This window comes from Cetorhinus maximus, chromosome 17 (genome assembly GCF_964194155.1).
Source record: "Cetorhinus maximus chromosome 17, sCetMax3.hap1.1, whole genome shotgun sequence".
Taxonomy (NCBI): domain Eukaryota; kingdom Metazoa; phylum Chordata; class Chondrichthyes; order Lamniformes; family Cetorhinidae; genus Cetorhinus; species Cetorhinus maximus.
In genome coordinates, this window is record NC_135895.1 from 18,514,724 (window position 1) to 18,769,028 (window position 254,305).

At 41.7% G+C, this 254,305-nt stretch overlaps 2 protein-coding genes and 1 pseudogene across 3 annotated transcripts; 1 reads left to right on the forward strand and 2 right to left on the reverse strand.

Annotated features, from left to right (window-relative positions):
- Nucleotides 1-9,202: 9,202 nt before the first annotated feature.
- evi5b (ecotropic viral integration site 5b) lies at nt 9,203-195,675 on the reverse strand. The gene is made up of 20 exons (XM_078561899.1): nt 195,463-195,675; nt 147,431-147,660; nt 120,907-121,096; nt 115,049-115,273; nt 105,977-106,051; nt 103,525-103,650; nt 100,613-100,756; nt 100,359-100,448; nt 100,142-100,239; nt 99,711-99,771; nt 95,298-95,351; nt 91,979-92,011; nt 91,185-91,325; nt 82,505-82,639; nt 77,146-77,286; nt 58,527-58,685; nt 55,993-56,139; nt 48,020-48,115; nt 12,917-13,090; nt 9,203-9,217 (listed from the first exon to the last, which is right to left on the reverse strand). Exons 2-20 carry the CDS (start codon nt 147,577-147,579, stop codon nt 9,203-9,205), a joined length of 2,253 nt encoding a protein of 750 aa, XP_078418025.1. The 5' UTR covers nt 147,580-147,660; nt 195,463-195,675.
- On the reverse strand, nt 74,669-75,014 carry LOC144692221 (dolichyl-diphosphooligosaccharide--protein glycosyltransferase subunit DAD1 pseudogene; annotated as a pseudogene).
- A 31,196-nt stretch (nt 195,676-226,871) lies between the features above and the next one.
- On the forward strand, nt 226,872-249,931 carry rpl5b (ribosomal protein L5b). 2 transcript variants are annotated; one of them, XM_078560792.1, is made up of 9 exons: nt 226,931-227,006; nt 228,289-228,784; nt 233,217-233,286; nt 233,404-233,519; nt 233,685-233,819; nt 240,646-240,848; nt 243,991-244,168; nt 246,122-246,210; nt 249,754-249,931. In XM_078560792.1, the coding sequence occupies exons 4-9, from the start codon at nt 233,481-233,483 to the stop codon at nt 249,851-249,853; spliced, it is 744 nt and encodes a 247-aa protein (XP_078416918.1). In that variant the 5' UTR covers nt 226,931-227,006; nt 228,289-228,784; nt 233,217-233,286; nt 233,404-233,480; the 3' UTR covers nt 249,854-249,931. The 2 variants fall into 2 exon arrangements, with proteins under 2 accessions (XP_078416917.1, XP_078416918.1); XM_078560791.1 differs by lacking the exon at nt 228,289-228,784 and having other exon boundaries at nt 226,872-227,006.
- Nucleotides 249,932-254,305: the final 4,374 nt, after the last annotated feature.

Here is a 254,305-nt window from a genome sequence, read left to right on the forward strand (position 1 = left end):
GAACAAGAGCAACAAGTGGCCCTCTTGTTGTGGCTAGTAGTGGAGAGGGTTAAAAAATAAAGCACTGAGAACAGGTTTCAAGTGAAGTTAAAATGACACTAATGCTGTTTTAACAGGTTCAATGCAGAAAATAATCCTGAGCTTAAACAAAGTTTGGGGGGGGGGGGGGGGGGGGGGAGAGAAGAGGAGCTAAAAAGTCTAACCTTCTTAGGCCATACGTTCCAAAGACTGGCGTGTCATGTCAAACAGCATGTCACTTCCGTTGCTCGCAACAGGCTAGCTACAGACCGTACCCAACCAATCCGTGCTTGCAAAACTCAAAACAGTGTCCAACATTAGATGTGATTCCGCAATTGGACATTTGCTAAATAATCCTCTGTGCTGAAAATTATGCTGACAACCAATTTAAGATTGTCAGTCGGGCTCACAATGTGGTGCATTTGCGTGTGCTGGAAGCTACATATATTAATACAAAGGGCCCTGTTCTTTGCAGACAGAAAGAACATGTACACACATTGCACCTAATTCAGCTAAACACAATAAGTGATAGTCATTTGCTGGTTCATTCCTCAGGCCAATGCCTTGGCCAGAGTTAAGCTGCCTGGTTTAAAATTCAAACAATGCTTGGCAGTTAACACTCAGTCACCATTAACTGCTGCATTCTTCATGGCAGTGTCCGCTTGCCAACCAGTCAGCACTCTCTTCTCATCAGTATAATGTTGTTGCTTCCCCTAACATTGGTATTCTTGTGATTATTCTGATGATTGCAAGACGAAAAGCTTTGACAAAATGTCTTTTTTCAGCAATACTCAATCTTCTCTTAGATAGTTAATAGCAATCGAAGACCAGGCAGGTGCTGTTATCACACAGAAATCAGGTCCATCTTAAACACTGGCCAAATGAAACTCCCATGAACCCATATTCTGTCATAAGGGCAAGGCAGCAATACTGCCAGTGGAGCAGCACTGCCAAAAAACCAAATGCATGCAAGGGGATTTTACAGTGTGCTCTCTGATCCAGCAAGTTTATTTTGGGCTGGTTGTGAAGAGTGGCACTGTATTTTCAAACAAACAATGAAAATGTTGGTGTCATATAGTTTCGTATTAATAAGTAATACAAAAATAATACACATTTTTAATTATAAAACGAATATATAGTAAACTAAAATTACAGAAAAAGGTGTTGCATTAGAGGGGGTCTGTGGGTTTTTTAATAACAGAGGACAACCTCAGAAGTAAAATGGTTGAGAACCCAGATGTTAGACTACTGCTCCCAAGAACCTAGGACCAGGAACTTTTCAGCACAATTGCTGTGGCATGGTTAAACCATGACTGTGACAGGCTAACAAATTGCTTATTGTTCACAGCCTTTGGGGAAGTAACATCAAAGGTTAGCTCATTAGCATTTGAACTGCCTTCTGACTCAGCACCTTTTAAAAAAACTGATGGAACACAAAGATAAAGGCAAAATACTGCAGATGCTGGAAATCTGAAACAAAAACAAAAAATGCTGGAAAAACTCAGCAGGTTCGGCATCTGTGGAGGGAAAGGATGAAAGTATGAAATACACTTTGCTTCAAAAACCCAACATTTAAAAATAATCTTCTTTTCCCCAAATCCGTGTGAAAAATAGTAAAAAAAAATTAGACCTACTAAGGCGAGTCACAGAGGTGAGCAGTTCCAGGATAATTCCAGATACCCTCTTAGCGTATACACTCAGAGCTGAAGGGACCTAGATATTAACTGTATAAATTAAGGTTAAGTGTCTACAGCTGGGGGCACTGATTGGGTATACAGAGACACTTATTGACACTGGTAGTGAGTCGTAGAGTTAGGAGCTATACATTTTGTAATCTCTCACTGTGAATAAATCTAAAGTTGAGTAATGATTGACTTCTGGTCTCCTTCACCAGCTGGCTATAAGAAGTTTAGCTTAAAGGTGAAGGTTGCCTAAAGATGAAAGTTGGAATTTAAACTTTTTTTTAAGACAGAAGATTAAAATCAGAGTAGCTTTTGTGAAGCAAAAACAAAAATAGCTGGAAAAACCCAGCAGGTCTGACAGCATCTGTGGAGAGGGACACAGTTAACGTTTCGAGTCTATACGACTCTTCATCAGAACTAAGGAAAAATAGAAATGAGGTGAAATATTCAATGGAGGAATATATTATTGACTTTTACAGCCTGCATAAAAGATTGCAGAAATTGAATTTGGAGATTCCTTGTTCAGTACTTGCATTTAAAATTACTGGATTGTGCCAAGGTGTCACATATGGAGAGGCTCCTGGTCGGAACTGGGGTTTGGCTCTTGGAAAGAGACACCCTTTTAGAGTAGATGTCTGTTGCCTTGAAAAAAATCTCGGGAAAGCAGTCATTTCCTGCAGCCTTGATGGCACAAACGGGGCATTCCACAGTCTCACAAAGGATGGAGGACTCAATGATTGCGGCATTTTGAGACAATCCAGATACTGGATGCAGGCACCTGTACAAAGGAAGAATTATAGACAGAAGGAATGAGGATGAAAGAACTTTAAGCAGATTTGGATACCACAAGACAGATGACAGAATTGGAGCAGCAATCTTCTCCTTCGGCAGTCCCTTGGGGCCAAGGGTGACTTCCAAGGGTGACTTTTTTCCACTCCGGAGTTAACTAAAAAGTCCAATGCTGGGATCCGCGCACACTGTCACAGGTGGGGCAGGTCGTGTTTGATGAGGTGGGTAGGTGGGGTGCTTGGATTTTGGTACGCCCCTTCCGTTGTTTGCCCTTGGCTTCCACCTGGGCTTGTCGGGGACGTTTAAAATGATTGCCACTTTTGTGGATGCTTCTTCTCTGGTTTGGGCAGCCTTGAGCAGGAGATTCCCACAAATCCCTGGGGATGTTGCATTTTTTCAAGGAGACTTTGAGCGCGTCCCTAAAACGTTTCCTCTGCCCTCCTGGTAACCACTTGCTCGACAGCTTGTTTTGGGAGTCATGCGGACGATGTGGCCCACCCAACGTAGCTGATTAACCATAACTAGTGCCTCGATACTGGTGCTGTTGGCCTGAGAGAGGACACTGATATTGGAGACCCTATCCTGCCATTGAATTTGCAGGATTTTGCAGAGGCATTGCTGGTGATATTTCTCCAAGGATTTAAGGTGTCTGCTGTACATTGTCCATGAGTCTGATGCATACAGGAGGGCAGGTGGTACTGCAGCCCTGTAGACCATGAGCTTGGTACGGGTTTGAGGTATTTGTCATCATTCTTTCCCTCAGATAGTCAAAGGCTCTGCTGGCACACTGGAGGTGAGGTTGAGTCGATGTCTGCCCTAGTTGAGAGGAGGCTGCAGCAACAGTAGGCAAATGAACCCCAGGAAACAGTTAACAGTTGCTTTTGGTACGACTCAAAATATCATTATGTGATGAACAGCTCAAAGCAGAACAGTAGGGTTCTTTAAGTGACCAATAACTCAGAGAATCCAGAGGCTAAAAATGATAGTGATTAGTCTGAAGGAATTGTACTAGTCACAGGAAGCTTTAGTCAGGTGATGAGTGGAGTAGTTGCAGATTCATTTCACTGTGTGGTGTTAGATATTGGTTGCACCTCAATAGGGTGTGTGGAACAGATTGGCCAAAATGTTATCTAGATTCACTCAGTAGTGAGGGTTGCCGTATGATCAAGGATTATGGAAGTTCTTCTTGTATTAGGTTCAGTGAAGACAACACATTGAGGTCACTAAAAAAATGGTGATTCCAAGCAAAATAGCTGGAGTAAGCCACTTGATTAGAACTGACGCAGTCTCTAGTAAAATATCTTTGCTGTTAAGTGAGCCTTCCATGAAATAGGCACAAATAAAGCTGGACACGGAGCACTATAAAGCAATTGTTTTGAGTAAACTTCAGATTCACTGATTTTCCAAAGCAGAACATTACTGTATCTCCTTAACAGAGCCTGATGTTTCTAATCAGAATATTAGAAAAGTATGAATGGCATCAGGTGATTAAGAATCAGAGAGAAAAATGCAAATTGTTTTAAAGCTGCACAATTTGCTCTTGTCAAAGATTTAAAATCCTGCTAAAGGATGCAGATGTGGTTAATAATGAGTATACAAGGCTCATCGAAGAGATTAATGCAGAACGTGATATGTAAAACATATCGGAAGGCACTGCCACATCCTATTGCAAGCCTTCCATTGGCACATGACTTTAATGAGGTATTTGCAAAAATTACTGAGGCATCTTCTTGTCAGGTATTGTGGGGAAAAGGCTTTGCTTGTGTTGTTCTGACCAGTTTGCAGATCCTGCCATCGTACATCTACTGGAGTCTCAGTACAGCTTCAGAACTGGCAGATTGATGGTTGACATGATTTTCTCACTTCGGCAGTTACAGGAGAAGTGCAGTGAACAACGCCAATCACTCCATCTTGCCTTCGTTCAATAGAGGTTTCACCACATCACATTTTTCACTGTCCTCCCTCTCCCCTGGTACTACCCTCATGTAAGTTTTAAAATTCACAGCTGACCTCCAGAAGTTTATATCAATGCATGTTTCGTAAGTGATTTCACTTCCTTAGCAACATTTTGTATTGTTGTCAGGAAAGAGGGACTGAGTTTAGACAGGTTAAGTTGACCCAAGAGCTCTTTGAGTTAAGGATGGGCGTCTAAATGCCACAGGCAGCATTGGTAACTATTCGTTATGATCTCTTTGAATCATGCAGGGTGGTGGATTCCTGGACTGGCCAAGGAGGTGCCAGAGTGGCGCTCCGGCAGCACTACATTCCTGACATGGAATGAATCGAATTGACTGAAGACTGGCATCTGTGATGCTGGGAATCTCAGGAGGAAGCCAAGATGGATCATCCACTAGGCACTTCTGCTTAAAGTTGGTTGTAAATGCTTCAGCCTCATCTTTCGCGCTGATGTGATGGGCTTCCCTATCATTGAGGGTGGGAAATTTTGTGGAGCCTCCTGCTCCTGTTACTTGTTGAATAAACCCACCATTCATGACTAGATTTGGCTGGGCTGTAAGAGCTTAGATCTGATCTGTTGGTTGTGGGATTATTTAGCTCTGTCTATTGCACACTGCTTCTGCTGTTTGGCATGCAAATAGTACTGTGTTGAAGCTTCACCAGGTTGACACCTCAATTTTAGGTATGCCTGGTGCTGCTCCTGGCATACCTCAATTTTAGGTATGCCTGTGCTGCTCCTGGCATGTCTTCCTGCACTCTTCATTGAACATGCAGTTTGGTTTACTTGCTAAGATTTTAAGCATCATTTCATCTATCACCACATGATTGCTTTCACAGAGTCCATTGCTGAAAGGACTTCCAAAAGCGATATTCATGACCACAATGTTCATGTTTTCACATGTCTTTAAACTTGCCATTAGCAAATTCCCCATCATTATCAGTCAGAAACTTAGCAGGTGTCCCAAGTCGGGTCCCTATCCATTTCTCTATTACTTAATCTACAATCACTCTTTTGTCCTATCCGGTTGCCATGTCTATAAAGTGCAAAATGAAAATATTTCTGTCTTTGTCCCACACCTTTAGACCCATTTTGTATTGTCAGGAAAGAGGGACTGAGTTTAGACAGGTTAAGTTGACCCAAGAGCTCTTTGAGTTAAGGATGGGCGTCTAAATGCCACAGGCAGCGTTGGTAACTATTCGTTATGATCTCTTTGAATCATGCCAAGACCCATGGTAAATATCTCATTAAAGTCACATATCAAAGGAAGGCTTACAATTGGATGAGGCGATGTCCTCTGATGTAGCTCGACAGCTATCCGTCACTGGAGACGATGGACTGTACCCGGGGTACATATCACTTCTGGATTGGACATCGTCTATTGTGGCCGTAGAGGCCAATTCAAGAGAGGCGGTCCCTTCTGTAACTGGCACAGATGAGTGGCATTGGCCCACGGTTGACTGATGTAATTTCCATTTCCTTCCAGTGGGCTCTCTCTTCGGCCATTTGGTTATTTCTTTTGTCCTCTTCTTTTTCCATGCCCTCCCTGTCTGCCTCACTCCAGGCCACACACATCAGCAGTAAGGACTTCCCACACATCAACACCGATCCTGGTCAACTTGAGATCTTGCTTACAGTCATCCTTGTATCGCAGGCTTGGGTGACCTGTTGTTCTCATGCTGATAGCAAGCTCGCCATAGAACTTGCCTTTCGGGATGCATCCGTCATCCATTCGGTGCACGTGACCCAATCATTGGAGTCGCTGCTGAGTCAAGAGATCAAACTTGCTGGGGATCCCTGCATTTTGTTGTACTTCCTTACTCAGCACTCTGTCCTGTCAGGCGATGCCTAATTTTCGTCTGAGGAAGCAGAGGTGGAACCTGTTGAGCCGCTCCTCTTGGCTTGCATAAGTTGTCTATGCTTTGCTACTGTAAAGGAGGGTGCTGAGAACACAAACCTGATAGACATGGAGCTTTGTATTTTCAGTTAGTTTGTTGTTGGTCCACACAAGACCTCAACTTTGACATGACAACTGCGACCTTGGCAATCCTGGTGCTGATTTTGGCATCAAGGGACAAGTTACTGGTAATTTTTGACCCGAGATATGTGAAGCTGTCACTGACCTCCAGGTGAGGTTGTCATTGTTAATTGATGGAAGGTGGAGTCTCTATGCCCTGACTCATAACTTGGTCTTCCAGACGCTGATTGTCAGTCCAAAAGTGAGAGTTACTGCCCTTGACATCAAGACAGCATTTGACCATGTAGCATCAAGGAGCTCTAGCAAAACTGCAGTCAGTGGGAACTGGGGGAAAACTCTCCGCTGGTTGGAGTCATACCTAGTGCAAAGGAAGATGGCTGTGTTTGTTGGAAGTTAATCATCTCAGTTCCAGGGCATCACTGCAGGGGTTTCTCAGGGTAGTGTCTTTGGCCCAACCATCTTAAGCTGCTTCATAAATGACCTTCCTTCCATCATAATGTCAGAAATGGGGATGTTCGCTGATGATCGCACAATGTTCAGCACCATTCACGACTCCTAGGATACCAAAGCAGTCCTTATCCAAATGCAGCAAGATCTGGACAATATCCAAGCTTGGGCTGACAAGTAGCAAGTAACATTTGCGCCACACAAATGCCAGGCAATAACCATCTCCAACAAAAGAGAGTCTAACCATCGCCCCTTGACATTCAATGCATTATCATTACTGAATCCCCCACTATCAACATCCTGGGGGTTACCACTGACCAGAAACTGAACTGGACTAGCCATATAAATATGTAGCCACAAGAGCAGATCAGAGTTTAGGAATCCTGCGGCAAGTAACTCACCACCTGACTCCCCAAAGCCTGTCCACTGCCTACAAGGCACAAGTCAGGAGTGTGATGAAATACTCTCGACTTGCCTGGATGAGTGTAACTCCAACACTCAAGAAGCTTGACACCATCCAGGACAAAGCGGCCCACTTGATTGGCACCCCATCCACAAACATTCATTCCCTCCACCACCAACGCTCAGTGGCAGCAGTGTGTACCATCTACAAGATGCACTCACCAAGGCTCTTTAGACAGCACCTTCCAACCCCACAACCACTAACATCTTGAAAGGACAGGGGCAGCAGATACATGGGAACAGCATCACCTGGAAGTTCCCCTCCAAGCCACTCACCATCCTGACTTGGAAATATATTGCCATTCCTTCACTGTCGCTGGGTCAAAATTCTGGAACTCCCTCCCTAACAGCACTGTGGGTGTACCTGCACCATATGGAATGCAGCGGTCCAAGAAGGCAGCTCACCACCACCTTCTGAAGGGAAGGGCAATAAATGCCAGCCTAGCCAGCAAAGCCCACATCCCTTGAACGAATAAAAATTAGTCTCTGAAGGAATCCCAAATTACCTTCTATCCTGGGCAACAGGCTACCATCCCCAAGAGGGGACTAAAATTAGTTCAATTTTTTTCTGCACATTTGAATCCTTAAAATGCAAGGAGAAAGACTTTCATAAAGCTAGGGTCTTGGAGAAAATCTGGTGCACCCTAAAGCACCATATAACACCATCCAAGATAGACTTTCATTCTGGGGGTATGGTGTATTACAAATGAGGGGGCCAGAAGAAATGGAAAGGTCCTGGTCAGGTAATAGGGTGTGATGGTAAAGCACTGGTTATCCAACATTGTAATTAAACTTTTAAGGTTCATTTCTCATGGTTAATCGGAATTACAGTGGCGCTGAGGCACCCTGTACCCTTCGTTCTCAAGTGCTTTGTGATGACAGTCCTGAGAAGCAGAATACAAAGGACCAGGGGATGGGTGTGGTAGGCTGAGTGATCATGATGCACAGGACAGGGCTGTCACATCTAATGACCAATTGTCTAAAGTATACTCAAGTGACACATGTCCCGGAAGAGTCCAACGAATGGAGGAATGTGACTATTGTGGAACTTGCAGGAAAAGCTACTAGCAAGTTTAAATATTGGTTAAAAGTTCAAGATGATGGCCAAGAAGTGAGGTCCATGAGTTGACAGAATGCAGTAAAAGAATGACAAATTATTAAGAGCAATGTGGGTTCTCACAGTGGGTCGGAGACTGACTCTTGCGTGACAGAGATCTTCCAGTCGTAGTCCCAAAGGACACTGAAATGCAAGAAGAGGCAACAGCTTGAACAGATTATGCAATGAAAAGGCGGCTACAAAACAGACTCAAGATTGGACGAGAAGCAGAAGCAAGTCCTGATGATGTGAAGTTTTGATGGCTGCCAATAAACTAGAGGGTAAACTAACAGGAGAGGCAAAACAAAAGGAATTGTATTGTAGGAAGAAGTTTATTCAGAAATACCATATATGGAAAAGGATCTTGCAGATGGGACTTAAGGGTAAAGTGAGGTTAATTGTTCAGGGCTTTGAAGAGCGACTAGTCGATACAGATGTTAGAGTGTTCCATACTAAGAAGAGTAATCCTGAAAGTCTTTTTAACTCTTTTGGCCACATTCGTGAGAACGTAGATCAATTGACATAAAAGCTGCATTACTGCAGCTTCAGAGAGAAAAGTGTATCTGAAACTGCCTAAAGAGGCAAGCGATGCTGAAACTACGGAAATTAAACAAATGCATTTATGGTCTGAATGATGTCTTGAGGGTGTGGTATTTTTTGGTGAGATCCGTTTTGATGAAAGTAGGCTGCACTCAACTAAAAGCAGATCCTGCAATGTTTACTGGTATCAAAAAGGGAAACTTTCACACATCGTCATGATACATGTTGCAGATTTCTTACGGAGTAGTACTCTGGAATTTGAAAAATGTGTTAAAATTAAAATGGAATTTAGCATTGAAGTCAGGCTTCAGGGACTTTTAAATATATTGGTTTAGGCATTAAGCAGAGTAGACCTGAGGTAACTTTAAATCAGCTTTCCTATTTACAGTGTAACCACTATACTAGTTAATCATGCGAGGTCATCACAGAAAGATGATGTCACATCTGAAGAAGAAACAGATCCGTTGTGAGGCTTCACTGGTCAGTTGAATTAGTTTGTATTCAGATAGGACCGGATGCTAGCTTTGATGTATTGGAACTAAGCACTATGATGAAGCAACCTACAGTTGAGGATGTTTTAAGGATAAATAAAACATTTAAAAAATTTAAATATGAAGAAATGCATACTAAGTTTCCGTCCCTGACTGACCCAAAGAATATGAAATTAGTTACTTTTAGTGATGCTTCTCATGCCGGCCTTTCTGATGAGTATTCAAGTGCAGCAGGTTTCATAATATTTCTGATGGGTGAGGATGGGAAATGTTGCCCTTTAGCCTGGGAAGCTAAGAAAATAGAGTTGTTAAAATAATTTAATGCGAAACATTGGCTCTTTTGGAAGTGGTGGATATGGGATTCTATTTGTTAAATATTTCCAGGGAAATTCTATATAAACGGTGTACTGAAAACTGTTTACCCATTGAACGTTGCATAGATAAGCCTTCATTGTGGGATAGCGTTCATGCAACAAAATGTGTAAATGAGAAAAAAGATTATGTATTGGTTAGTGTGAAACAAATGAGACAAAAAGGAAATCTGAGACCAAATGTGTTGATGTAAGCCATCAATTATCTGATTGTTTCACGAAAAGGAGTGCTTGTACCAAAAGATTATTGGGGATTCTAGAAGAGGGGCATCTTGTAATGTAATGCTTTATAGAAAATATGGAAAATGAGTTTTTTGTATTGAAATATTGCTTGTGAATATTATGTTAAGTTTTGTTCAAAAAAGAAAGAAGGAAATCTGTTAGCTGTATAAATTAAGGTCAAGTGTCTACAGGTTGGGGGCACTGATTGGATTATGACTTGTGCATATACAAAGAGATGCTTTTGTTTGCACTTCAGTCCCACGCTCCTGATCTACGGACACCCGGTGCGGAAGGGGGTCGGGAAGGAGGAGGACCTCCTCGTGAACCTGCTCCTGGGCCTGGCCAAGTTGGCCATCAACAGGTCCAGGCAGCGGGCGATCGACGGGGGAGTCCTGCCCGATTGTTTGTCCCTCTTCCGCGGCTACGTTCGCGGCCGGATGTCCCTGGAAAGGGAGCACGCGGTGTCTACCGGCACCATCGAGGCCTTCCGTGCCCGGTGGGCACCGCGGGGACTGGGGTGTTTTGTTGACCCCTTTAATCACATTTTGGTTTAATGTTTGTAAGTTTCCTTTAAACTTTGTCCTTGGTTTTACAGCTGACCTGAATTAGGGGCTGAGCTTAATTTCTCCCTTGTTATTGTTAATTTAGTTAATTGTTTTGACTCAAAAGAGTTACAAAGAGATGCTTATTGACAACGGTTGTAGTTAGGATCTATAGATTTATAATGTCTCACTTTGTGAATAAATCTAAAACTGAGTAAAGATCGACTTCTAGACTCCTCCTTCACTAACTGACTCTCAGAAGTTTAACACTAGATTACCATACAAAGTCACATTTAGTCTTCTTGTGGCATAATGTTTATAGGTGTACCCTTTACAGGCTATGCCAAAGAACAATGTTTCATGAACATCTAAAATCACGAGGTTCTAAGCAAAAATAAGTCTACTTACCATGTTTGAAATGTCTGAAGCCGGTAGCAATCTTCTGCACTTTCAAATTAATCTACCCATGAGGCTTCAACATCTTATATCAATTAAGAAAAGCACCATAGTAGCCTAAAAGTTATGCAGAAGGCAATATTCTGACATAAATATACAGGCGGTTTCCTTGTAATTAGCACCTCCCTTGTGGACTAGGTTAGTCACCTATACAACAAATTATCACAAGACATATGGTCACAGATAGTTAGCATGTAGATACAGCAAGCAATTAGGAAATGGCACGTTGACCTTTATTGCAAGGGGAGTGGAGTACAAGAACTTGCTACAATTGTATAGGGCTTTGCTGACATCACACCTGGAGTACAGTGTGCAGTTTTGATCTTCATATCTAAGGAAAGATACGTTTGCCATGGAGGTGGTATAGCAAAGATGAGAGGGTTGTCCTATGATGAGAAGCTGAGCAAATTAGGCCTATACTCGCTGGAGTTTAGAAGAATGAGAGATGATCTATTTGGAACATAGAAGATTCTGAAGGGGCTTGATGGAGTAGAGGAGTTGGTTCCTCTGGTTGGGGGAACATGGGGACACAGCATCAGGACAAGAGGATAATCATTTAGGACTGAGATGAGAAGTAATTTCTTCACTCAGGGGTTGTGAACCTTTGGGATTCTTTATTCCAGAGGGTTGTAGATGCTTCATTGATGAGTTTATTCAAAGCTGGGTTAGACAGACTTTTGGTTTTTTAGGAAATCAAGGGAAATGGGGAGTGGGCAGGAAAGTGGAGTTGAGGCAGATCAGCCATGATCGTAATGAAAGGCAGAGCAGGCTTGAGGGGCCATACTCCTGAGCCTTTTTCTTATTTTCTTTGGAGAACTCACCTCAGTGAACCATTCAGATCAGGAAACATGCAAGTTCTTAAGGTTTAAATTTGCAGACAGCAAATATGTATTTTATGAAAACTTTCAGCAAAGAATTCAGTTTGAAAATGCAGTATTTGTTGTAGTTTTCCATAGAGAAGTTTAAGAACACTTTCCAATAGGTATTCAAAAACAAAGTATTTTGGGAGGTTGACGGCTGCTTCTAATTTTCAACTGGTTTTGAGGGCAAAGAAGCACAGCAACTTACAGCACAGGAGGCGGTCATTCAGCCCATCGCGCCTGGGCCTGGTATTTGAAAAATGCTACCTAATCTGTTCTTTCCTCTTAACTTCGCAAATTTTGCCTTTTCAAGCACACATCCAATTCCCTTTAGAAAATTACTATTGAATCTGCTTCCATCTCCCTTTCAATAGAACACAAAAACTCATTTAAAAAAATCTCATCTCCTCCCCAGTTCCTTTACATTTTAGCCTATTTACAAAATACTTCAAATTTATTGTGGTACAGAACAGAATTTTCTGCCCTCTTGTGGACAATGAGCAGCAGGAATAAATAAATGAAGAGGTGAGGAAGTGGGTTCTGAGCACAGGAGATTTCTTTCTGCTCAATTTATCCAAGTATGAAGAGAGAAAGGAAGCAAGATTGGGACACTGCTGACTGACACCAACAACTACAGAAGCCACTTGGAGAGATTTAAAAGGGCATGATAAGGGAAGAATGTGTTGATTTAACTATAAGTCTATCAAAGCAATTGATGTCTACGTTACATACCCACCCCACTCAACTTGTGAAGTATTATTAAATACAGCAAAGTTGGCTGTTCAATTTCATGTGGTGCTCTATTATTTTGCTTCCTGCTCTATCAATAAAATGGTCAGGAAGATGAGCTTCTACTTACCACAATCTTAACATTTCTGGGATAGAATTTAAATTATTTTGCCCAAATGCATCAAGTAGAATGTATACATCAAGCCGGAACAAGTAAACACTGCAATTTATCTACCGAGTTCTAAAGCATAACAGGACACAGCAAATTGCATCCCTCACCTCCCATAGCTGACAAAGTGTACCAGTTGCACCAGAAACAACGTGACCAAAATATGCAAATTGGCCTGATCTTGCGATATCGGATTGGGTCAAGGACGGCATCAACGGGCAAGTGAGCGTTTTCATCTGCCCTCCTCTAACCCCAGACATCCTAGGGAATTTCAGGCCCAGAAACTACAAAAAAAAAAATAATTTCCATCGTTTTCTCATCTCACACACTGGAATTAAAAATAGTGAGCTTGAATAGCTATAAATTTTGCAAACAAAAGGAAAGGCGACTTTTAAAATGTCAGTGGCATGTTTGGAGTTAGATTGTATTACTGTATGCCTGCATGTAAAAGTTAATCCCATGATTTTTGGCCTAAATAACTGTAAATTTTCATATATCTCATGTAGAAGTCAAGGGATCAAAACAGAAAAATTTCAGAACCCAAGTATAATCCTGGAAATATTAATGGTTCGATTTCATTGTAAACAAAATTGTAACAAATTAAAATGAATACCGGTAAGTAAATGCATAAAATATTTCTAGATTTAAATTATGCTTTTATTTATTCAAACTATTAAAATGATCAGATTATGAATGATAATGAATATGAATTCTTTTAGTGCTGTTGGTTTTTACTTTATTCCATGGCAATGGTCTTTTTTGGATTTCACTCAGGCCCAAAGCAAGCATAGATGTAAACCCCTCAAGCACATTACACGTGTAAAAGTCACCCCCATAACCTTTGGCCTAAAAGGTCTCACTTTTACTCTAATATATATGGTCCTCGATGAAAGTATTTAATCAAGAATCACAGAGAAAACATTGCTGGGAAACAGTGCAGATGCTTCTACATCACAGCTATAGTCAACTATTCAAAATTCAACAGCCGGAGAGAGAGACCAAACACTGGCAAAAGTGTCAGTTTTAACTATAGCATACTAATATGCCAACTGATTATTTAACTGTAACATCTAACAGTAAAGTGTTTGCACTATTAATTGAAAATACTTGGCATGGATTTTGCAGTCACCAGCAAGGGAACAGTGCTCACCACTGGCCTCACTGACAGTTGCCCACAAAGATTTGACAGACTTCTGATTAGACACTTCCACTCATCCTACATCTTTTCTGGCGTGGTGCCCAATAAAGGGGAACTATGGTGTGGATAAGTAAGGTAAGAAGCAGAGAGACTCTTCAACCAGATTTAAGAATCCTCACTGAGCCATGAAGTGTCTAAACCAGAAAGTATTAAATAGGATTATCTGGAATATTTAATGCATGGTAAAATCATATAGAGAAAACAAAATAAAGATGGGAGTAATGGGAACACTACTACCTGTAAGTTCCCCTCCAAGTCACTTAGTACCTGACTTGGAACGATATCGCCGTTACTTCATCATCACTAGGTCAAAAACCTAAAAATGTCTTCCTAACAGCACTGTGGGTGTGCCTACACCACTTGGACTGCAGCAGTTCAAGAAGGTGGCTCACCATCATCTCAAGGGCAATTAAGAATGGGCAACAAAAGTTGGCCTTGCCAGCAATGCTCACATTGCCAGCAATTCAAAGAAAGTAAAAAGGAGATAGGTATAAAAAATATACAGGAAAAGTAACTTTTTCTTGAGTGAATGAGATCTAGGGCCAAAGAGGTTTCTCAGCATTTAAACATGAATGTACTAGCCCCAATATTTTCAGCCGTTTTTATTGCATAACAAATTGGATTTCTGCACTTAACTATGCATATGCAGATGTCAGAAGTTGCTGTCACATTTACCATGCAATAACAGTGACTGTTAATATGCCTTAATTATTAGAGCAAAGTCCAATGATTAGCAAGGTTAGAATGGAAGAGAAACTGCCCGTTTTATAGTGGATGATCGAGCTCTTAGCTAATCCTGAACCTTTCAAATTGGGTTTGAATGCATGCATAGATGCTAAACAAACTTTCAATAAGATCCACTTTATCTATGGGTCACAGGAGCTTCACAAGACACTATCCAACCACTTCTGCTGTATAACAGTAAGTGCATCTAATAACGGAATCACAACTGCCTTTAGAAAATCAAGTAACGAAAAGGAAGCCTGAAGGTATATGAAGCTGTTAGAACAATAATTATTTGAGTGCATGGCAGGCAACGCTTCTTTCAGTATTGATCAAAATTCTTGAAGATCACTAAGTATATGATCCTGGGTTGTTGAGATTGGGTGCACCATGGAAATCTACCCCTGAACATCAGAAAGGAACATAACAGCAGCTCTTTGGGGAAGAGGCAGGAGGAGGGGTAGTTTCTAGGAAAAGCTGCTGACCATGGCTCCAACTGCTCCTGTATCAAGAAGCTACTTTTAAAAAAAAAAATGGTTTTAGTTTCTTCACCTTTGGTGGCCAGGTCAGGCCCTGAACTCAGTCGGGAGTTTCAGATGGGCCCCATTTACACTGGTTTTATCTAGGTGTGTCCAGTGAGATCACACAGTGATGTCTGTGCCAATGCTGCACTGGTCCTGACAGAGGGTTGGGGAATGGGAACACCTCTGCCCTACATCAATGGCTTTGTGGAATTGGCACAAGCTCCACTTCCAAAAATAATCCATGAAACTGTGGCTTAAGGCTGGTACCTGGTAATGTTCCCACTAAACTATGCACTCATAAAATAATTAAAGGGAACATTGGTACCTGGAGTATCTGGAAACTTGCCAAGTTTATGACCATTCTAGCAGACTCCCAACAAACAAGGGCCTCTGTATTTAGGCTAGTTTGCTTATTTTATGTTAAAATTATGTTAAAATAAAAGGGTGATGACTTGCTTAAATTGACCAACACAATCATTGCATGCTTCCAAATCTTCTCTTCTTAGGCAGTCCCTTGGGATCGAGAATAATTTGCTTCCACTCCAGTTCGGGCTCTGAAATGGCTGATAAGTCCAATGCATGATCTGCAGACTCTGTAGTGGGGCAGGTGGTGCATGGAAATAATGTTGTGCCTGATAACCCTGATACATCCTCCACTCATGTACTGCACCAGAGTTTTCTACATGCAATAAAAAAACCTTCAATGGCTGCTTGCAAATAACTGGAGGTTAAGAGCACAAGCAGATTTAAATATAAAGTGCTTTAGTCTATTCAGTGTTTCTCATACATTTAAACTTACTGTACAGCAGTTTCTTATACATAAAATTGATCTTCCACTTAATGGCTAATGTGTTTTAAAATCTGTATGGAATACTAGATTACTCATAGCTTTAAGCATAACTAATGACTCAGTGCAATTATTATAATACAACTCCCCACAATAGTTCATTGAATTAAATTAATTGTCTAAAACATTTGATTTCTGGCATTAGAAAAATAAATATTTGGCAGATATGTTGGATATAGCATCAAAATGAAAAATTATACAACTATAGATTTCTTGGCTGCACAATTCATTCAGACACATTCCGTAGCTGACAAGTCAAGGTTCAGATTTAGTTTTTCATAATGACTGATACGGGGTAGTATGTGAAAACGTGGCTTTGTTTGCCCTCTTAATGACCTTTTTCCTTCTTCAAGATGATTATCAGTCTCTCACATCTGTCGCATATTTTACCTTCTGCTAATGACAGTAAAATGAAACTTGTAGTAGTTGAGCTAGTCTTGTACATCAGAAGTTTTCAACAGTCCTTCCTTGAAATTAACATTACATTTTCCTTAAACCAAAAGTGTTGTCACACATGGCGTTTTTTTATTACATCAACAATTAAGTTTCTCATCTGATTTCTAATGCTGCAAAATAAGTCAGGTCTTTCTCTAATCTGCTATTTCAGGATGAGGATGAAAAAAAATAGGCTCAAATTTAGTGAGGTTAAGGCTCATTGGGAAGTAGAATATTCTGATAAATGTCCTAAGGATTTAATGCTGTTAGATACGCTTCTAAAAATAAAAGCTCCTTTTGCCTAGCACTTCTTTTTGCTTGGTAACTTGGCATTAAAATGAATTTTGATTTAGCCATATATTTCATAATGAAATTAGTTGTATTAGAGCAAAAACCTTTTTTTTTAGTTTCTCTTTTCTGGTTTTCCTGCATGACAACTTTCCTACCATCAATGCCCAACCTGTATGGTCCATATAGCAATTGTCTTCAAGCCTGCTACCAATTCCAGTTGTGTAGATGGACCTATTCATATGGAGCAAAGAGTGCAGCAGAGAGCTCTGTCTAACATGTCCACAGTGAAGCTCCATCACTGGGGATAATGGGCAGTGACTGACAGTTGAATCAATGATATATCAAAACTAACATACCGCTTGTGCTGTTGCTCTCGGTAAGTCAAGGTTAAGCAGTTATGGGTATGATACTGGAGTGGTGGAACTGCAGGAGTGTTGCATACTTCTACTGAAAGGATTTACAGAAAAAAAAGCAAGATTTTTTGCTAGAAACTTTGAAATGTGTTTTTTATTGTTCCATTCAAAATAAATATTACCCTTATTAAATGTAAATAATAAATTTGCTCCTAAAAGACTACATTTGCATATATAAACAATACATTTCTGCATGTAACTCAGCAATAGCTCTTCACCTTTAATAAACATCTGTTGGAAGCACTTTTTTTTTAAACAGTGAAGAAAATATTAAACTAATTAACATTTCCTGATTTACCAATTAGCATTGCAATAGCATTTTCTCCTACCAAAAGGTTCTGCTAAAGTAATGTGTTTATATTCAGGATGCAGGATGAAAGCTACATGTTGCAAGTATCCTAGAATTTCCAGAAAACTTTCTTTCTTGATTTTTGAGTTGGCATGATTGTGATAACAGATTCTCGGTGATCTGGGTACATTTTTGATGATCTGTAGTTCTTTAACTTACAATTTGATAAGAACCTAAATTTAAATGTCAAGTTCATCTTAAGATTTTAATAATTCACAAACTTGATTAAAAAATCTGGACTCAACATTGCACATCCGTTTATACATATACACTGACACCCAGCTCCACCCTCACCACCAACTCTCTCCAGCACACCACTGTCTCTAAATTGTCAGCGTGAGACACAATTTCCTCCAACTGCCTTTTACTTTGTCCTTGATTTTGTTTACTTAGTTCATTTGGTTTGTAACAAAAGAGTTACATACTGGAGACCCCAAAGCCATTGCCTTCAGTCCCTAGCAAAATTTCCTAGCCACTAGCTACATCCCTCTCTTTCTGGCAGCTGATCAAGGTTGAAGCAGACTGTTCGTAAGTTGGCATCATATTTGACCCAGAGTACATATCTGTGCTTTCACCCAGACCGACTATTTCCAGCTCCGCACTCTCAACTCCACCTGTCTCAGCTCATCTGCTGCTGAAAGACTCATTCCCGCCTTTGTCATCTTTAGACTTGACTATTCCAATGCAGTCCTGCCAGGCCTCCCACATTCTACCCATCTATAAACTTGGCGCCAACCTAAACTCTTCTGCCCGTGTCCTAACACATACCAAGTCCTGTTCAATCATCACCACTGTGTCCGCTGACCTACACTGGCTGCTGGTCCAAGATCACAATTTTAAAATTTTTACCCTCACTTTCGAAACCCACCATGACCTCACCCCTCCCAATCTCTGATCTCTTCCAGCCCTGAAATTCAAATATACATCCTCTTCCAATTCTGGCCTCTTGTGCATCCCTGATTTTAACCTCTCCATTAATGGTGACTCCTTTAGCTGCCAAGAACATAATTCTCTCCCTAAACCTTTCATACTTTCTATCTCACTTCTGTCCTTTAACACACTCCTTAAAACCTACCTACTGCCAAACTTTTGGTCGCTTGCTTTAATTTCGCCTTCTGCGGCTTGTTGTCAAATTTTGTCTGATAACGTTACTGGGGTGATTTACTATGTTAGAGCTATATAAATATAAAATGCTGCTAATGTTTAGAAAATTTTGCAAGATTTGGAGATACATGGACTTGTCATGGATATAAAAGGAAAGAAACCATGTAAGTATCAGCGCTGATCAAATCATTTCTTTTTCATAAATTCAGGCTAATATGGACTTGTAAATGCATGTCTTTTTAATTTAATATATATAATGTCAAAAATTCAGGTCTTTCTTTTCTAAAATAATCCGGTTTCCTCTCATATTTGTATGATAGTTGATGGCTCATCTGATGACATTATTAAAATCAATTTAGGGGTTTCCCCAATGCTGTTTTCTCCACTTTCTTCACTCATCATCTTGTCTACACCTTGCTCATAATTCCACTAAATAGTTCCCTTCTGGTTTCACACCCTTATAACATGACAGTTTGAATCTCAAAATACTGACCTACTCTCCCATGTTCTTATTGCGACAATGAAATTCTTATTTTCTTTTTATCTCTCAAATACAGCCAAGAGCTATAACTTTTTTGATGATTCCTTCGTCCTTCATCTGTTCAGACTCTTAGTTTCACTGTCTCCTCTGGAACTTCTGCATATCTCCAACAGACAAGATTTAACCCTTAAGAAGTTTAGTTTCTGTATTTGTATTGAACACTCTTGTTTCCTCAACAACTCTAAAATCTCTTAATAAAAAACTCAAGTCCAGACTTGAAGACCTCTCCCATACATGATCTGTCTCCCTTAGCACTTTCTGCACTGTTGGCACAGCTACAGAAGAAAATTTACCCAAATGACTACCGTACTCTCATCTTTAGCCTTCGAGTTCTCTCCTCCTCCATTTCTTGGTCACATCCTTTATGTAGATTTTACCAATACTACAATGGTAACTGCACCTCCTCTTGCATATCTTAAACTTCAAATACATAATCTTATGCATTATTTACTCTTCTAGCATCCTTGTTATGCTGAAATCAAGACTCAAAACACCGTCCCTTTCTTGTAACCCATTCTTACCTAGGATCTCAAAATTGGCTTCTAAGGTCTCCTCCCAGTCTTCCTTTCTTTAAAAACTCAAGCTTGTAATATCTAATCGCTCCTTAATGATTGAAAGCATATAGAAATAATTCTGTCCTTCTAATAAAACATTAGGTACAGAATACTACGTCAAATACTCCCACATCTAGTCAAACATAGTGGGCCACTGAATAAAGTTACCTTTAGTTCTTACAACATTCCTTCAATGAATGACAGGACAGCACCCCACTTGCATCACTGAATTTTCCAATGAACATTTTTGGCTAGAATTTTTCCAGTTTAAATAAATAATGAAGAATACTGATGCTGTTATCTTTGGTCTCCCCACAAACTCAGTTCCCAAACCACTAATTTCATCCCTCTCCCTGGCAACTGTCTGAGGCTGAAACCTCAGCTGTTGTTTTGTCAAATCCCTCATCCATGCCTTTGTTACCTCTAGACTTGGCCATTCTGCCACACTCCTGTCCAACCTCTCATACCCTACCCTCCCTAAATTTAAGGTCATCCAAAACTCTGCTGCCTGTACCCAAAATTGCACCAAGATCCATTCACCCATCACCCCTGTGTTTACTGACCTTCATTGACTCCAAAGCAATGTTCAGTTTTAAAACTCTCATCCTTGTTATGAAAATGTTCCATAACCTTGTCCTTCCTTGTCTCTGTAATATCCTCCAGCCCTATAATACCCTGAGATATCTGTGCTCCTCTAATTCTGACCTCTTGCACGTCCACTATTTTAATCATTCCACCACTGGCTGCCATATCTTCAGCTGCCAAGGCCCAGAGCTCTGGAATTCCCTCTCTAACCCTCTCCACCTTCTTTAAGGCACTCCTCAAAATCTACTTCTTTGACTAAGCTTTTGATCATCTGTCCTAATATTGCTTTATGTGCCTTGGTGTCATTTTTTTTCTGTGAAGTGCCTTGGGATGTTTTACTATTGTTGTTGAAGCAGCGATGGATCTAGCTCTGAGGAATGAAGTGGAGCACGTTTCAGCAGGAGAACATTTGGGAAACAGTGACCACAATATCATTAGGTTTAGAGTTTGCAAAGGGCAAGTGTTATCAGGTAAAACAGTAAATGAAATGGGAGGTTTTGGAAGAGGAGATAGTTTGTTATAGACCAGGTACAATACCGCGAGAAGGAAAGCGGGGAGGGGGGATGGCGTAGTGGTACTGTCACTGGACTAGTAATCCAGAGACCCAAGGTAATGCTTAGGGGACCCGGGTTCTATTCCCACCACAGCAGATGGTGGAATTTGAATTCAGTAAATCTGGAACTAAGAGTCTAATGATGACCATAAAACCATTGTTGATTATCATAAAACCCACTAATTAGGGAAGGAAATCTGCCACCTAGTCTGGCCTACATGTGACTCCAGACTAAAAGCAATGTGGTTGACTCTTAAATGCCCTCTGAAATGGCCTCGCAAGCCACTCAGTTGTATCAAACCACTAAAAACAAGTCAATAAGGAATGAAACCCAGCATCGACCAAGGCATCGTAAATGGCAATGGCAAACTCGGCGCTTTCGACTCTGTAAAGTCCTCCTCACTAACATCTGAGGGCTTGTGCCAAAAATAGGAGAGCTGTCTCACAGACTAGTCAAGCAACAGCCTGACACAGCCATACTCATGGAATCGTACCTTCAGATAATTTCCCAGACACCACCATCACCATCCCTGGGTATGTCCTGTTGCACTAGCAGGACAGACCTAGCACAGGTGGCAGCACAGTGGTATACAATTGGGAGGAATTTGCCCTGGGAGTCCTTAACATTGACTCCAGACCACATGAAGTCTCATGGCATCACTCAGTAAGATCACGTCTCATTCTTCTCAACAGGAGAACATAGGCCTATTCTACTCAATCTCTCCTCAAAAAGTAAATTCTCTTCAACACAAGAATCAGTCGAGTAAACCTACTGCACTCCCTCGAAGGCAAATATCTCCTTCCTTAGATAAGGAAATCAAAACTGTACACATAACTCCAGGTATGGTCTCACTAATGTCTGTATAATTGCAGTAAGATTTCTTTACTCTTCTACTCCAATCCTCTGTAAAAGGCAAATGTACCATTTGCTTTCCTAATTGCTTGCTGTTACCTGCATGTTCATCTTCTGGATTCACATACAAGGCCACACAGGTCCCTTTGAATACCAACATCTCTCACCATTTAAAAAAATATTCTGCTTTGCTGTTTTCCCGACTAAAATGGCTAACTCCACATTATGTTCCATCTACCACTGACTTGCCCAATCCAACGGGGTCTAATTGTGTAATGTTATGTGACATCTTAGAGTGCTTTTTGGAAATTCAAATACACAACATCCACTGATTTCTCTTCATCTACCTGCTAGTTATAACTTCAAAAAATAATAGATTTGTCAAACGCTATTTTCCCTTTCATAATTCAGTTTGGCTCTGCCCAACTATTTTAATGATTTTCAAAATGCCCTGTTATCATGTCTCTAATAATACATTTTAGCAAGTTCCTACTCACTAGTGATGTCAGGCTAATTGGCCTACAGCTTCTGGTTTTCTCAGTCCTTCCTTTCTTGAATAGTGGGGTTTCATTTGCTACGTTCCAATCCACGTGGACCATTCTAGAATCTTGGAAATTCTGGAAGATGAAAATCATGCATCCACTATCTTTGTAGCCATCTCTTAAAAAGCTAACATGTGGGCCATTAGGTCCAGGGGATTTGTAGGCTTTTGGTCCCACTAGTTTCTTTAATACTATTTTGTTACTGGTACTATTTTCTTCAAGTTCCTCATTCTCATAGGCTCTTGGTTCCCTATATCCAGAACATTTTTAGTGCCTTCTACCAAGAAGATTGGTACAAATTATTCATTTAAAATCTGCCATTTCCTTATTTCCCTTTGCATTTTTTTCCATCTCTGCCTCTAAGGGACCCATAATTATTTCACTAATATCTTTTCCTTTTTACAAACCTACAGGAACTATTACAATCTGTTTCTATGTCTCTTGCTTGTTTATTCTCATTCTATTTTCTCAATCAATTTCTTTGCCCCCACTTTGATGAAGTCTAAAATCCTCCCACTCCTCAGGCCTATTGCCTTACTGGCAAATTATAATCCTCTTCCTTTAATCTAATACTATCTTTAACTTCTATTGCTAGCAATAGTTGGACCACTTTTCACATGGGGTTTTTATTCCCTAAAAGAATATTTATTTGTTGTAAATTATGAATTAATTCTTTAAAATTTTAGATTGCCATTGCTTATCTACCATCATATCGTTTAATCTAGTTTTCCAATCCAATTTAGCCAACTTGCACCCCCAACCCCCCTCATACATAGCTTGTTTTGTTGACATTTTAGAGCCTTTTGATTCATGTAGAGCATTGCACACAATGCCTGTAATAAAACACAGAATTTGGAGGCAATCATATGTTGGGAGTAGCCAGATAGCAAGGTTTACAACAGAGATGCGGCTACAGAAAAATCAGGACTGGGAATTAAACATCGTAGGCATAACATATTTAGAAAAGAGGGAGGGGAAAACAGGGAGGTGGAGTAGATGCACTTATTCAGGATAACATTATGCCAGTAGATAAGAAGGATGCAGCTATCAGCATGACAGAAATAGAATCTACATAGATAAAAAATAATAAAGGGTCAATCACAATAATAGGTGTAGTTACAGAACACTTCATAGTGGAAGGAGGTGGAGGAAGAAATATGCACACAGATTAGGGAAATGAATAAAAAAAAACAAAGAACAATAATCATGGGGGATTTCAACTACCCGGATATTAATTGGACAGAAGAGGTAGATAAAGGGGATAAGGGAATGGAGTTCCTACAATGTGTACAGGACTTTCTTTCTAACCCAATATGTAAATAGCCCCTCAAGTGAAGGTTGGCTATTTGATCTAGTAATGGGGAATGAACTACAGCAGATAAGAGAAGTAGGGTGATATCAAGGAAAAATATTCAATAAATAATATTCTTTAAGATGATGATAGAGAAGGACATAAGTATGACGAAAACCAGATTAACAGATTGGAGAAAAGCTAATTTTGAGGGGCTGGGAATAGAACTTGGAAAAATAACATGGGCAACCACAATCGCAAACAATGATGTAGAACAACGGGAAACATTTAAAACGCTGTTCAGAGTGCAAGAAAAAAATTATATTCTTTACAAAGGAAAAAACAAACAAAACACTAGTGGGACTCCATGGATGGATAAACAAATAAGGGAACAACTGAGAGTTAGGAAAGAGGCATGTATTAAGTACGTAGAGAGTAGAGGAGTGTCCATATGCAAATCCTGGACAATATTCAGGTTTGGACCGATAAGTGGCATGTAACATTCATGCTACACAAGTGCCAGGCAATGACCATCTCCAGTAAGAGATATCTAACCATCTCCCCTTTACATTCAATGGCATTATCATCGCTGAATGTCCCCATTATTAATATCTTGGGGGCTATCATTGACCAGAAACTGAACTGGACTAGCCATATAAATACTACGGCTACAAGAGCAGGTAAGAGGCTGGGAATTCTGTGAAGACTAACTCACCTCCTGAGCCAAAGCCTATCCACCATCTATAAGGCAGGAGTGTAATGGAATACTCTCCATTTCCCTGGGTGAGTGCAGCTCCAATAACACTCAAGAAGGTTGACACCATCTAGGACAAAGCAGCCCACTTGATTGGCACCCCATCCACCACCTTAAACGTTCACGCTCTCCACCACCGCGCATAGTAGCAGCAGTGTCTACCATCTACAAGATGCACTGCAGCAACCCAACAAGGCTCCTTCAACTGCACCTTCCAAACTCACGACCTCTACCACCTAGAAGGACAAGGGTTGCAGATGCATGGGAACACCACCACCTGCAAGTTCCCTCCAAGTCACACACCATCCTGACTTGGAACTATATCGCTGCTCCTTCACTGTCGCTGGGTCAAAATCCTGGAACTCCCTTCCTAACAGCAACATGGGTGTTACTACAACAAATGGACTGCAGCGATCCAAGAAGGTAGCACACCAACACATTCTCAAGGGCATTTAGGGATGGGCAATAAATGTTGGCCTTGCCAGCAATGTCCACATCCTATAAACGAATAAAAAAAGAAAATATGAAGAGATAGGAGATAAGTCTAAAAATAATTGGGAAGGCAAAGAGGAACTACAAAATAAAATTATGAATATAAAACAAAACTCAGATATCTTACAGGCACATCAATAAAAAGGGTGACTGTGATGGGAATAAGACGATTAAGGGATTAACAAGATTTAAGTAACGATAGAGAGATGGCAGAAATATTAAGTAATTATTTTGCTTCATATTTACCAGTGAGATAGAACAGGCAGACATGACTTTGAATGATGAGATAAGTAATGAGATTAAGTGCATTTTAAATAAAAAAGGGATGTACTGAAAAAACTAAACAACCTTAAAGAGGATAAAACGCCGATCCAGTTGGATTGCGCCCAGATATTTCAAAAGAATCTAGGGAAGCGATAGTGGAATTATTACTAATCTTATTTAATAACTCATTAGAAAAAGGTGTAGTGCCAGAGGATTGGTGGAGAGGTAATGTAATTCCTATATTTAAGGGGGGGGCTGGAAACAGAACATGTCCAGCGAATTACAATAATGGAAGGAGGTGGAGGAAGAAATATGAAGACAAATTAGAGAATTGAGTAAAAAACAATAGAATAATGATGATGGGGGATTTCAACTACTCTGGTATTAACTGGACAGAATAAGTTTGAACACCACCTTCTCAAGGGAAATTAGGGATGGGCAATAAATGCTGGCCTAGTCCCATGAGTGAATGAAAAAAATTCCTTAATTTGTCTGAATATTTCTTCCTCAACCTTAGCATCTCTGGGGAGAGAAATAATGGAGAGAATAGAAGAACATATAACAATGAGAAATACAATAATGAATGGTCAGCATGGACTTCAAAAGGGAAAATCTTGCTTAACCAACTTTATTGGATATTTTGAGGAGGTAACAGAGTGTGGCAATGGTAATGTTGAAGATGTCATTTATGTGGATTTTCAAAAAGGCCTTCAATAAGCTGTGGCTGGTCTCGCAGCGGGTGGGAGCGGAGAATCCAGCAGGAGGCAAAAAATTGGAAACTGCTGTCGTAAAAACAGGTCGCTATTCTCCTGACGGTGTTTTCATGGCGAGTCGGTTATCCTGCCGACTAGTGGGCGCGAACGCAATTTGTATTCATTAGCATGTCATGAATGCTCATTAAAACTGCCACTCGCCAGAATCTTGCCACGCTTTCCAATCTTCCGTCACGCCAGCGGGAAATTACGTCAGCGTCAAACCCATTTGAAAAGGGTTGGCGTGCACAAGGCACACCTCAGTTCACTGGTGACTTTGAGGTGAATGGAACATACCTGTCACGATGCTGCACTGGTCTTGTTGCGATGAACACCGCTCTGCTGGGATTGTGGGGTTGGACTGCTCTTCTCTTTGCCTTCATTGCCCAGAGGAACACCACTGTGCTGTGGTACTCATGCAACTCCACTTTCAGAGACCAGCGCTTCAACCGGGGGTGGGCAGTGAGGCGAGGGGTCGGGCTGACAAACAGGAGGGCGTCAACGGGGAGGGAAGGCTGTGGAATGGCAGTCGAGGGAAGGGCAAACATGAGGGGGGCCTTTCTGAGGTTGACCTCTAACCTCTTTTTGCCACCAGAGTGAGCAGGAGTCTGCTTAGAAAGAAAGCAAAAGACCTTCTTGTGATAAAAGCCACTTAAAGCCAATGGCTTCATTAGCACTGTTAAAGGGCTACTTAGAACTCAGTGGCTTTACATCACAGTTGCTGCATCTCAAGTGTAACTCATAGGAATGTAGAATTTGGGAAAGCAAGCAATAGTAAGAGAGGCACAGCTGTATCATATATGGCATTCCTTCAATGATGGCTCTGAAGAAGGGTCATAAGGACTCGAAATGTCAACTCTGTTTTTCTCTCCACAGATGCTGTCAGACCTGCTGAGTTTTTCCAGCATTTTCTGTTTACCTTTCAGATTTCCAGCATCTGCAGTATTTTGTTTTTATTAAAGTGAAGGCCTGTCACGTGTTTACCAGATGTGACACTCCTAATGGGACAAAGGGCATCCGCTCATTGACTATGAGCAACTGAATGGTCATCAATATGCTACATCAGAGATTGGAGCACAGAGCTAAGTTAAGTCAATCATTTCACTTAAACTTTAGCATCCCATGCAGGGATCCAGGGCTCAATGCTGCTTTTGTCAGGGTCCTAATGCAATGGAGGAGGCAAAAGAGGGAACGGCGACTCCATGTGCAGCTTCAGCAGCAGGGACACAGTCAAGCAGAGCCACAGCATGAAAAGGAGGGTCAGAAGGAGACACCCAGGCAATGGGGGCAACTCGCCCCACCTAGGGTTTATCATCCAAGAATCTCCTATTTACAAATGAGCGCGAGTCAATGCCATGCACATCTGTGCTTGTCCCGAAATCTGGTACATCACATATGCCACATTCTTTGTGAAGACCTGATGCCACATGGAGTTGGAGGGTATCCCCTGCCAGTGGCTTTCAAGGTGACCGCTGCACTCAATTTCTTGGCCTCTGGTTCTTTCCAGGATCAACTGACAACCTAAGTGGCATCTCTCAGTCCGCAACACATTGATGCATAATGGAGGTCACAGGAGCCTTTTACAGGAAGGCCCATCATTATGTACGGTTTGCTCTGGATGAAGATAGGCAGGCTGCGAGATTCACCAGCTACGCCAGCATCTCAGGCTTCCCTAGAGTGGAGGGTGCAATAGACTGCACCCATGTGACCATACAGGCTCCATGGCAGCAGGTCCTAATGTTTATAAACCACAAGGGGTATCATTCCATCAGCATGCAACTGGTGTGTGATCACCGGAAGCACATGCTGCACGTTTGTGCACGGTACCTGGGAGTTGCCAAGACTCCTACATCCTGAGTCACTCCAGGTGCCTGAGATTTTCAAGGGGCCATTACATCTGCGGGGATGGCTGCTTGGGGATAAGGGGTACTCATTGAGGCACAGATTGATGACACCAGTGCGTCGCTCTCAACAGTCGTTCTGAGGAGAGGTACAACGCTGCTCACAGGTCCACATGCTCCCTAATAGAGCAGACCATAGAGGTTCTGAAGAAGCATTTCAGACGCTTGAACCGCTCAGGTGGCTCACTCCAGTACACTCCCGACAGGGTTTCCTGCATCATCGCAGTGCGCTGTGTCCTTCACAATCTGGCTATGCAAAGAGGTGACCCCCCCGCCTGCCTGAGGATGACCTGGAGGGGGGATGAGATCTCATCAGAGGAAGAAGTACTGGAGGCCCTCGAATCTCAGGAGGCTGCTGAGGGTCAGTATGAGTGCGATCACGCCATGGAGGAATGAAGATGTGGGAGATGTGCCCACGATACGTTAATCGCTGACAGGTTCCAGGAAGAGTAAAGTCAAGTGAGGGAACACGGCCACATCTCTCTTAGCCCTCAATGCCATCTTCTTTCAACTCAGGGGATGTCCACTGACTTGCAGCAAGAACGACTCCCGCATTCATACTTGCCTCGTAAATCGCCAGGCCACGATCTTTACTTTTGTCCGAGGAGCCCTGTGAGTGAGCTCGCTCTGGGAACTGACAGCCCACTTAGGAACAAGATAGCTGCGAGGAAGACATGAAGCCTTTGCCGCCATCTAATAATGCCAACACTGCTGCAACTAAGATGCGGACATGCCTAGGGATCTCCTCCTCCCATGCATGTCTTTACTTCTGCTACTATCACTGAGGAGACACTCAATGGTGTTATTTGAAGAAGAAGGGTGAGAAAAATACATCACACGCTTCTAATAAAGATTTAAACACATCTCCCTGACATCACACAAGAGTGCAGATACTAGTTCAGCTGAGATTGACATCACAGGCATGCTAATCTCACAGTGGGACACTACCATTGATTGGGAGGAAGGCTAAACATTGAAATAAGTGAACTCCAAAGTACAAAATCACACCTTCAGTTGACAGGAACATTCACATAACCATCAAATGTATTAACAAAAGTGCAATTTATTTACATAAATTGAAATTACTTTTTCCACCTATTTCCATTATTTTTAAATGTATTTCCATCCATTGTTTTATCTCTACCTTTTAGCTTTTTCTGATTCCTTCACGCCACCCCCACTAGGGCTATCTGTACCTTGCTTGTCCTGCTTTCTACCCTTAATTAGCGCATTCCTTAGATAATATCACCACCTTCAACACCTCTTTGTCCTTTTGTCTGTGACATCTTTTGGTTATCTCCACCTATCACTGGCCCTCTACCAGCTCTACTTGTCCCAACCCCCCTTAAACCAGCTTATATTTCACCTCTCTTCTATTTTTACTTAGTTCTGTTGAAGGGTCATTCGGACTCTAAACGTTAACTGTGCTCCTCTCCGCAGATGCTGCCAGACCTGCTGAGTTTTTCCAGGTATTTTTGTTTTTGTTTTGGATTTCTAGCATCCGCAGTTTTTTGCTTTTATCCAATTTATTTACATGTCTAGCACACCCGTGCCTGGGTGCAGCCCTGACATCTGCAGCAGTGGTGGAGACAGCCTGCTGACTGCTACATCCTGATGTCTGTGATGACTTTGGTAGATGTCCTCTGGTGGCCCGTGGCCTGGAGCGCCCCGGCCTGATAAGGGTCATCTGCTCAGGAGCAGAAGTGCCCTCGGCAACCCGAGAAGCTGGAATGGATGGGATCACAGGCAGAGGGGGCTGTGAGCAGTTGCACACCCTTGGAGTGTCCTGAGACAAGGCCCCCAGGGTATCTGGTTGATGCTCATCCTCCCTGTGGATGCACGAAGGCCCTGCCCTGACTCCTGCAGGAGATGGTGCATCTGGAGGGGGGATCAAGGTGCCATGTTGCCTACATCCTGATGGTACCCAACGGGCACGTGGCCATGGAATGCATGGCCAAGCATAAATCTGGCAAGACCTGTTGGACCAAGGCCTCCATGTCAGTCGCCAGCCTTCCCATGGTGACCTTGGGTGCTCGCATGTCATAGCCACGACATCAGACAGAACGTGGACGGACTCCTCCATCGTTCGCTCTAGTCTGGTGAGTGACTGCCAAATCTCTGCCTGATGTTTCGCTGCCTGTCATTGCATCTCTAACGTAAATTTGGTGGCCGCTTCCAGAGGCACATCATCTGACTCGGACTGAGTGGGTGGCTGGGCTCCAGCAGCCCACCGAGTACCAGAAACCTGGTTGTCCCTGTTTCTGACTGCTGCCGGGACGTGTCAGTGAGGTGTTCCCCAGAAAGTGAGCCTGAGCCTAATCTACATCTGTGCCCTACTGACGTGTATGACTGAGCTACTGGACAGTGCATGAGTGCTGTGATGGTTCTTCTGGAGCTTTGTCCTCGGATAAGGTCTGGAATACAGAGACACTGCAGAGGATGCAGAGAAGAACTACAAGGATGATGCCTGAAATATGTGGGTATAGATGTCAGGAAAGTATTGACAGGCTGGTCCTCTTCTCCTCTTGAAAAAAGGCTAAGGGGTGACCTAACAAAGGTCTTTAAAATTATGAAAGGATACATGTTTCCTCTTGTGGGGGGAGAGCAAAATTAGAGGTCATCAATATAACATAGTCACCAAAAAATCCAATCGGGAATTCAGAAGAACTTTACCCAAAGAGTGGTGGAACTTGCTGCCACGGGTTGTGGTTGAAGTTAATAATATGATGCATTTAAGGGGAAACTGGACAAGCATATGAGGTAGAAGGGAACAGAGGTTTATGATGATTGATTTAGATGAGGAAAGCTGGGAGGAGACTCAAGTGGAGATTAAACACTGGTGTGCCATATCTCCTACATAATCCTTTGCAATCCTTTGAGTTAAAACCATTACTTTCCTAGTAACGTCTAAATGACCTCTCCCTTGGGTATGCAGATCCAAAGTTTGTTGACAATACAAAACACAGCAAGTAGTGAACAGAGAATGGGATAGGAGGACATATGACACATCTGTCCATTTCATCAGTGCAATTTAATGCCGAGAAACGTGAATTGATTCATTTTAGTAGGAAGAATGAGGAGAGGCAATAGAAACTGAATGCCTCTGTTGAGCTGCTGCTGAAACCCTCATCCCTGAATTTGTTGCCTGTAGAATTGATAATTCTAACTCGCCTCCTGTGAGTTTCCCAACTTCCACCTCCCATAAGCTTGAGTCCGTCCCAAAACTTTGCCATCTGTATCCTAACAGCGCCAAGTCCCGTCTACCCACTAACCTTGTGCTCATTCAACTACACTGAATCCCAGTTAAGCAACGCTTCAATTTTAAAATTCTCGTTCTTATTTTCAAATCACTCTGTGGTCTCACATGGTCACCAGAGGACGTCCACCAAGGTCATCACAGACATCAGGATGTAGCAGTCAGCAGGCTGTCTCCACCACTGCTGCGAATGTCGGGGCTGCACCCAGGCACGGGTGTGCTAGACATGTAACTAAATTGCACTTTTGTTAATACATTTGATGGTTATGTGACTGTTCCTGTCAACTGAAGGCGTTGTGATTTTGTACTTTGGAGTCCACTTATTTCAAGGTTCAGCTTTCTTCCCACTCAATGATAGTGTCCCACTGTGAGATTAAAATGGTGTCTCTATCCCTGTACACTCCTCCAGCCATAAAGCGCTTCGAGCTGTGTTCCCCAGTTGTCCTTTAAGGAAGGAAATCCGCCATCCCTACTTGTTCTGGCCTACATGTGACTCCAGACCCACAGCAATGTGGTTGGCTCTTAAATGCCCTCTGAACAGGGCAATTATTGAGGGGCAATAAATGCTGGCCTAGATAGCAACGCCCACTTTCCATGAACAAATTTTAAAAAAAAAATCACTGATTACTACACAGCCATCTTTCGAAAGCAAAACTGTTGTTAGTTTCAAATGAAGCATAGGTGAAGCTGATAGCATTGAACTATGAATTTAAGATTGCCCAAGCTCAAATTATGTAGGTTTTCTTCAGGCAGCAAAGAGAACATTACATCAAATTATGTTAGATTCAAACCCTACTGCTAAGGTTGAATGGCCACTTCAAAGTCGGTTACATTTAATGGGTTATTTAGTTCTAACCAACTCAATTTGCTCTTCTATCCTGCTTTACACATGACACTGCCCATTAAGACTTCAGGCTATTGTAGACTATGTATCTAATGCCCTGGAAACGTGTGGAGTAATCTGAAAAGAACAAAATAGACTTTGCTTTCATACAGTGTGTGTCGGCTAACTGATAACTTAAAACATGATTGCAGGACTTCATAAGTTTCAGGAAACTCATTCCTTGGACTCTCGTGCAACCTTTATAAAACGGGAAGCTTCAAGTGGATATGGTCAAACCTTAGATTTATCAGGGAGCACTACAAAATTCAGGAAAGAATAGGTGAGACACACTAAATCAATCCAAATCTTCCAAAATAATCAAAAAGAGTTAGGTGATCAGACATCCACAATTCTAAGCCACATTTTCACTGATGTACTGCATGGCACTGTAAGGGCTGGATTTACAAGTTTTTATTGCAGGCATTTTCAAAGTATGGTAGCAATTCTTTTGGCAGATGATATTGTACCACTAGTGGACTCAATCTACCTACTATCTATAACTAAGCTAACTAGAGAGAAAAGAAGAAATGTTTATCCCTATTATCATAGCTTTGTATAGCTCAAAGGGGAATCTCCAAAGGTATATAAGGGGATTCTGTTTCAATTGTTGACTTCTACAAGTACCCTTGTGAATGTCAATTTCAGCCTGCACAGAAGCTAAGACAGCGTAAAGTCATCTTTGTCTTTCTTGGTTCAGGATCCAATGTATGCATTAGAAGAGCTTTCTCGGCATCATGTGCAAAGATTCGTTTCACAGGAACAGGGGGGCAGAGGGTGGGATGCGGCTATGTTGGGGTCAAGAAGGAATTTTGAATCCTTGGGCTTGTACCCTGCAGCTTAGCTTTCTGGACTTAAGTGAACTGTCAAAGAGAGAAGGCTTATAGATTTCTGAGTAGCTTGGTGAAAAAATTTCTTCTAAATTTTTCTAGTAATTTTCTTAAGTATATACATCCTTTTAGAACTTCACCAATTAGTAGGAAAATATCTCCCTATTCACCCCAGCAAACACTGTCATAATTTTGAAAGCTTCTGAGTATTGCCTGAATTTTTTCCAAATTCAGTTGAAGAAGTGTCCAGGTTTTCAAGCTTTCCTTCATAAAAATATCTCATTTCAAGTATCATTCTGGTGAATGAGTGGGAGTTTATCTGTGAGGGAGCTGGTTCTCACCCAGACACTCGGCAGCACTAGAATTCGAAAGGAGTGATGTCAGGACAAGGGAGAGCGCTGATTGGTAGGTAGTGGGTAAGTTGTTTTTTTTCCACTTCAAAGCGACATTACAGAAGGTCTCAGCAATTTTTTTTTAAGAAAAGCTAAATAGTTTTCTACTTGGCTTAAATTTAAGGAAATAGTATTTTAATTAAAAACTAATAAAAAAGTATGGCAAGGGAGCTCAGTCCTATGTGTTGTACAGCCTGCAGCATCTTAGACACTTCCTGCAGTCTGGATGACCACATGTGCAGGAAGTGCCACCGGCTTGACCAGCTTGAGCAACGGGTTTCAGAGCTTGAGTGTCCGCGAGGCTGAGGGTTACATGGGTAGCACATTTTTAGATGTCGTCACTCCGTAGCTTAAGGAAGTGCAGTCAGAAAAGGAATGGGTGACCGCCAGTCAGAAGAAGGGAGGCAGACAGGTAGTCAGGAAAGCCCCAGAGTGCATCTCACTCAAGAACCATTTTTCTGTGTTGGAAAATGGTGAAGGTGAAGTTTCCTCTGGAGAGTGCAGCCAGAGCCAAGTTCACGGCAGTGTGGGTGGCTCAGCTGCACAAGGTGAGAGGAGTAAGAGTGCAAGATCAATAGTGGTAGGAGGCTCAATAGTGAGAGGTGCAGACAGGCGCTTATGGGGTCACAGACATGACTCCAGGATGGTATGTTGCCTCCCTGGTGCCAGGGTCAAGGATGTCACAGAATGGCTGCAGGGCATTCCGAAGGGGGAGGGTGAACAGTCAGAGGTCGTGGTTCCCATTGGTACCAACGACATAGGTAGAAAGAGGGATGAGGTCCTGCAACAAGAATTTAGGGAGCTAGGTAGCAGATTAAAAAGCATGACCTCAAGGATTGTAATCTCTAGATTACTCCCTGTGCCACATGCTAGTGAGTATAGGAATAGGAGGATAGAGAGGATGAATGCGTGGCTGAAGAGATGGTGAAGAGAGGGCTTCAGTTTCCTGGATCACTGGGTCTGTTTCTGGCGAAGGTGGGGCCTGTACAAGTCGTTGTGCCTAAACCTGAACAGGACCAACATCCTTGCGAGGAGGTTTGCTAGTCCTGTTGGGGGGGCTTTAAACTAATTTGGCAGGGAGATGGGATACTGAGTGGAGGTACAGTAGGGGGTGATGCACAGCCAAATTTAGAAGAGGAACTAAGTCAGTCTGGAAGACAGAGCAAATATAGACCTGTTAAGGCACAAGGGAATAATGCAAGGCTGGAATGCATCTATTTTAACGCAAGGAGTCTTACAAGTAAGGCAAATTAATTGAGGGTGTTGATTAACATGTGGGAATATGATAATATTGCTATCACAGAGACATTGTTGAGGGAAGGACAGGACTGGCAGCTAAATATTCCAGGGTATAGAATCTTCAGGCATTACGGGGGGGTGGCGGGATGTAAAAGGAGGTGGCATCACACTATTGATCAAGGAGTCAATTACTGCAGTAAGGAAGGATGGTATTTTAAAAGGTTACTCAAATGAGGCCATATCGGTAGAACTTAAAAACAAAAAGGGGGCAATCACTTTGCCGGGAGCTACTATAAACCTCCAAACAAACAGTCAGCGGGAGATAGAGGAGCAGATATGTAGGCAAATCTCAGAAGTTTAAAAATAATAGGGTAATAACAGCAGGGGATTTCAACTTCCGCAATATTAACTGGGATAGTCTTAGTGTGAAAGGCTTAAGAGGGGGCGGATTTCTTAAAGTGCATCCAGGAGAGCTTTTTGAGCCAGCATGTAGAAAGTCCTACAAGAGAAGGGGCAGTACTGGACCTAGTCTTAGGGAATGAAGCCAGGCAAGTGGTAGAAGTGTCAGTGGGGGAGCATTTCAGGGATAGTGCCCATAACTCTGTAGGATTTAAGGTAGTCATGGAAAGGGACAAAGATGGACTGGAAATAAAGGTCCTGAATTGGGGGAAGGCTGATTTCAATATGATAAGCCCAGATCTGACCAAAGTTGAGTGGGACCAGCTACTTGAAAGAAAGTTTACATCAGACAAGTGGGAAACACTCAAAAAGGAAATAGTGAGAGTTCAGGGCCAACATGTTCCCGTATAGGTGAAGGGTAGGACCAACAAGTCCAGGGAACTCTGGATGTCAAGAGGATTGGATAAGGAAAAAAAAGGAGGCTTGTGGCAGATGCAGAGGGCTGAAAACAGCAGAAGCCCTAGAGGAATATAGAAAGTATAGAGGGATACTTAAAAAAGTAATTAGGAGCGCGAAGAATGGACATGAAAAAACACCGGTGGGCAAGATAAAGGAAAATCCCAAGGCATTTTATAAATATATTAAGGGCAAGAAGATAACCAGAGAAAAAGTAGGGCCCATTAGGTACCAAAGTGACAATCTATGCATGGAGCCGGAGGACGTAGGTGAGGCTTTAAATGATTACTTTTCATCTGTGCTCTCTATGGAGAAGGATGATGTTGGTGTAGAAATCAGGGAGGGGGACTGTGAAATAGTTGAATAAATTAGCATTGAAAGGGAGGAGGTATCAGCTGTCTTAGCAGGCTTAAAAGTGGATAAATCCTCAGGCCCAGATGAGATGTATCCCAGGATGCTACGTGAGGCAAGGGAGGAGATTGCAGTGGCTCTGACACTAATTCTCAAATCCATTCTGGCCACAGGAGAGTCGCTAGAGGACAGCGAATGTGGTGCCATTATTCAAGAAGGATAGTAGGGATAAACCAGGTAATTACAGGCCAGTGAGTCTAACATCAGTGGTAGGGAAACTATTGGAAAAAATTCTGAGGGACAGGATTGATCTCCGCTTGGAGAGGCAGGGATTAATCAGGGATAGTCAGCATGGCTTTATCAGGGGGAGATCATGTCTAACAAATTTGATTGAATTTTTTGAGGAGTTGTGTAGATGAGGGTAGTGCAGTTGATGTAGTCTACATGGACTTCAATAAGGCTTTTGACAAGGTCCCGCATGGGAGAATGATCAAGAAGATAAGAGCCCATGGGATCCAGGCAATTTGGCAAATTGGAGCCAAAATTAGCTTCGTGGCAGGAGGCAGAGGGTGATGATTGAAGGTTCTTTTTGCGATTGGAAGCATGTGACGAATGGTGCACCAGGGATCAATGCTGGGATCCTTGCTGTTAATAATGTACCTTAATGATTTAGACATGAATATGATCAGTAAGTTCGCAGATGACACGAAAATTGGTGGGGTCATAAATGGTGAAAAGAAAAGCCTTAGATAACAGGACGATATAGATGGGCTGGCAAAATGGGCTGGTAAGATGGGCAGAGCAGAGGCAAATGGAATTTCATCTTGAGGAGTGTGAGCTGATGCATTTTGTTGGACTAACAGCAAGGGAATACACAATGAATGGTAGGACCCTAGGAAGTACAGGGGATCAGAGGTACTTTGGTGTACATGTCCATAGATCCCTGAAGACAGCAGCACAGCTAGATAAGGTGGTTAAGGCGGCATATGGGATACTTCCCTTTATTAGCCAAGGCATAGAATATAAGAGCAGGGGGGCTGTTGGAGCTGTATAAAATGCTAGTTAGGCCACAACTGGAATACTGTGTGCAGTTCTGGTCGCCACACTATAGGAAGGATGTGATTGCACTGGAGAGGGTGCAGAGGGGATTCACCAGGATGTTGCCTGGGCTGGAGTGTTTCAGCTATGAAGACAGACTGGATAGGCTAAGGTTATTTTCCTTAGAGCAGAGAAGGCTGAGGGGGGACCTGATGGAGGTATACAAAGTTATGAGGGGCATAGATAATGTCGATAGGAAGAAACTTCTCCCCTTAGCGGAGGTGTCAATAACCAGGGGGTATAGATTTAAACTAAGGGGCAGGAGGTTTAGAGGGGATTAGAGGAAACATTTTTGCACCCAAAGGGTGGTTGGAATCTGGAACACACTCCTTGAGGGGGTGGTAGAGGCAGGAACTCTCAAAACATTTAAGTATTGTTTAGATGAGCACTTGAAATGCTATAGCATACAGGGCTACAGGCCAAGTGCTGGAAAATGGGATTAGAATAGATAGGTACTTGATGGCCAGCAGGGACACGATGAGCCGAAGGGTCTGTTTCTGTGTTTATAACTCTATGAATCTTTACTATATCCTTTCTATGTTTCTAATTTATTTTCTAGAATGGGGTATCAAGGACTGCAAAATGTTCCAAAAATGCCTATTTAATGTTTTGTATAAATTCAACATAATTTTATTTTTCATGTTCATAAAGAATTCAGCTATAATTTCACTTGAGAGAGGCAGTGCTTTTCTGAGCACTTTTATGGCAGCTCCAGCCAGGATTAACTAAGCATAGAGGAGGAATTGGACCTGGGATTTTATGATGCCCGTACTCAGTGCCATGATATACAATGCATTCACCCAACAAATGAATTCCTTTTAGGAGAGCCAAAACAAATTAGGGGAATGTTTAGTGTGATGCTGCACTGACGTACACTTGACAATTGACAATTCCCATGATTAGTTTTGAAACTAGGAACATAAATGTAAGGGAATTTATCTTTTTTATAACGTATTGATAAATGGTCATTTTAAATCTTTGTCCAAAATGTCCAGCTAATCAAAATATATATATATATATATAAAACTCGCACAATGTAATGTTGCACCTCATGTTATGATTTCTAAAATAGCCATTTTTTAAAAGAACATTTTGAAAGAAGCAACTTTTGATTCATCTCATATCATTGTTAGGAAAGAGTGAAATTATTACAATTTTTCACTGTGAAAGGTGTTTGCATTTTCAATTTATATAGTGAACTTAGGCTACAGTTGTCACGTGATGCTTTAAATGGGAGCACCAACCTTCTGAATCTTAACAGCTTTTGACAGGAATTAAGTTCTTTTGTGGTTTCAGAATATGAGTATGAGTAAATCTTTAAAGATGACCTACCAATGACCTGAACAGTAAGAAAAGCAACACTGATTTAAATCTATCATTTCTGTAGTCTAACTCATTCAAGTACTCATGTGGGTGTACTTGCATTTACCGCATTCTGCTCATCCAAATTCTCAACATTTTTAACTTACACCTCGGAACAAATCCACACGTCACCGCATAATCAGATTAAAAATGGATAGCGTTGGGCCAATACTATTTTTAAATTTGGCCACTTACTAATAGTTTTACTTGGAAAACAATATGGGTGTGTACTAACATAATTTCCTGTGCACTTCCTCTTACCTTTTCACACTTAGGCTTCACTAATGCTGCTCTTACTTCCATCACAAAAATTGAAGATACTTCTCATTTTAATTTTAAGATGCCAGTATTAATCACCAACATTTCACTGCCTCATGTTTTTTCCATTCACTTAGAAATGGTGTATCCCACACACAAACCTGAACAATGCCATCCTACCTACATAGTTAGATATTGTATGGTCCATAAATCTGAACTTTGACTGAACTTTGAATTGTGCAGGCCATGCCTCCAACTTTCAAAGCAGGTTTTTTAGTATACGTTTAAGATCCCTTAAATTCTGCAAGACTTGCAGTTTTCCTGCATTTTTCTTTGTTTATCTTCATGGTAGAATCAGATATTTCATAGATGTTAAAATAGGCTGCATGGTATAAAAGAAACTGAGAAAGAGCGAGACTGAGAGCGGAGCCGGGACGATATAAGAGCGTGAGAAAGAGCCAGCCGGATAAGAGTGTTAGAAAGAGTGAGAGTGGAGCCAGGAGGGGGAAAGAGCACGAGAAAGAGTGAGAGCAGAGCCGGGAGGATAAAAGAGCTAGCTGCTGCTGGTGTGGATCTCAATGGACCGACCAGATTTGGAGAAAATCGAATATGATGTCAAAGGGAACTAGGTAAGCGATTGATTAGTGAGCATTTTACTTATTTTACTTGTTTTGCTTATTTATACGAACATACTAATTAGCAGGAGTAGGCCACTTGGCCCCTTGAGTCTGCTTCGCCATTCAATAAGTTCATGGCTGATCTGAATGTAACCTCAACCTCACATTCCTGCCTATCCTCGATAACCTTTTACCCCCTTGTTAATCAAGGATGTATCTCGCTCTGAGGAGAGAGAGAGAGAGAGGACGACCCTTGGACAGCCAATCAGCAGCACCTAGAGTGTGAGCGGATGGCCCGGGGACAGGCAGTCAGCAACACCTAGAGGAGAATGTGAGAGGATGACCCTGGGACAGGCAGTCAGCAGCCCCGAGAGGAGGGTGTCAGAGGAGGACCCCGAGCCAGGCAGTCAGTAGCTCCTAGAAGAGAGCAGAGGAGCTATAAAATCAGCGTAAGAAGCGGCAAGAGTTTGAGAGCAGAGGTGACTAAGGGAGTTTGGTGAGGAGGGAGAAGGTGCTCCTTTCCTTTTCTAGCTATCCTCAGAAGGAAGAGCAGCAGCCTTGCTAAGTGGGACCTGGTGAATAAATTAGAAAAATGTAATATTTTTAAACGAGTACAACATACTTGGATTTAACCGAGAAGCGCCAGGAATAAGAGAAATTTAGGGCCAATATAATAAAGTAATATAAATAATCTAAAATAGAATAAAGTTGACGTAAGGGGAGTAGAGTTAAGACATGGCAAGGCAATTCATTCGAATGGAATGCATGTCCTGTAATATGTGTGATGACCACACATGCAGGAAGTGCTGCCAGTTGCAGAAACTTGAGCTCTGGGTTTCAGAGCTGAAGTGGCAGCTGGGGTCACTGTGGTGCATCCGCACAACTGAGAGCTATGTGGATAGCCTGTTCAGAGAGGTGGTCACACCACACCTTAAGGGCCTGGAGACAGAGAGGGAATGGATAACCACCAGGCAGTCCAAGAGAAGTAGGCAGGTAATGCAGGAGTCCTCTGGGGTCCCGCTCACAAATCGGTTTTCTGTTTTGGAAGCTGGTGAGGGTGCTGGTTCTTCAGAGGAGTGCAGTCAGAGCCAGGTTTGTGGCACCACGGTCGGCTCGGCTGTATAGGAGCGGGGTGGGTGGTGGGCGCGTGGTGGAGGAAAAGAGCAAGCAATGGTGTTAGGGGATTCATTAGTTAGGGGAACAGACAGTGTTTCTGTGGCTGTAGACGTGACTCTAAGAAGGTATGTTGCCTCCCTGGTGCCAGGGTCAAGGATGTCATCAAGCGGATGCGGGACATTCTTCTGGGGGAGAGTGAACAGCCAGTGGTCATGGTCCACATTGGTGCCAATGACTTACGTAGGAAGGGGGATGTGGTCCTGCAATCAGGATTTAGGGAGCTAGGTAGAAAATTAGCAAGCAGGATCTCAAATGTAGTAATCTCCAGATTGCTCCCAGTGAGTACAGAAATAGGAGGATAATGCATATGAATGCGTGGCTGGAAAGATGGTGCAGGAGGAACGGCTTTAGATTCCTGGGACACTGGGACTGGCTTTGGGGGAAACTGGCACCTGTACAAGGCACCTGTACTGGTTGCACCTGAACAATACTGGGACTGAGTTCCTTGCAGGACGCTTTGCTCTTGCTGTTGGGAGGGCTTTAAACTAACTCAGCAGGGATGTGGGAACCAAGAGAAAATATTAGAGGGGTATACCAGGGTGCACAAAATACTGGGAGAGACAATTAGCACTAGTATAGAGAATAGTAAGTTAATAGGTAAAGTCAGGGTGAGGGAGAAAGTAACAAAACCTAAATCAAGGTTACTATGTATGTGAATACATGGAGTATAGTAAATAAGATCGCAGAGTTACAGGCACAGATTGCCAAGTGGAAATATGATGTTGTGGCGATATCAGAGACCTGACTCAAGGAAGGGCAGAACTGGGTGTTAAATATTCTCGGGTACAAGGTGTTCAGAAAAGATAGGATAAGAAGGAAAGGAGGAGGGGTGGCAGTATTGGTTATGGAGAGCATTGGAAAAAGATGTCCCAGAGGGTTCAAGGACAGAATCAATTTGGCTAGAGCTAGGTTACAAAAAAAGGGTACAATTACATTGCTCGGTATATCTATAGACCGGCAACTACTGACAAGGACATAGAAGAACAAATCTGCAGGGAAACCGCAGAGAGATGCAAGCATTATAGAGTAGTTATAATGGGGGACTTTAATTACCCGAATGTAGACTGGGACAGTGATAGTGTAAAGGGCAGAGAGGGGAAAAAGTTCATAAATTGTGTTCAGGAAAATCTTCTACAGCAGTATGTGCTTAATCCAACAAGAAAAGATGCACTGTTGGACCTGATTCTTGGAAATGAGGTGGGCCAGGTAGATCAAGTGTCAGTGGGGGAACATTTAGGAGAGAGTGATCATTGTATTGTACGTTTTAGGATGATGATAGATAATCCAGAGTAAGAAAATTTAACTGGACAAGAGCCAACTTGGAAGGGGCAAGAACGGAGCTGGGTATGATAGACTGGAATGAAAGATTGGCAGAAAAAATTGTAGCTGAGCAATGGGCTATCTTCAAAAAAGAATTGGTTCAGGCATGAATCAAGATATATTCCATCAAAAAGGAAAGGTAGTAAATCCAGAGTTTCCTGAATGAAAAGGAGATAGAAATTAAGATAAAGAAGAAAAAGTGTGCTTATGACAGGTGTCAGGTAGCAAATACAATTGAGAACTAAGAGGAATACAGAAGGCTCAGAGGAGATGTGAAAAAGCATATTAGAGAAGCGGAGAGGGATTATGAGAAAAGACTAGCAGCCAACATAAAGGGGAATCCCAAAGTCTTCTATAGGCACACAAATAGTAAAACGGTGGTAAAAGGAGGAATACGGCTGATTAGGGATCTAAAAGGGAATTTACACATGCGCGAAAGGGCCAAGGCCAAGGTATTAAATGAATACTTTGCATCCATCTTTACCAAGGAGGTAGATGCCACCCAGGCCATGGTGACAGATGAGGAAACTCTGTCACTAGACGGGTTCAAAATTGATAAGGAGGAATTGTTGAATTGACTGTTGGCACTTAAAGTTGACAAGGCAGCGGGACTGGACGAGATGCATCCAAGGATATTGGAGGAAGTGAGAGTAGAAATTGCAGGAGCACTGGCCATAATTTTTCAGTCTTTCCTAGACTCAGGAGAGGTGCCAGAGGGCTGGAGAATTGCAAACATTATGGCCTTGTTCAAAAAAGGTTGTAAAGATTAGCCCAGCAATTGCAGACCAGTCAGTTTAACTTCAATGATGGGCAAGACTCTAAATTCTAGATTCAGGATAGAATTAGTAGTCACATGAAAAAATATGAGTTGATAAGGAAGAGCCAGCATGGATTTCTAAAAGGGAAATCATGTTTAACTAACTTGCTGGAGTTTTTTGAAGAGGTAACAGAGAAGATTGATGAGGGTAATGTTGATGTGGTGTACATGCACTTTCAAAAGACATTTGATACAGTGTCACACAACAGACTGGTGAGAAAAGTTATAGCTCATGGAATAAAAGGGGCAGTAGCAACGTAGATACAAAATTGGCTGAAAAATAGGAAGCAGAGAGCAATGGTCAATGGATATTTTTCAGGCTGGAGGAAGGGTTGAGTGGAGCTCCCCAGGGATCAGTATTGGGACCCTTGCTTTTCCTGTTAAATATTAATGATGTAGATCTTGGTGTGCAGGGGACAATCTCAAAGTTTACGGATGATACGAACCTTGGGAGTGTTGTGAACTGCGAGGAGGACAGTGTAGAACTTCAAAAGGACATAGACAAGTTGGTGGAGTAGACAGATGGGTGGCAGATGAAGTTCAATGTGGAGAAGTGTAAGATGATGCATTTTGGTAGGAAGAACATGAGCCGACAAGATAAAATAAGGGGTGAAATTTTGAAGGGGGTGCAGCAGCAGAAAGACCTGGGTGTATATGTGCATAGATCATTGAAGGTGGCAAGACAAGTGGAGAGAGCAGTTAATAAAGCATATAATATCCTGGGCATTATTAATAGGGGCATCGAGTACAAGAGCAAGGAGGTTATGCTGAATTTAGACTGCAGCTGAAGTATTATGTACAGTTCTGGGTGCCACATTATAGGAAGTATGTGAACACATTGGAGAGAGTGCAGAAGAGGTTGACAAGAAGGTTCCAGGGGTGAGAAACTTCAGTTACAAAGATAGACTGGAGAGGTTGGGACTGTTCTCCCTGGAGAGAAGGTGGCTAAGGGGAGATTTGATAGAGTTGTTCAAAATCATGAGGGGGCTGGACAGAGTAGATAGGGAGAAGTGGTTCCTGCTCATAGAAGGATCAAGAACGAGAGGGCACAGATTTATAGTGATTTGCAAAAGAAGCAAATGTGACATGAGAAAATACTTTTTCACACCAGTGGTTTGGGTCTGGAATGCATTGCCTGGATGTATGGTGGAGGCAGGTTCAATCGAGGCATTGATGAGGGCATAAGATGATTATTTGAATAGAAACAATGTGCAGGTGTACAGGGAACAGGCAGGGCAATGGCACTAGGTCACAATGCTCATTTGAGGAGCCGGTGCAGACACAATGGGCCGAATGGCCTCCCTCTGCGCCATTAAAATTTTGTGATTCTGTAAAAATATTCAAAGACTCTGCTTCCACCGCCTTTTGAAGAAGAGTTCCATAAGTCTCTCAACCCTCAGAAAAAATTTCTTCTCATCTCTGTCTTAATTGAGCAACCTCTTCTTTTCAAACAGTGACCCCTAGTCCTAGATTTTCCTACAAGCAGAAGCATCCTCTCCACGTCCACCCTGTCAAGACCCCTCAGGATCTTAAAGGTTTCAATTAGGTCTCCTTTTACTCTTCTAAATTCCAGTGGATACAAGCTGAACCTGTCCAGTCTTTCCTCATAAGACAACCTGCCCATTCCTGGTATTAGTCTAGCAAACATTCTCTGAACTGCTTCTAATGCATTTACATTTTCTTTAAATAAGGTGCCATGAAGCTATTAATGTATATAATATTTTGGAAAATATTTTTCTTTTAAAATAGAGGTTTAGACTGCAGGTGTGTCTTAATTAGATTAAAGTCAGCTAGTCTGGGTGCTTTACCATCTACTAGTTTGAGATGTAAACAGAGTAGTAGAGTATATTTGCGTTTTTTGAATAGAGCATTCAAGAAGTGGGGTGACACCTTTCTAGCAGCTACCAAGCAATACATTTATATTTCTAAATAAATTGGTACAATGAATGAAGTTTCATTGTTAAAAGGTAAAGTTCAAAGAGACTGGTGAGACAATGAGAATTTGAATTCAATCAGTGGTGGTAGGTATAACTTCAGTAGTTTTCAGGTGTGCAGAGCAGAGGCAATGTAAGATCAAAAGGCAGATGCAAGCCTCCAGCTAGCTCCACAGTGAAAAGAACCTCAATTTTAATTCCTAAGGTGAAAATACTTTGCCTGGTGTTTGATTAAGTCTACGGGTTGATGTTGCCTTAATGGAGATTAGTTTGGGAATTTGTTAAAAGCTATGATAGTAGTAAGTTGTAGCCATATATATATATTTTAACCTGTGTAAATTAATAAAATGGTTCAATTAGTTTAATGTAAAGCCTCAAGAACTGATGGTCTGATTCCTGAATTAAAGGTCACATCTCAAACATAACACTTAAAATTATAGGTTATGACAGTTGTTTAAAGTTTCCCTCTGGGGTTTTTAAATAACTTCGCTTTGCCAACTGCATCGATCATAACATAAGGACACCAGTACTGTGCACAATACTCCAGGTGTGGTCTCACTAGTGCCCTGTATATCTGAAGCATAGCCTCCCTACTTTTGTAATCAATTCCCCTCATAATAAATGATAACATTCTATTAGTTTTCCTAATTATCTGCTGTACCTGAATACTAACCTTTTGTGAGTCATGCACTAGGACACCCAGATCCCTCTGAAGCTCAGAGCTCTCACCCTTTAGATAAAAAGCTGCTGTTTTATTCCTCCTGCCAAAATGAACAATTTCACATTGGCCCACATTATACTCCATTTGCCAGATTTTGTCCACTCACTTAACCTATCTATGTCACTTTGCTTCCTTATATCCTCTTCATAATTTACTTTCCTATTTATCTTTGTGTCGTCAGCAAATTTAGCCAGCATTCCTTCGGTCCCTTCATCAAATTTACATAAATTGTAAAAAGTTGAGGCCCCAGCACTGATCCCTGTGGCACACCACTCGTCACATCCCGCCAACCAGAAAAAGACCCATTTATGCCAACTCTCTGCTTTCTGTTAGCTAACCAATCTTCTATCCATGCCAATAGGGTTACCCTCCTCCACCATGAGCTTTTATTTTCTGCAATAACCTTTGATGTGGCACTTTATCAAATGCCTTCTGGAAATCTAAGCACAGTACATCCACCGGTTCCCCTTTATCCACAGCACATGTGACTTTAAAGAACTCCAATAAATTGCTTAAACATAATTTCCCTTTTACAAAACCATTTTGACTCTGCCTGATTGTCTTGAATTTTTCTAAGTACCCTACTATAACATCTTTAATAATAAGCTAACATTTTCCCTATGACAGATTTTAGGCCAATTGGCCTATAGTTTCCTGCTTTCTGTCTCCATCCCTTTTTGAATAAAGGAGTTATATTTGTTATTTTCCAATCTAATGGAACTTTCTCCAAATCTATGCATGAATGTACTAATTGCTTGATCGAATTACGGTTAAAGGTCGATTAACTTTCCCCCACGTCACTTTGCAATTTTCTCCTGCTCCGTTCTCAGCAAAACACTTTTCTCTTGCTCTGCTCTCAGCAAGGCCCTTCCCCGCTGTCCTGCTCTCAGCAATACCCTTTTTATAATTCAACTTTTTGTCACATTCTTGACTGACTTCATTATCGTGATTCTCTGTGTTTAACAAAAATGCAACGACTGAAAACATAAAACAATTATTCAATCAGGGGGTCATGTTTGTCTCCAGGGCCAGGGAGAGAAATCATGGACCCTGGTGCTTCTCCTGTTTCCGGATCCCTTATTTCCCCCCTCCTCCTTTAACCCTCCCCCTCAATCATGCATGATATTTTTTCCCCCTTTCAAGATTCACCAATCAATTCACCAATCACAGGAAGGTATAAGATAAAATGATAACACCCACTGTTGGCATCTGGTTACAAATATCACAAGATATTTATGCAGCATTGGTCATTAATATTAACAGCAGCAACAATATAATGCAGTATTAGTTTGAGAGATCTATAGGTGATCCCAGCACAACTTTTAAACCAACCAGCGTGCACAAATTTTAATTTAACAGCATCGTGCAATATTGTTAATTTGGCAGGAAAAGATCCCAATAGTTTTTTTATAACACTGTGCAGACAATAACACTGATTTTGGTAATTACCTCAGCTCTCATTAACATGTTCTACACATTGCATCATATGGACACACTTCATATTTGGGGGAAGGATTTAACACGTGCGACTCAGGTAAACTACAAAAGATCTTTTCCATTCTCTAGAAGTAGAGACTTTCTCCTGCATGGGTGCGTGATATTATTCAATATAATTATTTCATACAAGGGGTCTAATTGGATTCTATTTTATCAGTAACCTCACAGGGTAGAGAGATCAAATGACTCCTGAGCAACTTTATCACTTCCATACTTCAATACCTCAAAAATCTCATAAAAGCTCCAAGATAGAGTGGCCAACCCAAAAGTACTTAATTGGTTGTAAAGCAATTTGAGACATTGTGAAAGGTGCTGAATAAATGTAGGCTTTGTCCTACTTTCATTTCGCCTGCATGCAGTAAACAGAGTAACTGTAGCAATGGTGAAATTGAGGCCCAGTGCTAATTCTCTAAAGATAATTAATCACAGATCAATCAACTGATGTTAGGAAAGCGGCTACAAAGAAATCACCACATTTATAAAACAATTCAATACTTTCGCTTATACAACCTTATATTCTGACTTCTCTAACAGCAACCCACAATACATCATAAATGGCATCTGTTGTTTTTACGCTAATGACACTATCCAATTTCGCCACCTGGTGCCGGTTATCAATTAGACATTTACCAGCAGCTCAGGAAAAATGTAGATTGAACTGTTGATCTAATACATGGCATATAAATTCAGTACAGCCTTAACTCAAGAACCAGATTGTTTCCCCTTCTCCCAGAAACCATCATACAAATTGTGTTGTACACTGAATTTACAGCCTATCTGGTGTGAACCTAGGATGGAGTAGGTTTAAGGCTTTAAAACTTTTCTTTAAGCAATCTCCTAGTGACAAATGGGGATTTAATTCCCAGACTTTGCAAGGGTAATAAAATGGGGGATAATGAGTTAATGTGTTGTATCAATCCCGGTTTTTAGTTTCTTACATTTATTTTTTATGAGACCCAAGCTTCTCAAGCCTCTGGTACATCAACACAGCATGTCATCAGAATTGTGTCTACTTTAGGGCACAAAGAAAATTTAGACTGCTATTTATATGCTGCTTTAAATTCAGAAGAGTTTTAAGAAGTGCACAGTATTTAGTTTTGTGGCACTTAAAGCCAGTCTTTCAGGTGTACTCCTCAGTCTGGATGCTATTTACAACACCGAGCCTGGGCTCACCTAGCCTCTGGGGCCCCTCGCGTTTGGCACTGTCTGTACCCCACCTCTCCAGGTCCCCGATTGCATCCAATGGTTCAGTAGGTAAACCACCTGGTGTCACACACAGTACAAATTGCTGGTACAAATGCTTCTCTGTGCTGATTTAACCAAGGCAGCAGTAGACACTCTGTAGTTAGTCTCAGTATTCCTAAGCTGGGGAAAGAAAAACAGAACCCTTGTTCTGGATCACAATTCAGTTGAAAAGACCCCACTTGTGATTGTCAACTGAAGACAGAATTGAGCTCAGTTTTTCTGTTCGAGCATGGTCAAATAACCTGTCAACAACGGTCAGGCTCACATGTTGAGCCAACTGGGTGAAGTATCAGAAAATTCCTGAAACCCATAGAACTGCAACTCAGTGCTTCAGAATAAGTAAATGGGGAAGAAGAAACGGAGAAGAATTTCATCAATGCTAACTTTTATATTAAATACCTGTATCTCTAGATCAGCAATTTTCTGTTGTAGTTCAACCACGGCTGCTATGCTATCTGCTTCTCGAAGTCTCAGTGCCATCACATCTTCTTTATTCTAAAATGAAATTGACTTCATCACTTGCGATATTAATAACATACCTGTACTCAAAAATACAGATGATTAGAGATTTATTTGATTAAAAATGTTAAAACCATTCATTTTTAATAGAACTGCACTGAGAATAAAGAAAGATGACATCTCATTGTTTAACCATGCATTCTGAAGAGTGCATGCATGTGCGAGAGAGCATGTGTGCATGTAAGATTTTTGAAATTTATCCACTTTAAATAACTTTGAAAAGCAACCAAGAAGAACTTGTCTGCATCTGAGAAATATTCCAGCTAAGCTTTGCTAAACTCCAGGATGCCCAATTTCTACTTCAATTGATGCACTTGAAAGTGTTGTGGGACATTTCACAACTTTAAAAGCTCTATATTAATATAAATTGCTGTGGTTTGATGGAATAGGTCAAGAGAAATTAACATTCTTGAAAAGGAGTTGAACTTATATTTTACAAATATTGCAATTCTCACTAAATTCATGGCCAATGCTCTTTATAAGGTGTAAAGATCTTGTTATCCTATCCTGTACTGCTGGTCAATATTTTTAGAATGATAATTTACAAGACTATTTTTATTAATTTGTGGGATGTGAGCAGCACTGGCAAGACCAGCGTTTATTGCCCAACCCTAATTGCCTCAGGTAGGTGGTAGTGAGCTGCTTTCTTGAATCTCTGCAGTCCCTGTGTAGGGACATCCATAATGTTGTTATGGAGGGAGTTCTTGCGTTTTGACCCAGAGACAGTGAAGGAACAATGATGTAGTTCCAAGTCAGGATGGCGTGTGACTGTGGGCCAATTAATGAACATGCTCAAGGTCAATGAATAAAGTACACCCAAACTGCATAAAATGCTGACCCACACTACATTTTAATATTAATCACTAAAATATCCAATTTCTAAAACTTTGAATGAGAATAGATGCGTAACACATTTGATGCAATCAGCCTGAGAACATCAATTTTTTCCTCAAAAATAAACCACAGGAAAGAAGCAACACTGCTTGTTAGCACATACGAAATACTCTAACTTTTAGGAAACTAGCACACTGCTTGCTAAGGCTTCTGTGGTCCTCATAGGTGACTATGTGTAGCCCGCAATGAATTTAGACATCAGGAAATCAGAGAGGCTTGCAGTTGTTACATCTGAATAATTGCAATTTCTGAGATCGGTTTTATAACCACTACAAGGCTTTTTAGCCATAGCGAAATTTACATTTAGTTAACACTCTTCCATATTGACAAGTTTTCAGTTGCAAAAACAAGTTATTCACCTTGAAGAAAATATTATGTTGTGGGTGCAGATGCTGCTTTTAACTATAGTTGAATTTACTGGAACACACTGGTATTAATGTACACAGTTATTGCAAACTGAAGAAACCCAAGAGGATTGACCAAGATATATGCAACAGTACTGAAATGCAGCACTCAATTTTTGTCAAAAGGAGAAGCTTTACATGTTGCAATTTGCAATCTGCTCTGCTCTTACGATTTAGTATCGGCTTCTGATGTGGTTTTCATGAAAGGATTGTTATTTTAAAGCTACTGTAATACATTTAATAAAAATAAAATCTGAACTGCATGTGCAAGTCTTTTTAGACAAACTCCATTTGTAAACAAAATTTATCATGAATGTTATGAAGTTAGGGATGGGTGCAACAGCAAAAGAAATCTGTAATAGCTGTACATTTTCTTGCACAAGTAATTTGTGTAATACCTAGGCTTGATTACAAAACAAAACCCTCGCTTTTCACTCAAACAGGAAATGTAAAGGTTGCCAAAAAGATTATTTGAATTTTTTTGTCAAAAGTATATCATCTGACAAAAATGCATTACTTGATTACGGAAATGTTAAGACAGTGCGGAAATTTCTACACAAACTGACCGTTTATCAGCTGATACATGTCACACAGACAACAAAATCTGCTGTATTTCTCATGTACATCATCTGGTTTTGACAACATCAGTACCTAATCCTGATAGGTCAACTAATGGGGTATTGGACATCCTATTTATCCTGCAAGACTGGCTAACGTGAATAATGGCTTAAATCCCCACTAGGCCCCCAGTCCACCCAACATTCTCTCTGCTGCTCTTTTCATCCTCACACTATGCTCGCATTTAATTTTTCGCCACAAACATACATTTTCATTTCATTTATGATACATAAAATAGAATGACACACAACATTTCATAAATCATGAGAAAATATCTGAGTTAGATGCAATAATTATACATAATCTTCAGTTATATTCAATTTTTTGACTTCAAAATGAAAATCTAGAATGTTTTGAGAAACAACTGAGTAACATAATTCAGTAAGTGACAAAGAGAAAGGAAATCAAAGCATGGGACGGAAGAATGAGCAAGGCGAGTTGGACAGAAATATTGCACATTTTAATAGATAAAGCACACCTTAATACACAATTTCAATATCCTCTAAATACGAGACAAAACCTTATTCCCAGGATATCGTGACTTTCATCATTATGAGAATATATCTCATTATAAGAATATATCTGTTTGCTACTATTGACTGTTCTGGCTTGTGCTCAAAAGTAAAATCAAAATACCAGGAAATATACTAAAACTAAATTAAATTACGAGTCTTCGTAAGAACATAAGAAATGAGAGCTGGAGTGGACAAGTTGGTCCTTCAATCCTGTTCTGCCATTCTGGTCTTTCACCTGAACTTCAACTTCCTGTATTATTCTCATCCCTGAACTCCCTTAGTACACAAAAATCTATTGACCTCTGTCTTCAACATACTCAATGACTGAGTATCCATAGGTCTCTGAGTTGAGAATTCCAAAGGTTTGCCATCTTTTGAATGAAAGATTATTCACTGCCACCCACTTGACTTTACCATCCTACATGGTCTTACTGGTGCCACTGTATTAATCCCAGATAAAGCCAGCTCTGATCGCTTCCTTGCAGAACTATGCATCTATATCCCCCTTCCTCGCCCAAACTCTACCTCCTCCTGTATCCAGTGTGGGAACAAACAAGTAATCGTCCAATTCACTTACATCTGCACTTTCAAAATCCCAGCTGTCTAGCCTTTGGCACACCATTCACTACAACATTTTCACCCTCACCTTCGATGCCCTAGTTGCTAGTAAATCCATTACTCTTTCTCACCTTGGCTATTCACCTGGTGCAACTCTTACATAAGAACATAAAAATTAGGAACAGGAGCACACTATTCGGCCCCTTGAGCTTGCTCTGCCATTCAATAAGATCATGGCTGATCTCCTTGTGTTTCGATTTCCACATTGCCATCTAACCCCGATAACCTTTGATTCCCTTGCCTAACAAGAATCTATACACCTCTGCCTTAAAAATATTGAATGACCCAGCCTCCACCGCTTCCTGAGACAGAGTTCCAAAGTCGCAAAACACTCAAATTTTTTCCCTCATCTGTCCTAAAAGGGCAACCACTTATTTTAAAACAGTGCCCTCTGGTTCTGGACTAACCCACAAGGGGAAACATCCTTTCAACATCCACCTTGTCAAGGCCGTTCAGGATCTTGTACACTTCGATCAAATCACCCCTCACTCTTCTAAACTCCAGTGGAAACAAGCCCAGTCTGTCCAACTTTTCCTCATAAGACAACCCACTCAATCTAGTAAACCTCCTCTGAACCGCCTCCAATCCTTCCTTAAATAAGGAGACCAAAATTGCACACAGTATTCGAGATGCGGTCTTACCAATGCCCTGTATAACTGAAGCACAACATCCTTACTTTTATGTTCAATCCCTCTCGTAATAAATGATAGCATTCCATTAGCCTTCTTAATTATTTGCTGTACCTGCATACTAACTTTTTGTGGCTCACGTACTAGAACACCTAGATCCCTCTGCACCTCAGAATTATGCAGCCGTTCTCCATTTAATACTCTTCTTTTTTGATCTTCTTGCCAAAGTGAAAACTTCACATTTTCCCACATTAAATTCCATTTGCCAGATCTTTGCCCATTCACTCAACTTATCTATATCCATCTGCAAACTCATGTCCTCTTCACAACATAGAATAATAACTTCTGCTCCTTTAAGTCCAAGGTCACAGACTTGAAAGAATATGGTAGACTACTATTTTAGTTATTCACTACAGATCTAGCTGGATCACTATCTGCTCCATTCCGCTAAAACTGCCCATTATTCCAGGATCTTCCAGGAATCAAAAGATAAACCCCGGCTTCTTTCCACGAACTACGAACTGTCTTCTTAAACCCCTCTCCCCTCCACCCTCACCTCCAAAAATAATTGCATGGAACTGACAAACTTCTTTGTCACTAAGATCAAGACTATCGGACCAGCTGCTTCTGCTGTTTCCTTCCCTTTCATTAGCCCACCTGAGTAAAGTTCCTCTGAATCCCCGCCGAACCCTAGCCCTGAACTCGCAAATTTCTCTAGTTTCTCTCCCATTTCCCCTCATGACCTCTGAGCTCATCTTGTCCATGGGCTGACCTCCTGCTCTCTCAACCGTGTTCCCACTAACCCTGCTGACCACACAATTTTCCCTTCCTGTTTCTCATGTTAGCCTATATTGTTAACTGTTCTGTCTTCAGGTATTGTCCATCACACCTCTAAATCTGCCATCACCACCCCCTCCTCAAAAATCCAATCCTTGTCACCACTGTCCTTGCAACTACTGCCCCATTTCCAAACACCCTTTTCTCTCCAAAGTCCTTCATGTTGTCACCTCCTAACTCCATTCCCATCTTTCCTGGGCCTCCATATTTGAATCCCTCCAATCAGGTTTCTGCCCCTGTCACAGCACCAAAGCAGCTCTTAAAGTCTTAAATGCCACCCTATTTGACTGTGACAAAGGTAAACTACCCCTCCTTGTCCTGTCAGTAGTTTTTGACACAGTGGCCATACCATCACCTCCAGGCCATCTCAGCTGTCGTTCAACTGGATGGGACCGCTCTCACCTAGTTCCATTCTTATCTAATCATAGGCAAAGTATTGATTCTCTTTGTACCCCAACACCAATTACCTCTGGTGTCCTCCAAGAATCTATCTTTACCCACCTCCTATTTCTTTTCATGTTGCTCTTTGTCAACAATACCCAAAATCAAAGCATTAGTTTTCACATGTACGCTAACAACACCCAGCCCTGCTTCACCACCAACATCTCTTGATTCCTGCACCATTGCTAAATTTTCAGACTTATCCCACATCTAGTATTGGATGAGCTGAAATTCTTTCCAATTAAATATTATGAAGACTGAAGTCATTGTCTCCAGCCCCCACTCCAAATTACCTTTCCCTGGCAACTGTCTGAGACTAAATCAGTTGTTCACAACCTTGGTATCATATATGACCCCGAAGTGAGCTTCTGCCCACATTTTCGTGCCATCACTAAGACTGCTTATTTCCGCTTCCATAACATTACCCGACTTCCCCCAATTCAACTTGTGCTACTCAAACCTTATTCATGCCATTCTTAACTCTAGACTTGACTATCCTGTCCTAATTCACACCATTCCATTCACCTATTATCCTTTTACTTGCTGACCTACAGTCACTCCTGGTCAAGCATCCTTGTTTTCAAATCCCTCACTGGTCTTGCCCCACTCTAGCTTTTGCAAACTCCTCCAGCTCCACAACCATCCATTATGCCTACTCTCATCTAATTTTGGCCTTGAACATTGCTGTTTTAAATCACTTCACCATTGGTGGCTGTGCCTTCAGCTGCCTAGACCCTAAGCTCTGAAATTCTCTCGATACACCTCTCTGCCCCTCTACCTCACTTTCAGACACTTACTGTCGCTTGCCATTTCAACACTCCACCCTGCTCTCATGCCCACATGTCTGTCCTTGGCCTGCTGCATTGTTCCAGTGAAGCTCAACGCAAACTGGAGGAACAGCACCTCATCTTCCGACTAGGCAATTTACAGCCTTCCAGACTGAATATTGAGTTCAACAATTTTAGATCATGAACTCTCTCCTCCTTTCCGATCCCCCTTTTTTCTAATAATTTATATAGATTTTTCTTTTCCCACCTATTTCCATTATTTTTAATGTATTTCCATCCATTGTTTTATCTCTACCTTTTAGCCTATTTCGATCCCTTCCCCCCACCCCACCCCCACTAGTGCTATCTGTACCTTGCTCGTCCTGCTTTCTACCCTTAATGTCACCTATTAGCACATTCCTTAGATAATATCACCACCTTCAACACCTCTTTGTCTATGACATCTTTTGGCTATCTCCACCTATCACTGGCCCTCTATCCAGCTCTACCTGTCCCACCCCCACTTAAACCAGCTTATATTTCACCTCTTTTCTATTTTTCCTTAGTTCTGTTGAAGAGTCATACGGACTCAAAACGTTAACTGTGTTCCTCTCCGCAGATGCTGTCAGACCTGCTGAGTTTTTCCAGGTATTTTCATTTTTGTTTTGGATTTCCAGCATCCGCAGTTTTTTGCTTTTAACTTAAAACTTACCTGGCATTTTAGTGGGATGGTGAAAAAGGCATATGGGGCACTTGCCTTTATCAATCGAGGCATAGATTACAAAAGTAGGGAGATCATGTTGGAGTTGTATAGAACCTTGGTGAGGCCACAGCTGGAGTACTGTGTGCAGTTCTGGTCGCCACATTATAGGAAGGATGTGATTGCACTGGAGGGGGTGCAGAGGAGATTCACCAGGATGTTGCCTGGGATGAAACATTTCAGTTATGAAGAGAGGTTGGAAAGATTTGGGTTGTTTTCGTTGGAGCAGAGAAGACTGAGGGGCGACCTGATCAAGGTGTACAAGATTATGAGGGGCATGGACAGGGTGGATAGGGAGCAGCTGTTCCCCTTAGTTGAAGGGTCAGTCATGAGGGGACATAAGTTCAAGGTGAGGGGGGATGTGAGGAAAACCTTTTTTACTCAGAGGGTGGTGACGGTCTGGAATGCATTGCCTGGGAGGGTGGTGGAGGCGGGTTGCCTCACATCCTTTAAAAAGTACCTGGATGAGCACTTGACATGTCATAACATTCAAGGATATGGGCCAAGTGCTGGTAAATGGGATTAGGTAGGCAGGTCAGATGTTTCTCACGTGTCGGTGCAGACTTGATGGGCCGAAGGGCCTCTTCTGCACTGTGATTCTGTAGCAACCAACCGAAAGGGAGCCAGTTTATCCCTCCTCACCTGGGAGCATAACAATTTGGGGTAACTCGCTCGGGTTCATAACAAATTGGGGGAACCTCACCCGGGGACCTGTCGTAACAATAATTAGATAAATCATTTTGAATGAATTTCTGTACAATCATGCACACTTGTTTACATTTGAATTTTTAAAAAATTTGCTCTTACAATGAGAGTAAAACTGTCACGACAATATTTACTGCCCATCGTTGGTTGCCCTGAGGTGGAGACGATGGATCTTTAAAGTTAAGACACTTTGAGAAGCCATAAACAGTCAATCATGTAACGGAGAGTCTGGAGTCATGCACAAGCCTGGCCGGGTAGAGGCAACGGGTTCCTTTCCCTGAAGGACATCAGTGATCCAGTTTGGCTTTTATGACAATCCATCAAACCTCTTATTTTTTTTCTGGTGTTCGCTTACAAATTCCCAGATATATTGAATTCAACCACAATTTAACACAGTGGGAAGTGAACTCACATTAATGTCTGATTCATACCATTTTTTAGTATGTCCTTTCTTTTAAAGGGCTATTAGGAGCGTGACTTTCTCAAATAAAACACCAAGCTTGATTATGATATCTTATCAAACACCTTGAAATGTTCACTGTTTCAAACTCAAATTTACGTAGAACTTTGTAGATAAATTGCACTCAAAACAGTTGGTTGGCATAAATTTTTCCACCCATGATTATTTGATATATGGTATATACGACATACTTCATATAGCCTACCTTGCAGTCCAACTCAGCTATTTTCCGTTTAGATTCATTTAACTGAGTGAGTAGTCCCTTATTCTGGGCTGTGAGATATTGCACCTTCTCACATAGGCCATTGCACTCCTTCTCTGCTCGACATAGCTGGTTACTGCTGATTTGGTTCTGATATTTTGATAAGTTAACAGATAAATAAAACAAGAGTTAGAAACTGTAACTTCAAATTCACATCATCAACTTTTCTAATAGCAATGTAATAGCAATAATAATTCCCCTTCCTCATGTTTTCCAAACATGGAGAATTAAATTTTCTGGAAGATTGTTGTTGACATTTCTGAAGCCATCTACATTCCCTTTCCCCCACGTACATCATTTAGCTATGCTGCCTGTTCGCAATCCTTCATCTGAGAGAAATACATATTTGTAACTGCTGTCAATGGCACTGTTGAAGCCAATGACCTGGATTTGGCATTCAGTGGTGAAAGAACGGCACTCACTGTTTACCTCAAAAAAAAGGATCCCCACAATGTTTTAGCTGACTCTAGAGCACAGATTTCCTCTTTTTCTGTCATCAGTTTGAATTCAGTGCCCTCAACAGGGAATCTGTGGCGCCTGTGAACAGGGCAAGCAGCAGGGAGGCTGAGCAAACAATCAGATTGATGAATCTTCTCAGTCAGTAAAGCAGGAAATAAAAAAGGGAAATATAAAGTACATTTAAATAATTGTACAGAAGGCAAAATAAAGATTGGGGCATTCACACTGGATTAAGTGAAAAACTTAAATAGAAAAACAAACTTAAAATATTTTAATATGTATTTCTGCAACATTAATTTGAAGGAATGAGACCCCATATTTTTAAAATTAATTTTTCATGGTTCAAGGGAATGCTCAGCAGTAATTATGACTTACTACACCTTTAAAAACTTTTACACCTGATTCAGCAAGATTTAAGGTTTTCAGTGATCTTTAGTGCGACCAATGTGTAGTTAATTCATGTTCACACCTTAACAGTGATTTGAGTGCAGATTAAATTGGCAAAGGCTGCAAAATTCCCTGTGAAGGAGTAGAATATCCCCAACAGCAACTTTTCTGGGTTTCCTTGCTTAAGTGCACAAATGCGCATGACACATGCTGTTGCCAGTTTTACCCAGCAATAATGATGATCTCACCATTATTCGAGCAGCCAAATCTAGACCAATGTGAACTGTACTTTACATGACAGATAGTGCTCCATCAATGGTTCTTCAAGAATTCTCGTGTTTTTTTTTACAAAAAGTCATTTTCTTGCCCCATCTCAAGGCAGGTAGGTAGATGGTCCATTTGAAAGCATATGCTAGTGCAGCCATCTCCATGGGCAAAATACCCTGCTGAAACCAACTTCCGATCAACTTGCAGAACCTCTGCCATTTCGCATATAGAAGACTTCTGATCTACAAATCTTTTGTCCAATCATTCAAATTGTATATTCAATCCAATAAGAAAGCTCTGCTGGACAAATATAGTGTTCATGAATAGTTACTTTAAAATACTCAAAAAGTCTGTTTGAATTACTTCTTGCTATTACAGCTCTTTTGGTCCTCGGTCTGTTTCAATCGTGTTAAACAAGAGCGAGGTAAAATAGTGGACCCTGTATCAAACTGTATCCCATGATAACAATAGTAATTTGATTAGAAGTAATTTACTCAAACACTGGTCAACTGAACTATAAGTCTTTAGACTGCTCAGCATGCTTTGTGTAAATGCTTTTTTACGTTGTGGTACACATTAAATGTTGAATTAATGTTGCTTAACGTATCATAATGAAATGAACAAATTATACACTTATCCAAATAGGGATGTTTCCTGAACTGTCTGCATAAACAGAACCCAATCATAAACTTATTAAATGAGCATCAAGTTACTAAATTGACTGATACAGGAGTATTTTTTTAAATTCTGGCATGCTTCAGAACCTCCATTTTCAGTTTATATTACAAAAAAGTACCTTTCAGGTGCTTGTGTCAAGCTGCACTGTAAGACACTTGCAAATGCAAGGCAAAGTTCAACAGTATTTCCTGTGAGTCTAAAGTAACTCATACAGAATGTTAACAATGACTAGAGACATCTGTAAAGGCTGGCAGGAAGCAACTGCACATTATCATATTTTTGCAGCAAGAACACCTAAAGTGATCACCTAACCCAACAATTAGACTCATCTCAAATCTCTGTGAAACTTGAAGGTATTTCCTCTAATGTAACATGCAGTTCAGTGGCACAGTGAACTATAATCACGAGCTGAAGTGTTGGAATCATGAAACTCGAGTCCAAACTCAATTTCCATAATGGCAACTTCTCAATCTTGGTTCGACAGCTAGGGTAAGGATAAACAGGCAGAAGGAACAGGAAACAAGTCATGGTCTTGCACATCTCAGTCAGTGAGTCACCTCTCGTGGCATCACCCGAGGATGGAAAATAACAAAATTGGAAAAAATTACAGAAAAAATTTTTACTGAAGGTAAAACTGTATGGCAAACTCTACTTCAGGAAAAAATGCCAGTAGCAGCTGTTTATACCTGTGTTTCAAGTTCCAACATCCGTTGCTTTACTTCTTTCAGCTCAGCCTGCGTTTCAGCTCCTCTGAGGCGCACCGTCATCAGCTCATCCTGGAGCTCATTTACAGCATTCCTCCGTGGCGAGTCTTTCCACCTGCCAGTAGTTCTAGCCAGATGACGCTAGAGAATATTTGAGAATTGGAGTAAATTTCCATTATTCTTTTGTGGATACACGTATCAATTTAAGTGAAGTTTACAGCATTTTACAACTGAAGAAGAAATTCTTTTGGTACATATTAATCTATCAATTCAGAAAGGTCCTAAAGCCCTCCTGCCTCAAATTGTAGCATACAATTGCTTGATATATATATATATATATATTATATATAATTCCATTTGATGTAGTTTTCCAGATTTTTAATTTTATATGTATATAAAATTGTTTCTCAGATGCCTCCTTTTAATACTAAAAGTCCAAGTTTTCTTCAATCTTCCCTCAGACACTCCTCCCCACTGCGGACTGGTGTGACCTCACCACTGAGACTAGTGCGTGTAAATTTTAAATCTTAGATTGATAAATACCAAAGGTATTGAGGGATATGGGACAAAGGCAGGTATAAGGAGTTAGATCGCAGGTCAGCTAGAATGTAATTGAATTGCAGAACAGTTTTAAGGGGATACATGGCCTATCCTTGTTCCTAATCTCTTCACTGTTGGTTGTACTAGGATAGATCATTTGTGACTGACCAGGATTAGTCAGTACTCAGGGTGTGGTTTGATCAGAGCACTACATGGCAGTTTGGTAGGACTTTCTCGGACTTTCATTCTTTTGTTTGAACCACAAAGTTCAACATCCTATTAAATTTATTAAATACTTCTCATTGGTTGGATACCAAGTAGCTCACTTACTAAGATGCTTAGGCTTCTCTGAACTACATAAGATATTAATTTTTAGAAATATTAATTTGTAGATGACCTTTTGAATGAATAATGGCAGGATACTTTCTTTCCGTGAGAAAGGGAACAGAATTATGCAGTGCAGAATTTGAAAATTACAACTATATCTCAAACTGCCCATCAGTTCATAATCTTATCTTTGGATGAAACCATAAGCCAACCAAACAAACTTAAGTTGCTTACAAAAGCACCTTAAATTAACTGACTGCCTCAAGATCACTATATACCATCACTACCTCTCAATACAAATGTTGTTATTGACTTGATAGTTTGTTTGGCTTGGCAGCAAATCTCATGATATGACAGTTTTTCTTAAGAATTCTTTGATAAAAATCAATTTTTTCCAGAATATTTAATACCCAATGTTTCAACTTTAGACATTTATATTTTCCCATTATTTCAATATTTGTCAATCAAATTGCAGTTCTTCTGAATTGTCATCCATGTGCAATTTATCAGATATGCAACCTTAAAAGAAAGTACATCTGGGAACTCAATGTAATGTTTTAGAAAGTATAAACTAGGTCAAATAACAATACATGCTATTTCTTAATCTATCACTTCTCCTAATGGCTCAGTTGTTAAAGGCGCTACTTGGTCCCATAGTATGCAATTTAGGCCAGAATGTCCTGGGGTTAGTCAGCTAATCTCAGCTGGATAAAAACAAGGTGCTGACGTGGTCCTTAGTGCCCTTGGTCTAGGGAGGGGCAAAAAGAAGTCAGAGATCCCAGTCTTAATTTCCACCCTGTGAGCCCTGATGGAAAGTGTTCGAGAGTTGATCTTGGGTTGCAAAAGATTTGGGTTTAACTGTGATGTCTTCCATCACTAACTAATCTGTCAACATTCAGTTGTATATGCAGAACAGTCATTTAGACAAGGTACCTGGCAAGCCATATGCCAAGCAAGGGATGTGCCTTCAGAAAAGGGAGAAACTTCCAAAAAATAATTTTAGGCTATTCTTTCTTCTTCATTTCATATAGTGCATGTTTCCAACATTTTACCTGGTTATATTTCAATGGTTATGTAAAATATTTGAACTAATTTACCAGTACTTAACACATGTTTTTTTTAATTCATTCATGGGATGTGGGCATCACTATTTTAATGCAAAGAGCATATCAGAAGTTCCAGTTCTTATGATAAAAGCAAAAAACTGCGGATGCTGGAAATCCAAAACAAAAATAAAAATACCTGGAAAAACTCAGCAGGTTTGACAGCATCTGCGGAGAGGAACACAGTTAACGTTTCGAGTCTGTATGACTCTTCAACAGAACTAAGGAAAAATAGAAGAGAGGTGAAATATAAGCTGGTTTAAGGGGGAGTGGGACAAGTAAAGCTGGGTAGAGGGCCAGTGATTGATGGGAGATAGCCAAAAGATGTCATAGACAAAAGGACAAAGAGGTGTTGAAGGTATTATCTAAGGAATGTGCTAATAAGTGACATTAAGGGTAGAAAGCAGGACGAGCAAGGTACAGATAGCCCTAGTGGGGATGGGGGGAAGGGATCGAAATAGGCTAAAAGGTAGAGATAAAACAATGGATGGAAATACATTTAAAAATAATGGAAATAGTGGTGTCCGCAAGCATGACCCAGACCTCCCTTTCGCTTGCCATTTCAACACTCCACCCTGCTCTCATGCCCACATGTTCGTCCTTGGCCTGCTGCAACGTTCCAGTGAAGCTCAACACAAACTGGAGGAACAGCACCTCATCTTCCGACTAGGCACTTTACAGCCTTCCGGACTGAATATTGAGTTCAACAATTTTAGATCATGAACTCTCTCCTCCATCCCCAACCCCTTTCCAATCCCCCTTTTTTTCCCAAAAATTTATATATTTTTCTTTTCCCACCTATTTCCATTATTTTTAAATGTATTTCCATCCATTGTTTTATCTCTACCTTTTAGCCTATTTCGATCCCTTCCCCCCACCCCACCCCCACTAGGGCTAGCTGTATTGCTCGTCCTGCTTTCTACCCTTAATGTCACCTATTAGCACATTCCTTAGATAATATCACCACCTTCAACACCTCTTTGTCCTTCTGTCCATCTCCACCTATCACTGGCCCTCTATCCAGCCTTACTTGTCCCACCCTCCCTTAAACCAGCTTATATTTCACCTCTTTTCTATTTTTCCTTAGTTCTGTTGAAGAGTCATACGGACTCGAAACGTTAACTGTGTTCCTCTCTGCAGATGAGGAGAGTTTTTCCAGGTATTTTTATTTTTGTTCCAGTTCTTATGCCTGGGAGTTCCTGAAGTAGTCATATACCCCAGCATCTTCATCTGAAAAATGTAGGATATTCCACTTGCAGTGGAGAGGGGTAAAAGGAAAGTTCTCTCTGATCTGCATGTGATGTGTCAGTTTTAACTGACATCAAAACTAGAGCTGGGTCCAATTTGATTACTACAGGCAGTGTCAAAGACATTAATAATGTTACTTCAGCAACAATTGCAAACTTTCAAAAGCTGCAGCTAATGCTTTCCAAAACCTATGTATGCGCACATTGGTCACTAATGTATGATAAATGTATAATAAAATACTGATAAATTGTACATAATCATATCCTTTATGTTATTAGCTAATTAGCACGATGGCAGTCTGGTTTACTAGAATAATAAAAAATCCATCAGTTTGGTCTGTTATCTCTTAAACACCAAACACTATTTTTTCTTTTATTGTCACTAAGACCCATTATGCAGCCTATGAAGCAGATATCAAAGCTTAAGGGCCAAATTTTATGAAGCGCACAAAGATTACTTTGATTTTCAGTTTTAGCTACTTGGTAATTCAGTTTACAGTTATTACGATGTATGGCAGTATTAAATCCTCAGTTAACCAAACAGTATCCTCACTGCCACCTACTGAACCAAAAATGCAATAGCATTAAAGATGTGAGAATTGATGAACTCTTCAACTTTCATTCTTAAACATAAAGTAGCTAACTGAAACTATAACCAACACAGGCACAGATAAAATCCCCCATTACTCTTGTTGGGGACTTCAAAAATCACAAGTTCTCATCGAAACGGAGCATCATAAAATGAGTTCATTTCTTAAAAGTAATGGAGTTTGCATACTGTCAGTCATTCCATTCTATTATATTTGTTTTTGGGACATGGGCAAGGTGGTGTTTATTGCCTATCATAACTTTACCAGTGAGTATTAAGGGTCACCCAGGTTGCGTGGGACCGGAGTTACGTGCAACTCCTTTCAAACCGCACCTGGTCAGCCAAAGATTCCACCTCCTATATATGTTGAAGGAGACACTCTGGGATATGTTGAGCACTTCCCATACCTTGGTAGCCACCCCTCTCAAAAGGCTGCCACTGACTAGGAGATCCAGGTCACTAGATCAGCTGCGCCAGCTTAGCCTTCTACAAACTACAGCAATGGGTGCTTGACAACAAAGATCTCAAAAAGTCAAAAGCCCTAGTGTACAGAGCAGAGCCCTGCACAGAGAAATTCCATCAACAATCCTCCGGATTCAATGGGAGGGCCGTCAAAAAGCAGCTTGTGTCCTTCATGAAGTCAGCTCCACATCATTCAGGCAAAACTCCTACAAAATCAACTCTGATAGCCGAAACCATCGCCCCCACTAGGTCCTTGTTTCTTAACTCTCAAATGGCCAACATTCCAGGGTAGGGCGAAGAAAATGCTTCAACTACACACCGAACCTCTGCCTGAAGCACAGCAGCAAAAAGACATTAATGACTGGGACGAGCTTGCTTGCAACTAATCGTTCAGAATGGCGACAAATTGTCCATCAAACTTCAAGCCACAATGTCTTAATGATGAAACAGAGTGGCGGCAGAGAAAAGAAAAGGAAGCAAATTCTGCACTCTGGGTCCCATTACCACATGAGATGTCCTGCCCCATGTACCCAAAAATATAGAGGTCAAGGACCGGCCTGTTCAGTCACATGAACACCCATGGCTGACTCTCATGACCCTGAGTAGATGTCATCCTTGAATTGAGGGGCAGTCATCACTGTTGATGACAAAAATGCAGCAGCCATGGTCAACTTTTCTGGTGACAGTTTGAATTTGTTTAAATTTAGTTTCATAATTTTGTGGTGGGGTTTAACTCCAGCCTTCAGTTGATGCAGCACCATAACCAACCAGGCTACAAAATGATTCGTTAGATGGTTTTCTAAAAGAAATATTTTTATATACAAAAATGCAACCCTCCCATTTTTCATTGCTCCTGGAGGAACCAGCTGCCTTGCCTGTGGCTTGAGGCCGAGTATGAAAATAAATGTTGAGAGATACAGGGCTCTGGGCCGAGCACTAATCAGTTGAGCAGAAGCAAGCAGCTCGAAGCTTCCCAACTCCAACTGGGTTAAGCTCCAGTAATACACATGTGCACACTTGGGAAACCCTAGCCCTGATTGTCAATTTGCACTAAAGCTTCTTGGATATCATCAGGATGTTTTTATAATGTTACGGACAGGAGGGGGTTAATTTAAACAGCACTAATTTCTCCTCTCTGTATGGCTCTGCAAACAGGCCTCCTTTGTATTCGTATAGTGAAAGAATGATAGAGAAAAGATTTACAGTGCAGAGACCACAGAGAAAAGAAATACAGTTTCACGTGGGTTCCAGAGTCCAGAATTAAAGTCCAAAGAGGAATTCCGTCTTGGAGGTCGGTGAGCTGAAAACTGATGCTAAATAATTCAATTTTCCTGGTGGTGTTGACATGCAGAGATGAATCAGTCTTGTAGGCAATGGTACTGAACTTCCAGCAGAAGTAATGTAGATGGGGCCAGGGGTCTAATCTGGGCCAGAGCTCCTTGTCTGTGAGGCTGCTAGTCAGATGATAAAAAGGTAGGCAGACTTGGGAGTCCAGCAAGGCAATATTATTGGTTCCACAAGCCTGAGACCCATGTCACATGACTCCCACCTCTTCACGCTGTCTTTGACGAAGGACATGTATCCCTCGTCTGGGTCCCCGAGATTGTTAACTGTCTCAACCATTAAGAATTGAAATCAAGGTTGTGGGGCCCTTTGTCTTACCAGACAAGCAGACTAGCCTGGCTAGCCTGGGATATGAAAATGCAAATAGCGTTTGTATAGCTCGATTTGAATTTAGTCTGGGCAGCCCATGGAAGGTCGTTAGTGGTTCAGGGATAACTAAGAGAGTTTCTCTGATACTGCCAGGTAGCTTATTTTGTTCAGGGTCACAGACAGACAAAGATTCAGCCATTTTCGGTCTTTGGTTCAAAATCTTTAGAGATAGCAATGAGCATATCTCTAGATATTTTAAGAAAAATATACAGAGTGAGGTCTTAGTCCCTAACAATAAAGAATGTGCATATACTCCATACCAGAAAAGCAGATAGTCCATCTACATGGATTTCTTACAAGGTTGATTTGGAAACTCAAAATACAGTGATAGAGTCTGCGCAAGTCAAACATCATGATCAAAAAAGATGTCTCCTCAGCAAGTCTTAGCAGGCTGTACAATCAGGCAAACATCTTCCATGTGCCCAAACTCATCGTAACCTGACACTTACATATTCACACTTTCTAGCAGGGTTTACAATACAGTGATCAGGAATGAGAACTTGAACCAATTTGTCCCTTTACTAGCATTTCAACTGCGACTCCAGGTGAAATCAGCTAATGCAGAAGAGAAAGAGAATTCAACCTAAAGCTATATGGCTTGTATGCCTTAAATTAGGCAGTACCTTCATTCTTCAAACTACTCGAACTGTTTTCAAAATGATTTATTTGTGAATAGGTAACTTGATCGAAGGCATCAATTAAAATGCTCAAAACAAATTTCCAAACATTCCTTGTTTCCTCCATCTTGTAATTGGTTAAATCCTATCATAGTCCTAAATAGGATATGAACAACAAAGAACAAAGAAAAGTACAGCACAGGAACAGGTTCTTAGGCCCTCCAAGCCTGCGCCAATCATATTGCCTGTCAAACTAAAACATTTTGCACTTCCGGGGTCCATATCCCTCTATTCCCATCCTATTCATGTATTTGTCAAGCTACCTCTTAAACACCACTATCGTACCTGCTTCCACCACCACCTCTGGCAGCGAATTCCAGACACTCACTAGCCTCTGTGTAAAAAACTTGCCCCGCACATCTCCTCTAAAGTTTTCTCCTCTCACCTTAAATCTATGTCCCCTTGTAATTGAGTCTTCCACCCTGGGAAAAAGTTTCTGACTATCTACTCTGTCCATGCCACTCATAATTTTGTAAACTTCTATCAAGTCGCCCCTCAATCTCCGTCGCTCTAGTGAGAACAATCCGAGTTTCTCCAACCTCTCCTCGTAGCTAATAACCTCCAGACCAGGCAGCATCCTGGTAAACCTCCTCTGCACCCTCTCCAATGGCTCCATATCCTTCTGGTAATGTGGCGACCAGAATTGCATGCAATATTCCAAGTATGGCCTAACCAAGGTTCTATACAACTGCAACATGACTTCCCAGCTTTTATACTCAATACCCCTGCCGATGAAGGCAAGCATGCCATATGCCTTCCTGACTACCTTATCCACCTGCCTTGCCACTTTCAGTGACCTGTGGACCTGTACACCCAGATCCCTCTGCCTGTCGATGCACTTAAGGGTTCTGCCATTTACTGTATAATTCCTGCCTGTATTAGACCTTCCAAAATGCATTACCTCACGTAAGTTTAAGATGATTCCGTCCTTCACCAAAGTATGCTTTGTAAATATGTTACAGAGCTCTCCCATGTCTTAACACTAGTATTAACTGCCCCTATGGAACAGAAATCTGGATGGCAACTCTAGTTGTGCAAAAATCCAAATATCTTATTTTTCACTGAATTTTATACATGCCTTTTTTTTTGCCAGCTATTCACATTCAGGTCATTTTCTTCACCCTCTTCCTTGTTCTGATAAAGTATCCCTACTGAAAACATTAAGCAGTCTTCTTTTAGATGATAGACTTCCAATGTATCTCCAACATTAACAGTTGTTTTTTTTTCTTTTTGCCAATTTAGGATTAACAGGTTGAAATTTGAAGATAATTTTAAAGTCTAGAAATGCTGCACCCAAGCTGGCATAGTGGGACAGGAACTAAATTTACTCTGCATATTGTCTACTAATTCAATGGGTTCTCTTCTTTTTGCCTAAATCACACGAGTGACATTTCAAATGTACTTGGTGGTAAGCCTCTTATGGGATGACCTAAAAAGGTGCAATATCAATGTAAATTCATTCCTTTTTTTTTGTTATGAATTTCCTGATGCTTGCTCCTGCTAGCAACATTCAGCATTGCAGAGTTTTGTTCAGTTGGGGAGCTAGAATGCTTTGGTTATTCAACAGTGCCAGTCAGACAATAGCAATTTATTCCTACTCTTGGAACGGAACACTTCACTTCCATTTGTACCCCATCCAACAAGCTGCAGAAAACTGATGACTCGCCCTAGGAATATTTGAGTCATAGGGGCAGGCATCTTTCAGAATTTACCTTCAAACAACATGGTGCTTGTTCCCTTGTTTTTTTTTAGTCTATCCTAATACTGTTAAAACATCTTTCTTAGCTACTGTTACAAATTCTATTATCTGAATCTAGCAATCTTGTCCAAGTAAGGTAACTTAGTGAACCTAAAATCATCATGCAATTGACACAAATCCTGCACTTAAAATTTCTCAACTTTCAAACATAGCATTGGCTGCAAATTAAATTCTGGATCAGCGATCTGTGCTCCGCACCAAATTCACAAACTTCCTTTTGAATCTGCAATTTATTATTTCATTCTTAAAATGTACAAAATCTAAAATGCTCAAGTTTTATGTGTATAACTGTGCTACTGACAGTGTCCTGTTTCTTCAACGCAACTTAGGGATGGGTAATATAGTTTAATTTTTTTTAAATGGTGTAGTGACACAAGCAGTAAAATAGTATGACATTTGGTATGGATTCCACAAGGGGGTGCAGTTATTTTCAGTTCAGTAGAGAGCGGTATGCACTGCATAGCTACTGAACTTCACCTACTGGAGATTTTAAATTAAAACATCAGGATAAGCCTCTTGTTAAATCTGTAACCAACTATTTTATTGCAACTGTACACAACTACTTTGAAAAAATTTGGTAAATCAAAAATGGATGAAGAGCTTTATGGAGTCATTATGCATGATTAACGAACACCTAGGATAACATGCTTTAGTCTTATAAACTTCATTTATCATTCAGCAAAAAAAGCCACCTGATGTTTGAATAAATTTTTCTATAATGCAAAAAAATGACAAATTTAAAATTAACAACATGCAAAGTTATAATACACTTAATTCACTTGAAGTTTTGAGGATACACTATGTTTCATTAGCACTGTACAGTGAAAGAAAATACACTAAAGTGCTCAAGGACATCAAAGGGAAAGGTTTCTTTAAATAAAATTATTGGGATAACATTGGGAGTACTTAACCAGAGATCCTGAGTTTAGTGTCTTTCCTCAATAAACCACTCAATCATTTACAATGGTATCCAAATTACAGCTGACAGAACATATATGTGGAACATGAGCTCTGGCAATCTGATCAGGGAACATGGCAAATTGTATAAATATTGTTCAGTCCCATTTTCCCTTACATTTCTTACATGCTGATTTGCCTTAAATGAATCCTATAGAAAATTATATGCCTAATACCATTGACTTATCAGTGAATAGGTGTTTAATGATTATGCCAACATCTTACAGTTTCCACATTTAGAATGTTTGCAAATTATAGGAATATGAGGTGCTCCATATAGTTCCAGAGTATGTGATTCCTCCCAAAGAAAAAGAACATTGGATACCAGATTCATGACATTTATGCAACAACATCAGTGGGGTTTGGGGCAAAGGCTAAGAATTAGGTGTAAAATGCTATTATAGCCTTCATGTGACATTATAGTAGATCAACTCCCAAATAAGTAACAGAAAATGCTGGAAATACTCAGCTGGTCTCGCAGCACCTGTAGAGAAAGAAAAACAAAGTTAACATTTCAGGTATGTGACCTTTCATTTGTTTCTCTCTCCAGAGCTGGAGTATTTCCCACATTTTTTGTTTTTATTTCAGATTTCTAGCATCTGCAGTATTTTGCTTTTGTTCCATAAATAAATAATTTGTCCACAGAATATGCACCATATGCCAGCTGCTGGGATGCAGCTTTGTTTAATTTGGCTGCCCCTTTAAACCTGCTGTTCAAGGACAATTGGGGATGGGCAATAAATGCTGGCCTAGCCAGCGACCCCCACATCCCATAAATGAATTAAATAAATGCTCCCTGCAGGGATGTTTAAAGAGATGCAACCCTAGATTTTTTAGAGGTTGATTACGGACAGCTTTTCTAAAGATAGGCAGCTTTAGGCCAGATACCAATGCCAGAAAACCAAGGAGGAAATGAGTGTCATTCTCTCCTTTTTTGAAAAAAACTATTTGATACTTAGAAATGTAGCATCTACAGTGTGAAAGTCCAGAAAAACACAAGATTGTCATATAACTTTATTAAAAATTTCATTAATGAGAAAGCATGTTGGAACCCCACTACAGTACACCATGCAGAGTTGGGATGCAAATTCACACATCTAACCTCCAAACAGTTTTTAATTCATTCTTGCTACATTGGGAAATGCCAAGCAGTAGCCAGGTAATTTCTATGATGAAAAAATCAAAGATGCATCCATTGCATTATGCTTGTGCACCTCCTAGTGGCTGACCCTAAAGCAGCATTAGTTTATTTTTAACAAAAACAAAAACAGAATTACCTGGAAAAACTCAGCAGGTCTGGCAGCATCGGCGGAGAAGAAAAGAGTTGACGTTTCGAGTCCTCATGACCCTTCAGCAGAACTGAGTAAAGTTAGGAGAGGAGTGAAATATAAGCTGGTTTAAGGTGGGGGGGTGGGGGGGGGGGTGGAGAGAGAGAGAGAGAGAGAGAGAGAGAGAGAAGTTGGGGGGTGGGGGGGTGGTGGTTGTAGGGACAAGCAAGCAGTGATAGGAGCAGATAATCAAAAGATGTCACAGACAAAAGGAACAAAGAGGTGTTGAAGGTGGTGATATTATCTAAGAGAATGTGCTAATTAAGAATGGATGGCAGGACACTCAAGGTACAGCTCTAGTGGGGGTGGGGTGGAAAGACTGACAGAGTATTACAGTTATAGATTTAAAAATAATGGAAATAGGTGGGAAAAGAAAAATCTATATAAATTATTGGAACAAAAGGGAGGGGGAAGAAACGGAAAGGGGGTGGGGATGGGGGAGGGAGTTTAAGATCTAAAATTGTTGAATTCAATATTCAGTCCGGAAGGCTGTAAAGTGCCTAGTCGGAAGATGAGGTGTTGTTCCTCCAGTTTGCGTTGGGTTTCACTGGAACAATGCAGCAAGCCAAGGACAGACATGTGGGCAAGGAGCAGGGTGGAGTGTTAAAATGGCAAGCGACAGGGAGGTTTGGGTCTTTCTTGCGGACAGACCGCAGTTTATTTTTACTCATTTATGGAGTGTGGATGTCACTGACAAGACCAGCATTTATTGTCCATCCCTGATTGCCCTTGTGAACCATCTTCTTGAACTGTACAGTCCCATGTGTTTTTAGGGAGGGAGTTGCAGCATTTTGACCCAGCGACAGTGAAGGAACAGCGATGTGCTTTCGGTCAGTGGCTTCCTGACTTGGACTTCCAGTCAGCTGATATTTTAATACTACACTTTGTTCCCATACTGCCCCTTTCTGTCCTTGGCCTGCTCCAGTATTCAAATGATGCGTAATGCAAGCTAGAGGGCAGAACATCATCTTTTGACTGAGCAATTTAAAGCATTCTGAACTGAACAATGAGTTCAAAGATTTTAGATCATTCCTCTTCCCCACTTTCCTTTGCTGTTTATTCCCTCTCTTTATTATACTTTTACATTTGTTTCCAAATGACAGCTATTCAGGATGTGCCGGTCGCATCTCCTCCAGACACATTTTTTGTCCCATTAACACTCCCTTCGGCCTTTCACCATAAAACATAAAACCTCTCTTGTCCTCCACCCTATCACAAACCTTCTCTTTTGTTTATTCCATCCTTCCTCCTTTCCCTTGCTGAAAACCCATTACATTTCTAACTTATCCCAGTTCTGGTGAAAGATCATAGATCTGAACCATTAAATCTGCTTTTCACTCATAGATGCTGCCAGACCTGCTGAGTATTTCCAGCATTTTCTATTTCTATATCATATTTCCAGCATCTGCAGTCTTTTGCTTGGGTCCCTGAACATGCTGTCACCTTTCTCCCAACTCTACTTAAATTCCTTCAATCTGCCACAACACTGAAAAAGCATTAATCAAAGCTACAAATAATATTCTCAGTCACTGTGATCCAGACACAGGATTTCTCCTCACCCGCTCAATCTCCCTGTCGGCTTTGATACAGTCAACTACACCATCTTCAAGTGCCTCTCATCTATCCAACTCTGTGAGATAGGCCATGCTTTGCTCCACTCTTATCTATCAAATTGTAGCCAAAACATCTCCAGAAACATCTTTGTCACCTCTAGGCCTGCATATTCTAATACTCTTCTGCACAGCCTCCCTTCTTCATGTTCGGTAAATTTAACTTCCAAGAAAAACTCTGCAGTCTGCATCCTGGGCGCCACACTTTAGGGTGGATGTGAACGCAATGGAGAGAGTGCAGAAGAGGTTTACGAGAATGGTTCCAGGGATGAGAAACTTCAGTTATGCAGATGGATTGGAGAGGTTGGGACTGTTCTCCATGGAGAGGGGAAGGCTAAGAGGAGATTTGATTGAGGTGTTCAAAATCATGAGGGAGATAGGGAGAAATTGTTCCTGCTCGTAAAAGAATAGTGAATGAGAGAGCACAGATTTAAAGTGATTTGCAAAAGAAGCAAGTGCGATGTGAGAAAAACCTTTTTCACACAGTGAGTGATTTGGGCCTGGAATGCACTGGATGGAAGTGTGGTGGATGCAGGTTCAATCAAGACATTCAAGAGGACATTAGATGATTATTTGAATAGAAACAATGCGCAGGGTTATGGGGAAAAGGCAAGAGAATGGCGCTGAGTCATAATGTTCATCTGGTGAGCCAGTACACACATGGTGGGCTGAATGGCCTCCTTCTGCACCATAACAATTCTGTGATTCTGTGATCCTATTCTGCAACAAATTGCCCAAAAACTAGCCCTGAATTCACTGACTTACTTGTTCCTTACTTGTTTCTTGTTCCTCCAGTCCTCAAATTTTAAACTTTCACCCTCACGATTAATCCCTTCATTAGGGGAGATGGTGCTGTAGTGGCATTTTCACTAGACTAGTAATCCAGAGACCCAGGGAATTGCTCTGGGGAGCTGGGTTCAAATCCCACCACAGCAGATGGTGGAATTTGAATTCAATAGAAATCTGGAATTAAAAGTCTAATCATGACCATGAAACCATCGTCAATCATCATAAAAACTCATCTGGTTCACTAATGTCCTGTAGGGAAGGAAATCTGCCGTCCTTACCTGGCCTGGTCTACGTGACTCCAGATCCACACCAATATGGTTGACTCTTAAATGCCCCCATAAATGGCCTAGCAAACTAGCCACTCACTTGTATCAAACCGCTAAAAGGTCTCAACCAAGCCCAGTCTGTCCAACCTTTCCATATGAGACAATCCACTCATTCGAGGTATCAACCTAGTAAACACCCTTTGAACCGCCTCCAATGCATTTACATCCTTCCTTAAATAAGGAGGCCAAAACTGCACACAGTATTCAAGGTGTGGTCTCACCAATGCCCTGTATAAACTGAAGCATAACATCTTACTTATATGTTCAATCCCTCTCTTAGTAAAGGGTAGCATTCCACTTGCCTGCATTACTTGCTGTGCTGCATCCTAACTTTTTGTGACTCATGTACTAGTACACCTAGGTCCCTCTGCACCTCAGAATTATGCAGCTGTTCTCCATTTAAGTAATACTCTACTTTTTTGTTCTCCCTGCCAAAGTGAACAACTTTGCATTTTCCCACATTAAACTCCATTTGCCAGATCGCTGCCCACTCACTCAACCTATCTATATCCATCTGCAACCTCATGTCCTCTTCGCAATATACTTTCCTACCTATCTTTGTGTCATCTGGAAATTTAGCTACCATGTTTTCACTCCCTCATCTAAGCCATTGATGTAAATTGTAAAAAGTTGAGGCACCAGTACAGACACCTGTGGGACACCACTCGTCACATCCTGCCAATCAGAAAGAGACCCATTTATGCATACTCTTTGCTTTCTGCCAGCCAGCCAATCTTCCATCCATGCTAATATGTTACCCACTACACCATATACTTTTATTTTCTGTAATAATCTTTGATGTGGCACCTTATCAAATGCCTTCTGGAAATCCAAGTACAATACGTCTACAGGCTCCCCTTTATCCACTGCACATGTCACTCCTTCAAAAAAACTCCAAGAAATTAGTTAAGCATGATTTTCCTTTCACAAAACCATGCTGACTCTTCCTAATTGCCTTGAGTTCTTCTAAGTGCCCAACTATAACCTCCTTAATGATCGATTCTAATGACTTCCCCACAACAGACGTCAAGCTAACTGCCCTATAGTTTCCTGTTTTCTGCCTCCCTCCCTTCTTGAATAGAGGAGTTATATTTGCTACTTTCCAATCTGATGGAACCTGTCCAGAATCTAGCGAATTTTGGAAAATTAATACCAGCGCATCGACTACCTCATTAGCCACCTCTTTAAAGACCCTAGGATGCAGTCCATCAGGACCCAGAGACTTGCCCAGCCTGCAGCTCCAACAATTTGCTCAATGCCGTTTCCCTAGTGATTTCAATTTTACCAAATTCCTTTCACCATTCACCTCCTGATTTACAGCTATTACTGGAATGTTTTTTTGTATCCTCTATAGTGAACACAGAAGCAAAATATTTGTTCATTTCTTCCACCATTTCCTTATTATCTACTGTTAACTGCCCACTGTCACACTCTGGAGAACACTCACTTTATTTACTCTTTTGCTTTTTAAGTACCTGTAGAAACTCTTGCTATCCGTTCTTACATTTCTAGCTAGCTTCCTCTCATACTCTAATTTTTCTCCTGATTAACCTTTTAGTCATTCTCTGCCATTCTTTATATTCTATCCAATCATCTGTCCTGCTACTCATCTTTGCGGAGTTGTAGGCTTTTTCCTTAAGTTCGATGCTTTCCTTAACTACTTTAGTTAACCACGAATAGTGGGTTCTCCCCTTAGAATTTTTCTTTATAGTAGGAATGTACTTATTCGGAATACTCTGAAATGTCCCCTTAAATGTCTGCCACTGCTTCTCTATTGATCTGTCCTCCAGCCTAGTTTCCCTTCACTTCAGCTAGTTCAGCTTTCATCCCCACATAGTTGCCCTCGTTTAAGTTTAAGAAACTAGTCTTAGACCCACTCTTCACCCTTTCAAACTGGATGTAAAATTCAGTCATATTGTGATCGCTGCTACCTAGAGGTGCCTTTACTCTGAGGTCATTAATTAATCCTGTCACATTACACAATACGAAATCTAATATAACCTGCTCTCTGGTTGGTTCCAGAACATGCTGCTCTAAGAAGTTATCCCAAAAGCATTCCAAGAACTCGTCATCCAGGCTACTACTGCCAATCTGATCTTTCCAGTTTACGTGTAGATTAAAATCACTCATGATTATTGCCGTCCCTTTATCACAAGCACACAATATTTTCTCTCGAATACTTTATCCTACACTGTGGCTACTGTTAGGGGGCCTGTAGACCACCCGACTAATGACTTTTTCCCCTTACTATTCCTCAGCTCCACCCAAACCGATTCTGATCTCCAGAACCAAGATCATCTCTAACTATTGCTCCAATGCCCTCTTTGATTAACAGTTCTACCCCTCCACTTTTACCAAGCTTCCTATTCTTCTTGAATGTCATGTGCCCTTCAATATTAAGGATCCAATCTTTGTCATCCTGCAGCCACGTCTCCGTAATTGCTATCAGGTCATATTTATTTACTTCAACGTGGGCCATCAATTCATTTACTTTGTTATGAATGCTACGTACATTCAGATAGAGAACCTTCACTTTTGTCTTTTGGCTACCTTTGTAACATCTAGTCTTGACTTTTTAAAAAAAATATGTATATACGGAACAAAACAACGTGTAAACAAAGTTCAAACAGATCCATTGCAACAGCAATACGAGTTCCGGTCCCTCTCCTTATTTCTGCTGTATAACAATGTGTACACTCAACCTATGAAGTTGATCACCACTAGGTGAAGAATGGTGCTGGCAAAGAGGAAGCCTGCAAATGCTCGCTCAGGTGAGATGCCAATGAAATCTCCCTTGTTCTGAGGGTTGATCTGTATCCTCAAGCAAACTGCCAGCACGAAGGCCCCCACACAGACGATGAATCCTGACCGGAAGGGAGTTGAAGGGGAAAGTACCAACCAGCGCGCAGTAAAAGAACTGAGCTACTCCACTCAGCACCATGTACAGCAGGTACAAGTCCAGCAGCTTCATCCGGAGCGGAGTCGCTGCCACATATTCCTCACAGACGTGGCTGAGCACCGACAACACCGACGTGCACATCATTACAGGGAGGCCAGTTTTTTTCTCTGTCCCTTCCTGTCATTCTCTGACCCTCATTTCTCATATTACTATTTTGTTCTCCTGTCTTGACTCTACACCTTCAATTGCCTCTACCCAAGCTCAATCCCTCACCCCTCCTGTTTAATCTAAATTCTTCTCTACTTACCTGTTATGCAATTTGCGAGGACACTTGTCCCAGCACAGTTCAGATGTAAACTGTCGCAACGGTATAGCCCCTACTTCCCCCAGTACTGATGCCAGTGCCCCACAAACCAGAACCCACTTCTCCCACACCAGTCTTTGAGCCATGCATTCATCACTCTAATCTTATTTGCCCTATGCAAATTTGCACGTGGCTTAGGTAGTAATCGAGAGATTATTACCTTTGAGGTTCTGCTTCTTAGTTTGGTACCTAGCTCCTCGTACTGACTTTGCAGAACCTCTTTCCTTGTTCTACCTATGTCATTGGTACCTACATGGACCACAACAACTGGATCCTTCCCCTCCCACTGCAAGTTCCTCTTCAGCCTTGAGCAGATGTCCCAAACCCTGGCACCGGGCAGGCAACACAGCCGTCTGGACACTCGCTCTTTGCTTCAGAGAACAGTGTCAATCCCCCTCACGATACTATCTCCTACTACCACTACATTCCTTTTTGCTCCCCTCGCTTGAACGGCTTCCTGTGCCACAGTGCCACGACCAGCCAGCTCATCCACCTTACAGACTTCGCTTTCATCCATACAGGCTGTGAGCACTTCAAACCTGTTTGACAGCTCCTCCCTTACTGTCTGCTCGGTCCCATTACCTGCCTCACTGACAGTCACATCTTCCTGTTCCTCACTGCTGACCAAAACAGATAACCCTCTTCTAAGAGATGTGACTGTCTTCTGGAACAAAGTATCCAGGTATTTCTCCCCCTCCCTTATGTTGTGCACTGTCTGCATTTCGGCTTCCAGATCAATAATCCTGATCCGGAATTCCTCAAGCTGCTTACACTCCCTACAGATGTGTTTATCATGGATTGCCTTGACGTCCAAAAGTTCCACATCTCACAGCTGCAACATAACACCTGTCCCACCATTAACTGTTATTTAGTTAATTTACTTTAATTACTTTCTTATGTATGCTACATTTACTGTGTTTATTGAATGCTAGTATCACTGACAACTAAAAGTTATATGCTTCTTAACTACAAGGTACGTGTTTGAGATGTTTGTTTAAATTACTTTATTTTTATTCCTTTTTTATCTTTACTTTTAAAGTTTTCAAATTTTGGTTTATTATTTTAAAGTTTTAGTTCTTTTTATTTATAGATCTACTTTAACTCACCTGTCCCAAGCTGGTTTCTCACACACTGTCCCTTAGACTGAGGAAATACCAGCCAATAAACTTACTAGCTTCCTGCGATGTCACAGTTGCTTTTTCTTCTCTTTCCTGGACTACAGCTTCCAGCAGCTGAAACAGTGAACAGCGCGCTGCTCAGCTCCTGACTGTCTCCCGCAGGTCCGTTCCACTCCGCTCTTACCCCCAGCAAGGTACCCAAACTGAAGTCCCCACCGCTCTCCACGTCCTTTTTAAACTGAAGTCTCTCCTCGCTCTCCACATCCTTTTTAAACTGAAGTCTCTCCTCGCTCTCCACATCCTTTTTAAACAGAAGTCTCTCCTGCTCTCTGCGTTGAACAACAGCTGGTGGCTGTTCGTGGAAAGTTGTGTAACTGGAAGAAACAAAATTTGCCTTCTCCCAAGTGGAGATAAAATGCGGTGATTCAAACAGCGTGCTGCACCGAGGTACAAACACTGCGAATTGAAGGCATGCTGCTACAGTTTTGGGGAAAAAATCTTATATCTCTCCTGAGACTGTAAATGAACTTAATGCTAATGTTATGATATTTGACATTACAATGTACAATTTGTAGCATATGAATTTGTAATCTGTGGAAAGATAAAGTAATACGCAAAATAAACCAACCACAGATCTAAACAAATATTGTGAAATATTTTACATTGTGTTATGGCAGAGTCCAGATAACACTTTTATAGAATGAGTCAAAAATACTGGGGATTAAGCACCCTCAAGAAAACCTATAGACACTTTTGTGAACATTTGCAAAGTTACAATATGGGTCCATCTTACCTGCCAGTGATCGTCCAAATCTTTAACTTGCTGCCGAAGTTCTTTCAGGCCCATTAGTGCTTCTGCTTCTCTCAACTTCGCCCCTATAAGCTCCTCTTGCAACCTGGCCACATTGTTCTCATCAGGCAAGGAACTGTTTCTCTGTTATTAGAGATGGTTTAAACAATTTTTAGTGTCATGTCAGAATTTGGAATTGCACAGTCCCCAAAGCCCAGTGATGCAGAATTCACTAACAGATAGATATATATTTAGTCAGGAGGTACAAAGGTCAACCATTTCTACATGACAATATGCAAACAATAGTACCATGCAACTACAGACCCCTTCACTGATAAAACAGGCATCTAACAGGAGTGTGTTATTACACCAACATTATTCACAATCATTCTTGCAGCGGTGCTGCATCTTGCTGTTTACAGGCCCCCCCACAGGGTGAAAGTAACTTATCTCACTGATGCTGAACTCTTCAAACTCAACCAGTCAAAGGCCAAAACAAAGACAACAACCACTTCTTTAACAGAACTATAGTATGCTGATGACGCACAAGTTTATGCTCACTCTGAAGAACTACAACAGTTGATATATTCACCGAAGCCTATGAAAGACTGGAATTTACCCTCAGTATCAGGATGATTAAAGTCCTCTACCAAACCACACCAAACGTATCAAATCCAATGCCTTCAATTGAGACTCATGGTGAAGTGTTGGAGAATGTCCCTCTCTTCCAATATCTTGAAAGCTATCTATCCCAGAAAGCTGACAATGAAACAAGTCTATCACCAAATCCAATGGGTTAGCTCAGTCTATGGTAAACTACATACCAGAGTTTGAGAATCATGAAATTAAGCTCCAAAGACTCATTTTTGACTCAAAATGTTATCAGTTTCTCTTTCCACAGATCTTCCAGACCTGCTAAATTTTTCAAGAAGTTTGTTTTTATTTCAGATTTCTAGCATTAACAGTATTTTGCTTTTATTTGAGAATTGTGAGATCAGACCCTACACTAAACTCAAAGTCTACTTGGCAGTGGTTCTCCTACTCTTGTCTATGCTGCTGAAGCTTGGACAAGTTATGGACTCATACCAGCCCCCCAGAACATCATCCTGCAAATGAAGTGGGAGGACAAAGGAACAAACATGAGTGTCCTCCAAGACACGGATGTCAAGTATCGAGGCCATCATAATTTCACATCGGCTGACGTGGATGGAGCATGACATCAGAATGCCCGACTCAAACTGCTCAAATAGGTGCTTGACTGAAAGCTACACCAGAGAGCCCATTCATGCAGGAATCAAAAGAAATGTTTCAAAGACAATCTCAAAGTCTCCATGACGATCTGTCCTAATAACATGAACACATGGGAAGCAGAAGCCCAATTCAGACCAAAATGGCGATCATCAAAAATGGTGTCAAGACCCTCTAATCAACAAGAGGAGCCACTGAGAATGGCGAGAAAGGTAGAAAGGCAGAGCAGCTGTTCAAGCCAACAATCTGTCACCACCTTTATCATCCGACAACCAATGTCCTTACTGTGGGAGAGCCTGCAAGCAAAGTTGGGCTCATGAGCTATCTGCAAACCCCCCAGCCAACACTGACATCTCACTTTCACCCAGCCATCTGCAAGGAAGAATTTTCACAACATGACACAAGGGATTGCTGATGAAGATAACAGAAGAAGGGCAAATATTTGAATTTAAAAGCTAAGTGACACATGGTTAACAAAACAACAACAGGCTTCTAGCTTGATCCTGTTCCTGTGTTCTAGTGTCTACATCACAGATATAAAACTGGTACCAAATGGCACATTCTAGATGCTAGAGATTGCAGGGTGGCTATTATGGGAAATGAAAAATGTCACAATGGAGTATTGGGGTGCTCTTCTGAGGTGATTATTAAAGCACATTGATGGAGCAAAGCAGAGATACTTTATTCTGTTATCCAAGCACTACACCTACTCTGGGATACTTAATAAAGAAATTCAGACAAACAAGCAAATACATACACAACACCCAAACTAATTATCCTTCACTTTTATCGGGTGATGACTACCTTCTACTTAGCTGTTCATTGCAAATCATAGTTGAGATCTGGAAAACAGCACGCTTTCAAATCCATTTACTCCAGGGTGTTACTTTGCAGTGTACTATTCTCCCTTATAAGCCTTTGGAAGCACAGTCAAAACATACAAGAATATTGGCTCACTACAACATAAGCAAAGCTTGTTCAAACCATATATTGCTATTCAATGCATAATGCTGTCAGGATACAATAAAGCTTTATTACATGGTTGACAAGGTGGATGCTACAGATAGTTATTCAACCCCCCTTACAAAGGTTTAAAGTATTGCACAAAAATGTTAAAACAACACTTGTAAATAGAATAGTTTTGAATTATCTATGTCTAACAATTTGTTCTCATTTACAGGATATTGAGTGCAAACTTTCAAAAAGAAGCATGTTTAAATTATATGATGACTTCTGTACCCAAAAATGAGTGGTTTTGAAAATGAGAAAAAAACACCTGCTGTTGAGTACATTTTGGTTATGTTTTGCCAGTAACTATGTCCCTGACTATTCATACAAGCTGAATGATTGCAGTCCTGCCTAGCCTCTGTTAAAATGACAATAGTCATACAGGCAGGTACAAAGGAGTGATATATCTTCTGTTCACTATTTACAGCAAAGTTGCAAACAAGTTCTTTACAAGACTATTAAAGATTTGCTACAAATAAGAGGAAATACTTCAGCATAACAACTTGAAAGTAAGGTGTAGGGGAAATGAAAAGAGTAATAGCTGCACTTCAATCATTAGCTCCAGCGAAGTTTCATTTGACTTCAACTTCAAAGGAAGAAAAATAAAGCTAATTTGTGATAAGGGAAATAATCAATCTATTGAACTAACACACTATTAAAGCTATGAACTGGAGTGTTACTCAAAAAATCAAGATAACCATGCAGGCATCACAAGAAAGCAAGCTTTAAATTTTGACAAAAGAAAAAACAAAAGGACATTAAAAGCACTGACAAATTCACCCAGAGGTTATGTAAAAATTAGTTTATGTAAAAATCATAGCAAAGGTCAGCACATTGTGAAAATGTACATCTTGATACTGTAGTGCATTCAACGAATCTAAAATGCAGGATCTATTAACCAATTTTCCTCAGGCCTTTATTCCCCCCACCCTCCCTCATGCCTCTTCTAACCAGTTCCCACAACATATCCGCTTCAAGCACCCCAGTGGATTTCCAACTTTAAAATTAAATTTAATACAGATTCTAATTTTACAACTATAAAAGAAATTATTCCTTTCTGATTGCATTTGTTTTATTTAGATGATTCATCTCATGTGTTTCCTCAGTGTTCTGTTTCTGATGTCAGCTATGGCTCAGTTGGTAACATTCTTGCTTTTGAGTCAGAAGGTTGTAGGTTCATGTCCCACTCCAGGGACTTGATCACAAAAACTTAGCCCACAATCCAATACAGTATTGAGGAAGTGCTGCACTATTGGAGGTGCTGTCTTTTGAATCAGAGCTTAAATCATCTGCACTCTAAGGCAGACATAAAGGATCCCAAGGTGCTATTTTGAAAAACAGGAGAGTCACCTCTGGTCTCCTAGCCACTATTTATTCCTCAATCAACATTGCTTTTAAAAAAAATCAATTCATTATCACTTTGCAATTTTCAATCTCAAACTCCTCCATGATGACATGCAAGCTGTGATTCCTCACCAATGGAAACACCACAAACCCTCTCTGAAAACTGGGGTCAAACAAGGTTGTGTCATTGCACCAACTCTCTTCTTCATTTTCCTCGCTGCAATAATATACCTCACCTCCAACAAATTACCCATTGGCATAGAGGTAATCTACAGAAACTGTTCAACCTACAGCGCCTTCAATCGAAAACCAAAATCACTCCAATTCCAGTCATTAAGCTTCAGTATTCAGTTGCTGCTTGCGTGTGCACTCACTCAAACTGGGCTCCAGGTCATTGTCAATTCCTTTTCCGAAGCATATGAGAAAAGAGGCATTTCACTAAACATGCAGAAAGCCAAGGTCCTCTTCTAACCAGTTCCCACAACATATCTCCTCCCATCAGATAAGATCAATGGTGCGTTCCTGGAAAACATGGACCATTTTCCATATCTTGGGAGCCTCCTCTCAACGAAGGCAGACATAGACGATGAAATTCATCATCGCTCCAAAGTGCCAGCTCAGCCTTTGGCCGACTGAGGAAGAGTATTTGAGGTCGGGATCTCAAACCTGAGATTTAGGTCATGTTTACCGGGCAGCAGTGATACCTGCGTATCTATATGCTTCGGAGGCTAGGACAACATGTAGCAGGCCCCTCAAAGCAGTGAAGAAGTACCATCAGCAGTGCCTTCGCAAGATCCTCCAAATCCAATGGCAAGAATGGCAGCCCAACAGCAGTGCCCTCTCCCAAGCCAACCTGCCCAGCATTGAGCAAATCACTCAAAACCAGATCCACTGGGCAGAACACGTTCATGTGCCTGACACCAGCCTCCGAAAGCAACTGTTTTACTTGGAACACAGTCATGGCAGGAGACTCCCAGAAGGATAACGGAAACACTTTAGGAATATCCTCAAAGCAACCCTGAAGAGATAAAAACATCCCCGCTGACTCATGGGAAACCCTAGCTTGTGAATGACCAAAAACGGAGGCGGCTTATTTGGAAAGGCACCAAACACATCGAGAAAGTTCAAAGGGAGCATACAGAGGTGGAGTTGAGGCGACGGAGAGAGCACACAAACCTCCAAACAACCCATTTGCCTGACCCTTCAAGCACCACCTGCCCCATATGTGGCAGAATCCACAGATCACACACTGGACTCATCAACTATCCCTGAGCCCGTCGAACCATCCCCGAACCCATTGAATCATCCCGAAACTGTTGAAAAAGAGCGGAAGCAAATCATCCTTAGTCCCAAGGGAATGCCAAGAAGATGACGACACTTCAAAAGCACTTCATTCGTTGTAAAGTGTTTTGGGATTTCCTGAGGTCATGAAAGGCATTTACACAAATGCAAGTCTTTCTTTTGGATCAACAGATCAGTTCATCACTTTCATCAACTACAGTTTCTTTTGGATAATGTGTGCCATAACAAAACAAAACTGTTATGTTGGATTTGACTGGGAAAAGCAAGTTACTATATAATTCATGGATGTGCTTCAATAGAAATCTTAGTATCATTGCTCAGCATTGAAGTTTTAACACCATGGAATTTGAAAAATGGGAAAGTAACTTTCAGTTTCTGCAATGGATTTGTGGGACTCTGGAATACATGTCTACCGCACTATTTTTACACAAATCAAATGGAGTGAGTGTAATTCAGGTACCTTTTCTATGTCCAAGATTTTGTCTTGCATCTCTTTGAGGGCACATTGCGATTCTGCTTCTCTTAACCTTGCCTGCACTAGCTCAGTCTCCAATTGTAGAACAAAATCCTCACTGTAGCGTGGGTTGCATTTATGCTACAAAAGAACACAGCATTATAAAAATACATCAGTGCTGGTGTTTGAAATTCATTAACCCAATGCACAATTTTACATAGATTGTAAAATTACTTGGGAACAGGAGTTAAGCAGGTTAAATAACAACAATGAAAGCTTTGATCAAAGCTTTAAAATCTAGTTTTAGGAGCAGTAGTGGCAATAATTAAATTGTGTTAATAAATAATTAAAACTACAGTTTAGTAAACACGAACTATATAAAAGATAAAGAAAACTGCTATAAACAGATCTATTTACACTGGATTTTTCAAATTAAGGACGAAGATCTTATCGCACAAAATACATATTTCACTAGTGTAGGTTTTGTGTCCCAATAAAATGCTATTATCGTTTTCAAATATTTAGCAGTATATCTGCACCATTGTACTCTAAGTTTAATCTTTTATTTTCACATAAAAGTAGGTAGATCCATTACACGAAGTGTGTATAAATTACAAAATGCAAAATACCTAATGTACTGTATGCAATAGTCAAGGTTTACTACCCATGCATTCTCAATACAGCTTTACCTTGCACACCAGCTATTCAGATACAGCACACAAGAGTTGCATGCACCACATATATTGTACATATGTACATCCAACTGAGGCATCGACAAACAAAAAAAAATGTGGATGGACATTTAAAACACAATTTTTTCAGACAGTGATCAATGGCTCTCAACTAAAATGGTCAAGTCACCAAAATCTAAACTTTAGTGACTTGGCTTAACTTTTATTAGCAGTCACAATAATCAAACCACATTTTGAATGGCCAAGAAAAAGTTTCAACTCATGTTACACAATTCAGATTACGTAAATAGCTATTTTTTAATGCATGAACCAAGATTGTATTGGCAGACCATTTAACAGACATTATGCTCAAGCCCAAGCCTGTCCACTGGTTTGTCTGTACATGATCCGTCTCTACACCATTAGGTAATAGTCCAAAGCTTTCACTAACTATTCCTTCTCTACTTCAGAGGCAGGCTAGAGCAAGGAGTTTTCCATTCTCTGCAGTTATCACTAAACCGTTAAGAGAATCTGGGGCCAAGTGGCCAGAATTTTTCAGTCGGCAAGTTGGGGGCGGGGCCTGTTCGCCGATGTGAAAATGACGCGGGATGACGTCAGGGGGAACCAATTGAGGCCATTGACAGGATAATTAAGCCAATTAAAGGCCCTGCCCGTCCAACCTTAAGGCTGGCGGGCAGGCCAGGAGCCCCAGCGGGCTTCTGAAAAAACATGAAATCTCATCCACTGGGGGGGGATGAGGTTTCATGTCTGTTTTTAAAAATTTTAATAAACTTTATGTGATATTTATTAACATGTCCCATCTCGTGTGACATTGTCACATGAGGGGGACATTTTTTTATTTTTCTATTTTTTAAGTTCATAAAACTTTCAGCACTCTTCCTGAGACAGCACTTAGTCTCAGGGGGATGTGCGCTCTTTCGCGCGAGCGCACTTTGACAGTTAAGGAATCCCCCCCCACCGCACAGGAAGCGCATAGCGCTTCCCGTCGGGTGGCCCACTGGATGGGCCTTAATTGGCCCGCCCACTCAAAATGGCAGCGGGGCCCAAACTCCACCGCCGAGCCGGTGGGGCCTGCTCGCCCATCAAGGGCAAAATTCTGCCCATGGAGTTTTACAGGGTTGGTTCTCTAAATCAAAGAGCCCATAGCAACTGTGTGAGAATACACTATAACAACTTAGCAACATCAGCAACCAAATTAAATCAAGGACAAAAAGTAATTCATAAAAACAACTGATGAGGCAAGTTATTATTATTCACTGCAAGGTTTAGATCTTTCAAACAGTATATTACGTCAATTATCAAGTGTACAAATGAGATCGATTTACTAAATACTAATTACTGATAACTCTGAACAAGAACAGGCCATTTTAACCCCTTGGGTCTGTTCTGCCGTTCATGGCTGATCTGCAGCTTAACTCTATATACCTGCCTCTGTGCTATATCCCTTAATGCCTTTGGCTAAGTAAATCTATTAGGCTCAGATTTAAACTAAATACATCAGCATCAATTGTAATTTGAAGAGTTCTAAACTTCTACCACCCTTTGTATAATTTCATTCCTGAAGGGTCTAGCTCTAATTTTTAGACAATGCCCCCTAGTCCTGTACTCACCAACCAGTGGAAATAGATTCTCTCAATCTATCCCATCTGTTCCCCTTAATATCTTGAAACTTCCATTGAATCATTCTTAACATTCTAAAAATTCCAAAGAATACAACATTAGTTTGTGTAAACTCTCCTCGTAATTTAACCTTTGGAGTTCAGGTATAATTTTGATAAATCTAAACTGCACTTCAAACCCAATATATCCTTCCTAAGTTGTGATAAGAACTGATCTCAGGGCCCCAGGTGTGGTCTAGCCAGGACTTTGTATAAATGGAGCACATTTGCTACCTCCTTGTATTCTAGTCCTCTAATATAAAAACCAGCATCCCATTAGCTTTTTGATTATCTTCTGCACCTACACAAGACATTCAAATGATCTAAAAACAGAAAACGCTGGAAAATCTCAGCATGTCTGGCAGCATCTGTGGAGAAAGGAACAGAGTTAACGTGGAGTCCAATATGACTCTTCATCAGCACTTCAGAACTCGAAACGTTAACTCTGTTCCTGTCTCCACAGATGCTGCCAGGCCTGCTGAGTTTTTCCTGCATTTTCTGTTTTTATTTCAGATTTCCAGCATCCGCAGTATTCTGCTTTTATTTTAAACATCTATTACCTGAACCCCTAAGTCTCTTTGGACTTCCACTGCTTCTAGATTTTCACCATTTAAATAATACCCTGTTCTATCCTCTTTTAGATGCTAAGTGGATGACCTCATACTAGTCTACATTGAAATCCATTTCCAAAGTTTTGCCCTTTCACTTCATCTAACATTATCTCTAATTCTATGCTTCCATTTACACTGCTTATATAATGTTACCTATTTTTGTATCATTGGCAAATTTGGATATGTGGCTTTCTATTCCATCATCTAAGTCATTAACGAATATGCTAAATAGATTCTTGCAAGACACAACTAGTCACATCCTGCCAATTACAGTGCCTGGCCATTATCCCTATCATTTCCCTTCAATGCTGTGAGTTTTAACTTTAGCTTATGAGGGACTTATATCAAATGCCTTTCGGAAGGCCAGATAAGTAACATCTATAGACATTCCCCTGTACATCACCTTAGTCACCTCTTCAAAAAACTCAACGAGGTTCATCAGGCATGACTTACCCTTTACAAATCCATGCTGATGTAAATGTTAAGCTGATCAGAGAATAAGTTGAATTTACTTACTAATTACAATTACTGAGAAAATATTCTATAAAGTACTGAGCCCTCGTACCTTGAACATGATGTGGCATTTTAGCTGTAGCCCTAGATAATGTGAGGAAGTGTGAGCTTATTTACTTTGGTATTAAGAGCAGAAAAGAAGAACATTTTTAAAAAGCTATGAAACTTTCAAATGTTGAGAGAGACTTGGGTATGCTCATACAAGGAACACAAAGTTAGCATGACAACAATTAGGAAGGCAAATAGCATGTTTGCCTTTATTGCAATGGAATTGGAATTCAAGAATAAAGAAGTCTTGCTACAAATATGCAAGGCTTTGGTGAGACAACTCTTAAGTACTCTACACAGTTTTGGTTTCCATATCTAAGGAAGGATATACTTGGCTTTGGATGCAGTACAGCAAAGGTCACTAGATTGGTTCCTGCAATGAGACTGGGCATATTGTCTTTGGACTTTAGAGGCATGGAAGATGATCTCATTGAAACAATCAAGATTCTGGAGGGGCTTGACATAACAGGCACAACGGTTGTTTCCCCTGGCTAGGGTATCTGGAACATGGGGGCACAGTCTCAGGATAACAGATTAATCATTTAGGACTGAGATAAGAAGAAATTTCTTCATTCAAAGGATTGTGAATATACAGAGTGTTTTAGATGCTCCATCATTGAGTATATTTAAAGCTGGGACAGATAGATTTTTGATCTCAGGAAATCCAGGGATATAGGGAGAGGGCAGGAAAACAAAGTTGAAGCAAAAGATCAGCCATGATCATACTGAATGGCAGAGCAGGCTCGAGGGACCATATGCTCCATTCCTGCTCCTATTTCTTACGTTCTTATGCAGACTGCATTCAAATAAGACTGGATATCTCCTCAACCTTACTCATAATTTCTCTAATCAGTTCATGTGCTGGACAAAATTAATTACACAAGGACATCTGTTTTTTAACTTCCCAAAATGAAAATTTGCATTAGTGATTTATGTGAATCACTTGTTCATCTTAGGAATCAATATATATGTTTTTCTTAAGGAAGTGAATATCCTTTCGTATTTTATGCTTTGTTTAGTAATTTTTCCATGTTTTTAATTACACAAGTTGAACATAATATTTAAAATATACTGTCAAACAAAATTGCTTTATAACCCATCGCCTTTGAAACACAATTCAGATATTCTCCAAACACAGGTTTGAAAATTAATCACTGCATGATTTTTTTCATCAAATTGCAAGCCATACAATTTTTCAAATAATATATATAATACACGCCTGGATACAGACTATAATTCAATCAGCAGGTCTAACTTCAGTCAAACCACAGAGAACAAAACCAGCTAGCTCATGAAATTATACTGATGAATACAGGGACAAGCGTGATTGCTATTAATGCAAAATATTGTCACAGGGAATGACAAGAAGCAAGTTTATTCTAAAAAGAAAACAAAAAGCTTAGTGCATATAGCACATCATATGCTGGAAATTCTCAATTACAAAGTTGCCTTTATGACTACAGCCATCTCAAACTGGTATTTGTACAGTGTGATGCACAGCTGACAAATTAAAGTTACAACGCCAGATGCACCTTGCATTGGGCCATACAAAGTTCAGCGACAAAGGACCATGGCGCATAAGTGTCTAAGATCCACTTCCCGGAGGTCCAATTCTTCATGCGAGACATTTATAAAATTGCCAGGAAGTTTCACTTTTGTGCACCTGGAGTCAGATTGGCAATCTCCCCCAAAGTTATATTACAATTTGAACATGACAAAGCATTATGCTGCAGTGAGAATGAGAGTATGATTCATGTGGAGGAAAACACCAGTACGTACTTCATGGGCTGAATGACTTGTTTGTGTGCTGCAATATTCTATGACATGGTCCTCAAGCTACCTAGCCAACCATTGTCTGTGTTGTTCTGTTCAGAGTAATTCTGGTAGGACACATTTATCATAATCAGGTGAATTTAATTTGTCTTTAAAGAACTGCAGAAATATAGTAGCCCCTCAATAGAAATGTGTGCATGGATGTCAAATAAGGATCTGATCAGGCTTAGCTGTGATGTTCCTAGTTGGCTAGAAGATACACACAAAATTGCCAAATGTGTGTGTGTGTGGTGGTGGTGGTGAAGGAAGTACGTTAAAAATAATGTAAGAATGCTGTAGGGACTGAAATGTCTGTAGAGTCAGTCATAATGGAACAGTGGCCTTTAAAAGGTGTTTTGTCTATGGGCGTCAATTGTACAATTTTGGGCATCATTAGGCTTTAACTATAGAGATGGGTTTGCTGTGCAAGTAGTCATCTAGTCTTATTTGATTTAAAATCTAACTTTAGACACTCTTCAGATTAAAAATATCGTCAACTTTCATCAGAGCATTGGTCTTTCATTCGTTACAGATGCAGCCCCCAATGCAGTCTTAAACCAACACACCCCAACCACTAAATTCATTTCCCGCATATGGATTCCATCCGCCTTTCCATCCACTATGAACCAGGTGGTCTCATCTGATCCTGAACTGAGCTTCTGTTACTGTACCTTCTACCTCACAAACAGCTCATCCAACTCCAGTCTTGATTATTCCAATGTTCTCCTAATCGCCTTCCATAAACCTGAGCTCATCAAAGCTCTGGCTCCATGTATAAATTCTACTCATTCATTTCATCTCTGCTTAGGTGACTTGCACTCAAGGCTTCAAATTTAAAATTCTTATCCTAATGTTCAAATCCCTTCAAGGTTTCACCTCTCCCTATTTCTGTAACTACCTCCAGCCATAAAGCCCTCCAAGAACTGTGTTCCTACAACTCTGAACTCTGGTGCATCCATCTGCATCACTCCACCATTATCTGTTGTGCCTTCAGTCATCCAGGCCCCAAACCTCTGGAATTCCCTCCTAATTCCCTCTGCCTCTCTCTCACCTCTTAAGACTTGCCTTAAAACCTACCTTTATAACCAAGTTATTAGTCACATCTTAATGTCGCCTTTTTGATTCAGTGTCAATTTTTGTCTAATTACACTTCCATGAAACACCTTGGGAGAATTTTCTGAACTGAACTGAAGATGTTTCATAAATACAAGTTGCTGTTGGTGCAACTGTGTCACAGCTTTCAGACTGTGGATGCCATTACTTAATTCAAGGATTTCTTCCATCAAGTGTCCCACTATTTTCCAAGCATCATTTGCCCAATGCTGTTGGCATTTTCTGGATAGATCAACTAATTATCACCCGGCACTCAGCATCGAATAGATGAAAATAAAATGGTAAATTTCATGAAAAAAGTATAAATCTCGTGTGTATAAACCTGTAATGGATGTCAACCATACTCAAGTTGTCAAATATCTGCAGGTGGGTCAATTTCTCAAAACAAATAACTGTAATTCATCTTCATTGTGCAGCATAGTTTCAGGCTGCCATCCAAAATGCAACTGGAACACATATAATACTTAAAAGGCAGTCGCAAGTGGTGCACAGGGAGGAAAGAATTGGGACGGGCTGATCCTGCATCAGTGCCATATTGTGCTGCATTCAGCACTTGGCAAGTGTCTACAGGGGCAAGGGAACAAGTCAACAATGTTAAAGCACATGTTTGGACAAACAAATCATTGGGACAGTTTAAAATAACAATTCTGGATCCGCTAAATAATCCGGAAGTAAAATTCAAACACTGCTTGCTTTTATGGCTTTTAAAGTATCCAAAACTTCAACTGCAAAGCTAAATGATTTTTAAATTCAGATCATAACCAAAGCAGCCAGCAGTATCTGTATTCAATCACACAAAGTTACAACAAAAATTTATAGAGAGTCCGTGTACTAGGGGGTCTTTTGATTCAATATTATTGAAAAGGGGGACTTGTTGAAGCTTTTCATCTTGCACTTATCAGGACAAACTCAATAATGCCAACTTTCAAATGATCACAACAATTTTTACTACAGAAGAAGAAAGGATGCTGATTGGTTGGCAAGTCGACTCTGATTGGCTGAGGTATTGCCATGGAGAAAGCAATGGGAAACCATAGGCTCCCCAAGCTCCCAGATATTTTCAAAAGAGGTGCAAGGCTTGAACATATTCCTTTTGTAGAGAATGAATCCCTGTATGTCGCTTCAAGCAAACATAAATGAGCCACATTATGGGCTCAACTGATTATCCTAAATTGGTGGTTAGTGCAGCTATTAGCACACTAAGAATTGTTCAGCAAGTGCTGCCCAATTGTGGAATCACATCTCACAGCAGACATTTTGTTTTGGGTTTTGCAAGCACGGGCAGCTCGAGTACAATCTGTATTCTGCCTATTACAAACAACCGAAGGAACATGCTCATTTACAATTGCTAGAAGCAATACACATTCATACACAGGAACCAGATTCAAATTTAGTATTCTTGCATTTGTCCTGATGAGACAAAAAGTTTCAGCAACATGACTCTCTTTTCTGCAGTATTCAAGTTCTGTACTACCAAGCGGCGATTCAATTACTGTTTATAAGCTAACTGTTAAATCTTGCATAATAAGTTTATGAAAAGAATCATCAGCATTAACTTAGAGAAGGAAGCAACAGATGCCACGTACTGAAGTTCTTTCACTCCTTTGCTCAAGTTCATTAGACTTACTTTTGATAAAATCATTTATTTTGTTACTTCACTACAACTCTTTGCCTTCAAATGCATTAATGTTTGTTCTTTTGTTTAAGAAAAAATAGCCAAATTTAAGGCCAAGGTGGGATATATACATTATTAAAATAAATCATAGCCAGAAACTCAATCCCACATTCAAGCAGCTTATTCAGAAACGACTGCTACAAGCCTCAACTTTTAATATTTTCTCTATAGGCTCAGCCTATCTACTTAGGAGCTGGCTGACAATGTTTACAGTTGCTGAAAAAAAACATGACAGCTCAAGTAATTTTTTTTTTTTAAGTATAACTTACATACATCCAAGTCATTATGATGCAGGTCTAGAGAAGACTGCTAGCATAAAATTATGGATTTTGTGCTAAACAACAAAAAGTGAGGAAATCTGGAAGAACTAGACTACTACAAGTACAGAATTGGCAACAAACACCTAAGGAAGAAAAGCATAAAGTGTAATGTAAAAATTATGTTCCATTACTGAATAAACAAAAATAACTTCAGAGTTGGAAATGAGACAAAATGGCATGAACAATAAGATGCAAACTAAGCAAATGAATTATAGGAAATAGATGATGCTGCTAGCCTCCTTACCCGTTGCTCTTGGAGCTCCCTGATGGTATCCTGAGCTTTCTCCAGCTTAGCACTAGCCTCATCACTTTGCTGTTTAAAGGTGGCCAGCTCCCGTTTAATGAGGTAGTTTTCCTCTGCCTCTTGTGCCCTTGTCACTTGTCCCTTAGGACACAATTGTGCAGGGAGTAAAGATTGGTGTGGGGGAGTAGTGAAAAATTTTCTAATTTACATTGGTAGATTAGTAACGCATCCCAGAGGACAAACATTAGATTATTTGAAAATCTTTTCCCCCAGAAATATACTGTTTAGCAATGTAAAGCACTTACCAAATTTTCTACATGCAATTCTGTTAAATATACATGTAGTAAGAATTAATGGCCTCGATTGAATTAGAAAACTTAGGAGTTAGTGAGGAGCTGCACATGCATTAAAATTACAAACACTCCTTCATTTATATAAAGGTTTAAAAATGTGCATCTGGAATGGTCATCTGTAAATAAAACTGACTTACTGAATAGGGTTACTGTTTCAATGGACAATGGTTTTAATTTCAACTGGGCATTTATTTGATCAGTGACACTTCTTTACCCTTTATTAATTATTTCAAGTATTACTGAAATGTAATGAAATTGTGTAATTCAATTATTACTATATTTTTTTGAGAGAGTAACCGTTTTCCAGAAACACACAACTCATCATTTCAAATCTTGTGCAATACAGGAAGAAACTGTAAACAGAAGTAAAGACAACAGTCTTTCCCAAGGGATGCAGCATTTATCCATATTACAAGACATGGATAGGATGAGGAACTGTACCTGGATCAATCTATCTGCCAAAGAAGCACTTTCCTACAAAAGGAAAAAATCCAGACAGATATAAGAGAAAGTCTAAGAAAACAATGAATATAAAAGAAGCAGTGATAAAATAAGCTGTAAAACTAATAGAAGAGAAACTGTATAAAACTTCTGGAAGGTGTTGTGCCCCGTTTAAATCACTCCTCCTGGAAATGATCCAAATCATTTTCGTTATGACACTGAAATAATTCAAATTGTTTTCTTTTTGATACTTAAATTTATATATTACATATGCTTAAAGGAGGCGGAGAGTGAATAAAAGCTCACATGACATGTCCTCTAGGAAGACTTCGAAAAAGTAGAGGTATTTGATCAGCAGTGTCTCTAGCACATTATGTAGAGAGGCGAATTGTACTTTGTACCATTAGGTTCATATTTAATGAGAAGCCATGCTATTGTTAGAAGCTATTATCCCAACTTTAGACTTCAAAAAAATGTAGTAGAAACAGGTGCTAGGAAACTTTCAATCAACCAAAGTTTGCCATAAAAATAAGTTTTATCATCTTCTATATAGAACTTACACTGTTCTAATTAATTTGAACTACTGCACATTAGTACTCACAATTTTAGTTCTCCATTTTCCAATGCAGCTTATAAAACTAACCAAAGCAAAGAAGCATTCAGCAGATCATACCCATCATGCTGCTACTTAGAGAAATGTATATTTTCACTTATTTTATAAATAACCACCACTGAAATTCTACTGTAAGTTATAAACTATTCAGAATTTCAACAACATTGTATTTTGATGCATTCATCTTCTGCGCTTTAAATAGACTACTCATTTATCATCTACTATATTATGTAAATCAGCTACCACATCTTAAAAGCATAGCTCACAGAATACATCACTAAAGCAAGGCACAAATGAAGGCATTTAGTGCAATATTTCAGGTAATTACACAAAGTTAAGAGAAAATTAAACAGAAAACTTAGCACTAAATTAAAAGATGCATTAGTTGGCAAAGCCAGCCAAAATTTGCTGTGCAGAATATGACTTGCATCTATTTTGATGGAACTTAGTTTTACATGTGCAAGCAATCATGTTCTATCCAAACCTAAAAGCAGCAAACAATAATGAAAGGCAATTAAGGTTTACAGTAAGTTAATTAGAAATGCTGACATTTCATCCAAGAATAATTAGTAACTCAAACCTTAAATAGCTTAACAGTTGAAATAAAACAAATGTTGTGACAAATAACGAATGTACGATTAATTACCTCTTGCAGGTGAGCTGATGCTTAAAGTCTTTTTTTTTAAGTAAAGGTTCTGATTTGCTTGAGCAGCATTGTTTTCTTTTGAATGATGCTCCACAGAGTTACAAGAATTCCAACTCAGTCGGAAATTGTGACAATTGAAAAGCTTTTATTAATTTACTTACTTAAATTAGGTGGAACACACAGAAATGTACAAAATTGAGGCAAGTACAAATCAGTGTTATAACCATAAGCCCCAAATGACCGAAAATATATTTGTCACTTAAAATCTCTACTTTGATTAACCAATTCCAACAGGGGAGCTCAGCAAACCATTAGATTAAGCAAATATACACATTGTAAAAACTCATTAAATAACCTTGCCTAAGGAGTAAGCAAATGAATCCTTGTTAAAGAAATTAAAAAGTTCCTTTCATTGTGTCTTTCATATTTAGACTAATATTAATTTTAAATTCCTTATTTTAAATTAGGTTAGTTCTAGTTATAATAGAGGGCGACATTTTACGGCTCTTCCCCCCAGTGGGATTTTCCATTCCCGCCAAAGTCAAAGGCGTTTTGATTGGCTTGCCACATTTTAACGGTCTCGGCCCCGTAAAACTCTACCCAGAGTTAAAAAATGTTGTGCGTGTGTTGTTTTCCATAGCTGCTTCATACAAATTCATGGATAATTCCTTTCCTTAGAAGAATATGACTGAATGACGAGGAAAATAATTGTTGCAAGTCAAAAAGCACTGATCTATTTAAAGACTACAGCATAAAGTGACATCATCCTTCCATGCGCAATTTTAACACAAGCTGAGTGAATTTCCAATATTGGCAGGCCAGATGAGAAGAAAAGTAGTAGGGTGTGTTAAAACGAGGGGCTGGCCAAGTCCTGAACAGGATTGTCCTCTCACATTGTAAAAAATGAATGGCAAAGGGGGATTTAAAGATGTTGGAAAATGCATTAAAAGATGACATTGGAGTGGCAACCCTGTATAGTAATGTTTGAATGTTAGGAAGCAAATCTATGCCCATGATTCGCTGTGCAGAGTGTTCAGCACAGTGGTGGAAGCAGCCGCGGTTTATAGAAAAGTTGGCTTTTCACTCCAGTTTTTCTGATGCCTCTTTTAAACAGTCCATTACATAGCAGCATCAAGCAATCCACCCGGCAATTATCTCAGATGAAGTGAGGGCAAAATGGATAAGCTTCAACCCAGCCACTTATTTTGCTACCATTATACTGTGATTTTTTGTTTTTTTCCTTCCCCCACCACCCACCCAAACAACAGGCAATCAGTAAGAAAAACCAAAGGCTCCTCAGTCTCAAAAATCTTCAACTTTTAAGTTTCAATTCTCAAATATGAAATCTGCAATGGCAACCAGGCCAGTGTACTGAAATGACCAGAAAATCATCCTTTTTGCTCATCAGTATGAAAGTGCACCTAATACACTAGTGCTGTCTCCCAACCCCACCACACCCCATATACTGCTAAAGAACACAAGATTGTTCCCAAGATGTATTTATTAAATCTATGTAACACATGCCTCTTTGCTTAGTATTAATGTATAGCTGAGCCAGGCACTGTTAGTAAATAAGCCAGGCTATTTTGTTGGCTCCAAATCATCTTTGATCAGATAAGCAGGTGAAACACCTCCCGCAGCAATCCATAGAATTTTTATTACAGGGTACAGTGTCTCAAAACCAACAACTTTGGGACTGAGTCAATGCCAGATTTCGGATCTTGCCAGCTTTCAGTTTGGGCCGAACTGGGCCAAACCAGGTGTGGTGCGGTCAAAGTCGCTCGGGCCACTTGGAGCACAGGAAAAGACTGGTGTGCGAAGCCGATGACTAAACCTGCGCACAACCCCATTAATGCTGCACCTAGCTGAGCAAGTCAGTAAATTATTTTACTCATTTAATAAAAAGTCATTCATGACCACTTATAAAAACGTCTGGTTTTTGGATATCTCTGGTTTCTGGATAGCTGGATTTGAGACAATGTACCTGTAAATGAACAAACTATCTCAGTTTTTAAGCTTAAAATCTTGGATTCTCTATAACTCAATCTAATAGTACTCACCTTCTCCAAAGTTTCAATGCGCTGTTTCAGCAGTCGATTTTCTGTGCGTAACCTCTAAAAATAGGAAATACATTCTGAATAACATTACATATATCCTCTTTTTTAAAACAATGCTATTGAATGGAAAAGCTCTAGGTTTTAGCAAACATACAATCCAGATGATGCAAATCTATCTAGTTGTGCTTACAGTTTTCATTATTTTTCATTAAACAAAATACCATACCCATTGTATTCTGTAAGCAAGGCTTACAGAAAAACCAAAGGCAGCTCTGTGGGAAGTGCAGCAACATCAACATCTTGCATCAGGAAAGAGAAAATTAATGTGGCTTAAAAATGGTGGGGGCAAGGTGCCTAATATTCAAAGATACAAAGTGATCAGAAAAGGTGGAGAAGGAAAAGGGGAGGTGGGCTGGCAGTACAGATTAGGGAAGGCAGTGTACTGTTGAAAAGAGGGGATGTCCTTGTTTTGGGGGGGGGCGGGGCAAGAATAGCATCTATTTGGTTAGAGTTAAAAAGCAACAAAAAAAAAATCACATTTCTGGGGATATGCTTCAGGGCCTAAATTTTAGGCCTTCAAATAAAGATATAGAGGAGCAAGTCTGTAGGAAATTACAGATGTGGAAGAACTGTAGAGTGGTAATATTGGATGATTTTACCTAAATATCGATTGGGATAAGATTAGAGTAAAGGGGAAGGAGGAGGAGGCATTCAGAGATGCCTTCAGGAAAACATTCTTGACCAGCATCTTCTCGGTCCAACTAGGGAGGAGACATTACTGGATCTGGTGCAGGGGAATGAGGTGGGCCAAGTAGACCAAGTACCTGTGGGAAAACACTTGGGTAAGCGTGATCGTTGTTGTAAGGTTTAGATTAGTAACGGAGAAAGGCAAGGAACAAATCGGAAGTAGAGTTCTAAATTGGAAGAGTGCTGACTTAAATGGGATGAGAGAGGATCGAGCTAGGGTAAAATGGAACCAAAGTTTGTCAGGAAAACTGTAATGGAACAATAGCTGATCTTGAAGAGATGTTTCAGGCACAGACTAGATACATGCTAACAAGAGGGGAACCAAAGCCAAGGTTCCTTGGATGACGAGGGAGGTAGAGAATATGATGAATCAAAGAAGAAAGTGTATGATGCATGTTAGGTGAATTCTTTATGGGAGAGCCAGGTCAAATACAGTAAGTTGAGAGGGGAAGTGAAGAGGAAAATATGACTGACAAAGAGAGAATATGAGAGTAGAGTGGCAGTTAACATTAAAGAGAATCTAAAAATCCCCTACTGACATGTAAATAGTAAGCAGGTAGTAAGAGGCAAGGTGGGATCTATTAGGGACAAAGAAGGCGATATGTGCTTAAGGGTGCAGGGCAAGGCTAGAATACTATGAGTACTTTACATCGGTAGCAAAAACAAAAATATCTGGAAAAACTCAACAGGTCTGACAGCATCTGCGGAGAGGAATACAGTTAACGTTTCGAGTCCGTATGACTTTTACTTTATATCGGTGTTTAGTGTGAAAGAGGATGCCAACAAAATATTGGTAGAAGTGGAGATGGCAAAGGGAATGGATGGGACAAAAATTGATAGGCAAGATGTACTGGAAAAGCCGGCTATGCTTAGAGTGGACAAGTCGTCTGGTCAGGATGGCTTGCATCCTGGGTTGCTAAAGCAAGTGGGGATGGAGATAGTGGTAGGGCTTGCCATAATCTTCCAATCTTCCCTAGGTCCAGGGGAGGTGCCAGAGGATTGGAAAGTGGCAAATGTGACACCCACATTGAAGAAAGTCTATGACATTCCTAGTAATTACAAGCTTGTCAGTTTAATATCAGTGGGGATAAGGTTTTGGAAACAAAAACCAGGGAAAAAATTAACAAGGTTTTGGAGAGGTTTCAGTTAATTAAGGAAGCCAGCATGGATTTGTAGAAGGCAGATCCTGCTTGACTAATCTAACTGAATATTTTGTTAAAGTAACAGAAAGTTGATGTAAATAGTGCAGTGGTTGTTGTCTATATGGGTTTTAAGAAAGCATATGACAAAGTACCACATAAAAGGCTAGTTAACACAATTGAGGCTCATGGAATATGGAGGTCAGGGTCAATTTGGGTTAATAAAAAAATGGCTTAAGGACAGAAAACAAAAGCAAGCCATGCTAAATGGTTGTTTTTCAGACTGGAGAATGGTAGACAGTGGTGTTCCCCAAGGGTCACTGCTAGGACCTATGATTGTTTTGATATATTACATATAGATATATACAAACATGACTTGGATACCGAAATAGTGTAAAATTTCAAAATTTGCCAATGGTACCAAACCTGAAGGTGTGACAGACAGTGAGGATACCACCAATCAACTGCACAGGACATATATGCCCATTCTGCTAGCCATCTAAGTGGCAGATGGAATTTAATACAGAGAAGTGTGAGATGATGCATTTTGGCAGAAGGGATAGGGAGAAGCAATATAGGCTTAATGCAGAGTTCTAAAGAGAGTACAGGGACCTGGGTGCATTGATCTTTCATATTGAAAGTATAAAACAAAGCATATGGGATCTTGGACTTCAGAAAGAGAGGTACTGAGTGCAAAAGCAGAACTTTCATAAAGCTCTGCTTAGGCTACATCTAGAGTTTTGCGTCCAGATCTGGCCAGTTTAGGAGGGATGTAAAGATCCTTGAAAGGGTGCTGGGGAGATTTATCAGAGCCGTTCCAAGGATGAGGGAACTTAGTTACAAGGTGAGGTTGGTTGTGCTTCGTGGAGCAAAGGAAATTGAAGGGAGATCTGACGATTATGACAGATTTAGATAAGGTAGAGAAAGTAAAGCTGTTCCCATTAACTGATGGTACAAGGGCTAGGAGACACAGATTTAAGGTTTTGGGCAAGAGATACAGGGGAGATGTGAAGAACAACATTTTTATTTTACATAGTAAGTAGTAATGACCTGCAACAAAAACAGAAAATGCTGGAAAAACTTAGGAGGTCTGGCAGCATCTGTAGAGAGAGAAACAAAGTTAACGTTTCGAGTCCACATGACCCTTCTTCAAAACTTGAAACATTAACTCCGTTTCTCTCTCCACAGGTGCTGTCACAGACCTGCTGAGTTTTTCCAGCATTTTCTGTTTTTTTTTATTTCCAGCATCTGCAGTATTTTGCTTTTATTTTTATGGTAATGAGCTGGAACTTGCTGCCTGCCAGGGTGGTAGAAGTGGAGACAATGATTGCGAAAGGAAATTAGACAGATATTTGAGAGAAATAAACTTGCAGGCTGCAGGTATAAAGCAGGGGGAAAATTTTCTGCCTGTCAGACAGGCTGGGTGGGAGCGGGCGCGCAGCTGATCGCCACCCGCAATCGGCTGCACGCTGCCAATTAAGGCCTGCCCAGCGTGATGCGCACCCGGAAGTGCTCAGCGCTACCTGTGCAGGCGGGGGCGGGGAGGAGAGTGTCGGAGCTGCCTCAGGGAGATTACTTTGATTATGAAAACTTGAAAAAAAAAAGAATTATTCAGACATGTCCCTCATGTGTCACATGAGCTGGTACATGGCAATGAATTTTAATAAAAAGTTTTATTAAACTTATAAACCCTTCATGAAACCTCATCCCGCCCGTGAACGAGATTCCGTGAAAAATGCGAAGGCAGTTTGGGCTCTTTGCCTGCCCGACAATCTTAAGGGTGGATGGGCAGCCCCGACAATGGCTTTAATGAGGTGATTAATGGCCTTTTTAGGCCTTTGACAGTTCGACGGGCGTGCAGCCGAATCCGATGCACGCCAGCAGAACTGAAGACCGGAATGGTGCACGGTGACGTTGAGACGCATGCCCGACGTCACTGCGTCATTTTACGCATCGACGTGTGGGGCCCGCCTCAGACTCAATGGCCGAAATGACATGCACATAGTAAATATAGTCAAATAAGAGAAACATGTCCTATGCCATGTTTCCTGCATTGTCACGTTTGGTTCAAAGTGGAGAGGTGGGATCAGGTTGAAAAATCTGACTGGGCTCACATATGAATAACTGCCACTTGGCAAATGTATCAGAATGCAAATCGGCATCCATAGAACTGTGGCACAGCAGGGAACTAATGGTTTTAAGAGAAGCAGAGCGTTTAAAAAGTAGTGAAACAGCAAGTGAAACATGAGTGGAAAGAAACGATGAATGAAAAACAACTGAAAATATAGACCGGTGGGAACAGTAGTTAATGCATGAATATTTATTTTCTGCAGTTACAACTGTACTAATCACAGTGAAATATTTCCTTAATGCACAATGCAAAGCAGGACGGATAGAAAAGTTGCAGAGACAGAAATCTCTTGTGAGTGCCTTGGGTTGTTTCTCAATGTTAAGGCAATGCATAACCTTTTGACCTTGCAAGCAAATTTTTCTGTCTTATAACCATTGAGTGAAGCAATCCAACACTTACCTTAATTTCTACTTGCTCTTCCATCTCCTTATTTTTTATTGTAGTGTATTCCTTTTCTAACCTGACAATAAGAAATATATTCATCTGGTACATGGAGCATTTATAATACACACCAGATAAGACATCAAGACAAATATGACACTATTTTGATAGTGTAGTATTCCAAAGCCGTTAAGAAGCCATACTTTCAACTCAATGAGGTTCATACAATCACAGGTTTTCTAATGCTCACCAGGATATGTGTGCCCATAGCAGGAGGAAAGCAGCCTGACTAATTATTTGGTTTTGTACTTCTGTTCTCTTTATCCATTACAGGAAAGTCACAATGTGTAGGCACAATGATAGTCAAAGTTGCAATGGCATGATTACTCTCGGAAAGCAGATTAATATCATGGAAATTTAAGAAAAATAGAGCTGTATCTGATACCCACTTCTTCATCTTCTTTGCATTGTATTTAATTTGATAAGCCGCTTGGATCAACTTGTCAGGGCCACTGTCAAACTGATGTGGAATGACTTTTTGAAAATGCTAGTGGAAAAATTACATAGATGTAATTAACACTGTGGAACATATTTTTTAAAAAATTATATAAACTACAAAAATTGTCACTTTTTAAACCAGAAACACTAAGTTAGTTTCATCTTTACCTGTAACATTCCCTCCATATCAAGCTGCATCAGTTCTGCCTGATTGGCCTGTAGTATAGCTATCCCAACACGAAAAACAATTTCTAGACCCTGATAAAAAATACAAAATCACAGTGAAATCTGAACAAAGACTAATTAAAAAATCCTTTTTCTTTTCCTACCCCCAAATATCTTGGCACGCTTCTATAACAACTGTTAGTGAACAACTAAGGCTTTAGTGCTTCGCAGTAGGTATAATTTGCACAATTACTTACCTCTGACATGAAAATGTCAAATAATCTTGTAGCAACTGGTAGTGGAAATGTAGTCAGAAAGATAGTAAGGAACCAGGAAGAAGAGTACATGGAGGTGTGGAAACTCTGCGATTGAAAGTGCACATAAAGTTCTGGTAGCTGTTCCTGTGAATACAAAACATATTAACCAACAGAAATCAGAAGTGGCATGGCTGTACTGTATAATTTGAACTACACACATCTAACGACTATATTTCAATCTTTTTGAGGTGGTTTGATGGTTACTGGGTGTAGTTTGATTTTCATGAGACCACATTCTGTGAAGTATAAAGTGAATGTAATTCTGGAGGCAAAACAGGAACTGCTAAATCTTAAACCAAAGTATTTTGAATAAGTCAGTTGTTTTGAGTAATTCAGTCCTCTAACCATTCATGAACATTGTCTCAATTGGGAGCTGTTCCAGTACAGCTACAACACTGGCATCTACCCAGCCATGTGGAAAATTGCCCAGGTACGTCCTGTACACACAAAGCAAGACAAATCAAACCCAGCCAATTACCACTCCATCAGTCTACTCTCCATCATCAGTAAAGTAATGGAAGGGGTCATCAACAGTGCTATCAAGCGGCACTTGCTTAGCAATAACCTGCTCACTAATGCCCAGTTTAGGTTCAGCCAGGGCCACTCAGCTCCTGACCTCGTTACAGCCTTGGTTCAAACATGGACAAAAGAGCTGAACTCCCAAGGTGAGGTGAGAGTGACTGCCCTTGACATCAAGGCAACATTTGACTGTGTGTGGCATCAAGGAGCCCTACCAAAACTGGACTCAATGGGAATTCCCAAACTGGGCATCAGTGAGCAGGTTATTGCTAAGCAAGTGCCGCTTGATAGCATTGTTGATGATCCCATCCATTACTTTAACGATGATCGAGAGTAGACTGATGGGGCGGTAATTGGCTGGGTTTGATTTGTCCTGCTTTGTGTGTACAGGACATACCTGGGTAATTTTCCATATAGCCGGGTAGATGCCAGTGCTGTAGCTGTACAAGGACAGCTTGGCTAGGGGCGTGGCAAATTCTAGAGCACAAGTCTTCAGTACTATTGCCGGAATATTGTCAAGGCCCATAGCCTTTGCAGTATCCAGTGCCTTCAGCCGTTTCTTGATATCATGTGGAGTGAATTGAATTGGCTGAAGACTGACATCTGTGATGCTGGGGAACTCCAGCGGAAGTCGAGATGGGTCATCCACTCAGCACGTCGGCTGAAGATTGTTGCGAATACTTCAGCCTCATCTTTTGCACTGCTGTGCTGGGCTCCTCCATCATTGAGGATGGGGATATTTGTGGAGCCACCTCCTCCAGTGAGTTGTTTAATTGTCCAGCACCATTCACAGCTGGATGTGGCAGGACTGCAGAGCTTCGATCTGATTCGTTCATTGTGGGATCGCTTAGCTCTGTCTATCACTTGCTGCTTATGCTGTTTGGCATGCAAGTTGTCCTGCTTTATAGCTTCACCAGGTTGACACCTCTTTTATTTTGAGGTACGCTTGGTGCTGCTCCTGGCATGCCCTCCTGCACTCTTCATTGAACCAGGGTTGATCCCCTGGCTTTATGGTAATGGTAAAGTGGGGGATATGCTGGACCACGAGGTTACAGATTGTGTTCTAGTACAATTCTGCTGCTGATGGCCCACAGCACCTTATGGATGCCCAGTCTTGAGATGCTAGATCTGTTCAAAATCTATACCATTTAACACGGTGGTAGTGCCACACAACACGATGGAGGGTATCCTCAGTGTGAAGGCGGGACTTCATCTCCACAATGACTGTGCGGTGGTCACTACTACCAATATTGTCACGGACAGATGCATCTGCAGCAGGCAGGTTGGTGAGGATGAGGTCAAGTATGTTTTTCCCTCTTGTTGGTTCCCTCACCACCTGCCGCAGACCCAGTCTAGCAGCTACGTCCTTTAGGACTCGGTCAGCTCGGTGCTACCGAGCCACTCTTGGTGCTACTGAGCCACTCTTGGTGATGGACATTGAAGTCTCCCACCCAGAAAACATTCTGCGCCTTTGCCATCCTCAGCGCTTCCTCCAAATGATGTTCAACATGGAGGAGCACTGATTCATCAGCTGAGGGAGGGCGGTATGTGGTAATCAGCAGGAGGTTTCCTTGTCCATGTTTGACCTGATGCTATGAGACTTCATGGGGTCCTGAGTCGATGTTGAGGACTCCCATGGCAACTCCCTCCTGACTGTACACCACTGTGCCACCACCTCTGCTGGGTCTGTCCTGCCGGTGGGACAGGACATACCCAGGGATGGTGATGGTGGAGTCTGGGACGTTATCTGTAAGGTATGATTCCATGAGGAAGACTATGTCAAGCTGTTGCTTGACTAGTCTGTGAGACAGCTCTCCCAATTTTGGCACTAGCCAAAGTTTTAAGTAGTAAGCATGATTTTGCAGGGTCAACAGGGCTGCGATTGCCGTTGTCGTTTCCGGTGCCTAGGTAGATGCTGGGTGGTACGTCTGGTTTTATTCCTTTTTCATGTCTTTGTAAAGGTTTGTTACAACTGAGTGGCTTGCTAGGCCATTTCAGAGGGCATATAAGAGTCAACCACATTGCTGTGGGTCTGGAGTCATGTGTAGGCCAGACCAGGTAAGGACGACAGATTTCCTTCCCTAAAGGATGTCAGCAAGCCAGATTGGGGTTTTTACAACAATTGACAATAGTTTCATGGACATCACTGGACTTTTAATTCCAGATTTTTACTGAATTCAAATTCCACCATCGGCCGTGACGAACCCGGATCCACAGAGCATTACCCTGGGTCTCTAGGTTACTAGTCCAGCGACAATACCACTATGCCATCGCCTCCCCCTAAATAAATCTGAATATAACCACACATTAATTTAGTTTAATCTTTCTCTTACCTGTATCATCCACTCAAATTGATACATACAAAGGCCTAGCTCAGCCATAGTAGGTTTGAAAAGTTCTCTGAGTCGGTAGTCTTGCATTAACTTGACAAAAACACAAAATGCTTCCTCCTCTGGCATCTTCACAGGAGAAAATAGACACAAATTAAGACTGGAAGGATCCAAGGGAATCATATGCATTACATTCATGCACTTAAAATTCAAGTTTTACAGAATATGTGTAAATATTTTCAATATAAATTTCTTTAGTCAGCTTTTACTTCTATTTTGTTTAGTCCTTTATGTACACACTTCTTTCTACATTTCTGCAAAAAACTGGAAATAACAACATCCCTAAATTAACCTTTGCAATCTAATCAAACTAACACCATACAAGATATTTACTTTAAAAAAATTGAGGGAGAAAGGCTTATAAAAGGTCAGCTGGCACCTTTCATATGTCAGGTCGAAGTTATACTATATCCTGTGCAATACTCAAGTGGTATTAGATAAAAAGGCTGTGATACCTTACCTATCAGCTTCAGTGCAGTCAAGAAAAAGATTGTCATCCTATCATCTGAAAGTATTTCACACTAACACAAAAGCATCTGTCTAATGGTATTTTTAAATACTTTCATTACAGTCTATGAAAAATATATTTCACACTGAATCTACTCAGTGGAAAATGGAAAGTATAAGACACTGAGAACCTTAGAGATATGCTTTTAATGTGACTGTTCTGTCAAACTCCAGATACCAGGAAATTGGATCAAAACAACAAATGATTGGTGAATATATGGATATTGCTGAGAGTCAGCTGGAAGATAATCTCAAAATGGATCATTTTTAGACCATGGTAAGAGAAGACCAACGACACAGTGGAAGGCCAATTCTTAACAATTCCTGCAGCAATTTCTCCAATTAACTAGCAACAAAAATGTATTACAGCAGCTACCCTGAGAATCATAACTGTAACGTACTGAATTTCCTGCCTTTGCATCAATTTTCTTCACTCAATTCCTTTCCTGAAGTCATTGACATAACTCTATAGTACAGTTTCACTGGCACCAGGCAACTTCAGGTAACTTGACCAAGTGATCATTGTGAAAATAATGAGACCTGACAGATTATTCCATCACCTGGACCTTTATAACTGCCGCTAATACTGTCCTGATCCAATGCCCAGCATACACGTTTCAGCTGCAGTTACTGGATATCTAAACAATGACTCAAGCTATAATTGCAGATGTGAACATCTGAGAAAATCACTCAAGAACTTTAAAGACAAAAGGGAGGTCAGAGATGGGGCATTAATCAGCAACAACAGAAGGGTCAGGTGGATGTTTCTGGGGTGCATGGGAGATAGGGTAATGGCTACACTTTTGAAAGGGAGGAGACAAAGGGCTGAGACACAGGAAACATTTCCAATACCTAGCTAGCATGTGCGCCTGGAAGGAAAACTGAATGGTTAGTAGTCCAGTAGAAATAGGGTTGAGGGAGCAATTGGTAGGTTTTATGGACAAGGTGAGCTTGACCAGATTGAGAGCAGAGCTCACAGAACTGACGGAAAAACTAGAGTAGGGAAGTGACTGATGGGCAAGGAGAATGGGGGATAGCAAGTAACAAAACTGAATAAGATGGCCTTCACCTCGGTGACAAAAAATTTCCATGAGCTCTTCATATGTTGAAATTGAGGATAAAGGGAATAGGTAAGTTTTAGAAGCACTCGAGAAAAGGCACTTGGAATTATCTTTGCTCTCTAGTGACTCTAACGTAGTACGTGACAGTTTTGTTGGGGTGAAGGCAATGGTGGAAGAGAGGGCATGTTTAGGCAAATCAGCAGCTACAGATGTATCATACTGAATGGAAGGCCGCAGGTCATGCACTTGGGAGCTTGAAACACTCCAGGCATCAGGAAATGTGACCCACATGCTAACCTTAAGCCTTCCCAGAGGATTAGGTTAGGTACTTAGCAGGATAGATGCTGGGAGGATGTTTTCCTGGCTGGCAAGTCTAGAACTAGAAGTCTCGGTCTCAGAATAAGGGGTCAACCGTATAGCACCGAGATGAGGAGAAATTTCTTCACTCAAAGGGTTGTGAAACTTTGGAATTCTAGAGAACTGTAGATGCTCAGTGATTGAGTATATTCTAGACAGAGGGAGATAGATTTCAAGATACATGGGGAAACGAGGGAGTTGGGGATACTGCAGGAAGGTGGAGTTGATGTAGAAGGTCAGACATGATCTGACTGAAGGAATCTGGCCTACTCCAACTCCTATTTCTTATGTTATGATCTTAGAACTCTTTTGTGACCTCTTATAATTTTAATAGTGAGCCCTAAGTGTACCAAAGCAAGACAAGGTAAATTAACAGCTACCAAATGCTGTGGTAGTGACACACACACACACACCAAGGCCAAAAGCACAGAAATTCCACCAAAGACTTACTAAATTTAAAATCAAAATACCTGCATTAGTAGTAGTCCAACTATAAAAGCACTCCCTTGGCAATAACCAACTTCACGATCTACAAGTGAATAGGCCTGCAAACAGAAATAAATTATACTTAAAACTTAATGTGAAGACAATTTGCAAAATAACTGTTCAGAAAAAACACTGTACTGCATACTACAAATATGTGCGTAGAAATGGAAATATTTTATTTCTCTCCACATCATTTTAATCTGTAATCACGGAGCAATAGGGACTGAACAAATGATTGGAGAAATATCTAAATGAATCTACTTGCTGGTCATTTCTCATATATATCAATTGTACTTTATTCAGATAGACAGAACTGTTTCTCTTGCTGCTGGATTCTCAACAACTGTTCATAAAAAATGTTCAGTTGAAAAACAACATGGCAACAGCTGACCAAACTTGTATCTTGAAAGCATTATAACCATAAGTGATATCAAGTCTGCTCTTTCTGCACTTCCCAAATTTATAGAACTTGCCAATTATTGCTCATGGGTAAACTGCTAACAAAAGTTAAAGAAGTTTTAAAAAATAATTTAACAATTGAAATGGCATTCTGGCCATCTTGCCAGGTATGCTATTTTGCAGATGAGCAGATTTAGGAGATTGTCCCTGCACATTCCCAGCCCCATATAGTCCAATCTTATTTTCCAAGGCAATATATGACATACTAGCAGACATTATAACCTCTCTATGCCATCACTCTATCAATCCCAGAGACAGGATGGGAGAAGGTGATACTATGTGTGATTAGTGGTTGAAAGAAACCAAGAATGAGGATTGTAATATAAGGGTATGTCATAAATAGCTTTAATGTGGGACTGAGTGCAGTACCTCCCACAGTGGTGTAAGGAAGCACATGATCCGGATCCAGGATCAGTGTAGTACTGAGCAGAGACAGATATGGTCGTAAGCATGGAGAGAGCTCCTGGCTTGTATCTTTACATGTGTAAATAGTTCCAGTAGTTAAAAAAGACTTACAATTAAACTACAGGTGACTATGGAGACTTCTTTAAGACATACTGATCTGTAACCAAAGCTTCCCAACAAGGATGAACAAAATTCACAACTTAAAATGCAATTTCCTTTAAGCTTGACTGTGTACCCTTCCCCCTTCCAAGTAACTTAACTTAAAGCAAATTTTAGAGACATGCCTCCTCTCATTTCCCCATAATTTCCCCAAAAGGGAAAAGAAACGAGCATGAGATACATTTCCAATATAAAGTGCTTCCTCTTCCCCCAGTTTCCCACCATCCTTCAATCCAGCATGCCTTCTTATATTCTTACAGAATCACAGAATGATTACAGCACAGGAGGTGGTGTTATGACCCTTGACTAGATTCCCAAGTTTTAGTATGATAATGTTTTGTTTAAAGTAAACAAGGTCTGAGATTCAAGACATTTGCTAAAATACTAAAGCCACAAGACCCTACTGGTTTTGAACAAACTTGAATAAACTTCACTATACAAGGTCAAAAAGATAAAACAATTACAATATCTATTTTATGCTCTAACATTCAAGGTTAATATGAGGTGCATGTGAATTAACCCCTCTAGCGCTTCCTTAAAAATATTCAGACTCTGCTTCCACCACCTTTTGAGGAAGAGAGTTACAAAGACTCACTATCGTCTCCACATCCACCCTGTCAAGAACCCTCAGGATCTTAAAGGTTTCAACTGAGACGCCTCTTACTTTTCGAAATTCCAGTGAATACAAGCCAAACCTGTCCAGCCTTCACCTCATAAGGAAAACCCCCCCCATTCCTGGTACAAGTCTAGTAAACCTTCTCCGAACTGCTAACGCATATACATCTTAAATATGTGTCCTCTGGTTCTCGATCCTTCCACCAGTGGGAACAGTTTCTCCCTGGCAACTCGGACCAGATCGTCTCATTATTTTGAATAACTATCAAATCTCCTCCCAACCTTCTCTTCTCAAAGGAAAACAGTCCCAACTTCTCCAGTCTGTCTACATAACTGAAGTTCCTGATCCCTGGAACCATCCTCGTGAATCTTTCCTGCACTCTCTAATGCCTTCACATCCTTCTGAAGTGTGGTGTCCAGAACTGGACTCCAGTTGAGGCCCAGCCAGTGTTTTAAACTATTTTAACAAAACTTCCTTGCTTCTGTACCATATGCCCCTATGCCCCAGGACCCTCTGCTCCTGCACTCCCTTTAGAGGAAGAGAGTTACAAAGACTCACTATTTACAATTGTACCCTTAATTTTATTTTGTGTTTCAAAATGTACCATTTTCAAATGTACCAAAATGAATCGCTTCAAACTTCTCTATTTTTTCTCTTTCTTTCATGGGATGTGGATGTCACTGGCAAGGTCAACATTTGTTACCCATCCCTAATTGCCCTTTGAACTGAGTGGCTTGCTAGGCCATTTCAGAGGACAGTTAAGAGTTAACCACATTGCTGTGGGTCTGGAGTTACATGTAGGCCAGACCAAGTAAGGATGGTAGATTTCCTTCCTTAAGGGACATTAGTGAGCAGGTAGGTTTTTTACAACAATGGATGATAGTTTCTGAGACTAGCTTTGTATTGCAGTTTTATTGCCATGGTGGGATTTGAACCCATGGCTCCAGAGCATTAGCCTGGGTCTCTAGATCACTCGCCCAGTGACATTACCACTGCACCATCCTTTCCCCTCCCAAATTTTATCTGTCATTTGCCCGCCCACCAACCTACGACCTTTTGAAGTTCTACACCATCCTCCTCAAAGTTCACAATGCCTCCAAGTTTCGTATCGTCCGCAAATTTTAAAATTATGCCCTTTACACTAAGGTCTAGGTCATTTATATACATCAGGAAGAGCAGGGTTCCTAACACCGGCCCCTGGGGATCTCCACTACAAACCTTTCTCCATCAGTAACCACTACTTTCTGTTTCCTGTCACTCAGCCAATTTCACATTCATGGTGCTACTGTCCCTTTTGTTCCACAAGCTCTGACTTTGCTCAGATGTCTGCTCTACAGCACTTTATCAAATGCCTTCTGGAAGTCCATATACACCACATAAATAGCATTGCCCTCAACAACCCTCTGTTAACTCATCAAAAAAATCAAGCAAGTTAGTTAAACATGATTTACCCTTAGCAAATCTGTACTGGCTTTCCTTAATTAACCCGCGCTGGCCCAAGTGACCATGAAGTCACCTTGCTGATGTCAGTTAGTCAGAAGGTCCTTAAGAGGGCTTTACCAGGCTGGATGCCAAATTAGAGGAGTCATGTCAATAAAAGGTAGCATGACAAGGACACAACATGGCTGTCTTAGAGGGCAATCTGTAGAGTTCCTTATAGATCTGCTATGCTCTTCTAGGATATCTGTGCTGGTATCAGCAGAGTAACTTCCTAGTGCAAGGGGACGAAGGAAATAAAAAAAAACAGAACTGAGGATATACCTCACCAAGGATAATTATTTTATGTTCCCAATTTCTATCACCCCACCACTGACGTTCATACCTTCAGCTCTTTTGGCCCCGAGCTGTTGAATTCTCTTGCCAAACCTCTCTACGCCTTTGCTTGTTCAATCTGTTTGACCGCCTATCCTAATATCTCAATGTGGCTTAGTATCAAATTTTGTCTGATAATGCTCCTGTGAAGCTCCTTGGGATGTTTTACTATGTTAAAAGGGGCCATGCAACTGCAAATTGTTATATTTAATTAATACTGACATACCCAGCAAACCACAACTTCATCACTCTCCCTAGTAAGAATAATGGATGAATTTTCCTTGCAGCAAATTTTTGTCATTTAAAAAAAATCTCTTCCAATCAGACTCAGTAATACAAAGTCTCCAAATGCTCTATTTTGCTTCCCTTCAGTTCTTTCACATGAAGGAAGACACTAAATCAGGTGTCCTTATATTATATATGACTATAATCTACAGTCTCAAGCTAAAACCCGCTTAAAAAATAAATCTTTTCAATTCAAATTAATCTTTTCCCAATTGCTTTTTATAAGAGTGTACTATTGTACAAGATACAGATGTTATTTTTTGTCTCGTTAAGATAATTTGTCTCTCATGCAATAAACTACATCTGTGAAAGTGATAAAAACTGTAACGCTTGATGAAATTAATTTAAAACTTACCAGATGTTTTAAATAGGTGCTAGGCATGGATTCTGAATAGTTCTGATAGCCAAGAAAGGTTTAAAGTGGTTTGAAACAATATATTTCAGATGTCAACTATGAGGCACACCATATCCTGAATGATTGTAATAGAATATGAAGTGGTAGAGTGCAAGCTGATGCAACATGCATGCGAAAGCAAGAGAGCATAAAATCTAATGCAGCATTAATGGAAAGCAGACACTGAAATGGATGGAAGTGAGTTGTGTAGAAAGGAGACACTGTAGCTTTCCTGGAGGAAAAATAATCAAGAAACGCAAAGATAGAGAGAGGGGAAAAAATGTACAAAGATCAAAACAAACCTTATTAAACTAGAAAGTGGGAGGGGAAGGGAAGGGTGAAACTCCAAGAAGGATGACTAATGGGAAACAAAGCAGCAGGTTAGCGTGTGGGGGAGTGGATTCAACTTCATGAAAAATTATGAAAAAACTGAAAAGAAAGGAGAGCCCAGGAGAGGCTATTAAATTCTCCAGAACACAAAATAAGACAGAGTGTTTGGAAAGGGCTAGGAATCTAACTTCAAGCACATCAGATAAAGGGACCACAATGAGAAAGGGGATGGGAAATACAGGACTGAAGGTGTTGTATCTGAATGCATGCAGTATACGAAATAAGGTAATTGAGCTTGTGGCGCAGATTGAAATTGGCAGGTATGATGTGGTGGGCATCACGGAGACATGGCTACAAGGGGATCAGGACTGGGAGCTAAAATAGCTAAAAGATAGGCAGGTTGGCAGAGGGGGTGGGGTTGCTTTGTTAGTAAGAAATGAAATTAAATCGATAGCAAGAAACGACGTAGGGTCAGATGGTGTAGAATCTGTGTGGGCAGAGTTGAGGAATCGCAAAGGTAATAAAACCATAATGGGAGTTCTGTACAGGCCTCCGAACAGTAGTCAGGATGTGGGGCACAAGATACACAAGGTGTGTAAGAAAGGCAAGGTTACAGTGATCATGGGGGATTTCAATATGCAGGTAGACTGGGAAAATCAGGTTGGTAGTGGATCCCAAGAAAAGGAATTTGTGGAATGTCTACGAGATGGCTTTTTGGAGCAGCTTGTGGTGGAGCCCACTAGGGAACATGCAATTCTAGATTTAGTGATGTGTAATGAGGCAGATTTGATAAGGGAGCTTAAGGTGAAGGAACCCTTAGGAGGAAGTGCCCATAATAGGATAGAATTTACCCTGCAATTTGAGAGGAAAAAGCTGGAATCAGATGTAACGGTATTACAGTTGAATAAAGGCAACTACAGAGGCATGAGGGAGGAGCTGGCCAGAATTGACTGAGAGATGAGCCTAGCAGGAAAGACAGTGGAACAGCAATGGCAGGAGTTTCTGGGAGTAATTTGGGAAACACGGCAAAAATTCATCCCGAGGAAGAAGAAGGATACTAAAGGGAGGACGAGGCAACCATGGCTGACAAGGGAAGTCAGAGACAGCATAAAAGCTAAAGAGAAAGCATACAATGCGGCGAAGAGCAGTGGGAAACTAGGGGATTGGGAAGCCTACAAAGACCAACAGAGGACAACTAAAAAAGAAATAAGGAGGAAGATGATTAAATATGAGGGTAAACTAGCCAGTAATATAAAAGAAGATTGCAAGAGTTTTTTTAGATATATAAAGGGTAAGAGAAGGCAGAAGTAGACACTGGGCCATTGGAAAATGACACTGGAGAAGTAGCAGTGGGGAACAAAGAAATGGCGGAGGAACTGAATAGGTACTTTGCTTAAGTCTTCACGGTGGAAGACACGAGTAACATCCCCAAAGTTCAAGAGAGTCGGGGGGCAGAGGTGAGTATGGTGGCCTTTACCAAGGAGAAGGTGCTAGGAAAACTGAAAGGTCTGAAGGTGGATAAATCACCTGGACCAGATGGATTACACCCCAGAGTTCTGAAGGAGATAGCTGAAGAGATAATGGCGTTAGTGGTGATCTTTCAGGAATCACTCGAGTCAGGGAGGGTCCCAGAAGGACTGGAAAATCGCTAATGTAACCCCCCCTGTTTAAGAAGGGAGTGAGGCAAAAGACGGGAAATTACAGGCCGATTAGCCTGACCTCGGTCATTGGTAAGATTATAGAGTCCATTATTAAGGATGAGATTTCAGAATACTTGGAAGTGCATGGTAAAATAGGGCAAAGTCAGCATGGTTTCATCAAGGGAAGGTCATGCCTGACAAATCTGTTAGAATTCTTTGAGGAGGTAACGAGTAGGTTAGACAAAGGAGAGCCAATGGATGTTATCTACTTGGACTTCCAGAAGGCCTTTGACAAGGTGCTGCACAGGAGGCTGCTCAGTAAGATAAGAGCCCATGGTATTAGAGGCAAGGTACTGGCAAGGATAGAAGATTGGCTGTCTGGCAGGAGGCAGAGAGTGGGGATAAGGGGGTCCTTCTCAGGATGGTGGCTGGTGACTAGTGGAGTTCCACAGGGGTCAGTGTTGGTACCACAACTTTTCACTTTATACATTAATGATCTAGATGAAGGAACTGAGGGAATTCTGGCTAAGTTTGCAGATGATACAAAGATAGGTGGAGGGACAGGTAGTATTGAGGAGGCGGGGAGGCTGCAGAAGGATTTGGACAGGTTAAGAGAAAAGTAGTGGCAGATGAAATACAATGTGGGGAAGTGTGAGGTCATGCACTTTGGTAGGAAGAATGGAGGCATAGACTATTTTCTAAATGGGGAGAGAATTCAGAAATCTGGAGTGCAAAGGGATTTGGGAGTCCTAGTCCAGGATTCTCTAAAGGTTAACTTGCAGGTTGAGTCTGTAGTTAGGAAGGCAAATGCAATGTTGGCACTTATTGCAAGAGGACTAGAATATAAAAGCAGGGATGTGCTGCTGAGGCTTTATAAGGCTCTGGTCAGACCACATTTAGAATATTGTGAGCAATTTTGGGCCCCGTATCTTAGGAAGGATGTGCTGGCCCTGGAGAGGGTCCAGAGGAGGTTCACGAGAACGATCCTAGGAATGAAAGGCTTAACGTATGAGGAACGTTTGAGGACTCTGGGTCTATACTCGATGGAGTTTAGAAGGATGAGGGGTGGATCTGATTGAAACTTACAGAATACTGAAAGGCCTGGATAGAGTGGACATGGGGAAGATGTTTCCATTAGTAGGAGAGACTAGGACCTGAGGGCACAGCCTGAGAGTAAAGGGAAGACCTTTTAGAACAGAGATGAGGAGGAACTTCTTTAGCCAGAGAGTGGTGAATCTATGGAATCCATTGCCACAGAAGGCTGTGGAAGCCAGGTCATTGAGTGTATTTAAGACTGAGATAGATAGGTTCTTGATTGGTAAGGGGATCAAAGGTTACGGGGAGAAGGCGGGAGAAAGGGGTTGAGAAACTTATCAGCCATGATTGAATAGCGGAGCAGATTCGATGGGCCGAATGGCCTAATTTCTGCTCCTGTGTCTTATGGTCTTATACACTGCACAGACTACGTCTCTTCATCAATTCTTCATAGTCTATTTTTTCAAACCTTCACATTAATCTCATAACATATTGAAACAGTTACAGCTAAATAGACAATGTCTCTTATTTTAGTAAGCGTCACATTTTCCTTGGAAAAACAGCAAAAAATTGTTACTAAACTAGACTTCACGAAAGTCTTATTCTGTCTTTGTAAACAGACGTACCAAAAAAAGGCATAAGTTACTTTCAAAATGATGGAAGGTTGGAATTTTCTTCAACAAGCCTTAGAGCTGGAAAAATTCTTTCTGAAATAGGCCAATTTAAACTACAGCAAGGCAACTAAATTCCAGGTCATCAACTGGACTGCATTTCATTTCATGGCGGAGAAAGTTCTGCACAATGGGGATGGAATTTATCAGCAGGGCCACAAAACAGGTGCTGGCAGATCACATACCTGTTTTACACAGCCCACTTGATTTTCCTTTGCAGTCAATGGAAAGAAAAATCAGTCGGGGTGTATAGCGGTTGGCTGATGCATTACTGCCTGTTTTGCACCCAAAGTTGAACTTTACTTCCAAAATACCTATTCCTAGGCTATGTACAACCAGTAATTTAAAAACACAAAATACAGGAAAATGGTAATCATTGTACATTTAAATTTTGAAAGTCTTCTGCATTTTCAAACACACTTAGCCTGGTCGCTATGCTTGTTATCAATATACGTATACAAATAGTCAATCATCCTAACAGAAGGCTGGCAACATGATATTTTCTACAAAGGCGTCTTTCATCATCTAAACTAAAATATTCAAAAAAATAAATCACCAGTGAGCACTCAAATAAGCAGTTTTAAAGACTGCTGGGTTTTTGAAGCCTAAGTTCAGTAACCAAAAAGATACGGTTCTAACTTTAGTTTCTATCATACAGGACAGATAGAAGTAACATGTTCATGTTACTTCTAGTTTGCATGAGAATCTGTCATATTTAACCACTTACCCACTCCCACAGCCCCTTCCCCAAGTCAAATAAACAAACAGTAATTGCGTTCTCGTTCTGTATATTGTTCTTCTAAATCAGTGTTAGGGTTTCAATTCCGTACACACTAACGTCATCAAAATTTTCTCTTCCACCTAGAAAGAACTTATGCAGAATGAGTTTGAAGTCAGAACCCAGTTTCTGGTGGACAGTGTGAACACACAAATGCTGACAATTTAACCGTAAACTGGCAAGACCACAATGATACAGAAAATATAAATTCACACTGATGCATGGGATGGTATCTTGGGTATAGGGTTAAGACATTCTTCAAGCAAAATTGAACTTTTATGTTCATCTAACTATATTTTTCTTAACCTGACTAGAAGGAAAAATTGTTCAAACTCTGCCCTGTTTCAAAAACATCCCATTATGATGTTTCTGTTCCTTGTACAAATTACAAGATTATTTTAAAACATAGAAAGATTCATTATAATAAAGAGGCTGCACTTTATAAGGAATTACATATCAAAGATAGCTTTACCTTCATAACATTAAATAGAACCTCCTGTCCCAGGCTATCTTTTTCTTTGAAAAAATCATGTTCTGGATATGTTCTAGCAATATCTCTTCTTATAAGTTTTTCACATGGCGAGGTCATCTTCAATAGCTCTGAATACTGATCTTTGATAGGCATATTTTGAGCACTGCATAGGAGTTGCCACACAATAGCTCGGAAATGATGAGGAATCCCTTTTCGGACAAGTTCCTGAAAGGTACAGAAAATAAATTTCAAACCACTATTTGTGTTTGTTTTCATTGCAAGCTAGTGTAACATGGCTGTTGCAATGAGAGAGATATCAGTGCTAGTGTGGTATCAGCATTAATATTAAATAATACTATCAACTAATATCAGTACTGAGTAGCTTGCTTGGCCATTTCAGAGGGCATTTAAGAGTCAACCATTGCTGTGGGTCTGGAGTCACATGTAGGCCAGACCAGGTAAGGACGGCAGATTTCCTTCTCTAAAGGATTGTTTTTGCAACAATTGACAATGGTTCCATGGTCATCATTAGACTTATAATTCCAGATATTCACTGAATTCAAATTCCACCATCTGCCGTGGCAGGACTGGGTCTCTGGATTACTAGTCCAACGACAATACTACTACACCATCGCCTCCCCTTATGAGTGATGGTGGTGTCTGATAAAGGTAAAGGTCCACATGCATTAAAGCATGCTCACTTGTGTGTGCCCAAATGTTGGCCCTCTTTGTAATGATAGCCCAAACATGATGGGCATGTCAGCACATACAGTGCAAGGATGCAAAGCAAAAATGGAGAGGCTATCGCCTTGAAAGATATTCACATTGCTCATCAAAATTTGAGCCAAGTAACTTCATCTCTGAATTGTAATTAAATTTTTATCAATGCAAAGCGTAAATACTTATCTAGTAACTCACCTATAGGAGAGCAAGTCAGGCCTGCATAATTCTTAGTGCCCCACTAGCTGTCAGCTCAACATCAACAGATTCCCAAACAGCAAACCTACCAATTTTCTTGATTTCTGTCATCTCAGCTATGTTGGTAGCATACTCAATTTTGAGGCAGAAAGTTGTGGATTCAACTGTAGTACAGGCCTGAGCACATATTCTAGCCTGTCAGAAGTGCACTGAGAGAAGAAACATTAAAACACCAATCCTGTCTACCTGCTCAGGGTCTGCATATTTGAAAGAAAAGCAAGCAGTTCTTCCAGTGCCCTGGCCAACATTTTTCCTTACCTGGCCATTTATTAATTTGCTGTTTGAGAGATCTTGCTGTGCGCACATGGACTGCTGTGTTTGCCTACGTGACAGTGACTGAATTTCTAAAGTAATCCATCATTCCAAAGTGCTTTGGGACACCCAGGGTGCATCAAAGGTGGTACAGAAAAGCAGATTCTTACTACAATGGTGCACAGTGTAAAGGAATCTATACTGGCAATGTTAATATCATGACATTATTGTGACATCATTTTCATAAATCTTAGCAAATGTGTTATCTTTCCAAGAATAACAACTTTGGTAATTAAATTAAAACTGAATAAAATACTTTTTTTTAAAGCAAATGCTAAGCATGCCAACAACAGCACTATCAGGCAAACAAATGAGAGTTGACAATGAACTGATCCTTAAATAAAATGGTGCCTTTTAACTGCCAAATCAATGTTGACCTCCAGATCCAGACGTCAATTTCACTATCTTAAATTTTGAAATAATAAAACTGGATCCTATTTGATATTTGTTATTCCAGCCAACTGTACAAGTTAATTAAATCAACTGCAGCAGCGTTTGAATCAATGTCAAGTTAACCATCTCAGTGAGGTTAGCATTGCTACAAGGATGTTAGCATTTTGAAAACTATCCTATTCTCAGTTGTAATTTAACTATTTTCTCCAGTTCATTAAAAAGCTCAAACAGTCGGTAATGCAAAGTTACTTATTACATCTTGGCATGCAGTGAAAATATATTGATGGCACAGATAGAGACATTCAGCCCATCGTGTCTGCACCGGCTGGGGGCAAGAACGGAACTGGGCCCGATAGGCTGGAACCAAAGGTTAGTAGGAGAAACGGTAGCTGAATAATGGGCTGTCTTCAGAGAGGAGATGGTTTGGGCACAGTCAAGGTATGTTGCCTCAAAAGGGAAGGGTAGGACAAACAAATCCAGAGCTCCCTGGGTGACAAAGGAGATAGAAATTAAGTTAAAGAAGAAAAAGCGTGCTTACGACAGGTGTCAGGTAGCAAATGCAATTGAGAACCAAGCTGAATACAGAAGGTTCAGAAGGGATGTGAAAAAGCAAATGCGAGAAGCAAGAGGGATTATGAAAAAGACTGGCAGCTAACGAAATACAAAGTATTGTATAAGCACAACAATAGCAAAAGCGTGGTAAGAGAAGGAGTAGGGCCGATTAGGGACCAAAAACGGGATTTACACAGAGGCAAGAGGCATGGCTGAGGTGTTAAATGAATACTTTGCATTTGTCTTTATCTACGAGGCAAATGCTGCCCAGGCTATGGTGACAGAGGAGGAAACTCAGTCACTAGAGGGTTTAAAATTGATAAGGAGGTGGTTTTGGATAAGCCGTCAGTACTTAAAAGTTGATAAGGCACCAGGACTGGATGAGATGCATCCAAGAATATTGAAGGAAATGAGAGTAGAAATTGCAGAGGCACTGACAATGATCTTTCAATGTTCCCTGGTTTGGGGGAGGTGCCGGAGGTCTGGAGAATTGCAAACATTATGTCCTTGCTCAAAAGAGGTTGTAAAGCTCTACCCTGCAATTACAGACCAGTCAGTTTAACTTCGGTGGTGGGAAAACTTCTGGAAATAATTATTCGGGATAAATTCGGATGAGTCAGCATGGATTTGTTAAAGGAAAATCGTGTCTAACTAACTTGGAGTTTTTTGAAGAGGTGACAGAGATGGTTGATGAGGACAAGGCCATTGATGTGGTGTATATGGATTTCTAAAGGGCATTTGATGCATTGCCACACAACAGACTTGTTAGGAAAGTTATAGGTCATGGAATAAAAGGGACAGGAGCAATGTGATACAAAATTGTCTGAGATATGAAACAGATGGGTATTTTTTGGGCTGGACGAAGGTTTCTAATCGAGTTCCCCAGGGGTCAATATTGGGGCCCTTGCTTTTCCTGATAGTTGGTGGACAACACAAAACTTGGGAGAATTGTGAACTGTGAGGAGGGCAGTGTAGAACTTTAAAAGGACATTGACACATTGGTGGAGTGGGCAGATAGGCAGATGAAGTTCAATGTGGAGAAGTATAAGGTGATACACTTTGGTACAAAGAACATGGAGAGACATTATAAACTAATGGATACTATTCTAAAGGGTGTGCAGGAGCAGAGACCTGGGTGTATATGTACACAAGTCATTAATGGTGGCAAGACAGGTAGAGAGCGCGGTTTCTAAAGCATACAGTATTCGAGGCTTCATTAATAGTGGAGTACAAGAGCAGGGCAATGATGATGAACTTATATAGGACACTGGTTAGACCTCAGTTGGAGTATTGTGTACAGTTCTGGGTGCCACACTATAAGGAGGATGTGAACGCAATGGAGGGAATGCAGAAGAGATTTATGAGAGTGGTTCAAGGGATGAGACACTTCAGTTACAAGGAAAGATTGGAGAAGTTGAAACTGTTTTCCTTGGAGAGAAGAAGGCTAAGAGGACACCTTGATAGACGTTTTCAAAATCTTGAGGGATCTGGTCAGAGTAGATAGGGAGAAACTGTCCCGGCTCGTAAATGAATCAAGGGCCAGAGGGCGCAGTTTTTTTGCAAAAGAAGCAAATGCGAGGTGAGAATAAACTTTTTCACACAGCGTGTAGTTAAGGTTTGGAATGCACTGTCTGGAAGTGTGGTGGGGGCTGGTTCAATTGAGGCTTTCAAGAGGGCATTGGATGATTATTTAAATAGAAACAATGTGCAGGGCTGTGGGGAAAAGGCAGGAGATTGTCACTAAGTTAAAATGCTCGGAGAGCCGTCGCAGACATGATGGGTCAAATGGCCTCCTTCCACATCATGACAATTCTGTGATTCTGTGAAAAGTTAGCCACTCATTCTAATCACACTGTCCAGCACCCGGTCCTGCAGGTTACCACATGTACTGCAGCGACTCAAGACAATGGTTCATCATCGCCTTCTCATGGGTAATTAGGGGTGGACACATACACCCCACAAATGAATATTAAAAAATTATACATTGGAGCGCAAGTTATATTGCACTTCATGTGGGACTTCCATGAAACCTCCTTCTATGTGGGCATATGCTCAGAGTTCAGTTCCTTTAGGGTGAGCAGGCAACAGTATTAACTTTCTTCTGGCATTAAAGGAGTTGAAAACCCAGAAAACCCAAGAGGCAAACTGCATTTTATGAGTTTGTACCGAGCTGGAAATGCCCAGAAATGAGAGAAGATCAAACTGCAGCTAATCTCGCATCTCTTGCATTGTCTAGTTGCTTCCCTTCTGTTCAAGGGGAACAACTCCTTTATAGGTTGGTTACCAGTGGGTTGGACTTAACTGCGAAATGGAGACTCAATTGCTGCATTAGTAGAAATGCAGGGACTGGCTCCTTGTTTTGATTTACTAGTTCCTTAATATTGATATATCTATGTTTTCCATATGCCATAGCATAAACACATTGGAAATTTACACATGGAGGGAAACACAAGTTTTTCTGCTCTGTGCCCAAACTTTTAGTGCAACTTCAATGGGTACAAAACCAGTTCACATCAATTCAAAAGTGGCAGTATAACTGTCCCCTAAGCTTTCAAGCTGACAGGAAAATAGGATCAGTTCTATTCAAGTTATTTTTACATTTGCAACTTTTCCAAACCTTGCACATTATCACTCCCTTTCCTTACTAAGTAGAGTACTCCCAAATCAAATCTCTTCCAGATACAGAATCAAATTACAAATGATAAATTTGCTCTACTGTTTAAAACTGCAAAGCAACCTCAAGCCTCTTCCATGATTGAATCAGATCATGGCTAATTTGTACCACAACTAAGCTTTCTCATCTTTACTCCGTATCCCTTGATAACCTTAACAACAAAACTCTATCCACTTCAGTCTTGAAAATTTTGATTGACATAGCATCCATGGGCTGGGGCAATTGTTGGGGGCGGTGGAGGGCAAAGCTACAGATTTGCAATATCATTTGTTTCAAGAAACTAGCACTGATTTTAAAATTGTGTCAATTGATCTGGCGCCAGGGGAATAGTTTCTCTGTTACAAGAACTTTTAAATCTCTTAATCATTTTAAACAACTCAATTAGATTACCTTCAACTTACCAAACAAAAGGGAATACGCAACAACCTGCCCTCATAATCTAATTCTTTGGGCCCTGGTATCACTGTACCCATTGTATCCCAATTAGGGTCAAACTACAACAGTCATTAACCAATTATCATTTATATGGCTGCTACACTGGATATAATGCACGGAGGAACACTGCTGTCCATCATGGACACATATTGTCCTAGTTTTAAAATATAAGTTTCATACATTAGTGTACATCTGTATCTATGCTGATTCCTCCATGCTGGAGTATCTAATGTAAGGTAAAACGTCTATGGCTATCAGGTCTTTAGTGTATAAAAAGTTGTCATGAGACACAAAGTGCAGTCCAATTGAACCTGTCCAAAGCCAGCAATAGTGTCCTAGAGCATGCAGTGATGGTTCTACAATACAGTAAACATATACTATCCTGATAAACATTTAAAGCTAAAATAGGGCTCCCATCAAAAACGTTACAATGCTACTCTCTGAATAAATTTTCTGTCCTATCATTTTAAACATCAAGGACAATGGCAAAACACTACTGATTTGTGGGCCTTACCCTCATCTGCTTCTCTTTCTTTTTCCGTACATCATCCCACTCATTCACAATTCTTCCCCAGAGGATCCAGGTATCTTCTTCCAGGTGGCTGAGGTTACTTGAAGCAGAAGAACTGGATACCAGGGAAGATCCACTATTTCGACGAGATCCATTTACAGATTTCAAAGATTTACTATCAGTCTCCAACAGCCTGCACCAAAAACATTTAGTCTTCTAAATGAAAGCCAAGTGAATATTAATTTAGGCTACCAAAAGCCAAGATGCATAAATATAATGGAAAAGTATCCATTTTGTCATTTCTGCATATTTCAATTTATTAACCTTTAACTTTACTTTTGTAAAGAAACAGGTTTTTGGTTATCAACTCCACTTGAAATTTTTAAGACATCAGGGGATGGTCAATGATGTTCTAGAGTAGTGGGCTATAGCTTCGCACTTACTGGCATGAATGAAGACAACAAACAAGGAAAGGTGAAAAAAAGTAAACCAACACAGGAAATTGCATTAAAAGGCAATAAAAATGATAAACGGAATCCCAATTTTGCTGCAATTCATATTATTATAAAAATACTTCTATACTTGGTCCTATAAATCAAAAGAAAATACTTGTCCTTACTCAGTTACTTGTGCAGTGCTGTAAACCCTAGCAAAACTATTTCTTGCAGCAGACTAGGGGTCAAGTTGGAGTGCTTGCTTGGACTTACACTAATTGATTCGGGCTTCACTGCCTGTGTTTTTTTCTATTGACGCTTATTCCAGAATGGATGCAGCCCACTGTCATTTGGCCAGAAGAATGCTTCTGTTTCGCTTCAGGTTCTAATAAGTGCATTTTAAGTATGGTGGCTCATAACATGGCAATTTGATTGTCAGCGAGGTTGGCTATTCAGAACATCTCAGGGTGCTCCAGGGCCCACCTTCCTCCGCATTTTCGATAATAGAATAGTAAAAGCACTAACAAGCAAACACTAAGTACAATTTATTATAATAAAAACAAAGTTCTGGAAAAACTCAGCAGGTCTGGCAGCATCTGTGGAGAGAGAAACAGAGTTAATGCTTAGAGTTGAATATAACTCTTCTTTGGAACCTTCGGAGTACAATTATTACTTCGTATAATCGAAATCAAAACAATTTAAGGCTTGAACATTTTCTGTTGCAACTTTCACCAGAAAAATAAAGTTATTTGGCTGTGGCAGATTTGAGGTAAACTATCAAGTCTTCATGCTGACTCTTCTTTGAGGCCTGCAAAGACCATTTTTGCTCCTGGGGTCTATTTCTTCGGACTCTCCAGGAAAATCCTGAGTGTGTCCTCATCCCAGGTAATACTCTGAAGCAAACAAAAATTAGGGTAAGAAAATCCTTCATCTCAGTGAAGTGAGATGATTCATACTCCTCGTACTCCCACATTCATCTCACAAAAATGTAACTTTAGACTCACCATGAACCATGCCACTATAAATCTACTCGTCTATTTAAAATGTTTTGAGAATATTCATTATACTTCAAAGTGTTAAAGGTATAAACAAAAATAAAACTAAGAGAAACTTACAAACATCTTCCAATGAGCAAACTTTTCTCACTAAACAGCAGTGAACCTGAGTGAGTGTGTTCAGGTTAAGTTTACTTAAAGAAATTAGATGGTGTGGCCTTCATCAGACAGTCCGACTTAAATTGTGCTCCACTTTAACAGCTAAACATCCAGTCATCAGAACAGAGGTGAGCCAAACAAGAGACCGACTAATAGATGCATACACAGAATCATTGAATGGTTATAAAACAGGAGGCCATTTGGCCTGTTGTGTCTGTGCCAGCTGTCTGTTAGACCAACTCTGCTAGTCCCACTGCCCAGCCTGTCCCCTGTAGCACAGCAGTTTCCCTCCAACCCCCAACCCCCACAGCCTCAGGACTTCAATTCCCCTCTCAAAAGCCACAATTGAATCTGTCAGGCAGACCATTCCAGAGATGGGGGAAGATGGTGATGTAGTGGTAATGTCACTGGACGAGTAATCCAAAAGCCCAGGATTATGCTCTGGGGGTACGGGTTCAAATCCCACCATGGCAGCTGTGGGAATTTAAATTCAATTAATAAAACTGGAATCTAAATCTACTCTCGGTAGTGGTGACCATGAAACCAGTTGATTGCCGTAAAAACCCATCTGGTTCACTAATGTCCTTTAGGAAGGAAATCTGCTATCCTTACCTGGTCTGGCCTACATGTGACTCTGGACCCACAGCAATGGTGTTAACTCTTAACTGTCCTCTGAAGTAGCCTGGCAAGCCATTCAGTTCAAGGGCAATTAGGGATTGGCAACAAATGCTGGCCTTGCCAGTGATGTCTACATCACATGAAAGAATACATTTTTAAAAATCCTAACCACACTCTAGGTTAAAAAAAAGTTCTTCCTCATGTCGCCATTGGTTCTTTTGCCAATCACTTGAAATCTGTGCCCTTTGGTTCTCGACCATTCTGCTAACAAGAACAGTTCCTACCTATCTTCCTGTTCATTCCACTCATGATTTTGAACACCACTATCAAATCTCCTCTCAACCTTTTCGCTAAGTAGAACAACCCCAATTTCTCAAAACTATTCATGCTTGGAATCATTCTTGTAAAAAAAACTTTCTGCACCCTCTCTAATGCCTTTGCATCCTTCCTAAATGGATTCCAGCTTTGAGCTGCTAGGTCTGATCTGAATCTATCCCATTTAGCATGGTGGTGGTGTCACAAAACATAATGAAAGTGTTCTCAGTGTGGCGATACAACTTTGTCCACAAGGGCTGTGCAATTAACACCCCTAACAATGCAGTCATAGACAGATACATCAGTGACAGGTAGATTGGCGAGTAGTAAAGTAAGTTTTCTCCTCATGGTCGTTCTCTCACTACCTACTGCAGCATGAAGACTTTGTTCCTGAAACGATGAGGAAAGCTCAAAGCCTTGATTTTGCAGGTCCTAAAGTGGACTTAGAAACCGTGAGATTAAAAAAATACAAAAAATGTCCTTCAGGATTCAACCAGCTCAGTCAGTAATGGTGCTACCAAGCCACTTTTGGTGATGGACAACGAAGTCTCCCATCCAGAGTACATTCTGTGTCCTTGCTCCCTTCAGCACTTCTTCCATTTGGTTTTCAACATGGAAAACTACTGGTTCATCAGTTGTAGGAAGGTAGTAGGTGGTAAACAGCAAGTAGTTTCCGTGCCCGTCTTTGACCTGATGCCATAAGACTTCATGGGGTCCAGAGTCAAACACCGAGGGCTCTTACCAGGGACACTACCTCCCAACTGTACACTACTGTGCATCACCTCTACTGGGTTAGAACATATCCAGGGACAATGATAAACAAGGTTAGAAGGTTGTCATACTCATTAAAAAAAAAAATCATACCCATGGGACAGCTCTCCCAGTTTTGGCACACGTCCCCAGGCATTAGTGAGAAGGACTTTGCAGGGTCAACTGGGCAGAGTGTGCCTTTGTCATTTCCGGTGCCTAGGTCGACACTGGGTGGTTGGTCCAGTTTTAGTCATTCAACTTTTCTGTAGTAGCTTGTTAGGCCATTTCAGGGTGCATTTTAGAATCAACCACATTGCTGTGGTCAGACCAGGTAAAGGTGGCAGATTTCCTTTCCTGAAGGATATTAGTAACACAGACTTTTGTTTAAAATCACAATCTTTAGGCCATGATCATAATTACTGAAACAAGCTTTTTACTCCAGATTTATTACTTGGATTTAAATTCCCCCAGCTGCCATTTGAACTTGTGGAGCATCAGTCCAAGCGTCTGTATTGCCAGTCCAGTAACATTACCACTATGCTACCGTGCCCAAGTACAACTCTTTTTTGTAAAACCCTCACCAACATCACAAGATATACTAAGGGTAATGAGAAAGCATATTTTAAGCTTTGGACCAGAATCTAAGTTTCAATAAAATCTGCAGAGGCGGAAATTGAATGGAATTGAAATGTGCACCGTGCAACTCCCAAACTCAAGAAATAACAGTGAGCTGCCTATGAAACACAGCCAATCAAATGAAATATGTAAAACACAAACAAACTAGTTGTAAAATGAAACTACAGTATTGGCATGAATCATGCTCCAGAACCATATAAGATTACCAAGCCAGCGATTCAACTCGGTTAGTGTATAATAAGGATAACTATCATAAAGAGAAGTTTCAAAATGTTATGGAACTATCCAGGAATGTAACATTACTAAATCAGTAGCTGCTTTATTCAAAGAATGAAAAACGCTCGAAATAGCCTCCTGTGCAGGGTAGCAATGATAAAACCATTGTAGATGTTTAAAAACTAATTGGGACACTGTGGTGATAGATTCGGGTGTTAGAAGGGTGAGCTTCAATGCATCAAATAGTCTTTGCAAGTTGCCCTTAACCTTTTTTTTTGCTTTCATTGCAAGAACATCTTGATCAGATAATGTTTCTCCTACTGGCTGTTTTGATATCAGAAAATTCTCTCAGTTTGTTTGATATATATATATAAATATATATATATATATATATATATAGAAGAGACTTTAGAGAGTCACATGGAAAGTGAATGCAGAGGGTGGGGAATTTGGTTGGGAAAGAAGACTGCCAAATGGTGCAGTTATGGTCTGAGCCTGAAATAAACGGAGTCGCGTCAAAAGGAAATAGGCAGAGAAGGAAAGAGGAAATTATTTTCGATGATTGTATCATCGCCAGCAGCAAAACAAAATCAGCAGAGGCAGCAACAGTGGGGATCAGACCATATAGCTGCTTTCTTCTCGTGCTGCGGTTAATTAGTCCCTGCTAAGAAATAACACATAATTCCATCCCATTTCTTATTTGTCCTACTGACTGTGTCACAACTGGAAATTTCTAATTCTACTTATAAGTATATTTCAGTCATCCCACAGCTAATACCACACTTCTCCCCCAAGTGCAGTCTCTTAGGTCAGTTTGTCTAGATGGTGCTGCCAATAAGTTTTTGAAGATTTAAGTTTATTTCAGGCCTCACATCAATTACATTTTTACCATATCTTACTTTATTTAAGACCTGGGTCCTTTTCTCTTCCAAGCCACTTTTTCCTCTAGGTATATCTGTTCTCCAATACTACCTCTCTCTTCCATCCACTCTCAAAGGCTTGCCAATCAGCACGCTGCTTACGGTCCTGCTCGCATTCTTTGCCCATTCTTTGTTGTTTATGGAGGCTGATGAAAGTTAGCACAAATAATTGAGATAGCAGAAGTCTACTGCAGCACACCTTTTCTGTTGATAGAGGTTTGCTCAGTTTGTTGAGGCTCAAATGGCACAAAAGAACTATACTCGGTCCTTTATCCACCGCCCCCCCCAGAGCAACAATGACCTGTCCAATATAACCACTTTTTAATCAATAACAAATGTCACATTGCATTGCTCTTGTTGAGTCAAACGATATATGAAAAACAGTCACATCTGAAGTGTGATAGCAAGTCAGTATGATATTTACAGAACACGGAATATGCCGCTTGTTGGTCTCTCAAACCTTCTCAAGTAAATAATGTAGGACAGTAAAGTCATGGTGTGCAAGATAAACAAAGCAGTCTTCAATTTTTAATAGCTGGGTGAGACTGCTCTCACCTGGTTCCATTCTTATCTAATCATAGCTACAGTATCACTTGCAACGGCTTCGCTTTCTGCTCCTGTACTGTTACCTCTGGCGTCCCCAAGGATCACGGCCCCCTCCTGTTTCTCATCAACATGCTGCTCTTTGTCGACATCATCTGAAAGTACGCCATTAGTTTTCAGTTGTACGCTGACACCCAGCTCCATCATCTCTCTCGACTACTTCAGTGTAGCTTACTAGGCTGGTCATCTGACACTCAGAACTGGATGAACAGAAATTTCCTCAAATTAAATGTTGGAGACTGAAGTCATTGTGTTTTTGTTCCTCACTCCAAACTCCATTCTTCTCCCTGGCAACAGTCTGAGATCCAGCCAAGCTGTTCACAACCTTGGTGTCAAATTTAACCTCGAGATGAGTTTTCAAACAGATATTTGCCACATCACTACCTATTTCCTTTGTAACATTGCCTGACTTTACCACAGCCTCAGCTCATCTGCTGTGAAACCCTCATTCATGCCTTTGTTACCTCTAGATTTGACTATTTCAATGCATTCCTGACTGGTCTCCAACATTCTACCCTCCTTTAAACTTGAGACCATCCAAAACTCTGCTGCATACATCTTAGCTCACACCAAGTACTGTTCACCTATGACCCCTGTGCTTGCAGCTCTACACAAGCCCCCAGTCACACAATATCTTGATTTTAAAGTTCTCATGCTTGTTTTCAAATCCCTCCATGGCCTCATCCTTCCCTCTCTCTGTGATCTTCTCTGGCCCCACAACATTACATTTCCAACATTACCACAGTGATTACTACTGTTCAAAAGTACTCGATTGGCTGGAAAAGTTTTGTGATGTCCAGTGGTTGTGAAGAGAGTTATATAAATGAAAGTCTTTTCTAAAACCCTCCCAAGTTATTTCCACTCCTCTAATTCTGATCTCAAGCATCTCAGATTTTAATCGCTCCACCAATGGCCCCAAGCTCTCGAATACCCTCACTACACCTCTCCACCCCTCTATCTCCTTGAAAACTCTCAAAACCTTCCTCTTTGGTCAGGCTTTTGGTCATATGACCTTATGTGACTCACTGTCATATTTTGGTTTATAATGCTCCTTAGGGCATTTAATTATGTTAAAGGTGCTAGAATGCTCTCCCCTCTTAAAGGTGGTGACCCATGCTGACATACCGTTCCACAAGCAGCAGCAGGCTTTCACCCAAGGAGCCACTCTTCGAGAGTCCAGACAAGTGCCATCAGACTATTCAACTGTGGGTCAGGGGAGCAACTTCACAGCCGATTCAAAATATGATCCTGAGCCAACATCCAAATATCTACATTTTTGGTCAGGAACACTTGCACAACTATCAGATTTTCTCTCCTTAATCTCAATAAATCCCCACTCCTGCATTTGGATGATACACACAGAAGATGGAATAACAAACTCTCAAACTGAAACCAAATCCACCAGTAATTATCTGAGCAGGTGAACTTACACTTATTCGGTCTGCTGTACAAGAGCCATCATTCTATCTTGCTACAAGAAGTTAAAGTGAACAGCTGACTAGATACATCAAAACTATCTGAAATGAGACTGAATTTCACCAAATCATTAATATTCATCACATAGTTTAATCAATGCCAGATCAGAGACTGGGTAGGTTTCATGATTTGTAACACAAACCTGAAGCAGAGATCAAATGAAACTACTGAATGAACAGGATATATGTAGCATTAATAGCTGGATATTACATTTAGGAGAAAACATATTAAAAACTTCAGGAATAAAAGGTCATAAGTACTAATACTTTAAGTGCTAGTTTTCCATCACCTTTTAATTTCTCTGGTTTCTGATTTTTCACTTGATGCAGCTCACAAATACAAGGAAAACGTTTAAATTCCAACATCAGCCTAACACTTTAGTGCAGATTTTTTCAAGCAAGCCTAGCACCATCAACTTAATTTATGCAAAACCCAAGTTTCAAATTTTATTTAGCTTCAAACACATTAACAAAACCAGAGCATTTAAATCTCACACTGTCACTCCTATAATAAAATGAACTAGCAATTATATAGTACCCTCAACAACCTCAAGATTGTAGACACTGAAGTTTTTTTGAGATGTAGTCACCATTGTAACATAGGAAACAGCGAACAACTTGGCAAAGCAAGATCCCACAAATAGTAATTAAATAATTGACGAGCCAACTGGTTTTAGGTGTTGGTTGATGGAAAAATGTTGGCCAGGGCACTGGGAGAACGCCCCTGGTCTTCTATAAATGAAGTCTTCTTTCTTTCAAATAGTGACATGAGATTTTTTGCATTCATCGAGGTATGCATTTTTTCTAAGCAGGCTGTCATTTCATTTAGAAGTAGCTATCTATGTTTTGTTTCACATTGCACACTTTAACGAACTTCACGATTTTTAAGAACCTATTGGACTGCCTACCCTTCTACAAACTGTTAGACATGATTCCGCGGTTGGACAACATTTGCTAAATAATCTTCAGTGTGCTAAGAATTACGCTGACAACCAATTTAAGATAGTCAGTCAGGCTCTCAGTGTGGCACATTTGCGTGTACTGGAAGCTAAATATATTAATACACAGGGCCCTGTTCTTTGGAGACAGAAAAAATATGTACACATTGCATCTGTTTCAGCTAAACAAAATAGGTGATAGCCATTCACTGGTTCATTCCTCAGGGTAATGCCTTGACCAATCAGAGTCGAGTTGCCTAGTTTAAATTTCAAACAATGCTTCGCAGTTAACTGTCAGTAGCCATCAACTGGTGCATTTTCCAAGGCACCGGCTCTATCAAAGTCCACTTGCCAACCAATCAGCACTCCCTTCTCATATAGTATAAACTGTTGTTCCCTTTACATTTTGTATTTTTGCAAATTGCCCTGATGAGTGCAAAATGAAAAGCTTTGACAACATGTCTCTTTTTTCAGCAATAATTCTACATGAAAAATAGTGGCAGTGCATAATTCAGAAACAGAATAAAAACAAAATGTTCAAATCCCATCCCTGAAGCAACTGATTTCATGAAGAGCCCTTTCAAGAAATCTTCACACCAGCAACTTTAGTTAATGCTTTATTTACTTTCAAAACAGATTATTTAAGGAGGATAACATTCAACAAAACATCAAGTACACGTCTCCAACAGGTCTCAGGTATTTGATATAAAAATTGTTCATAACTACAACGTTAGTTAGTCAACAGATCATACCAATACTACTTCTCCAGTAAGCAATTTTCTTTAGACTTAAATTGAAACCAATTTTTAAATATTTTGAATACTTAATATATTTCAACAGGTTTGTACCATTGGTCAATAGAGCGCACAAGCAGAAAACATCCAAACTGTTTCTATAGTTCAGGAAAATTTAACACACTTTGGTATTAGTGCATTTTATAATTAGTTTATAGGTCTATTGTCGCGATCTGGGGAAAAATACTTCCACTAGAATCAGCTCAGACTCTGAGGTCTGGATAGGCAAGAGACTTTTGTCAAATAAAAGTCAGAAAGATACAGCATCAAACTTTGGCCACTTTGTGTGGATGATTTTGGATTAACTCTTAACAAAGCTGCAAGATGACTCATATCATCGGAGTACCCATTTCAGAGCAACAAAATTACAGAAAGACTAACTACCATACGCTCGAATCATTTCATAAACTGCTAAAAGCAAAATGATTGGAAAGAGAGAGCAGGGGTAATCAGTAAGTACTTGATTAAAAGGAGGTGACTCACAAAGATCTGTGCTAGGGGCTTCAACTATTCACTATATTTAATGACTTGCAGAGAGCCATATATCCAGGTTTGCTGATGACACAAAGATTGGTGGTGTACTAAGTAGTACAGGCAGGAGCATAATATATAAATGTTTCCCTTTGTAATTTTAAGTGAATGGCAGATGAATTTCCATGCAGGCAAATGTGATGTCATCCTTTTGGACATAAAGGGAATATTCAAGTAAGGATAAAACACTAGGAACAGAAGAACGGCAAAAAAAATCTAGGAGCCCATGTAAACAGATCACCAAAATGTAGTCAGGTACAAAAATAAAATCGAAAAGGCCAGGAATTAGAAGGCTAGAATATGAAGTGGACAAGTTTTCCTTCATTTACTCAAAGCCCCCCGGTTAGTGCCTGGAGTACTGTGCCTGTATAGTTCTGGGCACCGGACCTTACAAACATGCTTTGGCCTTGAAAGAAGCACAGTACAACTTGATCAGAATGTTACTACAGCTCCGAGGGTTAGATTATGAGGAGATATTATTCTGTGGAATATAGGAGATTAAAGGGCGATTTATTTGGGACTTTTAGGATTTTGAAAGCAATTGTTAGTGTAGAGAGATTTTTTTTTCCCCTCAGGTGGTGGAGTCTAGGACAAAGGGACATAACCTTAAATTACAACCAATCTATTCAGGAGAAAAGCTAGGAAATGCTTCTTCATGCAAAGATGGTAGAAGCATGCAATTCTGTCCCACAAAAAGCAATAGATGCTAGCTCAATTCATAACTTTAAATCGGAGATTGATGGATTTTTGCCAGACAAGGGTATAAAAGGATATGGATAAAAGGCAGGTGAATAGAAAAACGACACAGGTCAGCCAAGATCAGCCATCGAACTTTGGTTAAACCACACTTTGTGTGGAGTTCTGGGTGCCATGTTATTAAAAAGGATATAGAGGCGCTGGAGAGGGTGCAGAGAAAATTTTCAAGGATAATATCAGATAGACTTATGAGGAAAGGATCGACAGGCTGGGTCTCTTTTCTTTTGAAAAGAGAAGGCTGAGGAGTAACATAATAGAGGTCTTTAAAATTATGAAAGATTTTGATAGAAAGAATATACAGAATATTTTATCTTGTGGGGAAAAGCATAACTGTAGGACATCAATATCAGATCCTCACCAAGAAATCCAATAGGGAATTCAAAAGAAATTTCTTTACCCAAAGAATGGTGAGAATGTGAAACTCGCTACCACAGACAGTGGTTGAAGCAAGTAATGTAAATGCATTTCAGAGGAAGCTAGACAGGCATATGAGGGAGAAAGGAATAGAGGATTACCATAGTAGATTTAAATGAGGAAAAATGGGAGAAGGTATGGGCAGATTGGGCCAAATAGCCTGTTTCTGCGCCATATATCCTATGTAATCCTATGTGCAACAGGTTTGAAAGTGTGAATGACCTATTTCTGTTATGTTACTGCTCTCAGTGATTCGCATGCAAGTTTTTCTAATGCTATCCTAAGTATACAGCTAGCTGAAAACTATGAATACTAATGGGTTTGAATAACAAAAAACAATGAATAAATACAGCTTCAGATGTTTAACTGATGGGATTGCTAGTAGAATTCCCAATGAGTCTTTCCTGACAAATTTATACTGCTAACTCATTTTTACACGCTCATGAACATTATGTTGCACAATACAAGCACTTGAAAATATTTTTCTCCCTAAGTGGCCATTCTTCATGTGTGAACAAGACAGAGTTACAACATGCTCAAGTTAATTTACGTCCTTGCCCAATGAAGAATAAATATTTCTGGCAAAGGTCTGCCAATTGCAATCAACAGCAAGAACCTTAGATGTTCTTTCCATCCTTAACCCAGGAATAGGGGATAACTGTAGCATTGAGATCTTTGCCACAGTTGAGGTTCCGCCATTCAATAAGATCATGGCTGAGGATCTTGTGTTTCGATTTCCACATTCCCATCTAACCCCGATAACCTTTGATTCCCTTACCTAACAAGTAGTTTACAGCACCAAATGAAGGTTACTTTTGCAAAAAAATCTGGCCTCCTTTCACTACTAAGGATGAGGTACAAGGAACAAGTCACTTGTATTACTATCTCCCTACAGGACTGAGGTGTTAAAAAACAAAATTATCTCCCTTTCCTTAAAATAAATCTTTGACTAAGCAACTTGTATTTTCCTCAGCACCACCTTCTTTCCCAATAAAGTAATTTTATCCTTCCATCCACTGCATTTGTGCAAAGCTGTTTGTTTTACTTGAATATTCGATTCTGTTTTTCTGAACTGCAGTTTGCACTGGCCAAAACAAAACAGAAAATGGCCTCTAACTCAAGCCTGTTGCTAATAATTTGCAGAGGCAAACAGAGTTTGCATTGCATGCTTAAAAGATTAGACAAGTCCTTAAAACACACATAACCTGTATTGCTGAAAAATGGCATCTATCAAGGAATGGCACACAATGTGCTTAGTCACAAGCAACAATACAGGGAGGAAACTGAAAACAAGTTATACTTAAAATATCACTTTTTCATGCATGCATTATTCAGGTCTGCTTCTTTTTCCAGGTTATTGATCAACTTAAAAGGATACAAATCATGCACTAAAACTATTATATTTATTATTTAGATTTAAAATAAAATGCCTTAAAAGCACATACCAGAAATGTATGTGCAAAGTGTTTTTTCCAAAATGTTATTTTTGTACTGGATGACATTTTGTTTTGGTCACAAAGCTGGCTGCAGTATAACTAGCTCAAATCAATACTGAACTTTAACTTCAGGCCAGTTTAACTGCTAAGTCAATTGACCAAGATTTAGTAAAAATGGCCATCTCAAAACAAAAACACCTCAGTCCAAGTCAATAGGAAGTGCAGTATAGGATAATTAACAAAAGTACAAGCTAGCAAAAATTGTTTGTTTGTTCAGTTGTCATTTCTCTGAAAAATATAGGAAATAAACATTGAAAAAAAGAACAGAATTACCTGGAAAAATTCAGCAGGTCAGGCAGCATCAGCGGAGAAGAATAAAGTTGACGTTTCGAGTCCTCATGACACTTCAGCAGAACTGAGTAAAATTAGGAGAGGGGTGAAATATAAGCTGGTTTAAGGTGGGGGGTGGGGGGGAGGTGGTTGTAGGGACAAGCAAGCAGTGATAGGAGCAGATAATCAAAAGATGTCACAGACAAAAGAACAAAGGGGTGTTGAAGGTGGTGATATTATCTAAGAGAATGTGCTAATTAAGAATGGATGGCAGGACACAAGGTACAGCTCTAGTGGGGTGGGGTGAAATAAGACTAACAGCGCATAAAAGGTATAAATTTAAAAATAATGGAAATAGATGGGAAAAGAAAAATCTATATAAATTATTGGAAAAAACAAAAGGGAGGGGGAAGAAACGGAAAGGGTGTGGGGATGGAGGAGGGAGTTCAAGATCTAAAGTTGTTGAACTCAATATTCAGCCCGGAAGGCTGTAAAGTGCCTAGTCGGAAGATGAGGTGCTGTTCCTCCAGTTTGCGTTGAGCTTCACTGGAACAATGCAGCAAGCCAAGGACAGACATGTGGGCAAGAGAGCAGGGTGGAGTGTTAAAATGGCAAGCGACAGGGAGGTTTGGGTCATTCTTGCGGACAGACCGCAGGTGTTCTGCAAAGCAGTCGCCCAGTTTGCGTTTGGTCTCTCCAATGTAGAGGAGACCGTATTGGGAGCAACGAATGCAGTAGACTAAGTTGGGGGAAATGCAAGTGAAATGCTGCTTCACTTGAAAGGAGTTATTTGGGCTCTTGGACGGTGAGGAGAGAGGAAGTGAAGGGGCAGGTGTTGCATCTTTTGCGTATGCATGGGGAGGTGCCGTAGGTGGGAGTTGAGGAGAAGGGGGTGATGGAGGAGTGGACCAGGGTGTCCCGGAGGGAACGATCCCTACGGAATGCCGCCGGGGGGGTGAAGGGAAGATGTGTTTGGTGGTGGCATCATGCTGGAGTTGGCATAAATGGCGGAGGATGATCCTTTGAATGCGGAGGCTGGTGGGGTGATAAGTGAGGACAAGGGGGACCCTATCATGCTTCTGGGAGGGATGAGAAGACGTGAGGGCGGATGCGCGGGAGATGGGCCGGACATGGTTGAGGGCCCTGTCAACGACCGTGGGTGGAAAACCTCGGTTAAAGAAGAAGGAGGACATGTCAGAGGAACTGTTTTTGAAGGTAGCATCATCAGAACAGATGCGACGGAGGCGAAGGAACTGAGAGAATGGGATGGAGTCCTTACAGGAAGCGGGGTGTGAGGAGCTGTAGTCGAGGTAGCTGTGGGAGTCGGTAGGCTTGTAATGGATATTGGTGGACAGTCTATCATCAGAAATTGAGATAGAGGGGTCAAGGAAGGGAAGGGAAGTGTCAGAGATGGATCATGTGAAAATGATGGAGGGGTGGAGATTGCAAGCAAAATTAATAAATTTTTCCAGGTCCCGACGAGAGCATGAAGCAGCACCGAAGCAATCATCGATGTACCGGAGAAAGAGTTGTGGGAGGGGGCCGGAGTAGGACTGGAACAAGGAATGTTCCACATACCCCATAAAGAGATAGGCATAGCTGGGGCCCATGTGGGTAAAAAAAAAAGAAAAAAAGATCCTAGCGTTGCAGTTCTGTCACTGCAGTGTTTCTGACTCGAGCAACTGAAATCTAAGATACACAATTATAAAACGGTGTAGAGACTTTCCAATGAACAAGAGCAGATGGAAAGAGAGGGCAGCTGATCCAGCCAACAATCCGCCACCATCTCTACCCTGAACAACTGATGTCCTCACTGTGGGAGCACCTGCAAGGCTAAGGTAGGGGATCATAAACCTTCTGTGAACCCACAGCCAACACTGACATCTCACATCCACTTAGCCATCCACAGGAAAGATCCATCCTTGACACGAGGGATTGCCGATAAATAGAAATCTCAAAAAAACACCTATAACAGAGAACTTTCTAAAATACTACTTAATCATGATAACCATTCTTGCACTGATTGTGCAAACTGAGGCGTTTATCTACATCACAACTGGCAAATAATGGCAATATCAAATAATGTTCCTCATGGGTTTAAGTGTTTAAGTCCATTATTTATTTTCTAATTGCTTATTTTTGAATCTGTGCTGATATTTCATGTAGTACCAAGGGAGTGTTGCTTGGCTGAAGGTGCTGCCTTTCTGATGAGATGTGTAACTGGGTGGGTGATGGGGAATATGGAGTATATTACTTATTCAGCCAACACCATTTAAAAATGATTATCTGGTCATTTACAACACATGGACTGTCAGTTTGAGCCTAGGGAATACGATTAGAGTGAAGGTGCAAAGATTATGGATGAAGACTTGGAAAAAGTAAGTAGTTTCAAGTGCCTGAGGTCAATGGTGGCAGAAGATGGAAGTATGGAAACGGAAATTAGGTAATGGATTAGCTCTAGTTGGAGTAATTGGAAGAATTGCAGTAGATTGTTATGTAAAGGAAGAATGTATAAGACAGTTGAGAGACCAGCCTTGTTATATAATGCAAAAACTTGGATAATATCAAGATGAAAGGAAGGGTAACTAAATACTAATAAGATGCAGATGCTTGAGATGGATATGTGGAGTAACGAGAAAAGGAAAAATCAGGAATTAGCATGTCAGGAGGGCAGTGAAGATTGTGAGAGCATCAAACTAAGTAGCCAAGAGGAGATTGAAACGGTGTAGTCATCTGCTGTAGCAAGACATCGAGAGCGCGAGAGAGCAGGGAAATGTGGTAAGGTGAGTAATGGAGATGGGACTGCCAGGAAATTCCCTAATCTCGGGCCAATACAAAAGCACCAGTGAGAAACCCGCGGTGTGCCAAGGGTACCTTATGCTTACGTTTACAGGTGCTACATCTTGGTGCCGCCCCATCGCTCGGAAGTGGCTTCTGAGACAGCCTGCTGACTCTGCAGTCCTGTTGACCTCGATGACCTTGGCAGACGTCCTCCGGCCCTTGGAGCCTGTGCTGGCCCCGCCTGGGAAGGAATGGCCAGTTCCACAGCTGGCATCTCCCCAGTCGTCGCAGCCTCAACGGATGCAACGGTCACTGGCAGAAGGGCAGAGGAGTTGCTGCCCTCATCCGGAGCGCCCCGAGAGGCGCCCGCAGAGACGACTGGCAGCTGCTGCGCCAACGTGAGGTCACTTCGGACCTCCCTGCTAATCGCTCATGTGTCTGCACGCGCACGCCACACCCTAACCACAGTGGCCCATATCAGGCCTCCAGTGCCTCCTGTCCACGCTACTGCTGATCGGTCACAAAAGTATAGAATGGCTGCTCCCAAACCACACCCCTCCCCCACCAACAGCCACCTTGGACACGTTCTGCGTCCATCACTTTCAGAAACACACCATCTTAGCTCCCATGGCAAGGAGGCGCAACTAGGTGCGGCGCCAAGGATATCAGATGGCTCTTGGCCACGAGACCTCGAGGCTCCCCTTCCACAATCTCATCACTGTGAATAGGACATGTGTTGGAGTTCTGATTACACGCCTAGCTGCACCTCCTGTAGATCACCCCCAGACTAGTCATGTGCGACTAAGACCAACCCATGGTGTGGGGAGAACTCATCTTCTCATGAACCACTGAGGCTGATGTAAGCATGGTCACTATATGCTTACCCACCGAGCATGCGACAAATGCCCAACATGAGTCAATGCATTCACAACAGTAAGACTTGGCCGGGGATGGGGGGCCTCAAAGGCTAAGGCTGGGTTAAATGCCCAACATCAACATGGTACTCACCCTTCCAGAGCGCAACAAATCGTTGAAGTGCTTACAGCACTGGATCCAGGTGCGTTGCACCACGTTGCGGGAGCTCACCACCTCCGCCACCTCCTCCCAGGCATGCTTTGTCATGTGGGGGGGCCCTCCTCCTCCCATCCTGGGGAAAGAGCACCTCCCGCCATGCTGCCACATCCTCGACAAGGGCAGCAAAACAGTCATCAGAAAAGCGAGGGGCACATTGCCTACCCTGCAGCCTGCCCTGCTCCTGGGCCACACCCTTTAGCCTGCCCTCCTCTGGCCTTCCCTCAACATTGGCCTGCTGTGTAGACCCCCGGTGGTGCCACCTGCAGCTGGCCATAGTGAACAGCCTAAGGAAGGCTGCCAGGCCTTTTTTTAAACAGACTGCTGGGTCGCCATTGGACCCGGCGGTCTGTACATGCCCGCCGCAAACTTCAGACTCCCACTCTCCTTAATTGGCCCGCCCACGCAAAATGGCGGCGCAGCCCACGTCAGCACCTGCTCCACCCGCTGGCCAAAAAATTTTGGCCCCAATGTCCTGAATCAAGCAACTGTCCTGTCATTCAGACGCGTCAACATGTGAAGACTTCATTAAATGCAGATATACCATGAGGCTAATTAAACATAACAAAAAACACTTACAACTCCAAGGCACCATCATTTTATCCTTCCCCTACATACTCCCTTAAGGCACGTTCTGCCTTAAATTCCACTTCTCACTGCTTCCAGCTTCAAACCTAACCCAACCCATTTCTAAACAAACTCTTCAATTTTAAAGATAACCCCCAATGTATGCATGCTCCTGGTAAAAACCTCTCAAACTCACACCTTTAATATGTGCTGCCAGTTATCAATCCCTCTCCGAATCACTTTTCCTCTCACTTGGCCTCATACATACCACTGATCTCAGTGCTCGCTCCAATAATTTTTGTAAAAAAAAAACTGACTGTTTAGCTACAATTTATGCTGTTAAGCAACGGGCATGCAAGTTTAGAAAAAACATGTACAGGTTGAGATTTTGCACAGGTAATCATACTTCAAAGCAATAGAATCGTAAGAAGGATAAACACATCAAATAGAAAAATGAACTTCATCAAATAAGGAAAAATTTTAATAAATAGATATACAAACAAACAAAATACAAATCATTAATTAGATTAGGCTTCTGTTAGAATTCAAAATTATATTTAAAAGTTTTCTCCTTGAGTAAAAATGAGAGAGATTAACTGCTGTGTAGTTCAATAAAGACAAGAACGACAGTCAACATAACCAACTTGCTGGAATTTACATTTGCAGTGTACATTTTGGCAAGATATTAGTAATGCTCAGTCTTTTTTTTCCAAAGGAAAATCCTTTGTACTGAAAATAAAATCTTACCTTGTGAGGTTCATAATTTTTCAGTATATCCACAATCTAAAAATCAACTATCACATAGTCCAGTTAGATTGAGCAAATGAAACCCCTGCTCCTCTATCTGGAGTTTAAACAAATGAATCTCCTCCCCTTAACCTTCTGCCATAGCATATTTACAAATATTGGATGTTCTCTGATAATTTTGGGATAGCATTAAATTGCCATGAAGAAACTTGAACTCACGGAACAAAGGCTACAAATAGACCTAGCCAGCATAAAGGAGATGTTAGAGCGAAAAGAGATCTCTAAGATAAAATGGGTTGACACAAGTCACCAGCTATCAGACTGTTTTACAAAAAGAAGTGCCTGCTCTAAGAAATTATTTAATGCGTTGAAAGAGGGGTGTCTTATAATGATGCAATGAATAATTGTTTTTGTTTTATAATTGTGCATGGTATATATATATGTGGTAAAAGAAAATTCAGGAATTATAGACGTGGAAATACGTGACATTATTTCTTTCTGTTTGTTTTTAAAAAGTGTTCACGTTCTTTTAGTTTTAATTTAGAAAGAGGGGAATCTTAATATGGCAATCATCTTGTTAAAACCAATTGCTAGTTAAACAGGTGATGGGCATTAATTATCCCATCTAAATAGAATAAAAAGGTACAGCTGGAACACTGTGTGGAAGCTACAAGCACTGGAAGAGTTGCCTTGAAAATAAACCAGCTTTAACCAAGAGACCAGCCTGGATTAATTCTTCCACCACAACCTCTTATTGTGATTAACATGGTAGCAGAGGATGAACTTTAAGCTTTGCTGATTGATTGCTGTATATGAAGCTTTCTGTCTCAGTCCTCTGAGGGAAAAGAAGTGTACTGTTGCTAACAGTTTAAGTTAAGGAACGGCGGGAGGAAAGTGCAAAATTGCGAGCTTTGGCTACCCACCAATTTTTTCTGACTCAACCTTATCAGCAATGGAAGGCTGAAGTTGAAATGTGGACCCGGGTTACTGCTATACCTCAGAAGAAGCAAGGTATGGCTTTGGCGTTATCATTACCAGCCAAAAGTAAGATAAGGAGTAAAGTATTTCCAGAGTGGAAAGTGGATGATTTGGATCGTGAAGAGGGATTAAACCGTCTAATACAATTTTTGGATAAGTTCTACAAAAAGGATGAGTTATTGGAAGCGTATGAAGCTTGTACGATCTTTGACAGGTTCAGGAAATCAGATGATCAGTCCATGGAAGAATATATCATGGATCTTGATAAATGATACAGGAGACTACAGCAATTTGAACTTGAAATTCCACAATCGGCATTGGCATTTAAATTACCGGACTGTGCTCGCATTTCCCATGTTGATAGTCTTTTAGTACTAACGGGTTCAGTTCCGGGAGTAACGATCTCAGATCAAATGGCTGCTGCCCTAAAAAAATTTCTGGGGAAACAGTCATTCCCTACCACTTTTTTTTAGCAAATGTGAACAACTATGCTGTAAAACAAAGGATAGAGGATTTAATGGTGACCGAATTTTGCGGTCGACCAAATATTAGACGAATATTCCAATACAAAGGTGGGGTTAATGACAAGAGGTCTGAAAATGGTCGTAACCCTAGCCAATTTGGAGTCGGGACAAAAAATGTGTCTGGAATGGTGACCATAGACGTTTAAACCCAAAAAATGCACAGGAATGGTTAATCGGTGTTTTCGGTGTGATTCCCAGTACCATTACGTAATGAACGGCCCACAGCAAAGGAATCGTGTTTTTGAATTGACCCATGAGACGGACTCATCTGAAACTGAAAATGATGGTGGTGACTGCCATGATGGAACTGTATTGATCACAGAGTTTGAATCTGGCGAGTATCTTGATGGTAGATTCCTTCAACTGTGCAGTTCTGGTCAGTGGTTGCACTTCTACGGTGTGCGGCATGGACTGGCTTGACTCCTATCTGGAGTGTCTTGATGAGGCAGACCAGCGGAAGGTCAAGGAGTATGAAAGCTCTACCTGCTTCAGGTTCGGAGATGACAAGACATTAACATCCTCCAAATGGGTGGTCCTCCCTTGTAAGGTAGCAGGGATCAATCCGTTTATCTGTACTGATGTAGTTTCTAGCAAGATACCACTATTGAGTTGATCTGCGATGAAGGCGGCTCAGATGACGCTAGATATGAAGAATGATAGAGCAGTCGTGTTTGGGGGGGAAAATGTGGATCGACATTTTACTCAGTCAGGCCATTATTGCTTGCCACTAAGGAAGCAAGAGATTTCTCATCAAAAAGTTCATGAAGTTTTGTCAACTGCGGAAAAAGAGAATTTTGTGGACAAAAAGATGATCATTTGGAAATTACATAAACAGCTTGCACATCCGGCGCCACAGAAACTGAAGACTCTGCTTCGAGATACGGGAGTGGTCGATAAAGGATGTGATGATCTTATTGAACAAATCACTGCTGAGTGTGAAATTTGCCTTAAATATGCAAGACACCACCATGACCTGTTGTGAGCTTGCCACTAGCCAGGGAGTTTAACGATGCAGTGACAATGGACTTGAAAGTTCAGGACAAAGATACACTTCATAGATATGGCAACCAGGTTTAGTCTATCCACTGTGATAGATAGTAAAGACAAAAGGACCATTGTTGATAAGGTCATGGAGAAATGGGTAGTAACAGGATTAGGAACACCAGTGAAGTTCCCCACAGATAATCACAGAATCACAGCACAGAAGAGGCCCATCGAGTCTGCACCGACACGTGAGACACCCCGCACCTACCTACCTAATCCAATTTACCAGCACTTGGCCCATAGTCTTGAATGTTATGATGTGCCAAGTGCTCATCCAGGTACTTTTTAAAGGATGTGAGGCAACCCTCCACCACCCTCTCAGGCAGTGCATTCCAGACCATCACCACCCTCTGGGTAAAAAAGGTTTTCCTCACATCCCCCCCTAAACCACCTGCCCCTGACCTTGAACTTATGTCCCCTCGTGACTGACCTTTCAACTAAGGGGAACAGCCGCTCCCTATCCACCCAGTCCATGCCCCTCATAATCTTGAGCACCTCGATCAGGTCGCCCCTCAGTCTTCTCTGCTCCAACAAAAACAACCCAAGTCTAACCAACCTCACTTCATAACTTAAATGTTTCATCCCAGGCAACATCCTGGTGAATCTCCTCTGCACCCCATCCAGTGCAATCACATCTTCCTATAATGTGGCAATCAGAACTGCAAACAGTACTCCAGCTGTGGCCTCACTAAGGTTCTATAGAACTCCAACATGGCCTCCCTACTTTTGTAATCTATGCCTCGATTGATAAAGGCAAGTGTCCCATACGCCTTTTTCACCACCCCACTAACATGCCCCGCTGCCTTCAGAGATCTATGGACACACACGCCAAGGTCCCTTTGTTCCTCAGAACTTCCTAGTGTCATGCCGTTCATTGAATACTTCCTTGTCAAATTACTCCTTCCAAAGTGTATCACCTCACACTTTTCAGGGTTAAATTCCATCTGCCACTTATCTGCCCATTTGACCATCCCGTCTATATCTTCCTGTAGCCCAAGACACTCAACCTCATTGTTAACTACCCGGCCAATCTTTGTGTCATCCGCAAATTTACTAATCCTACCCCCCACATAGTCATCTATGTCGTTTATATAAATGACAAATAATAGGGGACCCAGCACAGGTCCCTGTGGTACGCCACTGGACACTGGTTTCCAGTCACTAAAGCATCCTTCTGTCATCCCCCTGTCTCCTACAACTAAGCCAATTTTGAATCCGCCTTTTCAAATTACCCTGTATCCCATGTGCATTTGCCTTCTTTATAAGTCTCCCATGTGGGACCTTGTCAAAGGCTTTGCTGAAATCCATATAAACTACATCAACTGCACTACCCTCATCTATGCACCTAGTCACCTCTTCAAAAAATTCAATCAAATTTGTTAGGCACAACCGCCCTCTGACAAAACCATGCTGACTATCCCTGATCAAACCTTGCCTCTCCAAGTGGAGATAGATTCTCTCCTTCAGAATTTTCTCCAATAGTTTCCCTACCACTGACGTGAGGCTCACTGGCCTGTAGTTCCCTGGCTTATCTCTACAACCCTTCTTAAATAGCGGAACCACATTAGCTGTTCTCCAGTCCTCTGGCACCTCCCTCGTGGCCAGAGAGGAATTAAAAATTTGGGTTAGAGCCCCTGCGATCTCCTCCCTTGCCTAGCTCAGCAGTCTGGGACACAAATCATCCGGACCTGGAGATTTCTCCACTTTTTTAAGCTTGCCAACACATCCAATACCTTGTCACTCCTTATATCAATTTGCTTAAGAACCTCACAATCTCTCTCCCCGTGTTCGATACCTTCATCCTCATTCTCTTGGGAGAAGACGGATGTGAAGTATTCATTCAACACTCTAGCGGTGTCATCTGGCTCCACCCCATAATGGTGGGGAATTCGCCAATGAGCAATTTCGAGATACGTGTGAAAATTTAAACATCATAGTTACGCACACTAGCCGAGAGCCCGTTTAGTAATGGTCTTTGTGAAAGAAACCATGCGGTAATAGGTGACATGTTACATAAAATATTAGCTGATCAACCAGGTTGTAAACTGTAAATAGCGCTAGCCTGGGTGGTGCACGTAGAGAACTCTCTGTAAATGGTTTTTTTTTTTTTGGGGGGGGGGGGGGGGGGGGGCTACAGTCCATATCAGTTGATGTATGTGAGAAATCCCAAGTTACCTTCTGTATTGTCAGATGCTCCCCCTGCTCTAGAAGGGACTAGCATTAGCTCCACATTTTCTGCTCATCAGAACGCTTTGCATGTGGGCAGAAAAGCTTTCATTACAGCTGAGGTTTCGGAAAAGATTCGGCAGGCCCTACGGCACCGCATAAGACCATCAGGAATATAGTTTAGACAAGGAGACATGGTATATTATAAAAGGGAAGGTCAGAAAGAGTGGAAAGGACCTGGCAAGGTTATAGGGAGTGATGGGAAAGTAGTAATTGTGCAACACAGTAATCAAACTGTTAGGGTACATTCTTCACGGTTAATTGGTACTGACTATACCTTTACAGATTCTGAACAGGACGTAGAACACAAGGAAGCATCATGCACTTCACTTACACATACACCGGGTATGTATGAGGAGCAGACGATGGCAGATACAGGGTTGACTGACTATGAACAAAGTAATACTGAGGTACAGGACAATGCTATTCGTTCAAAAGTGCAATTACTCAAAAGTAGGAACAAAAGTAACATACATGCCAGAAGGGACCAGTATGTGGAGGGATGCCACCATCATCAGGAGAGCAGGAAAGGTCACTGGTAAATACAAACATTGGCTAAATGTGCAGGATGAAGGACAGGAGACAAGACCTATCGATTGGCAAACCGAGGTAAAGATGTGGAAACCCAGAAAGCGCAGTATGAGTTCTGACAGTGGACCAGAATGTGGTCGTGACCCTAGAAAAAAATCACAGACTGGCGAACGGAGTTCTGTTCGCATGGGAGATGATCATATAGTAGCAATCCAGAAAGGGAGAGGAATGTGAGTAGAGGCCGCAGCTTAACAAGGAGGACTAGAGAGCAAGCTAGCAATCTCAAAAGAAGTAGAAGTCCTTATGACAGAGATTCTAGTAGCTGCTAATAAATTGGAAAGTAAGCTGATAAAGCAAGCCAAACGGAAAGAGTTAGAAAATTGGAAGGAATTTGGGGTAGATTCTGAAATACCTGACAGAGGACAGCCAGCTTTATCTCACAGATGGATCTGTACAGAAAAGGTACTCCCAGACAGCACATATAAGGCCAAAGTGAGATTAGTAGCCTGAGGCTTTGAAGAGAGACTAGGAGACCAGGATTTCAGAGTGGATTCACCTACTGCAGGAAAAGTGAGTTTGAAGATTTTTTTTAAGCTATTTTGGCATCCTATTCCTGGGAGTGCAAATCGACTGACATAAAGGCTGTGTTTTTACAGGGATAGAAGTTTCAAACCCAAAGAAGCGGGGGATGTAGAAGGAAAGCTATGGAAATTGAATAAGTGTGTTTATGGGTTGAATGATGCATCAAGAGTATGGTATTTTTCTGTGAGGTCTGTCTTGTTGAAAACAGGTTGCATTGAGTTAAAGGCAGACCTCGTGATGTTCTACTGGTACCATAAGGAGAGACCTAGCTGGGATCTTTATCATGCATGTTGATGATTTCATGTGGGGAGGATCTGTAGAATTTTAACAATGGGTAATCGAGAAGATAAAGAAGGAATTCCAGGTCGGAAGTCGGGCTTCTGGGGCCTTTAAATACATAGGGTTAGACATCAAGCAGAGCAAGTTAGGAGTGACATTGAGTTAACAAGCTTACCTAGAAAATGCTAATTATATCCAAATAACTCGTGGTAGATCCTCACAAAAAGAGGATCCTGCTACCATGGAAGAAATGGAACAGTTGAGAAGTTTGATTGGGCAGTTGAACTGGTTGTGCACTCAGACTAGGCCTGACGCTAGTTACGATGTGTTGGAGCTGAGTACCATGATGAAACATGCTACAGTTGAGCAAATTCTGAGAGCAAATAAAACACTTTTTAAAAAAAATTAAATTCTGAGAGGTGTGCTCGTTTCCAGCCTTGGGTGATCCTGAAGATGTGAGATTGATCATTTTTAGTGATGCTTCACATGCCAATCTTCCAGATGGGTACTCTAGCACAGCAGGGTTCATCATATTCTTGGTGGGAAAAAACGATAAACGTTGCCCACTGGCTTAGGAGGCCAAGAAAATAAAAAGGGTAATGAAAAGCACCTTAGCTGCTGAAATATTAGCCTTAGTAGAAGCATTAGATATGGGGGTTTACTTATCCAATATATTGATAGAAATATTATATAAGGGGCAATGTGGGAAAAGTTTGCCCATAGAATGTTATGTTGATAACCGGTCTCTTTGGAACAATGATCATTCCACGAAAAGTGTCACGGAAAAAAGGCTACAAATAGACCTAGCCAGCATAATGGAGATGTTAGAGAGAAAAGAGATCTCTAAGAGAAAAAAAGGTTGACACAGGCCACCAGCTATCAGACTGTTTTACAAAAAGAGTGCCTGCTCTAAGAAATTATTAAATGTGTTGGAAGAGGGGTGTCTTATTTCCTTCTGTTTGTTTTTTAACTAAAAAAGAAAAGGGGAATCTGTTAATATGGCAATCATCTTGTTAAAACCAATTGCTAGTTAAACAGGTAATGGGCATTAATTATCCCATCTAAATAGAATAAAAAGGTACAGCTGGAACACTGTGTTGAAGCTACTAGGAAGTTAGTAGCACTGAGGAGTTGTCTTAGAAATAAACCAGCTTTAACTAAGAGACCAGCCTGGATTAATTCTTCCACCACAACCTCTTAGTGATTAACAACTTGGTCAATGCCAGACTCTCCCTCCACATGATTTTGCCAGCATCAAAGCAAAATAGGGATCAGGGAAGGTAGAAAGCAGTGTTCTTCAAGGATCTATGCCAGGACTTATATGAGTGATTGAAACTTAGGAATAAGTAGCTCGATATCAAAATTTGAAGGTGATACCAATCTGAACTAACAGATTAGGTGTAAAGCTAACAGTGAGGAAGAATGCAACATAAACGAAAACTTGCAGACTAAGCAGTTCAATGGCAAATGTACTTTCGTATGGCAAATGGAAAAACAAACATCTATGCCATATGTATATAAAAAAAAAGAAACAATAGGATAGAAGAGCAAAGGGATCTAGGAATACAGGTGATAAAATCTTAAAAGAAGCATCAAATGCTAAGGGCATTGGGATTTATTTCTAGGGTTATAGAATTCAAAAGTAATAAAGTTATATTCAACTTGCATTGGATTCTGGTCAGGCCATACTAAGTACTGTGCATAGTTCTGGCCTCAGTACTATAAAAAGGACATAAAAGCACCAGAGAAAACACAAAGATTTACAAGGATGCTACCAGAACTGGGAGATTACAGCTATTGGGAAAGGCTAAAACAAGTTGGGGCTTGTTTCTTTGGAAAATGAAAAACTTAGAGGCCTGTCAGAGATCTTAAAAATTATGAATGGGTTGGACATGGCAGAGTAGGGAGTGAATATTTCCATTTTTAAAGATCTAAAACTCAGTGGCATAAGTGCAGGATAGTTACTAATAAATCTAATAGGAAAATAGGGAGAAATCTTAATTTCTTTACGTGTAATGTAATACTACAGGAAGTATGATGCTTAGATGTATTCAAAAGGAAACTAGTTAAGAACATGAAAGAAAGGGAATAAACAATCCACTGAAATGCTGAGATGAAGTGTGAGGAAATTCATGTAGAGTACAAACACCAGCATAGATTGAATGGCTTGTTTCAATGTAATTCCTACCCAGCCCACCAATAAATCTTAGAAAAAATATCTTGAATCATGATCATATTACTCATGGTTGATATTCTAGGCTATAATTCTTTTGTGGGCTTTGTGAATTACTGCTTTAGTAGAATTATAGGAGAAAAACAAAATACTACAAGATTCCTTCAAGTGAAATAATCAAGCAGTTAAAAATTTCAATATCACGTGCTGGGAACCAAACAATTTGACAGGAAAGTTAATCATAGATTGGTGCCTTCTTGTGATCTCTGAGCAATTCTTTGAAATCCTGAAATCTCAATGCCAAATCAAAAAACTTGCCTTTTCCTGCAAAGATCTGCCCTGAAGTTGGATTTGCGTGCCAAACATAAAAATAAGCCAAGATTTCTACATGCCCCAAGGACACAAGTCATTTAAATCACATTTGTTACGAACAATATAATTTCCAGATATTTTGCTATACCACTGCTAAGAGAGTAATCTATGAATGCAACACCCAGCTGCACCAACAAAATTATACATACAGATCTCATTTTTTCATATTCTGCACAGTGGACAGAACTGGGTAGATTTAAAAAAGGAAAATGAAAGTAGTGGGAGGTAACCATAAAAGTAAAAAGTGAAATTCTATCAGCTTATTTTAGTTTTCTATGTAAAACTACTTCACTTACAAAAACATTTTATTCAGGTTTTAGGACAGAACCCACCTGTTCTGTTCTTCTAGCTTAGCAAGAAGCTCCAAGTCATCAGGACTGAGAGTGGTTGGTGATCCAGGTGAAAGTGCTGGTGTGGAGAGTGTCGTCGATGAAGATGTAGTATGCAGTGAAGCAGATGGGCTTGCCACCTGACTAGCCATTTGACTGACAGTGTGAGACACTGTGCTCTTCACCCATGAGAGAGTAGAACTCAACTTCTCTGCAACCTTGTCTGTCGCCACCTGACAAAGAACGTTTAAAATTACATTATACAATATACCATCAGCTTAATTAGTAATAGAACTTTTGAAGTACTGCTTTGCTTTGAACTTGCAAAAAGTCAGTTATGTTGGGAATTATATTGGCTTTATAAATGAACCTTCCTGACTTTGCATTAAGCCTCTATTGTCCTACACTTCAAAGTAATTCTTTTGTTGACGTGAAAAATTTTACATCTGCACACATGCTTCCCATCAACTATTTCCAATCTAATGCCCACATTTATAATAGAATCTTCCTTTGTAAAAAATATGAATATGAGCTGGAATTTGCTGGAATGGAACAAGTGGCAGCACACATCATTAATTAGATATTTGTGCTTACAGTCCATCTCATGCTATCATATGCACAACCCCCAATGATTGTGATCTCAACTCTACTTTCCTATCTACTCCCAATAACCTTTGACTCCCTTGTCATCAACAATCTAACTCAGTCTTAAAAATATTGAATGACCTGCCTCCACTGCTCTCTCGAGGAGCATTCCCGACTAATAACATTCAGAAAAAATTCTCATCTTCATTTTAAATTGAAGACCCTTCACTTTTAAACTATGCCCCCTAATTCGAGTCTCACCCACTAGGGGAAACATCCTTTCAGCATTCACCCTGTCAAGTCCCCTCAGGATCTTACATGCTTCAATAAGATCACCTCTCATTCTTCTAAACTCTGATGGATACAGGCCCATCCTGTCAACCCTTCCTCACAAGATAACCCCTTCACCCCTGAAATCAGTCGAATAAACCTTCTCTGAACTGCTTCTAATGCAATTATATCCTTTCTTACGGAGGCCAAACCTGTACACAGTACTCCAGATGCGGCCTCACCAACTACAGCAAAACATCCCTACTTTTACATTCCATTCCCCTTGCAATAAACAAGAACGTTCCATTTGCCTTCCCAATCACATAATCCTGGACCAGACCTCCAGGTTTTTGGTAGAATCCAGTAAAGTTTGAGATCCAAGGTACTTGCTAGGAGAATAAAGTCACAAGATTCCATAGTTTTTCGTACAAATAAAATAAACTTTACTATACTATACAAGATCAGGAAAATAAAACTTACAATATCTACCTTATACTCTAAAATTCAGAATCAACATGAGGTAAATGTGGCTTAATAGGAAAACTGTGGTCTACACACCACACTGCACAATAAATGGCAGATGCAACCAAGACAGATCCCAGAGATTTCTCAGCAACCCTCCTAGATGTCAGTATCCACTTTGAGTTAAACAATCTCATTAAAACTCTCAAATCCAAACTTTTCACTTTTGAAGATCAAGTCTCTGAATTCCCTCAAAGCCGCTCCAACTCGGACGCCTCAACACTGCTCAGCTTCCAGGCTTTCAATCTCGTCTCTCGAGACTACGGTCCCCTGGATTCCCGTGTCTGCACTCCAGCACCAACTAGGGTACAACTTCAGCTCTTCAGCCATGCCGAGCAGAACACCAATGCTCTAAAAGGGTTACCTTCACTCCAACAGCCTGCAGCACAGAGTCACCAGCTTTCCGCTGCTTTGTCAGCTCTCCAGGGCTCTTCCTGAGCCCTCAACTACTTGGAGTGCCATCTGCAGCACCGTCCCTGCTCGCAGCCTGTCTATTTGCTCCTCCCCCCAGTGGTTCTCCTCTGCCCTGCCGTCATGATTCCTACTGTTGGTCTCCTTCTCCCATTGGCTCCTTCCCCAGTTCTTCCCCCCACCCCCACTCTGGGACCTCTCTTTTTTGGGACTTTTCCCTTATGGTGCCTACTCATGGGTCCTGTGACTGGGCTTTCATGACATTTTTTCCCCCACGCAGGCACCCTGGGTACTTGTCCCCAGCCTGAAGATCTTTAAAACACTGGAATGCGCATGTATGAAAGCTCCCAGGGCACAGGGCATGCTGGGACTAGTAGATCCTGCCCGCCGCTCAGGAAACAGGTAATTCAGGTTTAATAACCTGCATATAGCAGGACACCTAGATCCCTCTGTACTGCAGAGTTCTGCAATCCCTCCATTTAAATAACACACTGCTTCTCTATTTTTCCTGCTAAAGTGGACAAGTTTATATTTTCCCACATTATACTCCATCTGCCAAATTTTGACTATTCACTTACTTTAACCTACCTACATTCCTTTGCAGACTCCTTATTTCCCCTTCAGTACTTAATTTCCTATCTATCTTTGGGTCATCAGCAAATTTAGCTACAATACATTTGGTCCCTTCATCCAAGTCATTTATATAGATTGTAAATAGTTGAGGCTCCAGCACTGATCCCTGTGGCACTCCACTGGTTACAGCTTGCCAACCCATTTATCCTGACTGCCTGTCAGCTAACCAATCTTCTATCCATGTGAATGTTACCCCAACACTATGAGCTCTTATTTTGTAATGTAACCTTTGATGTGGCACCTAATCAAATGCCTTTTGGAAATTCAAGTACACCACATCTACAGGCTCCCCTTTATCCACCTTGCCTGCTACTTCCTCAAAAAAACTAATAAATTAGTCAAACACTATTTCCCTTTTACAAAACCATGTTGACTCTGCCTGATCACATAGATTTTCTAAATGCTATAACTTCCTTAATAATAGATTCTAGCATTTTCCCTTTGACAGGCGTAAAGCTAACTGGCCTGTAGATTCCTGACACACCAGTCACACCCACAGTCCTGCTGACAATCAGCGACAAAACCCTACCCACTATTGTGTGTGTGTGTGATGGAGACACACAGCCTGGAATCTGAGTGCCAACTGTTGGGGGAATCAGTGAGGATTGGGGGGAACATGTGCACTGGTCCCATGAGGCAGGGTTGATGTTCAGCCCAGTGTGAGGAGGACAGGGTAAGGCCAAAGGGGTCTGCACCTGCAAAGGACGATGATGCAGAGCATCGCAGTTAACTGTGACATCTGGGTTTCATCAACCAGCAGAGGATGCTCCTCTGGTTGGGCTGAACACAATTGAGCAGATGCTGGCAAACCTCTCCCAGGAAGCTGTGCAGGCCACAATTGTCCTGCAGCTGACATTCGTGTCCACCCATGCCACACTACTCCATTGTCCACTGTAATGACGAACCTGGTCCCTGAGGGGCATGCTGTCCCCAAGCTCTAACAGACGCACAATCTCTGCAGGGCCCAGCTGCCGAGGATCATCTTCCAATGATGTAGCTAGTAACCACACAATCACAAGGAGACAGCTACCAGTAGTTTGATCACATTTGCTCCAAATGTCCCCTCAGAGCAGAATCAGCTCTTATGACCTTCTGGATGACAGACCCTTCCCTCTTGGTGAAATTAGTTCAGTTTCCAGGCTTCGAGACACAGGCCTAATACTTTTGTACTTCCTTTCAGGTAATCATGATCATCAAGAGCAGAATGCCCCATTGGTAGAACGTTACAATGCTTTCATATTCCTAACACAAAGTAACAGGTGGGTTCCTGAAAGTAGTTACATTCAGACACCAAAAAGACTCCACATGACAAAACTAGCAATGAATGGCTAGCAGAACTGAGAGAATTAGAGAAAAAAAAACACCTCTTAGAACAATTTCCAGACTGCTGGGATGAGGCTCCACAGCTCAAATAGCAATAAACCAAGTCACCTATGCCGTTATTTTTCAGTCTAAACAGCTGTAGTGCAAAGAAACACATAAATTCAGCAGATTACAGATTGCTAGTGGCAGTTAATTAGGACAATCTAATAAGAAAAGAGCTTGTATTCATATAGTGCCTTTCAGCACCACAGGAAATCTCCAAATGCTTTACGATCAATTAAGTATTTTTTGTAGTGCAGTCACTAATGTAGGAAACATGGCAGTCAGATTGTGTGCAAGGTCCCACAAACACAAAAGTAATAATTACCAGATAATCTGTTTTAATGATGTTGATTGAGGTATCAATGTTGGTCAGAACACTCTGAAAAACTCCCCCATCGTTCTTCGGAGATAGTGCTATGAGATCTTTTATGTCACCTGTGAGGGCACTCCCTCAGTGCTGCATTTAAGTGCCAGCCTAGGTTAAGTGCTCAAGTCTCTGGAGAGGCACTTGAACTCCCTGCCTTTTGACTCAGATGCGAGAGTGCTGCCACTGAACCACAGCTATTGGCCTTGAGCTCCTTAACAAGGTAAGGGCAAAAAACAGTAACCAGTTGACACTGATGGAAAGTGCTCCGTCTATGAACGTCTATTGAGAACAGGATCAAACTCAGTTCGGATTCCCTCCAGATCAAATAACCAGCTTCTTTATTTTATTTACTCATGGGATGCAAATGTCGTTAGCGGATAGGGTGCTGGTCAAGTGGGCTGCTTTGTCCTGGATGCTGTTGAGCTTCTGGAGTATTGTTGGAGCTGCACTCATTTGGGCAAGTGGAGAGTGTTTCATCACACTGCTGACTTTTGCCTTGAGGATGGGAACAGTCTTTGGCCATTTAGGAGGTGAGTTACTTGGCACAGAATTTCCAATCTCTGACCTGCACTTGTAGCTACAGTATTTATATAGCTGGTGCAGTTCAGTTTCTAATCAATGGCAAGCCCCAGAATGTTAATCATGGGGGATTCAGCGATGGCAATGCCATTGAATGTCATGGGGAGATGGTCAGATTCTCTCTTGTTGCAGATGGTTATTGCCTGGCACTTGCAGGCATGCATATTACTTACCACTTATCAGCTAAAGCCTGAAACTTGTCCAGGTCGTGTTGCACGTGAACATGGACTGCTTCAGCAACTGAGGAGTTGCAAATGGTACTGAATACTGTGCAATCAACAACAAGCATCCCCACTTCTGACCACTTATGATGGATAGAAGGTCAGTGATAAAACAGCTGAAGACATGGGCATAGAACACAACCTTCAGCAACTCTGCAGCAATGCCTTGGGGCTGAGATTATTGGCCTGCAACAACCACAACCATCCTCCTTTGTGCTAGGTATGACACAAACCAGTGGAGTGTTTCCAATCCCCCACTGCCCAACCCCTCCACAATTTCCACTGACTTCAATTTTGCTAGGGCTCCTTGATGAGCCAGTCAAATGCTGGCGTGATGTCAAGGGTGGTCACTCTCAGCTCACCTCCGATATGCAGGCGCTAGGCTTATGTATGAAGAGTTCCATTTCAGCAAAGTAGCAAACGTCAGCCAATGCCAATAGATTGACAGCCTAGCATGTGGGCGCAACTTCAAGAGAAAAAGAAAGAATTGAAAATGAGGTTGGAAAGAACACAAAGCGAGGGATACTATCCACAGAGAGACAATTAGATGTAACTCACAACAGTGAGCGAAAATAAAAAGGTCTTCTGAAAAATAAAGAGTTAATAGTTGAATGGCTCTCTAGTAAAGCAGCAAGCCTTCACTTGGCACTTAAAAATAGATCAAAATTAGAAGCTTGTATCTTGGAAAGCTAACAATAATCCCAAAAAGAAACAAAGATGCCAATGCAAATGCCAAATGTCCAAAACATCTGCCAGTTACATACGAACTGGGAGGAGTAAGCCACTCAGCCCCTTGAGCTTGTTCCATCCTTCAATAAGATCATGGCTGATCTGATTTTAACTTCAACTCCACATTCCTGCTTACCGCCAATAATCTTTCACCCCCATGCTTATCAAAAATCTATCTACCTCTACCTTAAAAATATTCAAGGACTTTGCCTCAAACGCCTTTTGAGGAAAAGAATTCCAGAGCCCCACAACCCTCAGTAATAAACTTTCCTAATCTGTCCTAAATAGGTGAACCCTTATTTTGATACAGTGGCCCTGAAATCTAGATCATCCACAAGAGGAAACATGCTTTCCGCATCAAGATCCCTCAGGATCTTATACATTTCAATCAAGTCACCTCTTAAATCTTCTAAACTCCAGCGGATACAAGCCTAGCCTGTCCAGCCTTTCTTCATAAGACAACCTGTCCATTCCTGGTATCAAGCTAGTAGACCTTCTCTGAACTGCTTCCAATGCATTTACATCTTTCCTTAAATAAGGAGACCAATACTGTACACAGTACTCCAGGTGTAATCTCACCAGTGCCCTGTACAACTGAAGCATAACCTCCCTACTCTTGTATTCAATTCCCCTTGCAACAAACAATAACATTCTATTAGCTTTGCTAATTACTTGCTGCATCGGCAAACTAACCTTTTGCGATTCATACATTAGGACACCTAGGTCCCTCTGCATCTCATCTCTGCAATCCATAATGTGCCTCTGTAATATTCGTCCTGCCAAAATGGACAATTTCACATTTTCCCCACATTATATTCCATTTGCCAGATCTTTGCCCACTTAGCTAATCTATTTATATCCTTTTGTAGCTCTTTATGTCCTCTTCACAACTTACTTTCCTACCTATCTTTGTGTCATCAGCAAATTTAGCAACCATTCCTTCGATCGCTTTAGAAGAGTTACTGTGCTTAACACGGGGAGACAGAAACACATTCAACACTTTGGTCCCTTCATCCAAATCATTTATGTAAATTGTAAAAGGTTGAGGCCCCAGCACTGTTCCTGTGCAAACCACTTGTCACATCCTTCCAACCAAAAAAAGACCCTTATATGCCTATTCTGTTTCCTGTTAGCTAGCCAACCTTATATCCATGCCAATATGTTACCCTCTACATGAGCTTTTATCTTCCGCAATAACCTATGAGGCACATCATCAAATGCCTTCTGAAAATCTAAGTACAGTACATCCACTGCTTCCCCTTTATCCACAGCACCTGTTACTTCAAAGAACTCCAATAAATTGGTTAAACATGATTTCCCTTTCACAAAAATATGTTGACTCTGCCTGATTAGCTTGAATTTATCGAAGTGCCCTGTTATAATATATTTAAGAATAGCTTCTAACCTTTTCCCTATGACAGATGTTAAGCTAACTGGCCTATAGTTTCCTGCTTTCTATCTCCCTCCCTTTTTGAGGTTACATTAGCTTTTTCCAATCTAATGGAACCTTCACCGAATCTAATGACATTTGGAAAATTAAAACCAACACATCAAGCAATCTCACTAGCCACTTCTTTTAAAGCCCTAGGATGAAATCCATCAGGACCCGAGGACTTAGCAAATTGTTGGAACTGCATGTTGACAAGTACCACTTCCCTGGTGATTGTAATTTTCTTGAATTCCTCCCTCCCTTCCAATTCCTGATTTACAGATATTTCTGTTACTTGTATTCTTTATGGTGAAGACCAATGAAAAATACCTATTAAATTCATCTGTCATCCCCTTATTTTCCATTAACTCCCCAAGCTCACTTTCCATAAGACCAACACTGACTTTGTTAACTCTTTTTTTTTAAATATCTATAGAAATTCTTACTATCTGTCTTTATATTTCTAGATAGTTTTCTCTTCCACACTAATTTTTCCCTCCTCATTAATCTTTTTAGAACTTTTTTGCTGTTTTTTTATATTCTGTCCAATCTTCTGACCTGCCACCCACCTTTGCAGAATTATATACTTTTCCTTTATGTTTGATACTATCTTTAACTTTTTTAGTTAACTACGGATGATGGGTTCTCCCCTTGGAATTTTTCTTTCTTGTCGGAATGTATCTATTGTGTATCCTTTAAAGGTCCCCTTAAATGTCTGCCACTGCATCTCTATTGACCAATCCCTTAACCTAATTTGCCAATTCACTTCAACAAGCTCTGCTTTCATGCCCTCATAATTACGCTTAAAGTTTAAAATACTAGACTTAGATCCACTCTTCTCTCCCTCAAACTGAATGCAAAATTCAATCATATTATGATCACTGCTACCTAAGGGCGCCTTCACTATAAGGTCATTAATTAATCCTACCTTGTTGCACAATACCAGGTCTAGTATATCCTGCTCCATGGTTAGCTTCAGAATGTGATCGAAGAAATTACCCAAAAACGTCCTAGGTCATCCACACTACCTTTGTCCATCTGATTGTTCCAGTTTATATGTAGATTAAAATCCCCATGATAATCGCCGTACCTTTCTGACAAGCTCCCACTGCTTCTTCTCTGATACCCCATCCTACCTTGTGATTACTGTTGGTGGACCTGTGCACCACTCCCACAAGTGATTTCTTGCCTTTATCATTCCTCATCTCTACCCAAGCTGCTTCTATATCCTGGTTTCCTGAACTTGAGTGTCATGAAGATATTAATGTATATAATATTTTGGAAAATATCTTTCTTTTAAAACAGAGGTTTAGTCTGTGGGTATGTCTTAATTGGATTAAATCCAGCTAGTCTGGGTGCTTTGATACGTACTAGTTTTGAAATGTAAGAGAGATAGCGTGCATTTGCACTTTTTGAATAGAAGTGGGGTGAAAATTGACACCTTTCTAGCAGCTACCAAGCAATATGTTTATATTACTAATAAAATTGGTATTGTGAAAGGTGTTTCATTGTTAAAAGGTAAAGTTCAAAGAGGTTGTTGATACAATGAGAATTAACATTCAATGGGGTTAGTAGGTATAACTTCAGTAGTTTTCGGGTGTGCAGGCAGAGGCAACGCACGATCAAAAGGCAACTGTAAGCCTCCAACTGGCTCCACAGTGAAAAGAACCTCATTCTGAATTTGTAAGGTGAAAACGCTTTGCCTGATGTTTGGTTACGTCTATGGGTTATTGTTGCCTTAATGGAGATTAGTTTGGGAATTTGTTAAAAATTATGATAGTTGTAATTTGCAGCCATGTGCACATATATTTTAACCTGTGTAAATTAATAAAATGTTTAATTTAATTTAATGTAAAAACTCAAGAACTAGTGGTCTGATTCCTGAGTTTAGAGTCACATCTCAAACATAACACTTAAAATTATTGGTTATGACAGTTATTTAAAGTTCCCCTCTGGGATATTTTTAAATAACTCCACTTTACCAACTGCATCGGTCATAACATTGGGTCATCCCTCTCTATTGTGCTAATATTGTCTTTAATTAACAAAGCCACCCCCCTACCTTTTCCTGACTTCCTGTCCTTCCCAAAAGTCACAAACTCTTCAATAATCAGGTCTCAATCTATGCCATCCTGCACCCATGTCTTTCTAATGGTTATTAGATCATATTTATTTACATCTATTTGGTCCATCAGTTCATCTGTTTTGTTTCAAATGCTACCTGCATTCAAAAACAGAGCCTTAAGTTTTGTCCTTTTATTTTTGTAACCTCTAGCCTTATCTGTTGGTTTGTTCTCAGACTTGTATTCTCTGTCCCTTCCTGTCACCATCTATTTATCATTTCCCATATTAATTACTTTCCTTTCTTCCCTTGTCTCTATTCTTTGATATACCACATCTTTCCACATTTGATCCCTTGCCCCCACTATTTAGTTTAAAAATCTCTCTACTTCCCTAGTTATGCGATTTGCAAGAACATTCATGCCAGCATGGTTTAGGTGTAGACCGTCTCAACAGTACAGCCCCCATTTTCCCCAGTACTGGTAGTGTCCCACAAACTGGAACCCACTTCTCCCACACCAGTCTTTGAGCCACGCATTTATTTCTCTAATCTTATTTGCTCTATGTCAATTTGCACATGGCTCAGGTAATAATCCAGAGATTATTACCTTTGAGGTTCTGTTTCTTAACTTGGTGCCCAACTCCTCATACTGACTATGCAGAACCTCTTTCCTTGCCCTGCCTATGCCATTGGTACCCACGTGGATCACGATAACTGGGTCCTCCCCCTCACACTGCAAGATCCTCTCCAGCCCTTGTTTAAAGGAAGCTGACCTGAAATTTATTAAAAAGGATCATAAATTCACCTTTGTACTGGGAGGAAGCCAGCCTTTTCCAAGAAATCACTTGACCAGCAATGGTACTTGAGGGGTAAGAGCTGTTTGCTTGTTTGCACTGCAATTATTTTATGGGAAAGAAAACCGGTCTGAAGGCAAAGGCTAGTGATTTACTGGGAATCACACGACATTGATGAGCTTAAAGTTTTGGACTTGGTTTTTTTGAGATCAGTTGGAACTAAACTGAGAAAGTGAAAAGCTGCCCAACTCTCTCTCACTTTGCCTTGCCTGAAACTGTGTGATTGTCAATATCCAGTTAAGAATTGTATCAGTGGAACTTCTGTATTTGGAAACCTGAGAGGCTGAGACGAGAAGGATTGATCCAGACCTAGTTTCCTCCACATTGAAGCTCCATCAATGAGAACCTCCAGGCCTCTACTAGGACTAAATCTGTCTTCACATGAGGGAACTCCAGATCGGCAGCACTGAAACCTTGCAAACCTTATTCTTTTCATTGATAAAGTTTATTCTTCAAAGTCCATCTCAGCAGGGAACCTGTTTGTCCTTTGTTTGTGCTTGTGTGTGAATGCACACCACGGAATTGTAAAAGAGATAGTTATACTTCCAAATTACAATTGTGTTAACCAGTTCTCACAGCTTTTTTTAAAAGAAGAAATTTGTTTCTCAATAAATCAATCATTAAGTGTATTGAAAGAAGCCTGGTTAAAGTCTCTTTTATTCTGGGTCTAACAGTAGCGACAGTAAAAAAAAATGACCATTTTGATGAGTAAATTAAACTTTTAAAGTAATGGTGCAACCTGCGGAGTTGTGGGACTAGATAAACTGCGCCCTCCTCCCATACTGGTTGTAACACCCTGAGCAGATATCCCGAACCCTGGCACCCAGGCCGGCAACACAGTCTTCTGGGCCCTCACTCTTTGCTGCAGAGAACAGTGTCAATCCCCCTCACTATGCTGTCCCCAACTAACACTACATTCCTGTTTGCTCCCCCTGCTTGAATGGCTTCCTGTACCATGGGCTGCTCATCTACCTTGCAGACCTCGTTTTCGTCCACAAAGGTTGTGAGCACCTCAAACTTGTTTGACAATTACAAAGTCTGATGCTCCTCCACTACTGTCTGCTAGATCCCTTTACCTGCCTCACTCGCAGTCATATCATCCTATCCCTCACTGCTGACCAAAATAGATGACCCTATTGTACAAGGTGTGACCGTCTTTGGGAACAAAGCGTCCAGGTATTTCTCCCCCTCCCTTATGTTGCACAGTGTCTGCAGTTCGGCTTCCAGATCAATAACATGATTCGGTATTCCTCTAGCTGCTTACAATTTTTGCAAATGTGTTTGTCCTGGATCGCCTTGGCATCCAAAAGTTCCCACATTCCACAGTTGCAACATAAGCAACAATGGCAGGACAGGTGTTATGTTATTTAGTTTTTTTTTGCAAAAATATACTTTATTCACAAAATATCTTCAACAACGTTTCAAACCATTTCAAAATCACCATCACAAAAATACAATCAGGTTCAACTTTTACAACGTGTATCACGAAATGCATCAATACAATAAATTAATATTACAATCATTTGCAGACATTCATTTTGAGCTGTACAGCCCGAGGGGATTTAAACAGTTCCCAGTCCCTCGGTGCACTATGGCAGAAAGGTCTTAGGCAGCGACCCTTCCCCATTGCGCCTTTGCGGTGGCTGCCCCAAGCTTTAGTGCGTCCCTAACATAGTGTTATGTTATTTAGTTAATGTAGTTACTTTAATTAACTTGGAATAATTCCTATGTATCGTACAATTTACTGTGCTTATTAAATGCTAGTACCACCTACAACTAAGAGTTATACCTTTCTTAAATACACAGGTATGTGCTTTAGGTATTTATTTTAATTATTTTATTTTAATTAAAATAATTAAAATAAAATACAGTATTAGTTCTTTTTATTTATAGATTTACCTTAACTTTGGTGCCCTAGGCTAGCTATTAACACACTGTTCCTTACACAAAGCACTTGCTGGCCAATCAACTTACTAGTTTCCTATGATGTCAGAGTTAGTTTTTAAATCACTCAGTTTCTTCAGCAGCTGAAATGGCGCTCCCAGGTAGGAAAGGCCGCACTCCAATCCCCAGGCGGTATTTACAGTGCTCCTGACTGCCTCTGTTCCGCTCCCAGGTAGGAGAGTTCACTGTCTTTTTAATAGAAGCCTTCCTTCTACTCACTTTATATCAACATAAAATGGATGAAAGGTTACATTACACAGAAAAGATTGGCGTCAGCTGTAGAGTCCAGGAGCACATTTGGGAAGTGTGAGGGAATATATAATTAAACATTTCCAAATTTTAATTTTAGGTTTCTTATGAATTGCAAATTACCATTTTTCTTCTGCATGTACAAATAGCTATGCTGCAATTAATTTAACATGATTAATATGTTCGAATCTGAGCTTTCAGGCAACTAACTGAAAATAAAGAGCCCAACAGAGATAAGACAACAAAAATAAAAGATAACAACAGTGAAACAAGATACAGTTTAGACAGCATCTTGGTATTATTTTTAGTTCAGAAAAAGTTGGGAGAGCTGCAAGTATTGCAGTGCGTCAGTGGCTGCACCCCAGATCATAATTTGCATTACCTGCAAATAGAATCAACAAGTCATTTGTGTCCACTGAATTTGTTTAAAATCAAGGCAATGTGCTGGAAATTTTAGGCAATATGTTAGTCTCCAACTGAAAACTAAGAAACAATTTTAATATTGCTCATGCAGATTAAGAGTCGTTTGGTAGTACAGAACTTGAGTATCGCTGAAAAAAGAGACATGTCGAAGCTTTTCATCTTGCACTCAACAGGTCATTTGCAAGAATACCAAATGTAAAGGGAACAACAATTTATACATCATGAGAAGGGAGTGCTGATTGGTTGGCAAGTGGGCTGATGGGTAGAAGCTTTGCCATGGAGAGACTGATAGTTAACTGCCAAGCTTTGTTTAAATTCAAGCCAGGCAGGTTGACTACGATTGGTCAAGGCTTTGCCCTGGGGAATGAATCAGAGACTGGTTGCTCAGTTGAAGCAGACACACAGTGTGTGTATATGTTCTGTCTGCAAAGAACGGGGCTCTGTGTATTAACATATGTTTATATGTCTAACACATAAGTGCACCACATTGAGCCCAACTGATAATCTTAAAATAGTTGTCAGCGTAACTCTTAGAACACTCAGGATTGTTAAGCAACTGTTGTCCAATCACAGAATCACACCTAATATTGAACACTGTTTTGAGTTTTGCAAGCACAGGCTGGTTGGGCATGGTGAAGGTACCTTGCCTATTGTGAACAGCCAAAGGGACATGCTGTTTGATACCATCTTTGGAACACACACCTAGATAACTAGCATCACACTGGCACCAAAATTCATACATCACATTACTCATTTGTGAGATAGGCAGGACGTCTTTTTGGCTTGACAGCAGCGTCCTGTTAGTGGCAAACATCACTGGTGTTGCTACTGCATAGTAGCAACTTGAAACAGCTAGCTTCACCTGTTACTCAAATTTTTGAGCTACTTTGACCTTGCAGAGTAATCTGAGGTAGACTGGGCATTTTTCAGGACCAAAAAGGGCAGCCTTAGGCCATTCATAAGTTTGCATGATATACAGTGAGCAATGGTCTAATCAGGGTAGCCATTATCTCGTAGGATAGCTTTGATGTGTCCTATTTCAGCATCAAGCTTGCACGATGAGCAAATGGCTTGGGTTCCATTTACAAGGCTGCCAATAAGGCCAATCTTGTAGTGCATGGAACTATAGGAATCCCAACGCATATATTGACCAGTGAAGGTAGGCTTGCGGTAGACGGTAGTAGAGAACCCCCTGGCAGATTTCTTAAATAGCACATCAAGGAAAGGGAGCTCATTTGACTGCTCATTTCAAAGGTGAATTTGAGTGCACAATGGAGCCCATTAAGGTGTGTAATGAAATTTTTACATGCAGCTGCGGATTCATATATAGCAAATGTACCATCTAGGTATCGGAAATATGCAAGGGGTAGGAGGTTAGGTGTCATTCCATCAAAGACATGTTTCTCGTGGAACCCAACAAAGACGTTTGCCAGAGCTGGGCCTAGAGGGGATCCCAAGGCAACACCATCTATTTGGGCATGTATGGTGCTCTTAAAACTGAATTCAACTGCACAAGTTACTGAGTTCACAAGTTCAACGAATACTGATTCACAAAATGACAGTGGGTCTAGATCACCATGATATTGTGCTGCAGTGCAAATGTCTACGGCTTCCTTGAGCGGTACATGTGTGAATAGGCTAGCAATGTCAAATGAGCACATCAACATGGCGTTGCTGCTGATACGCAAGTCCTGTGTGGGCTTTGCAAACTTGAAGGAATCATTCACCGTGTATGTGGAAAATATGCTCAAAACTGGTTGTAATAACTCGCCAAACCCTTTGGCCAATTCATGTTGTACAGAACCAGTCATAGATAAGATAGGGGATAAAGAGACTTAACTTTTGTGCATCGTGGGCAACCCATAAATTCTCAGACACAGGGAGCTATTGAGGACGAATCCAATCATATATATTACCCGGCAGCTCATTGAAATTTAGTGCCGGTGTGATGCTAGGTACGTAGGCCATTTGTCCCAAAGACTGACAGATCATATCAAACAGCATATCCCTTCGGCTGTTCGCAACAGGCAAGGTACTGACCTTACCCAACCAGCCCGTGCTTGCAAAACTCAGTGTCCAACATTAGATGCGATTGCACAATTGGACAACATCTACTAAACAATCCTGAGTGTTCTGAGAATTATGCTTACAACCAATTTAAGATTATCATTCAGGCTCGAAGTGTGGCGCATTTACGCATGCTATAAGTTTCATATATTAATACACTGAGCCTGTTTGCAGATAGAAAGAACATGTACACACATTGGGTCCGTTTCAACTGAACAAAATAGACAACAGCCATTCTCTGGTTCATTCCCCAGGGCGACGCCTTGACCAGAGGTTTGAATTAAAACAAACCTTGGCAGTTGTCTGTCAGTTCTTATTTCAGATTTCCAGCATCCGCAGTATTTTGCTTTTATCTTGGCAGGTAACTGTCAGTCATCAGTTAACTGGTCCATGGCAACACCTCTACCAATCAGGCCTCCCTTCTTGAAGCATTGTTGTTCCCTTTACACTTGGCATTCTTGCGAATGTCCTGGCGAGTGCAAGACGAAAAGCTACATGTTTTTTTTTCAGCATTATTATAATTGATAAATTAAAATAAAGAATGGAAAATAGGAATTAGAGAAAATGCCAGATTTCATTACTACCAGAAAAATTAAAAAGGGTACATGACCTCAGCATACATGGCTCGGTATTACTATTACTGACAACTGGCTGAGTCCTAAAGAACTGGGAAAGTGGCGGGTGATAAGGGAACCAACAAGAGGGAAAATCCTACTTGATCCCGTCCATACCAATCCAACTGTTACAGATGCATCTGTTCATGACAGTATTGATAGGAGTGACGACTGCACAGTCCTTATGGAGATAAAGTTCCATCTTCACATTGAGAATACCCTCCATCATGTTGTGTGGCACTACCACCGTGCTAAACAAAATAGATTTATAACAGTTCTAGAAACTGGGCATTCATGAGGCGCCCTGGGCCATCAGCATCAGAAAAATTGTATTCAACCACAATCTGTGACCCGGCATATTCCCCACTCCACCATTACCATCAAGCCGTAAGATCGACCCTAGTACAATGAAGAGTGAAGGACATGCCAGGAGCAGCAAAAGGTATACCTAAAAACAGTGTCAACCTGGTGAAGCTTCAACACAGGGCCACTTACATGCCAAACAGTGGAAGCAGCATGCAACAGACAGAGAGACCCAAGCGATCCCACAGCCAACAGATCAGATTCAAAATCTCCAAAGCCCTGCCACATCCAATTGCGAATGGCGGAGGCCAATTAAACAATTCACTGGGGGAGGCTGCTCCACAAATGTCCCCAATCACAATGATGGAGGAGCCCAGCATATCAATGCAAAAGACAAGGCTGAAGCATTCCAAAAGGGGGTGGATTGGGGATCCAACTCGGGCTCCTCCAGAGATCCCCAGCATCACAGTCTTTAGCCAATTCGATTCACTCCACATGGTATCAAGAAATGGCTGAAAGCACTGCAAAAGCCATGGGCCCTGACAACATTCCAGCAATAGTACTGAAGATTTGTGCTCCAGAACAAGCCGCGCCCCTTGCCAAGCTGTTCCAGTACAGCTACAACACTAGTCTACTCGGCAATGTGGAAAATTGCCCAGGTATGCCTTGTCCACAAAAAGGACAAATCCAACCCAGCCAATTAGCATCCCATCAATCTACTCTTGATCATCTGCTAAGTGACCCAAGGGAGCATCAACAGCGCTATCAAGTGGCAGTTACTCAACAATAACCTGCTCACTGATGCTCAGTTTGTGTTCCACCAGGGCCACTATGCTCCTGACCTCATTACAGCCTTGGTCCAAACATGGACAAAAGAGCTGTGAGATGAAAGTGACTGCCCTTGAAATCAAGGCAGCATTTTGACCAATTGTGCCATCATGGAGCTCTGGCAAAACTGAAGTCAATGGGAATTGAGGGGAAACTCTCAGCTGGTTGGAGTCGTATCTAGCACAAAGGAAGATGGTTGTGGTTGTTGGAGGTGAATTCCCTCACTTGGGGGATTTTGCACTTTACAGCCTTCCGGACTCAACATTAAGTACAACTTCAGATCATGAACTCTCTCCTCCATCCTCACCCCTTTTGGATCCCAGTTTTTAAATATTTATTTTTAAATTTTTATGTATATATTTTTCCCACCTATTTCTATTATTTTTTAATAATATTTCCATTCATTGTTTTATCCCCACCTTTTAGCCTATTTCAATCTGCTTTCCCCACACCATGCCTTCCCCCCACCACACCCCCACTAGGGCCATCTGTCACTTGCTCATCCTGCTTTCTACTCCTAATATCACCATTAGCACCTCCTTTAGCCAGTATCACCACCGTCAACACCCCTTTGACCTTTTGTTTATGACATCTTTTGCAATCTCTCCTTTGCCTCCATCTATCACTGACCTTCTTTCCAGCTTCACCTGTCTCACCCCCCTTAAACAGTACATATTTCACCACATTTCTACTTCTCTTTAGTTCTGAAGAGTCATATGGACTCGAAAAATTAACTCTGTCTTTCTCTCCACAGATGCTGTCAGACCTGCTGAGTTTTTCCAGCAATTTTTGTTTCAGATTTCCAGCATCCGCAGTATTTTGCTTTTATCTTAATTTTAAGGACAGTCTTTTGAGGAGGATATCAGGAAAGAGACAGAGGCATTTTGAGAGGAAATTCAAAAATGCAGGATCAATACAGCTGAAGCAGAATTACTTATGATGCAGTGAATCATAGAATAACAGTATAGTAGGAGGCCATTCAGCTCAGTCTGTGTCAGCTCTTTTGAAGAGTAATCCAGTTTGTCCTCTGAAGGATCAGAAGAGACGAGCTGGAGGAACACAGACTTTTGCTATAAAGAGAATTTGTCATATCGGATTAAGTGATAAGTAGCAAATAAAATTAATAATCTGACAGTAGGGGAACATCTTGAGCAGAGTGATCATAATATGATGGAATTTGATATCAGCTTTGAGAGGATGAAGGGAGAGTCAAATACCAAGGTTCCAAATTTAAATATGGTACACTTCAAAGAGATGCAAAATAAATTGACTGCAGTAAACTGTACTGAACTGATAATAGCGAAACCTGCAGATTTGTGTTCAAATGGGCCTCCTTAGCATGTCTGCAACCTTTGACATGGCTGACCATTCAATTCCGCTTCAATGTCTCTCCACCACCCAGCTTGGTGGGACTTCACTCACTTACCTATCCAGTTGTAACCAGAGCAATGGATTCTCTACCCACACCTGCACCATTACCTTTGGTGTCACCAAGGGTCTATATCTTTGACCTCCTATTTGTTTTTAAAATTCTGCAATATGTTTTCTGCAGGTTTTAAATGAGATGCAATTTTTCTTAAGAGCCATCCTTTATGATGCAAAATTAGCAGGACAGAGTTCCTCAAATATTAAACAGCTATTATATTAGAAAACTAAACAAACTGGTTTTGCAGCTGCTGAGATTTGCCTGCATTGGCCACATTCGGAAAAACAGTAGCAATGACAGCCTAATTAAAGCACAATTAAAATAATCAACTGCAGGTAGAACAGCAGTATTTCACCTACTCCGTAACATTAAATGTCATAAATTTCAACAACCCGACCAGCTTCTCTCAACACAAAACAATTTGTGTGACTATGAACGCAAAATAAAAGCATGATGCAGCCAGGAGACAAGTGTTGACAGATTTGTCAAACTACCTCCTCCAAATACTTCTGCAGTCTCAACTTAAATAAAGCCATCTTAAATCCCTCTTCCCTATCTCCTCCACCCCAGCTGCAATGTGCAAGGGGTTCATGGGCTTCCTCAGTAAAATTGAGGCCATCCAATCAGGTGCCCCTGTCACTTCCCTCCCTTCCACAACCCACTGAGTTAAACTTCCTCCAAGGTTACCCCACTCCCAGCCTAGCCCTAAACTTGATCTTTCTCTAGTTTTTCCTCTCATCATCTCTCCTGCCCTGTTCAAGCTCATTTTGTCCATGAGACCCACCTTCTGCTTCCACAACCCCATTCCAACTCAACTGCTGACCACCCAACAGCCAATCCCAGCTACTATGTTTGCTAATATTGTCAATGATACTCACTCTTCAGGTACCGCTCAACTTCAAATTTGCCATCAGCACCCCTCTCCTCAAAAAAACCCAACCATCGACTCCTCCATCCTTGCAAACTGCTGCAATCACCAACCTTCCTTCCCTCTCCAAAGTCCCTGAAGGAGTCAGCACCTCCCAAACCTGTGTCCTGCTTCATCTTTGTCTTTTGCAATGATATAAGGCTCCCCCATCATTGATGGGATGTTTGTGGAGCCTCCTCCTCCTGTTAGCTGCTTAATAGTCCACCACCATTCATCACTGGATTTTGCAAAACTGAAGAGCTTCGAATGTCCCAGAAATCCTTCAATCAGGTTTCCGCTCCTGTGACAGTGCCCCAACTGCCCTTACCAAAATCCTTATACGTTTTAACCTGTTAGCAGTCATTAGAATGGTTGACCACACCATCCACCTCCACCTACCCACTGTAGTCCAGCTGGGTGGAATTGCACTCACCTGATTCGATCATTATCTGTCTAATTGTGGCCAGACAATCACTTGCAATGGCTTCTCTTCCTGCTCTCACACCATTATTTCTGATGTCTGCCAGGGATCTATCATTGTACCCCCTCCTATTCCTTATCAACATGCTGCACCTCAGCGACATTATCTGAAAACAGTATCAGTTTCCACGTATGCTGCCAACACCACCTCTACCTTACCACCACCTCTCTCAAACCCCCCCCCCCCCCCCCCCCCGCAGTATCTAAACTGTCAGATTAGTTGGCAAACATCCAGTGCTGACAGAACAGAAATTTCCTCCAATATTGGAAAGGCTGAAGGCATTGTCTTCATTGCCTACCACAAACTCTGTTCCCTAGCTACCAATTCTCTCTGCTCCTGGCAACTGCCTGAGTCTGATCCAACCTGCAACTTTGTGTCATATCTGACCCCATGGTGAGCTCCTGACGAAACATCCACGGCGTCACTAAGACGTCCTATTTTTATCTCTGTAACATCACCCATTGCCCCTACCTCAGCCAACTGCTGCTTAAACCCTCATTATTCAGACAATCGATCCCTTATGATCTACCCGTCCTAAATTTGAGGTAATCCAAAACTCTGCTGCTTGTGCCCTAACTAGCGTTAAATGGGGAGGTGGTAGCAAAGTGGTATTGTCACTGGACTAGTATTCCAGAGACCCAGGGTAATGCTCTGGGGACCTGGGTTCAAACCCTACCACAGCAGATGGTGAAATTTGAATTCAATAAAAGCCTGGAATTAAAAGTCTGATGATGGCCACAAAAACATTGCTGATTGTCTGAACAACTCATCTGGTTCACTAATGTTTGCTGTCCTTACCTGGTCTGGTCTACATGTGACTCCAGACCCACAGCAATGTGATTGATTCTTAAATGCCCTCTGAACAAAGGCAATTAGGGATGGGCAATAAAGGCTGGCCTAGCCAACAACGCCCACATCCCACGAACGGACAGAAAAAAAAACATTCACCTATCACCCCTGTGCTTACTGACCCAGTTCAGTAATGCCTCGATTTTAAAATTCTAATCCTTTATCCAAATCCATCCATGGCCTTGCCCCTCCCCAACACTGTAATCTCCTCCATCTAATTTTTGAACATCCCTGACTTTAAATCACTCTACCATTAATAGCTGTATCTTCAGACATTAAAGTCCTAATCACTGAATTTTCTCGCTAAACATCTGTCTCTTTCCTCTTTTAACACACTCCTGAAAACCTACCAAGTTTTTGGCCAGCTGTCTTAATGTCTCCTTATGCGGCTCAATGTCAAATTTTGTTTTATAATGTTCCTGTGAAGTGCCTGGAGATGTTTTATTATATTAAAGGTGCTTTATAAATACAAGTTGTCACGATTGCTGTTACACATTTTAATCATTTGTTTTTAAAGCCACTGGTACTTATAAAAATGAAGTTCCCAACTGTGTTTAAAAGAAAGTATTTCATTTGAAAACAGTGGTTGTCTGAATGTTGCTTCAAAAATCTGAAAAAAAAAGTACAATCTGAAATGCGTGAAGAGAAGGCAAATTAGCAAGAACAAAGGCAATGTGCTTACCATGCTTGTGAATAGTAATTATATATGAATTTATATCAATTTGAATGTCAGCCTTAATTTCTAAATGAACGCTTAAGCAGTGAAGAGTTCATTTTTTTCTCATTTGACTAACCATTGCATTAAACTTTAAAAGGTCCATTGAATATTGGAACATTATAAAAGGAAGTTATGGTAAAGATTCCTAATATGGATTAAATTTTCCCTACCAACACAACGATATCATGCAGCACAATATCTTGGATCATCAACACATTGCCCAGATTTTGTCCTCAGCAGTGAAAGAAAGGCTCTTATCGTTGACGTCGCTGACAACTGCTCACAGCCATTTTGCGGGTTTCACAGTAGATTTTCACTAATCGGGTGTCTTTTCCAGCATTCTCTACAGAGCATTTGTGACGTCTGAACAGGTCATGCAACAAATCAGACAGAAGTACCCTCATTCAGGCACGCAGTGTCCAAACCAGGAAGTACAAAGCAGAAAATATGAAGTAGATATAAATGATGTAGAGCGAACAAAATAAAGGTTGGGAAATGCAGATGGAATTAAGTGAAAGAGGAGATCAACATAAAGGGTTTTTTTTTTTTAAAAGCTGCGTTAATTTTCTTTTGAAGGAATGAAACTTTCACAGAACTAATTTTTCAGGGACAGAAAGGTTGCTCAGATATAATTATCACATTATATTATTATAAACTCACTTTCTCCTAAATGCACTAACACTAACTTTAACAGTTCTCTTTAGTACAGAACTAGTGAATAAATAACCCAAATTCACATTTGTGATTTCAGTTTCAAGTCTATCAGCGAGGGCTGCAACTTTTACACCCCAAGGATAAGCAGGGTATCTCTGACAGCAACTTCTGGATTTCCACACTTAATTGCACATTTATGGATTCCAGTAATTGCTGTCAGATTTACCCTGTAATAACAGTGAGCACTGATGGCCTCTTACAACAAAATCCAGGTCATTCTTAATTGGCCTGCAATTCCCAAAAGCCATGTTTCTGATTTACTCATTGCAGCAATGCCAAAGGGAAACAAAGAAATACTTCCCTGCAAAATAATTCCCAAGGACTCAAAACTTTGTCCATCTCCAAACAATTCACTATAGAATGATGTCCTTTGATGCAGTATAGTGACTGGTATATGAAGGCTGTCAGATAGAAAAATGAAAGAATATTCTAATGTGTGGTGCATTGATAGCAGCCGGGTTATAGAGAGAAGCCATCTAAATGCTGATAACTACTTTTAAATGCTGCTTTCAGTGTGAAATGTGTTTGGAGGTTTTGAAAGAGTAAATAAGTGGAAACTTCTCACTGGCAGAAGGGTCAGTATCTACAGGAAACATGAGTTTTCCTAATTGGCAAAAGAACTAGAGAGTAGACGACAAATGTATTTATGCATCGAGTCATTATGATCTGGAATGCACATCCTGAAAGGGTGATGTAAGCTGCTCCAATGGTAACTCCTAAAAATGAATTGGATATATACTTAAATAAAACTTTAAAAGAAAGACATATTAATAAAGTGCCTTTCATGACCTCAAGACATCATAAAGGTCTTTACAGCCCATGAAGAGCTTTTGAAGTGTAGTTGCTATTATAAGGAAATGTGGCAGCCAATTTGCGCACAGCAAGCTCCTACAAATAGTAATGTGATAAATGACCAGATAACATGTTTTGGTGATGTTCATAAAAATTGATACTGTCCAGGACACCAGGGACAGGGTAACTCCATTACTCCTCTTTGAAATGGTGTCATGGGATCTTTTCCATTCACCTGAGTGTGTAGGCTGGGCTCAGTTTAATATCTCATCCAAAAAGACTGCACCTCTAAGTGAAGCACTCCCTCAGTGCTGCACTGGAGGGTCACCTTCATTTTTGTTCTCAAGTCTCTGGAGTGAGGCTGGCACTCACAACCTTGTAACTCAGAGGCAAGAGGGCTGCCAAGTGAGGAGGGGAGTAGGACAAATTAGATAAGCTCTTTCAAAGCACGAGCACAGGCATGATGGGTCAAATGGCTTTTTTCTATGTTGTGTCTATGATGTTGTATCCATTCCTTTATAGTTTTGGACTCCACAACCCTCCTAGCAAAAGCCCCAAAGATGTTCTCAATATTCACACTGTAAATAAAAATAAAAGATAATTTATTTTTAAAGTTTTAAAAAGTAGTTCTAACAAAACTTTAAATAATTCAAGTCAGAACCCTCGAGCAAATAAGCACACAAGGACTATTTTAAACCTTGCGCTCATGAGCGGTGGTGTATTTGAATTTATAAATCATGAAAATTTGTGGTTTGAGGGCTTTGGTATCTTGCTGGGACAAGATTTCTCCCCTGATATTCCCTTCAGTCTGAATTCTGGTACATTTAACTTGATCTTGCTATGTCAGATCTATGTCAGGCACTGGAGGCACATGAAAGCAATTGAAGTGTTAACAATAATAAAATATCTTGGGGGTTAGGAAACAGCAATTTGTGGAAGAACAGCCTGCCATAATAAACAGTCATCACCTCAAATATAGCTAAGGCATTCCTAAGGCAAAATATTTTATGTTAATCTTGAACAAAAATACGCTTTATAACCATTATTTTCTACCTTATCATCTGCATTTAATGGAATCTGGGTACATCAAATTTATTCCTTTTGTCTCTTTTATTTAGCATCATGGGTCATAACACCTAAGGCACGGGAGTATGCCAATAGATAATTTTTGTTTTGAAGCTTTTAATACACACCATATGCACAAAAGATCACAATTGACCGCAGGAAACAGTATCTTTTTAAGGTCTAAAGTACAATTATTTGAAAAGTCATGAAGTTATTGTTTCTCTACATTATTATTTTACAAGTACCTTAAGACTGTGTAACGTCAGGTTTTACACTGGGCTACGAAGTGTTGTACTTGGTTCAAAACTTTACCTCGAAAGCACTTTGATAGCCAACAGAAGAAAAAAAATGTTAATTGCAGGTGTATCACAGAACAAGGGCTTCCATGATGCAGTCAAGACTGGATCCATTCAGATAATCATCTCATTGTGTCACGTCCATAAACAGGACAGAAGGAATGGTTCTCAAAGTAGTTCATACAATTTGCAGCTATAAATCACTCTGAAATATAAAATATTCTGTTCAGATGTGGGGTGCAAAGTAGTCTGGATAAGCTAATAATTTCTTTGCAAATGGTTTCCCCGCAATCTGGTTACAGCCCACCAATTAAGGTCTTACATCTCACATAGAATCACAACAGAGACCAGCTATTCAGCTCATCATGCCTGTGCCGGTTCTTTGAAAGGGTTATCCAATTAGCCCCAATCCCCAACTCTTTCCCACAGACTTGCAATTTTTCCGAATTTATCTAATTCCTTTCTCCAAAAACGACACTTTTCAAAAAAGAACAATATTGTAGCCAACACCTCAACATCAGCCTAATGGAAGAAAAAGATTAACCAGCAATTCATCTCAATGTTGTTTATGATATCTTGCTATATGAAAAAATGGCTATCGCTTTCAACTACATGACACAGTGATTGTATGTTAAAGTACACTAACTAAATTATGTGGTGCCAAGCAGCGGGTTTGTGGAGAAATGCATATTTTCCATGCCAAGAGAGTTGAAAGGAGCCCTTAACTACTAATTTACTATCTTGGACTTTTTCTGAGAAAAATGGTTTTGTGTCTATTTTTGATCAATAGAATATCATAGTCCTAATGACAACTGAGAGGAAGAAATTGCTTAATACAGTCCACAATGAAGCATCTTGAAAGTTCCACTTTGTACCTCAATCACATCATTATATTATATTATGTAGCTCACTCAGACTAATAGCTTCAATATCACCTCTTTATTCTTACACTCCAGCGTTCCTCTTCAAATCTTTTCTGCCTTAAGCAGAAAAGTTTGCAAGTCCAAGAGCCATCTAACCACAAATTTTCTTAAACAAATTTTACTGATGAATAAATTCAAAACTAGGATAATAGTTTACATTCTGCACTATACAACTTGTAAATTGTTACACAGTAATTCCAATTTTTCAAAACAGCACAAAATCATAGAATGGTTACAGCACAGAAAGAGGCCATTTGTCCCATCAAGTCTGTGCTAGCTCTCTGCAAGAGCAATTTAGCTATTTTTACTCCCCTGCCTTTTGCCCATACTCCTGTAACCTGCCTCCCACCAACCCCCAACTCAGATGCTATCGGATTCCCTTTTAAGACACAATTGAATCTGCCTCCACCTCAAACTCAGGCAGTGCATTCCAGATCATTCATTAAAAAAGGTTTTTCCTCATGTCACTTTTGGTTCTTTTGCCAATCACGTTAAGTCTGTGTCCTCTGGTACCTTCTCTTCTACAATTAGCAAATATTATTTCTAACTGCTCTGTCTAGACCCCTCATGATTTTGAACACTCCTATCAAATCATCTCTCAACCTTCTCTTCTCCAAGGAGGAAAACTCCAGCTTGACTATTCCAATCTCCCCAACTTCTACCCTCCATAAAGTGAAGATCATCCAAACCTCAATTGCCTGCGTCCTAACTCGTAACTGGTCCAGTTCAGCTATCACCCATGCTCGCTGACCTACACTGTTTCCAGCAACACCTTGATTTTAAAATTCTCATTTAAATTCCCCCCCAAGGCCTCGCCCCTAACTATCTCCACAATTTCCTCCAGCCCTTACAATCTTCCAAGATAACTACACTCTTCCAATTCTGGCCTCTTATGCATCCTTAATTTTAAGCGTTCCATCATTGGCGGCTTTGTCTTCAGCTATGACACCCTAAGTTCTGGAATTCCTACCCTAAACCCTTCCTCTGTATCTTTATTCCTCCTTTAAGGTGTTCCTTAAAACCTTTTTGGTGAAGCTTTTGGTCATTTGTCCCAATATCTTTATGTGCCATCAACTCAAATTTTGTTTGATAAAACTCCTATAAAGTGCCTTGGGGCATTTTAACCATGTTAAAAGCACTATATAAATGCAATTTGTTTTTGTGGTTGTGATATATCCATTCAACCTATCTCGTGACCTCTTGGTGTAATCAAGGAAATATTACTTCTTTGCAGACCTTGCCTCAGATATGGAGACCAAAACTGTGCACGGTGCCTCGGTATGTGTCATCAGAGCCCTATGCTATTGTAGCAAAACTTCCTCATTCTTGCAATACAATCCTCTGCAATAAAAGCCAACATGCCATTTTCCTTCCTAATTGTTTGCTGTGCCTGCATGGTAACTTTGTGTTCCTTGGTAAACTGAGAGGAGGACACAGAGGCAGATTAAGTGACCAGGCAACAAGATGGCAGATGGAGTGTAATATGGGGAAGTGTGAAGTTATTCACTTTGGTTGTAAGAATAGAAATTTTTTTGAAGGTATAAAACTTGCAATGTTGCTTTCAAAGAGATTTGGGTGTGTTCATACAAGGAATGCAGAAAGCTCGCAGGCAGGTACAGCAAGCAATTAGGAATGTAAATGGCATGTTAGTAGGTTATGGAAGGGGTCATCAAGCGGCATTTGCTTAGCAATAATCTGCTCACTGATGCCCAGTTTGGGTTCAGCTCCTGACCTCATTACAGCCTTGGTTCAAATATGGACAAAAGAGCTGTACTCCCAAGGTGAGGTGAGTGTGACTGCCCTTGACATCAAGGCCGCATTTGACCAAGTGTGGCATCAAAGAGCCCTAGCAAAACTGGAGTTAATGGAAATCAGGGGGAAAACTCTCCACTGGTTGGAGTCATACCTAGCACAAAGGAAGATGGTTGTGGTTGTTGGAGGTCAGTCATCCCAACTCCAGGACTTCACTGCAGGAGCTTCTCAGGGTAGTGCCCTCGGCCCAACCAACTTCAGCTGCTTCATCAATGACCTCCCTTCCATCATAAGGCTAGGGGTGGGGATATTCACTGATGATTGCACGATGTTTAGCACCATTCGCGACTCCTCAGATACTGAAGCAGTCCATGTCCAAATGCAGCCAGACCTGGACAATATCCAGGTTTGGGCTGACAACTGACAAGTAACATTTGCACCACAAAGTGCCAGGCAATGACCATTTCCAACAAGAGAGAATCTAACCATCGCCCCTTGACATTTAATGGCATTACCATCACTGAGTCCCCCACTATCAACATCCTGGGGGTTACCATTGACCAGAAACTGAGCTGGACTAGCCATATAAATACAGTGGCTACAAGAGCAGGTCAGAGGCTAGGAATCCTGCGACAAGTAACTCGTCTCCTGACTCCCCAAAGCCTGTCCACCATCTACAAGGAACAAGTCAGGAGCGTGATGGAATACGCCCCATTTGCCTGGATGAGTGCAGCTCTTACAACACTGAAGAAGCTGGACACTGTCAAGGACAAAGCAGCCTATTTGATTAGCACCACATCCATAAACGTTCACTTCCTCCACCACCGACATATAGTTGCAACAGTGTACACCATCTACAAGATGCACTTCAGGAATTCACGAAAGCTCCTGAGACAGCACCTTCCAAACCCATGTCCATTACTACCTAGAAGGACAAGGGCAGCAGATAGATGGGAACACCACCACCTAGAAGTTCTCCTCCAAGTCACTCACCATCCTGACTTGGAAATCTATCGCCCGTTCCTTCACTGTCGCTGGGTCAAAATCCTGGAACACCCTTTCTAACAGCACTGTGGGTGTACCTACACCACATGGACTGCAGCAGTTCAAGAAGGCAGCTCACCACCACATTCTCAAGGGCAACTAGGGATGGGCAATAAATGCTGGCCCAGCCAGCAAAGTCCATATCCTATGAATAAATTTTTTAAAAGGCCTTATAGCAAGGGAATTGGACTATAGGAGAAGAAGTCTTCCTATAATTGTACAGGGCTTTGGTGAGACCAAATCTGCAATGTGTACACAGTTTTGGTCTCCAAATTTAAGTGAGGACATTGGAGGCAAAATAGAGATAGTTCACGAAATTGGTCCCTGGGATGAGGGGGGTTATCCTATCATAAGGCTACATAAACTGGGCATATATTCCCTGGAGTTTAAAAGAATGAAAGGTGATCTCATTGAAACATTCAAGATTCTGAAGGGGCCTGATAGGGTAGATGCCATGAGATTGTTTCCTCTAGCTGGGGAAAAACTAAAACATGGGGACTCTGTTTGAGAATAAGGGGTCAATCCTTTAGGACTAAAATGAGGAGAAATTACTTCACTCAAAGGGTTGCGAATCTTTGGAATTCTCAACCCAAGGGTTGTTGATGCTCATCTTTGAATATGTTTAAGGCTGGTATAGACAGATTTTTGGTGTTTCAGGGGATCAAGGCATATGGGGAGCAGGAGGAAAAGTGGACTTGAAGCCCAAGATCAGCCATGGTCGTATTGAAAAGCAGAGCAGGCTTGATAGGCCATATGGTCTCCTTTTCTCCTATTTCTTGTGTCTTGTACAAGTACACCCAAGACACTCTGATAACAAGAATTAAAAATATTCTGCTTTTTTTAAAAAAAGTGTGAAACTTCTAAATGTTGATATTCAAAGTAAATAGCTGCACATTTCCTCACATCATATTCCATTTATCACCTTTCTGTCCAATCATTTAACTTGTATATATTTTTGGAGACTCTGTGTCCTCTTCACAGCGTACATTCCCACCTAGCTTTGTATGACCAGCAAACTTAGATGCATCATTCTTGGTCTCTTCATCTATGTCATGAATATAGATCATAAATAGCTAAGGCCCCAGCACAGACCCTTGCCAACTTGAAATCTTTTTATTATTCGTTCATGGGATGTGGGTATCGCTGGCTAGGCCAGCATTCATTGCCCATTCCTAATTACCCTTGAGAAGGTGGTGATGTGCTGCCTTCTTGAACCGCTGCACTCCATGTGTTGTAGGAACACCCACAGTGCTGTTATGAAGGGAGTTCCAGGATTGTGACCCAGCGACAGTCAAAGAACAGTGATATAGCTCCAAGTCAGGATGGTGAGAGACTTGGCAGGGAACTTGCAGGTGGTGGTGTTCTCACACATCTGCTGCCCTTGCCCATCTTGGTGGTAGAGGTCATGGGTTTGGAAGGTGCTGTTGAAGGAGTCTTGGTGAGTTGCTGCAATGCATCGTGTAGATGGTACACACTGGTGCCACTGTGCGTCGATGGTGGTGGTAGTGAATGTTGAAGGTGGTAGATGGGGTGCCAATCAAGCGGGCTGCTTTGTCCTGGATGGTTAAAATGCCCCGTTTATTCTTACTTGCTGCTTCCTGTCCATTAGCCAATCCTCCATCCATGCTGATATATTACCCCCAACTCCATAAACCCTTATCTTGCCTATTAACCTTTTGTGTGGCACCATGTCAAATACCTTTTGGAAATCCAAATACACTACATCTACTGTATCTTTATGTACCCTAATAGTTATATCCTCAAAAACCTCTAAACAATTTGTCAAATAAAATTTCTCTTTTGTAAAACCATGCTGGCTTGTACTAATCGTACTATAGTTTTCTAAGTGCATTGTTAATACGTCCTTAATAATAGATTCCAGAATTTCCCCAAAAAATTGTGTTCTCTCTTGCTCCTTTCCTAAATTGCAGAATTACATTTTCTAACTTCCAATCCACGGGGACTGTTCTCAAAACTAAGGAATTTTGGAAAATCATAACCAGTGCATCCATTATCTCTGCAGCTACCTTTTTTAGAACACTAGGACATCACCTTTTAGTTCCTTCAGCTTCCCCAATACTTTTTCCCTACTGATATTAATTACTTTATGTTCCTCACTCTTATTAGCCCCTTGGTTAGCCTCTATTTCTAGTATGTAATTTGTTTCTTCTATTGTGAAGAAAGAAAAAAAATATTTGTTCAATATTTCTGCTATTTCCTCATACTCCATGATAATTTCTCCTATCTCTGCCTCTAAGGGGCTAACATTCATTTTAACTACTTTACTTCTTTATATTTGTAAAAGCTCTTACGATCTGTTTTTATATTCCTATCTGCTTTACTCATTCTATATTTCTCCCCTTTTGTTAACTTTTTAACCTGTACTGGTTTCTAAAACTTTCAAATCCTCAGGCTTTCTACTAGTCTTCGCAACATTTAGGCCTTTTAATCTAATATTATCCATATCTTCCCCAGTAGGCCATGGTCGGGTCTTTCTTTTGAATTTTTGATTTTTAATGCAATATATTTTTCCTGAAATGTTGAATTTCTTTAGATGTTTCCAACTGCTTATTTACAGCCATACCATTTAGTCCATTTACCCAATCAATACCCAATAGGTCACTAATGAGACTACATTAGGAATAATATATGCAGTTTTGAGCTTGGTTTCCAAGGGTTGGAGAGGTGTAACAAGAATAATTCTAGGCCTTTGCTATAAGATTTAGAGAGACTCAGAACTGAAATTGCTCAGGTTGAAACAAAAAAAACATTATCTATGTATTTTATTCAAATGATAATGCTGGTACAAGCACGTTACTTAAATTGATTAGAAGTGCACAACTGGATAACGTTAAAAGAAAATTAACATGCCTCTGGCAGGATATGAGAAATTGTTTTTTTACCCCCATAGAACACACACAGAATAGATTCCCAAAAATAAGCCGGCTAATCAAATGACAACTTTGAATACCTAGTCTTTAGGATTGACAATAAGGATAAAAATAGATAGAAAACATCAAATAATCTTTGAAATATCATCATCCTGTCCTGCTGGAATCAAATGCTGTCTCTACATTGGAGTACCCAATAGCTTTATGCTAGATTTCAATTATTAAATTTTGTTATTTATTCTTTATCATACTTTTATTGAAGAATTGTTACCCTGTCAGGATGGATTAATTAGCTTCACATAGTACAGGGAGGTAGATTCTTATACTCAGCCATTATATTTCAAACCATATTATATATAAAATATGGCAAAGTTTCTTTAAAAACATTCACAGCCTTGTCCAGGGAGGGATAAACAGGGTTACTCAAGGAAAGATAAGAACGAATCTTGCCAACTGTTCCCAGCAACATAAAAACATTGACTAACTGAACAGTCCACCGTCAGGCATAGTATGTTAACCCTTGGTGCACATCTAGCTGGTGAAATTAGCATTTGGGGGAAATCAATGACAACTAAAAGGAACCATTATCTTCAGCAAAACTGGTTCTGTGCTGAAATTGTCCCAAGTTGTTACATACTATTCCATTTCGGCCCTTCAAGTCTGTTCCGCCATTCAATATCATAGCTGATCTTCTACCTCAACTTCACCTTCTTGCACTATTCCCATATTCCCTAATTCCCTTAATAACCAAAAATCCACAATCCCTCTCATCAATATATCCAATAATTAAGCATCAACAGCTCTCCGGGGTACAGAATTCTAAAGATTCACAACCCGAGTAAAGAAATTTCTCATCACCCTGCCAAGCCCCCTAAGAATTTATGCGTTTCAATGAAATCACCTCTCATTCCCCTAAATTCTAGGGAGTGTAGGCCTAATCCGCTCACTCTTTCCTCATAGGAAGTAGCCCTGTAAATTCTAGTTGCATTCCTGAGGCAAATTTATCCTTCCACAGGTAAGGAGAACAAAACTGTACACAGTATTCCAGGTGTGGTCACACCAAGGCCCTACATAATTGCAGCAAGACTTCTTTACTCATATATTCCAGTCCCTTTGTAATAAAGGCTAACATAGCTCGCTGTACATCAACTTCCTGGGATCCATGTACAGGTACAAAGATACCCAGGTCTCTCCAAATATCAACATTTCCTAGTCTTTCACCATTTAAAAAAAATTCTGCTTTTATATTCCTTCCAAAGTGGATAACTTCACACTTCACCACATTATATTCCATCTGCCATGTTCTTATTCAGTTATTTAACCTGTCTATATCCCTTTGCAGCCTCCTTGCGACCTCCTCATAGCTTATTTTCCCACATAACAATGAACTGTCACCAAACTTGGAAATATTAGTCTTGGTTCAAGCACAGATCCTTGCAGTACCTTCCATTTAAAACATAACTTCTATAACTGTGGTGAACTGTTAAAATGAAGTTTCTGATTTAATCTGAGTTTCTGAGAAGGAGTCATTTAAGTCCTGCACATTTCCCCATGAGAAATTAACGTTCTCTCTCACCTCCTTAATGGTGACATCACACGCAGCATTGGAAGAACGTTGGGAATACACTACCTTTGTATTTGATTGGTAAAACAGTGTATGGTATGGAAAAGTAAAAACTATACATCTAGAGTCTATCAAATTTCAGTAAATCATAGAGAAAAACACTTAAATTTCAGTATAATTTAAATTTAATGTAAGAGAATGCTAATATGAACCACCGTTCTGGAATGGGTGGTAGGAAGATCAAATTGCAATACTCTCAGATGTGCTCCCAGTGCCCTACAGTTTTTCATATAAGGCATTGGTTGCATTTCCTTCAATCCAATTTTCAGTCACCCTTCCTGTCTTCTGTTTAGTGTTTGATCGTGGTTGTATAACATCGTGAGACATTACATTAAAGGCTTTATACAGGTGCAAGTTGTTGGTGGCCAAAACCTTCTTACCCCTCTTACACTTGGCACATAGAGACAGAGAAAGATAGAAATGGTGACGTAGTGCTAATGTTACTGAACTAGTAATCCAAAGGCCCAGGCTAATGCCCTGGGGGCACAGGTTCAAATCCCACCATGGCAGTTGGTACAATTTAAATTCAATTAATAGATCTGGAATGTAAAACTAGTGTCAATAATGGTGACCATGAAAGTATCGATTGGCATAAAAACCCATATGGTTCACTAATGTGCTTTAGGGGGAGGAAATTTGACATCCTTACCTGGTCTGGCCTACATGTGACTCCAGACCCACAGTCTCCAAACGAAGTGTAGCTGAGTTAACTGAGTGAAGACTTGGACATTGTTGAGAGGGGAGATTTAAGTGTTAATTTTGTTCTTAAATTTTGCTCTTAAAATCTAATCTAGTCTGCAATTAGCAGTAACTGGAAAGTACTGTGTAAGCAGGCTAAGTTCTTTCCTTCTGGCAGTTTAGACAGGATAAACTCACTGTCACCTGTAAGAGCTGAATAGTTACCACTACCATCTAGAAGGGCAAGTGCAGCAGATAGATGGGAACACCACCACCTGGAAGTTCCGCTCCAAGTCACTCACCATCCTGACTTGGAAATATATCGCCCATTCCGTCACTGTTGCTGGGTCCAAATCCTGGAACTTCCTTCCTAATAGCACTGTGGGTGTACCTACACCACATGGGCTGCAGCGGTTCAAGGCGGCAGCTCACCATCACCTTCTCAAGGGCAACTAGGGATGGGCAATAAATGCTGGCCTAGCCAGGAAAGCCCACATCCCATAAATGAATTTTTAAAAATTAGCTAACTGCGTTAATCTGATTACTGTAGCCCCAGTTCAGTTTACTTTAAATTCAGGTGTCTTTAGTGTAGCCAGGACAAATGGAGTCCAGCTGACTGAGTGAATACTTGGAGTTTGGTGAGAAGGGTAGTTTGTTTCCTTTTCCCATCCTTCTGACCTCATAGGAATTGGTTCTCTCTCTACTACGGGGAAAGGAGCTAGCTGTTTGGTGAGTATCTGGTAACTGGGTAAGTTCTATTCTATCCCTAAGGTTTAAAATAGTACATAAATTGGTGGTAAAGTTAATAAAATATATAGGAAAGCAACATAAGTGATTAATAAAAGTAATTATTTAAAATACATTAAGGATGGCAGGACAGGTGATGTGTCAAGGCTGCAGCATGTGCGAGCTCCTGGAAAAGTGTGATCCAGGGCAAACACGTCAAGTGTTTGCGGTTGGAGGACCTTTGGCTACGAGTCATTGAGCTGCAGGCTCTGTGACACATCAGGGAGGGGGAAAAGTTACCTGGATGTTTTATACCAGGAGGCAGTCACACCACTAAGGATAGGGTCTTCTGATTTGGTCAGTGGTCAGGGACAGGAGGGTGTGGCTGCGAGTGAGGCAAGTAAAGGGACCCAGAGGGCAGGAGTGGAGGAGTGTGAGCCTCTGCAATTGTCCAATAGGTTTGAGGTTCTCTCAGCTTGCTTGGATGAGAGCAGGGGCTGCAGGATGGATGAGCATACTGACCGTGGTACGGGAAGCCATTCAAGCGGGGGCAGCAAAAAGGAATGTAGTGCTGGTAGGGGACAGAATAGTGAGGGGGATTGACACTGTTCTCTTCAGCAAAGAGCAAGTGGCTGTGTTGCCTGCCCGGTGCCAGGGTTCAGGACATCTGCTCAGGGCTGGAGAGGAACTTGCAGTGGGAGGGGGAGGATTTAATGGTCATTGTCCATGTAGGTGCCAATGACATAGGCAGGATAAGGAAGGAGCTCTGCATAGTCAGTATGAGGAACTAGGCACCAAATTAAGCAGAACCTCAAAAGGTAATAATTTCTGGATTATTACCTGACCACCGTGCAAATTGGCATAGGACAAAGATGATTAGAGAAATGAATGCAAAACTGGTGTGGGAGAAGTGGGTTCTGGTTCATGGAATACTGGCAACAATATTGGGGAAAGTGGAATCTGTACCGTTGGGGCTGTCTACACCTGAACTATGCTGGGGCTGGTGACCACACGAGCCGCATAACTAAGGAAGTAGAGAAGGATTTAAACTGAATAGTGAAGGTAGAGGAGGATATAAACTGAATAGTGGGAGGTAAGGGATCAAATTTGAGAAAATGTGGTCAACCAAAGAGCAGAGACAAAGCAAGAGAGAAAAGTAATAATATGGGAAATGATAAACAGGCTATGACAGGAAGGGGCAAAGAGTACAATTCTACGAGTAAATCAGCAGATAAGGCGAGACACTACAAAAATAATGCAAGGACAAAACTAAAGGCTCTGTATCTAAACATACGTAGCATTTGAAGCAAAACAGATGAACTGATAGCGCAAATAGAAACAACTAAGTGCAATTTGATAGACATTACAGAGACGTGGCTACAGATGACATAGTTTGGGACCTGAATATTGAAGGGTATGTGACATTTAGGAAGAACAAGAAGTTAGGAAAAGGTGGAGGGGTGGCTCTGTTAGTTAATGATGGTATTAGCACATTAGAAAGGGGTGACCTAAGTTCAGGAAACCAGGGTGTAGAAGCAGTTTGGGTTGAGATGAGAAGTAATAAGGGCAAGAGGTCACTTGTAGCAGTGGTGTACAGGCCCCTAATTGTAACCACACAGCAGGACAGAGTATAAAAGAAAAGATAATGGGAGCTTGTCAGAAAGCAGTAATCATGGGGGATGTTAATCTACATATAGACTGGAAAAATCAGATGGACAAAGGTAGCATAGATGAAGAGTTCATAGAATGTTTTCGGGCATAGTCTCTTTGAACGGCATGCTCTGGAGCCAACCAGAGAGCAGGCTATACTAGACCTGGTATTGAGCAACGAGATAGGATTAATTGATAACCTCCTAGTGAATGCCCCCTCGGTAGCAGTGATCATAATATGATTGAATTTTACATTCATTTTGAGGGTGAAATGAGTGCATCCAAGACTAGTACTTTAAAGGGCAATTATGAGGGCATGAAAGCAGAACCAACTAAAGTGAACTGGCAAATGAGTTTAAGGGATAGGTCAATAGAGGTTCAGTGACAGAAAAGATATTTCAGACAGAATATATACATTCCAATGAGGAAGAAAAATTCCAAGGGGAGGGCCCACCACCTGTGGTTAACTAAAAAGGTTAAGGCAGTATCAAACTTAAAGAAAAAGCATATAATTACACAAAGATGGGTAGCAGGTCAGAAGATTGGAAAGAATATAAAGGACAGCAAAGAATGACAAAAAGATTAATATGGAAGGAAAAATTATGAGTACCAGAGAAAGCTAGCTGGTAATATAAAAACGGATAGATAGTTAAATAAGGAATGAGTTAACTAAGTGAGCATTGGTCCTATAGAAAGTGTGTCTGGGGAATAAATAATGGAAAGTAGGGAGATGACAGATGAATTAAGCAGATATTTCGCTTCGGTCTGCACTGTAGAGGACACAAGTAACATGGTGGAAATAGCTGTAAATCAGGAAATGGACAGGAGGGAGGAACTCGGAAAAATTACAATCACCAGGGAAGTGGTATTGAGCAAATTGTTGGGGCTGCGAGCTGACAAATCCCCAGGTCCAGATGGACTTCAATTTAAGGTCTTGAAAGAAGGTGGCTAGTGAGATAGTTGGTTTTAATTTTCCCAAAATTCACTAGATTTGGGGAAGGTTCCATTAGATTGGAAAATAGCAAACGTAACTCCTTTCTTCAAAAAGGAAGAGAGACAGAAAGCAGGAAACTACAGTCCAGTTAGCCTAACATCTGCCATAGGGAAAATGTTAGAAGCTATGATGTTATAGCAGGGCACTTGGAAAAAATTTAAGGCAATCAGACAGACAACGTGGTTTTGTGAAAGGGGATCATGTTTAGCCAATTTATTGGAGTTCTTTGAAGGAGTCACATGTGCTGTGGGTAAAGGGGAACCGGTGGATGTACTGTACTTAAGCATTTGATAAAGTGCCACATCATAGGTTATTGTGGAAAATAAAAGCTCATGTTGTAGGGGGGGTAACATATTGACATGGAAAGATGATTGGCTAGCTAACAGGAAACAGAGTAGGCATAAATGGGTCTTTTTCTGGTTGACAGGATGTGACGAATGGTGTGCTACAGGGATCAGTGCTGCGGCCTCAACGTTTTACAATTTATATAACCGACTTGGATGAAGGGGCAGATGGTGTGGTTGCTAAATTTGCTGACGATACAAAGGTAGGTAGGAAGGCAAGTTGTGAAGAGGACATAAGGAGGCTACAAAGTGACATAGATAGGTTAAGTGAGTGGGCAACGGTCTGGCAAATGGAGTATAATGTGGGCAAATGTGAAATTGTCCATTTTGGCAGGAAGAATAAAAAAGTCTTAGTAGTAAGAGATTGCAGGACTCTGAAATCAGAGGGATCTGGTTGTCCTAGTGCATGAATCACAAGACTAGTATGCAGTCTAAGTACAGCAAGTATTTAAGAAAGCTAATAAAATGTTATCATTTAATGTGAGGACGTGAGAATGGATGTTATATTTTAAAGTATTTTTGGGGAATATTGTGTTATTTTGTAAAGGCAGCTGGGTGTTTGTGTAGGTGCATGTATGATTTAATTAAGCTGGGCAAGAGATTGCTGGGAATCAGGTTGTCTTGGTGGGGGGGGTGTTAAAACATGAAAAAGGATAGAGGTGTTAGGTTGAGGCACAAGTAAATAGGTTAGATCTAACATTTGCATTTTTAGATTAGCTGAGTGTTTGTTTGAATATCAAAGGGAAGTCAGAAGTGAAAGAAACATGTTTGCATCTTGCAGAAGTTCCATAGGTAAATAGTAGTGGGGATATATATCTTATTGACCTTAAAACAAAGACAAGATAGACATTAAAAAAATTATATTTGAAAGGATTTGAGTTTCAAAGAGGTGTGAGAGCAATGGAACTGGAGATGAAAGGTGAAAAGGGTATTTTAAAGTTACTGTGGAGAGCTTAGATAGCTGGAGGTGAGGTGGGAGCTGTTAGCTCTGGGCTGGGAGGAGGTGCAGTTTGAATTAACCATTCAGTCAAGCCAGAAAAGTCTTAGGCTGCAACAAGCAGTTTTTTTCTGAAGTGGGTTCCACCCTGAGAGTGGAAGAGTCATGTGGTGTGCCTTTATTAAAGCTACAGCAGTTTGCCTTAGATAATATTACTGGGTTTCATAGTTAAACATCTATAAGGGAGTGTTGCCTGGAAGGTGTTTACTGGTGGAGTTGACCAAGTGGAGTGTTTTTTTGGGGAAATGTTTTGTAAGACCAAGCTTAATTATGTAACTCTAATCTTGTGTGCTTAAGTTTTCTTTTATTCTTGTTAATAAAACTTTTACTTTTAATTTTTAAAAGTCCCAAAAGTGTTACTGGACCTCTTACTGCTGAGATCAGTAGGTCTTCTCGTTTTCAGAATACAAAATAAAAACGGTATGACCCGTAAGCCAAGTTTCCCTGTGGGATTTGGTTTACACAGAAATTAACACCGGCTGTGGTCAGAACAGAGGAGAATTGATTACAAAAGTAGAGAGGTTATGCTTCAGTTGTACAGGGCACTGGTGAGATCATATCTGCAGTATTGTACACAGTACTGGTCTCCTTATTTAAGGAGATATGTAAATGCGTTAGCAGTTCAGAGGTTAACTAGATTAATACCAGGAATGGGTGGGTTGTCTTATAAGGAAAGGTTGGACAAGTTAGGCTTGTATCCATTGGAAGTTAGAAGCCTAAGAGGCAACTTGATTGAAACTTTAAGATTCTGAGGGGTCTTGACAGGGTGGGTGTGGAGAGGATGTTTCCTCTTGTGGGAGAATCTAGAACTAGGGATCACTGTTTAAAAATAAAGGGTTGCTCATTTAAGACAGAAATGAGGAGAAATTTTTTCTGAATTTTTTCTCAAAAAGCAAAAGAAGCAGAGTCTTTGAATATTTTTAAGGCAGAGCTAGATAGATTCTTGATATAACAAGGGGGTGAAAGGTTTTCAAAGATAGGCAGGAATGTGGGGTTGAGGTTACAATCAGGTCAGCCATGATCTTATTGAATGGCGGAACAGGCTCAAGGGGCCAAGTGGCCTACGCCTGCTCCTAATTCATATGTTTGTATGTAATGTGGTTGCTCTTAATTGCCCTCTGAAATGGCTTACCAAGCCATTCACTTCAAGCCCAATTAAGGATGAGCAACAAATGCTGGCTTTGCCAGTGACACCCACATCCCATGAAGGAATATATATAACAAAAATCACACAATTTCAGCATTACCATTTCCAAACTCCATTTTGCGTGCCCAAAGGAACAGTGTTTTTAAGCAAGTGGCTGAAATGCTAGCAAGGTATTAATTAACACAGAATGCTATCAACTTGGAGTGATTGAATTGCCCTGAACAATCTTGTATGTCGTTACAAGGCTTTAGACGTGGTGCTATAATATGTTACTTTTTGGAGTCTTGAGGGATAGGAGGTAGATCCTGAATTAGATATGGAATTGGTTGTGCTCATTCATTCAAAAAGTTATGAAAGGGGTTCAGCATAGAGACCAGTTACTAGCAGAGTCCTACACAGATCCAGATTACATTGTCCATCACAATCTATATTAATGATCCAGATAAGGTGTAATGGGCACTGTCTGCAAACAGCTAACAGTACAAAGATTTATGCTTGTGTTATGTCATGTTACAGCAGTGCCTTTGAACTATTTCTCTTGATTAACTTCAGTGAATCTTCGACTTTGTGTCACAGTTTCCTGTCATTGTGAGGAATGTTATTGAAATTACAGCATTCCCAAGCCAGAAAAGAGAACGCTCAAAGCAAGTGATAGCATTATGAAGTGAATCCTGCCTTTTCCATCAGGAAAGAATGCAAGCTCATAACAGTCAGCAAAATCTTGTTATGGTGAATAAAGAGTATCTTATTGTGAGTGAAGAAACTGCAACAATCCAACAAGAAGCCAAAGAATTACTCAAGTTATGGAACCTGTAGATCTGTGTACTGGGTGAAAAGCTTGGTCTAGGGAAAAAGGAAATCTGGAAAGGACAAGAAAATTGAAGGCTAATTTGAATATTAAGCGCCTGATCTTGAGATGCAATAAACACTGATTTTGAGAAGACAGATAAGCACTAAAAAGCAGAACATTTTAAGACCATTTGGTCTCTATAGACAAAGAGTAGGAGCCTCTGGCATTAGTAAAAAGTAGTTAGCCAAGAAGTTCCAGGCAGCCAGTGCTCAGCTAAATTAGAAAAAAACATTGACTAAAAGATTAGAGGACAAAGATTATACAAGAAAAAAAGCACAAAGTGTCAAAAAAATTAAAACTTTATGCGCAGGGCACTCTTAGAGACTAAGTCCAGTATTTAGAAATGCCAAAATCTGTCACTACCCAGACTGACCCTGCTCTCAGGGTCACTTTAAATCACTGATCAACTGCATAACAGCCATAAGGAATGAACAAGTTACATTGCAGTCAACAAAACATTCTCAAACAAAACACTACTCCAAACTATAGCACTTGGATCAATGTCACAAAATAATTAAGCTTTATGTTATACAGTTACAATCCAATACAAACACACCACATCATCTTCAGATTATTGATTAGTTGACTCCATTTCCTGCATAAATGTTGCAAGCAGCGGAGAAAACAAAACACAATAAGAATTGTCTCGACAAAAAGACAGCCAAAACCATCTTTATTGCACCAGATCAATCAATAAGTGGGTGATCACACTGTTTAAGTATACAGAAAAACAATAAGAGTTTAACCCCAAAGATAACATCCACTCTCTGTTCTTACATCACAATAGGGTGTGACCAGTTCTATAAGTTACTGTATTCTGGATGTCTACCACCAATTCAATGTACATTCTTTAAAAAATTAGCTATCACATACATCTGTAACAACTGTTGATATCTGCTTGAATATCTTCATGTACTCTCATCAACTCACCAGGATTCCTGTGTTTTTCTGTACATAGAATTTAAATCAGTCAACTGCAACATTCATAGAACTATAAACCACAGGAAGCCATTCAGATTGCAGTGGAAAAATACTTTTCATTTTGGCCAGAAAACAAACCCAGACCTATCAAATGGCAGGTGAGAGTTCTACCACTGAACCACTAATACAATTGTCTAAAGCCAACAATTTTACACACTGACCAACACAGTAATGTGCATACTTAACCACCGCCACTGCTGTGTATCTCAACTGCTGATTCTCTGATTCATCGGTAGGTTCAGAAACTGAGAACTCTATTAAATACTAGACACATGTGCCGTTACTTATGCAAGAGCATCCATGCCATTGCACCATTTAAACTTATGTTACTGTAAACACCAATACAAATGGGTAGTGGCAACAATTGTAAGCTTCACTAAAATGGAGTTCTTCCTAACACATTTAACTTTTTGGCCCAGAAATAAGAAACATGCTTGTTTACTTAATATTTTACTGTATGTGCCCTGCATCAATTATAGTATAATAAAATCTACTTATAGTGATTATTGTTTATGGTGATATTGCAGATACCAGATTCAAATCACAATTACAAATACCAGTTTGAACCCGAGGTGTAGATTTTTCATTGTATTGGACTCCTGCAGCGGTCCATGTGCTGGTTAGCACTAATGGACATTTTAAATAGGTGCTCTCTAATTTAATCCAATATCAACACTGAGAAGAATGCTATTCAGCACTAACCAGCAATGTAAACTCTTCTGATGAAGAGTCATATGGACTCGGAACATTAACTGTATTCCTCTCTGCAGATGCTGTTAGGCCTGCTGAGTTTTTCCAGCTATTTTTATTTTTGTTTCAGATTTCCAGCATCCGCAGTATTTTGCTTTTATTATATTAATGTAAACAGGGTAGTTGGCTCAGATTGCCAATTTGAACTAAATCAATGTAACTAAAGGAAAAGGTGACCAGTGATTAATCAGCCACTTAAAATGTCCATCAGTAAAGATAATTTGTGCTATTGGTCAAATCAATCACTGTAACTGGATTCGACTGCAAGTCCCTTGCTGCAGTCAGCGACAAACATTTGAGTGGTACAAATTCCAAAACAGCAAAAATCTAGGTTTAATAGAAAAAAAAGTCTTAAATTAAAATTGCACTTTTTAAAACTTCTTTCATACTTCATAGACATTGCAATGAGGAAACACAATGACCCACACATCAGAAGGGATTTGGTCTATCCTGAAGGAGTCTCTCTCTCCAATTCCTTGTTTGTGCTAAGAAACCCAATCTTTTCACAGTAAGAACGAAAGGCACTACAACTGGGCCCACTGCACTTTGTTGGAGAAGGAGGGAGGGGAATAAACAAACAGCATTCCCACTCCTGCTCCATATCCAATAATCCGGTTAAAAACACCCCTATATGTATAGGTTGAGGAAAGCTCAGAATTAAATATAATGCACGGTCAAAACACATGACTAACCAGAATCATCTAATGAGTTTTTTTAATGCGTTCCTGGGAGGTCAGCTTTGCTGCCTAGGCCAGCATTTATTGCCCATCCCTAATTGCCCTTTAAAAGGTGGTGGTGAGCTGCCTTCTTGAACTGCTGCAGTCCATATGGTGTAACAAGTATACCCACAATTCTGTGAGGGAGGGAGTTCCTGGATTTTGACTCAGCAAGTGAGGGAACAGCAATATATCTCCAAGTCAGGATGGCGAGTGGCTTGGAGGGGAGCTTCCAGGTGGTGGTGTTCCCATCTGTCTGCTACACTTGTCTTTCTAGATGGTCGTAGTTGTGGGTTTGAAAGATGCTTTCTAAGCAGCCCTGTCCTGGATGGGGTCAAGCTTCTGCGTGTTGTTGGAGTTGCACTCACCCAGGCAAGTGGAGAGTATTCCAACACACTTGACTTGTGCCTTGTACTGCAGCGATTCAAGGAGGCAACTCACCACCACCTTCTCAAGGGGAACTAGGGGTAGGCAATAAATGCTGGTCCAGTCAGCAAAGCCCACATCCCATGAATGAATAAAAAAGATGGTGGACAGGCTTTGGAGAGTCAGGAGGTGAGTTACTCGCTGCAGGATTCCTATCCTCTGACCTGCCCTTATAGCCACAGTATTTATACGGATAGCCCAGTTCAGTTCTGGTCAATGGTGACCTGCAGGGTGTTGATGGTGGGAAATTCAGCAATGGTAATGCCATTGAACGTCAAGGGGCAATGGTCTCTCTTGTTGGAGATGGTCATTGCCTGGCAGTTGTGTGCTGTGAATGTTATTTGACATTGTCAGCCTAAGCCTGGATATTGTCCAGCTCTTGTTGCACTTGGAAATGGTCAGCTTAAGTATCTGAGGAGTCACGAATGGTGAATATTGTGCAATCATCAGGATACTTCCCCATTGCTGACCTTATGATGGATATGAAGCAGCTGAAGATGGTTGAGCCTAGGACACTACCTTGAAGAACTCCTGCAGTGACGTCCTGGAACTAAGATGGTTGACCTCCAACAACCACAACCATCTTGCTTTGTGCTAGGTATGACTCCAACCAGTGGAGAGTTTTGCCCCCGACTCCCAATGTCTCTAGTTTTGCTAGGGCTCCTTCATGCCACATTCAGTCAAACAATACCTTGGTGTCACGGGCAGTCACTCTCACCTCATCTTTGGAGTTCAGCTTTTTTGTCCATGTTTGAACCAAGGCTGTAATGAGGCTGTAATTTTAGTGATAGTGACCACAACATGGCACAGTTTAAGTTTGTTATGGACAAAGAAATAGACAAGTTACAAAAATATGTTTTGGATTGGGGGAGAGTGGATTTTAGTAAAATAAGGTAGGATCTGGCCAAGGTAGATTGGGAACAGCTACTTGTGGGGAAATCTACAGAGGAGCAGTGGGGGGGCGTTCAAAAAGGAAATGGGCAGGGTACAGGCTCAACATGTTCCCTCTAGGGTGATAAGGAGTAACAAGCCCAGAGAACCATGGATGACCAGAGACATTCAGGTTAGGATGAGAAGGGAAAGAGAAGCTTTTAGCAGGCACAAGGGAAGCAAATCAGCAGAGGCATTAGTGGAGTACAGAAAGTGCAGGGTGGAGCTTACGAAAGCAATTAGGAGAGCAAAGAGGGGATATGAGAAAGCTCTGGCTGGTAAAAGTAAGGAAAATTTCAAGATATTCTATAAGTATATCAATGCGAAGAGGATAACCAGGGAAAGAGTAAGGTACAGAAGGGACCGAGGGGGAAATCTATGGGTGAAGCCAGATGACATCGCTAGAGTGTTGAATGAATACTTCACATCAGTCTTCACCCAAGAGAATGAGGATGAAGGTATGGAACTCGGGGAGAGAGACTGCGAGGTTCTTAAGCAACTTGATATAAGGAGTGACAAGGTATTGGAGGCGTTGACAAGCTTAAAAGTGGACAAATCTCCAGGTCCAGATTATTTGTGTCCCAGACTGTTGAGGGACACAAGGGAGGAGATCGCAGGGACACTGATCCAAATTTTTAATTCCTCTCTGGCCACGGGGGAGGTGCCAGAGGACTGGAGAACAGCTAATGTGGTTCCGCTATTTAAGAAGGGTTGTAGAGATAAGCCAGGGAACTACACGCCAGTGAGTCTCACGTCAGTGGTAGGGAAACTATTGGAGAAAATTCTGAAGGAGAGAATCTATCTCCACTTTGAGAGGCAAGGTTTGACCAGGGATAGTCAGCATGGCTTTGTCAAAGGGAGGTCATGCCTAACAAATTTGATTAAAATTTTTGAGGAGGTGACCAGCTGTGTAGATGAGGGTAGTTCAGCTGATGTAGTTTATATGGATTTCATCAAAGTCTTTGACAAGGTCCCACATGGGAGACTTATAAAGAAGGCAAACGCACATGGGATACAGGGTAATTTGATAAGGTGGATTCAAAATTGGCTTAGTTGTAGGAGACAGAGGGGGATGACAGAAGGATGCTTTAGCGACTGGAAACCAGTGTCCAGTGGCGTACCACAGGGATCTGTGCTGGGTCCCCTATTATTTGTCATTTATATAAACGACATAGATGACTATGTGGTGGGTAGGATTACTAAGTTTGCAGATGATACAAAGATTGGCCGGGTGGTTAACAGTGAGGTTGAGTGTCTTGGGTTACAGGAAGATACAGACGGGATGGTCAAATGGGCAGATAAGTGGCAGATGGAATTTAACCCTGAAAAGTGTGAGGTCATACACTTTGGAAGGAGTAATTTTACAAGGGAGTATTCAATGAACGGCATGACACTAGGAAATTCTGAGGAACAAAAGGACTTTGGCATGTGTGTGCATAGATCTCTGAAGGCGGAGGGGCATGTTAGTGGGGTGGTGAAAAAGGCATATGGAACACTTGCCTTCATCAATCGAGGCATAGATTGCAAAAGTAGGGAGGTCATATTGGAGTTCTATAGAACCTTGGTAAGGCCACAGCTAGAGTACTGTGTGCAGTTCTGGTCGCCACATTATAGGAAGGATATGATTGCACTGGAGGGGTTGCAGAGGAGATTCACCAGGATGTTGCCTGGGATGAAACATTTAAGTTATGAAGAGAGGTTGGATAGACTTGGGTTGTTTTTGTTGGTGCAGAGAAGACTGAGGGGCGACCTGATCAAGGTGTACAAGATTATGAGGGGCATGGACAAGGTGGATAGGGAGCAGCTGTTCCCCTTAGTTGAAGGGTCTGTCACAAGAGGGCATAAGTTCAAGGCGAGGGGCAGGAGGTTTAGCGGGGGGGTGTGAGGAAAAACTTTTTTTTACCCAGAGGATGGTGACGGTCTAGAATGCACTGCCTGGGAGGGTGGTGGAGGCGGGTTGCCTCACATCCTTTAAAAAGTACCTGGATGAGCACTTGGCAAGTCATAACATTCAAGGCTATGGGCCAGGTGCTGGTAAATGGGATTAGGTAGGTAGGTCAGGTGTTTCTCATGTGTCAGTGCAGATTCGATGGGCCGAAGGGCCTCTTCTGCACTGTGAGATTCTGTGAGGTTATGAGCTGAGTGGCCCTTGGCGGAACCCAAAGAGAGTCAGTGAGCAGGTTATTGCTAAGCAAGTGCCACTTGATAGCACTGTTGATGACGCCTTCCATCACTTTTGTTGATCAAAAGTAGACTGGTAATTGACCAGGTTGGATTTGTCCTGCTTTGTGTACAGGATGCACCTGGACAATCTTCTACATTGCCGGGTAGATACCAGTGTTGTGGCCGTATTGGAATAGCTTGGCTTGGGGTGTGGCAAGTTCTGGTGAACAAGTCTTTAGTACTATTGCCAGAATATTGTCAGGGCCCATAGCATTTGCAGTATCAAGTGCCTTCAGCCATTTCTTGATATCACGTGGAGTGAATCAAACTGGCCGAAGACTGGCATCTGTGATGCTTGGAACCTGCGGAGGAGGTAGAAATGGATCATTCATTCGGCACTTCTGGCTGAAGATTGTTGCAAATGCTTCTGCCTCATCTTTTGCATGTGATGAGCTCCCCCATCATTGAGGATGGGGATATTTGTGGAGCCGCCATTCACAACTGGATGTGGCAGGACTGCAGAGCTTAGATCTGATACATTGGTTGTGCAATCGCTTCGCTCTATCACTTGCTGCTTATGCTGTTGTCACGCAAGTAGTCCTGTATTTTAGCTTCACCAGGCTGATACCTCATTTTTAGGTATGCCTGGTGCTGCTCCTGGCATGCCCCCCTGCACTCTTCATTGAACCAGGTTTGATTCCCTGGCTTGGTGGTAATGTTAGAACAGGGGTTATGTTGGGCTATGAGGTTACAGATTGTGGTTGAGTACAATTCTGGTGCTGTTGATGGCCCATAGCTTTTTATGGTTGCCCAGTTTCAAGTTGCTAGATCTGTTTGAATCTAATCACTATGTCTGTGGAACCATTCCATTGAACAAGTTGTTCTAGAGGTGGAAGGGAAACTAATAAAATTTCAACAGTATCTTTTCTTCAGTAATATATGACCTGTCAACATCAATTCATAAGTCAATATTCTTCCAGTTAAAAAAGTAAAATCAACTTTGTTATTGGTTTTCTGTGCATTCAAAATAACAGCTATGAATGAAAAACAACCATCCTTTTGCACTTAGATCTACAACATAAACTTCAAGAACTACATTAGCTACGCACAAAGATGTACAGAATAAAATTTAAGCAAACCACACAAACCAGAAAAACAATCCAACTACATATACAAAAGGTATCAATCTCCAAGACCTGCTGAGTTTTTCCAGGTATTTTTGTTTTTGTTCTAGATTTCCAGCATCCACAGTATTTTGCTTTTATACAAGCCTCAAGTGTTTTCCCAATCCCTCTCCAGAACTTCAGTTTCCCGTAAAGCCGTAAAGCCAATTATTCCAAATTAATATTTTCTCTTAACATGTTTTTCATAGTACATCTGGCAACTTTGATCTGCACACACTGCTGTCAACTTCCCAGTGGGAAAAACATTAATTTGGAACATTTGGCTTGGCTTTTAAAATTCCATACAAGTCCAAATAGTTATCAAGCAGGATAACTTTATTTTCACAGCATTGCAAAGTGCTGCACCAATGGGTTCTCTCACACTAAAATTTTTTGGTCAATGTTCCCTTCCTTCCTTCCTGAAGATGTTGACTCCAGCTGGAGTACAGTTCCTCTCGTACCTTGCCTGTGGTCAGTTCGAATGCAAATACTGAATCCGAGATTCAGTTTCCATGCAGCCCTGAACTAGCTAATCTTAACCAGGTGGTGCTAAAATTGGCTTCAACAACCCCGGATCGGGGGAAAGTATATACACCCAGGGTCCAAAAATGCATTCAGGGTGGGTATTGCACACATATCACTGAACACTTAAAGTGAGCCCTATCCATGACAGTGTCTTGTATACTCTAAAGTGCCACCTACGATATTAAAACAAAATCAGAAACCAAGAATGATTATAAAATTGCAGTCACCACAGAATGTCACTTCAGTTGCCCATGGTGATGTCGTATTTAATTCAACGTCATCCAGGCAACAAAACACTGATTGAATTTCACTTCCCCATCCCAACCATTAACCCATATACTGAAAGGGGGGGGGGGGTGAAGGGGGGGGGGGGGGGGGGGGAAACGAAGCTGTCATTTTTAAATCGCCCTTTGAGCTGCACCTCAAGGAAATTATCCATAACGAAGAATAGTGACACGACCAAGCTTTCAAAAGGTTACCAGCTCATTTTTGCAAGTACAGTAGCTGCAGGCAGGCAGGCAGGCAGGCTGACAGTGGGCCAAGTGCTGCTGTGGAGCCAGGCCTGGGTGCACTGTGTGGTGTAGAGAAGCAGCAGGGAAATCCCCAATCAGGTCTCGAAGGCACATCCATTCCTCCAAAATACAAACACCCAGCTTTTTAGGGGGGTGGGGGGGGTGGGGGGAGACAGTGGCGCAGGCGGCAGCACCATTCCCCCCCCCCCCCCCCCCCTCCACGGTGGGGGGAGGAGAGTTTGGGGTCAGTTTTGGGCCTACGGTCAACTACCACCCCCACCCCCCAGCCCCCCCAAAAAACCCCTGCACCCCCCGCCGCCTAGCTGTCCCCTGCTGATCGCCTCGCCGTACTTTGGGAGGAGGGGGAGGCAGCTCTTTGGGCGCCCCGAGCACTCGCCTTCCTCCCCCCCCCCCCCCGCTCCAGCTCCAGTGGCCGCTGTCCCTGTGTTGATTTTCAGGAACGAGGGAGGCGCCAGCCGCCGGCCCATTCCCTCCCCTCCCCTCACTCCCACCCCGGTCATTAATCATTAAACGACCGGCCCTTACCTTGGAAATATTTCACCCACCGCCTCCCTCTCTCTCTCGGTTAAAGATTAACTTTCCATTGGATCCGAGCGAGGTAAACAGCCCACGGTTCACTGTCCGCTCAGCCCTCACTCCTCCGGCTTGTCTCTCTCTCTCTCTCTCACTCCCTGTCCCGGCGCCGCTGACTTTCCCAACACCCCCAGCCCCCACTTACAAACAGCCCGGGAGGTGGGGAGGAGGAGGCGGGCCAATGGTGTCACCGGGACACGCCCCCCACGCTGCCGCGCGCACGCAGCGTAACGCACGTCCTTTCGCTGGCCGGAGGACTGCCACCTAGAGGCAGTGCCATGCACAGTACTCTTCCGTCACCCCCAGCCCGATTAATGCAGCCGCCCCAGATACAGTGCAATGCAGCACCACGCCCCTCCCCCCCCCCCCCCCCTTCCCCTCCTCGCGACCACTCAGAGGTAGTGCAATGCAGCACCCCCCCCCCCCCCCCCCGGTAACTCAGAGGCAGTGAAATGCAAAACCCGCCGAGCCAGAGTAATACAGAAATCCAGGTTCAGTGCATTACAGCACCCACTGAGTCAGAGTAATATGGCCACCCAGAAGCAGACCAATGCAGCACACTCCCCAAGCCAGAGTAATACAGCCACCAAGATGCAGTGCAATGTAGCACCTGCAGCAACCCCACCCCCCACCAGCCCCCGAGCCAGGGTAATACAGCCGCCCAAAGGCAGTGCAATGCCGCACTGCCCTGAGCCAGAATAATACACTCGCCCAAAGGCAGAGGAATGCAACACCCTTGAGCCAGAATAATGTGGCCACCCAAAGGCAGTGCAATGCAGAACCTGGCTACCCGAGCTAGAGTAATACAGGCACCCAGGTGCAGTGCAATGCAGCACCCTCCTGAGCCAGAGTAAAAAGCCACCAAGAAGCGGGGCAATACAGGACCACTCCAACCCCCGCCCCCGCGGTGAGCCAGAGCATTACAGCTACCCGGGGGAGTGCAGTGCAGTACCTGCCCTCCTGAGCCAGAGTAATACAGCTTTCCAGAGGCAGTGCAATGCAGCAACACCCTGACCCAGCCTAATACAGCCATCTAAAGGCGGTGCAATGCGGCACTGCACAACCCCATTCTGACCTCCGGCCCCAAGCCAGAGGAATACAGCCTTCCAGAGTGCAATACAGCACCCATCCCCTGAACCAGTATAATACAGCCATCCCGGAGGCAGTGTAATGCAGCAACCTTTCTGAGCCAGAGTAATACACTACCCAAAGCCATACAGTGCAATGCAGCACCCCATGCCCCGAACCAGAGTAATAAGCCACCCAGAGGTAGTGCAATGCAGCAACACCCCCAAGCCAGAGTAATACAGCCACTCAGAGGCAGTGTAATGCAGCAACCACCAGCACACCCCCTCCATCCCACAAACCAGAGTAATACAGCCACCCAGAGGCAGTGCAATGCACTACCCCCCACTGAGCCATAGTAATGGTGCACCCAGAAGCAGCACAATGCTGCAATCCCTGAGTCAGAGTAATACAGCCACCCAGAGGCAGTGCAATGCACTACCCCCCACTGAGCCAGAGTAATGGTGCACCCAGAAGCAGCACAATGCTGCAATCCCCGAGCCAGAGTAATACAGCCATCCAGAGGCAGAGCAATGCGCACACCCCAGAGCCAGAGAAATACAAGCTACCCAAAGCCACACCGTGCAATGCAGCACCCTTCATGAGCCAGAGCAATAGAGCCACTCAGGGGAAGTAAAATGCAGCAGCCACCACTCCTCCCCAAAGCCAGAGTAATACAGCTATCCAGAACCATGCAATGTAATGCAATCCCTCCAAAACCAGAGTAATAGAGCTACCCAGAGCCATGCAGCCAATGTAGCCCCCATGAGCCAGAATAATAAAGCCACCCAGAGGCAGAACCACACAATGCAATGCCGCCACCATGGGTCAGTTATACAGCCTCTGGATCAGAGCAATGCAATCACCAGAGCCAGTGCAATTCACCCACCCAGAGCCAGAGCAATGCCATAATCAGTACAATGCAGCCACTGTAAACCAGTGCAATGCAGCCACCCTGAGCCATTGGAATACGCCCAACCAGTGGCAGTGCAAGTCAGCCAGCCAGAGCCAGAGCAATGCCATCACCTGAAGCAGTACAATGCAGCCACCCTGAACCTGAACCAGTGCAATGCAGCCACCCTGAGCCAATGCAATGCAGCCGCCTTGAACCAGTGCAATGCAGCCACCCTGTGCCAATGCAATACAGCCTGCCAGAAGCAGTGCAATTCAGCCAGCTAGAGCCAGAGCAATGCCATCACCTGAAGCAATACAATGCAGCCATCCTGAACCAATGCAATACAGCCACCTTGAACCAGTACAATGCAGCCACCCTAAACCAGTCCAATGCAGCGACCCTGAGCCAGTGCAATACAGCAACTCTGAATAAGGGCAACACGGAATGCAATGCTAAACTTTCAGCCAGTGCATGCTGCAACCCAGAGCCAGGGCTGCAGACTGCTTTGCATAAACTTTCAGTCAGCATAGGATGCAATCTTGAGCCAAGGCAGCTTCAACTGCGTCACAAAAATCTTCAACCTATGCAAACTGCAATGCAACAACATTGAGCACAGACTAAATTACCACAATTTATGAACAAATAACCTTCTGACTCAGAAGGTTGTCTTCTTCCGCAAGGAAAGGAACAGGACACATTGTATTGGCAGGTTTGAATGCAGCATAGCAACCATGAGTCAGTACTGAAAAAGACTCTACATAGTGAGCGATGCAACATTGAGTCGGCACAGTACACTTAGCATTGAACCAATCATAAACACACTACAACACAGCCACAATGGAGCAGCATAAAGACATAATATACCTGCATAGTGCATGCTACAATATAGCAATCCTGAACTGGCGTATAAAGCACACTGAACAAGAATAAGAGTCCAGTAGCAGGATCTGTACCACATCAAGACTGAACCAGAATAGTGCACAGCAAAGCATCAATATCTTCTTTTTTGTTGGAAAACGGGGATCAGTTAAACCCATAATTCAATTCCCATTCATAATAGCGTTAATTCAGAAACCTTTCTTCTTAGGAGGAAAGGGACCAATTAATAGGAGAAAGCAAACTTAGGCCCAAACATGTGGAGCAATTCCATCCAATCTTACCCTCATTTAAATACCATATGGGGGAGATGGTGGCATTGTGGTAAGATCACTGAATTGGTAATCCAGAGGCCCAGGCTAATGCCCTGGTGACATGGGTTCAAATTCCACCACAGCAGCTAATGGAATTTAAATTCAATTAATAAATCTGAAATATAAAGTTGGTCTCAGTGATGACTGTGAAACTATCATTGATTATTGTGAAAACCCAGTTGGTTCACTAATGTCATTTAGGGGAGGAAATCTGCTATCCTTATCCCAATCTGGCCTATATATGACTCCAGACCCACAGCAATGTGGTTAACTCTTAACTGTCCTCTGAAATGTTCAGTTCAAAGGCAATTAGGGATGAGCAGAACTTTTCACAGGCATAACAGCCCAAATCCCCCTTCAAGGACCTCTACCTCACAACTTGAGCCATCTCTCAGAAATCAGCCTGCACCATTCCAATTGGCTCAAAGGGATTTTCTGTCTGGGATTCCCATGCACTCCACTCCATTGCCATCACCACAGCCCTCTGTCCAGATATGCCCTGGCTTTCCATCTTGCCATCTGGGCAGAGATAGGAGTCCCCAGTGAAGGGCTCTCTACAAAGGAATGTCACTGTTTAAAAATAAGGAGTTGCCCATTTCAGACTGGGATTAGGAGAAATTTTTCTCTCAGAGGGGTCATAGTCTTTGGAGCACCTCAAAAGATGTTGGAAGCATAGCCTTTGAATATTTTTAAGGCAGAGGTAGATAAATTCTTGATAAACAAGGGGGTGAAAGGTTATAGAGGGTAGATGGGAATGTGGAGTTGAGGTTACAATCAGATCAGCCATAATCTTATTAAATGGCGGAGCAGGCTCGAGGAGCCAAGTGGCCTGCTCCTGCTCCTAATTCCATTCGGGGCCTGGCATGGAGAGTGTAGCAGCTATGTGCAATAGACTGTTAAGCGGATTCCCAGGCTGCCTTTAACTTTTGAGACCTAGAGGAGTCCATGTATTTGTGGAGCATAAGAGGTCACACTCCCACTTCTGTTATTTGAAAGGCTATTCCTCAGCTTCTGGCTGCCATTCAGTCCCAAGCTCCTGATCTTTGATCAGAAGGTGTGCGGGTTGATGAGGGGGGAGCAAGCTGCAGATCCTCCTCATGGGACAGCTTCTGGATCTGGCCAAGGTGGTCGCCAACAGGTCCAGTCTGGACATGAGAGATGGGGTTACTCACTCTGGCTGCCTTTCTCTCTCTAATAACTATATCCACATCCCAGTGTTCCTGGAGAGCAATACAGAGTGTCCACCTGTACGCTTGAGTCCTTCCATGGCCAGTGAGCACTGGAGAGACTGGAGTACAAGGTAGGCACATTTGATTTTATTCTTTGTGCCTCTTTAAATAGGGTGTCACTTTTGTTTAATTTGATTTTGATTTATGATACCTGGATCACCTAAATCAGCCAATCAGAACAGGAGAAAAAACAAACCACAGAGGAAATAGTGGTCTGGATAAAATGGAGGAAAAGGTTAACAAATGGAACAGTGGAACATGTTTAATTCTGAGATTGATGAAGCATAAACTTGGAATACGCTACATAAGCTTGAACTTATTCAAAACCATATTGTAACTCATGCCAAGTCCTGTTCTCCCATTAGCCCTGAGCTCATTGAACTACATTGACTCTTAATCCAGCAACACCTCAATTGTAAAATCCTCATCCATGTTTTCAAATCGCCCCATGGCCTTGCCCTCCCTATCTCTGTAAACTCCTCCAAGATCACTGCACTCCTCTTGCTCATCCCCGATTTTAATTGCTCCACCACCGGTGGCCGTGCCTTCAGCTGCCCAGGCCCTAAGCTCTGGAATCCCCTCCCTAAACCTCTACTCGTCTCTCCTTCTTTAAGACACTATTTAAAACCAACTCTTTAACAATTGAGGTGTTGCTGGACCGGAAGCCAATGTAGCTTGATGAGCACAGGGGTAATGAGAGAATAGGAATTGTTGTGAATTAGGATAAGGCAGAGTTTTGAATGAACTCAAATTTAGGAAGGGCATTCCCCATCTATGCTACATCAATCTCAGAATTAAATACTACCCATATTTACTCCATTGCTTCACTCGTTAACCTCTTGGTCATCTGTCCAAGTATCTCCTTATATAGCAGGGTGTCAACTTTTGTTTGATAATGCTCCTGTGAAGTACCTTGAATCATTTTACTATGTTAATGAAGCTGTATAAGTGGAAGATTTTATTACCATAATGAAGAAAAAGGGATTACATCTAGGGCTGTGGTCCTGTGGATGAATAGTCAGATAAATTTGCAATTAAAGGCTAAAAAGGACTTCACAACAAAGCTAAAACTAGTTATTCAAGACAGTCATTTTCAAATGGAACAGGAAGAGAGGTGAGAGAATGTGAAGAAATCTTTAAAACAACATGAAAGAGAAATAACCCTTTTATCTAATCACACCAGGAAAAACAATCATTAAGGCAAGGTGGGAATGTTCAAAAATGAGCATGGTGTAATTGATTGCTTTAGGTGGAGATTGCCAAAAGATGTCATAGACAAAAGGACAAAGAGGTGTTGATGGCGGTGATATTAGCTAAGAAATGTGCTAATGGTGACATTAAGGGTAGAAAGCAGGACAAGCAAAGTACAGATAGCCCTGGTGGGGGTGGGGTGGGGGGAAGGGATCGAAATAGGCTAAAAGGTAGAGATAAAACAATGGATGGGAATACATTTAAAAATAATGGAAATAGGTGGGAAAAGAAAAATATATATAAATTATTGGAAAAGGGGGGATCGGAAAGGGGGAGGGGATGGAGGAGAGAGTCATGATCTAAAGTTGTTGAACTCAATATTCAGTCCAGAAGGCTGTAAAGTGCCTAGTCAGAAGATGAGGTGCTGTTCCTCCAGTTTGTGTCCGCCACCCCGACTAGGCTAGCTGTACCTTGCTCGTCCTGCTTTCTACCGTTAATGTCACCATTAGCACATTTCTTAGCTAATATCACCACCATCAACACCACTGACCTCTACCTCGCGGAGGCTGAGCGTCAACTCGCAGACACTTCCTCCTACCTCTCCCTGGACCATGACCCCACCACGGAACATCAAGCCATTGTTTCCAGGACTGTCACTGACCTCATCTCCTCTGGAGATCTTCCTCCCACAGCTTCCAACCTGATAGTCGCCCAACCTCAGACGGCCCGCTTCTACCTCCTACCCAAAATCCACAAACAGAACTGTCCCGGCAGACCGATCGTGTCAGCCTGTTCCTGCCCCATGGAACTCATTTCTCGCTATCTTGACTCCCTTCTCTCTCCCCGTGTCCAGTCCCTTCCCACCTACATCCGTGATTCCTCTGACACCTTACGTCACATCAACAATGTCCAGTTCCCTGGCCCCAACCGCTTCCTCTTCACCATGGATGTCCAATCCCTCTACACCTCCATCACCAACCAGGATGGTCTGAGGGCCCTTAGCTTCTTCCTTGAATAGAGGCCCGAACAATCCCCATCCACCACTACTCTCCTCCGTCTGGCTGAACTTGTTCTCACACTGAACAATTTCTCCTTTAACTTCTCTCACTTCCTCCAAATAAAAGGTGTGGCTATGGGTACCTGCATGGGCCCCAGCTATGCCTGTCTCTTTATAGGGTATGTGGAACATTCCTTGTTCCAGTCCTACTCCGGCCCCCTCCCACAACTCTTTCTCCGGTACATCGATGATTACTTCAGTGCTGCTTCATGCTCTCGTCGGGACCTGGAAAAATTTATTAATTTTGCTTCCAATCTCCACCCCTCCATCATTTTCACATGGTCCCTCTCTGACACTTCCCTTCCCTTCCTTGACCCCTCTGTTTCAATTTCTGATGATAGACTGTCCACCAATATCCATTACAAGCCTACCGACTCCCACAGCTACCTCGACTACAGCTTCTCACACCCCGCTTCCTGTAAGGACTCCATCCCATTCTCTCAGTTCCTTCGCCTCCGTCGCATCTGTTCTGATGATGCTACCTTCAAAAACAGTTCCTCTGACATGTCCTCCTTCTTCTTTAACCGAGATTTTCCACCCACGGTCGTTGACAGGGCCCTCAACCGTGTCCGGCCCATCTCCCGCGCATCCGCCTTCACGCCTTCTCCTCCCTCCCAGAAACATGATAGGGTCCCCCTTGTCCTCACTTATCACCCCACCAGCCTCCGCATTCAAAGGATCATCCTCCGCCATTTCCGCCAACTCCAGCATGATGCCACCATCAAACACATCTTTCCTTCACCCCCCCTGGTGGCATTCCGTAGGGATCGTTCCCTCCGGGACACCCTGGTCCACTCCTCCATCACCCCCTACTCCTCAACCCCCACCTATGGCACCTCCCCATGCCCACGCAGAAGATGCAACACCTGCCCCTTCACTTCCTCTCTCCTCACCGTCCACGGGCCCAAACACTCCTTTCAAGTGAAGCAGCATTTCACTTGCATTTCCCCTAACTCAGTCTACTGCATTTGTTGCTCCCAATGCGGTCTCCTCTACATTGGAGAGACCAAACGCAAACTGGGCAACCGCTTTGCAGAACACCTGCGGTCTGTCCGCAAGAAAGACCCAAACCTCCCTGTTGCTTGCCATTTTAACACTCCACCCTGCTCTCTTGCCCACATGTCTGTCCTTGGCTTGCTGCATTGTTCCAGTGAAGCCCAACGCAAACTGGAGGAACAGCACCTCATCTTCCGACTAGGCACTTTACAGCCTTCCGGGCTGAATATTGAATTCAACAACTTTAGATCTTAAACTCCCCCTCCCCCCATCCCCACCCCGTTTCCTCCCCCTCCCTTTTGTTTTTTTTTTCAATAATTTATATAGATTTTTCTTTTCCCACCTATTTCCATTATTTTTAAATCTACAACTAATACCTTGTCAGTCTTTCCACCCCACCCCCACTAGAGCTGTACCTTGAGTGTCCTGCCATCCATTCTTAATTAGCACTTTTCTTAGATAATATCACCACCTTCAACACCTCTTTGATCCTTTTGTCTGTGACATCTTTTGATTATCTGCTCCTATCACTGCTTGCTTGTCCCTACAACCACCCCACCCTCAACTTCTCTCCCCCCGCCCCCCACCTTAAACCAGCTTATATTTCACCCCTCTCCTAACTATACTTCAGTTCTGTTGAAGGGTCATGTGGACTCGAAACATCGACTCTTTTCTTCTCCACCGATGCTGCCAGACCTGTTGAGTTTTTCCAGGTAATTCTGTTTTTGTTTTGGATTTCCAGCATCCGCAGTAGTTTTTTGTTTTTACCATCAACACCTCTTTGTCCTTTTGTCTATGACATCTTTTGGCAATCTCCACCTATCACTGGCCCTCTATCCAGCTCTACCTGTCCCAACCCCCCTTAAACCAGTTATATTTCACCTATTTTTCCTTAGTTCTGATGAAGAGTCATTCGGACTCGAAACGTTAACTGTGTTCCTCTCCGCAGATGCTATCAGACCTGCTGAGTTTTTCCAGGTATTTTTGTTTTTGTTATGGATTTATACTAGTTGGCTCATATGGAGTATAGAATGGGAATAGATTTGGTGGGCAAAATAATCTGTTCCTGTGGTGAGACATTCTTTGATTCTTAGGGTGGAATCATCCTTGATTAGCACGAAGTGCAGCAGCAGGCGGGAAAAAGAACGTTTTACCCGCTGGCCGCAATGACGGGTTTTCATGCCATGTCATCTCAATCCCACCTCATTAATCATGCATTCCTGGGATACACATCGTTTTTCTGGCAGTGGACCTCCAATTCACACGCCACGCCGTCACCTCATTGCTTCCTCACGCCCAGCGCCATATTTAAAGTGTAGATACGTGCATACCTCTCTGTGCTTCCTGCCCAGGACTGCTGCACAGAAGACATGGCTCCGAAAGGCAAGAAGACTGCAGCTCCCAATTCAGTGATGCATCCCTGGGACACGTTGGAGCCCACCACGATGTCCTCTACCCCTGCTCTGGTCTCAGGAGGCCCATCACTCCAGCTTGGGAGGCGGTGGCTGTAGTGGTCAGTGCCAACGCTGCACAGGAGAGGTTCATCATCCAGTGAAGAAAGAGGATAAATGATCTCATCCATGCCGCCAGGGTAAGGGAACCATCTCATCACTCTGAATTCACCCACTCACAAGGCCATCACACATTCACTGGCATCTCACTCACTGCCAGCTCAAGGGACATCATCACTCACTCTCTCTCACGCACACCCTCACATCTTCATCTGGACTCATCTCCTCTGGAGACTGCTTCCTTAGCCATCACCCTCTTGAGGCCACTTGCACAGATCAACATGTGTCCCCACACACACCCTGGGGTACCCCCCTTCCCTAGTAATGCCCCAGCCCTGCGGCCTCTTCCCTTGCCTGAGGCCACTTAACCCCCTTCCCCAAGCAAGCCACAGCCCTGCAGCCATTAAAAAGCCACCCCCACCTAATGGCTGGCCTCATAAGTAGAGACCTGCCTGTGGGGCCCCCTAAAAGTGACGTTGTGCTGACTGCGAAGTCTAGTGTTGATGACCATTAGTGCTGCCTGAAGCAAGGTAGGTAAATAAGCCTCAAAGTCCCCAGCAAAGTGCAGCTCGCCAGGTGCATGTTGCTTATGTTGAGTTGTGAAACATGCCAACGTGCCTGGATGATCCAGCGTGGCGGGGGGGGGATGATTCCACCAAGCTGGGCTGATCAGGTGTATTACAATGAAGTTCCTGGCGTGCGGCAGCGGGAAACACGGCCCACCATCGACGGGCGGAGCGGACGATTGCAAACTGGTTTCACAACATCGTGAAATCGATTTTTGGCCTTCCCACCATATTGTCTGCTCATGCCTGCCATGGAACCCGATGCTAGTGGGCTCAGAAAATTCCGCCCTTTGTCTACATTACAATAAAAATATAGCATTAGGGGCAAATGAACATTTTGTTTTAACACGCAGTTTGGAGTTCCCCCTGCTGGTTGAAGTGTGCTAACAGTGTAAGGACAGGAAGCTGCAGGAATGGAAATCTGTCAGTGAAATATTGTTTGCTTGTTCTGTCACCACAAGGCCCTTAAATGCCTATACTTTCCTCCTTGTCACTGCCATTGCCCTGGCTCCCCTTCCTACTCCTGTAACTAATTTCCTCCATTCAAACCATGGCGGTGGGCACCTAACTACCATCTTGCAATCCTAGCTTGATCTTTTCCACTCTTCCACCTATCTCTCTACTTTTGAACACCTCCCCCTTTACCGCTCTGCATACCCCACCTTCAAATTCCATCTCATCTATCAGCTCAAATCCTTGTTTTATTGAATTCTCCTTGCTCCTGTCTGCCCACAGACTTTGCACCAAGAAACAATTTATCTTCAGTATCTTCAATAATGATCTTAGCTTTCTTAATCTGACTTCATTGTTTAAGTTTGCAGAGAGTGAAATATGGGAAGCAGCAAGCAGTGCATTGGAATAGTCGAGCCTGGAATTATAAAAAGCATGGGTAAGTGTTTTAGCAGCAGATGGACTGAGACTGGGGCAGGACGGAGACGGGCAATACTACAGAGATGGACAGGGTCTAGGGTCGGAAGCTCAGCTCAGGATCCATCAGAATGTCAAGATTGCCAAGTGTTTTGTTCAGTCTGAGACAGTGGCCAGGGAGGGCCATGGAATAAGGTTCCAGATTTGGCCCATGATTAATGCTGATCTCAGGCGAGGCAGAGGTAACCGTGCAATGATTGGCCTCAGCATTCCCAATCTATTGAGGAAACTATCAAGCCAGTACTTGCAGCATTTCTGTTTATGTTTAAAATAATAAAGTTGTTTAAGTGTAAATTTAACTTCATCAAATGAGGGAAGCATTTGGAGGGAAAATTGTAAAATGCAATAAAGCAGTCCCAAATGTTCCCGTTTGTAATGACTTCATATATACTTTATGACTGTGTTTTTCATTCATAAGCATCAGAAAATGATTTTTGCATCTTGACACATTTGATTTTTTTACTCCTTTGTAGTATAAGGGTCTGGCACATATAGTGTTAATGTGGGACAGAGTACAGTACCACCCACATAGTGATGTAAGAGAAGACATGACTCTCACCTGGAGGTCAGTCTAGTGTTGGGCAGAGCTGTGTGTACCAGCAAGCATGGAGACAGCTCCCAGCTTGAACCCTTTACTGTATATATGCACACCGTTCTTGTAGTTAATAAATGCATTCGGTTAGCCTACCTAAGACTATGAAGACTTCATTAAGACGTACAGAACAGTATCCAGCACCCTACAAAATGGTGGCAGCAAATGGAAAAATCACAAACCTCACAAAAAAATGCAGAGAAAAACTAAAATCCTGCAAGACTAAAGAAAAATCTGAAGAATCATTCTGACCTGAAGGAAAGCTTTAGAATCAGACATGCAGATGAAACTTGCCAGGGAAAAGATCCAAAGAAAGGCTTGGAAGCTGACGGCAGAAATTTAAAATTCCTCACAGCAGTAGAAGACTCCATAGGATCTCTTAGAAGTCCAGCTTCAATTCCCAAAGTGCAAAGTCAGCAGACCTAGCAGGGTTGAGCTAATACTTTTAAAGCCCAAGATAAAGCAGTTGCGGAGACAAATAGTTCAGTAATCAGAAATTGCCCATTAAAAGCTCTGTTTGGACAAATCACATTCCTGAGTTGGTGCCTGAACACACAGCATCTGAGCTCACTCCAAAAAAGGGGAAAAAAATTAATTCAGAAGAATGGCAACAAAAGAATCAGCTTTAAAGACCTGCAAAGGCAAAGATTTGATGCTTTCATGACCCAAAAGCATAGCGCTGAAATGAAGAAGTCCGTAGCTAGTTGATCCAAGCAGCCAGAGTGTAAAATTTGTTCAAGGCTGAGCGCAAATGCCATTGCAATGGGAGCCCACCAAAACCAGTGAGTGCAGGAAAACCCTTTGTCTTCAAATTAATGTCGGTGCCATCTTGAATTTTAGGAACTTCTTAAAGTTGAACCTACACTTTAAATTTTTTTAACCATGGATCAGGAATCCACGCTTCCAGATCAGTTTGGACTTACTCGAGGCCTAAATCAATCACTTAACTGGGGAGTATGGGTAAAAAGGTTCCTTTAGATACATTATTGCTTCCTATCTGGATAAAAGGACAGAAGCTGAACAAGTTAACACACTGCTTTACTCGGTAGGCCCTAAAGCAGATGACATTATTGCTGGACAAGGAATCAATGAATCATCTGCTAAATTTGAAGAAGTACATAAATCATTCAATGATTATTTTAACCTAAGAAGTAACAAGAATGGCAACTAAAGAATCAGCTTTTTCTCTCTTGCAGGCAATGACCATCTCCAACAAGAGACAATCCAACCATCGCCCCTTGATGTTCAATGGTATTACCATCACTGAATCCCCCACTATCAACATCCTGGGAGTTACCATTGACCAGAAACTGAACTGGACTAGCCATATAAATACAGTGGCTACAAGAGCAGGTCAGAGGCTAGGAATCGTGCAACAAGTAACTCGCCCCCTGACTCCCCAATGCCTGTCTACCATCTACAAGGCATAAATCAGGAATGTGATGGAATACTTCCACTTGCCTGGATGAGTGCAGCTCCAACAACACTGAAGAAGCTGGACACTGTCCACAAACATCCACAAACGTTCACTTCCTCCACCATCGACGCACAGTAGCAGCAGTGTGTACCAACTACAAGATGTACTTCAGGAATTCACCAAGGCTCCTTCGACAGCAATTTCCAAACCCACAACCTCTACCACTTAGAAGGACAAGGACAGCAGATAGATGGGAACACCACCACCTGGAAGTTCCCCTCCAAGTCACTCACAATCCTGACTTGGAAATATATCGCCTGTTCCTTCATTGTTGCTGGGTCAAAATCCTGGTACTCCCTTCCTAACAGCACTGTGGGTGTACCTACACCACATGGACTGCAGCGGTTCAAGAAGCCACCTCACCACCACCTTCTCAAGGGCAACTAGGGATGGGCAATAAATGCTGGTCCAGCCAGCGAAGCCCACATCCAGTGAATGAATAAAAAAAGAAAGATCCTTGAAAGGGCTGAATTCAATAAGCGTGTCCAGCACCCAGGGGAACCTGTCAATTCATTCATTAATGATCAGTACAGAATGGCTGAAGGCTGCAAATACAGAGATCTAAAATCTGAACTCATCAGGGATAGAGGAGAGTAGTGGACGACGCACTCTCAGACATGTTGCAAGCGAAGGGAGATCTAACCCTCAAGAAAGCTATCTAGATTGTTAGGCAATCTGAACTCTGTGTGTAGCACTGGTCCATTTTAAGAGGAGAAAGTAAACTGTGGTATAAAGGGAACCCCACAGTCCAGTTAGTTAAACAGCACAGAAACAGGGACACTCCAGGCCAAGGCAAGCAATATCCTAACCGATCAGTAGAGTGACCATGCCAGTGCTGTGGAGCAAAGCGCCCCAACAAGCGAGATCAATGTCCTGCAATTTCAATAAAACACAGAAACACCAGATTGACAGCATCAAAACCCTTCGAACTTTATCCCAATGCTTTCAATGTAACAGAAATGGTCACTTCGGCAAACTGCAAGACCAAAACATCAAAATGCACAGAAGACCCAAAGATGATTCATGAGGTCCAGACTGAACACTGTTAGGAATCCATATTCCAAGAACTATATGTGTTTTTAAAAATTGGAAGAACATTGGAATATCAGGACACTTTATTGGGAGCTGACTTGAGTCTTTTTAAAAAGGATTATAAATTCACTGTGGACTGTGAGCAGCCTGCTTTGTCCCAAGAAATCACATGACTTCAGCTAACTGACCAGCAAGGCACCTGGGCAGATAAGAGCTATTTGTATTTGAGCTTTAATTGCTGCAGGGAAAAACATCTGCTGTTTGTTTTCAGGCTGTGGGGCTGCCCCCTGCTGACTTTCTGGAAAACATTTGACCTGAGATGAGTTTTCTGTTTGAACATGCACTTTTTGGACTCAGAGTGTGTTTCAGAGTAAACTGAAAAGGAAAGTTGGCCAGCTATTTCTCTCCCTGCCTTGCCTGGTGTGGTTATCAATCTCCAGCTAGAAAACCCCAAACTCAGTTTAGCTCATCTGTATTTGGAAACCCGAGAAGCTGAGACAAGAGAGAGATCCCAAGGATAGACGTCGCTCTAGTCTCCTCCACACTGTAGCTCCTTTGCAAAGAACTTCCAGACAACTACTGTAACCAGTGACCCATCTTCACACACAGAGCCACCGGATTGACAGCATCAAAACCGTTCAAACTTTACCCTTTTTCATAAGCTTTTCCTATTTGCCAACCTCTGGAGAGACCCTATTTGTTTTGTCCTTTGGGGTGTGTGTGTGTTTGTGTGTGTGTGTGTGTGTGTGTGTATGTTGGGATTTAAAAGGGGTAAATAGTTATACTTCCAGATTGTAAATTGTATGTTAACCAGTTTTTGCAACTTGCTTTTAAAAAGAAGCTTTGTTTCATAATGAATCAATCATTCTAAGTTTATTGGAAGAAGCCTGGTTAAAATCTATTTTATTCTGAGTCTAACAATAGTGAAAGTAAACAATTAGTCATTTTGGTGAGTGAGTTAAACATATAAACTTTTATTTTATATTCATTCAGTGTATGTGGGCTTCGTTGGCTGGGCCAGCATTTATTGCCCATCCCTAGTTGCCCTTGAGAAGGTGGTGGTGAGCTGCCTTCTTGAACCTTTGCAGTCCATTTGGTGTAGGTACACCACTTACAGTGCGACCTGTGGAATAGTGGGGCTAGAAAAACTGCACAATCCTCCTACTCTGGTTGTAACAACACCAAGAGGACACAAAGCCATGCTTCTTGGGTGAGGTCATATTGGAATGCAGACACTTCAGTTAACGAACATGTCATGAACTTTAAATTGGACAAGGGAGCCAGTGTTATGGATGAGAGACCTCTGGCTTTGAACAACAGACACACCACTCTGTGGGCCTGGAGAAATCAGACTTCTGTCCAGAGGCATGATTCTGGAACGACTAAGGTATGGCAGAAAACAATCTTTGAGCTGATGTATGCCATCGGTAACAAGTCTTTTTCTCTCTTCAGCAGAGGTGCAGGCAATCTCCTCAAAATGGCAGAAGGTGTCAAGACAACCACTGTCATATAGAACTGCAAGTTCCTGAGACATCAAACAAGACAGAGTGTCCTGACTGGGACTTCAGCTCTGAACTGTCTTCTCTCTTTTCAGAGCAAGTTTGTCCATTTTCGCCACAGTAGCCAGAAAGCCCTCATTGGTCAGACCAGGCAACCACTCAGATGGTTACCACGATGCCTCCAGTGGAGTATAGACAAGAGAGCAACCAAAAACCAGAAGAGCCTCTACCTCTTGCACCAACGACAGTTGATGAGGTCAACACAGAGCAAACACTGCAACTCTCAGCCAGCATGATAGTGCCACAGATGATGTTGGAACCAAAAAACAGTTGTCTTTTGCCAAATGCACACCACACAGCCAAAAGCAAAGGTGAGCTTACTAAAAAAACCACATCCTCATAACAGGAATGGCCATCTTCTGTCACAGAGGATATCAGGAAGGCCCAGATGATGAAGGAAGAAGAAGAAAAAAATGACATGGGGATGAGTACAACATTCATCCACCCCCCAAAAAATGGGATGGAACAACAACCACCTATCAGTACAACTGCTAAATCAACAAAGAGCTGTTCAGTACTAAGGAATAGAAAAAGAGGATAAAAAGATGCCAGAACAACCAGAGCTTTCCTGCAACAACAGAGCCTACCACTCCTCTGACAGTAATGCAAATGGGATACAACAGGGTTGTAGGGCCCCAGACCACCTGAACCTATGAACCCAGAGTCTTGAATGGGGGAGATGGGGTAGTAATAATTATGTAAATACATGGGGTAAACTAGAAGAACTTGAAATACTTGGATAAAGACTTGAGGGAGGTTTCGTATAAGGCTCTGGCACATAAAGGGGTTAACGTGGGACTGAGTACAGTACCGCCCACATAGTGTTGTAAGAGAACGTATGACCCACACTCAGGGGTCAGTCTATTGTTGGGCAGAGCTGTGTGTGCCAGCAAGCATGGGGACAGCTCCCAGCTTGAACCCTTTACTATGTATATATGTACATAATTCTTTTTTTTAAATTCACTGGCGCCACTGTCTAGGCCATCATTTATTACCTATCCTTAATTGCCCTTGAGAAGTGGGTGATGAGCTGCCTTCTTGAACCGTTGCAGTCCATGCACAATGCTGTTAGGGAGGGTATTCCAGGATTTTAACCCAGTGACACTGAAGGAACGGCGATATATTTCCAAGTCAGGATAGTGAGTGGGTTGGAGGGAACTTCCATTTGGTGGTGTTCCCATGTATCTGCTGTCCTTGACTTTCTAGATGGTAGCAGTCGTGGGTTTGGAAGGTGCTGCCTAAGGAGCATTTGTGATTTCCTGCAGTGCATCTTTTAGATGGTACATACTGCTGCCACTGTACATCAGTGGTGATGGGAGTGAAGGTTTGTGAATCATTGAGGATGGGGATATTTGTGGAACCTTCTCCAGTGAGTTGTTTAATTGTCCACCACCATTCACGATTGGATGCAGCAGGACTGCAGAGCTTAGATCTGATCCATTGGTTGTGGAATCGCTTAGCTCAGTCTATCACTTGCTGCTCATGCTGTCTGGCATGCAAGTAGTCCTGTGTTGTAGCTTCACCAGGTTGACACTTCATTTTTAGGTATGCCTGGTGCTGCTCCTGGCATAACCTTCTGCACGCTTCATTGAACCAGGGTCGATCCCCTGGCTTGATGGCAATGGCAGGGTAGGGGATATGCCAGACCATGAGGTTACAGGTTGTGGTTAAGTACAATCATACTGCTGCTGATGGCCCACAGCGCCTCATGGATGCCCAATCTTGAGTAGCTAGATCTGTTCTAAATCTATCCCATTTAGCACAGTGGTAGGAGGAAGCTAGCCTCAATGTGAAGGCGAGACTTTATCTTCACAAGGACTGGCAGTGGTCGCTCCTATTGATACTGTCATGGACAGATGCATCTGTGGCAGGCAGATTGGCGATGATGAGGCCAAGTATGCTTTTCCCTCTTCTTGGTTCCCTCACCACCTGCCGCAGACCCAATCTAGCAATTATGTCCTGTAGGACTCGGCCAACTTGGCCTGTAGTGGTGCTACCAAGCCACTCTTGGTGTTGGACATTAAAGTCCACCACCCAGTGTACATTCTGCACCCTTGGCACCCTCAGTGCTTCCTTCAAGCGGTGTTCGACATGGAGGAGTACTGATTCATCAGCTTAGGGGAGAATGGTACATGGTAATCAGCAGGGTGTTTCCTTGCCCATATTTGAACTGATGCCATGAGACTTCATGGGGTCCGGAGTCGATGTTGAAGACTCCCAGGGCAATTCCTTCCTGACTGTGTACCACTGTGCCATCGCCCCTGCTGGGTCTGCCCTGCTGGTGGGACAGGACATACCCAGGGATGGCGATGTCTGGGACATTATCTGTAAGGTATGATTCCATGAGTATGACTATGATTAGTCTATGAGACAGTGCTCCCAATTTTAGCACAAGCCTCCAGAGGTTAGGAAGGAGGACTTTGCTTGCTCGACAGGGCTGAGTTTGCCATTGTCGTTTCTGGTTCCTAGGTCAATGTCCATGTGGTCTCATAGAGTAATAAAGTCATAGAGGTCTTTAGCACAGAAAAAGGCCCTTCAGCCCATCGAGTCTGCACCGGTCAAACATGTACCTAACTATTCTAATCGCATTTTCCAGCACTAGGCCCATAGCCTTGTATGCCATGGCATCGCAAGTGCACATCCAAATACTTCTTAAATGTTATGAGGGTTTCTGCCTCTACTATCCTTTCAGGCAGTGAATTCCAGATTTCCACCACCCTCTGGGTGAAAAGATTCTTCCTCACATCCCCTCTAAACCTCCTGCCCCTTACCTTAAATCTATGCCCCTTGGTTATTGATCCCTCCACCAATGGGAAAAGTTCCTTCCTGTCTATCCTATCTATGCCCCTCATAATTTTATACACCTCAATCATGTCCCCCCTCAATCTCCTGTGCTCCAGGGAAAATAACCCCAGTCTATCCAATCTCTCCTCATAACTAAAACCTTCCAGCCAGGCAATGTCCTGGTAAATCTCCTCTGCACTCTCTTTAGTGCAATCACATCCTTCCTAAATTGCGGATTCCAGAACTGCACGCAATGCTCTAGCTGCGGCCTAACCAACATTTTATACAGTTCCAGCATAAAGGCAAGTATCCCATATGCCTTCTTAACCACCTTATCTACCTGTCCCGTTACCTTAAGGGACCGGTGGACATGCACACCAAAGTTCCTCTGATCCTTGGTACTTCCCAGGGTCCTACCGTTCACCATGTATTCCCATGCCTTGTTTGTCTGGTTTCATTCCTTATTGAATTTTCTGTAGCGGTTTGATACATCTGGGTGGCTTGCTAGGCCACTTCAGAGGGCATTTAAGAGTCAAATATATTGCTGTTGGTCTGGAATCACATGTAGGCCAGACCAGGTAAGGACAGCAGATTTTCCTCTCTAAAGGTGAACCAGATGGGTTTTTATGAAAATCGACAATGATTTCGCAGTCATCATTAGACTTTTAATTCCATATTTTTATTTAAATTCCACCATCTGCCATGGTGAGATTCAAACCTGGGTCCCCAGAGAATTATCCTGGATTACCAGTCCAGTGACAATGCCACTATGCCACCACCTCATACAGTTAACCTACTTAAGAGTACAAGTCTTCATTAAGACCAGTTGAATGGTATCCAACACCCTACAACAATTATTCTATCTCCTGACTACCCAATGCCTGTCCACCATCTACAAGGCACAAGTCAGGGGTGTGATGTATTACTCTCCTCTTGCCTGGATGACAGCACCTCCAACAACACTCAAGAAATGCAACAGAATCTAAGATAAAGCAACCTTCTTGACTGGCAACCCATCCACCACCCTAAACATTAAATTTCATCACCACTGGTGTACAGTGGCAGCAGTGTGTACCATATACAATAATATCACCTGACTTTGTCCCTGTCTTAGCTCATCTGGTGCTGAAACCCTCAGTCATGCCTCCATTACTTCTAGACTTGACTATCCCAGTGCACTCCTAGCTGGTCTCCCAAATTGTACTCTCCATAAAAGTAAGGTAATCTAAAACTCTGCTGTCTGTGTCTGGAATTGTATAAAACACTGATGAGGCCACAACTGGAGAATTGTGTGCAGTTCTGGTCACCACAATACCGGAAGGATGTAATAGCTCTGGAGAGAGTGCAGAGGAGGTTTACAAGAATGTTGCCAGGGTTAGAAAAGTGTAGCTACGAAGAGAGATTGGATAGGTTGGGGTTGTTTTCATTGGAACAAAGAAGGCTGAGAGGTGACTTGATTGAGGTGTACAAAATTATGAAGGGAATAGATAGAGTGGACAGGATAAAATTGTTTCCCGTGGTGGAGAATTCTGGAGCCAGGGGACATAGATTCAAGATAAGTGGCAGAGGGTGTAGGGGGGACATGAGGAAGAACTTTTTTACGCAGAGGGTAGTGGGTGTCTGGAATTCGCTGCCCAAGTTGGTGGTAGAGGCAGAAACTCTAAACTCTTTTAAAAAGTACCTGGATCTGCACCTTAAGTGCTGTAAGCTGCAGAGCTATGGGCCGGGTGCAGGAAGGTGGGATTAGAAAGGGCACCTGGGTGTCCTTGGGCTGGCATGGAAAAGATGGGCTGAATGGCCTCCTTCTGTGCTGTAACTTTTCTATGGTTCTATGGTTCTTAGTTCACAGCAAGTCCCATTCTCCTATTACCCCTATGCTCACTGATTGGCCCCGGGTCAAGAAAGATCTTGACTAAAGAATTCTCAACCTTGATTTCAAATCCCTCACAAATGGCCTCACATTCACTACCTCTGTAATCTCTTCTGGCCCCACAACCCTCTGTGATATCTGCACTCCTCTAATTCTGACCTCTCAAGCATCCCAGATTTTAATCGCTCCATTGTTGGTGGCTGTGCCTTCAGTTGCCCTCCCCTACACCTCTCCACTTCTCTATCTCATTTTCCTTCTTTAAGACACCCCTTAAAATCTACCTAGTTGACCAAGCTTTTGGTCACCTGACCTAATAGCTCCTTATTTGTTTTATAATGCTCCTGTAAAGCAACTTTGAATATTTTACTATGTTAAAGGTGCTAAATAAATATAAGTTGTTGTTGTCATCCATGGAGAAAGTTAAAGCCAAATGTACAACATCATAAAAATGTAAAGTAGTACACCACTCGGCACTGGAGCAGTGATATCAACAATTCATTGGTTAACTCCTTTTTTCGTAATTTCTTATTATCAGTTGTGTTTAGGAACACCATAACAGTATAAAAGTATTTTATAAAGATTGTGACATTTATTACGTTTGGAATTATGGACTGTACTATGTTTATAACAATGTAAAATTGCAGCAGCAAAATTATTAAATGGAATATTTAGTATTAACAAATATCTATTCCTCTACAATTGATAGATACATTTACAATGCCCCTGCATGTGTTAGATTTTATTCAGCTATTGTCAATGCAACTATTTTTGATTCACATAGATTTTTTAAAATATCAATTGTCAAGAGGCAGTGAAGTAGCTAAAGTGGTTAAGTGTCCACTGTCTTGCTTGTAAGTCACAAGTTCAAGTCTGAGCATCACTTGTCACTTAAAGTATTTTGCCTCAGGTAGGGTGGGTTTTATTAGTTTTTGACCAGGCTTCTAGCTGAAATGTCATGTGGAAGTGAAATCTCAGGAGATAGGAGAAATAAACTGACATTATCCAGTACATTGCGCTTGAATTGTACATTGTGTCAGTTGGATAGAATGGTATTGATGGTGGTTTTTGGGATGTTTGCAGCCAGGGTTATCTCACCTTTTGGTAGTTGGAAGATCCACAGTGGCAATAAATGGCCTGCAATTGCAGGATTTGAAAGAACAAAGTAAATTAATCAATATATTGTGCTAGTCACTAGCTAATCAGAAGAGTAAAGGACTTGACTGTTGATCCTTAAAGGTCTTGTGTTCAAATCTGAAGATTGCTGTCACTCAGAACCTTCCACTTCATGATCACAATGCTGCAGTCACAGTGACTCTTTTAGCTAAGTATGTGCCTCAAACTGTTTTGTAGCTCAGGAAAGATGCCAGTTTCTGCAAAACATTTTCAATCACGGATAAAGTCTCAGCAGAAGTGTTGTGTCCAATTCTGGGCACCATGCTTTAGGAATTAGGTCAAGGCCTTGGTGAAGGTAATGTGGAGATTTACCAGAGTGATTCTATGAATGAGGGATTTCAGTAATGTGGAGAAACTGAGATTGTCCTCCTCAGAATAGAGAAGGATGAAGAGAGATCTAAAGTGAGGTGTTAAAAATTATGGAAGGGTTTTGACAGAGTAGATAGGAAGAAATTGCTTCCACTGGCAGAGAACATGGATTTAAGATAGTTGACAAAAGAACCTAAGGGAGTTGAGGAGAATTTATTTTATGTAGCCAGTTGTTATGATCTGAAATGCATTGAAAGGCTGATGGAAGCAGATGTGATAGCAACTTTCAATAGTTAATGGGATTTATACTTGAAAAGAAAAAATATGCAGGGCTACAAGGACAGAGCAGTGGCTTGGGACTAATTGGATAGCTCTTTCAAAGAATGGCTTCTTGCTGTGCTGTATGCTTTTATGATTCTGTAACAGGAGAAATATATAGTGCATTGATGGATGAATAAATTACAGCATTGAGTTTGTGTGGTAGATTGGAGTGAATCAGAATAAGGGTCTTAATTCATTTGTTAGGAACAGGACATAAACAATAAATTATTGTACTTCCCTTTATTCAGTTGCATCTGAAGTAACTTTTAGTGGACTTAATGGTAATTCGAATATCTACCTAATTCTTGTCTTGCAATTGATAGACAAACTTATGTCTGGGACAAAATTATGTATTGTGACAACCTTTGATCTGGAAGCAGTGCAGTAAGGAAAGTTTATAATTTATTTAAAAGGCCTGTGGAATCTGTAAATAGTTTTAAAGAACACTTGAAAAGGATTTTTAAGAGGTTGCATCATTTGTAAAGGGATCAATTGTAATTTTCATGGATAATAAGAAATACTGGTGTATGTGACCTGGTGACCCATGACCTGGAAGCAGTAGCAACAAGAAGGAAGTTAAGAAGCATGTGGCTGGACACAAAGTGGAGCTGCAGACATAAAGGAGAGCTACAAACAAAGGGTGAAGGTCCAGATGCAGGAAAAAGAGAAAGTAGGCAGTGATAGAAAGAGGATTAGCACTGACCTCTTGTCAAGAGAAGAAACAAATCTCTATCAGGAAGAGGTCAGTTTTTCTGTTTGGCACAAAAGGAGACAGGAGCTCTTGAAGGCAATGTGCCAGTTGGCTTAAAAAAGGTCTAAAACCTGGAAAGCGATGTGAATATTGGAGACACAAAAGAGCTGGATGTTTTCCCAGGAGTGGTCAAATAATGAACTGGGACATGGTTGAAAAGGAACTCTGGAAAGCTACACCATCAGGACTGTTGTGACCCGAAGGAGAGATGGTGCCTTGCTAATGATAATCATTATCATGAAACTCAGAAGTTAAAGCTGTTGTTGGATATGACTCCTGACCTAACCTACGTGAATAAAGAAGTGTATTGTGGAACTGTGATGTGACACAGTGCCACATTTGTGTGGGAAGCGATGCAGATGGCTATAGCTGTGTAAGACACATCCTTGTTGGATCGACTATTCGACTATTTTTAAAGTGAAATTTACCTTTTTATTTGGAGTTTCATTTGCCTGTTAATTCATGTTTAATGTACGTTGATTTGCATTTGTGTTAAAGTAAAAGTTGCAAACACTGAAATCTTGTTGGTAATTTTCTGTTATGGATAGGAAGGAGATTATTTTAAGCAACCCTGATTTCTCCTCTCACTACCCGTCCTTAAACAGAAAGGTGTTTATGATTTCTGACTTCCCCCTTTATAAATGATGGCATATTTACCCCAACCCTTCAGTTTGGAATGATCCAATCCTCTATTAATAACTCCACAGCAAACTTGAGATAAGGTACAATTAGAGAGTTAGTTTATTTTACACATACACACAAAACACAGGAAGGGGTTTTGCAATGTCCATCCCTTTTTTGCACTCATACAATAAAAGAGGGAAAAGGGAAAGAAAGGGGTTCAGGGCAAGACCACAATAAAAATAAGAATTATGGTTTCAGCCAAGTCCAGAATCAAAAGTTCAATAGTATATTCATTCAGAGATTAGCAAACTGAAACCATTGCAGGGTGATCCTCCTTTCCAGAAGCAAGGATTTTCCTCATGGAAGAGGGTCCCGTAGAGATTAATTAGTCTTATAGGCCCAGATATAGGAATTCCAATGTTCCAGTAGCTCACAGTGTAGATTAGGGCCAGGCAATTTACCCGGACAGAGCTCTTTCTGCTGCTACCTGTTAGGTGGTAAAATGGTAGACTGCCTGAGTTCAGTTCCACATGGCAATAATACAGGTTCTAGTAGTTTGGGGGAGACTAATCCATGAAAAGCAGGTTCTACTACAACTACCACAAGTGAAGTGGTAATCAGGTATTGTTGTGGGTTGTTCTTTTTGATGTTGGCACTGTGGTCAAGCCACTGTAGGTAATGATTGTCATGGTGGCACACACAGGGCCAATGGTGCTGTTGCCATTTTCCTCTATCGTCAGCTATTGTCTCCCAGGTGTGAAAATCAATGTGTAGTATGCTCAGCTAAAGTTTTAAGCCACATTAAACATTATATCTTAATGGTATGCGCAACTTACAATAGAGTGCCAGAATTGAGCACTTCAGGGAAGGGAAAGTGGTGTTTGGTTGCTTCTGCCTAAACTTTTTCAGCCTCCAGGAATTGATTCTTGCTCTGCTACAGGAGAAGAAGCTGGTTAATTGGTGAGTATCTGGTAAGTAATTAAGGTTTATTCTATTCCTAAGGTTCAAAATAGTATATGTTGAGCGAGACGTGAGCGGGAGAGGTTAAAAGGCATGGATCAAGAGGCCTACCTGCAGTCAGACCAGCGGTGGAGTGACGTCACGAACCACAAATGACGCCAGTGCAGGAAAAGCAGCTGATTGGTGAATAGGATTGGTGAGTATTTCTAGTCTTGAAAGTAAAAGTAAGGTCTTTAGTTTGTGTTTAGGTCTCTTCTTTTTTCTCTCTTTTTCTTAAAAATAGTTTAAGTATAAGATCGATACTGGTGTAAAAAAAATTATTACGATAAAGTGTAAACAAAGGAGGATTCTTCAAGTGTAAAGAGCAGGGATACTAGAGTAATTAATTAATAAATTGACTAAAATATGATAGGGATGGCAGGATGGGTGATGTGTTGCTGCTGCAGCATGGTGCTGCTGGACACCAAGGTGATCCAGAGCGAACACATCTGTAGTAAATGTTTGCAGCTCGACGAACTTTGGATCTGAGTTGAGGAGCTGGAGTCCGAGCTGCAGACATTGCACCGCATCAGGGAGGGGGAAAGTTACCTGGACACTTTGCTCCAGGAGGTGGTCACACCCCTCAGATTAGGGAATTCAAATTTAGCCTGTGATCAGTAAAGGAGGATGTGACTGCAGGTGAGACAGGTATGGAGACCTAGGGGGTAGTGTTTGAGGAGCCTCAGCCCTTGTAATTGGCCAACAGTTATGAGGTTCTTGCCAGCTGTGTGGACAAGAGCAGGAACTGTGGGGAGGATGAGTGAACTGACAACGGCACCGTGGTACAAGGAGCCATTCACATGGGGAGAGGAAATAGGGACGTAGTGGTGGTAGGGGACAGTATAATTATGGGGATAGATACTGTTCTCTGCAGCCATGAGCATGCGTCCCAAAGGATGTGTTGCCTGCCCGGTGCCAGGATTAAGGACATCTCCTCAGGGCTGGAGAGGAACTCGGATGGGAGGGGAAGGATCCAGTTATCAGCGTTCACGTTGGTACCAATGACATTGATTGGACTAGAAAGGAGGTTCTGCTGAAAGAATTTGAACAGTTAGGAGCTAAATTAAAAAGTAGAACCTCCAAGGTAATAATCTCGGGATTACTACTTGAGCCGTGGGCACACTGGCATAAGGTAAATAAAGTGAAGGAGTTAAATATATGGCTCAAAGATTGGTGTGGGAGGAATGGGTTTCAGCTTGTGAAGCACTGGCACCAGTACTGGGGTAAAAGGGAACTGTTCCGGTGGGACAGGCTTCATTTGAACCATGCTGGGACCAGTGTCCTGGTGGATCAAATAACTAGGGCTATAGAGAGAGCTTTAAACTAAATAGGGGTGGGGGAAGGTTCTGGAGAGTGGATATGTAAGCTTACAAAGCAAAAGGATATGGCAGCCTTGCAGGGCAGCTATTTAGGTAATGATACCCAGAGTGTGACAGGAAGGGACAGAGTGTAAAAACATAACAAAACAGCAGCAAATAGGATCAAAGGGGAAAAAATGGTGAAAGGGCAAAATTAATGGCTCTTTATTTAAATACACATAGTATTTGGAACAAAATAAATGAATTGACAGCACAAATAGAGGTTAATGGGTATGATCTTATAACCATTATGGGAGACATGGTTACAAGGAGATCAAAGCTGGGAACGAAATATTCAGGGTACGTGACTTTTCAAAAGGAAAGGCAGGAAGGAAAGGGTGGTGGGGTAGCTTTGTTAGTACAAGATGGAATAAGTACAATAGCAAGAAAGGATCTCGATCGGAAGATGTAGAATCCATATGGGTGGAGGTAAGAAATAACAAGGGGAAGAAGAAACTGGTGGGAGTAGTTTGTAGCCTCCCTAACAGTAACTATACTGTAGGACAGTGAATATATCAGAAGATAATGAGGGCATGTAAAAAAGGCAGTACATTAATTATTGGTGACTTTAATCTTAATGTAGTTTGGGAAAATCAAAATGGCAGAGGTAGCCACGAGCAAGAATTCATAGAGTAAAGCATTTCCTAGAACAAGATGTTGTGAATCCTACCAGCGATCAGGCTATTTTGGATCTGGTAACATGTAATAAAGCAGATTTAATAAATGATCTCAGACTAAAAGATCCCCCAGGAAACAGTGACCATAACTTGGTAGAATTTAGCATTCAGTTTGAGTGAAAAAATTAGGTCAGAAACAACTGTGCTAAACTTAAATAAGGATAATTACAAAGGAATGAGGGCAGGGTTGGCTGGAGTGGACTGGGAAAGGAGGTTAACGGAAAAGATAGTTGATGAACAATGGCAAACGTTTAAGAAAATAGTTCATGACTCACAACAAAGATACATCCCAGTGAGGAACAAGGATTCTAGGAAGGGGATACATCAACCATGGTTAACCAAGGAAGTTAAGGATAGTGTCAAATTGATAGAAAAAACATACAATGTGGCAAAGATTAGCGGTAAGCCAAAGGGTTGGGAAAGGTTTTAAAACCAACAAAAGATGACCACAAAATAATAAAGAGGAAGAAAGTAAAACTTTGAAGGTAAACTAGCAAGTAAAATAAAAATGGACAGAAGGAGCTTCTTCAAACATATACAAAGGAAGAGAGAAGCCAAAGTGAACATAGGTGCCTTAGAGAATGAGGCTGAGGAAATAATAATGGGGAACCAGGAAATGTCAGAGGAGTTGAATAAATACTTTGCATCAGTCTTCACAGTAGAAGACATTAATAGCATTCCAAAAATACTAAATAATCAAGGGGCAAAAGGAGGGGAGGAAATAAACACAATAACTATCACTAGAGAAAAAGTACTAGGGAAACGAATGGAGCTAAAGGCCGATAAGCCCCCTGGACCTGATGGGTTGCATCCTAGGATATTAAAGGAAGTAGCTGCAGAGATAATGGGTGCACTGGTAGTAATCTTTGAAGAATTCTTAGGGGAGAATTTTCTCCCCGTTGGACAGGCGGTTCGGGAGCGGGTGCAGGCGGGTGCGTAGCTGATCGCACCCGCGATTGGCTGCACGCCACCATTTTGTGTGGGCGGGCCAATTATTCTTTATTCATTCATGGGATGTGGGCTTCGCTGGCTGGGCCAGCATTTATTGCCCATCCCTCGTTGCCCTTGAGAAGGTGGTGGTGAGCTGCCTTCTTGCACCACTGCAGTCCATGTGGTGTAGGTACACCCACAATGCTGTTAGAAAGGGAGATCCAGGACTTTTATCCAGCGACAGTGAAGGAACGGTGATATATTTCCAAATCGGATGGTGAGTGGTTGGAGGGGAATTTCTAGGTGGTGGTGTTCCCATCTATCTGCTGCCCTTGTCCTTCTACATGGTATTGGTCGTGGGTTTGGAAGGTGCTGTCTAAGGAGCCTTGGTGAATTCATGCAGTGCATCTTGCAGATGGTACACACTGCTGCTACTGTACGTCGGTGGTGGAGAGAGTGAATGTTTGTGGATGTAGTGCCAATCAAGCGGGCTGCTTTGTCCTGGGCAGTGTCCAGCTTCTTCAGTGTTGTAGGAGCTGCACTCATCCAGGCAAGTGGGGAGTGTTCCATCACCATCCTGACTTGTGCCTTGTAGATGGTGGACAGGCTTTGGGGAGTCAGGAGGTGAGTTACTCATAGCCCCTGACCTGCTCTTGTAGCCACAGTATTTATATGGCTAGTCCAGTTCAGTATCTGGTCAAGGGTAACCCCCAGGATGTTGATAGTGAGGGATTCATTGATGGTAATGTCATTGAACATCAAGGGGTGATGGTTGGATTCTCTCTTGTTGGAGATGGTCATTGCCTGACACTTGTGTTGCATGAATGTTACTCGCCACTTGTCAGCCCAAGCCTGCATATTGTTCAGATCTTGCTGCATTTGGACGTGCACTGCTTCAGTACCTGAGCAGTTGCAAATGGTGCTGAACATTGTGCAATCATCAGTGAGCATCCCCACTTCTGACCTTATGATGGAAGGAAGGTCATTGATGAAGCAGCTGAAGATAGTTGGGCCGAGGACACTACGCTGAAGAACTCCTGTAGTGATGTCCTGGGGCTGAGGTGACTGACCTCCAACAACCACAACCATCTTCCTTTGTGCTAGGTATGACTCCAATTAGCGGAGAGTTTTCCCCCTGATTCCCATTGTCTCCAGTTTTGCTAGGGCTCCTTGATGCCATACTTGGTCAAATGCTACCTTGATGTCAAGGGCAGTCACTCTCACCTCACTTCAGGAGTTCAGCTTTTTTATCCATGTTTGAACCAATGCTGTAATGAGGTCAGGAGCTGAGTGGCCCTGGCGGAACCCAAACTGGGCATCTGTGAGCAGGTTCTTGCTAAGCAAGCACCACTTGATAGCACTGTTGATGACTCCTTCCATTACTTTACTGATGATTGAGAGTAGACTGATGGGGAGGTAATTGGCCGGGTTGGATTTGTCCTGCATTTTGTGTGAAGGACAGACCTGGGCAATTTTCCACATAGCCGGGCAGATGCCAGTGTTGTAGCTGTACTGGAACAGCTTGGCTAGGGGCATGGCAAGTTCTGGAGCAAAGTCTTCAGTACCATTGCCGGAATATTATCAGTGCCCATAGCCTTTGCAGTATCCAGTGCCTTCAGCCATTTCTTGATATCACGTGTAGTGAATCGAATTGGCTGAAGACTGGCATCTGTGATGCTGGGGGCCTCCAAAGGAGGCCGAGATGGATCATCCACTCAGCTCTTCTGGCTGAAGATTGTTGCGAATGCTTCAGCCTTATCTTTTGCACTGCTGTGTTGGGCTCCTTCCTCATTGAGGATGGGGATATTTGTGGAGCCTCCTCCTCCAGTGAGTTGTTTAATTGTCCACCACCATTCACGACTGGATGTGGCAGGACTGCAGAGCTTAGATCTGATCCGTTGGTCGTGGGATCGCTTAGCTCTGTCTATCACTTGCTCCTTATGCTGTTTGGCACGCAAATAGTCCTGTTTTATAGCTTCACTAGGTTGACACCCTATTTTTAGGTATGCCTGGTGCTGTTCCTGCACTCTTCATTGAACCAGGGTTGATCCCCTGGCTTGATGGTAATGGTAGAGTTGGGGATATATCAGGTCATGAGATTATAGATTGTGTTCGAGGACAATTCTGCTGTTGCTGATGGCCCACAGTGCCTCATGGATGCCCAGTCTTGAGTTGCTGGATCTGTTTGAAATCTACCCCATTTAGCACGGCGGTAGTGCCACACAATAAGATGGAGGGTATCCTCAATGTGAAGGTGGGACTTCATCTCCAGAATGACCGTGCGGTGGTCACTACTACCGATACTGTCATGGACAGATGCATCTGCGCCAGGCAGGTTGGTGAGGATGAGGTCAAGTATGTTTTTCCCTCTTGTTGGTTCCCTCACCACTTGCCCCAGCTCGGTCAGTAGTGGTGCTACCGAGTCACTCTTGGTGATGGCATTGAAGTCCCCCACCCAGAGTACATTCTGCACCCTTGCCACCCTCAGTGCTCCCTGCAAGTGATATTCAACATGGAGGAGCACTGATTCATCAGCTTAGGGAGGGTGGTACGTGGTAATCAGCAAGTGGTTTCCTTGCCCATGTTTGACCTGATGCCATGAGACTTCATGGGGTCCGGAGTCGATGTTGAAGACTCCCAGTGCAACTCCCTCCTGACTGTATACCACTGTGCTGCCACCTCTGCTGGGTCTGTCCTGCCGGTAGGACAGGACATACCCAGGGATGGTGATGGTGGTGTCTGGGACATTATCTGTAAGGTATGATTCTGTGAGGATGACTATGTCAGGCTGTTGCTTGACAAGTCTGTGAGACAGTTCTCCCAGTTTTGGCACTAGCCTCCAGATGTTAGTAAGGAGGACATTTCAGGGTCGACAGGGCTGAGTTTTTTTCATTCATTCATGGGATGTGGATTTCACTGGCTGGGCCAGCATTTATTGCCCATCCCTCGTTGCCCTTGAGTTTGCTGTTGTCTTTTCTAGTGTCTTGGTCAATGTCGGGTGGTCCGTCTGGTTTCATTCCTTTTTTGTGACTTTGTAATGGTTTGACACAACTGAGTGGCTTGCTAGGCCATTTCAGGGGGCACTTAAGAGTCAACCACTTTGTTGTGGGTCTGGAGACACATGCAGGCCAGACCAGGTAAGGACAGCAGATTTCCTTCCCTAAAGGGCATTAGTAAACCAGATGGGTTTTTACAACAATGGATAATGGTTTCATGGTCATCATTGGACTTTTTGTTCCCGATTTTTATTGCATTCAAATTCCACCATCTGCAGTGGCGGGATTCAAATCCGGGTCCCCAGGCATTCTGCTGGATCTCTGCATTGCTAGTCCAGTGACAATACCACTAATCCTTAATCATAATCTTAAAAACCATGGTAAGGTTTGTAAGGTTTCCCTTTTAGGCTTTTTTTATTACAGAAAATAGCCCAGCCTATTGGGTCTTTCTGATAATTGTGCCTTCTGAGTCTTGGCAGCATCCTTCTAAATCTTTACACCTTCTCCAGGACCTCTATATCCTTTTTATAAAATGGAGACCAGAATTGTTCTCGGTACCCAAAGTGTGGTCTAACCAAGGTTCTATATAAGTTTAATATGGCTTCTCTGCTTTTCAATTCTATTAAGAAATGAAACCCAATGTGTTGTTAGCTTTGTTTTTGCCTTATTAACTGATTTCACTACTTGTAGTGTTTTGCATATCTCTACCTTCGCTCTTTCACCCTACTCTTAAGTGTATGTGGCCTCCTTATTTTTTGTACATCAAAGCACCACCTTGTGCTTGTCTATATTGAAATATTACACTAAAATAAAAGCAAAATACTGTGGATGCAGGGAAGAACAGTCATATTGGACTTAAAACATTAACTCTGTTTCTCTCCCTACAGATGCTGCCAGACATGCTGAGTTTTTCCAGCACTTTATTTTTATTTGAAACATTACATGCCTATTGGGAAAATTCATTCATGTAATTTGTCAAGTCTTCCTCAGTATTAAATACACCTCCCAATTTGGTGTCATGGCTAAAAATTTCAGGTGTAGATTTCTTTTTGGACCATGCGGACCTCTTTTCAGAAGTAAAAACAGAAAGTGCTGCAAAAACTCAGCAGGTCTTACAGAATCTGTGAAGGAAGAAGCAAAGTTAACGTTTCGGGTCCAATATGACTCCTCTTCGGAACTTTTCTCAGAGCCTTCAGTTTAAGGGGTGCTGCTTAGTTGGTGGTCCTCCGGTACGGCAGGGGGCGCTGCGATAGTTGACCGGCAGCAGAAGGGATTTTCCTGGCAGGGCTTTACAACAACAGCAGCCGACGTACCGCACATGCGCAGCATGAGCGGCCTTTTCCAGTTTGGCGGAATCTGCCTGCCCGAGAAAATCGCCTGGGTCCCGGGTGATTGAGGGTGAAGAATCCTAAAAATGGTTGGTAGTTCCCCGAAAGAAACATCGATTCTGGTAGTTAACAGCTGCAGTGATCGCACGGATCCTCCAGATAGCGAACAATATGTTGTGCTACGCAGGATGGCGTTAGATTGTCAGCAGCTTGAGCTGCTGATGTTTTTCTTCCCAACGTGGCCATTGGGGTAGAAGCTGGGGAGCAGCTTCAGTGCAATGCAATGCAGGATGTGAAGGAAATCGTGAATAACACAATGTTCAGGACTAAATGGGCTTTTAAAAAAAAATTTTTGCATTTGACCCTTCCTGTGCCATAATTGCAACAGTGACTTAAATCATTTCGTGTGAAATAAGTGCTTGTCCTGGGATGGTCTTTTGCTGAACTTAGGCCTCGGGCTGTGCTGCACACAAAAAAAAAATAATGACCTCACTTGTAGTTTGGTACTAACTTTTTAAGACTTTTAATCCCTTTAAGTCGATACTTTAGATATTTTTTATTTAAAAAAATATGGGTCCTGGCGAGGTCGACTTTTACTGCCAGTCCCTCACTTAGCCACGATATTTTTTGATTTACTCTTAAGGACAACAAATTGTACCAAACTTTGTTTAAAACTACTTGTAAGATATATATAAAATGAGAGAGAAGTATTTTTACATACTGGGAACAGTAAACTTATGTGGATTTGTTACGTTTAATGCAGTTTGTCCAATATTATAGTTAAGCTACTTTAATGGCAAGGGCTTGAAAATTTGAATATTTTGAGCGCAGTTTATCTAGTAAAATTTAAGTTTCGAGGAGGAGCGATACACTTTTTGAATATGAGCAATGTAATCTGCAGTGATCGATAATTTTTCAATGTAAATGCTGCAGTGTTGGTACAACCGCTTTATTAATTCTGGAATGGGCACCGCTGGCATTGTCCACCCCTAAGATAGGACTGAATGACTTTTTGGGGACTGGAGTCACATAGGCAATGACAGCAGCTTTCCTTCCCTAGAGGGCATTAGTGAACCATTTGGTTTTTTTTAAACAGCTTCCTGGTCACTTTTATTGTTATCAACTTTAAAATTCTCAATTTTAAAATTTATTTCATGGGATGTGGGCTTCGCTGGCTGGGCCAGCATTTATTGCCCTTGAGAAGGTGGTCGTGAGCTGCCTTGCCTCCTTAAACCGCTCCAGTCGATGTGGTGTAGGTACACCCACAGTGCTGTTAGGGAGGCATTTCCAGGATTTGGACCCAGTGACAGTGAAGGAATGGCAATATATTTCCAAGTCAGGATGGTGAGTGACTTGGAGGGGAACCTCCAGGTGGTGGTGTTCCCCTCTATCTTCTGCCCTTGTCCTTCTAGATGGCAGTGGTCGTGGGTTTGGAAGGTGCTGCCGAAGGAGCCTTGGTGAGTTCCTGCAGTGCATCTTGTAGATGGTACACACTGCTGCTACTGTGCGTTGGTGGTGGAGGGAGTGAATGTTTGTGGATGTCGTGCCAATGAAGTGGGCTGCTTTTTCCTGGACGGTGTCAAGTTTCTTGAGTGTTGCGGGAGCTGCACTCATCCAAGCAACTGGGGAGTATGCCATCACACTCCTGACTTGTCTAGGTTTTGCTGCATTGGACATGGACTGCTTCAGTATCTGAGATGTCGCAAATGGTGCTGAACATTGATCAGCGAACATCGATGGAAGGAAGGTCATTGAAGCAGCTGAAGATGGTTGGGTCGAGGACACTACCCTGAGGAACTCCTGCAGTGATGTCCTGGAGCTGAGATGACTGACCTCCAACAACCACAACCATCTTCCTTTGTGCTAGGTATGACTCCAACCAGCGGAGAGTTTTCTCCCTGATTCCCATTGACTCGAGTTTTGCTAGGGCTCCTTGATGCCACGTTCGGTTGATGTCAAGGGCAGTCTCACTTCACCTCGGGAGTTCAGCTCTTTTGTCCATGTTTGAACCAAGACTGTAATGAGGTCAGGAGCTGAGTAGCCCTGGCAGAACCCAAACTGGGCGTCAGTGTTCAGGTTATTGCTAAGCAAGAGCCACTTGATGGCACTGTTGATTACCCTTCCATTACTTTACTAATGATGGAGCATAGACTGATGGGACGGTACTTGGCCGGGTGGGATTTGTCCTGCTTTTTGTGTACAGGACATACTTGGGCAATTTTCCACATTGTCAGGTAGGTGCCAGTGTTGTAGCTGTATTGGAACAGCTTGGCTAGGGGCATGGCAAGTTCCAGAGCACAATTCTATTGCCTGTACTATTGCCGGAATATTGTCAGGGCCCATAGCCTTTGCAATATCCAGTGCCTTCAGCCGTTTCTTGATATCACGTGTAGTGAATTGAATTGGCTGAAGACTGGTACCTGTGACTGGAGGAGGCCGAGATGGATCATCCACTCGGCACTTCTGGCTGAAGATTGTAGCAAATGCTTCAGCCTTATCTTTGCTGTGGTGGGATTGGAACTTGTATTCTCTAGAACATTATCGAGGCTTCTGGATTGCTAGTGCAGCATCATAACCACTACACTGCTTGTTTAAGAAATAACAGTTACACAAATATGCTGAGAAAATACAGACATGGAAACATGCAGGACCAGATCTGTATTTGGCCTGCTGCAATAAAAAGCTTTAATGGTGACCTAAAATTTAATTTCCCTGTGGTTCGGGTTGACAGCATTAGAGGTTAGTTTTAATTTCAAAGGTCTGGAAAACGAAGTGCTGTTAGAGTGTATGCTGGCTATTCTCTCAAACTAAAATAATAATGCAAAGTGGCAATGAGTATCTACAATTTAAAGGAAAAACTGTATTAGGAAGATTTGTGCGATGGGTGCAACATCAAGAAAGACAATTTTCAGGAGGCTCTGACTGGGGGGTGGAAGTATGTTGAAAGACTCATAGTGTTGTAATTGATTAAATCTGGGCTAATACTAAAAAAGCTCCATTCCCCTGATTGGGGTCAGATTTTTAGTTTGATGCAAAGCTTGGTTGCTTGAAAGTGGGAAACTTTGTGCTAATTGGCTAATTTATTGAAGGGAAGATCTTAGCTCCAGATCTTTAGTTATTGAATGGTTCAAAAAACTTAAGAAGTCAGAAAACTTTCAGTTTGATGTATATTTACAAGAAGGTCTTGGAGTCAGACCTGTATGGCCTCAGTTCAAAAACTGTACCTGGCATTGCTTTAGTTAGGGAAGTTTTGACTCAGCAAGCAACAAAGTTCCCACCACAGAATACTGTAAATGAAAACAGCCAAAATAGAATGCTTTTGACATGGAAAAATAAATTGCAATAGATTCTAAATGCAAAGTGATCACCAATTCAATGAAATATTAGTCTGAAATTCCTGCAAGTTTGCACCCAAACAACCCAAGAATGTTGCGAGTTAATGTTTGGATTTGCCCTCCAAGACCTTGGCAGAAGATGCAGATTGATTTTGTTGCTCGATTTGTGAATTAAAATCATGTATTGGGTGCTAGGTCTAAGTGCCCTGAAAGTTATTCAAATGCCATTGAAAAGCAGCAGTGTCACCGTTAGTACATTGAGAATTGTGTGGCGGAGTAATTTGTCTGGTGGTTTACTAAAACTGATTTGTTACAATGGTGCCATACTCTCAAGAGCTCTATTGTGATACAGTATATTTTACCCTTGCCGTACCATCCCATGTGGAACTTTCAGATAGTTAGTGGAAATGTTGAAATCTGAATTGAAGCTGTTCTGTTTTCCTTCATTGTGTCAAGCTACTCAGTACTACAAAATATGTACCCAATGATATGTTAAAGGATTGATGGCTGTACCTGACTTGACTACGAAAGGTTAACTTGGTTAAAAGCAGGTCATAACTAGTAAAAACAAGATGATCTTTGGAAATTGAAGATCTTTTCTTGTTCAAGATTGCCGGGGTAAGATGGAAACCTGGGTAAAAACAAAATGCTGGAAATACCCGGGAGGTCTGGTAGCATCTGTGGAGAAAGAAACAGTTAACGTTTCAGGTCATGACTTTTCATCAGAACAGCAGCGCCTGCAATATTTTTCTTATGGAAACCTGGGGCCCTGGAATGATAAAATTAGAATACTTATCCTTTGCGACTAGGATTTACACTGAGAAATGATATGGAAAAGGTGCAATTATGAGATCTCAGCTTGTCAGGAACAATGTTTAGGAATTAAGTTCAGGGTCATCCATCTAGGTGGCTATTTAAACCTTCAGAAAAAAAATTACTAGATATACAATCTCCACTGCTTAAAATGACCAGGTTTAAAATGGGCTGATTCTTATTTTAGCCAAAAAGGCATTTGCATTTGTGATTATTTCAGACCTGCTGGTTATAGTGCCATTAGTGCTCTGTTTATTTTGGGCAGATACAGTAATCCAATAATTGGGTGTCAACACTTCATATTTTTAGATGCTGGGAGCCGGAGATGCCCATTACTTTGGACGTCATGCACCCATGACCTGCCCGCTATATGCAGATGGACCTATAAGAAGTGGGAACTGTATCAGTAATACACTGTCTCAATTCACCAAACAAGGCCATACATGTAAAAATCTACTAATCTATATCTACTAATGAAGCCAGTTTGAATTAGTGACCCTATTAACTGAGGCTGGTAGTGAAGTCCAGCTTCCTATAAATCTGAAATAAATTGCCACAAAATCTTTTTAAAAAAAGCATCAGTAATCTCAACACCAGATATAAGCTGAATATACATTGAAAGTGTGAAGATCTGATTTAAATATTACTGAGCACAGAGTATTGAATATTATACCAAAACAGATGCTGATAAAATAGGGAATTATTGATTTTAATTTGGAGGGTGTTGATTGTGGTGTGGCCAAGGTCTTGGTCTTGAGATAGTTAACACATGTTTGACTGTTTATCTTACATTGAGGAGAGAGAAAATATTAAGATTTTGGAAGATTGCCACTAAGCTTTGGTTAAGCTCTAGAATTCATTCTCTGAAAGTGTCCATCTCTCCACCTCTACATCCTTTAGGACCCTCAAAACTTGCCTTTTTGCTAACAACTTTTGGGCAATATTTCAGTCTGAACTGAGCCTTGACTTCTAAAAGTGATCAAGTAGGAAACTTCTTATTGACATAAAGCCAAAAAGACTCCAGCCAACCAATGTTTATTCAAACCCCACAACACTCAACGACTGATTCTGATTGAAATTGTCTTTCTGCAGCCTGCTCCACTTCATGAGTTCAATTATTCTGATAGTACACAAGTTTCGATAATGCCATATTTATAGTCTTCCAATGTGGACAGTTATTCATTTTAATTTTAAACCATGGTTCACCTATGTACTTAGTACGAATGGTGTTTGCAATAGCGGAAGTAAAAGAATTTCAGTTGAAATTTCAATTTTATTTCCCATCATGTGCGTCCAGATTGAGGCATAGTGTCAGAGCTTTTTCCCTTGTTCAGTGCTAATGGAAATATTTTTGTTTCTTAGCAAATAAAGCTGATGAGACTGAGGGGTATTAATGTTGGGAATGTGCAGAAATATCTAACTCAAATGTAAAGAAAGCATTATCATTTTTTGCAACAAGGCTAGCTTCCTGAAATTGAAAATCCATTCAAGTACTCCCTATCTAGCAACTCTTGTACCTCACCTTGGGCCTGATTTGTTGCTGTCTTTAACAACTGGCCTCTGAAGTATACAGCAAGAGTTCTCCTTAATACTTCAAGCTGTTGAGATTGGGTACGGATGCAGAGACTTTACCTTGTGCTAGCATCTCTTACCTTTAGCTGGCGTCTTTCAGTTGACCAAACTGTTAATTATTCAAACATAGTATGTACAAATCTATGAATTTGGGTGACTTTGTTAACTTGCTTGGAAATATGGCATTTCAAAGCAAGTCAGGTAGGTGAAGTGAGCATAAGTGCATGTTTGTGGAAATTTATGTGCCTGCTTTCCAACAGCAGAGTGAGTAGTGATCTAATGGCTGAATACAAAAGATGGATACATGTGAAATGGACTTACCTGCCTGTACCACCTTTTAATCCTGTTGTTGCTAAGGTGCAAATGGCTTTATTTATTCATATACATTTAGTGGTGTTGTAAATTTGTATTGTTTGTGAAACTGCTGTAGTAAAATTGGCATTGATATAAGAATGATGATGTTTATGAAACAGCTAGGATGTGTGACAGTTTGGCAAGCACTGAAATAGATTTTTGGAAACCTTAATGCGCATTAAGTTCTTGCAACACTTAACTATATTCTTTCTCCTCCAAACGTAGGGATTTGTTAAAGTTGTGAAAAGCAAGGCATACTTCAAGCGGTACCAAGTGAAGTTCAGGAGAAGGAGAGGCAAGTTAATTGGGGAATCTTTTAACACTCTACCTTTCAAAGCCATATTTTAATATGCAAAGTTTCTACAATTGGTGGTGGGACTATATTATAAAATATCTTTTCTCCCATTTCCAGAGGGAAAGACTGATTACTTTGCACGAAAACGCTTGGTGGTACAGGATAAAAACAAGTACAACACGCCAAAGTACCGGATGATTGTACGATTCACCAACCGGGACATCATATGCCAGGTAAAGGGCTTGCATTAATAATCTCTTTTCAATTTTAAAAGGGGGCTATTAACAGAAGGCAAGAACGTTATTAGGTATTTCAATTTTTGATATTGTGTAAAAGTGTGTAAGTCAAACTCTATTCTACATAAATGTACTAAATGATGGTGCCTTTTTTTAATACAGATTGCGTACGCTAAGATTGAGGGCGATATCATTGTATGTGCTGCCTATGGCCATGAATTACCCAAGTACGGCATAAAGGTTGGGCTCACTAACTATGCTGCATCTTATTGCACTGGTCTGCTTCTTGCCCGCAGGGTAAGTTCAGTAGCTTCCTGAATTTTTACTTGTATAACTTGAAGGCTGTTAATTTATTGAAAGTATTTCCAAGATAGATACACTTGTTAGACAATTTCTTTAGTTAAGATTCATTATTTATAGGATATAGAACTTGTAATACTTAGATTTTAATGGCTGTTAACCACAAATGTCCTTTTTAACGTAGTAAAGCTACAGGTGATGCATATTATTCTTGTCTTGAATAACAGACTACAAAATGTGAGGTTTTGGGTGTAAAGTTTTACAATGGTCTTTGCATTGCCTATTTTTTCTACATTACAGCACTGGCTATACATCCAAAGTACTTCATTGGCTGTAAAGCGCTTTGGGGCATCCTGAGGTCGTGAAAGGCGCTGAATAAATGCAAGTCTTTCTTTCTATTGCAGTAGTTAAATATATACAGGAGCTTTTAGTCACAAGATCTGACCTTTTCTAAAACATCTGACCGTTGATATGAACGACAACAATTTGCATTTATACAGTGCCTTTAACGTTGAAAAAAATCCCATGGTGCTTCACAAAGGTGAAGATACAATCATCAGTGAGGGTGGGAGATGCATGAAAGGTCAGAGTCAGGAATGTAGTTCAGTGATTTTGAGGGTGGTGGGGCATGTTGTACAAGGGTGTATCAACGCATGGGCCAATGGGCCCTAGCCAGAATAGTTTAATGTTATGCAATGCTTTAGGGCACCACGTGCAGCTTGAATTCTGTGGAGGCCTCACTAAATTTTCCCATAGTCTATTGGATACTGTCTTCTAGGACAAACCTTGAGCAACACTTGAGGTGGCTGCCTGTCTTTCTCTTGGCTCCAGGTTTTGCTCTGGCATGGCACCACCTCTTGAACCCAAGCAGCAAAACCCGAGGCGGGGATGAGGTTCTAGGATAGTGGAGGTGCGCATTTTTACTTGGAGCTAGGGTGAGGTCAAGAATTTTTAATCCCTCTCTGGAGGGCTGCAGGAAGCTATGGAGATGGGCAAGCCCATAAAGGGGTTTCAACACACAGAATAATTTAAATTTGAGGAGCTGGTCATATGGGATGTGATTAGTGAGCCAGACATCACAGACTCTCAGAATTGTTACAATGCCATACAGTGTAGGATTGGAACAGCACCATTTTGGATGAGCTGAAGTTTAGCAAGGGTAAAGAATGGAAACCAGCAAGACTGGATAAGTTGAATCTGGAGCTGAGAAGCAAAGTGGGCAGATGGGCTGAGGTGGATGTGGAGTTGGATGAAGTCAGGAAGGTGGAAATAAATAGGTGGTCTTTGTCATGGAGAGTATATGTGACCAGAAGCTCAGTTTGAGATAGAATAGAAAGCCATTTTTTTACAAACAATCTGGTTCTGCCTTGTGCATGACAAGGTGAGGTGAATGGGGTGGGGTGGGGGGGAAAATTGGCTGCAAGGGTGCAGAGTTTGTGGCTTGAACTAAAGATGATGGTCTGTCTCCTCAGTCAATATCATGACTCTGTTGGCATGTGTCACTGGTGATGATTTTCAGCATCTAAGCTTTCAATCATAATCCCGATACATATAACAATACTGTATACATATGCGTAGATTTTCTTTAATTTGGTTTTTTGACACAAAAGGAAGATATATTCCTTAAGTTTTGGTGAATACTCTTGTGGGAATAGCTTGCTTTAGGTACTATTGTCAGCGTCAAGCGCTCCCATAGCTAGTGCATTGAAGTGCTAGTCCTCTACATTGCACTAACAACATGATTTAATCTCAGCACAAAAGCAAAATACTGCAGGTGCTGAAAATCTGAAATAACAGAAAATGCTGGAAATACTCAGCAGGTCAAGGCAGCATCTGTGGAGAGAAATGTGGTTAACGTTTCAGGTCAATGACCTTTGATCCGAACAGTTCAGGAATGTTAACTCCACTTCTCTCCACAGATGCTATCTGACCTGCTGAGTATTTCTTGCTTTAATCCCAGTCTCTGAACCAAATATCTTTTCTACGCACCTCACCTCTGGTGCTAATGATGAAAGGGCACTGCTCTAACCCACTGTGTCCCTAGTCACACTGCTTGCCTTCCTAAAGGGATTTTGATGAAAAAAATTCACTGCACAATTCACATGAAATTTGTATGCCGTGTACATTGTAATATAACTATCCAAAACATATACGGTAAATTTTGCTAATTACGGAACCTTTACAGTGCAAAAGGAGGCCTTTCGGCCCATCACGCCTGTACTGCTTGCTGAAAGAGCAACCTGCCTAATCCCACTCCCCTGCGTTATCCCCATAACCTTGCACATTCTTTCTTTTCAGATTGCAATCCAATTCCCTTTTGAATACCTAGATTGAACCTGCCTCCTCCACCCTTTCAGAAAGTTTGTTCCAGGCTCAAACCATCCTCGGTGAAAAAATTTTTGCTCGCGTCACTTCTACTCATTTGCCCATTATTTTGAACTTGTGTCCTCTAGTTCTTGATATATCCTTGAGAGGGAACAGTGTCTCACTATTTACCCTGTCCATACCCTTCAGGATCTTGAAGACCCCTATCAAGTCTCCTCTCAGCTTTTCTCCAAGGAAAACAGAGCCAACCTCTCAAATCTATCCTCATAGCTACAGTTGTTTATCCCTGGAATCATTCTTGTGAATCCCCTCTATACTGTCTTCAATGCCTTCACATCCTTCCTCAAGTATGGTGCCCAGAACTGGATGCTGTACTCGAGATGAAGCTTAACTAGTGACTTATACAACTTTAACATGACTCCCTTACTCTTGTACTCAAGGCCCCTATTAATAAAACCTAGGATACCATATACTTTATTAACTGCTCTCTCAACATGCCCTGCCACCTTCAGTGACTTAGGTACATGTATACCGAGGTCCCTCTGTTCCTGCACCTTCTTTTGAGTTTCTCCCTTTATTTTATACTGTCTCCCTGCCAAAATGAATCACCTCACACTTCTCTGCGGTGAACTTCATCTGCCATTTGCCTGCCCAATCCACCAATATATCTGTCCTTTTGAAGTTCAAGACTATCCTCATTACAGTTGACAATGCTTCCGATCTTTATATTATCTGCAAATTTTGAAATCATGCCCTGCACAACACAGTCTAGGTCATTAATATATTTCAAGAAAAGCAAGGGTCCCAACACTGACCCCTGGGCAACTCCACTACAGACCTTCCTTCAATCTGAAAAACAACCATTTATCACTACTCTCTGTTTCCTGTCACTCAGCCAATTTCTGGTGCCTGCTTCAAGTGCCTACTTTCCCTTGTATTCCATGAGCTAGAATTTTGGTCACAAGTCTGTTGCGTGCCACTGTATCAAATGCCTTTCGAAAATCCATATGCACCACATCAACAACGTTGCCCATATCAACTTTCTCTGTTACCACCTCAAAAAAACTCCAAGTAAGTTAAACATGATTCTCCCTTAATGGATCAATGCTGGCTTTCGTTAATTATTCTGCACCTGTTTAAGTGGCAATTGATTTTGTCCTGAACTATAGCTTCCAGAGGTTTCCCTACCGTTGAAGTCAAACTGATTGGCCTGCATTTGCTGGCATTATCCTTGCACCTCTTTTTGAACAAGAGCATAACATTCACAATTCTCTAGTCCCCTGGCACCACCCTTGTGTCTAAGGAAGACTGGAAGATTATCACCAGTGCCCCTGAAATTTCCACTCTCACCTCCCTCTGTATCCTTGGATGCATCGCATCCGGTCCTAGTACCTTATCAATTTTAAGTAAAGATAGCCTTTCTAACACCACCTCATTCTCAATTGTAAATTCAAGTGTACCAGTAACCACCTCTCTCACCTCGGCCTGGTAGCATCCTCTTCCTTTGTAAAGACAGGTACAAAGTAATCGTTTAATACCTCCGCTACTTCTCCTGCCTCCACATGCAAGTCTCCTTTTTTATCCCTAATCGGCCCTACCTTTTTTTAACCATCCTTTTATTATTTACATGCTTGTAGAAGACCCTGGGATTCCCTTTTATGTTAGCTGCTAGTCTCTTTTCATGCTCCCTCCTTGCTTTTCTCATTAGTTTTTTCATTTCCCCCTTGGTCCTCCTATATTCTGCCTGGTTCTCCATTGTATTTTCTACCTGACATTTGTCATACACGTGCTTCCTTTTCACCTTCACCTCTATCGCTCTCGTCATCCAGGGTGTTCTAGATTTATTTGTCCTACCTTTCCCCTTTAAGGGACATTGCTTGCAATACTATCTCTTTGAAGGTATCCCATTGTTCAGCCACCGTCTTTTCCGCCAACATTCGATTCCAACTCACTCGACTCAGATGCGTTCTCATCCCACTGAAGTTGGCTTTCCCCCAATTAATCATCCCTGCTCTGGGTTGCACTTTGTCCTTCTCCATGGCCAACCTAAACCTTATGATACAATGGTCACTATCCCCTAAATGCTCTCCCACTGTTGTTTGACCCACTTGGGCCAACTTATTCCCCAGAACCAGATTCAACAGTGCCTGCCCTCTTGTTGGACCAGAAACACATTGTTGCAGAAAATTATCTTGAACACACTCCAGGAACTCTTGCCCTTCTTGTTCCTTTGCACTATTCCTATCCCAGTCTGTATTTGGACAATTGAAGTCCCCCATTATAATTACTCTATAATTCTTGCAGCTTTCTGTAATTTCATTGCAGATTTGTTTCTCTACATCCCTTTCACTTGTTGGTGGTCTATATACTACACCAATCAATATCATTGCACCTTTTTCATTCTTTACCTCTAGCTAGAGGGATTCAGTCTTTGACCCCCTGGAACATCCTCTCTCTTCTGTACTGCAATGCCATCTTTAATCAATACTGCCATCACCCCCTTCCATTCCTGTCTCTCCTAAATACCTTGTACCCAGGAATATTTTAACGCCAGTCCTGCCCTTCTTTGAGCCAGGTCTCTGTTATAGCAATAATATCATAGTTCCATTTGTCAACCCGTGCCTGTAGTTCATGTAGTTCACCAATCTTATTAACCACACTCCATGCATTCATAATCATGCACATTAATCCTGATTTAGGCTTTTTAACTCTTTTCTTCCCCTCCCTTGCTCTGACCCCATCTAATGACTTACTATAGCCTACTCTAGTTCTATCAAGTTCTCCAGGAATTCTATTTACCTTGATAATACTATTTGATATATCCGCCTTATCAGTTAATACTTCTCTACTTCCCACTGTCAGTTTTTCTCCTCTCCTCCCTGAATTTCCTCTGAGGTTCCCATCCCCCTGCCAATCCAGTTTAAACCCTCCCCAACAGCACTAGCAAACGTCCCTACGAGGACATTAGTCTCAGTCCTGTTAAGGTGTAAACCATCCCTTTTGTACAGGTCCCACCTGCCCTGGTCCCAATGCCTCAGAAATCTAAACCCCTCCCTCTTACTCCATTTCTCCAGCCATGTATTGAACTGCTCAATCTTCTTATTCTTATGTTCACTAGCATGTGGCACTGGGAGTAATCCTGAGATTACTGCTCTTGAGGTCCTGCTTTTCAATTTCCCTCCTAACTCCCTAAAATCTGCTTTCAGGAATTTGTCCTTTTTCCTGCCTGTGTCATTGTGGACCACGACCTTTGGCTGCTCGCCTTCTCCCTCAAAGAATGCCCTGCAACCCTCTGTGATATCTTTGACCCTGGCACCAGGATGGCAACATACCATCCTGGAGTCACGTCTATGGCTGCAGAAACGTCAGTCTGCTCCTCTATGGAATCCTCAACTACGATAGTACTTCCACTCTTCCTCCACCCCTCCTGTGCACCTGAGCCGCCTGTGGTGCCACCAACTTTGCTCTTGCTACAGTCCTCTGAGGAACCATCTCGCTCACCACTATCCAAGATGGAAGGGCGGTTAGAGAGCAAGATAGCCTCAGGGGATTCCTACACTGCTTGCCTTTTTTTCTTAAGATACTCTGGTAGTCACCCATTCCCCCTCTGCCTGTGTACTACTTAGCTCTGGTGTGAGCACCTCTCTAAACCTACTATCCATGTAATCCTCAGACTTGCTGATGCACCACAGTGACTCCAGCCGTCACTGAAGTTTCTGCAGCTGATGACACTTCCTGCAGATGTGTCATCGAGGGCACATTGTGCCTGCACAACTCCCCACATCCCGCAGGATACATATTCCACATGGCCGAGCTGCACTGACATAGTGTTTACTTACCTGTCACTCATCAGTTGTCTCCTCCTCTCCCTTGCACGCTTTTTTATGAAGTCTCGCTGCTCTCTCCCTCTCGAGCTCTCTTATCTCCTGGGCTTCTCTCTGGTTCCCTGTGACGTCACACTTGGATTTCCTCCACATCTGGGTGGTGCACTGAGATCCAGCACCACAGCTAGCTCCTTTTGCACTCCCGGCTCCCCTCGCGCCCCTTTTGCACTCCCGGCTCCCCTCACGCCCCTTTTAGACTCCCGGCTATTTATAAACCTTACAATTACAAATATATTACCAATTTGAAAGACAAACAAGCAAAGCCAATGGATACTCTCACCAGCCAAACATGCTCCCCTGTGATTTCACACCTTGATTTTTGTTTTAGAATGCGGAAACTGGTTAGAAGATAACCCCTGCTATTCTCGCTGACTCTCGGAATAAACTCCCACTCTCTCCCTCCGCACTTTTAGCTCCCGCTGTTCTCGCCGATTCTAGGAGTGGACTCCCGCTCTGCCTGTCTCTCCGCGCTTTTAGCCCCTGTTGTTCTTGCTGACTCTGGGACTAAATATTAAATCCTGATAGTGGACAAGATAACATTCTGCGCAATGCAGTTATGGATTTCCTTTTGATGAGATAAGATCTGTAATAATTTTTTTTGTTTTTTTTTAAAGCTGCTGAACAAATTTGGTTTGGATAAGACCTATGAGGGTCAGGTGGAGGTGACTGGTGATGAATACAATGTGGAAAGCATCGATGGGAAGCCTAGTGCTTTCACCTGCTACCTTGATGCTGGACTTGCCAGAACCACCACAGGCAACAAAGTCTTTGGAGCTTTGAAAGGTGCAGTTGATGGCGGTCTGTCTATTCCACACAGGTATGGGAGATGTTCAGGGATTGTGTCCGTTTTAAAAAAAAGTTTTGGTGACGTTTCATTATTTCAGGCTTTCATTATTTGATTCTTGATGTTGAAATGCAGTGAATAGTTTTTTAAAAATCATTTACGGGATGTAGGCTTCGCTGGCTAGGCCAGCGTGTATTGTCCATCCCTAATTGCCCTTGAGAAAGTGGTGATGCGCTGCCTTCTTGAACCGCTGCAGCCCATGTGGTGTAGGTACACCCACAGTGCCGTTAGGAAGGGAGTTCCAGGATTTTGACCCAGAGACAGTGAAGGAACGGTGATATATTTCCAAGTCAGGATGGTGAGTGACTTGGAGGGGAACTTCTAGCTGGTGGTGTTCCCATCTATCTGCTGCCCTTGTCCTTCTAGATGGTAGTGGTCGTGGGTTTGGAAGGTGCTGTCTAAGGAGCCTTGGTGAATTCCTGCAGTGCATCTTGTAGATGGTACAGACTGGTGCTGCTGTGTGTTGTTGGTGGAGGGAGTGAATGTTTGTGGATGTGGTACCAATCAAACGGTCTGCTTTGCCCTGGATGGTGTCAAGCTTCTTCAGTGTTGTAGGAGCTGCACTCATCCAGGCAAGTGGGGAGTATTCCATCACACTCCTGACTTGCGCCTTGTAGATGGTGGACAGGCTTTGGGGAGTCAGGAGGTGAATTACTCATCACAAGATTCCTAGCCTCTGACCTGCTCTTGTAGCCACAGTATTTATATGGCTAGTCCAGTTCAGTTTCTGGTCAGTGGTAACCCCAGGATGATGTTAGTGAGGGATTCAGTGATGGCAATGCTATTGGACATCAAGGAGTGATGGTTGGATTCTCTCCTGCTGGAGATGGTCACTGTCTGCCACTTGTGTGGCGCGAATGTTACTTGCCACTTGTCAATCCAAGCCTGGATATTGTCCAGGTCTTGCTGTATTTGGACATGGACTGCTTCAGTATCTGAGGAGTTGCGAATGGTGCTGAACATTGTGCAATCGTCAGCGAACATCCCCACTTCTGACCTTATGATGGAAGGAAGGTCATTGATGAAGCAGCTGAAGATGTTTGGGCCGAGGACAGTACCCTGAGGAACTTCTGCAGTGATGTCCTGGAGCTGAGATGACTGACCTCCAACAAACGAAACCATCTTCCTTTCATTGTGCTAGGTATGACTCGAACCAACCCCTGATTCCCATTGACTCCAGTATTGCTAGGTCTCCTTGATGCCATACTCCGTCAAATGCTGCCTTGATGTCAAGGGCAGCCACACTCACCTCACCTCATGAGTTCAGCTCTTCTGTCCATGTTTGAACCAAGGCTGTAATGAGGTCAGGAGCTGAGTGGCCCTGGCGAAACCCAAACTGGGCATCATTGAGCAGGTTATTGGTCAGCAAGTGCTGTTTGATAGCACTGTTGATCATCAGTAAAGTAATGGAAGGGGTCATCGAGAGTAGACTGATGGGGCAGTAATTGGCCGGGTTGGTTTTGTCCTGCTTTTTGTGTACAGGACATACCTGGGCAATTTTCCACATAGCCGGATAGGTGCCAGTGTTGTAGCTGTACTGGAATAGATTGGCTACGGGTGCGGCAAGTTCTGGAGCACAATTCAGTACTATTGCTGGAATATTGACAGGCCCCATAGCCTTTGCAATATCCAGTACCTTCAGCCATTTCTTGATATCACGTGGAGTGAATCGAATTGGCTGAAGACTGGCATCTCTGATGCTGGGGACCTCCAGAGGTGGCTGAGATGGATCATCCACTCGGCACCTCTGGCTGAAGATTGTAGCAAATACTTCAGCTTTATCTTTTGCACTGCTGTGCTGGGCTCCTCCATCATTGAGGATGGGGATATTTGTGGAGCCGCCTCCTCCAGTGAGTTGTTTAATTGTCCACCACCATTCATGATTGGATGTGGCAGGACTGCAGAGCTTAGATCTGATCTGTTGGTTGTGGGATCGCTTAGCCCTGTTTACCACTTGCTGCTTATGCTGTTTGGCATGCAGGCAGTCCTGTGTTTTGCTTCACCAGGTTGACACCTCATTTTTAGGTATGCCTGGTGCTGATCCTGGCGTGCCCTCCTGCACTCGTCATTGAGCCAGGGTTGATCCCCTGGCTTGATGATAATGATAGAGTGGGGGATATATCAGGCCATGGAGGTTACAGATTGAAAGTACAGTTCTGCTGCTGTTCAAAATCTATCCCATTTAGCACGATGGAGGGTATCCCCAGTGTGAAGGTGGGATGCCGTCTCCACAAGGACTGTGCGGCGGTCACTCCTACCGATACTGTCATGGGCAGTTGCATCTGTGGTAGGCAGGTTGGTGAAGATGAGGTCAAGTGTGTTTCCCCCTCTTGCCCCCCTCCCCATCTGCCGCAGACCCAGTCTAGCAGCTGTGTCCTTTTTTGTCCTTATTGACTTTTTACAACTGGGTGGCTTGCTAGGCCGTTTCAGGGGACATTTAAGTGTCAACCACATTACTGCAGATCTGGAGTCACATGTTGGCCAGAACATGTGAGGACGGCAGATTTCCTTCCGTCAAGGTTGGGTTTTTACGACAATTGATTTAATCATTAGACTTTCATATTTTTATTGAATTCAAATTCCACCATCTTTTATGGTGGGGTTCAAACCCCAGAGCATTACCCTGGGTCTCTGGACTACCAGTCCAGTGACAATGCCACTACGCCACCGCCTCCCCCACCTAAATAGTGCTAACTTGAGAAAAACAAGGCTTTTGACAGTGTTCTTTTAGAACTGATGGGTGAAAGTGGCGTATAATAAAAGGGATTGGATTTATAACTACTAATTCCTGACCTCGACAATGCCTTCGAAATGAGGCCCTATCTAACGAACAAAAATGTGGATAGGTCATCCCAAGTAGTCGATGCAATAATGTTGTGATGGTCTCTGTTCTTATAAATCTACATGAAAATAACACAATTCAATTTCATGCTTATATTCCTGTAACTATGGTTTTGAGTTATTTACAGTTTTTTGTAGTTTTATGATACAAAGCTTAAATTATATGAAGCGTAAAGAATAACTTTGTTTAAAGGCTGGACTAAAAGCAGCTCATGACTTATGCAAAACAAAAATAACTGGAATACTAAATACACTTATGCTTTTAATTTCCCAGCACCAAGCGATTCCCTGGTTATGACTCTGAGAGCAAGGAATTTAATCCTGAAGTCCATCGTAAACACATCTTTGGGGTGAACATAGCAGAATACATGCGCTACCTGACGGATGAGGACGAGGATTCCTACAAAAAGCAGTTTTCTCAATATATCAAGCATGGAGTCACAGCTGACATGGTAAGGAATTGTAATCTTCCTTTTATTTAGTATTTATTAAGCATACACCATTCTCTGTCGGACTGTCTTTAGAAACTGGTGTTTGTAGCCCAGGGTGTGATTAGGAGGTTGTAGGGGAAATGTAAAGAACGTTGTCCTATCTGAATATTCTTATGCTGAAAAATTAGATGATTAAATAAAGCCAACTGTGTCCTGAGGTTCTTTACAGGAGGCTGGTTGATTAAATGCAGCTTTGGACTAGTTAGATGTTCAGATTCCTACTAAACATGCAAATTTGGGAAATTAAAGTTTACATTATGGAAAACGGAGGAATATTGTGCTTGATTTATTTTTTGTTATGTTGGTCATTTTTTAAAAATACATCCATTAACAGTGCTCCTTGTGATATTACGATGACCAACAGCTTAGGAAAAAAGAGAGAGGTTTTATGGAGATTTATGGAGAGAATTCCATAGCTTTGGGTCCAAGCCACTGAAGGCATGGTAGAATGCTTAAAATCAGGGATGTACAAGGGACCAGAACTGAAGGAGTACAAAGATTTTGGATGGTTGTAGGCTGGATGACCTATTAGGGAGATGCGAAGCTCTGCAGCGATTTGGAAACTAGGATGAGAATTTTAAAATCTGTGTTGCTGGACCAGTGTGGTTCACTAAGGTACAGGGATAATGGGTAAACAGGACATTGTGCAAGTTAGAATATGGACAGTAGAGTTTTGGGTAAGTTCAAGTTACCATCTTGGAGCACATTGGAATAGTTGGAGCAATTAAGCAAAGACACAGATGAGGGTTTCCGCTGCAGATGAGCTGAGTCTTGGCCAGAGAAGAATGCTGTTGTGGAGGTGGAACTCGGTAGTCTAACTGATGAAGTAGGAAGGGCATCTCATGAACAGATAGGATGCTAATATTGTGAATGTTATGGTTCAGCCTCTGACAGTAGTTCTGTTATGTTTTGTACATGAGGAATGCAGGACAATGGTAGCTTGTGGGACATAGTTTGGTTAAGAACTAGATAAGCTCTGTCTTGCATGATTGAGGGGGGATATACAGTGTTTGCATTGTTCACCTGGCCTAGTGGTTGGGAGGCAGGGCAGAGATGAATTTGCTGCAGCAATTGGAAGGAGAGGTTGCTTTTATTCCTCCCTCTTCAATTGTTAATTTTTGACAGTGATCCTTTTGTGATTTGGATGGGCAACTATGAGGTATTATTTTATTTTGATAAAATGTGCTTGTAGAAGATTTTATAGAATGGTTTTATTACTGATGAGACACATGTGTTGCTGAAGCTGTTCGTCTTGCACTCATCAGAACAAATGCAAATCTGCACCTTTTTCTCCTGTAGTATGGATTGTTTGAAATTGGGCATACTTGCATTTGTCCCGATGAGTGCAAGACGAAAAACTTTAGCAACATGTCTCTCTTTTCAGTAATATTCAAGTTCTGTACTACCAAGATTGTTTTTAGAACAAGTAGACCACTCATCCCAATTTGTTTTGCTGACTCTGCAAAAGCAATTTCGATAGTCCCACTCCCCTTCCCTTTCCCTGTAGTCTTGCAGTTTCTTTTCTTTATGTGCTTATTGAGTTCTGTTTTGACAGCTGCAAACACAATATACTTCAGTTGAAGCTGAACCAGTGTTTTATAAAAGTTCCATTATAACTCTGTTATTTTGTACCCTGTGAACATGACATAATGAGAAAACAATGATAGCGTCATGTGACAAAACATTATAGAGATACTGTGAAAATACAATTGCAGAGATTCAAGAAGTCACATTACTCTGGGTTAGAATATAGACAATGCTTGTGATGCCCAATTTGAAGTGAATTTTAAAAACTGATTAGATTTGGGAAATTATCATTTTTGTCAAAGCTTGAAAGGATGTTCATGAAGGAAGTGTTTTATCATGGTGCAAGGTTATTTAAAGCATTAGAATTTTTTTTTAAATTTTTCATAGATAGAAGATTTGTATAAGAAAGCTCATGCTTCTATTAGAGAAAACCCTGTTCATGAGAAGAAGCCCAAGAGAGAAGTCAAGAAAAAGAGGTATTGTACACAAATACTGTGCTCACCAATAACCTTTACAAAAAGTAATATGAAACTTTTAACCTTCATTGAATCAAAAAAAATCATTATGGAATTAGATGTGATCTTGTCGGTAGAATGTTACACTTGTCTTGTACATACATATCAATGAGCCTCAGCTCTCTCATACTTCAGTCAGACGGCTGGTGTAAGTATGTAAGCTCTAGCTGGTTACTACAGGGTGGAAAAGTTACTTGCAGCTGAACCCAAATTGGCAGCATCCACTTGAAAATAAATTCTCGACTTCAATCGTGATTGCTTGTAACAAGTAAATTAAAGTAACCACTGCTGTGTTGGATAAATCATGATTCCATCAAGGTGAACCCATTGACGCTGCTCAAGTCTTCCTGCCTTGCGTATTGCTTGCTTTGAACAAGCTATGATCTTTTAAAAAGTAAACTGGAAATACGCACAGCTCCTGAAGTGCCTTGAGAGGAGAGTTTAAGATACCTAGCAAAGGAAGATGGTTGTGGTTGTTGGAGGCTAATCATCTCAACCGTAGGACATTGCTGCAGGAATTCCTTAGGGTAGTGTCATGGCCCAACCATCTTCAACTGCTTCATCAATGATCTTCCCTCCATCAGAAAGTCAGAAGGATGTTTACTGATGATTGCATAGTGTTCAGTACCATTTGTGACAATTCAGATATTAAGCACTCCATGCCTGTATGCAGCAAGACCTGGACAACATTCAGGCTTAGGCTGATGTCTGATGCAAATGTTACTTGCTACTTAAGGGCCAGGCAGTGACCATCTCCAACAAGAGAGAATCTAATCATCTCCCCTTGCCATTCAACAGCATCACTATCACTCAATCCCCCACCATCAACATCCCGGGGATTGCCATTGACCAGAAACTGAACTGGACCAGCCATATAAATACTGTGGCTACAAAAGCAGGACAGATGCTGGAAATTCTACAGCGAATAATTCATCACCAACTACCCCAAAGCCTGTCTACCATCTACAAGACACAAGTCAGGAATGTGATGGAATATTCTCCACTTAACTGGATGCAACTGGTGCAACTCTATTAACACAAGAACTTCAACACAGTCCAGAACAAACCATGTCTGCTTGTTCGACATCCTATCAACCACCTTAAACATTCACTCCCTCCACTGCTGCACAGTGGCAGTAATGTGTATCATCCACAAGATGCATTGCAGGAACTTACCAAGGCTCCAATGACAGCAGCTTCCAAAATCTGTGACTGCTACAACCTAGAACAACAAGGGCATCAGATGCTTGGGAACACCACTACCTGCAAATTCCCCTTCAAGCCACACAATCCTGACTTGGAATTATATTGCCATTCCTTCACTGTTGCTAGGTCAAAATCCTGGAACTCCATCCTTAACAGCATTGTGGATATGCCTACACAACGTGGACTGCAGCGATTCAAGAAGGCAGCTTACCACCACCCCTTCGAGGGCAGTTGGGGATGGCCAACAAATACTGGCCTTGCCAGTGCTATTCACATCCCATAAGTAAATAAAAAATAGCTGGAGTAACCTTTCATCCAAAATGAACATAAAATATTTTTAGTAGAGTTGAAAACATGGTGAAGAAAGATTCTGCAATTGCAGACAATAGCTTGCTGACTGTTTTAATAGGGAAACAGGAACCGTTAAGATGTTCAGTGAGGCAAGCAATGAAAAGATATTCAAAGAAGGCAATAGTAGCTTTAATGAAAGGGTATGGGAAATGCTCATGCAAGAAGATAGGAAGTAGTTGGGAGGGGTGCATAAACAGCAGATGCAGGTTGGCAATAAAAACAAAATATGTCCGACCCAAAAAGAGAGAAACCACTGGGCAACACAGGTGTCAGTTTATTTCCCTTGTTTTGAACAGGAAAGGAACAGTGTTGGCTGTTGCTTCTTCTGTCACTGCTGCCCTCATCTTCAGCGGTTACTCACCCATAGGCAGCAAATGGCTTACTGAGCTAATTAAAAGCTGATGAATGCCACTCAGAGGCCAACTGGAATTTTCCAGTCAGCCTTCAGACCCATCTGTGACATCGGTAGTGCAGCAACTGACTGGAGGCAGCTTCTCGGCAGACCAATGCTCCGGGCAGACTTTGAGGCCCCTGTCTACCTGGCCATAGGTCACCCTCTGGAGGGGTTTGCAGCTGTGGCCAGTTTTTAATTCAAAAGTTTTTGAAGTTAGTGAGAGGGTGCCTTAAGGTGGAGGCATCCCCTCTCTCCCTTACTGCAGTGGCAGGCTGCAGCTTCTTCCAGCTTATGAGAGTCTCCCCATCATCTTTAATTGGACAGCAAGCATGCCTTCTGGCCACTAATCGGCTGATCAAGGCAAAATTCTGTCCGGTGACTTCCCCATGCTGTATGGGGTTGGAATGCATATTTGATCCCAACGTTGGGGTCCCAACCAAACCACAAAATCCTACCCATAGTGTTGGGTTTCATGTACGCGAAGACACATCGAACTACCTCTTCATTGCCTCTTAGTGTTGCCATACATCTAATCCTGAACGAGCCACAATTTCCTCCAGTTAAACATGGGGAAGACAAACACCTCACTACAAAGACTGCCTACTTCCACCTTTGTAATGATGCTGTTCTCCATCTGTGCTTATCTGCTGCTTCAACCTCAAAGAGATGGCTTGCCCTTCCCTGGTAGTGAGGATCCAAGTGGCACTGGCCGAAGAGAAGCTGCAGCTGTCCACTGATGGGCAGCGGCAGCAACAAGGAGCTGAGTCCGGGCAAGTTGGAAAGATCTGGTTGGGGCAAATGGTGGAGGAGGGGTGGAGGAGGGGTGGGATGAGTGAATGGGTCTGTGTGGGGACTGAGTGAGTGGGGGTGTGTAGGGACGAAAGGGTTGAGCGAATGAGGGGCTGAGTGGGGTGGGAGGGCATATGAGTAGGGGGGGGTGTATGTGTGTGTATATATATATATATATATATATATATATAAAATATACTTTCATGGGGTATTGGTATTGCTGGCAATGACAACTTTTGTTACCCACTCCTCTAAATGCTCTTGAAAAGATGGTGGTGAGTTAAAGTGGGGTCAGGTTGGAAAATAGTTTGCGAAGCATTGCCGTAATCCTTTGCTCCACTTTGCATGTACATCATCCAGCAGGGTCATGTTCTGTTGTTAGATTTCATCCTGTATTACTTGCACTAACTGCACTGAATGCCGAAGTCACTTTGGTGATTTTATACAATGCATTGGTCTATAGACTTGACTCTTGAAGTCTAATAATTACCCCCATTTGAAGTGGCCTAGAAGCATTTGCATTTCACTACAGATCATAAGTGCAATAATTACACGATTACTTGTCACTAAAAATTTTGACTTTGTCTTTGGCCGTTCACCCCTGGTGCTATACATTTGAACCCACTGGTAAAGCTACAGGTACTGGTTGGCTGAAGGTCATTGAGTTAATTGAATGCATTGTCATCCACTGAATTTTCATTTTCTGCATAAAGAAGTGTCATTTTATAGTGACAAATATTTTAACTATTTTGCTCATTTTGTAGGTGGAACCGTCCCAAGATGTCATTGGAACAGAGAAAGGATCGTATTGCTCAAAAGAAGGCCAGCTTCCTCAGGGCACAAGAACAGAATGGCGACAGTTGAATGGTTGCCTTCAGCCATTGAAAAAAGTAATAACTGCTGATTCATACTAAACTGTCAAAATAAATTTAAGAAAAAGTGCTTCTGTTTGTGTTGAGTGTTAAATATGAAAGGAAAGGAAACTTTGCACTCCACTGTAATTTGACTTGCCTGTGATGTCTTTCCCCTGTTCAGTTGCAGCTGGGTCGAAGAGGCTTTTGTCTGCTTTCTAATGTCATCTGAGACTATGCATGCATGAGACTATGATCACATGCATAGTGGACCGTAGGTTTCTTGCTGTCAATGCTGTTTTATCAGCTGATAAACAGGAGGAAGATTTTTCTTTTATTTGTACTTGGGCATAAAGATCACTGGGGTAGAATAGCGCTTCAGATAACCCTACAAGCGAATACTTCAACTATGCTGTGATCCTAGTTATTTAAATGCTAGGAGTACATCTACACACATTTGAGGATCCCTAAATCTTGTGTCTGAATTTGCATTTTGCCTTCCTGGAATTCGTCCCCATGTTGGTGAGCTAAAGGGAGGGAAATAGGGCCACTGAGAACTAGTTTTCTTTGAAGTGATATGGGATCTTTTATATCCACTTAAGCAAGCAGGCAAGGTCTTGTTTTAACATCCAAAAGATGGCACCACAATCCAAAGCAAGAGTGGAGTACAAAAATTGGGACAGTTAAAAGATTGTACAATGCTGAGGAAGATAAGCTGTAATAGTGTCATGTAATGCAACTTCCACTGTAGGACAGCATATTCTCTCACCCTGCATAAACAAGATATAAGACACCTGCTAATGTTGCATCTAATCTATGTTTTGTCTAAGTGGCTGGCTTTTGCTCTAAATGCAAAATAAAAAGCTAGCAACTTAATACCAGTTTCTCAAACCTAGAGCTTAAAACATTTCTCAAATTGCATAATTCCCTCATAGAAAAAACAAACAGATCCAAGGTAATTTAGGTGACTAACACAACCTCTTCTTGGAACATGCATCCTGCTTTAAATACAATGAGTTCAACAACTTGCACTGTAACAGAGACTGGAAAAAACATAGTGCTATGGGTTAGAGAAAGAGTGGAGTTTCTGATAGAGACAGGAGAATTTTTTAGATCAGTGTCTTCAGCCCAACATCCCAACATGCAAGGAAGCAGTATTGGATCTGATTCTGGAAAATGAAGTAAGGCAAGTGAAGTACATTACAATACAAGATCTAGCTAACAGTGACTGATATAATTTGGTTTGGAGTAATTATGGAAAGAGACCAGAAAACCAGGAAAAAAATTGGGGAAGAGCTAACTTCAAAGATTTAGCGGGTGAAAAAGGTGATTGCAGCGTAAAACTGGCATGCCATTGGAGGGCATTAAAGATAGCTCAGGTACAAATTAAGCATATTCTATTGGAGGGAAAAGGGAGAACATCCAAAGTAAATGCACCATGGATGACAAAGGAAGTAAATGTTAAAACCAAAAATGAGGCTTGACATGTCAAATTATAAAGCCAGAAAGATTATAGAAAATACAGGAGGGAACTGAAAAAATATGGAAGGCAAAGAAAGGTTACCAAAAAAGATGAGCAGGCAATGTTAAAAAATGTTAGCAGTTAGCCAAGGAAAACGTTGGGCCAATAAGGACCCAAATGGAAATCATGTAGGAGCAAAGGACAGGGATTAAATTAGTACTTTGAATCTATCTTCACAAAGGAAGCAGATATGTGAATGTACTATCCTCTTGTGATGCTAAAAAGCTTGTAGGGAATTCAGAGCTGGGCTAAGGCAGCTGAAAATGCAGGCATCAGTCGGTGGCGCAATTAAAATCGGGTATGTGATGTGCCAGAATTAGAGCAGTGCAGACATTTCAAAGGCTTGTAGGGCTGAAGGAGGCTATAGAGGGATTAGAAAACGAGAAATGTTAAAGTTAATGCACTGTTGCATCAGGACCCATTGCAGGTCACTGAGGTGATGGGTGGATGGAACTTGGTATGAATTAAGATACAGGCAGAATTTTATATAAGCATAAATTTAAGTTGGGTGGAAAATTGGCTGGCTGAAAGAGCATTGGAATAGTCAAGTCTAGAGTTAGCAAAGGCAATGGATGAGAACTTCAACAGATAAATTGAGACATGGCCAGAGTTAGGTGTTATGGAGATGGAAATAGCCTTGGTATGTGATGAAGTGGATGTGGTGAGGAGCTCATCTTGGTGACAAACACAACATCTGGATTACAGATGGTCTGGCTCAGCTTCGGACGAGGCAACTGAGTTTGTGATGGGTACCAAAGCCAATGGCTTCAGTCTTCCCAATTTTTAATTAGAAATTTTTGCTCATCCAATACTGGATTTGAACAAGCAGTGTGACACATTGGAGATAGTGGAGGGGTGAAGAGAAGAGATAAAGCCAAGCATTGCTGGCGTATATATGGAACCTGACATTTTGAGTTTTTGGATGATGTTGCAAGGTGGCAGTATGCAGATGAAAAATAAAAGACGGCCAAGGATAGATCCTTGGGAGACTCCAGGGCCTGAATTTCATGCTTGGCATATGCGTGAAGTGAGCAGGCCTGGAAGTGGATATAGAATCCGCTCCCGGGTGAGATTGTGTTCTCAACACGATTTCATACTGGGTGGCCAATTAAGGCCCACCCAGTGTGAATTGCGTCTTCCAGTGGCCTGACAGTGCAGGCGGGGGTGGGAACAAGTCAGGCACTGGGTCCAAAGGTATTCACCAGGATTTTGGTAACTTCAATTAAACTTCCAGTGGAAAAGCAGATAGGTCTGACAACATGGAAACGAATTTGGTGTTAATACTGCAGCTTTTCAGCTATGAACTGAAGTGTGGTCACTGCTGTAGTGTGGAGAATGTGCCAGTCAGCCAATTTGTGCACAGCAAGCTCCCATAGACAGCAATGTTGGATCTCTTGCATCCATCTGAGAGGGTAGATGTGGTTTCAGATTAACATCTCACCTGAACACAGGTACCACAGACAGTGCAGCACTCTCTCAGGACTGCAAGCCCACGTGCTTAACTCTCTGGAGGGGGACTTGAACCCATAACCTACTGAACTTCAGAGTGCTCCATCAAGGATGCATCTGGTCTACCTGCTATCACAGCAGCTCTGGACTGCCTGGCTGAGGTGCTACAGCTAGGGCTAGTGGCTGTGGTGAGAAGCAAAATGTGGGAGGGGGTGCTGCAAATGAACTGCGTTGTTCTCTTTTGTAGGGGAATCCTTTTTAAAAACGTGTTTTTAATTATGCAGTGATGTGGTCATATTCCACATATCTACTGCTGGGTCAGTTGGGTCACCTCCTCACTGCAGTATCTGTACGTTAGGTCATGATGAAGGCTTGGGTCATGGGGAGTCCCGATGTTCAGAGAGCTCCTACCCTCAAACTCAACACTCCGCGCCCCCCCCAGCAATATAATTACAGTGGCAGTATGCTAAACGGCCATGGATTTTCAAGGCCAATATCTTTTGTAAATGACAATGTTCCCCATTGTTTGTACAGACTGATCTATTTTGTTAGAACTTTGGCACAGATTTATAAGTAAACCAGCTTAGAAAGCTAGGGCAATCAAAAGGAAATCTGGCAAAACTCAAATATGACAGCAGCAAAATCACAAAAGGAAATGAAAATGCTTGTCCTCTGGGGACCTTTTATCCTGCTCTTGGATGTTAGTTTGATAAAAACGTGCTGCCCGTCTGCCCATGCAACAAGCGCGAAATCCTGCGGGCAACGTAAAATCTTGGTTAATAGGCTTTTCAATGGCCTTAATTGGCCCTTTAATTGTCGGTCGGCACGGCTCAGTCTCCTGCGCATGCCCGCCAGCCTCAATATTGTATGTGCGCGAAGACATCGGGACGTTATTCACGCAATTTTAAGTACTTTCGGGTCGGACGCATGCCCGACCTTGGAAGATAAAATTCAGGGCAAGAAGTAATGATGTTCATTGTTTGAAGTATAATCAATGCCACAAGATACCAACTAATCACACTGTTTAATGCAAATGTGTCATGCCTTTTAAAAACTACAAAGCCTCTGGTTTATATAACATACAGAAAAGTACTCCAGGAAGTTACCAGTATCATAATGTATGCAGACCCTTAACTGACCATTATTTTTCAACAGTTGAATGAATTCATCCATTGTTTTATCAGTTATACTCAACCTTGAATGGAATAATGTCAACTACATTATCCAAATGCTATTGATCGTTATAAATCGTGAAAAATCCTAAAAAATTAAGAAATCCAGGCATCTCATCCTGGTTCCTTATAACCTGTTTCCTGAAATATACTGGCTCTGATTGACCTCAGCCACACACAATTGTCTGGATTTCCAATGGGAAAGCAGTTAAAAATCACAACCCTCCTCTAGACCTCAGAATAATATTGTGCAATGGCACAGCAGATCATTATTTATATGTAAATATTTTGTTGCTTTGCTTTGTAAGGTGCAATCAAAATT

Bases quoted from the DNA above. Each gene is read 5' to 3' on its own strand.
- evi5b (XM_078561899.1), bottom strand. From the start codon at position 147,579: ATGGCTAGTCAGGTGGCAAGCCCATCTGCTTCACTGCATACTACATCT. The intron at 95,352-99,710 runs GTAAGTGTTGGA...TCCTATTTTTAG, and splicing joins AAGAGCAAGTAGAAATTAAG to AGGTTACGCACAGAAAATCG. The intron at 58,686-77,145 runs GTAAGATGGACC...AATATTCTCTAG, and splicing joins ATTTGGACGATCACTGGCAG to CGTCATCTGGCTAGAACTAC.
- rpl5b (XM_078560791.1), top strand. The intron at 244,169-246,121 runs GTAAGGAATTGT...AATTTTTCATAG, and splicing joins ATGGAGTCACAGCTGACATG to ATAGAAGATTTGTATAAGAA. The intron at 246,211-249,753 runs GTATTGTACACA...CTCATTTTGTAG, and splicing joins AGAGAAGTCAAGAAAAAGAG to GTGGAACCGTCCCAAGATGT.